The following is a 288,358-nucleotide window of genomic DNA, read 5'->3' on the forward strand; positions in this document are numbered from 1 at the left end:
ATGAGAACTTGTTCTCAACTAGCCTACCTGGTTAAATAAAGGTGAAATAAAAAAACACAAATGACTTATGATTGGCTGAGAGAAATTGATGATAAAATTGTGGGGGCTGTTTGTTTGACTTCAGTACGGTTTTTGACATTATCAATCATAGTCTTTTGGTGGAAAAATGTATGTGTTATGGCTTTACACCCCCTGCTATAATGTGGATAAAGAGTTACCTGTCTAACAGAACACAGAGGGTGTTCTTTAATGGAAGCCTCTCCAACATAATCCAGGTAGAATCAGGAATTCCCCAGGGCAGCTGTCTAGGCCCCTTACTTTTTCAATCTTTACTAACGACATGCCACTGGCTTTGAGTAAAGCCAGAGTGTCTATGTATGTGGATGACTCAACACTGTACATGTCAGCTACTACAGCGACTGAAATGACAGCAACACTCAACAAAGAGCTGCAGTTAGTTTCAGAATGGGTAGCAAGGAATAATTTTGTCCTAAATATTGAAAAAAACTCAAAGCAATGTATTTGGGACAAATCATTCACTAAACCCTAAACCTCAACTAAATGTTGTAATAAATAATGTGGAAATTGAGCAAGTTGAGGTTACTAAACTGCTTGGAGTAACCCTGGAACTGAACTGTCATGGTCAAAACATATTGATACAACAGTAGCTAAGATGGGGAGAAGTCTGTCCATAATAAAGCGCTGCTCTACCTTAACAGCACTATCAACAAGGCAGGTCCTACAGGCCCTAGTTTTGTCGCACCTGGACTGCTGTTCAGTCGTGTGGTCAGGTGCCAGAAAGAGGGACTTGGGAAAATTGCAGTTGGCTCAGAACAGGGCAGCACAGCTGGCCCTTTAAAAGTACACAGATAGCTAATATTAATGACATGCATGTCAATCGCTCAAGGCTCAAAGTGGAAGAGAGATTGACTTCATCACTACTTGTTTTTGTAAGCGGTGTTGTCAAGCTTAATATACCGAGCTTTCTGTTTAAAATAGTGGCACACAGGACACCCATGCATACCCCACAAGACATGACACCAGAGGTCAGAGAGAGAATACAGTAGATGGCACACGTCAAACGTGTGATTTATGACCCTATGTCATGGGTCACGTATGTACGCCCATTGATGGGCATCCTGTCAGGACATCCTGGCGGGAAGTTATCACGTGTTCTAGGGAGTGCCAATATATGGGCATCCTATCGTTCCTGTTCCCACGCGTTACAGTGAGTGTTAATTTATGCATATATTGAATCTGTTCCTTTGAAACTGTCATGATGATTGATGTGTAGGGACCTCGTTGAAATGGGGGATGTGTTTGAACATTTCAAAGAGTATGGCCCCCACCCTGTTGTAGTGACCTTAGGGCTGTTGTCTGTGAAACAGGAATGTCCGGTGGTATTGGGGGGGCAGACGCATTATAAATAAGCCCCAGAACACTAAACAAGAAATTAAAAATAAACCCAGAACATTAACCCTCGCCAACAGCCAATGAAATTGCAGGGCGCCAAATTCAAGTTTTAGGCACCATTTTAAAGATAAAATTCTCGTTAATCCAACCACAGTGTCCGATTTCAAAAAAGCTTTTTGGCGAAAGCAGAACATTTCATTATGTTAGGTCAGCAACTAGTCACAGAAAGCATACAGTGATTTGAGTATTTATCTTCGACATCTTACAACCCCTCCCATCTATCTCTGAAGACCATCCTTCAGCTCCCCTCAACCCCTCCCATCGATCTCTGAAGACCATCAACCCCTCCCATCTATCTCTGAAGACCATCCTTCAGCTCCCCTCAACCCCTCCCATCTATCTCTGAAGACCATCCTTCAGCTCCCCTCAACCCCTCCCATCTATCTCTGAAGACCATCCTTCAGCTCCCCTCAACCCCTCCCATCTATCTCTGAAGACCATCAACCCCTCCCATCTATCTCTGAAGACCATCCTTCAGCTCCCCTCAACCCCTCCCATCTATCTCTGAAGACCATCCTTCAGCTCCCCTCAACCCCTCCCATCTATCTCTGAAGACCATCCTTCAGCTCCCCTCAACCCCTCCCATCTATCTCTGAAGACCATCCTTCAGCTCCCCTCAACCCCTCCCATCTATCTCTGAAGATCATCCTTCAGCTCCCCTCAACCCCTCCCATCTATCTCTGAAGACCATCAACCCCTCCCATCTATCTCTGAAGACCATCCAGTTTGATTTCCATTTTGCCATATATGCTGTTTCACAAAGGTTTTGAACCTACGTATATACATTTTACGGACACTGTATATTTGATATTAGTTACAGTTGAAGTCGGAGGTTTACATACACCTTAGCCAAATACATTTAAACTCAGTTTTTCACAATTGCTGACATTTAATCCTCGTAACAAGTCCCTGTTTTCGGTCAGTTAGGATCACGACTTTATTATTAGAATGTGAAATGTCAGAATAATAGTAGAGTTATTTATTTTAGCTTTTACTTCTTTCATCACATTCCCAGTGGGTCAGAAGTTTACATACACTCAATTAGTACTTGGTAGCATTGCCTTTAAATTGTTTAACTTGGGTCAAACGTTCCTGGTAGCCTTCCACAAGCTTCCCACAATAAGTTGAGTGAATTCTGTCTCATTCCTCCTGACAGAGCTGGTGTAACTAGGTCAGGTTTGTAGGCCTCCTTGCTCGCACACGCTTTTTCAGTTCTGCCCACAAATTTTCTATGGGATTGAGGTCAGGGCTTTGTGATGGCCACTCCAATACCTTGACTTTGTTGTCCTTAAGCCATTTTGCCACAACTTTGGAAGTATGCTTGGGGTCATTGTCCATTTGGAAGACCCATTTGCGACCAAGCTTTAACTTCCTGACTGATGTCTTGAGATGTTGCTTCAATATATCAACATAATTTCCCTACCTCATGATGCCATCTATTTTGTAAAGTGCACCAGTCCCTCCTGCAGCAAAGCAGCCCCACAACATGATGCTGCCACACCAGTGTTTCATGGTTGGGATGGTGTTCTTCGGCTTGCAAGCCACCCCCTTTTTCCTCCAAACACAACGATGGTCATTATGGCCAAACAGTTCTGTTTTTGTTTTATCAGACCAGAGGACATTTCTACAAAAAGTACGATCTTTGTCCCCATGTGCAGTTGCAAACCGTAGTCTGGCTTTTTTATGGTGGTTTTGGAGCAGTGGTTTCTTCCTTGCTGAGCGGCCTTTCAGATTATGTCGATATAGGACTCGTTTTACTGTGGATATAGATACTTTTGTACCTGTTTCCTCCAGCATCTTCACAAGGTCCTTTGCTGTTGTTCTGGGATTGATTTGCACTTTTCGCACCAAAGTACGTTAATCTCTAGGAGACAGAACGCGTCTCCTTCCTGAGCGGTATGACGGCTGCGTGGTCCCATGGTGTTTATACTTGCGTACTATTGTTTGTACAGATGAACCTGGTACCTTCAGGTGTTTGGAAATTGCTCTCAAGGATGAACCAGACTTGTGGAGGTCTACACATTTTTTTCTGAGGTCTTGGCTGATTTAATTTGATTTTCCCATGATGTTATGCAAAGAGGCACTGAGTTTTAAGGAAGGCCTTGAAATACATCCACAGGTACACCTCCAATTGACTCAAATTATGTCAATTAGCCTATCAGAAGCTTCTAAAGCCATGACATCATTTTCTGGAATTTTCCAAGCTGTTTAAAGGCACAGTCAACTTAGTGTATGTAAACATCTGACCCACTGAAATTGTGATACAGTGAAATAATCTGTCTGTAAACAATTGTTGGAAAAATGACTTGTGTCATGCACAAAGTAGATGTCCTAACCGACTTGCCAAAACTATAGTTTGTTAACAAGAAATTTGTGGAGTGGTTGAAAAACGAGTTTTAATGACTCCAACCTAAGTGTATGTATACTTCCGACTTCAACTGTATCTTTTTTAATCCCACCCTTAAACTCCACTCTACTCAACTATCTCTGAACCCAATCCAGTTTTGATTTCTATTTGTCATATATTTTTCCACTGTGCTGGGATGTTTCACAAAAGTTCTGAACCTTTCTATTCTCATAGTTTCTACAGATTGTAAATTAAAGATAATATTTTTTTCAAAAAGTATTATTATATTATTGATCGATTGACTATGTCTTTTCAAATCACACCGTAGTACTATCTGCAGTTAACTCCAGGTAAATGTTTCACCATTCCTAGATCTGCAACCAAAAACAACCTACATAGGGAAAGTACCAAAACAAATTATCTAAAGATTCTGTCTTTTTGCAGCAAAATCTGCAGAGCTGGGATGATTGTTTCCCCCATATATATATATATATAACATTCTATTGGTTGCAAACCTCTTAATCTTGTGTAGGAGAGGACAGAGCAAATTATAGGCTGATGTGTTAAAACACTAAAGTCCCATTCTTTAAGACCCAGCCTGAAGGCTTAAACCCAGCCCATTCTTTAAGACCCAGCCTGAAGGCTTAAACCCAGCCCCATTCTTTAAGACCCAGCCTGAAGGCTTAAACCCAGCCCCATTCTTTAAGACCCAGCCTGAAGGCTTAAACCCAGCCCATTCTTTAAGACCCAGCCTGAAGGCTTAAACCCAGCCCCATTCTTTAAGACCCAGCCTGAAGGCTTAAACCCAGCCCCATTCTTTAAGACCCAGCCTGAAGGCTTAAACCCAGCCCCATTCTTTAAGACCCAGCCTGAAGGCTTAAACCCAGCCCCATTCTTTAAGACCCAGCCTGAAGGCTTAAATCCAGCCCCATTCTTTAAGACCCAACCCGATAGCCCTAAACCCAGCCCCATTCTTTAAGACCCAGCCTGAAGGCCCTAAACCCAGCCCATTCTTTAAGACCCAGCCTGATGGCCCTAAATCCAGCCCCATTCTTTAAGACCCAGCCTGAAGGCCCTAAACCCAGCCCCATTCTTTAAGACCCAGCCTGAAAGCCCTAAACCCAGCCCCATTCTTTAAGACCCAGCCTGAAGGCTTAAACCCAGCCCCATTCTTTAAGACCCAGCCTGAAGGCTTAAACCCAGCCCATTCTTTAAGACCCAGCCTGAAGGCCCTAAATCCAGCCCCATTCTTTAAGACCCAGCCTGAAGGCCCTAAACCCAGCCCATTCTTTAAGACCCAGCCTGAAGGCCCTAAACCCAGCCCCATTCTTTAAGACCCAGCCTGATAGCCCTAAATCCAGCCCCATTCTTTAAGACCCAGCCTGAAGGCCCTAAACCCAGCCCCATTCTTTAAGACCCAGCCTGAAGGCCCTAAACCCAGCCCCATTCTTTAAGGCCCTAAACCCAGCCCCATTCTTTAAGGCCCTAAACCCAGCCCCATTCTTTAAGACCCAGCCTGAAGGCCCTAAACCCAGCCCCATTCTTTAAGACCCAGCCTGAAGGCCCTAAACCCAGCCCCATTCTTTAAGTATCAAGGTAAGGTGGCTTTCAGTTAGAAGCACTCGATTTTGCAATCACATACATTTTTGGGGATTTGCGTGTCCATGAAAACTGATTCACCCCGTAAAATAAGGAGACATAAAATGTTAAGTCGTTAAACTGCATTTCTGAGAACTCTATACAAAAAACTGTCCGACAGCTAGATCCAGGATTCTTACAGGGTTTAAGTTAAATGTCTAATTTAACTGATTAACGCTTCATATATGACAAAAGGACAACCTACACGGCCATACATGTAAAGACAGAAAAGTAATGTTTTATGTCACACGATTTTGGACAAGTTGTCCAGCCTAGGACATCCTCACTGGCACCTTAGTTTATAGAAAGACATATGGTATAAGCATCAAGACAATTGCCTTGTAGCCTTTTACTATACTAACACTAGTAGGCCTAGACCTGGCCCTTTACTATACTAACACTAGTAGGCCTAGACCTGGCCCTTTACTATACTAACACTAGTAGGCCTAGACCTGGCCCTTTACTATACTAACACTAGTAGGCCTAGACCTGGCCCTTTACTATTCTAACACTAGTAGGCCTAGACCTGGCCCTTTACTATACTAACACTAGTAGGCCTAGACCTGGCCCTTTACTATACTAACACTAGTAGGCCTAGACCTGGCCCTTTACTATTCTAACACTAGTAGGCCTAGACCTGGCCCTTTACTATACTAACACTAGTAGGCCTAGACCTGGCCCTTTACTATACTAACACTAGTAGGCCTAGACCTGGCCCTTTACTATTCTAACACTAGTAGGCCTAGACCTGGCCCTTTACTATACTAACACTAGTAGGCCTAGACCTGGCCCTTTACTATTCTAACACTAGTAGGCCTAGACCTGGCCCTTTACTATTCTAACACTAGTAGGCCTAGACCTGGCCCTTTACTATACTAACACTAGTAGGCCTAGACCTGGCCCTTTACTATTCTAACACTAGTAGGCCTAGACCTGGCCCTTTACTATACTAACACTAGTAGGCCTAGACCTGGCCCTTTACTATTCTAACACTAGTAGGCCTAGACCTGGCCCTTTACTATACTAACACTAGTAGGCCTAGACCTGGCCCTTTACTATACTAACACTAGTAGGCCTAGACCTGGCCCTTTACTATACTAACACTAGTAGGCCTAGACCTGGCCCTTTACTATACTAACACTAGTAGGCCTAGACCTGGCCCTTTACTATTCTAACACTAGTAGGCCTAGACCTGGCCCTTTACTATACTAACACTAGTAGGCCTAGACCTGGCCCTTTACTATTCTAACACTAGTAGGCCTAGACCTGGCCCTTTACTATTCTAACACTAGTAGGCCTAGACCTGGCCCTTTACTATACTAACACTAGTAGGCCTAGACCTGGCCCTTTACTATTCTAACACTAGTAGGCCTAGACCTGGCCCTTTACTATACTAACACTAGTAGGCCTAGACCTGGCCCTTTACTATTCTAACACTAGTAGGCCTAGACCTGGCCCTTTACTATACTAACACTAGTAGGCCTAGACCTGGCCCTTTACTATACTAACACTAGTAGGCCTAGACCTGGCCCTTTACTATACTAACACTAGTAGGCCTAGACCTGGCCCTTTACTATTCTAACACTAGTAGGCCTAGACCTGGCCCTTTACTATACTAACACTAGTAGGCCTAGACCTGGCCCTTTACTATTCTAACACTAGTAGGCCTAGACCTGGCCCTTTACTATACTAACACTAGTAGGCCTAGACCTGGCCCTTTACTATACTAACACTAGTAGGCCTAGACCTGGCCCTTTACTATACTAACACTAGTAGGCCTAGACCTGGCCCTTTACTATACTAACACTAGTAGGCCTAGACCTGGCCCTTTACTATACTAACACTAGTAGGCCTAGACCTGGCCCTTTACTATACTAACACTAGTAGGCCTAGACCTGGCCCTTTACTATACTAACACTAGTAGGCCTAGACCTGGCCCTTTACTATACTAACACTAGTAGGCCTAGACCTGGCCCTTTACTATACTAACACTAGTAGGCCTAGACCTGGCCCTTTACTATACTAACACTAGTAGGCCTAGACCTGGCCCTTTACTATACTAACACTAGTAGGCCTAGACCTGGCCCTTTACTATACTAACACTAGTAGGCCTAGACCTGGCCCTTTACTATACTAACACTAGTAGGCCTAGACCTGGCCCTTTACTATACTAACACTAGTAGGCCTAGACCTGGCCCTTTACTATACTAACACTAGTAGGCCTAGACCTGGCCCTTTACTATTCTAACACTAGTAGGCCTAGACCTGGCCCTTTACTATACTAACACTAGTAGGCCTAGACCTGGCCCTTTACTATACTAACACTAGTAGGCCTAGACCTGGCCCTTTACTATACTAACACTAGTAGGACTAGACCTGGCCCTTTACTATACTAACACTAGTAGGCCTAGACCTGGCCCTTTACTATACTAACACTAGTAGGCCTAGACCTGGCCCTTTACTATACTAACACAAGTAGGCCTAGACCTGGCCCTTTACTATACTAACACTAGTAGGCCTAGACCTGGCCCTTTACTATACTAACACTAGTAGGCCTAGACCTGGCCCTTTACTATACTAACACTAGTAGGCCTAGACCTGGCCCTTTACTATTCTAACACTAGTAGGCCTAGACCTGGCCCTTTACTATACTAACACTAGTAGGCCTAGACCTGGCCCTTTACTATTCTAACACTAGTAGGCCTAGACCTGGCCCTTTACTATACTAACACTAGTAGGCCTAGACCTGGCCCTTTACTATACTAACACTAGTAGGCCTAGACCTGGCCCTTTACTATTCTAACACTAGTAGGCCTAGACCTGGCCCTTTACTATACTAACACTAGTAGGCCTAGACCTGGCCCTTTACTATACTAACACTAGTAGGCCTAGACCTGGCCCTTTACTATACTAACACTAGTAGGCCTAGACCTGGCCCTTTACTATACTAACACTAGTAGGCCTAGACCTGGCCCTTTACTATACTAACACTAGTAGGCCTAGACCTGGCCCTTTACTATACTAACACTAGTAGGCCTAGACCTGGCCCTTTACTATACTAACACTAGTAGGCCTAGACCTGGCCCTTTACTATACTAACACTAGTAGGCCTAGACCTGGCCCTTTACTATACTAACACTAGTAGGCCTAGACCTGGCCCTTTACTATACTAACACTAGTAGGCCTAGACCTGGCCCTTTACTATACTAACACTAGTAGGCCTAGACCTGGCCCTTTACTATACTAACACTAGTAGGCCTAGACCTGGCCCTTTACTATACTAACACTAGTAGGCCTAGACCTGGCCCTTTACTATTCTAACACTAGTAGGCCTAGACCTGGCCCTTTACTATACTAACACTAGTAGGCCTAGACCTGGCCCTTTACTATACTAACACTAGTAGGCCTAGACCTGGCCCTTTACTATACTAACACTAGTAGGCCTAGACCTGGCCCTTTACTATACTAACACTAGTAGGCCTAGACCTGGCCCTTTACTATACTAACACTAGTAGGCCTAGACCTGGCCCTTTACTATACTAACACTAGTAGGCCTAGACCTGGCCCTTTACTATACTAACACAAGTAGGCCTAGACCTGGCCCTTTACTATACTAACACTAGTAGGCCTAGACCTGGCCCTTTACTATACTAACACTAGTAGGCCTAGACCTGGCCCTTTACTATACTAACACTAGTAGGCCTAGACCTGGCCCTTTACTATTCTAACACTAGTAGGCCTAGACCTGGCCCTTTACTATACTAACACTAGTAGGCCTAGACCTGGCCCTTTACTATACTAACACTAGTAGGCCTAGACCTGGCCCTTTACTATACTAACACTAGTAGGCCTAGACCTGGCCCTTTACTATTCTAACACTAGTAGGCCTAGACCTGGCCCTTTACTATACTAACACTAGTAGGTCTAGACCTGGCCCTTTACTATACTAACACTAGTAGGCCTAGACCTGGCCCTTTACTATACTAACACTAGTAGGCCTAGACCTGGCCCTTTACTATACTAACACTAGTAGGCCTAGACCTGGCCCTTTACTATACTAACACTAGTAGGCCTAGACCTGGCCCTTTACTATTCTAACACTAGTAGGCCTAGACCTGGCCCTTTACTATACTAACACTAGTAGGCCTAGACCTGGCCCTTTACTATACTAACACTAGTAGGCCTAGACCTGGCCCTTTACTATACTAACACTAGTAGGTCTAGACCTGGCCCTTTACTATACTAACACTAGTAGGCCTAGACCTGGCCCTTTACTATACTAACACTAGTAGGCCTAGACCTGGCCCTTTACTATACTAACACTAGTAGGCCTAGACCTGGCCCTTTACTATACTAACACTAGTAGGCCTAGACCTGGCCCTTTACTATACTAACACTAGTAGGCCTAGACCTGGCCCTTTACTATACTAACACTAGTAGGCCTAGACCTGGCCCTTTACTATACTAACACTAGTAGGCCTAGACCTGGCCCTTTACTATACTAACACTAGTAGGCCTAGACCTGGCCCTTTACTATACTAACACTAGTAGGCCTAGACCTGGCCCTTTACTATTCTAACACTAGTAGGCCTAGACCTGGCCCTTTACTATACTAACACTAGTAGGCCTAGACCTGGCCCTTTACTATCCTAACACTAGTAGGCCTAGACCTGGCCCTTTACTATACTAACACTAGTAGGCCTAGACCTGGCCCTTTACTATTCTAACACTAGTAGGCCTAGACCTGGCCCTTTACTATACTAACACTAGTAGGCCTAGACCTGGCCCTTTACTATACTAACACTAGTAGGCCTAGACCTGGCCCTTTACTATACTAACACTAGTAGGCCTAGACCTGGCCCTTTACTATACTAACACTAGTAGGCCTAGACCTGGCCCTTTACTATACTAACACTAGTAGGCCTAGACCTGGCCCTTTACTATTCTAACACTAGTAGGCCTAGACCTGGCCCTTTACTATACTAACACTAGTAGGCCTAGACCTGGCCCTTTGCTATTCTAACACTAGTAGGCCTAGACCTGGCCCTTTACTATTCTAACACTAGTAGGCCTAGACCTGGCCCTTTACTATACTAACACTAGTAGGTCTAGACCTGGCCCTTTACTATACTAACACTAGTAGGCCTAGACCTGGCCCTTTACTATTCTAACACTAGTAGGCCTATACCTGGCCCTTTACTATACTAACACTAGTAGGCCTAGACCTGGCCCTTTACTATATTAACACTAGTAGGCCTAGACCTGGCCCTTTACTATTCTAACATTAGTAGGCCTAGACCTGGCCCTTTACTATACTAACACTAGTAGGCCTAGACCTGGCCCTTTACTATAGTACAAAGTTCTCCTTTTGGTATTTACAATGAAGTTTGTACATCAAGCACGATTTCATGGTTTGTTCTTGTTGTCCTGTTCTGAAACTGAATAGAGAGACACAGTAGGTACTGTAATAGATATGGATGTGATTGGTGGAATTACATTGTAACTACGATCCATCAAAGAGCCTTGTAGCCATCATTGTTACACACTGCCATTTCTAATCTTGACTGCTCTAATGTCTAGCAACATAGTATGATGCCCCCGCGGCCTTCTCCCTTGCCTCTCCTTACCTCTCTTCCTCTCCTCCTCCTCTTCTCCCTCGCCTCTCCTTTCCCCTCTTCTGCTCTCCTCCTCCTCCTCCCCTCTGCTCTCCTCCTCTTCCTCTCTGCTCTCCTCCTCCTCCTCTTCCTCTCTGCTCTCCCCCTCTTCTGCTCTCCTCCTCTTCTCCTTTCCTCTCCCCCTCTTCTGCTCTCCTCCTCTTCTCCTTTCCTCTCCCCCTCTGCTCTCCCCCTCTCCTCTTCTTCTTTCCTCTCCCCTTCTTCTGCTCTCCTCCTCTTCTCCTTTCCTCCCCCCCTCTGCTGTCCCCCTAATTCTGTTCTCCTTTCCTCTCCCCTCTACTCTCATCATCCTCTGCTCTTCTTTCCTCTCCTTTCCTTTCCTCTCCCTCTCTCCTTTTTTCTCCCCCTCTCCTTTCCTCTCCTTTTCTCTCCCCCCTGCTCTGCCCCTCTCTCCTTTCCCCTCCCCCTCTGCACTTCTCTTCTTTCCTCTTTCCCTCTGCTCTCCCTGCTTTGTTTGTTTGCCTATTATGGGGGAAATCCTTAACTGAATTGCGTCAGAGCTACGTCAATGGCCTCTCAGAGCATTGATGCTGAGGATAGAGACGCCCATATTCATCTATGGGAGAAGAACGTAAGATCGGTTGCCATATGGTCCTGTCAAACCAACTGTCCCGACCCCGGTGTCTGATCTTCCCCGGGCAGTAGGCGCCGGTGACCCAGATCTGTCTCGTGCCCGACCGTGAAGGCAGAATCTCCAGTGGGTTATCAGCGGGGGGGATTCGGCTTGGAGCGGCGGTCTATCTCCGACTACGATGCCGTTCTCCCAGCCGCACGAACCCTGGGACAAAATGGAGGTGACCAGCGTTAGTAGTGAGGTTAGTTCACTATTACAGCTTCTGCATGGGATGTTATGCTTTTTATGTCCCAGCAATGTATGAAAATGCGACTGAAACTATATAATGGTGAGACAACATGCATGCTAAAGGAGCAGCTAGCTAGGCTAATGCTAGCGGTGTTGCTAAACTAGCTGGCTAGCTATCTGCTTGTTCCAGATTATTTATGCGAACTGTGTTTATTTTGAGGCAGCAACTGTTGTTGTCCTTGATGAAATGTATCGGGTTCATATTGGGTCGTTTACACCTTTGTTTACCAAGCTGTTGAAACGGTTGAAACGTTTTGTTTTCATCAGTTCCTTCGGCGCTCGAGCGGATGTTAGCTAGCTGATGTTTTGTTCGTTTATTTAGCAGGCTAACTAGTAACGTTAGTAACGCTACAAATATCCGACAGCTGGCGCTCTGTCACTACGTTAGCTATAAAGTCAGTCTGTAACTAAATCGCTTTTTTTGCTAGGTAAACCATCCGCGTGTTTTGACGTGCTGGGGACTGTTGACCAGACATTAAACTGTAATGCGCTATTGTTTACGTTGGAGCAACAGCTACACAGCTAGCTACTAGTTAGCATTGTAGCTGTTAGCAGTCACTGGTCACACGTCAACATTCAGAGACAGAGTTGGATAACTAGCTGGTTGGCGGTCATCATGGCTACAAGGGAGTCAGATTTTGTCAAATTAACGTCAGATTTGACTTGTTATGAGAATGAGGTGACGGGTAGAGTTAGCTAAAATGCAACAAAAATGTTTTACTTTTGACATTTTCTTCATATATATATGGAATCTTCATATATATATGACATTTTCTTTATATATATATGGTGATATGAAATATACATGATATGCTTCCAGTACCATACCACGTGATGCATGTTAATGTTCAGATCAAGCGTCGGGGCACTTAACAAAACTCCCCCTACTGAAGACTCTTAGGTGTAATGTAATAGAACAAAGTCTTGATCAAGGGTTTAGCTACACAGTAACTCTGCAATAGATTAGGACTGGTCATGTCTGAAAAGCTGTGTTGCGTTTTGATGTGCCGACCAGGCAGCAGGAATCCAGCTCTAGTTGTTTTTCTGGGAATATCTTGTCCGTCTGTATGGATCTACATATTGTTTTTGTCTCCGCCTGTCTCTGTCTGCCTGCTTACCTACCTGCCTACCTGCCTGTTTGTATTGATCTACAGATTGCGTGGCTGGTTTGTGTGTGGTGTATGTTGAGCGCCAGTCTCTATTGGTTTCAGAGGGTCAGGCTGAGTGAAAGGGTTAGGGTTGTCAGAGAGTCAGGCTGAGTGAAAGGGTTAGGGTTGTCAGGCTGAGTGAAAGGGTTAGGGTTGTCAGGCTGAGTGAAAGGGTTAGGGTTGTCAGGCTGAGTGAAAGGGTTAGGGTTGTCAGGCTGAGTGAAAGGGTTAGGGTTGTCAGGCTGGGTGAAAGGGTTAGGGTTGTCAGGCTGAGTGAAAGGGTTAGGGTTGTCAGGCTGAGTGAAAGGGTTAGGGTTGTCAGGCTGAGTGAAAGGGTTAGGGTTGTCAGGCTGAGTGAAAGGGTTAGGGTTGTCAGGCTGGGTGAAAGGGTTAGGGTTGTCAGGCTGGGTGAAAGGGTTAGGGTTGTCAGGCTGAGTGAAAGGGTTAGGGTTGTCAGGCTGGGTGAAAGGGTTAGGGTTGTCAGGCTGGGTGAAAGGGTTAGGGTTGTCAGGCTGGGTGAAAGGGTTAGGGTTGTCAGGCTGAGTGAAAGGGTTAGGGTTGTCAGGCTGAGTGAAAGGGTTAGGGTTGTCAGGCTGAGTGAAAGGGTTAGGGTTGTCAGGCTGAGTGAAAGGGTTAGGCTGGGTGAAAGGGTTAGGGTTGTCAGGCTGAGTGAAAGGGTCGCTCTGGATAAGAGCGTCTGCTAAATGACTTAAATGTAAATGTAAATGTTGTCAGAGGGTCAGGCTGAGTGAAAGGGTTAGGGTTGTCAGGCTGAGTGAAAGGGTTAGGGTTGTCAGGCTGAGTGAAAGGGTTAGGGTTGTCAGGCTGAGTGAAAGGGTTAGGGTTGTCAGAGGGTCAGGCTGAGTGAAAGGGTTAGGGTTGTCAGGCTGAGTGAAAGGGTTAGGGTTGTCAGAGACTCAGGCTGAGTGAAAGGGTTAGGGTTGTCAGAGACTCAGGCTGGGTGAAAGGGTTAGGGTTGTCAGGCTGAGTGAAAGGGTTAGGGTTGTCAGAGACTCAGGCTGAGTGAAAGGGTTAGGGTTGTCAGAGACTCAGGCTGGGTGAAAGGGTTAGGGTTGTCAGAGAGTCAGGCTGAGTTAAGGGTTAGGGTTGTCAGAGAGTCAGGCTGAGTGAAAGGGTTAGGGTTGTCAGAGACTCAGGCTGAGTGAAAGGGTTAGGGTTGTCAGAGACTCAGGCTGAGTGAAAGGGTTAGGGTTGTCAGAGGTTCAGGCTGAGTGATAGGGTTAGGGTTGTCAGAGTCAGCCACATTACATTATTCCAACCCTGGTTAGCAACTATTGGCTTAAAAAGACAAATGCAACACAATATCTGCCAATGAATTTTCAGCAATATTACCCCTGTCTGTCAGTCTGTATGTATGTATTCAGGTAGCGATGCTAATGATAGCCGTTGTCTTGTGGGTAGACAGTTCCCCATAAACCTTCACAATGAGGTGTAAAATGCTAAATATGCTTATTTAACAGAACTAGGACTATATCATGATTATTTGGTTCAAGGAGGGAGATGAGAGAAAGAGAAGTGAGTAGAGCATAGTAGAGACTGGTGTATCTGGTAGAGGATAGTAGAGGCTGGTGTATCTGGTAGAGGCTGGTGTATCTGGTAGAGGCTGGTGTATCTGGTGGAGGCTGGTGTATCTGGTAGAGAATAGTAGAGGCTGGTGTACCTGGTAGAGGCTGGTGTACCTGGTAGAGGCTGGTGTACCTGGTAGAGGCTGGTGTACCTGGTAGAGGCTGGTGTACCTGGTAGAGGCTAGTGTACCTGGTAAAGGATAGTAGAGGCTAGTGTACCTGGTAGAGGCTAGTGTACCTGGTAGAGGCTAGTGTACCTGGTAGAGGCTGGTGTACCTGGTAGAGGCTAGTGTACCTGGTAAAGGATAGTGTACCTGGTAGAGTATAGTAGAGGCTGGTGTACCTGGTAGAGGCTGGTGTACCTGGTAGAGGCTAGTGTACCTGGTAGAGGCTGGTGTACCTGGTAGAGGCTGGTGTACCTGGTAGAGGCTGGTGTACCTGGTAGAGGCTGGTGTACCTGGTAGAGGCTGGTGTACCTGGTAAAGGATAGTAGATGCCGGTGTACCTGGTAGATGCCGGTGTACCTGGTAGAGGCCGGTGTACCTGGTAGTGTACCTGGTAGAGGCTGGTGTACCTGGTAGAGGCTGGTGTACCTGGTAGAGGCTAGTGTACCTGGTAGAGGCTAGTGTACCTGGTAGAGGATAGTAGATGCCGGTGTACCTGGTAGAGGCTGGTGTACCTGGTAGAGGCTGGTGTACCTGGTAGAGGCTAGTGTACCTGGTAGAGGCTAGTGTACCTGGTAGAGGCTAGTGTACCTGGTAGAGGATAGTAGATGCCAGTGTATCTGGTAGATGCCGGTATACCTGGTAGAGGCTGGTGTACCTGGTAGAGTATAGTAGAGGCTGGTGTACCTGGTAGAGGCTAGTGTATCTGGTAGAGGCTAGTGTATCTGGTAGAGGCTAGTGTATCTAGTGTATCTGGTAGAGGCTAGTGTATCTGGTAGAGGCTAGTGTACCTGGTAGAGGCTAGTGTACCTGGTAAAGGATAGTAGATGCCGGTGTACCTGGTAGAGGCTGGTGTACCTGGTAGAGGCTGGTGTACCTGGTAGAGGCTGGTGTACCTGGTAGAGGCTAGTGTACCTGGTAAAGGATAGTAGATGCCGGTGTATCTGGTAGAGGCTGGTGTACCTGGTAGAGGCTGGTGTACCTGGTAGAGGCTAGTGTACCTGGTAGAGGCTGGTGTATTTAAAGGATAGTAGATGCCGGTGTACCTGGTAGAGGCTGGTGTACCTGGTAGAGGCTGGTGTACCTGGTAGAGGCTAGTGTACCTGGTAGAGGCTGGTGTATTTAAAGGATAGTAGATGCCGGTGTATCTGGTAGAGGCTGGTGTATTTAAAGGATAGTAGTGTCTTGAGTTTCCGGTAGAGTCGTATTTTTCGAGATTGTGGGCTTTTTAAATAATAAAATGCATATTTACATTTACATTTAAGTCATTTAGCAGACGCTCTTATCCAGAGCGACTTACAAATTGGTGCATTCACCTTATGATATCCAGTGGAACAACCACTTTACAATAGTGCATCTAACTCTTTTAAGGGGGGGGGGGGGTTAGAAGGATTACTTTATCCTATCCTAGGTATTCCTTAAAGAGGTGGGGTTTCAGGTGTCTCCGGAAGGTGGTGATTGACTCCGCTGACCTGGCGTCGTGAGGGAGTTTGTTCCACCATTGGGGTGCCAGAGCAGCGAACAGTTTTGACTGGGCTGAGCGGGAACTGTACTTCCTCAGAGGTAGGGAGGCGAGCAGGCCAGAGGTGGATGAACGCAGTGCCCTTGTTTGGGTGTAGGGCCTGATCAGAGCATGAAGGTACGGAGGTGCCGTTCCCCTCACAGCTCCGTAGGCAAGCACCATGGTCTTGTAGCGGATGCGAGCTTCAACTGGAAGCCAGTGGAGAGAGCGGAGGAGCGGGGTGACGTGAGAGAACTTGGGAAAGTTGAACACCAGACGGGCTGCGGCGTTCTGGATGAGTTGTAGGGGTTTAATGGCACAGGCAGGGAGCCCAGCCAACAGCGAGTTGCAGTAATCCAGACGGGAGATGACAAGTGCCTGGATTAGGACCTGCGCCGCTTCCTGCGTGAGGCAGGGTCGTACTCTGCGAATGTTGTAGAGCATGAACCTACAGGAACGGGTCACCGCCTTGATGTTAGTTGAGAACGACAGGGTGTTGTCCAGGATCACGCCAAGGTTCTTAGCACTCTGGGAGGAGGACACAATGGAGTTGTCAACCGTGATGGCGAGATCATGGAACGGGCAGTCCTTCCCCGGGAGGAAGAGCAGCTCCGTCTTGCCGAGGTTCAGCTTGAGGTGGTGATCCGTCATCCACACTGATATGTCTGCCAGACATGCAGAGATGCGATTCACCACCTGGTTATCAGAGGGGGGAAAGGAGAAGATTAATTGTGTGTCGTCTGCATAGCAATGATAGGAGAGACCATGTGAGGATATGACAGAGCCAAGTGACTTGGTGTATAGCGAGAATAGGAGAGGGCCTAGAACAGAGCCCTGGGGGACACCAGTGGTGAGAGCACGTGGTGCGGAGACAGATTCTCGCCACGCCACCTGGTAGGAGCGACCTGTCAGGTAGGACGCAATCCAAGCGTGGGCCGCGCCGGAGATGCCCAGCTCGGAGAGGGTGGAGAGGAGGATCTGATGGTTCACAGTATCAAAGGCAGCCGATAGGTCTAGAAGGATGAGAGCAGAGGAGAGAGAGTTAGCTTTAGCAGTGCGGAGCGCCTCCGTGACACAGAGAAGAGCAGTCTCAGTTGAATGACTAGTCTTGATACCTGACTGATTTGGATCAAGAAGGTCATTCTGAGAGAGATAGCAGGAGAGCTGGCCAAGGACGGCACGTTCAAGAGTTTTGGAGAGAAAAGAAAGAAGGGATACTGGTCTGTAGTTGTTGACATCGGAGGGATCGAGTGTAGGTTTTTTCAGAAGGGGTGCAACTCTCGCTCTCTTGAAGACGGAAGGGACGTAGCCAGCGGTCAAGGATGAGTTGATGAGCGAGGTGAGGTAAGGGAGAAGGTCTCCAGAAATGGTCTGGAGAAGAGAGGAGGGGATAGGGTCAAGCGGGCAGGTTGTTGGGCGGCCGGCCGTCACAAGACGCGAGATTTCATCTGGAGAGAGAGGGGAGAAAGAGGTCAAAGCACAGGGTAGGGCAGTGTGAGCAGAACCAGCGGTGTCGTTTGACTTAGCAAACGAGGATCGGATGTCGTCGACCTTCTTTTCAAAATGGTTGACGAAGTCATCAGCAGAGAGGGAGGAGGGGGGAGGAGGGGGAGGAGGATTCAGGAGGGAGGAGAAGGTGGCAAAGAGCTTCCTAGGGTTAGAGGCAGATGCTTGGAATTTAGAGTGGTAGAAATTGGCTTTAGCAGCAGAGACAGAAGAGGAGAATGTAGAGAGGAGGGAGTGAAAGGATGCCAGGTCCGCGGGGAGGCGAGTTTTCCTCCATTTCCGCTCGGCTGCCCGGAAATAATACTGTTCTCCAGAGTAGACAGGATCAATGTTAAGAGGTTTAATGTTCTCTTCTAAATTAGTCCTGAAGGTATAGACCTAGATCTTGACAATATCCAAAACAACTAACAATAATTTCAATTTATACATTTTCAGCCATTTAAATTGTGAAGTCATATCTTTTTACACAATACCACAACTAAGTTTTCCAATTTGGGAGGGAAAGTTGATTAAGTTTTCAATAATTGACTGTGTATTTCAGATGGAATCGAGGCATTACAATGTACCAGAGGACAGCAACATAGAGCTCCTTCTGCCAAAGCATGTACTTCCAGGAAACACTGCTCATTCTTCCAGATGTATAGCTGTGAAGACTGAGACAGTGTTCATTCTTTACAGTCTAAAACCTTGGAGAAGGGGAGCTGAGCTGACGTATGGAATTGTTTTAAGATAGTCATACTATGGATCATTTAGTTATTTGATTTTGAATTTTAGGACCCTTTTTAGGTATAAAAAAAAATCCCAAAATGATTTGATCAAATATTGATTTTCACCTTTTCTACTAAACCCCATAGAAACGCATTGAATAACACATTCAGAAATGGCAAAAAGGACAGTCAGAAAATAACTAAGGAGATACAAGGTTTTGAAGGATCAATATTTTTTACACATTTCACCCCAATACTACCCTTATAATTCCATTTGTTTTTTAAAAACTGGTACCGGTTACCTTCAGAGGAGTCCTGTGACACTTGTTTGTAGCCCAAACAGAAGTTGGCACATCGACGGTACTGAATTCAGAGAAGTCTCCTGACACTTGTGGGGATCGCAGCGCAAAACGGAGAACACATCATGTTCGTGAGAGTCTCCCCTTTCCGTAGAGTGGTCCTAATAGTTTCGGACGCTACAGATGTTTTTGTGAGAAGATATTCGGGATGTCTCCTGGTCTGACAAACACAGCTCTAGCTCTGCCATCTTTCAGCCCAGTTACGGAAGTGAGACATTGTCAGATGCCTATATGTCTTGAGACTCATCCAATGCAGAAAAAACATATCCCTAACTTAAACTGACAGATTGTTTATGAGGATTGTTTTGTTATGCACAGGTGCGTCAGTCGACTCTAGGGGGTTTGAATGTTGATCTGACATCATAATAACAGGGTCATAGCTGCAGTCATTGGCTGTGCTGGAGCAGTAAGACTAATTGTAGACGAACGTCGGCGTGTGAAGTCAGGGGAGGTGCATCTGGGACAGCAGCAAGTCGGACACTGTTGTGGTTTACCTACATCAAGGCTCCGTGTAACATGGAAGTGTTGCCATTGTTTGAAAAAAAAAAAAAGTAACTGCAGCAACTTGAGGCGGCTTCATAAAAAAACTGCATGAACTTTGATCACATGGTTTTTGTAAAGTTCATGCAGTGGCTATGTAGACCATGTATATGCTCCGTGTACACGGAGTCTCAAATATAAATAAGAAAAGCACATTTTTTGTCCATTAAAATAACATGAAATTGATCAGAAATACAGTGTAGAAATTGTTAATGTTGTAAATGTCTATTGTAGCTGGAAAAGGTCAATTTTTTTTATATTAAAAAAAAATAAAAAATTAATGGAATATCTACATAGGCGTACAGATGCCCATTATCAGCAACCATCACTCCTGTGTTCCAATGGCACGTTGTGTTCGCTAATCCAAGTTGATCATTGTACAAGGCTAATTGATCATTAGAAAACCCTTTTGCAATTATGTTAGCACAGCTGGAAACTGTTGTTCTGATTTAAAGAAGCAATAAAACTGGCCTTCTTTAGACTAGTTGAGTATCTGGAGCATCAGCATTTGTGGGTTCGTTTACAGGCTCAAAATGGCCAGAAACAAAGAACTCGCCAGTCTATTCTTGTTCTGAGAAATGAAGGCTCTTCCATGCGAGAAATTGCCAAGAAACTGAAGAACTCATACAACGCTGTGTACTACTCCCTTCACAGAACAGTGCAAACTGGCTCTAACCGGAATAGAAAGAGTGGGAGGCCCCGGTGCACAACTGAACAAGAGGACAAGTACATTAGAGTGTCTAGTTTGAGAAACAGGCGCCTCACAAGTCCTCAACTGGCAGCTTCATTAAATAGTACCCGCAAAACACCAGTCTCAACATCAACAGTGAAGAGGCAACTCCGGGATGCTGGCCTCCTAGGCAGAGTTCCTCTGTCCAGTGTCTGTGTTCTTTTGCCCATCTTAATCTTTTATTTTTCTTGGCCAGTCTGAGATATGGCTTTTTCTTTGCAACTCTGCCAGAAGGCCAGCATTGAGACTGGTGATTTGCAGGTACTACTGTGAGTCAGGAGGAGTGGAGACTCTGAGTCAGGCCTTCATGGTCGAATTGCTGCAAAGAAACCACCACTAAAGGACACCAATAAGACTTGCTTGGGCCAAGAAACACGAGCAATGGACTTTAGACCGGTGGAAATTTGTTCTTTGGTCTGGAGTCCAAATTGGAGATTTTCGGTTCCAACCGCCGTGTCTTTGTGAGATGCAGTGTGGGTGAATCTCCGCGTTTCCAACTGTAAAGAATGGAGAAGGAGGTGTTTAGTGTGAGCGTGCTTTGCTGGTGACACTGTCAGTGATTTATTTAGAATTCAAACTTAACCAACATGGCTACCACAGCTTTTTCCAGCGATACGCCATCCCATCTGGTTTGGGCTTAGTATTTGTTTTTCAACAGGACAATGACCCAACACACCTTCAGGCTGTGTAAGGGCCATTTGACCAAGAAGCAGAGTGATGGCGTGCCGCATCAGATGACCTGGCCTCCACAATCCCCCGACTTCAACCAAATTTAGATGGTTTGGGATTAGTCGGACCGCAGAGTGAAGGAAAAGCAGCCAACAAGTGCTCAGCATATGTGGGTACTCCTTCAAGACTGTTGGAAAAACATTCCAGGTGAAGCTGGTTGAGAGAATGCCAAGAGGGTGCATAGCTGTCATCAAGGCAAAGGGTGGCAATTTGAAGATTCTCAAATATAAAATATATTTTGATTTGTTTAACACTTTATTGATTACTAAATGATTCCATATGTGTTATTTCATAGTTTTGATGTCTAAACTATTATTCTACAATGTAAAAATAAACACCTTTGAATGTGTAGGTGTTCTAAAACTGTTGACCGGTAGTGAATTTTACATTGCCCTTGGAAAGTATTCAGACCCTTTTAACTTTTCGCATTTTGTTACGTTACAGCCTTATTCTAAAATTGATTTAAATCGTTTTTCCCCCTCATCTATCTACTCACAATGCCCCATGAAAAGCAAAAACAGGTTCAGAAATTTGTGCAAATGTGTATATATAAAAATAAATCACATTAACATAAGTATTCAGACCCTGTACTCGGTACTTTGTTGAAGCACCTTTGGCAGCGTTTACAGCCTCAAGTCTTCTTGGGTATGGCGCTACAAGCTTGGCACAGTTGTATTTGGGGAGTTTCTCTTCTCTGAAGATCCTCTCAAGCTCTGTCAGGTTGGATGGGGAGCGCCGTTGCACAGCTATTTTCAGGTCTCTCCAGAGATGTTTGATCGGGTTCAAGTCCGGGCTCTGACTGGGCCACTCAATGACATTCAGAGACTTGTCCTGTAGCCACTCCTGTGTTTTCTTGGCTTTGTGCTTAGGGTCGTTGTCCTGTTGGAAGGTGAACCTTTGCCTCAGTCTGAGGTCCTGCGTGCTCTGGAACAGGTTTTCATCAAGGGTCTCCCTGTGCTTTGCTCCGTTCATCTTTCCCTCGATCCTGACTAGTCTCCCAGTCCCTGCCGCTGATAAACATCCCCACAGCATAATGCTGCCACCTTTGGGATGGTCCCAGCTTTCCTCCAGCCGTAACGCTTGGCATTCAGGCCAAAGAGTTCAATCTTGGTTTCATCAGATCAGAGAATCTTGTTTCTAATTGTCTGAGAGTCCTTTAGGTGCCTTTTGTCAAACTCCAAATGGGCTGTCATGTGCCTTTTACTGAGGAGTGGCTTCCGTCTGGCCAGTCTACCATAAAGGCCTGATTGGTGGAGTGCTGCAGAGATGATTGTCATTCTGGGAGGTTCTCCCATCTCCACAGAGGTACTCTAGAGCTCTGTCAGAGGGACCATCGGGTTATTGGTCACCTCCCTGACCCAAGGCCCTTCTCCCCCGATTGCTCAGTTTGGCCGGGCAGCCAGCTCTAGGAAGAGTCTTGGTGGTTCCAAACTTCTTCCATTTATTAAGAATGATGGAGGACGCTGTGTTCTTGGGGACCTTCAATGCTGCAGACATTTTTTGGTACACTTCCCCAGATCTGTGCCTCGACACAATCCTGTCTCGGAGCTCTACGGACATTTCCTTCGACCTCATGGCTTGGTTTTTCCTCTAACATGCGCTGTCAACTGTGGAACCTTTATATAGACAGGTGTGTGCCTTTCCAAATCATGTCCAATCAATTGAATTTTCCACAGGTGGACTCCAATCAAGTTGTAGAAACATCTCAAGGATGATCAATGGAAACAGGATGCACCTGAGCTCAATTTTGAGTCTCATAGCAAAGGGACTGAATACTAACGTACATTGTTTTTTTATTTTTGCAAAATTTTTGAAAACACCTGTTTCTGCTTTGTCATTATGGGGTATTGTATGTAGATGAGGAAAAAATGTATTTAATCAATTTTAGAATAAGGCTGACGCATAACAAAATGTATAAAAAGTCAAGTGGTCTGAATACTTTCCAAATGCACTTTAATTGCCAATGGCAATAGAAGTAAATTTTTTGGTGAGTATCATTTTCATTTAGATTTATATATAATTTTGATTAACCACATGACAATGATTTTGAGGTATGAAGATATCAATTAAATGAAGCTTTCACAAAAATGTACATATGAAAACCATAACTTGCACGCACGCAGATTGGTGAAATGGTAAGATAAATTGGCATTCCACATGAGAAAGGCTGCAGTCTCCTCGTGTAGCCTTTTACCGTTAACTTTAGGAGAGTAATGGCAGAATCTGCCAAAGCCAGCAGGAGGAGAATAGTTGGGACAGGTTGTTTTCTTCTGGTTATCTAGATCTCTGGCTCCCTCTTGGGGCATTTGTCTCATTTCATCAAACCATAAGCTTTAAGCATCAGACAAGCTCAATGCATATAGTTGATTTTATTAAACACATAGGGTGTGTCTATATATGGAAAAATACTCATTTAAAAATGTCCGATTGATGAATGAACAGGCGACTTTCGGTCGACTAAGATTTTATTTTTGTCGGGAACAGCTGTAGTTGTCACTGACTTGGCCAAATTGACCTGCTGGAACGCTCCCATCGTGTTGTGTGTCAGCTCTGTAGATGTGTGATTTGTATTGTGTTGACGTGGTTGTTTACTGTGTGTGTTCCAGGTCAATGGTCACCAGATCCTGGATGAGCCCATGGACGAGGGAGAGTCTTTTACTCATTGTGTGAGTAACATGGAGGGTGTGTCTCACTGTGTGAGGAACATGGAGGGTGTGTCTCACTGTGTGAGGAACATGGAGGGTGTGTCTCACTGTGTGAGGAACATGGAGGGTGTGTCTCACTGTGTGAGGAACATGGAGGGTGTGTCTCACTGTGTGAGGAACATGGAGGGTGTGTCTCACTGTGTGAGGAACATGGAGGGTGTGTCTCACTGTGTGAGGAACATGGAGGGTGTGTCTCACTGTGTGAGGAACATGGAGGGTGTGTCTCACTGTGTGAGGAACATGGAGGGTGTGTCTCACTGTGTGAGGAACATGGAGGGTGTGTCTCACTGTGTGAGGAACATGGAGGGTGTGTCTCACTGTGTGAGGAACATGGAGGGTGTGTCTCACTGTGTGAGGAACATGGAGGGTGTGTCTCACTGTGTGAGGAACATGGAGGGTGTTTCTCACTGTGTGAGGAACATGGAGGGTGTGCGCAGTAGTAGTAGTAATAATAATAGTCATTGGTAAAGAGCTTTTCAGGATAGTGTATCTGGTAGAGGATAGTGTATATGTTAAACGCAAAACAAAAAGATAAAGTAATAACAGAATACATTTAGAATCAGTAGATAGGCTAGGTGCTAAAAGCATTTTCCAGATTAGGATAAGAAGAAAAACAGTTTTGAGAAATGGGTTTTATGTCCCATTTTAAAAGTTCAGATTAATGGAGCGGCTCTTAGATGATCAGGGAGAGCATTCCGTAGGCGAGGGGCAAGAGAGGTCCTTCATCAGGGAGAGCATTCCGTAGGCGAGGGGCAAGAGAGGTCCCTCATCAGGGAGAGCATTCCGTAGGCGAGGGGCAAGAGAGGTCCCTCATCAGGGAGAGCATTCCGTAGGCGAGGGGCAAGAGAGGTCCCTCATCAGGGAGAGCATTCCGTAGGCGAGGGGCAAGAGAGGTCCCTCATCAGGGAGAGCATTCCGTAGGCGAGGGGCAAGAGAGGTCCCTCAGTCTATTCTAGACTGTAAAGACTATGAGGAGGATTCTCCAGTCTATCCGCTAGTTGACCGGAGGCCACTGGAGTTCAGTAAGGACGGGGGTGATGTGGGCTGACTTCTTGGTCCTGGTCAGGACTCTGGCTGCACTATTCTGGAGAATTTTTTTTATTTTGATTATTTAACCTTTATTTAACCTTTACTTAACACCCATCCCGGATCCGGGAGCATCCTCATCAGTAAAAGCTGACTAGCATAGCGCCACTAGTAAATAATAGCATATAAATATCATGAAATCACAAGTCCAATACAGCAAATGAAAGATAAACATCTTGTGAATCCAGCCAGCATTTCCGATTTTTTAAAATGTTTTACAGCGAAAACACAATACGTATTTCTATTAGCTAACCACAATAGCCAAACACACAACCGCATATTTTCACCATGTTTCTACCGCATAGGTAGCTATCACAAAACCGACCAAATATAGATATAATTAGTCACTAACCAAGAAACAACTTCATCAGATGACAGTCTTATAACATGTTATACAATAAACTTATGTTTTGTTCGAAAATGTGCATATTTGAGGTATAAATCATAGTTTTACATTGCAGCTACCATCAAAAATATCACCAAAGCAGCCAGAATAATTACAGAGAGCAACGTGAAATACCTAAATACTCATCATAAAACATTTATGAAAAATACATGGTGTACACCAAATGAAAGATAAACATCTTGTGAATCCAGCCAATATTTCCGATTTTTTAAAGTGTTTTACAGCGAAAAACACAATATAGCATTATATTAGCTTACCACAATAGCCAAACACACAACAGCATTTATTCACCGCATAGATAGCATTCACAAAAACCAGCAAAAGATATAAAATTAATCAATAACCTTGACCAACTTCATCAGATGACAGTCTTATAACATCAGGTTATACAATACACTTATGTTTTGTTCGAAAATTTGCATATTTAGAGCTGCAAACCGTGGTTATACATTGTGAATATGTAGCATCGATTCACCAGAATGTCCGGAGCTATTTTGGACACTCACCTAATCTGACCAAAGAACTCATCATAAACGTTACATAAAAATACTTGTTGTATGGCAAATGAAAGATACACTAGTTCTTAATGCAACCGCCGTGTTAGATTTTTAAAAATAACTTTCCCATAACAAACAGCTTGCGTTATTGCAAGACAGCGCCCGCCAAAACGGCAGAGAATAGGAATAACATTTTCCACAGAAATATGAAATAACATCATAAATTGTTCTTACTTTTGTTGAGCTTCCATCAGAATCTTGTACAAGGAGTCCTAGGTCGAGGATAAATCGTTGTTTGGTTTTAGAATATCCTTTTCTCCTTTCGAATTCGTGCCACAATGCTAGCCAATGTTAATGACGTTCCCAGTTTCTCTCGACGCAAAGAACGGAAAACTCCAAAAGTCCCAATAAACGTTGAATAAACTGATGAAACTCGGTTGAAAAAACCTACTTTATGATGTTTTTCTAATATGTATCAAATAAAATCAGAGCCGGAGATATTAGCCGTGTATACCGAACGCTTTTCAGAAGCCAATGTCGAGCTCCGCCGCGCGCCTGAGAAGACAAAGAAAATGCCGGACCTGTCACTCCAAAGGCTCTTGTTCGACCTCAGATCAAGCTAGACACCCCATTCCACCTTCCACTGCCTGTTGACATCTAGTGGAAGGCGTATGAAGTGCATGCATATCGATAAATATTAGGCAATTGAATAGGCAGGCCCTGGAACAGAGCATCGTTTTCAGATTTTTCACTTCCTGTATGGAAGTTTGCTGCAAAATGAGTTCTGTTTTACTCACAGATATAATTCAAACAGTTTTAGAAACTTGAGAATGTTTTCTATCCAATAGTAATAATAATATGCATATTGTACGATCTAGAATAGAGTACGAGGCAGTTTAATTTGGGCACGATTTTTTCCAAAGTGAAAACAGCGCCCCCCTATTGACAAGAAGTTTTAAGAGTAAATTCTTATGTACAATGACGGCCTACCCAGGCCAAACCCAGACTGCGCTGGGCCAGTTGTGCGCCGCCCTATGGGACTCCCAATCACAGGCTGATGTGATACAGCCTGGATTCGAACCAGGGACAGTAGTGACTCCTCTTGCACTGGGATGCAGTGTCTTAGACTGCTGCGCCACTCGGGAGCCTCTGAATTGATTTGTCTGGAAGGCCCCTGAACAGAGCTGTAGTCAATCCGGGAAAAGATTTAGGTGTGGGCTAGTTTCTCTGTATCTGGCTGGGAGAGCGATAGTTTGAGCCGGGCAATGTTTCATAGATAGAAACATGTTAGCGGATACGGTTTATATGGGCATCACAGGACAGAGAAGGGTCAAAGTTGACTCCCAAGTTGGAGAGGATGGACGGCTTGACCATCGATTGTAGGGCAGATGTTCCCACCACTGGTGACCTACTTGAATAAGGGGTTGTATGTGCGTATATATTTTGTGTGTACATGCAGTACTAACTGTTTGTGTTTGTGTGTAGGACGAGGTTACGTCCTATTCAGAGATCCATATCACCCACCATGTGAAGGAGGGCTGTGAGAAGGCTGACCCGAGGCAGTTTGAGCTGCTTAAGGTGCTGGGACAGGGTTCCTTTGGAAAGGTTTTTCTGGTCCGGAAGGTCACGGGTCCAGACGCGGGTCAGTTATATGCAATGAAAGTCCTCAAGAAGGCTTCGTTGAAAGGTAACAGTCCAGTTATCATCTTCACATACGTGTTCTCTCAGATGGTCTCTCTGACACTATGCTAGAAACTAATGGTCCTGTTTGTCTGGAACTTCATCTGTCTCTCTCTCTTTGTCTGTCCAGTCAGGGACAGAGTTCGCACCAAGATGGAGCGAGACATTTTAGTGGAGGTCAACCACCCCTTCATAGTCAAGTTGCACTACGGTTAGTCTGATCTTTAACCCCTGACCCTTCACCTCTACCCTCTCTCCCCTTCATAGTCTGCGTAGCATTACTCTGTCATTGTACTGACTATAGAGGTGTCTAACGCCTCTTCTCTCTCAGCCTTCCAGACCGAAGGGAAGCTCTATTTAATCCTGGACTTTCTCAGGGGAGGAGACGTCTTCACGCGCTTATCCAAAGAGGTGAGACACCTTTCTGCTACTATAGTCTATTATGATTAGAAATAACATCACAACATCTGGGTTATTCACTTTGCTTTTCTCTGCATTTAAATATACACTCAATGGCCAGTTTATTAGGTACACCCATCTACTACTGGGTAGGATCCCCTTTGCCTCCAGAGCAGTCAGAATTCTTTGGGGATTCTACAAGGTGTGGCGTTCAAACATTGCTAGCGTGTGCCAGGAAAACATTCCCCCCACCATTACACCACCCCCACCAGCCTGTACCGTTGACACCAGGCAGGATGGGGCCATGGACTGCTTACTCCAAATCCTGACTCTCAGCATGATGCAACGGGAACCGGGATTCATCGCACCAGGCATTGTTTTTCCAGTCCTCAATTGTCCAGTGTGGGTGATCGTCCAGTGTGGGTGATCGTCCAGTGTGGGTGATCGTCCAGTGTGGGTGATCGTCCAGTGTGGGTGATCGTCCAGTGTGGGTGATCGTCCAGTGTGGGTGATCGTCCAGTGTTGGTGATCGCCCAGTGGGTGATCGTCCAGTGTGGGTGATCGTCCAGTGTGGGTGATCGTCCAGTGTGGGTGATCGTCCAGTGTGGGTGATCGTCCAGTGTGGGTGATCGCCCAGTGTGGGTGATCGCCCAGTGTGGGTGATCGCCCAGTGTGGGTGATCGCCCAGTGTGGGTGATCGCCCAGTGTGGGTGATCGCCCAGTGTGGGTGATCGCCCAGTGTGGGTGATCGCCCACACTGGTAAGAGTGGAACCTGGTATGGTCGTCTGGATCCCGGTGTGGTCGTCTGGAACCCGGTGTGGTCGCCTGGATCCCGGTGTGGTCGCCTGGATCCCGGTGTAGTCGCCTGGATCCCGGTGTGGTCGCCTGGATCCCGGTGTGGTCGCCTGGATCCCGGTGTAGTCGCCTGGATCCCGGTGTGGTCGCCTGGATCCCGGTGTGGTCGCCTGGAACCCGGTGTGGTCGCCTGGATCCCGGTGTGGTCGCCTGGAACCCGGTGTGGTCGTCTGCTGCAATATTCCATCTGTGATAAGGACCGACGATGCTGTTCTGCACACCACTGTTGTGCTGTTTATTTTCCTGTTTGTGGCCCGACTGTTAGCTTGCACTATTCTTTCCATTCTCCTTTGGCCTCTCATCAACGGGCTGTTTTCAGCCACAGGACTGCTGTTGGCTAGGTGCTTTGTGTTTGTCGCTCCATTCTCGGGGAAACACTAGGCACTGTTGTGTGTAAAAAGGCCAGGAGAGCGGCTCAAAGTCGCTTAGGTCACTCGTTTTTCCCATTCTAACGTTCAATCGGACAGTGACTGAATGGCTTGATGCCTTTCTGCCTGCTTTATATAACAAGCCACGTGACTCACTGTCTGTAGGAGCCAACCATTATCATGAACGGGGGTGGTGTTCCTAATAAACTGGCCACTGACTGTATAGTGCTATAAAGAATCTGTCTGTATTTAAATGTGTAAATAGTATTATTAATATAATGTATATAATATTGTTTTGTGTAGCTCTAACTGTATTTAAGAATATGACATTATAATGTGTTGCCTATGACTCTTCCCTCCGAGGCCAGAACAGACAGTAAATGTGTCCAGTTCTCACTAGGTTATGTTTACAGAGGAAGATGTCAAATTCTACCTAGCAGAGCTGGCTCTGGCCCTCGACCACCTGCACCACCTGGGCATAGTTTACAGAGACCTCAAACCAGAGAAGTATGTACCATAATCCCTGACCCCTAACCCTCCTAGTCTTTCTGCCGCTAACTCTAGTGATTTAAACCCTAATCTACATCATTTTGGTGTTGCTAGTGATGGGTTAGGGTGATGCTAGTGACGGGTTGGGGTGTTGCTAGTGACGGGTTGGGGTGTTTCTAGTTGTGCGTTAGGGTGGTTGGGGTGTTGCTAGTGACGGGTTGGGGTGTTGCTAGTTGTGCGTTAGGGTGGTTGGGGTGTTGCTAGTGACGGGTTGGGGTGTTGCTAGTTGTGCGTTAGGGTGGTTGGGGTGTTGCTGGTGACGGGTTAGGGTGGTTGGGGTGTTGCTGGTGACGGGTTGGGGTGTTGCTGGTGACGGGTTAGGGTGGTTGGGGTGTTGCTAGTGATGGGTTAGGGTGGTTGGGGTGTTGCTGGTGACGGGTTAGGGTGGTTGGGGTGTTGCTAGTGATGGGTTAGGGTGTTGCTAGTTGTGGGTTAGGGTGGTTGGGGTGTTGCTAGTGATGGGTTAGGTTGTTACTAGTTGTGGGTTAGGGTGGTTGGGGTGTTGCTAGTGATGGGTTAGGGTGGTTGGGGTGTTGCTAGTTGTGGGTTAGGGTGTTGCTGGTGACGGGTTAGGGTGGTTGGGGTGTTGCTGGTGACGGGTTAGGGTGGTTGGGGTGTTGCTGGTGACGGGTTAGGGTGGTTGCTGGTGACGGGTTAGGGTGGTTGGGGTGTTGCTGGTAACGGGTTAGGTTGGTTGGGGTGTTGCTGGTGACGGGTTAGGGTGGTTGGGGTGTTGCTGGTAACGGGTTAGGGTGGTTGGGGTGTTGCTGGTGACGGGTTAGGGTGGTTGGGGTGTTGCTGGTGACGGGTTAGGGTGGTTGGGGTGTTGCTGGTGACGGGTTAGGGTGGTTGGGGTGTTGCTGGTGACGGGTTAGGGTGGTTGGGGTGTTGCTGGTGACGGGTTAGGGTGGTTGGGGTGTTGCTGGTGACGGGTTAGGGTGGTTGGGGTGTTGCTGGTGACGGGTTAGGGTTGTTGGGGTGTTGCTGGTGACGGGTTAGGGTGGTTGGGGTGTTGCTGGTGACGGGTTAGGGAGGTTGGGGTGTTGCTGGTGACGGGTTAGGGTGGTTGGGGTGTTGCTGGTGACGGGTTAGGGTGGTTGGGGTGTTGCTGGTGACGGGTTAGGGTGGTTGGGGTGTTGCTGGTGACGGGTTAGGGTGGTTGGGGTGTTGCTGGTGACGGGTTAGGGTGGTTGGGGTGTTGCTGGTGACGGGTTAGGGTGGTTGGGGTGTTGCTGGTGAGGGGTTAGGGTGGTTGGGGTGTTGCTGGTGAGGGGTTAGGGTGGTTGGGGTGTTGCTGGTAACGGGTTAGGTTGGTTGGGGTGTTGCTGGTGACGGGTTAGGGTGGTTGGGGTGTTGCTGGTGACGGGTTAGGTTGGTTGGGGTGTTGCTGGTGACGGGTTAGGGTGGTTGGGGTGTTGCTGGTGACGGGTTAGGTTGGTTGGGGTGTTGCTGGTGACGGGTTAGGGTGGTTGGGGGTTTTGCTGGTGACGGGTTAGGGTGGTTGGGGTGTTGCTCGTGACGGGTTGGGGTGTTGGGGTGACGGGTTAGGGTGGTTGGGGTTTTGCTGGTGACGGGTTAGGGTGGTTGGGGTGTTGCTGGTGACGGGTTAGGGTGGTTGGGGTGTTGCTGGTGACGGGTTAGGGTGGTTGGGGTGTTGCTGGTGACGGGTTAGGGTGGTTGGGGTGTTGCTGGTGACGGGTTAGGGTGGTTGGGGTGTTGCTGGTGACGGGTTAGGGTGGTTGGGGTGTTGCTGGTGACGGGTTAGGGTGGTTGGGGTGTTGCTGGTGACGGGTTAGGGTGGTTGGGGTGTTGCTGGTGACGGGTTAGGGTGGTTGGGGTGTTGCTGGTGACGGGTTGGGGTGTTGCTGGTGACGGGTTAGGTTGGTTGGGGTGTTGCTGGTGACGGGTTAGGGTGGTTGGGGTGTTGCTGGTGACGGGTTAGGGTGTTGCTGGTGACGGGTTAGGGTGGTTGGGGTGTTGCTGGTGACGGGTTAGGGTGGTTGGGGTGTTGCTGGTGACGGGTTAGGGTGGTTGGGGTGTTGCTGGTGACGGGTTAGGGTGGTTGGGGTGTTGCTGGTGACGGGTTGGGGTGTTGCTGGTGACGGGTTAGGTTGGTTGGGGTGTTGCTGGTGACGGGTTAGGGTGGTTGGGGTGTTGCTGGTGACGGGTTAGGGTGTTGCTGGTGACGGGTTAGGGTGGTTGGGGTGTTGCTGGTGACGGGTTAGGGTGGTTGGGGTGTTGCTGGTGACGGGTTAGGTTGGTTGAGGTGTTGCTGGTGACGGGTTAGGGTGGTTGGGGTGTTGCTGGTGACGGGTTAGGGTGGTTGGGGTGTTGCTGGTGACGGGTTAGGTTGGTTGGGGTGTTGCTGGTGACGGGTTAGGTTGGTTGGGGTGTTGCTGGTGACTGGTTAGGGTGGTTGGGGTGTTGCTGGTGACTGGTTAGGGTGGTTGGGGTGTTGCTGGTGACGGGTTAGGGTGGTTGGGGTGTTGCTGGTAACGGGTTGGGGTGGTTGGGGTGTTGCTAGTGGAGGGTTAGGGTGGTTGGGGTGTTGCTGGTGACGGGTTGGGGTGTTGCTGGTGACGGGTTAGGGTGGGTGGGGTGTTGCTGGTGACGGGTTAGGGTGGTTCTGGTGTTGCTGGTGACGGGTTGGGGTGGTGCTGGTGACGGGTTGGGGTGGTGCTGGTGACGGGTTGGGTTGTTGCTGGTGACGGGTTGGGGTGTTGCTGGTGACGGGTTAGGGTGGTTGGGGTGTTGCTGGTGACGGGTTGGGGTGTTGCTGGTGACAGGTTAGGGTGGTTGGGGTGTTGCTGGTGACGGGTTAGGGTGGTTGGGGTGTTGCTGGTGTCGGGTTAGGGTGGTTGGGGTGTTGCTGGTGACGGGTTAGGGTGGTTGGGGTGTTGCTGGTGACGGGTTAGGGTGGTTGGGGTGTTGCTGGTGACGGGTTGGGGTGTTACTGGTGTCGGGTTGGGGTGTTGCTAGTTGTGGGTTAGGGTGGTTGGGGTGTTGTGATGGGTTAGGGGTGTTGTTAGGGGTGTTGTGATGGGTTAGGGGTGGTTTTAGGGGTGTTGTGATGGGTTAGGGGTGTTGTGATGGGTTAGGGGTAATGGGTTAGGGGTGATGGGTTAGGGGTGGTTGTGGTGTTTGGGGTGTTGTGATGGGTTAGGGGTGTTGTGATGGGTTAGGGGTGTTGTGATGGGTTAGGGGTGATGGGTTAGGGGTGATGGGTTAGGGGTGATGGGTTAGGGGTGTTGTGATGGGTTAGGGGTGTTGTGATGGGTTAGGGGTGATGGGTTAGGGGTGTTGTGATGGGTTAGGGGTGATGGGTTAGTGTATTCTGGGTGCTGCTATTTACTTTAGAAACACATTGTCCTGCTGTTGATGTTGTTACTGTCAGGAGGTCTGTGTTTTTCTCTACTAAACCTACTAATGTGGTTCTCTGTTTTCAGCATTTTGTTAGACGAAGCTGGACACATCAAGTTAACAGGTATGACCTGCTCTCTGTCTGGGCTGTGTGCTGTGGTGCTTCAGGAGATGATGTTGTGTGTTTATGTTTGAGTTCAAATAAAGAGGTGGTTGTGTATTTCAGACTTTGGGTTGAGTAAGGAGTCAGTGGATGTTGATAAGAAGGCCTATTCATTCTGTGGGACGGTGGAGTACATGGCTCCTGAGGTCGTCAACAGAAGAGGACACACACAGAGTGCTGACTGGTGGAGTCTAGGAGTGCTCATGGTAAACACACGCACACCTCTACATCACCTGTACCTGTAAACCCAGCCTAATGTCACTACCTGTATCTAACCTGTACCTGTAACCCCAGCCTAATGTCACTACCTGTATCTAACCTGTACCTATAACCCCAGCCTCATGTCTCTACCTGTACCTATAACCCCAGCCTCATGTCTCTACCTGTATCTAACCTGTACCTGTAACCCCAGCCTAATGTCTCTACCTGTATCTAACCTGTACCTGTAAACCCAGCCTAATGTCACTACCTGTATCTAACCTGTACCTGTAACCCCAGCCTAATGTCACTACCTGTATCTAACCTGTACCTATAACCCCAGCCTCATGTCTCTACCTGTACCTATAACCCCAGCCTCATGTCTCTACCTGTATCTAACCTGTACCTGTAACCCCAGCCTAATGTCTCTACCTGTATCTAACCTGTACCTGTAACCCCAGCCTAATGGCTTTACCTGTATCTAACCTGTATCTATAACCCCAGCCTAATGTCACTACCTGTATCTAACCTGTACCTGTAACCCCAGCCTCATGTCTCTACCTGTATCTAACCTGTACCTGTAACCCCAGCCTCATGTTTCTACCTGTATCTAACCTGTACCTGTAAACCCAGCCTAATGTCACTACCTGTATCTAACCTGTACCTGTAACCCCAGCCTAATGTCTCTACCTGTACCTATAACCCCAGCCTCATGTCTCTACCTGTAGCTAACCTGTACCTGTAACCCCAGCCTAATGTCACTACCTGTATCTAACCTGTACCTGTAACCCCAGCCTAATGTCTCTACCTGTACCTATAACCCCAGCCTCATGTCTCTACCTGTAGCTAACCTGTACCTATAACCCCAGCCTAATGTCTCTACCTGTATCTAACCTGTACCTGTAACCCCAGCCTAATGGCTTTACCTGTATCTAACCTGTATCTATAACCCCAGCCTAATGTCACTACCTGTATCTAACCTGTACCTGTAACCCCAGCCTCATGTCTCTACCTGTATCTAACCTGTACCTATAACCCCAGCCTCATGTTTCTACCTGTATCTAACCTGTACCTGTAAACCCAGCCTAATGTCTCTACCTGTATCTAACCTGTACCTGTAACCCCAGCCTAATGTCTCTACCTGTACCTATAACCCCAGCCTCATGTCTCTACCTGTATCTAACCTGTACCTGTAACCCCAGCCTAATGTCTCTACCTGTATCTAACCTGTACCTGTAACCCCAGCCTAATGTCACTACCTGTATCTAACCTGTACCTATAACCCCAGCCTAATGTCTCTACCTGTATCTAACCTGTACCTGTAACCCCAGCCTAATGTCTCTACCTGTATCTAACCTGTACCTATAACCCCAGCCTCATGTCTCTACCTGTACCTATAACCCCAGCCTCATGTCTCTACCTGTATCTAACCTGTACCTGTAACCCCAGCCTAATGTCTCTACCTGTATCTAACCTGTACCTGTAACCCCAGCCTAATGGCTTTACCTGTATCTAACCTGTATCTATAACCCCAGCCTAATGTCACTACCTGTATCTAACCTGTACCTGTAACCCCAGCCTCATGTCTCTACCTGTATCTAACCTGTACCTGTAACCCCAGCCTCATGTTTCTACCTGTATCTAACCTGTACCTGTAAACCCAGCCTAATGTCTCTACCTGTACCTGTAACCCCAGCCTAATGTCTGTCTCTCCTCTGTATAGTTTGAAATGCTGACTGGGACGTTACCATTCCAGGGCAAAGACCGCAACGAGACAATGAACATGATCCTCAAGTAAGTAACACTGGTGCTGTTGTTGGAGTCAACCACACTGGTGCTGTTGTTGGAGTCCACCACACTGGTGCTGTTGTTGGAGTCATCCACACTGGTGCTGTTGTTGGAGTCCACCACACTGGTGCTGTTGTTGGAGTCCACCACACTGGTGCTGTTGTTGGAGTCCACCACACTGGTGCTGTTGTTGGAGTCCACCACACTGGTGCTGTTGTTGGAGTCCACCACACTGGTGCTGTTGTTGGAGTCAACCACACTGGTGCTGTTGTTGGAGTCCACCGCACTGGTGCTGTTGTTGGAGTCCACCGCACTGGTGCTGTTGTTGGAGTCAACCGCACTGGTGCTGTTGTTGGAGTCAACCGCACTGGTGCTGTTGTTGGAGTCAACCGCACTGGTGCTGTTGTTGGAGTCAACCGCACTGGTGCTGTTGTTGGAGTCCACCGCACTGGTGCTGTTGTTGGAGTCAACCGCACTGGTGCTGTTGTTGGAGTCAACCGCACTGGTGCTGTTGTTGGAGTCAACCGCACTGGTGCTGTTGTTGGAGTCAACCGCACTGGTGCTGTTGTTGGAGTCAACCGCACTGGTGCTGTTGTTGGAGTCAACCGCACTGGTGCTGTTGTTGGAGTCAACCGCACTGGTGCTGTTGTTGGAGTCAACCGCAATGGTGCTGTTGTTGGAGTCAACCGCAATGGTGCTGTTGTTGGAGTCCACCACACTGGTGCTGTTGTTGGAGTCCACCACACTGGTGCTGTTGTTGGAGTCATCCACACTGGTGCTGTTGTTGGAGTCATCCACACTGGTGCTGTTGTTGGAGTCCACCACACTGGTGCTGTTGTTGGAGTCCACCACACTGGTGCTGTTGTTGGAGTCCACCACACTGGTGCTGTTGTTGGAGTCCACCACACTGGTGCTGTTGTTGGAGTCCACCACACTGGTGCTGTTGTTGGAGTCCACCACACTGGTGCTGTTGTTGGAGTCCACCACACTGGTGCTGTTGTTGGAGTCCACCACACTGGTGCTGTTGTTGGAGTCCACCACACTGGTGCTGTTGTTGGAGTCCACCACACTGGTGCTGTTGTTGGAGTCCACCACACTGGTGCTGTTGTTGGAGTCCACCACACTGGTGCTGTTGTTGGAGTCAACCGCACTGGTGCTGTTGTTGGAGTCAACCGCACTGGTGCTGTTGTTGGAGTCAACCGCACTGGTGCTGTTGTTGGAGTCAACCGCACTGGTGCTGTTGTTGGAGTCCACCGCACTGGTGCTGTTGTTGGAGTCCACCGCACTGGTGCTGTTGTTGGAGTCCACCGCACTGGTGCTGTTGTTGGAGTCCACCGCACTGGTGCTGTTGTTGGAGTCCACCACACTGGTGCTGTTGTTGGAGTCCACCACACTGGTGCTGTTGTTGGAGTCCACCACACTGGTGCTGTTGTTGGAGTCCACCACACTGGTGCTGTTGTTGGAGTCCACCACACTGGTGCTGTTGTTGGAGTCCACCACACTGGTGCTGTTGTTGGAGTCCACCACACTGGTGCTGTTGTTGGAGTCCACCACACTGGTGCTGTTGTTGGAGTCCACCACACTGGTGCTGTTGTTGGAGTCCACCACACTGGTGCTGTTGTTGGAGTCCACCACACTGGTGCTGTTGTTGGAGTCCACCGCACTGGTGCTGTTGTTGGAGTCCACCGCACTGGTGCTGTTGTTGGAGTCCACCGCACTGGTGCTGTTGTTGGAGTCCACCGCACTGGTGCTGTTGTTGGAGTCCACCGCACTGGTGCTGTTGTTGGAGTCCACCGCACTGGTGCTGTTGTTGGAGTCCACCGCACTGGTGCTGTTGTTGGAGTCCACCGCACTGGTGCTGTTGTTGGAGTCCACCGCACTGGTGCTGTTGTTGGAGTCCACCGCACTGGTGCTGTTGTTGGAGTCCACCGCACTGGTGCTGTTGTTGGAGTCCACCGCACTGGTGCTGTTGTTGGAGTCCACCGCACTGGTGCTGTTGTTGGAGTCCACCGCACTGGTGCTGTTGTTGGAGTCCACCGCACTGGTGCTGTTGTTGGAGTCCACCGCACTGGTGCTGTTGTTGGAGTCCACCGCACTGGTGCTGTTGTTGGAGTCCACCGCACTGGTGCTGTTGTTGGAGTCCACCGCACTGGTGCTGTTGTTGGAGTCCACCGCACTGGTGCTGTTGTTGGAGTCCACCGCACTGGTGCTGTTGTTGGAGTCCACCGCACTGGTGCTGTTGTTGGAGTCCACCGCACTGGTGCTGTTGTTGGAGTCCACCGCACTGGTGCTGTTGTTGGAGTCCACCGCACTGGTGCTGTTGTTGGAGTCCACCGCACTGGTGCTGTTGTTGGAGTCCACCGCACTGGTGCTGTTGTTGGAGTCCACCGCACTGGTGCTGTTGTTGGAGTCCACCGCACTGGTGCTGTTGTTGGAGTCCACCGCACTGGTGCTGTTGTTGGAGTCCACCACACTGGTGCTGTTGTTGGAGTCCACCACACTGGTGCTGTTGTTGGAGTCCACCACACTGGTGCTGTTGTTGGAGTCCACCACACTGGTGCTGTTGTTGGAGTCCACCACACTGGTGCTGTTGTTGGAGTCCACCACACTGGTGCTGTTGTTGGAGTCCACCACACTGGTGCTGTTGTTGGAGTCCACCACACTGGTGCTGTTGTTGGAGTCCACCACACTGGTGCTGTTGTTGGAGTCCACCACACTGGTGCTGTTGTTGGAGTCCACCACACTGGTGCTGTTGTTGGAGTCCACCACACTGGTGCTGTTGTTGGAGTCCACCACACTGGTGCTGTTGTTGGAGTCCACCACACTGGTGCTGTTGTTGGAGTCCACCACACTGGTGCTGTTGTTGGAGTCCACCACACTGGTGCTGTTGTTGGAGTCCACCACACTGGTGCTGTTGTTGGAGTCCACCACACTGGTGCTGTTGTTGGAGTCCACCACACTGGTGCTGTTGTTGGAGTCCACCACACTGGTGCTGTTGTTGGAGTCCACCACACTGGTGCTGTTGTTGGAGTCCACCACACTGGTGCTGTTGTTGGAGTCCACCACACTGGTGCTGTTGTTGGAGTCCACCACACTGGTGCTGTTGTTGGAGTCCACCGCACTGGTGCTGTTGTTGGAGTCCACCGCACTGGTGCTGTTGTTGGAGTCCACCGCACTGGTGCTGTTGTTGGAGTCCACCGCACTGGTGCTGTTGTTGGAGTCCACCGCACTGGTGCTGTTGTTGGAGTCCACCGCACTGGTGCTGTTGTTGGAGTCCACCGCACTGGTGCTGTTGTTGGAGTCCACCGCACTGGTGCTGTTGTTGGAGTCCACCGCACTGGTGCTGTTGTTGGAGTCCACCGCACTGGTGCTGTTGTTGGAGTCCACCGCACTGGTGCTGTTGTTGGAGTCCACCGCACTGGTGCTGTTGTTGGAGTCCACCGCACTGGTGCTGTTGTTGGAGTCCACCGCACTGGTGCTGTTGTTGGAGTCCACCGCACTGGTGCTGTTGTTGGAGTCCACCGCACTGGTGCTGTTGTTGGAGTCCACCGCACTGGTGCTGTTGTTGGAGTCCACCGCACTGGTGCTGTTGTTGGAGTCCACCGCACTGGTGCTGTTGTTGGAGTCAATTCATTAGCATCCCCATTAGCCGACATCAATTGCGACGACTAGTCTTTACAGGTCCGACATATAAAGGATTATACATTACAGACAAAAGACTTACAACTTTTACATTTAAAACATGAACGTGTAGTGTGTAGGTCACATGTCAGTGCAGACACACAACCAGTAGGTCACATGTCAGTGCAGACACACAACCAGTAGGTCACATGTCAGTGCAGACACACAACCAGTAGGTCACATGTCAGTGCAGACACACAACCAGTAGGTCACATGTCAGTGCAGACACACAACCAGTAGGTCACATGTCAGTGCAGACACACAACCAGTAGGTCACATGTCAGTGCAGACACACAACCAGTAGGTCACATGTCAGTGCAGACACACAACCAGTAGGTCACATGTCAGTGCAGACACACAACCAGTAGGTCACATGTCAGTGCAGACACACAACCAGTAGGTCACATGTCAGTGCAGACACACAACCAGTAGGTCACATGTCAGTGCAGACACACAACCAGTAGGTCACATGTCAGTGCAGACACACAACCAGTAGGTCACATGTCAGTGCAGACACACAACCAGTAGGTCACATGTCAGTGCAGACACACAACCAGTAGGTCACATGTCAGTGCAGACACACAACCAGTAGGTCACATGTCAGTGCAGACACACAACCAGTAGGTCACATGTCAGTGCAGACACACAACCAGTAGGTCACATGTCAGTGCAGACACACAACCAGTAGGTCACATGTCAGTGCAGACACACAACCAGTAGGTCACATGTCAGTGCAGACACACAACCAGTAGGTCACATGTCAGTGCAGACACACAACCAGTAGGGAAGCCTTGCAACCGGTCAGGATGCTCTCGATGTTGCAGCTGTAGAACCTTTTGAGGATCTGAGGACCCATACCAAATCTTTTTAGTTTCCTAAGGGGGAATAGGCTTTGTCGTGCCCTCGTCACGACTGTCTTGGTGTGTTTGGACCATTCTAGTTTGTTGGTGATGTGGACACCGAGGAACTTGAAGCTCTCAACCTGCTCCACTACAGCCCCGTCGATGAGAATGTGGGCGTGCTCGGTCCTCCTTTTCCTGTAGTCCTGGTAATCCGTCTGGCCCCGCAGCCTTGTAAATGTTGACCTGTTCAAAGGTCTTATTCACGTTGGCTACGGAGAGCGTGATCACACAGTCGTCCGGAACAGCTGATGCTGTCATGCATGCCTCAGTGTTGCTTGACTCGAAGTGATTTAGCTTGTCTGGTAGGCTCGTGTCACTGTGCAGCTCGCGTCTGTGCTTCCCTTTGTTGTCTGTAATAGTTTGCAAGCCCTGCCACATAAGACGAGCGTCGGAGTCGGTGTAGTACGATTCAATCTTAGCCCTGTATTGACGCTTTGCCTGTTTGATGGTTCGTCGCAGGGCATAGCAGGATTTCTTGTAAGCTTCCGGGTTAGAGTCCCGCACCTTGAAAGTGGCAGCTCTACCCTTTAGCTCAGTGCGAATGTTGCCTATAATCCATGGCTTCTGGTTGGGGTATGTACGTACAGTCACTGTGGGGACGACGTCCTCGATGCACTTATTGATAAAGCCAGTGACTGATGTGGTAACCAGGAGACTGCAACCTTACCTTGGTCCAGGCCAGCTCTGTCTTGACTCATTTGGGTCGGTGAGTTTGAAAACTTATGGCTACCAAACAAAACCACCAGCCTCACGGCTTGCAGGCTGGGACTCTGACGACCATCACCTAATTGGCAGAACCTGATGTGCTTATCAAGGTTTCCTGGCAGAGCACAGCCCTTGACTCGGTTGGTGCTGCCACCTGGAGGATGGAGTGTAGAAGTGTGTCTTGGTAGTTTTTCCTAACTGTGCACTAACACTAAACTACCGACTACATAACTACCCAATTTGACATGTTGGTACAATGTAATTACAGTGTAGGTACACATAGTAGGTAACTTGTGATTTGTTCTGTTACATTGTTACCTTCTCCTCTTGCCTCTTTTTACAAATGCTAAAACAACAAAGCGATTTAAACAAAACAAAGACAACAACAATCAGACATTAACAGTAAACATTACCCAAAAATGTAATAGAATAACATAATATCATATTGTTAGCAGTTTCCAGAGTATAACATTTAAAATGTTACATAAGCTATGTACAGTGTTGTGACAATGTGCAAATAGGAGAATATACAAATGACGGGGGATAAATATAGGTTATATTTACATTTGTGTATCTGACCTTCTGGTTGACCTTTATCTTGTGGCAGCAGGTCACAAATTTGAGGGAAATATGTGTCTCTTATATGGTCATACATTTGGTAGGTTAGGAGGTGGGCAGTAGCCACATCCTGTCTTCTCTGTAGGAACGGGTCTGCTTATGGTGGCCTTTCTCAATAGCAAGGCTATGCTCACTGAGTCTGTACATAGTCAATACTTTCCTTAATTTTGGGCCAGTCTCAGTCAGGTATTATACCACTGTGTACTCTCTGTTTAGGTCCAAATAACATTCCAGTTTGCTATGTTTTTTTTAATGATTCTTTCCAATGTATCAATTATATAATTTTTTCCTCGTGATTTGGTTTGGTCTAATTGTGTTGCTGTCCTGGGGGGTCTGTTTGTGTTTGTAGCAGAGTCCCTGCACCAGCTGGCAGAGGTTCATCTCTCTGTAGGTGATGGCTTTGTTATGGAAGGTTTGAGAATCGCTTCTTTTTAGGTAGTTGTAGAATTAAGTTATTTTATGGATTTTTATCATTTGTAGGTATAGTCCTAATTCTGGATATTTTTTGCAGAATTCTCAATTGGGTGTTTTTCCTGTTTTGTATATTCTTGTTTGGTGAGTGGACCACAAACATAGAAGGCAATGGGTTCTATAACTGATTCAAGTATTTGTAGCCAGATAGTAATTGGGGATGTCAAATGTTATGTTCCTTTTGATGCCGTAGAAGGCCCTTCTGCCTTGTCTCTCAGATCATTCATAGCTTTGTGGAAGTTACCTGTGGTGTTGATGTTTAGACCGAGGTATGTATAGTTGTTTGTGTGCTCTAAGGCAACGGTGTCTAGATAGATTTTATGGTCGTGGTCTTGGCATCTGGACCTTTTTTGAAATACCATTATTTTTTGTTTTACTGAGATTTACTGTCAGGGCCCAATTCTGACATAATCTGTGCAGAATATCTAGGTGCTGCTGTAGGCCCTCCTTGGTTGGGGACTGAAACACCAGATCAACTGCACCAGATCATCCGTTGATACATATGTTGAAGAGGGTGGGACTCGAGCTGCATCCCTGTCTCACCCCTCCGGCCCGAAGGGAAGAAATCTGTGTTTTTTGCTTATTTGGTCCACGCACATTATTTGTATACATTGATTTTATAATATTGTAGGTTTTCCCAGAACGCCGCTTTACATCAGTTTATACAGCAGGCCCTCATGCCAAATTGAGTCTCAAGCTTTTTTTTAAATCAATAAAGCATGAGAAGACTTCACTTTTTATTTGCATTATCTTTTTCAATTAGGATGTGCAGGGTGTATACGTGGTCTGTCATACGATATTTTGGTAAGAAGCCAATTTGACATTTGTTCAGGACATTGTTTTCACTCGTGCTCTTCTCTCCTGTCTTCTCTCTCCCCTCCCTCCCTCCCTCCTCAGAGCTAAGTTAGGGATGCCTCAGTTCCTGAGTCTAGAAGCCCAGAGTCTGCTGAGAATGCTGTTTAAACGCCACCCTGCTAACCGCCTGGGTAAGTGTGTTTATTAGGATCCCCATAACCCTAACCCTTTAGCAGAGGCAGCAGCTACTCTTCCTGGGGTCTACACAAAACACAAAACATGACAAGTAACAAAACACTGATAGAACAGTCACACAAATTAACCACCTGGGTAAGAGTGAGAGTGTGTGTGTGTGTTACTGACGGTTGTCTCGCTGTAGTGGTGTGTGTGTGTGTGTGTTACTGACGGTTGTCTCGCTGTAGGGGTGTGTGTGTGTGTGTTACTGACGGTTGTCTCGCTGTAGGGGTGTGTGTGTGTGTGTGTGTGTGTATGTGTGTGTTACTGACGGTTGTCTCGCTGTAGTGGTGTGTGTGTGTTACTGACGGTTGTCTCGCTGTAGGGGTGTGTGTGTGTGTGTTACTGACGGTTGTCTCGCTGTGTGTGTGTGTGTGTGTGTGTGTGTGTGTGTGTGTGTTACTGACGGTTGTCTCGCTGTAGTGGTGTGTGTGTGTGTGTTACTGACGGTTGTCTCGCTGTAGTGGTGTGTGTGTGTGTGTGTTACTGACGGTTGTCTCGCTGTAGTGGTGTGTGTGTGTGTGTGTTACTGACGGTTGTCTCGCTGTAGGGGTGTGTGTGTGTGTTACTGACGGTTGTCTCGCTGTAGGGGTGTGTGTGTGTGTGTGTGTTACTGACGGTTGTCTTGCTGTTAGGGTGTGTGTGTGTTACTGACGGTTGTCTCGCTGTTAGAGTGTGTGTGTGTGTTACTGACGGTTGTCTCGCTGTAGGGGTGTGTGTGTGTGTGTGTTACTGACCGTTGTCTTGCTGTTAGGGTGTGTGTGTGTTACTGACGGTTGTCTCGCTGTTAGAGTGTGTGTGTGTGTTACTGACGGTTGTCTCGCTGTAGGGGTGTGTGTGTGTGTGTGTTACTGACCGTTGTCTTGCTGTTAGGGTGTGTGTGTGTTACTGACCATTGTCTTGCTGTTAGGGTGTGTGTGTGTGTGTGTGTTACTGACGGTTGTCTCGCTGTAGGGGTGTGTGTTACTGACCGTTGTCTTGCTGTTAGGGTGTGTGTGTGTGTTACTGACAGTGCTCTGTATCTGTGTAGGGGCTGGGGCCGACGGGGTGGAGGAGATCAAACGTCACGCCTTCTTCTCATCGATCGACTGGAACGTAAGTCTCTCTCTCTCTCTCTCTCTCTCTCTCACACACACACACACACACACACACACACACACACACACACACACACACAATGCATCCCATTCCCACCTAACAGACTGTTGGCTTACTTAGGATTGGTCTGTAGAGTATAATTAGCAGATGTCCTCATTTTGTTCTACATACATTTTTGGGGTTTGCGTTGCACACAATGTATATTTCTGCAGAATTCTGCAAAGTCTCAGTTGGGTGTTTCTCCCATTTTGTGAATTCTTGGTTGGTGAGTGGACCCCAGCCCTCACAACCATAGAGTGTGATTTACAACAGGTTTTTAGCCAGATACTAATTGGGATATCAAATGTTATGTTCCTTTTGCCCTTCTTATTTAGGGTACAGTGCCTTCGGAAAGTATTCAGACCCCTTGACCTTTTCCACATTTTGTTACGTTACAGCCTTATTCTAAAAAAAAATATTTTCTATCTTTTGCAATCTACACATAATGACTAAGCGAAAACAGGTTTTTAGACATTTTTGCACATTTATTAAAAATAAAACACAGAAATACCTCATTTACATAAATATTCAAACCCTTTGCTATGAGATTCGAAATTGAGGTCAGTTGCATCCTGTTTCCATTGATCATCCTTGAGATGTTTCTACAACTTGATTGGAGTCCACCTGTGGTAAATTCAAGTGATTATAAATGATTTTGAAAGGCACACATCTGTCTAAAAACCAAGCCATGAGGAATTGTTCGTAGAGCTCTGAGACAGGATTTTGTCGAGGCATAGATCTGGGGAAAGCTACCAAAACATGGGAGAAAAAAAAACGTGGCAGAAGTATGTATAGTTTTTTGTGTGCTCTAGGGCAACAGTGTCTTGATGGAATATGTACACTGCTCAAAAATATAAAGGGAACACTAAAATAACCCATCCTAGATCTGAATGAATTAAATATTCTTATTAAATACTTTTTTCTTTACATAGTTGAATGTGCTGACAACAAAATCACACAAAAATTATCAATGGAAATCAAATGTATCAACCCATGGAGGTCTGGATTTGGAGTCACACTCAAAATTAAAGTGGAAAACCACACTACAGGCTGATCCAACTTTGATGTAATGTCCTTAAAACAAGTCAAAATGAGGCTCAGTAGTGTGTGTGTGGCCTCCACGTGCCTGTATGACCTCCCTACAACGCCTGGGCATGCCTCCTGATGAGGTGGAGGATGGTCTCCTGAGGGATCTCCTCCCAGACCTGGACTAAAGCATCCGCCAACTCCTGGACAGTCTGTGGTGCAACGTGGCGTTGGTGGATGGAGCGAGACATGATGTCCCAGATGTGCTCAATTGGATTCAGGTCTGGGGAACGGGAGGGCCAGTCCATAGCATCAATGCCTTCCTCTTGCAGGAACTGCTGACACACTCCAGCCACATGAGGTCTAGCATTGTCTTGCATTAGGAGGAACCCAGGGCCAACCGCACCAGCATATGGTCTCACAAGGGGTCTGAGGATCTCATCTCGGTACCTAATGGCAGTCAGGTTACCTCTGGCGAGCACATGGAGGGCTGTGCGGCCCCCCAAAGAAATACCACCCCACACCATGACTGACCCACCGCCAAACCGGTCATGCTGGAGGATGTTGCAGGCAGCAGAACGTTCTCCACGGCGTCTCCAGACTCTGTCACGTCTGTCACATGTGCTCAGTGTGAACCTGCTTTCATCTGTGAAGAGCACAGGGCGCCAGTGGCGAATTTGCCAATCTTGGTGTTCTCTGGCAAATGCCAAACGTCCTGCACGGTGTTGGGCTGTAAGCACAACCCCCACCTGTGGACGTCGGGCCCTCATACCACCCTCATGGAGTCTGTTTCTGACTGTTTGAGCAGACACATGCACATTTGTGGCCTGCTGGAGGTCATTTTGCAGGGCTCTGGCAGTGCTCCTCCTTGCACAAAGGCGGAGGTAGCGGTCCTGCTGCTGGGTTGTTGCCCTCCTACGGCCTCCTCCACGTCTCCTGATGTACTGGGGTGTCTCCTGGTAGCGCCTCCATGCTCTGGACACTACGCTGACAGACACAGTAAACCTTCATGCCACAGCTCGCATTGATGTGCCATCCTGGATGAGCTGCACTACCTGAGCCACTTGTGTGGGTTGTAGACTCCGTCTCATGCTACCACTAGAGTGAAAGCACCGCCAGCATTCAAAAGTGACCAAAACATCAGCCAGGAAGCATAGGAACTGAGAATTGGTCTGTGGTCACCACCTGCAGAACCACTCCTTTATTGGGGGTGTCTTGCTAATTGCCTATAATTTCCACCTGTTGTCTATTCATTTGCACAACAGCATGTGAAATTTATTGTCAATCAGTGTTGCTTCCTAAGTGGACAGTTTGATTTCACAGAAGTGTGATTGACTTGGAGTTACATTGTGTTGTTTAAGTGTTCCCTTTATTTTTTTATTTTTTTTCATTCAGATCTAGGATGTGTTATTTTAGTGTTCCCTTTATTTTTTTTGAGCAGTGTATAAAATATATTAGAATTTCATATAGGATTCCATCAACACCACAGGCCTTTTTGGGTTGGAGGGTTTATATTTTGTCCTATAGTTCATTCAATGTAATTGGAGAATCCAGTGTGTTCTTGTCGTCTTTAATAGTTGATTCTAAGATTTGTATTTGATCATGTACAGTTGAAGTCGTAAGTTTACATACACTTAGGTTGGAGTCATTAAAACTCGTTTTTCAACCACTCCACACATTTCTTGTTAACAAACTATAGTTTTGGCAAGTCGTTTAGGACATCTACTTTGTGCATGACAAGTAATATTTCCAATAATTGTTTACAGACAGATTATTTCACTTATAATTCACTGTATCACAATTCCAGTGGGTCAGAAGTTCACATGCACAAAGTTGACTGTGCCTTTAAACAGCTTGGAAAATTCCAGAAAGTTATGTCATGGCTTTAGAAGCTTCTGCTAAATGACATCATTTTAGTCAATTGGAGGTGTACCTGTGGATGTATTTCAAGGCCTACCTTCAAACTCAGTGCCTCTTTGCTTGACATCATGTGAAAATCAAATGAAATCAGCCGAGACCTCAGAAAACATATTGTAGACCTCCACAAGTCTGGTTCATCCTTGGGAGCAATTTCCAAACACCTGAAGGTACCACGTTCATCTGTACAAACAATAGTACGCAAGTATAAACACCATGGGACCACGCAGCTGTCATACCGCTCAGGAAGGAGACGCGTTCTGTCTCCTAGAGATGAACGTACTTTGGTGTGAAAAGTGCAAATCAATCCCAGATTTTATTTATTTATTTATTTAACCAGGAAGGGCTCATTGAGATTTAAAATCTCTTTTTCAAGAGCGTCCTGGCCAAGATAGGCAGCACCAAGTCATTACAAAAATTACAGACAGACAACATGAAAAACTACAAGTAATCTAGTAAAAACCATTGAATTCTCAAGAGTATAACAAAATCAAAAACAGCAAATTAAAAACATTGACAGGTCAGGGAATCAGCCTCAAAATCCTTCATCAGTGATTTAAAAACACCAATCGGGACAAGTTCTTCCAGTTTAAAAGTATTTTGTAAGGTGTTCCAAGACGATGGCGCTGAGTACATAAAAGACCTTTTACCAAATTCAGTTCGGACATTTGGAACAATTAGCAGGATAAAGTCTAGCGAACGAAGAGAGTACCCACCACATTTCTGAACAATAAAAATGCCCAAATAAAAAGGTAGTTAACCTTAGAACAACAGCAAAGGATCTTGTGAAGATGCTGGAGGAAACAGGTACAACAGTATCTACAGTGGGGAGAACAAGTATTTGATACACTGCCGATTATGCAGGTTTTCCTACTTACAAAGCATGTAGAGGTCTGTAATTTTTATCATAGGTACACTTCAACTGTGAGAGACGGAATCTAAAACAAAAATCCAGAAAATCACATTGTATGATTTTTAAGTAATTAATTTGCATTTTATTGCATGACATAAGTATTTGATACATCAGAAAAGCAGAACTTAATATTTGGTACAGAAACCTTTGTTTGCAATTACAGAGATCATACGTTTCCTGTAGTTCTTGACCAGGTTTGCACACACTGCAGCAGGGATTTTGGCCCACTCCTCCATACAGACCTTCTCCAGATCCTTCAGGTTTCGGGGCTGTCGCTGGGCAATACGGACTTTCAGCTCCCTCCAAAGATTTTCTATTGGGTTCAGGTCTGGAGACTGGCTAGGCCACTCCAGGACCTTGAGATGCTTCTTACGGAGCCACTACTTAGTTGCCCTGGCTGTGTGTTTTGGGTCGTTGTCATGCTGGAAGACCCAGCCACGACCCATCTTCAATGCTCTTACTGAGGGAAGGAGGTTGTTGGCCAAGATCTCGCAATACATGGCCCCATCCATCCTCCCCTCAATACGGTGCAGTCGTCCTGTCCCCATTGCAGAAAGGCATCCCCAAAGAATGATGTTTCCACCTCCATGCTTCACGGTTGGGATGGTGTTCTTGGGGTTGTACTCATCCTTCTTCTTCCTCCAAACACGGCGAGTGGAGTTTAGACCAAAAAGCTCTATTTTTGTCTCATCAGACCACATGACCTTCTCCCATTCCTCCTCTGGATCATCCAGATGGTCATTGGCAAACTTCAGACGGGCCTGGACATGCGCTGGCTTGAGCAGGGGGACCTTGCGTGCGCTGCAGGATTTTAATCCATGATGGCGTAGTGTGTTACTAATGGTTTTCTTTGAGACTGTGGTCCCAGCTCTCTTCAGGTCATTGACCAGGTCCTGCCGTGTAGTTCTGGGCTGATCCCTCACATTCCTCATGATCATTGATGCCCCACGAGGTGAGATCTTGCATGGAGCCCCAGACCGAGGGTGATTGACCGTCATCTTGAACTTCTTCCATTTTCTAATAATTGCGCCAACAGTTGTTGCCTTCTTACCAAGCTGCTTGCCTATTGTCCTGTAGCCCATCCCAGCCTTGTGCAGGTCTACAATTTTATCCCTGATGTCCTTACACAGCTCTCTGGTCTTGGCCATGGAGAGGTTGGAGTATGTTTGATTGAGTGTGTGGACAGGTGTCTTTTATACAGGTAACGAGTTCAAACAGGTGCAGTTAATACAGGTAATGAGTGGAGAGCAGGAGGGCTTCTTAAAGAAAAACTAACAGGTCTGTGAGAGCCGGAATTCTTACTGGTTGGTAGGTGATCAAATACTTATGTCATGCAATAAAATGCTAATTAATTACTTAAAAATCATACAATGTGATTTTCTGGATTTTTGTTTTAGATTCCGTCTCTCACAGTTGAAGTGTACCTATGATAAAAATTACAGACCTCTACATGCTTTGTAAGTAGGAAAACCTGCAAAATCGGCAGTGTATCAAATACTTGTTCTCCCCACTGTATATCCACAGTAAAACGAGTCCTATATTGACAGCAAGGAAGAAGCCACTGCTCCAAAACCGCCATAAAAAAGCCAGACTGTGGTTTGCAACTGCACATGTGGACAAAGATCGTACTTTTTGTAGAAATGTCCTCTGGTCTGATGAAACAAAAGTATAACTGTTTGGCCATAATGACCATCGTTATGTTTTGAGGAAAAAGGGGAAGGCTTGCAAGCCGAAGAACACCATCCCAACCGTGAAGCACGGGGGTGGCAGCATCATGTTGTGGGGGTGCTTTGCTGCAGGAGGGACTGGTGCACTTCACAAAATAGATGACATCATGAGGCAGGAAAATTATGTGGATATACTGAAGCAACATCTCAAGATATCATTCAGGAAGTTCAAGCTTGGTCGCAAATGGGTCTTCCAAATGGACAATGACCCCAAGCATACTTCCAAAGTTGTGACAAAATGGCTTAAAGGCAACAAAGTCAAGGTATTGGAGTGGCCAACACAAAGCCCTGACCTCAATCCTATAGAACAGTTGTGGGTAGAACTGAACAAGTGTGTGCAAGCAAGGAGGCCTACAAACCTGACTCAGTTACACCAGCTCTGTCAGGAGGAATGGGCCACAATTCACCCAACTTATTGTGGGAAGCTGGTGGAAGGTTTCCCAAAATGTTTGACCCAAGTTAAGCAATTTGAAGGCAATGCTACCAAATACTAATAGAGTGTATGTAAACTTCTGACCCACCGGGAATGTCTGTGTCTCTCTCTTTCTGTCTGTCTCTCTTTCTGTCTGTCTCTCTTTCTGTCTCTCTTTCTGTCTCTGTCTGTCTCTCTTTCTGTCTCTACACTGTTCATTATGACTTGGAACGGAAACGACATATGAATATCTCAGCTTAACCCTCCCTCCCTCCATAGAAGCTATACAGGACAGAGCTCCAGCCTCCGTTCAAACCAGCAGCAGGGAAGCCTGACGACACGTTCTGCTTCGACCCAGAGTTCACCGCTAAAACACCCAAAGGTACATGAGTGTTAGGGTCACAGTCTAGATTCTACTGGTGTTCCTTCTATTGCTAACACACATCTCGTGTGGGTGTGTGTGGGTGGTTGTCTGTGTGTGTGGGTGGTTGTCTGGGTGTGTGTATGGGTGGGTGGTTGGATGTCTGGGTGTGTGTGTGTGGGTGTCTATGGGTGGTTGGATGTCTGGGTGTGTGTGTGGGTGTCTATGGGTGGTTGGATGTCTGGGTGTGTGTGTGGGTGTCTATGGGTGGTTGGATGTCTGGGTGTGTGTGTGGGTGTCTATGGGTGGTTGGATGTCTGGGTGTGTGTGTGGGTGTCTATGGGTGGTTGGATGTCTGGGTGTGTGTGTGTGTGTCTATGGGTGGTTGGATGTCTGGGTGTGTGGGTGTCTATGGGTGGTTGGATGTCTGGGTGTGTGTGTGGGTGTCTATGGGTGGTTGGATGTCTGGGTGGGTGTGTGGGTGTCTATGGGTGGTTGGATGTCTGGGTGTGTGTGTGGGTGTCTATGGGTGGTTGGATGTCTGGGTGGGTGGGTGGTTGTCGGTGTGTGTGGGTCTGGGTGTGTGTTTGTGCTTGGATGTGTGTAGACTCCCCAGGTATTCCTCCCAGTGCCAATGCCCATCAGCTGTTTAAAGGGTTCAGCTTCGTGGCTCCAGCCTCTCTGGATGACAAGGGCTCTCCTCTACTCAGCATCCTACCTATAGTACAGGTACAGACGCACAGACACACACACACAGTTCCCCACTGCTTTAATACATGTTCCCCTGACTCTGTTAGTGCTGCCACCTGGGGGATGGAGTGTAGAAGTGTATCCTGGTAGTTTCCCGAACTGTGTGCTAACACTAAACTACCTACTACTTCATTTAAGGATCGGACCCTTTTTTAAATTTTTCGCCTAAAATGACATACCCAAATCTAACTGCCTGTAGCTCAGGACCTGAAGCAAGGATCGAAAACACTTTGAAGTTTGTGAAAATGTAAAATTAATGTAGGAGAATATAACACATTAGATCTGGTAAAAGATAATACAAAGAAAAAAACTATTTTTTAAATGTATTTTTGGTCCCATCTTTGAAATGCAATAGAAAGGCCATAATGTACTATTCCAGGTTAGACGTAATTTACATTTTGGCCACTAGATGGCAGCAGTGTATGTACAAAGTTTTAGACTAATTCAATGAACCATTGTATTTCTGTTCAAAATGTTGTATCAAGACTGCCCAAATGTGCCGATCCCGTAGAGGATAACTACCTTATTTGACATGATATTGGTACAGTGTAGGTACACATTATTCCATATTAGGTAACTTGTGATTTGTTATATTACATTGTTACCGCTTTCTCTCTCGACTCTTTTTAAAAATGTTTTTATTTATTGTACCAGACAGGTCAATTTAAGAACAAATTCTTAATTATAATGTCTCTCGCTCTCGGGGTCTCCCTCTCGGTGTCTCCCTCTCGGTCTCTCTCGGTCTCTTGCTATCTCTCTCTTGCTCTCTATCTCTCTCAATTTTTCTATAAAATTTAAGGGCTTTATTGGCATGGGAAACCTATGTTAACATTGCCAAATCAAGTGAAATGGATAATAAACAAAAGTGAAATGAACAATACAAATGCACAGTAAACATTACCCTCATAAAAGTTCCAAAAGAATAAAGACATTTCAAATGTCATATAATGTGCAAATGGTTAAATTGCAAAAAGGAAAATAAATAAGCATTAATATGGGTTTTATTTACAATGATGTTTGTTCTTCACTTGACCTTTTCTTGTGGCAACAGGTCACAAATATTGCTGCTGTGATGTCACACTGTGGTATTTCACACAATAGATAAGGGAGTTTATCAAGATTGGTTTTGTTTTCGAATTCTTTGTGAGTCTGTGTAATGTGAGGGAAATATGTGTCTCTGGAAGGATGTTAGGCAGGATGTTAGGCAGGAGGTTGGCAGGAGGTTGGCAGGAGGTTGGCAGGAGGTTGGCAGGAGGTTGGCAGGAGGTTAGGAAGGATGTTTGGCAGGAGGTTGGCAGGAGGTTGGCAGGAGGTTGGCAGGAGGTTGGCAGGAGGTTGGCAGGAGGTTGGCAGGAGGTTAGGAAGGAGGTTAGGAAGGAGGTTGGCAGGATGTTAGGAAGGATGTTAGGCAGGAGGTTTTGGCAGGAGGTTAGGAAGGATGTTTAGCAGGAGGTTAGGAAGGATGTTTAGCAGGAGGTTAGGAAGGATGTTAGGCAGGAGGTTAGGAAGGATGTTAGGCAGGAGGTTAGGAAGGATGTTAGGCAGGAGGTTAGGAAGGATGTTAGGCAGGAGGTTGGCAGGAGGTTAGGAAGGATGTTAGGCAGGAGGTTAGGAAGGATGTTAGGCAGGAGGTCTGGAAGGATGTTAGGCAGGAGGTTGGCAGGAGGTTAGGAAGTGTAGCTCAGTTTCCACTTCGTTTTGTGGGCAGTGTGCACATAGCCTGTCTTCTCTTGAGAGCCATGTCTGCCTACGGTGGCCTTTCTCAATAGCAAGGCTATGCTCACTGAGTCTGTACACAGTCAAAGTTTTCCTTAAGTTTGGGTCAGTCACAGTGGTCAGGTATTCTGCCACTGTGTACTCTCTGTTTAGGGCCAAATACCATTCTGGTTTGCTCTGTTTATTTTGTTAATTCTTTCCAATGTGTCAAGTAATTATCTTTTTGTTTTCTCATGATTTGGTTGGTTCTAGTTGTGTTGCTGTCCTGTGGCTCTGTGGGGTCTGTTTGTGTTTGTGAACAGAGCCCCAGGACCAGCTTGCTTAGGGGACTCTTCTGCAGGTTCATCTCTCTGTAGGCGATAGCTTTGTTGTGGAAGGTTTGGGAATCGCTTCTTTTTAGGTTGTTGTGGAATTTAACGTCTCTTTTCTAGATTCTGATAATTAGTGGGTATCGGCCTAATTCTGCACTGCATGCATTATTTGGTGTTTTACGTTGTACACAGAGAATATTTTGGTGTTTGTCCCATTTTGTGAATTCTTGGTTGGTGAGTGTACCCCAGACCTCACATCCATAAAGGGCAATGGGTTCTGTAACTGATTCAAGTATTTTTAGCCAGATCCTAATTGGTATGTAGAATTTCATGTGCCTTTTGATGCCATTTTATATCTCACTCACTGTCTGTCTCTCCCTGTCTGTCTGTCTCTCTCCCTGTCTCTGTCTCTCTCCCTGTCTGTCTGTTTCTCTCTCCCTGTCTGTCTGTTTCTCTCTCCCTGTCTGTCTGTTTCTCTCTCCCTGTCTGTCTGTTTCTCTCTCCCTGTCTGTCTGTCTCTCTCTCTCCCTGTCTGTCTGTCTCTCTCTCTCCCTGTCTGTCTGTCTCTCTCTCTCTATGTCTCTCTCTCTCTCTCTCTCTCTCTCTCTCTCTGTCTCTCTCTCTCTCTCTCTCTCTCTGTCTCTGTCTCTCTCTCTGTCTCTGTCTCTCTGTCTCTCTGTCTAGATACATGGTGGATCAGCCCAGTTCTCAGACCTGTATGAGCTTCAGGAGGATATTGGAGTTGGATCGTATTCTATCTGTAAACGCTGTGTACACAGAGTGTCTGTTATGGACTACGCTGTGAAGGTAAGATCATAATACACATTAATATAGGTAACTAACAGAGTGTCTGTTATGGACTACGCTGTGAAGGTCACATCATAATACACATTAATATAGGTAACTAACAGAGTGTCTGTTATGGACTACGCTGTGAAGGTCACATCATAATACACATTAATATAGGTAACTAACAGAGTGTCTGTTATGGACTACGCTGTGAAGGTCACATCATAATACACATTAATATAGGTAACTAACAGAGTGTCTGTTATGGACTACGCTGTGAAGGTCACATCATAATACACATTAATATAGGTAACTAACAGAATGTCTGTTATGGACTACGCTGTGAAGGTCACATCATACACATTAATATAGGTAACTAACAGAGTGTCTGTTATGGACTACGCTGTGAAGGTCACATCATAATACACATTAATATAGGTAACTAACAGAGTGTCTGTTATGGACTACGCTGTGAAGGTCACATCATAATACACATTAATATAGGTAACTAACAGAGTGTCTGTTATGGACTACGCTGTGAAGGTCACATCATAATACACATTAATATAGGTAACTAACAGAGTGTCTGTTATGGACTACGCTGTGAAGGTCACATCATAATACACATTAATATAGGTAACTAACAGAGTGTCTGTTATGGACTACGCTGTGAAGGTCACATCATTAGTTACCTACACACTGATGTTATGTTAACACTACTATTTCCCATATTCTCTGTACATCCTTCATTATAGTGATGTTACTATTATAGAAGGATGTATTACATCTCTGATTACAAGTGTTTTACTAAATACAGCTTCTACCCCCAAGCCATTAGACTGCTGAACAGCTTCTACCCCCAAGCCATTAGACTGCTGAACAGCTTCTACCCCCCCCCCCCCAGGGTTGGGGGAGGGTAGGGGGAGGTTGGGTCGAGGGTTAGGGGGGGGTTAGGAGGGTTAGGTCGAGGGTTAGGGGGGGTTAGGGGAGGGTTAGGGGAGGGTTCGGTCGAGGGTTAGGGGGGGTTAGGGGAGGGTTCGGTCGAGGGTTAGGGGAGGGTTCGGTCGGGGGGCTTTACTTGGCTCACCGCGCTCTAGCCTTGTGCCGTGCCGGGCGCCTGACTTCGGTCGTCAGTTTAACAGTGTTTCCTCCGACACATGGGTGCAGCTTGCTTCCGGGTTAAGCGGGTGGATGTTAAGGAGCGTGGTTTGGCGGGTAATGTTTCGGAGGATGCATGACTCGACCTTCGCCTCTCCTGAGCCCTCCGGGGAGTTGCAGTGATGAGGGTGAAAAAGGGGTAAAAAAATGATGTAACCGAAGTCAAGTCAAAGTATCCAACCTAACCTGTACTAACTAGATACTCACCTGAATGTCTGTCTTTCTAGATAATAGATAAGGGTAAGAGGGATCCATCGGAGGAGATTGAGATTCTGATGAGATACGCACAGCACCCCAACATCATCACACTCAAAGATGTAAGTACTGTAGCCCCAAACTGTTACATTTACATATGAGTCATTTAGCAGATGCTCTTATTTAGAGCCACTTATAGTAGTGCATTACTCTTAAAATGCCTAGGTCCTGTGTGAAAATGTATCCCCTCAGTCACTCTGGTTAACAGTGTCTGCTAAATGACAAATGTAAGTGTAGGTGGGACAACCACATATCACATTCACCAAGGACAGAGAGAGGGGTAACAGGTAGCTATCACCAAGGACAGAGAGAGGGGTAACAAGTAGCTATCACCAAGGACAGAGAGAGTGGTAACAGGTAGCTATCACCAAGGACATTGAGAGGGGTAACAAGTAGCTATCACCAAGGACAGGGAGAGTGGTAACAGGTAGCTATCCCCAAGGACATTGAGAGGGGTAACAAGTAGCTATCACCAAGGACAGAGATAGTGGTAACAAGTAGCTATCACCAAGGACAGGGAGAGTGGTAACAGGTAGCTATCACCAAGGACAGGGAGAGTGGTAACAGGTAGCTATCACCAAGGACAGAGAGAGTGGTAACAAGTAGCTATCACCAAGGACAGGGAGAGTGGTAACAGGTAGCTATCACCAAGGACAGAGAGAGGGGTAACAAGTAGCTATCACCAAGGACAGAGAGAGTGGTAACAGGTAGCTATCACCAAGGACAGGGAGAGTGGTAACAGGTAGCTATCACACAGGACAGAGAGAGTGGTAACAAGTAGCTATCACCAAGGACAGAGAGAGTGGTAACAGGTAGCTATCACCAAGGACATTGAGAGGGGTAACAAGTAGCTATCACCAAGGACAGGGAGAGTGGTAACAGGTAGCTATCACCAAGGACATTGAGAGGGGTAACAAGTAGCTATCACCAAGGACAGAGATAGTGGTAACAAGTAGCTATCACCAAGGACAGGGAGAGTGGTAACAGGTAGCTATCACCAAGGACAGGGAGAGTGGTAACAGGTAGCTATCACCAAGGACAGAGAGAGGGGTAACAAGTAGCTATCACCAAGGACAGAGAGAGTGGTACCAAGTAGCTATCACCAAGGACAGAGAGAGTGGTAACAGGTAGCTATCACCAAGGACAGAGAGAGTGGTAACAAGTAGCTATCACCAAGGACAGAGAGAGTGGTAACAGGTAGCTATCACCAAGGACAGGGAGAGTGGTAACAGGTAGCTATCACCAAGGTCAGAGAGAGGGGTAACAAGTAGCTATCACCAAGGTCAGAGAGAGGGGTATCAAGTAGCTATCACCAAGGACAGGGAGAGTGGTAACAGGTAGCTATCACCAAGGACAGAGAGAGGGGTAACAAGTAGCTATCACCAAGGACAGAGAGAGTGGTACCAAGTAGCTATCACCAAGGACAGAGAGAGTGGTAACAGGTAGCTATCACCAAGGACAGAGAGAGTGGTAACAAGTAGCTATCACCAAGGACAGAGAGAGTGGTAACAGGTAGCTATCACCAAGGACAGGGAGAGTGGTAACAGGTAGCTATCACCAAGGTCAGAGAGAGGGGTAACAAGTAGCTATCACCAAGGTCAGAGAGAGGGGTATCAAGTAGCTATCACCAAGGACAGAGAGAGTGGTAACAGGTAGCTATCACCAAGGACAAGGAGAGTGGTAACAGGTAGCTATCACCAAGGACAGAGAGAGGGGTAACAAGTAGCTATCACCAAGGTCAGAGAGAGTGGTAACAGGTAGCTATCACCAAGGACAGAGAGAGGGGTAACAAGTAGCTATCACCAAGGACAGGGAGAGTGGTAACAGGTAGCTATCACCAAGGACAGAGAGAGGGGTAACAAGTAGCTATCACCAAGGTCAGAGAGAGTGGTAACAGGTAGCTATCACCAAGGACAGAGAGAGGGGTAACAAGTAGCTATCACCAAGGACAGGGAGAGTGGTAACAGGTAGCTATCACCAAGGACAGAGAGAGGGGTAACAAGTAGCTATCACCAAGGTCAGAGAGAGTGGTAACAGGTAGCTATCACCAAGGACAGAGAGAGGGGTAACAAGTAGCTATCACCAAGGACAGGGAGAGTGGTAACAGGTAGCTATCACCAAGGACAGAGAGAGTGGTAACAGGTAGCTATCACCAAGGACAGAGAGAGGGGTAACAAGTAGCTATCACCAAGGTCAGAGAGAGTGGTAACAGGTAGCTATCACCAAGGACAGAGAGAGGGGTAACAAGTAGCTATCACCAAGGACAGGGAGAGTGGTAACAGGTAGCTATCACCAAGGACAGAGAGAGGGGTAACAAGTAGCTATCACCAAGGACAGAGAGAGTGGTAACAGGTAGCTATCACCAAGGACAGAGAGAGGGGTAACAAGTAGCTATCACCAAGGACAGAGAGAGTGGTAACAAGTAGCTATCACCAAGGACAGAGAGAGGGGTAACAAGTAGCTATCACCAAGGACAGAGATAGTGGTAACAAGTAGCTATCACCAAGGACAGGGAGAGTGGTAACAGGTAGCTATCACCAAGGACAGGGAGAGTGGTAACAGGTAGCTATCACCAAGGACAGAGAGAGTGGTAACAAGTAGCTATCACCAAGGACAGGGAGAGTGGTAACAGGTAGCTATCACCAAGGACAGAGAGAGGGGTAACAAGTAGCTATCACCAAGGACAGAGAGAGTGGTAACAGGTAGCTATCACCAAGGACAGGGAGAGTGGTAACAGGTAGCTATCACACAGGACAGAGAGAGTGGTAACAAGTAGCTATCACCAAGGACAGAGAGAGTGGTAACAGGTAGCTATCACCAAGGACATTGAGAGGGGTAACAAGTAGCTATCACCAAGGACAGGGAGAGTGGTAACAGGTAGCTATCACCAAGGACATTGAGAGGGGTAACAAGTAGCTATCACCAAGGACAGAGATAGTGGTAACAAGTAGCTATCACCAAGGACAGGGAGAGTGGTAACAGGTAGCTATCACCAAGGACAGGGAGAGTGGTAACAGGTAGCTATCACCAAGGACAGAGAGAGGGGTAACAAGTAGCTATCACCAAGGACAGAGAGAGTGGTACCAAGTAGCTATCACCAAGGACAGAGAGAGTGGTAACAGGTAGCTATCACCAAGGACAGAGAGAGTGGTAACAAGTAGCTATCACCAAGGACAGAGAGAGTGGTAACAGGTAGCTATCACCAAGGACAGGGAGAGTGGTAACAGGTAGCTATCACCAAGGTCAGAGAGAGGGGTAACAAGTAGCTATCACCAAGGTCAGAGAGAGGGGTATCAAGTAGCTATCACCAAGGACAGAGAGAGTGGTAACAGGTAGCTATCACCAAGGACAAGGAGAGTGGTAACAGGTAGCTATCACCAAGGACAGAGAGAGGGGTAACAAGTAGCTATCACCAAGGTCAGAGAGAGTGGTAACAGGTAGCTATCACCAAGGACAGAGAGAGGGGTAACAAGTAGCTATCACCAAGGACAGGGAGAGTGGTAACAGGTAGCTATCACCAAGGACAGAGAGAGGGGTAACAAGTAGCTATCACCAAGGTCAGAGAGAGTGGTAACAGGTAGCTATCACCAAGGACAGAGAGAGGGGTAACAAGTAGCTATCACCAAGGACAGGGAGAGTGGTAACAGGTAGCTATCACCAAGGACAGAGAGAGGGGTAACAAGTAGCTATCACCAAGGTCAGAGAGAGTGGTAACAGGTAGCTATCACCAAGGACAGAGAGAGGGGTAACAAGTAGCTATCACCAAGGACAGGGAGAGTGGTAACAGGTAGCTATCACCAAGGACAGAGAGAGTGGTAACAGGTAGCTATCACCAAGGACAGAGAGAGGGGTAACAAGTAGCTATCACCAAGGTCAGAGAGAGTGGTAACAGGTAGCTATCACCAAGGACAGAGAGAGGGGTAACAAGTAGCTATCACCAAGGACAGGGAGAGTGGTAACAGGTAGCTATCACCAAGGACAGAGAGAGGGGTAACAAGTAGCTATCACCAAGGACAGAGAGAGTGGTAACAGGTAGCTATCACCAAGGACAGAGAGAGGGGTAACAAGTAGCTATCACCAAGGACAGAGAGAGTGGTAACAAGTAGCTATCACCAAGGACAGAGAGAGGGGTAACAAGTAGCTATCACCAAGGACAGAGAGAGTGGTAACAGGTAGCTATCACCAAGGACATTGAGAGTGGTAACAAGTAGCTATCACCAAGGACAGAGAGAGTGGTATCAAGTAGCTATCACCAAGGACAGAGAGAGTGGTAACAGGTAGCTATCACCAAGGACAGAGAGAGTGGTAACAGGTAGCTATCACCAAGGACATTGAGAGTGGTAACAAGTAGCTATCACCAAGGACAGAGAGAGTGGTATCAAGTAGCTATCACCAAGGACAGAGAGAGTGGTAACAAGTAGCTATCACCAAGGTCAGAGAGAGTGGTAACAGGTAGCTATCACCAAGGACAGAGAGAGTGGTAACAGGTAGTTATCACCAAGGACAGAGAGAGTGGTAACAAGTAGCTATCACCAAGGACATTGAGAGGGGTAACAAGTAGCTATCACCAAGGACAGAGATAGTGGTAACAAGTAGCTATCACCAAGGACAGGGAGAGTGGTAACAGGTAGCTATCACCAAGGACAGAGAGAGTGGTATCAAGTAGCTATCACCAAGGACAGAGAGAGTGGTAACAAGTAGCTATCACCAAGGTCAGAGAGAGTGGTAACAGGTAGCTATCACCAAGGACATTGAGAGGGGTAACAAGTAGCTATCACCAAGGACAGAGAGAGTGGTAACAGGTAGCTATCACCAAGGACATTGAGAGGGGTAACAAGTAGCTATCACCAAGGACAGAGATAGTGGTAACAAGTAGCTATCACCAAGGACAGGGAGAGTGGTAACAGGTAGCTATCACCAAGGACAGAGAGAGTGGTATCAAGTAGCTATCACCAAGGACAGAGAGAGTGGTAACAAGTAGCTATCACCAAGGTCAGAGAGAGTGGTAACAGGTAGCTATCACCAAGGACAGAGAGAGTGGTAACAGGTAGTTATCACCAAGGACAGAGAGAGTGGTAACAAGTAGCTATCACCAAGGACATTGAGAGGGGTAACAAGTAGCTATCACCAAGGACAGAGATAGTGGTAACAAGTAGCTATCACCAAGGACAGGGAGAGTGGTAACAGGTAGCTATCACCAAGGACAGAGAGAGTGGTATCAAGTAGCTATCACCAAGGACAGAGAGAGTGGTAACAAGTAGCTATCACCAAGGTCAGAGAGAGTGGTAACAGGTAGCTATCACCAAGGACATTGAGAGGGGTAACAAGTAGCTATCACCAAGGACAGAGAGAGTGGTAACAGGTAGCTATCACCAAGGACATTGAGAGGGGTAACAAGTAGCTATCACCAAGGACAGAGATAGTGGTAACAAGTAGCTATCACCAAGGACAGGGAGAGTGGTAACAGGTAGCTATCACCAAGGACAGAGAGAGTGGTATCAAGTAGCTATCACCAAGGACAGAGAGAGTGGTAACAAGTAGCTATCACCAAGGTCAGAGAGAGTGGTAACAGGTAGCTATCACCAAGGACATTGAGAGGGGTAACAAGTAGCTATCACCAAGGACAGAGAGAGTGGTAACAGGTAGCTATCACCAAGGACATTGAGAGGGGTAACAAGTAGCTATCACCAAGGACAGAGATAGTGGTAACAAGTAGCTATCACCAAGGACAGGGAGAGTGGTAACAGGTAGCTATCACCAAGGACAGAGAGAGTGGTATCAAGTAGCTATCACCAAGGACAGAGAGAGTGGTAACAAGTAGCTATCACCAAGGTCAGAGAGAGTGGTAACAGGTAGCTATCACCAAGGACAGAGAGAGTGGTAACAGGTAGTTATCACCAAGGACAGAGAGAGTGGTAACAAGTAGCTATCACCAAGGACATTGAGAGGGGTAACAAGTAGCTATCACCAAGGACAGAGATAGTGGTAACAAGTAGCTATCACCAAGGACAGGGAGAGTGGTAACAGGTAGCTATCACCAAGGACAGAGAGAGTGGTATCAAGTAGCTATCACCAAGGACAGAGAGAGTGGTAACAAGTAGCTATCACCAAGGTCAGAGAGAGTGGTAACAGGTAGCTATCACCAAGGACATTGAGAGGGGTAACAAGTAGCTATCACCAAGGACAGAGAGAGTGGTAACAGGTAGCTATCACCAAGGACATTGAGAGGGGTAACAAGTAGCTATCACCAAGGACAGAGATAGTGGTAACAAGTAGCTATCACCAAGGACAGGGAGAGTGGTAACAGGTAGCTATCACCAAGGACAGGGAGAGTGGTAACAGGTAGCTATCACCAAGGACAGAGAGAGTGGTAACAAGTAGCTATCACCAAGGACAGGGAGAGTGGTAACAGGTAGCTATCACCAAGGACAGAGAGAGGGGTAACAAGTAGCTATCACCAAGGACAGAGAGAGTGGTAACAGGTAGCTATCACCAAGGACAGGGAGAGTGGTAACAGGTAGCTATCACACAGGACAGAGAGAGTGGTAACAAGTAGCTATCACCAAGGACAGAGAGAGTGGTAACAGGTAGCTATCACCAAGGACATTGAGAGGGGTAACAAGTAGCTATCACCAAGGACAGGGAGAGTGGTAACAGGTAGCTATCACCAAGGACATTGAGAGGGGTAACAAGTAGCTATCACCAAGGACAGAGATAGTGGTAACAAGTAGCTATCACCAAGGACAGGGAGAGTGGTAACAGGTAGCTATCACCAAGGACATTGAGAGGGGTAACAAGTAGCTATCACCAAGGACAGAGATAGTGGTAACAAGTAGCTATCACCAAGGACAGGGAGAGTGGTAACAGGTAGCTATCACCAAGGACAGAGAGAGTGGTATCAAGTAGCTATCACCAAGGACAGAGAGAGTGGTAACAAGTAGCTATCACCAAGGTCAGAGAGAGTGGTAACAGGTAGCTATCACCAAGGACATTGAGAGGGGTAACAAGTAGCTATCACCAAGGACAGAGAGAGTGGTAACAGGTAGCTATCACCAAGGACATTGAGAGGGGTAACAAGTAGCTATCACCAAGGACAGAGATAGTGGTAACAAGTAGCTATCACCAAGGACAGGGAGAGTGGTAACAGGTAGCTATCACCAAGGACAGGGAGAGTGGTAACAGGTAGCTATCACCAAGGACAGAGAGAGTGGTAACAAGTAGCTATCACCAAGGACAGGGAGAGTGGTAACAGGTAGCTATCACCAAGGACAGAGAGAGGGGTAACAAGTAGCTATCACCAAGGACAGAGAGAGTGGTAACAGGTAGCTATCACCAAGGACAGGGAGAGTGGTAACAGGTAGCTATCACACAGGACAGAGAGAGTGGTAACAAGTAGCTATCACCAAGGACAGAGAGAGTGGTAACAGGTAGCTATCACCAAGGACATTGAGAGGGGTAACAAGTAGCTATCACCAAGGACAGGGAGAGTGGTAACAGGTAGCTATCACCAAGGACATTGAGAGGGGTAACAAGTAGCTATCACCAAGGACAGAGATAGTGGTAACAAGTAGCTATCACCAAGGACAGGGAGAGTGGTAACAGGTAGCTATCACCAAGGACAGGGAGAGTGGTAACAGGTAGCTATCACCAAGGACAGAGAGGGGTAACAAGTAGCTATCACCAAGGACAGAGAGAGTGGTACCAAGTAGCTATCACCAAGGACAGAGAGAGTGGTAACAGGTAGCTATCACCAAGGACAGAGAGAGTGGTAACAGGTAGCTATCACCAAGGACAGAGAGAGTGGTAACAGGTAGCTATCACCAAGGACAGAGAGAGTGGTAACAGGTAGCTATCACCAAGGACAGGGAGAGGGGTAACAAGTAGCTATCACCAAGGTCAGAGAGAGGGGTATCAAGTAGCTATCACCAAGGACAGAGAGAGTGGTAACAGGTAGCTATCACCAAGGACAAGGAGAGTGGTAACAGGTAGCTATCACCAAGGACAGAGAGAGTGGTAACAAGTAGCTATCACCAAGGTCAGAGAGAGTGGTAACAGGTAGCTATCACCAAGGACAGAGAGAGGGGTAACAAGTAGCTATCACCAAGGACAGGGAGAGTGGTAACAGGTAGCTATCACCAAGGACAGAGAGAGGGGTAACAAGTAGCTATCACCAAGGTCAGAGAGAGTGGTAACAGGTAGCTATCACCAAGGACAGAGAGAGGGGTAACAAGTAGCTATCACCAAGGACAGGGAGAGTGGTAACAGGTAGCTATCACCAAGGACAGAGAGAGGGGTAACAAGTAGCTATCACCAAGGTCAGAGAGAGTGGTAACAGGTAGCTATCACCAAGGACAGAGAGAGGGGTAACAAGTAGCTATCACCAAGGACAGGGAGAGTGGTAACAGGTAGCTATCACCAAGGACAGAGAGAGTGGTAACAGGTAGCTATCACCAAGGACAGAGAGAGGGGTAACAAGTAGCTATCACCAAGGTCAGAGAGAGTGGTAACAGGTAGCTATCACCAAGGACAGAGAGAGGGGTAACAAGTAGCTATCACCAAGGACAGGGAGAGTGGTAACAGGTAGCTATCACCAAGGACAGAGAGAGGGGTAACAGGTAGCTATCACCAAGGACAGAGAGAGGGGTAACAAGTAGCTATCACCAAGGACAGAGAGAGTGGTAACAAGTAGCTATCACCAAGGACAGAGAGAGGGGTAACAAGTAGCTATCACCAAGGACAGAGAGAGTGGTAACAGGTAGCTATCACCAAGGACATTGAGAGTGGTAACAAGTAGCTATCACCAAGGACAGAGAGAGTGGTATCAAGTAGCTATCACCAAGGACAGAGAGAGTGGTAACAGGTAGCTATCACCAAGGACAGAGAGAGTGGTAACAAGTAGCTATCACCAAGGACATTGAGAGTGGTAACAAGTAGCTATCACCAAGGACAGAGAGAGTGGTATCAAGTAGCTATCACCAAGGACAGAGAGAGTGGTAACAAGTAGCTATCACCAAGGTCAGAGAGAGTGGTAACAGGTAGCTATCACCAAGGACAGAGAGAGTGGTAACAGGTAGTTATCACCAAGGACAGAGAGAGTGGTAACAAGTAGCTATCACCAAGGACAGAGAGAGTGGTAACAAGTAGCTATCACCAAGGACAGAGAGAGTGGTAACAGGTAGCTATCACCAAGGACAGAGATAGTGGTAACAGGTAGCTATCACCAAGGTCAGAGAGAGGGGTAACAAGTAGCTATCACCAAGGACAGAGAGAGGGGTAACAAGTAGCTATCACCAAGGACAGAGAGAGGGGTAACAAGTAGCTATCACCAAGGACAGAGAGAGGGGTAACAAGTAGCTATCACCAAGGACAGGGAGAGTGATAACAGGTAGCTATCACCAAGGACAGAGAGAGGGGTAACAAGTAGCTATCACCAAGGACAGAGAGAGTGGTAACAAGTAGCTATCACCAAGGTCAGAGAGAGTGGTAACAAGTAGCTATCACCAAGGTCAGAGAGAGGGGTAACAAGTAGCTATCACCAAGGACAGAGAGAGGGGTAACAAGTAGCTATCACCAAGGTCAGAGAGAGGGGTAACAAGTAGCTATCACCAAGGTCAGAGAGAGGGGTAACAAGTAGCTATCACCAAGGACAGAGAGAGTGGTAACTAGTAGCTATCACCAAGGACAGGGAGAGTGGTAACAGGTAGCTATCACCAAGGTCAGAGAGAGTGGTAACAAGTAGCTATCACCAAGGTCAGAGAGAGGGGTAACAAGTAGCTATCACCAAGGACAGAGAGAGGGGTAACAAGTAGCTATCACCAAGGTCAGAGAGAGGGGTAACAAGTAGCTATCACCAAGGTCAGAGAGAGGGGTAACAAGTAGCTATCACCAAGGACAGAGAGAGTGGTAACTAGTAGCTATCACCAAGGACAGGGAGAGTGGTAACAGGTAGCTATCACCAAGGTCAGAGAGAGTGGTAACAAGTAGCTATCACCAAGGTCAGAGAGAGGGGTAACAAGTAGCTATCACCAAGGACAGGGAGAGTGGTAACAGGTAGTTATCACCAAGGTCAGAGAGAGGGGTAACAAGTAGCTATCACCAAGGTCAGAGAGAGTGGTAACAAGTAGCTATCACCAAGGACAGAGAGAGTGGTATCAAGTAGCTATCCCCAATGACAGGGAGAGTGGTAACAGGTAGCTATCACCAAGGATAGAGAGAGGGGTAACAAGTAGCTATCACCAAGGACAGAGAGAGTGGTAACAAGTAGCTATCACCAAGGACAGAGATAGTGGTAACAAGTAGCTATCACCAAGGACAGAGAGAGGGGTAACAGGTAGCTATCACCAAGGACATTGAGAGTGGTAACAAGTAGCTATCACCAAGGACAGAGAGAGGGGTAACAAGTAGCTATCACCAAGGACAGAGAGAGTGGTATCAAGTAGCTATCACCAAGGACAGAGAGAGTGGTAACAAGTAGCTATCACCAAGGACAGAGAGAGTGGTAACAGGTAGCTATCACCAGGAACAGAGAGAGTGGTATCAAGTAGCTATCACCAAGGACAGAGAGAGTGGTATCAAGTAGCTATCACCAAGGACAGAGAGGGGGGTAACAAGTAGCTATCACCAAGGACAGAGAGAGTGGTAACAGGTAGCTATCACCAAGGACAGAGAGAGTGGTATCAAGTAGCTATCACCAAGGACAGGGAGAGTGGTAACAGGTAGCTATCACCAAGGACAGAGAGAGTGGTATCAAGTAGCTATCACCAAGGACAGAGAGAGTGGTAACAAGTAGCTATCACCAATGACAGGGAGAGTGGTAACAGGTAGCTATCACCAAGGTCAGAGAGAGGGGTATCAAGTAGCTATCACCAAGGACATTGAGAGGGGTAACAAGTAGCTATCACCAAGGACATTGAGAGTGGTAACTAGTAGCTATCACCAAGGACAGAGAGAGTGGTAACAGGTAGCTATCACCAAGGACAGAGAGAGGGGTAACAAGTAGCTATCACCAAGGACATTGAGAGGGGTAACAAGTAGCTATCACCAAGGTCAGAGAGAGGGGTAACAAGTAGCTATCACCAAGGACATTGAGAGGGGTAACAAGTAGCTATCACCAAGGTCAGAGAGAGTGTTAACAAGTAGCTATCACCAAGGACAGAGAGAGTGGTAACAAGTAGCTATCACCAAGGACAGAGAGAGGGGTAACAAGTAGCTATCACCAAGGACATTGAGAGTGGTAACAAGTAGCTATCACCAAGGTCAGAGAGAGTGGTAACAGGTAGCTATCACAAAGGACATTGAGAGTGGTAACAGGTAGCTATCACCAAGGACAGAGAGAGTGGTAACAAGTAGCTATCACCAAGGACAGAGAGAGTGGTAACAGGTAGCTATCACCAAGGACAGAGAGAGTGGTAACAAGTAGCTATCACCAAGGACATTGAGAGTGGTAACAAGTAGCTATCACCAAGGTCAGAGAGAGTGGTAACAGGTAGCTATCACCAAGGACAGAGAGAGTGGTAACAGGTAGCTATCACCAAGGACAGAGAGAGTGGTATCAAGTAGCTATCACCAAGGACAGAGAGAGGGGTAACAAGTAGCTATCACCAAGGACAGAGAGAGTGGTAACAAGTAGCTATCACCAAGGACAGAGAGAGTGGTAACAAGTAGCTATCACCAAGGACAGAGAGAGGGGTAACAAGTAGCTATCACCAAGGACAGAGAGAGTGGTAACAGGTAGCTATCACCAAGGACAGAGAGAGTGGTATCAAGTAGCTATCACCAAGGACAGAGAGAGGGGTAACAAGTAGCTATCACCAAGGACAGAGAGAGTGGTAACAAGTAGCTATCACCAAGGACGGAGAGAGTGGTAACAAGTAGCTATCACCAAGGACAGAGAGAGGGGTAACAAGTAGCTATCACCAAGGACAGAGAGAGTGGTAACAAGTAGCTATCACCAAGGACAGAGAGAGGGGTAACAAGTAGCTATCACCAAGGACAGAGAGAGGGGTAACAAGTAGCTATCACCAAGGACAGAGAGAGGGGTAACAAGTAGCTATCACCAAGGACAGAGAGAGTGGTAACAAGTAGCTATCACCAAGGACAGAGAGAGTGGTAACAAGTAGCTATCACCAAGGACAGAGAGAGTGGTAACAAGTAGCTATCACCAAGGACAGAGAGAGGGGTATCAAGTAGCTATCACCAAGGACATTGAGAGTGGAACCAAGTAGCTATCACCAAGGACAGAGAGAGTGGTAACAAGTAGCTATCACCAAGGACAGAGAGAGTGGTAACAAGTAGCTATCACCAAGGACAGAGAGAGGGGTATCAAGTAGCTATCACCAAGGACAGAGAGAGTGGTAACAAGTAGCTATCACCAAGGACAGAGAGAGTGGTATCAAGTAGCTATCACCAAGGACAGAGAGAGTGGTAACAAGTAGCTATCACCAAGGACAGAGAGAGGGGTAACAAGTAGCTATCACCAAGGACAGAGAGAGGGGTATCAAGTAGCTATCACCAGGAACAGAGAGAGTGGTAACAAGTAGCTATCACCAAGGTCAGAGAGAGTGGTAACAGGTAGCTATCACCAAGGACAGAGAGAGTGGTAACAAGTAGCTATCACCAAGGACAGAGAGAGGGGTAACAAGTAGCTATCACCAAGGACAGAGAGACTGGTAACAAGTAGCTATCACCAAGGTCAGAGAGAGTGGTAACACGTAGCTATCACCAAGGACAGAGATAGTGGTAACAGGTAGCTATCACCAAGGACAGAGAGAGTGGTAACAAGTAGCTATCACCAAGGTCAGAGAGAGTGGTAACACGTAGCTATCACCAAGGTCAGAGAGAGGGGTAACAAGTAGCTATCACCAAGGACAGAGAGAGGGGTAACAGGTAGCTATCACCAAGGACAGAGAGAGTGGTATCAAGTAGCTATCACCAAGGACAGAGAGAGTGGTAACAGGTAGCTATCACCAAGGACAGAGAGAGTGGTATCAAGTAGCTATCACCAAGGACAGAGAGAGTGGTAACAAGTAGCTATCACCAAGGACAGAGAGAGTGGTAACAAGTAGCTATCACCAAGGACAGAGAGAGTAGCTATCACCAAGGACAGAGAGAGTGGTAACAAGTAGCTATCACCAAGGACAGAGAGAGTAGCTATCACCAAGGACAGAGAGAGTGGTAACAAGTAGCTATCACCAAGGACATTGAGAGGGGTAACAAGTAGCTATCACCAAGGACAGAGAGAGTGGTAACAAGTAGCTATCACCAAGGACAGAGAGAGGGGTAACAAGTAGCTATCACCAAGGTCAGAGAGAGTGGTAACACGTAGCTATCACCAAGGTCAGAGAGAGGGGTAACAAGTAGCTATCACCAAGGACAGAGAGAGGGGTAACAAGTAGCTATCACCAAGGACAGAGAGAGGGGTAACAAGTAGCTATCACCAAGGACAGAGAGAGTGGTAACAAGTAGCTATCACCAAGGACAGAGAGAGTGCTAACAGGTAGCTATCACCAAGGACAGAGATAGTGGTAACAGGTAGCTATCACCAAGGACAGGGAGAGTGGTACCAGGTAGCTATCACCAAGGACAGAGAGAGTGGTAACAGGTAGCTATCACCAAGGACAGAGAGAGTGGTAACAAGTAGCTATCACCAAGGACAGAGAGAGTGGTAACAAGTAGCTATCACCAAGGACAGGGAGAGTGGTAACAGGTAGCTATCACCAAGGTCAGAGAGAGGGGTAACAAGTAGCTATCACCAAGGTCAGAGAGAGTGGTAACAAGTAGCTATCACCAAGGACAGAGAGAGTGGTATCAAGTAGCTATCACCAATGACAGGGAGAGTGGTAACAGGTAGCTATCACCAAGGACATTGAGAGTGGTAACAAGTAGCCATCACCAAGGACAGAGAGAGGGGTAACAAGTAGCTATCACCAAGGACAGAGAGAGTGGTAACAAGTAGCTATCACCAAGGACAGAGAGAGTGGTAACAAGTAGCTATCACCAAGGACAGAGAGAGGGGTATCAAGTAGCTATCACCAAGGACATTGAGAGTGGTACCAAGTAGCTATCACCAAGGACAGAGAGAGTGGTAACAGGTAGCTATCACCAAGGACAGAGAGAGTGGTATCAAGTAGCTATCACCAAGGACAGAGAGAGTGGTAACAAGTAGCTATCACCAAGGACAGAGAGAGTGGTAACACGTAGCTATCACCAAGGTCAGAGAGAGGGGTAACACGTAGCTATCACCAAGGACAGAGAGAGTGGTAACACGTAGCTATCACCAAGGACAGAGAGAGTGGTAACAGGTAGCTATCACCAAGGACAGAGATAGTGGTATCAAGTAGCTATCACCAAGGACAGAGAGAGTGGTAACAAGTAGCTATCACCAAGGACAGAGAGAGTGGTAACACGTAGCTATCACCAAGGTCAGAGAGAGGGGTAACAAGTAGCTATCACCAAGGTCAGAGAGAGTGGTAACAAGTAGCTATCACCAAGGACAGAGAGAGTGGTAACACGTAGCTATCACCAAGGTCAGAGAGAGGGGTAACAAGTAGCTATCACCAAGGACAGAGAGAGGGGTAACAGGTAGCTATCACCAAGGTCAGAGAGAGGGATAACAAGTAGCTATCACCAAGGACAGAGAGAGTGGTAACACGTAGCTATCACCAAGGTCAGAGAGAGGGGTAACAAGTAGCTATCACCAAGGACAGAGAGAGTGGTAACAGGTAGCTATCACCAAGGACAGAGAGAGTGGTATCAAGTAGCTATCACCAAGGACAGAGAGAGTGGTAACAGGTAGCTATCACCAAGGACAGAGAGAGGGGTAACAAGTAGCTATCACCAAGGACAGAGAGAGTGGTATCAAGTAGCTATCACCAAGGACAGAGAGAGTGGTAACAGGTAGCTATCACCAAGGACAGAGATAGTGGTAACAAGTACCTATCACCAAGGACAGAGAGAGGGGTAACAAGTAGCTATCACCAAGGACAGAGAGAGTGGTAACAGGTAGCTATCACCAAGGACAGAGAGAGTGGTATCAAGTAGCTATCACCAAGGACAGAGAGAGTGGTAACAAGTAGCTATCACCAAGGACAGAGAGAGTGGTAACACGTAGCTATCACCAAGGTCAGAGAGAGGGGTAACAGGTAGCTATCACCAAGGACAGAGAGAGTGGTAACAAGTAGCTATCACCAAGGTCAGAGAGAGTGGTAACACGTAGCTATCACCAAGGACAGAGAGAGGGGTAACAAGTAGCTATCACCAAGGACAGAGAGAGTGGTATCAAGTAGCTATCACCAAGGACAGAGAGAGTGGTAACAGGTAGCTATCACCAAGGACAGAGAGAGTGGTAACAAGTAGCTATCACCAAGGACAGAGAGAGGGGTAACAGGTAGCTATCACCAAGGACAGAGAGAGTGGTAACAAGTAGCTATCACCAAGGTCAGAGAGAGTGGTAACAAGTAGCTATCACCAAGGACATTGAGAGTGGTAACAAGTAGCTATCACCAAGGACAGAGAGAGTGGTAACAAGTAGCTATCACCAAGGTCAGAGAGAGTGGTAACACGTAGCTATCACCAAGGACAGAGAGAGGGGTAACAAGTAGCTATCACCAAGGACAGAGAGAGTGGTATCAAGTAGCTATCACCAAGGACAGAGAGAGTGGTAACAGGTAGCTATCACCAAGGACAGAGAGAGTGGTAACAAGTAGCTATCACCAAGGACAGAGAGAGGGGTAACAAGTAGCTATCACCAAGGTCAGAGAGAGTGGTAACAAGTAGTTATCACCAAGGACAGAGAGAGTGGTAACAGGTAGCTATCACCAAGGACAGAGAGAGTGGTAACAAGTAGCTATCACCAAGGTCAGAGAGAGTGGTAACACGTAGCTATCACCAAGGACAGAGAGAGGGGTAACAAGTAGCTATCACCAAGGACAGAGAGAGTGGTATCAAGTAGCTATCACCAAGGACAGGGAGAGTGGTAACAAGTAGCTATCACCAAGGTCAGAGAGAGGGGTAACAAGTAGCTATCACCAAGGACAGAGAGAGGGGTAACAAGTAGCTATCTCCAAGGACAGAGAGAGTGGTAATAAGTAGCTATCACCAAGGACAGAGAGAGTGGTAACAAGTAGCTATCACCAAGGACATTGAGAGTGGTAACAAGTAGCTATCACCAAGGTCAGAGAGAGTGGTAACAAGTAGCTATCACCAAGGACAGGGAGAGTGGTAACAAGTAGCTATCACCAAGGTCAGAGAGAGGGGTAACAAGTAGCTATCACCAAGGACAGAGAGAGTGGTATCAAGTAGTTATCACCAAGGACAGAGAGAGGGGTAACAGGTAGCTATCACCAAGGTCAGAGAGAGGGGTAACAAGTAGCTATCACCAAGGACAGAGAGAGTGGTAACAAGTAGTTATCACCAAGGTCAGAGAGAGTGGTATCAAGTAGCTATCACCAAGGACAGAGAGAGTGGTAACAGGTAGCTATCACCAAGGACAGAGAGAGTGGTAACAAGTAGCTATCACCAAGGACAGAGAGAGGGGTAACAGGTAGCTATCACCAAGGACAGAGAGAGTGGTAACAAGTAGCTATCACCAAGGTCAAAAAGAGTGGTAACAAGTAGCTATCACCAAGGTCAGAGAGAGTGGTAACAAGTAGCTATCACCAAGGACATTGAGAGTGGTAACAGGTAGCTATCACCAAGGACAGAGAGAGTGGTATCAAGTAGCTATCACCAAGGACAGAGAGAGTGGTAACAAGTAGCTATCACCAAGGACAGAGAGAGTGGTAACACGTAGCTATCACCAAGGTCAGAGAGAGGGGTAACAGGTAGCTATCACCAAGGACAGAGAGAGTGGTAACAAGTAGCTATCACCAAGGTCAGAGAGAGTGGTAACACGTAGCTATCACCAAGGACAGAGAGAGGGGTAACAAGTAGCTATCACCAAGGACAGAGAGAGTGGTATCAAGTAGCTATCACCAAGGACAGAGAGAGTGGTAACAGGTAGCTATCACCAAGGACAGAGAGAGTGGTAACAAGTAGCTATCACCAAGGACAGAGAGAGGGGTAACAGGTAGCTATCACCAAGGACAGAGAGAGTGGTAACAAGTAGCTATCACCAAGGTCAAAAAGAGTGGTAACAAGTAGCTATCACCAAGGTCAGAGAGAGTGGTAACAAGTAGCTATCACCAAGGACATTGAGAGTGGTAACAAGTAGCTATCACCAAGGACAGAGAGAGTGGTAACAAGTAGCTATCACCAAGGTCAGAGAGAGTGGTAACACGTAGCTATCACCAAGGACAGAGAGAGGGGTAACAAGTAGCTATCACCAAGGACAGAGAGAGTGGTATCAAGTAGCTATCACCAAGGACAGAGAGAGTGGTAACAGGTAGCTATCACCAAGGACAGAGAGAGTGGTAACAAGTAGCTATCACCAAGGACAGAGAGAGGGGTAACAAGTAGCTATCACCAAGGTCAGAGAGAGTGGTAACAAGTAGTTATCACCAAGGACAGAGAGAGTGGTAACAGGTAGCTATCACCAAGGACAGAGAGAGTGGTAACAAGTAGCTATCACCAAGGTCAGAGAGAGTGGTAACACGTAGCTATCACCAAGGACAGAGAGAGGGGTAACAAGTAGCTATCACCAAGGACAGAGAGAGTGGTATCAAGTAGCTATCACCAAGGACAGGGAGAGTGGTAACAAGTAGCTATCACCAAGGTCAGAGAGAGGGGTAACAAGTAGCTATCACCAAGGACAGAGAGAGGGGTAACAAGTAGCTATCTCCAAGGACAGAGAGAGTGGTAACAAGTAGCTATCACCAAGGACAGAGAGAGTGGTAACAAGTAGCTATCACCAAGGACATTGAGAGTGGTAACAAGTAGCTATCACCAAGGTCAGAGAGAGTGGTAACAAGTAGCTATCACCAAGGACAGGGAGAGTGGTAACAAGTAGCTATCACCAAGGTCAGAGAGAGGGGTAACAAGTAGCTATCACCAAGGACAGAGAGAGTGGTATCAAGTAGTTATCACCAAGGACAGAGAGAGGGGTAACAGGTAGCTATCACCAAGGTCAGAGAGAGGGGTAACAAGTAGCTATCACCAAGGACAGAGAGAGTGGTAACAAGTAGCTATCACCAAGGTCAGAGAGAGTGGTATCAAGTAGCTATCACCAAGGACAGAGAGAGTGGTAACAGGTAGCTATCACCAAGGACAGAGAGAGTGGTAACAAGTAGCTATCACCAAGGACAGAGAGAGGGGTAACAGGTAGCTATCACCAAGGACAGAGAGAGTGGTAACAAGTAGCTATCACCAAGGTCAAAAAGAGTGGTAACAAGTAGCTATCACCAAGGTCAGAGAGAGTGGTAACAAGTAGCTATCACCAAGGACATTGAGAGTGGTAACAAGTAGCTATCACCAAGGACAGAGAGAGTGGTAACAAGTAGCTATCACCAAGGTCAGAGAGAGTGGTAACACGTAGCTATCACCAAGGACAGAGAGAGGGGTAACAAGTAGCTATCACCAAGGACAGAGAGAGTGGTATCAAGTAGCTATCACCAAGGACAGAGAGAGTGGTAACAGGTAGCTATCACCAAGGACAGAGAGAGTGGTAACAAGTAGCTATCACCAAGGACAGAGAGAGGGGTAACAAGTAGCTATCACCAAGGTCAGAGAGAGTGGTAACAAGTAGTTATCACCAAGGACAGAGAGAGTGGTAACAGGTAGCTATCACCAAGGACAGAGAGAGTGGTAACAAGTAGCTATCACCAAGGTCAGAGAGAGTGGTAACACGTAGCTATCACCAAGGACAGAGAGAGGGGTAACAAGTAGCTATCACCAAGGACAGAGAGAGTGGTATCAAGTAGCTATCACCAAGGACAGGGAGAGTGGTAACAAGTAGCTATCACCAAGGTCAGAGAGAGGGGTAACAAGTAGCTATCACCAAGGACAGAGAGAGGGGTAACAAGTAGCTATCTCCAAGGACAGAGAGAGTGGTAACAAGTAGCTATCACCAAGGACAGAGAGAGTGGTAACAAGTAGCTATCACCAAGGACATTGAGAGTGGTAACAAGTAGCTATCACCAAGGTCAGAGAGAGTGGTAACAAGTAGCTATCACCAAGGACAGGGAGAGAGCTATCACCAAGGTCAGAGAGAGGGGTAACAAGTAGCTATCACCAAGGACAGAGAGAGTGGTATCAAGTAGTTATCACCAAGGACAGAGAGAGGGGTAACAGGTAGCTATCACCAAGGTCAGAGAGAGGGGTAACAAGTAGCTATCACCAAGGACAGAGAGAGTGGTAACAAGTAGCTATCACCAAGGTCAGAGAGAGTGGTAACAAGTAGCTATCACCAAGGACAGAGAGAGGGGTAACAAGTAGTTATCACCAAGGACAGAGAGAGGGGTAACAAGTAGTTATCACCAAGGACAGAGAGAGTGGTAACAGGTAGCTATCACCAAGGACAGAGAGAGTGGTAACAAGTAGCTATCACCAAGGACAGAGAGAGGGGTAACAAGTAGTTATCACCAAGGACAGAGAGAGTGGTAACAGGTAGCTATCACCAAGGACAGAGAGAGGGGTAACAAGTAGCTATCACCAAGGACAGAGAGAGTGGTAACAAGTAGCTATCACCAAGGACAGAGAGAGGGGTAACAAGTAGCTATCACCAAGGTCAGAGAGAGGGGTAACAAGTAGCTATCACCAAGGTCAGAGAGAGGGGTAACAAGTAGCTATCACCAAGGACAGAGAGAGTGGTAACTAGTAGCTATCACCAAGGACAGGGAGAGTGGTAACAGGTAGCTATCACCAAGGTCAGAGAGAGTGGTAACAGGTAGCTATCACCAAGGACAGAGAGAGTGGTAACAAGTAGCTATCACCAAGGACAGAGAGAGTGGTAACAGGTAGCTATCACCAAGGACAGAGAGAGTGGTAACAAGTAGCTATCACCAAGGACATTGAGAGTGGTAACAAGTAGCTATCACCAAGGTCAGAGAGAGTGGTAACAGGTAGCTATCACCAAGGACAGAGAGAGTGGTATCAAGTAGCTATCACCAAGGACAGAGAGAGGGGTAACAAGTAGCTATCACCAAGGACAGAGAGAGTGGTAACAAGTAGCTATCACCAAGGACAGAGAGAGTGGTAACAAGTAGCTATCACCAAGGACAGAGAGAGGGGTAACAAGTAGCTATCACCAAGGACAGAGAGAGTGGTAACAGGTAGCTATCACCAAGGACAGAGAGAGTGGTATCAAGTAGCTATCACCAAGGACAGAGAGAGGGGTAACAAGTAGCTATCACCAAGGACAGAGAGAGTGGTAACAAGTAGCTATCACCAAGGACAGAGAGAGTGGTAACAAGTAGCTATCACCAAGGACAGAGAGAGGGGTAACAAGTAGCTATCACCAAGGACAGAGAGAGTGGTAACAAGTAGCTATCACCAAGGACAGAGAGAGTGGTAACAAGTAGCTATCACCAAGGACAGAGAGAGTGGTAACAAGTAGCTATCACCAAGGACAGAGAGAGGGGTAACAAGTAGCTATCACCAAGGACAGAGAGAGGGGTAACAAGTAGCTATCACCAAGGACAGAGAGAGTGGTAACAAGTAGCTATCACCAAGGACAGAGAGAGTGGTAACAAGTAGCTATCACCAAGGACAGAGAGAGTGGTAACAAGTAGCTATCACCAAGGACAGAGAGAGGGGTATCAAGTAGCTATCACCAAGGACATTGAGAGTGGAACCAAGTAGCTATCACCAAGGACAGAGAGAGTGGTAACAAGTAGCTATCACCAAGGACAGAGAGAGTGGTAACAAGTAGCTATCACCAAGGACAGAGAGAGGGGTAACAAGTAGCTATCACCAAGGACAGAGAGAGTGGTAACAAGTAGCTATCACCAAGGACAGAGAGAGTGGTAACAAGTAGCTATCACCAAGGACAGAGAGAGGGGTAACAAGTAGCTATCACCAAGGTCAGAGAGAGTGGTAACACGTAGCTATCACCAAGGTCAGAGAGAGGGGTAACAAGTAGCTATCACCAAGGACAGAGAGAGGGGTAACAAGTAGCTATCACCAAGGACAGAGAGAGGGGTAACAAGTAGCTATCACCAAGGACAGAGAGAGTGGTAACAAGTAGCTATCACCAAGGACAGAGAGAGTGCTAACAGGTAGCTATCACCAAGGACAGAGATAGTGGTAACAGGTAGCTATCACCAAGGACAGGGAGAGTGGTACCAGGTAGCTATCACCAAGGACAGAGAGAGTGGTAACAGGTAGCTATCACCAAGGACAGAGAGAGTGGTAACAAGTAGCTATCACCAAGGACAGAGAGAGTGGTAACAAGTAGCTATCACCAAGGACAGAGAGAGGGGTATCAAGTAGCTATCACCAAGGACATTGAGAGTGGTACCAAGTAGCTATCACCAAGGACAGAGAGAGTGGTAACAGGTAGCTATCACCAAGGACAGAGAGAGTGGTATCAAGTAGCTATCACCAAGGACAGAGAGAGTGGTAACAAGTAGCTATCACCAAGGACAGAGAGAGTGGTAACACGTAGCTATCACCAAGGTCAGAGAGAGGGGTAACACGTAGCTATCACCAAGGACAGAGAGAGTGGTAACACGTAGCTATCACCAAGGACAGAGAGAGTGGTAACAGGTAGCTATCACCAAGGATAGAGATAGTGGTATCAAGTAGCTATCACCAAGGACAGAGAGAGTGGTAACAAGTAGCTATCACCAAGGACAGAGAGAGTGGTAACACGTAGCTATCACCAAGGTCAGAGAGAGGGGTAACAAGTAGCTATCACCAAGGTCAGAGAGAGTGGTAACAAGTAGCTATCACCAAGGACAGAGAGAGTGGTAACACGTAGCTATCACCAAGGTCAGAGAGAGGGGTAACAAGTAGCTATCACCAAGGACAGAGAGAGGGGTAACAGGTAGCTATCACCAAGGTCAGAGAGAGGGGTAACAAGTAGCTATCACCAAGGACAGAGAGAGTGGTAACACGTAGCTATCACCAAGGTCAGAGAGAGGGGTAACAAGTAGCTATCACCAAGGACAGAGAGAGTGGTAACAGGTAGCTATCACCAAGGACAGAGAGAGTGGTATCAAGTAGCTATCACCAAGGACAGAGAGAGTGGTAACAGGTAGCTATCACCAAGGACAGAGAGAGGGGTAACAAGTAGCTATCACCAAGGACAGAGAGAGTGGTAACAGGTAGCTATCACCAAGGACAGAGAGAGTGGTAACAAGTAGCTATCACCAAGGACAGAGAGAGTGGTAACAAGTAGCTATCACCAAGGACAGAGAGAGGGGTAACAGGTAGCTATCACCAAGGACAGAGAGAGTGGTAACAAGTAGCTATCACCAAGGACAGAGAGAGGGGTAACAAGTAGCTATCACCAAGGTCAGAGAGAGTGGTAACAAGTAGCTATCACCAAGGACAGAGAGAGTGGTATCAAGTAGCTATCACCAAGGACAGAGAGAGTGGTATCAAGTAGCTATCACCAAGGACAGAGAGAGGGGTAACAAGTAGCTATCACCAAGGACAGAGAGAGTGGTATCAAGTAGCTATCACCAAGGACAGAGAGAGTGGTAACAGGTAGCTATCACCAAGGACAGAGATAGTGGTAACAAGTACCTATCACCAAGGACAGAGAGAGGGGTAACAAGTAGCTATCACCAAGGACAGAGAGAGTGGTAACAGGTAGCTATCACCAAGGACAGAGAGAGTGGTATCAAGTAGCTATCACCAAGGACAGAGAGAGTGGTAACAAGTAGCTATCACCAAGGACAGAGAGAGTGGTAACACGTAGCTATCACCAAGGTCAGAGAGAGGGGTAACAGGTAGCTATCACCAAGGACAGAGAGAGTGGTAACAAGTAGCTATCACCAAGGTCAGAGAGAGTGGTAACACGTAGCTATCACCAAGGACAGAGAGAGGGGTAACAAGTAGCTATCACCAAGGACAGAGAGAGTGGTATCAAGTAGCTATCACCAAGGACAGAGAGAGTGGTAACAGGTAGCTATCACCAAGGACAGAGAGAGTGGTAACAAGTAGCTATCACCAAGGACAGAGAGAGGGGTAACAGGTAGCTATCACCAAGGACAGAGAGAGTGGTAACAAGTAGCTATCACCAAGGTCAAAAAGAGTGGTAACAAGTAGCTATCACCAAGGTCAGAGAGAGTGGTAACAAGTAGCTATCACCAAGGACATTGAGAGTGGTAACAAGTAGCTATCACCAAGGACAGAGAGAGTGGTAACAAGTAGCTATCACCAAGGTCAGAGAGAGTGGTAACACGTAGCTATCACCAAGGACAGAGAGAGGGGTAACAAGTAGCTATCACCAAGGACAGAGAGAGTGGTATCAAGTAGCTATCACCAAGGACAGAGAGAGTGGTAACAGGTAGCTATCACCAAGGACAGAGAGAGTGGTAACAAGTAGCTATCACCAAGGACAGAGAGAGGGGTAACAAGTAGCTATCACCAAGGTCAGAGAGAGTGGTAACAAGTAGTTATCACCAAGGACAGAGAGAGTGGTAACAGGTAGCTATCACCAAGGACAGAGAGAGTGGTAACAAGTAGCTATCACCAAGGTCAGAGAGAGTGGTAACACGTAGCTATCACCAAGGACAGAGAGAGGGGTAACAAGTAGCTATCACCAAGGACAGAGAGAGTGGTATCAAGTAGCTATCACCAAGGACAGGGAGAGTGGTAACAAGTAGCTATCACCAAGGTCAGAGAGAGGGGTAACAAGTAGCTATCACCAAGGACAGAGAGAGGGGTAACAAGTAGCTATCTCCAAGGACAGAGAGAGTGGTAACAAGTAGCTATCACCAAGGACAGAGAGAGTGGTAACAAGTAGCTATCACCAAGGACATTGAGAGTGGTAACAAGTAGCTATCACCAAGGTCAGAGAGAGTGGTAACAAGTAGCTATCACCAAGGACAGGGAGAGTGGTAACAAGTAGCTATCACCAAGGTCAGAGAGAGGGGTAACAAGTAGCTATCACCAAGGACAGAGAGAGTGGTATCAAGTAGTTATCACCAAGGACAGAGAGAGGGGTAACAGGTAGCTATCACCAAGGTCAGAGAGAGGGGTAACAAGTAGCTATCACCAAGGACAGAGAGAGTGGTAACAAGTAGCTATCACCAAGGTCAGAGAGAGTGGTAACAAGTAGCTATCACCAAGGACAGAGAGAGGGGTAACAAGTAGTTATCACCAAGGACAGAGAGAGGGGTAACAAGTAGTTATCACCAAGGACAGAGAGAGTGGTAACAGGTAGCTATCACCAAGGACAGAGAGAGTGGTAACAAGTAGCTATCACCAAGGACAGAGAGAGGGGTAACAAGTAGTTATCACCAAGGACAGAGAGAGTGGTAACAGGTAGCTATCACCAAGGACAGAGAGAGGGGTAACAAGTAGCTATCACCAAGGACAGAGAGAGTGGTAACAAGTAGCTATCACCAAGGACAGAGAGAGGGGTAACAAGTAGCTATCACCAAGGTCAGAGAGAGGGGTAACAAGTAGCTATCACCAAGGTCAGAGAGAGGGGTAACAAGTAGCTATCACCAAGGACAGAGAGAGTGGTAACTAGTAGCTATCACCAAGGACAGGGAGAGTGGTAACAGGTAGCTATCACCAAGGTCAGAGAGAGTGGTAACAAGTAGCTATCACCAAGGTCAGAGAGAGGGGTAACAGGTAGCTATCACCAAGGACAGAGAGAGTGGTAACAAGTAGCTATCACCAAGGACAGAGAGAGTGGTAACAGGTAGCTATCACCAAGGACAGAGAGAGTGGTAACAAGTAGCTATCACCAAGGACATTGAGAGTGGTAACAAGTAGCTATCACCAAGGTCAGAGAGAGTGGTAACAGGTAGCTATCACCAAGGACAGAGAGAGTGGTATCAAGTAGCTATCACCAGGGACAGAGAGAGGGGTAACAAGTAGCTATCACCAAGGACAGAGAGAGTGGTAACAAGTAGCTATCACCAAGGACAGAGAGAGTGGTAACAAGTAGCTATCACCAAGGACAGAGAGAGGGGTAACAAGTAGCTATCACCAAGGACAGAGAGAGTGGTAACAGGTAGCTATCACCAAGGACAGAGAGAGTGGTATCAAGTAGCTATCACCAAGGACAGAGAGAGGGGTAACAAGTAGCTATCACCAAGGACAGAGAGAGTGGTAACAAGTAGCTATCACCAAGGACAGAGAGAGTGGTAACAAGTAGCTATCACCAAGGACAGAGAGAGGGGTAACAAGTAGCTATCACCAAGGACAGAGAGAGTGGTAACAAGTAGCTATCACCAAGGACAGAGAGAGTGGTAACAAGTAGCTATCACCAAGGACAGAGAGAGGGGTAACAAGTAGCTATCACCAAGGACAGAGAGAGTGGTAACAAGTAGCTATCACCAAGGACAGAGAGAGGGGTAACAAGTAGCTATCACCAAGGACAGAGAGAGGGGTAACAAGTAGCTATCACCAAGGACAGAGAGAGTGGTAACAAGTAGCTATCACCAAGGACAGAGAGAGTGGTAACAAGTAGCTATCACCAAGGACAGAGAGAGTGGTAACAAGTAGCTATCACCAAGGACAGAGAGAGGGGTATCAAGTAGCTATCACCAAGGACATTGAGAGTGGAACCAAGTAGCTATCACCAAGGACAGAGAGAGTGGTAACAAGTAGCTATCACCAAGGACAGAGAGAGTGGTAACAAGTAGCTATCACCAAGGACAGAGAGAGGGGTATCAAGTAGCTATCACCAAGGACAGAGAGAGTGGTAACAAGTAGCTATCACCAAGGACAGAGAGAGTGGTATCAAGTAGCTATCACCAAGGACAGAGAGAGTGGTAACAAGTAGCTATCACCAAGGACAGAGAGAGTGGTAACAAGTAGCTATCACCAAGGACAGAGAGAGTGGTAACAAGTAGCTATCACCAAGGTCAGAGAGAGGGGTAACAAGTAGCTATCACCAAGGTCAGAGAGATGGGTAACAAGTAGCTATCACCAAGGACAGAGAGAGGGGTAACAAGTAGCTATCACCAAGGACAGAGAGAGTGGTAACAAGTAGCTATCACCAAGGACAGAGAGAGTGGTAACAAGTAGCTATCACCAAGGACAGAGAGAGTGGTAACAGGTAGCTATCACCAAGGACAGAGAGAGTGGTATCAAGTAGCTATCACCAAGGACAGAGAGAGTGGTAACAAGTAGCTATCACCAAGGACAGAGAGAGTGGTAACACGTAGCTATCACCAAGGTCAGAGAGAGGGGTAACAAGTAGCTATCACCAAGGACAGAGAGAGTGGTAACAGGTAGCTATCACCAAGGACAGAGAGAGTGGTATCAAGTAGCTATCACCAAGGACAGAGAGAGTGGTAACACGTAGCTATCACCAAGGTCAGAGAGAGGGGTAACAAGTAGCTATCCCCAAGGACAGAGAGAGTGGTAACAGGTAGCTATCACCAAGGACAGAGAGAGTGGTATCAAGTAGCTATCACCAAGGACAGAGAGAGTGGTAACAAGTAGCTATCACCAAGGACAGAGAGAGTGGTAACACGTAGCTATCACCAAGGACAGAGAGAGTGGTAACAAGTAGCTATCACCAAGGTCAGAGAGAGTGGTAACAGGTAGCTATCACCAAGGACAGAGAGAGGGGTAACAAGTAGCTATCACCAAGGACAGAGAGAGGGGTAACAGGTAGCTATCACCAAGGACAGAGAGAGTGGTAACAAGTAGCTATCACCAAGGACAGAGAGAGGGGTAACTAGTAGCTATCACCAAGGACAGAGAGAGTGGTATCAAGTAGCTATCACCAAGGACAGAGAGAGTGGTAACAGGTAGCTATCACCAAGGACAGAGAGAGAGGGGTAACAAGTAGCTATCACCAAGGACAGAGAGAGGGGTAACAAGTAGCTATCACCAAGGACAGAGAGAGGGGTAACAAGTAGCTATCACCAAGGTCAGAGAGAGGGGTAACAAGTAGCTATCACCAAGGTCAGAGAGAGGGGTAACAAGTAGCTATCACCAAGGACAGAGAGAGCGGTAACAAGTAGCTATCACCAAGGACAGAGAGAGGGGTAACAAGTAGCTATCACCAAGGACAGAGAGAGTGGTAACAAGTAGCTATCACCAAGGACAGAGAGAGTGGTAACAAGTAGCTATCACCAAGGACAGAGAGAGTGGTAACAGGTAGCTATCACCAAGGACAGAGAGAGTGGTAACAAGTAGCTATCACCAAGGACAGAGAGAGGGGTAACAAGTAGTTATCACCAAGGACAGAGAGAGTGGTAACAGGTAGCTATCACCAAGGACAGAGAGAGGGGTAACAAGTAGCTATCACCAAGGACAGAGAGAGTGGTAACAAGTAGCTATCACCAAGGACAGAGAGAGGGGTAACAAGTAGCTATCACCAAGGTCAGAGAGAGGGGTAACAAGTAGCTATCACCAAGGTCAGAGAGAGGGGTAACAAGTAGCTATCACCAAGGACAGAGAGAGTGGTAACTAGTAGCTATCACCAAGGACAGGGAGAGTGGTAACAGGTAGCTATCACCAAGGTCAGAGAGAGTGGTAACAAGTAGCTATCACCAAGGACAGAGAGAGTGGTAACAGGTAGCTATCACCAAGGACAGAGAGAGTGGTAACAAGTAGCTATCACCAAGGACATTGAGAGTGGTAACAAGTAGCTATCACCAAGGTCAGAGAGAGTGGTAACAGGTAGCTATCACCAAGGACAGAGAGAGTGGTATCAAGTAGCTATCACCAAGGACAGAGAGAGGGGTAACAAGTAGCTATCACCAAGGACAGAGAGAGGGGTAACAAGTAGCTATCACCAAGGACAGAGAGAGGGGTAACAAGTAGCTATCACCAAGGACAGAGAGAGGGGTAACAAGTAGCTATCACCAAGGACAGAGAGAGGGGTAACAAGTAGCTATCACCAAGGACAGAGAGAGTGGTAACAGGTAGCTATCACCAAGGACAGAGAGAGTGGTATCAAGTAGCTATCACCAAGGACAGAGAGAGTGGTAACAAGTAGCTATCACCAAGGACAGAGAGAGTGGTAACAAGTAGCTATCACCAAGGACAGAGAGAGTGGTAACAAGTAGCTATCACCAAGGACAGAGAGAGTGGTAACAAGTAGCTATCACCAAGGACAGAGAGAGGGGTAACAAGTAGCTATCACCAAGGACAGAGAGAGGGGTAACAAGTAGCTATCACCAAGGACAGAGAGAGGGGTAACAAGTAGCTATCACCAAGGACAGAGAGAGTGGTAACAAGTAGCTATCACCAAGGACAGAGAGAGTGGTAACAAGTAGCTATCACCAAGGACAGAGAGAGTGGTAACAAGTAGCTATCACCAAGGACAGAGAGAGGGGTATCAAGTAGCTATCACCAAGGACATTGAGAGTGGAACCAAGTAGCTATCACCAAGGACAGAGAGAGTGGTAACAAGTAGCTATCACCAAGGACAGAGAGAGGGGTAACAAGTAGCTATCACCAAGGACAGAGAGAGTGGTAACAAGTAGCTATCACCAAGGACAGAGAGAGGGGTATCAAGTAGCTATCACCAAGGACAGAGAGAGTGGTAACAAGTAGCTATCACCAAGGACAGAGAGAGTGGTATCAAGTAGCTATCACCAAGGACAGAGAGAGTGGTAACAAGTAGCTATCACCAAGGACAGAGAGAGTGGTAACAAGTAGCTATCACCAAGGACAGAGAGAGTGGTAACAAGTAGCTATCACCAAGGTCAGAGAGAGGGGTAACAAGTAGCTATCACCAAGGTCAGAGAGAGGGGTAACAAGTAGCTATCACCAAGGTCAGAGAGAGGGGTAACAAGTAGCTATCACCAAGGACAGAGAGAGGGGTAACAAGTAGCTATCACCAAGGACAGAGAGAGTGGTAACAAGTAGCTATCACCAAGGACAGAGAGAGTGGTAACAAGTAGCTATCACCAAGGACAGAGAGAGTGGTAACAGGTAGCTATCACCAAGGACAGAGAGAGTGGTATCAAGTAGCTATCACCAAGGACAGAGAGAGTGGTAACAAGTAGCTATCACCAAGGACAGAGAGAGTGGTAACACGTAGCTATCACCAAGGTCAGAGAGAGGGGTAACACGTAGCTATCACCAAGGACAGAGAGAGGGGTAACAAGTAGCTATCACCAAGGTCAGAGAGAGGGGTAACAAGTAGCTATCACCAAGGTCAGAGAGAGGGGTAACAAGTAGCTATCACCAAGGACAGAGAGAGGGGTAACAAGTAGCTATCACCAAGGACAGAGAGAGTGGTAACAAGTAGCTATCACCAAGGACAGAGAGAGTGGTAACAAGTAGCTATCACCAAGGACAGAGAGAGTGGTAACAGGTAGCTATCACCAAGGACAGAGAGAGTGGTAACAAGTAGCTATCACCAAGGTCAGAGAGAGTGGTAACAGGTAGCTATCACCAAGGACAGAGAGAGGGGTAACAAGTAGCTATCACCAAGGACAGAGAGAGGGGTAACAGGTAGCTATCACCAAGGACAGAGAGAGTGGTAACAAGTAGCTATCACCAAGGACAGAGAGAGGGGTAACTAGTAGCTATCACCAAGGACAGAGAGAGTGGTATCAAGTAGCTATCACCAAGGACAGAGATAGTGGTAACAAGTAGCTATCACCAAGGTCAGAGAGAGTGGTAACAAGTAGCTATCACCAAGGTCAGAGAGAGTGGTAACAGGTAGCTATCACGAAGGACAGAGAGAGGGGTAACAAGTAGCTATCACCAAGGTCAGAGAGAGGGGTAACAAGTAGCTATCACCAAGGTCAGAGAGAGGGGTAACAAGTAGCTATCACCAAGGACAGAGAGAGGGGTAACAAGTAGCTATCACCAAGGACAGAGAGAGGGGTAACAAGTAGCTATCACCAAGGACAGAGAGAGTGGTAACAAGTAGCTATCACCAAGGACAGAGAGAGTGGTAACAAGTAGCTATCACCAAGGACAGAGAGAGTGGTAACAGGTAGCTATCACCAAGGTCAGAGAGAGGGGTAACAAGTAGCTATCACCAAGGACAGAGAGAGTGGTAACAGGTAGCTATCACCAAGGACAGAGAGAGTGGTAACAAGTAGCTATCACCAAGGACAGAGATAGTGGTAACAAGTAGCTATCACCAAGGACAGAGAGAGTGGTATCAAGTAGCTATCACCAAGGACAGAGAGAGTGGTAACAAGTAGCTATCACCAATGACAGGGAGAGTGGTAACAGGTAGCTATCACCAAGGTCAGAGAGAGGGGTAACAAGTAGCTATCACCAAGGACAGAGAGAGGGGTAACAAGTAGCTATCACCAAGGACAGAGAGAGTGGTAACAAGTAGCTATCACCAAGGACAGAGAGAGGGGTAACAAGTAGCTATCACCAAGGACAGAGAGAGTGGTAACACGTAGCTATCACCAAGGTCAGAGAGAGGGGTAACAAGTAGCTATCACCAAGGACAGAGAGAGTGGTAACAGGTAGCTATCACCAAGGACAGAGAGAGTGGTAACAAGTAGCTATCACCAAGGACAGAGAGAGTGGTAACAAGTAGCTATCACCAAGGTCAGAGAGAGTGGTAACAAGTAGCTATCACCAAGGTCAGAGAGAGTGGTAACAGGTAGCTATCACCAAGGACAGAGAGAGTGGTATCAAGTAGCTATCACCAAGGTCAGAGAGAGTGGTAACAAGTAGCTATCACCAAGGACAGAGAGAGTGGTATCAAGTAGCTATCACCAAGGACAGAGAGAGTGGTAACAAGTAGCTATCACCAAGGACAGAGAGAGTGGTAACAGGTAGCTATCACCAGGAACAGAGAGAGTGGTATCAAGTAGCTATCACCAAGGACAGAGAGAGGGGTAACAAGTAGCTATCACCAAGGACAGAGAGAGTGGTAACAGGTAGCTATCACCAAGGACAGAGAGAGTGGTATCAAGTAGCTATCACCAAGGACAGGGAGAGTGGTAACAGGTAGCTATCACCAAGGACAGAGAGAGTGGTATCAAGTAGCTATCACCATGGACAGAGAGAGTGGTAACAAGTAGCTATCACCAATGACAGGGAGAGTGGTAACAGGTAGCTATCACCAAGGTCAGAGAGAGGGGTAACAAGTAGCTATCACCAAGGACAGAGAGAGGGGTAACAAGTAGCTATCACCAAGGACATTGAGAGGGGTAACAAGTAGCTATCACCAAGGTCAGAGAGAGGGGTAACAAGTAGCTATCACCAAGGTCAGAGAGAGGGGTAACAAGTAGCTATCACCAAGGACATTGAGAGGGGTAACAAGTAGCTATCACCAAGGTCAGAGAGAGGGTTAACAAGTAGCTATCACCAAGGACATTGAGAGGGGTAACAAGTAGCTATCACCAAGGTCAGAGAGAGTGTTAACAAGTAGCTATCACCAAGGACAGAGAGAGTGGTAACAAGTAGCTATCACCAAGGACAGAGAGAGGGGTAACAAGTAGCTATCACCAAGGACATTGAGAGTGGTAACAAGTAGCTATCACCAAGGTCAGAGAGAGTGGTAACAGATAGCTATCACCAAGGACATTGAGAGTGGTAACAGGTAGCTATCACCAAGGACAGAGAGAGTGGTAACAAGTAGCTATCACCAAGGACAGAGAGAGTGGTAACAGGTAGCTATCACCAAGGACAGAGAGAGGGGTAACAAGTAGCTATCACCAAGGACATTGAGAGGGGTAACAAGTAGCTATCACCAAGGTCAGAGAGAGGGGTAACAAGTAGCTATCACCAAGGTCAGAGAGAGGGGTAACAAGTAGCTATCACCAAGGACATTGAGAGGGGTAACAAGTAGCTATCACCAAGGTCAGAGAGAGGGTTAACAAGTAGCTATCACCAAGGACATTGAGAGGGGTAACAAGTAGCTATCACCAAGGTCAGAGAGAGTGTTAACAAGTAGCTATCACCAAGGACAGAGAGAGTGGTAACAAGTAGCTATCACCAAGGACAGAGAGAGGGGTAACAAGTAGCTATCACCAAGGACATTGAGAGTGGTAACAAGTAGCTATCACCAAGGTCAGAGAGAGTGGTAACAGATAGCTATCACCAAGGACATTGAGAGTGGTAACAGGTAGCTATCACCAAGGACAGAGAGAGTGGTAACAAGTAGCTATCACCAAGGACAGAGAGAGTGGTAACAGGTAGCTATCACCAAGGACAGAGAGAGTGGTAACAAGTAGCTATCACCAAGGACATTGAGAGTGGTAACAAGTAGCTATCACCAAGGACAGAGAGAGGGGTAACAAGTAGCTATCACCAAGGTCAGAGAGAGTGGTAACAGGTAGCTATCGCCAAGGACAGAGAGAGTGGTATCAAGTAGCTATCACCAAGGACATTGAGAGGGGTAACAAGTAGCTATCACCAAGGACATTGAGAGTGGTAACTAGTAGCTATCACCAAGGACAGAGAGAGTGGTAACAGGTAGCTATCACCAAGGACAGAGAGAGGGGTAACAAGTAGCTATCACCAAGGACATTGAGAGGGGTAACAAGTAGCTATCACCAAGGTCAGAGAGAGGGGTAACAAGTAGCTATCACCAAGGTCAGAGAGAGGGGTAACAAGTAGCTATCACCAAGGACATTGAGAGTGGTATCAAGTAGCTATCACCAAGGACAGAGAGAGGGGTAACAAGTAGCTATCACCAAGGACAGAGAGAGTGGTAACAAGTAGCTATCACCAAGGACAGAGAGAGGGGTAACAAGTAGCTATCACCAAGGACAGAGAGAGTGGTAACAAGTAGCTATCACCAAGGACAGAGAGAGGGGTAACAAGTAGCTATCACCAAGGTCAGAGAGAGTGGTAACAGGTAGCTATCGCCAAGGACAGAGAGAGTGGTATCAAGTAGCTATCACCAAGGACATTGAGAGGGGTAACAAGTAGCTATCACCAAGGACATTGAGAGTGGTAACTAGTAGCTATCACCAAGGACAGAGAGAGTGGTAACAGGTAGCTATCACCAAGGACAGAGAGAGGGGTAACAAGTAGCTATCACCAAGGACATTGAGAGGGGTAACAAGTAGCTATCACCAAGGTCAGAGAGAGGGGTAACAAGTAGCTATCACCAAGGTCAGAGAGAGGGGTAACAAGTAGCTATCACCAAGGACATTGAGAGGGGTAACAAGTAGCTATCACCAAGGTCAGAGAGAGGGTTAACAAGTAGCTATCACCAAGGACATTGAGAGGGGTAACAAGTAGCTATCACCAAGGTCAGAGAGAGTGTTAACAAGTAGCTATCACCAAGGACAGAGAGAGTGGTAACAAGTAGCTATCACCAAGGACAGAGAGAGGGGTAACAAGTAGCTATCACCAAGGACATTGAGAGTGGTAACAAGTAGCTATCACCAAGGTCAGAGAGAGTGGTAACAGATAGCTATCACCAAGGACATTGAGAGTGGTAACAGGTAGCTATCACCAAGGACAGAGAGAGTGGTAACAAGTAGCTATCACCAAGGACAGAGAGAGTGGTAACAGGTAGCTATCACCAAGGACAGAGAGAGTGGAAACAAGTAGCTATCACCAAGGACATTGAGAGTGGTAACAAGTAGCTATCACCAAGGTCAGAGAGAGTGGTAACAGGTAGCTATCACCAAGGACAGAGAGAGTGGTATCAAGTAGCTATCACCAAGGACAGAGAGAGGGGTAACAAGTAGCTATCACCAAGGACAGAGAGAGTGGTAACAAGTAGCTATCACCAAGGACAGAGAGAGGGGTAACAAGTAGCTATCACCAAGGACAGAGTGGTAACAAGTAGCTATCACCAAGGACAGAGAGAGTGGTAACAAGTAGCTATCACCAAGGACAGAGAGAGTGGTAACAAGTAGCTATCACCAAGGTCAGAGAGAGGGGTAACAAGTAGCTATCACCAAGGACAGAGAGAGGGGTATCAAGTAGCTATCACCAGGAACAGAGAGAGTGGTAACAAGTAGCTATCACCAAGGACAGAGAGAGGGGTATCAAGTAGCTATCACCAAGGACATTGAGAGTGGAACCAAGTAGCTATCACCAAGGACAGAGAGAGTGGTAACAAGTAGCTATCACCAAGGTCAGAGAGAGTGGTAACAAGTAGCTATCACCAAGGTCAGAGAGAGGGGTAACAAGTAGCTATCACCAAGGTCAGAGAGAGTGGTAACAAGTAGCTATCACCAAGGTCAGAGAGAGTGGTAACAAGTAGCTATCACCAAGGTCAGAGAGAGGGGTAACAAGTAGCTATCACCAAGGACATAGAGAGTGGTAACAGGTAGCTATCACCAAGGACAGAGATCGTGGTAACAGGTAGCTATCACCAAGGACAGAGAGAGTGGTAACAAGTAGCTATCACCAAGGACAGAGAGAGGGGTAACAAGTAGCTATCACCAAGGACAGAGAGACTGGTAACAAGTAGCTATCACCAAGGTCAGAGAGAGTGGTAACACGTAGCTATCACCAAGGACAGAGATAGTGGTAACAGGTAGCTATCACCAAGGACAGAGAGAGGGGTAACAAGTAGCTATCACCAAGGACAGAGAGAGGGGTAACAAGTAGCTATCACCAAGGACAGAGAGAGTGGTAACAAGTAGCTATCACCAAGGTCAGAGAGAGTGGTAACACGTAGCTATCACCAAGGTCAGAGAGAGGGGTAACAAGTAGCTATCACCAAGGACAGAGAGGGGTAACAGGTAGCTATCACCAAGGACAGAGAGAGTGGTATCAAGTAGCTATCACCAAGGACAGAGAGAGTGGTAACAGGTAGCTATCACCAAGGACAGAGAGAGTGGTATCAAGTAGCTATCACCAAGGACAGAGAGAGTGGTAACAAGTAGCTATCACCAAGGACAGAGAGAGTGGTAACAAGTAGCTATCACCAAGGACATTGAGAGGGGTAACAAGTAGCTATCACCAAGGACAGAGAGAGTGGTAACAAGTAGCTATCACCAAGGACATTGAGAGGGGTAACAAGTAGCTATCACCAAGGACAGAGAGAGTGGTAACAAGTAGCTATCACCAAGGACAGAGAGAGGGGTAACAAGTAGCTATCACCAAGGTCAGAGAGAGTGGTAACACGTAGCTATCACCAAGGTCAGAGAGAGGGGTAACAAGTAGCTATCACCAAGGACAGAGAGAGTGGTAACAAGTAGCTATCACCAAGGACAGAGAGAGGGGTAACAAGTAGCTATCACCAAGGACAGAGAGAGTGGTATCAAGTAGCTATCACCAAGGACAGAGAGAGGGGTAACAAGTAGCTATCACCAAGGACAGAGAGAGTGGTAACAAGTAGCTATCACCAAGGACAGAGAGAGTGGTAACAAGTAGCTATCACCAAGGACAGAGAGAGGGGTAACAAGTAGCTATCACCAAGGTCAGAGAGAGTGGTAACAGGTAGCTATCGCCAAGGACAGAGAGAGTGGTATCAAGTAGCTATCACCAAGGACATTGAGAGGGGTAACAAGTAGCTATCACCAAGGACATTGAGAGTGGTAACTAGTAGCTATCACCAAGGACAGAGAGAGTGGTAACAGGTAGCTATCACCAAGGACAGAGAGAGGGGTAACAAGTAGCTATCACCAAGGACATTGAGAGGGGTAACAAGTAGCTATCACCAAGGTCAGAGAGAGGGGTAACAAGTAGCTATCACCAAGGTCAGAGAGAGGGGTAACAAGTAGCTATCACCAAGGACATTGAGAGGGGTAACAAGTAGCTATCACCAAGGTCAGAGAGAGGGGTAACAAGTAGCTATCACCAAGGACATTGAGAGGGGTAACAAGTAGCTATCACCAAGGTCAGAGAGAGTGTTAACAAGTAGCTATCACCAAGGACAGAGAGAGTGGTAACAAGTAGCTATCACCAAGGACAGAGAGAGGGGTAACAAGTAGCTATCACCAAGGACATTGAGAGTGGTAACAAGTAGCTATCACCAAGGTCAGAGAGAGTGGTAACAGATAGCTATCACCAAGGACATTGAGAGTGGTAACAGGTAGCTATCACCAAGGACAGAGAGAGTGGTAACAAGTAGCTATCACCAAGGACAGAGAGAGTGGTAACAGGTAGCTATCACCAAGGACAGAGAGAGTGGTAACAAGTAGCTATCACCAAGGACATTGAGAGTGGTAACAAGTAGCTATCACCAAGGTCAGAGAGAGTGGTAACAGGTAGCTATCACCAAGGACAGAGAGAGTGGTATCAAGTAGCTATCACCAAGGACAGAGAGAGGGGTAACAAGTAGCTATCACCAAGGACAGAGAGAGTGGTAACAAGTAGCTATCACCAAGGACAGAGAGAGGGGTAACAAGTAGCTATCACCAAGGACAGAGAGAGTGGTAACAAGTAGCTATCACCAAGGACAGAGAGAGGGGTAACAAGTAGCTATCACCAAGGACAGAGAGAGTGGTAACAAGTAGCTATCACCAAGGACAGAGAGAGGGGTAACAAGTAGCTATCACCAAGGACAGAGAGAGGGGTAACAAGTAGCTATCACCAAGGACAGAGAGAGTGGTAACAAGTAGCTATCACCAAGGACAGAGAGAGTGGTAACAAGTAGCTATCACCAAGGACAGAGAGAGTGGTAACAAGTAGCTATCACCAAGGACAGAGAGAGGGGTATCAAGTAGCTATCACCAAGGACATTGAGAGTGGAACCAAGTAGCTATCACCAAGGACAGAGAGAGTGGTAACAAGTAGCTATCACCAAGGACAGAGAGAGTGGTAACAAGTAGCTATCACCAAGGACAGAGAGAGGGGTATCAAGTAGCTATCACCAAGGACAGAGAGAGTGGTAACAAGTAGCTATCACCAAGGACAGAGAGAGGGGTAACAAGTAGCTATCACCAAGGACAGAGAGAGTGGTAACAAGTAGCTATCACCAAGGACAGAGAGAGGGGTAACAAGTAGCTATCACCAAGGACAGAGAGAGTGGTAACAAGTAGCTATCACCAAGGACAGAGAGAGGGGTAACAAGTAGCTATCACCAAGGACAGAGAGAGGGGTAACAAGTAGCTATCACCAAGGACAGAGAGAGTGGTAACAAGTAGCTATCACCAAGGACAGAGAGAGTGGTAACAAGTAGCTATCACCAAGGACAGAGAGAGTGGTAACAAGTAGCTATCACCAAGGACAGAGAGAGGGGTATCAAGTAGCTATCACCAAGGACATTGAGAGTGGAACCAAGTAGCTATCACCAAGGACAGAGAGAGTGGTAACAAGTAGCTATCACCAAGGACAGAGAGAGTGGTAACAAGTAGCTATCACCAAGGACAGAGAGAGGGGTATCAAGTAGCTATCACCAAGGACAGAGAGAGTGGTAAAGAGTAGCTATCACCAAGGACAGAGAGAGTGGTATCAAGTAGCTATCACCAAGGACAGAGAGAGTGGTAACAAGTAGCTATCACCAAGGACAGAGAGAGTGGTAACAAGTAGCTATCACCAAGGTCAGAGAGAGGGGTATCAAGTAGCTATCACCAAGGACATTGAGAGTGGAACCAAGTAGCTATCACCAAGGACAGAGAGAGTGGTAACAAGTAGCTATCACCAAGGTCAGAGAGAGTGGTAACAAGTAGCTATCACCAAGGTCAGAGAGAGGGGTAACAAGTAGCTATCACCAAGGTCAGAGAGAGTGGTAACAAGTAGCTATCACCAAGGTCAGAGAGAGTGGTAACAAGTAGCTATCACCAAGGTCAGAGAGAGGGGTAACAAGTAGCTATCACCAAGGACATAGAGAGTGGTAACAGGTAGCTATCACCAAGGACAGAGATAGTGGTAACAGGTAGCTATCACCAAGGACAGAGAGAGTGGTAACAAGTAGCTATCACCAAGGACAGAGAGAGGGTTACAAGTAGCTATCACCAAGGACAGAGAGACTGGTAACAAGTAGCTATCACCAAGGTCAGAGAGAGTGGTAACACGTAGCTATCACCAAGGACAGAGATAGTGGTAACAGGTAGCTATCACCAAGGACAGAGAGAGGGGTAACAAGTAGCTATCACCAAGGACAGAGAGAGGGGTAACAAGTAGCTATCACCAAGGACAGAGAGAGTGGTAACAAGTAGCTATCACCAAGGTCAGAGAGAGTGGTAACACGTAGCTATCACCAAGGTCAGAGAGAGGGGTAACAAGTAGCTATCACCAAGGACAGAGAGAGGGGTAACAGGTAGCTATCACCAAGGACAGAGAGAGTGGTATCAAGTAGCTATCACCAAGGACAGAGAGAGTGGTAACAGGTAGCTATCACCAAGGACAGAGAGAGTGGTATCAAGTAGCTATCACCAAGGACAGAGAGAGTGGTAACAAGTAGCTATCACCAAGGACAGAGAGAGTGGTAACAAGTAGCTATCACCAAGGACATTGAGAGGGGTAACAAGTAGCTATCACCAAGGACAGAGAGAGTGGTAACAAGTAGCTATCACCAAGGACATTGAGAGGGGTAACAAGTAGCTATCACCAAGGACAGAGAGAGTGGTAACAAGTAGCTATCACCAAGGACAGAGAGAGGGGTAACAAGTAGCTATCACCAAGGTCAGAGAGAGTGGTAACACGTAGCTATCACCAAGGTCAGAGAGAGGGGTAACAAGTAGCTATCACCAAGGACAGAGAGAGGGGTAACAAGTAGCTATCACCAAGGACAGAGAGAGTGGTAACAAGTAGCTATCACCAAGGACAGAGAGAGTGCTAACAGGTAGCTATCACCAAGGACAGAGATAGTGGTAACAGGTAGCTATCACCAAGGACAGGGAGAGTGGTAACAGGTAGCTATCACCAAGGACAGAGAGAGTGGTAACAGGTAGCTATCACCAAGGACAGAGAGAGTGGTAACAAGTAGCTATCACCAAGGACAGAGAGAGTGGTAACAAGTAGCTATCACCAAGGACAGGGAGAGTGGTAACAGGTAGCTATCACCAAGGTCAGAGAGATGGGTAACAAGTAGCTATCACCAAGGTCAGAGAGAGTGGTAACAAGTAGCTATCACCAAGGACAGAGAGAGTGGTATCAAGTAGCTATCACCAATGACAGGGAGAGTGGTAACAGGTAGCTATCACCAAGGACATTGAGAGTGGTAACAAGTAGCTATCACCAAGGACAGAGAGAGGGGTAACAAGTAGCTATCACCAAGGACAGAGAGAGTGGTAACAAGTAGCTATCACCAAGGACAGAGAGAGTGGTAACAAGTAGCTATCACCAAGGACAGAGAGAGGGGTATCAAGTAGCTATCACCAAGGACATTGAGAGTGGTACCAAGTAGCTATCACCAAGGACAGAGAGAGTGGTAACAGGTAGCTATCACCAAGGACAGAGAGAGTGGTAACAAGTAGCTATCACCAAGGACAGAGAGAGTGGTAACACGTAGCTATCACCAAGGTCAGAGAGAGGGGTAACAAGTAGCTATCACCAAGGACAGAGAGAGTGGTAACACGTAGCTATCACCAAGGACAGAGAGAGTGGTAACAGGTAGCTATCACCAAGGACAGAGAGAATGGTATCAAGTAGCTATCACCAAGGACAGAGAGAGTGGTAACAAGTAGCTATCACCAAGGACAGAGAGAGTGGTAACACGTAGCTATCACCAATGTCAGAGAGAGGGGTAACAAGTAGCTATCACCAAGGTCAGAGAGAGTGGTAACAAGTAGCTATCACCAAGGACAGAGAGAGTGGTAACACGTAGCTATCACCAAGGTCAGAGAGAGGGGTAACAAGTAGCTATCACCAAGGACAGAGAGAGGGGTAACAAGTAGCTATCACCAAGGTCAGAGAGAGGGGTAACAAGTAGCTATCACCAAGGACAGAGAGAGGGGTAACACGTAGCTATCACCAAGGTCAGAGAGAGTGGTAACACGTAGCTATCACCAAGGACAGAGAGAGTGGTATCAAGTAGCTATCACCAATGACAGGGAGAGTGGTAACAGGTAGCTATCACCAAGGACATTGAGAGTGGTAACAAGTAGCTATCACCAAGGACAGAGAGAGGGGTAACAAGTAGCTATCACCAAGGACAGAGAGAGTGGTAACAAGTAGCTATCACCAAGGACAGAGAGAGTGGTAACAAGTAGCTATCACCAAGGACAGAGAGAGGGGTATCAAGTAGCTATCACCAAGGACATTGAGAGTGGTACCAAGTAGCTATCACCAAGGACAGAGAGAGTGGTAACAGGTAGCTATCACCAAGGACAGAGAGAGTGGTAACAAGTAGCTATCACCAAGGACAGAGAGAGTGGTAACACGTAGCTATCACCAAGGTCAGAGAGAGGGGTAACAAGTAGCTATCACCAAGGACAGAGAGAGTGGTAACACGTAGCTATCACCAAGGACAGAGAGAGTGGTAACAGGTAGCTATCACCAAGGACAGAGAGAATGGTATCAAGTAGCTATCACCAAGGACAGAGAGAGTGGTAACAAGTAGCTATCACCAAGGACAGAGAGAGTGGTAACACGTAGCTATCACCAATGTCAGAGAGAGGGGTAACACGTAGCTATCACCAAGGTCAGAGAGAGTGGTAACAAGTAGCTATCACCAAGGACAGAGAGAGTGGTAACACGTAGCTATCACCAAGGTCAGAGAGAGGGGTAACAAGTAGCTATCACCAAGGACAGAGAGAGGGGTAACAAGTAGCTATCACCAAGGTCAGAGAGAGGGGTAACAAGTAGCTATCACCAAGGACAGAGAGAGGGGTAACACGTAGCTATCACCAAGGTCAGAGAGAGTGGTAACACGTAGCTATCACCAAGGTCAGAGAGAGGGGTAACAAGTAGCTATCACCAAGGACAGAGAGAGGGGTAACAAGTAGCTATCACCAAGGTCAGAGAGAGGGGTAACAAGTAGCTATCACCAAGGACAGATAGAGGGGTAACAAGTAGCTATCACCAAGGACATAGAGAGTGGTAACAAGTAGCTATCAGCAAGGACAGAGAGAGTGGTAACAGGTAGCTATCACCAAGGACAGAGATAGTGGTAACAGGTAGCTATCACCAAGGACAGAGAGAGGGGTAACAAGTAGCTATCACCAAGGACAGAGAGAGGGGTAACAAGTAGCTATCACCAAGGACAGAGAGAGGGGTAACAAGTAGCTATCACCAAGGTCAGAGAGAGGGGTAACAAGTAGCTATCACCAAGGTCAGAGAGAGGGGTAACAAGTAGCTATCACCAAGGACAGAGAGAGGGGTAACAAGTAGCTATCACCAAGGACAGAGAGAGTGGTAACAAGTAGCTATCACCAAGGACAGAGAGAGTGGTAACAAGTAGCTATCACCAAGGACAGAGAGAGTGGTAACAGGTAGCTATCACCAAGGACAGAGAGAGTGGTATCAAGTAGCTATCACCAAGGACAGAGAGAGTGGTAACAAGTAGCTATCACCAAGGACAGAGAGAGTGGTAACACGTAGCTATCACCAAGGTCAGAGAGAGGGGTAACAAGTAGCTATCACCAAGGACAGAGAGAGTGGTAACAGGTAGCTATCACCAAGGACAGAGAGAGTGGTATCAAGTAGCTATCACCAAGGACAGAGAGAGTGGTAACAAGTAGCTATCACCAAGGACAGAGAGAGTGGTAACACGTAGCTATCACCAAGGTCAGAGAGAGGGGTAACAAGTAGCTATCACCAAGGACAGAGAGCGTGGTAACAGGTAGCTATCACCAAGGACAGAGAGAGTGGTATCAAGTAGCTATCACCAAGGACAGAGAGAGTGGTAACAAGTAGCTATCACCAAGGACAGAGAGAGTGGTAACACGTAGCTATCACCAAGGACAGAGAGAGTGGTAACAAGTAGCTATCACCAAGGTCAGAGAGAGTGGTAACAGGTAGCTATCACCAAGGACAGAGAGAGGGGTAACAAGTAGCTATCACCAAGGACAGAGAGAGGGGTAACAGGTAGCTATCACCAAGGACAGAGAGAGTGGTAACAAGTAGCTATCACCAAGGACAGAGAGAGGGGTAACTAGTAGCTATCACCAAGGACAGAGAGAGTGGTATCAAGTAGCTATCACCAAGGACAGAGAGAGTGGTATCAAGTAGCTATCACCAAGGACAGAGAGAGTGGTAACAGGTAGCTATCACCAAGGACAGAGAGAGTGGTATCAAGTAGCTATCACCAAGGACAGAGAGAGTGGTAACAAGTAGCTATCACCAAGGTCAGAGAGAGGGGTAACAAGTAGCTATCACCAAGGACAGAGAGAGTGGTAACACGTAGCTATCACCAAGGACAGAGAGAGTGGTAACAAGTAGCTATCACCAAGGTCAGAGAGAGTGGTAACAGGTAGCTATCACCAAGGACAGAGAGAGGGGTAACAAGTAGCTATCACCAAGGACAGAGAGAGGGGTAACAGGTAGCTATCACCAAGGACAGAGAGAGTGGTAACAAGTAGCTATCACCAAGGACAGAGAGAGGGGTAACTAGTAGCTATCACCAAGGACAGAGAGAGGGGTAACAGGTAGCTATCACCAAGGACAGAGAGAGGGGTAACAAGTAGCTATCACCAAGGACAGAGAGAGTGGTAACAAGTAGCTATCACCAAGGACAGAGAGAGTGGTAACAAGTAGCTATCACCAAGGACAGAGAGAGTGGTAACAAGTAGCTATCACCAAGGACAGAGAGAGGGGTATCAAGTAGCTATCACCAAGGACATTGAGAGTGGAACCAAGTAGCTATCACCAAGGACAGAGAGAGTGGTAACAAGTAGCTATCACCAAGGACAGAGAGAGTGGTAACAAGTAGCTATCACCAAGGACAGAGAGAGGGGTATCAAGTAGCTATCACCAAGGACAGAGAGAGTGGTAACAAGTAGCTATCACCAAGGACAGAGAGAGGGGTAACAAGTAGCTATCACCAAGGCCAGAGAGAGTGGTAACAAGTAGCTATCACCAAGGACAGAGAGAGGGGTAACAAGTAGCTATCACCAAGGACAGAGAGAGTGGTAACAAGTAGCTATCACCAAGGACAGAGAGAGGGGTAACAAGTAGCTATCACCAAGGACAGAGAGAGGGGTAACAAGTAGCTATCACCAAGGACAGAGAGAGTGGTAACAAGTAGCTATCACCAAGGACAGAGAGAGTGGTAACAAGTAGCTATCACCAAGGACAGAGAGAGTGGTAACAAGTAGCTATCACCAAGGACAGAGAGAGGGGTATCAAGTAGCTATCACCAAGGACATTGAGAGTGGAACCAAGTAGCTATCACCAAGGACAGAGAGAGTGGTAACAAGTAGCTATCACCAAGGACAGAGAGAGTGGTAACAAGTAGCTATCACCAAGGACAGAGAGAGGGGTATCAAGTAGCTATCACCAAGGACAGAGAGAGGGGTAAAGAGTAGCTATCACCAAGGACAGAGAGAGTGGTATCAAGTAGCTATCACCAAGGACAGAGAGAGTGGTAACAAGTAGCTATCACCAAGGACAGAGAGAGTGGTAACAAGTAGCTATCACCAAGGTCAGAGAGAGGGGTAACAAGTAGCTATCACCAAGGACAGAGAGAGGGGTATCAAGTAGCTATCACCAGGAACAGAGAGAGTGGTAACAAGTAGCTATCACCAAGGACAGAGAGAGGGGTATCAAGTAGCTATCACCAAGGACATTGAGAGTGGAACCAAGTAGCTATCACCAAGGACAGAGAGAGTGGTAACAAGTAGCTATCACCAAGGTCAGAGAGAGTGGTAACAAGTAGCTATCACCAAGGTCAGAGAGAGGGGTAACAAGTAGCTATCACCAAGGTCAGAGAGAGTGGTAACAAGTAGCTATCACCAAGGTCAGAGAGAGTGGTAACAAGTAGCTATCACCAAGGTCAGAGAGAGGGGTAACAAGTAGCTATCACCAAGGACATAGAGAGTGGTAACAGGTAGCTATCACCAAGGACAGAGATAGTGGTAACAGGTAGCTATCACCAAGGACAGAGAGAGTGGTAACAAGTAGCTATCACCAAGGACAGAGAGAGGGGTAACAAGTAGCTATCACCAAGGACAGAGAGACTGGTAACAAGTAGCTATCACCAAGGTCAGAGAGAGTGGTAACACGTAGCTATCACCAAGGACAGAGATAGTGGTAACAGGTAGCTATCACCAAGGACAGAGAGAGGGGTAACAAGTAGCTATCACCAAGGACAGAGAGAGGGGTAACAAGTAGCTATCACCAAGGACAGAGAGAGTGGTAACAAGTAGCTATCACCAAGGTCAGAGAGAGTGGTAACACGTAGCTATCACCAAGGTCAGAGAGAGGGGTAACAAGTAGCTATCACCAAGGACAGAGAGAGGGGTAACAGGTAGCTATCACCAAGGACAGAGAGAGTGGTATCAAGTAGCTATCACCAAGGACAGAGAGAGTGGTAACAGGTAGCTATCACCAAGGACAGAGAGAGTGGTATCAAGTAGCTATCACCAAGGACAGAGAGAGTGGTAACAAGTAGCTATCACCAAGGACAGAGAGAGTGGTAACAAGTAGCTATCACCAAGGACATTGAGAGGGGTAACAAGTAGCTATCACCAAGGACAGAGAGAGTGGTAACAAGTAGCTATCACCAAGGACATTGAGAGGGGTAACAAGTAGCTATCACCAAGGACAGAGAGAGTGGTAACAAGTAGCTATCACCAAGGACAGAGAGAGGGGTAACAAGTAGCTATCACCAAGGTCAGAGAGAGTGGTAACACGTAGCTATCACCAAGGTCAGAGAGAGGGGTAACAAGTAGCTATCACCAAGGACAGAGAGAGGGGTAACAAGTAGCTATCACCAAGGACATTGAGAGGGGTAACAAGTAGCTATCACCAAGGACAGAGAGAGTGGTAACAAGTAGCTATCACCAAGGACAGAGAGAGGGGTAACAAGTAGCTATCACCAAGGTCAGAGAGAGTGGTAACACGTAGCTATCACCAAGGTCAGAGAGAGGGGTAACAAGTAGCTATCACCAAGGACAGAGAGAGGGGTAACAAGTAGCTATCACCAAGGACAGAGAGAGTGGTAACAAGTAGCTATCACCAAGGACAGAGAGAGTGCTAACAGGTAGCTGTCACCAAGGACAGAGATAGTGGTAACAGGTAGCTATCACCAAGGACAGGGAGAGTGGTAACAGGTAGCTATCACCAAGGACAGAGAGAGTGGTAACAGGTAGCTATCACCAAGGACAGAGAGAGTGGTAACAAGTAGCTATCACCAAGGACAGAGAGAGTGGTAACAAGTAGCTATCACCAAGGACAGGGAGAGTGGTAACAGGTAGCTATCACCAAGGTCAGAGAGATGGGTAACAAGTAGCTATCACCAAGGTCAGAGAGAGTGGTAACAAGTAGCTATCACCAAGGACAGAGAGAGTGGTATCAAGTAGCTATCACCAATGACAGGGAGAGTGGTAACAGGTAGCTATCACCAAGGACATTGAGAGTGGTAACAAGTAGCTATCACCAAGGACAGAGAGAGGGGTAACAAGTAGCTATCACCAAGGACAGAGAGAGTGGTAACAAGTAGCTATCACCAAGGACAGAGAGAGTGGTAACAAGTAGCTATCACCAAGGACAGAGAGAGTGGTAACACGTAGCTATCACCAAGGTCAGAGAGAGGGGTAACAAGTAGCTATCACCAAGGACAGAGAGAGTGGTAACACGTAGCTATCACCAAGGACAGAGAGAGTGGTAACAGGTAGGTATCACCAAGGACAGAGAGAATGGTATCAAGTAGCTATCACCAAGGACAGAGAGAGTGGTAACAAGTAGCTATCACCAAGGACAGAGAGAGTGGTAACACGTAGCTATCACCAATGTCAGAGAGAGGGGTAACAAGTAGCTATCACCAAGGTCAGAGAGAGTGGTAACAAGTAGCTATCACCAAGGACAGAGAGAGTGGTAACACGTAGCTATCACCAAGGTCAGAGAGAGGGGTAACAAGTAGCTATCACCAAGGACAGAGAGAGGGGTAACAAGTAGCTATCACCAAGGTCAGAGAGAGGGGTAACAAGTAGCTATCACCAAGGACAGAGAGAGGGGTAACACGTAGCTATCACCAAGGTCAGAGAGAGTGGTAACACGTAGCTATCACCAAGGTCAGAGAGAGGGGTAACAAGTAGCTATCACCAAGGACAGAGAGAGGGGTAACAAGTAGCTATCACCAAGGTCAGAGAGAGGGGTAACAAGTAGCTATCACCAAGGACAGAGAGAGTGGTAACAAGTAGCTATCACCAAGGACAGAGAGAGTGGTAACAAGTAGCTATCAGCAAGGACAGAGAGAGTGGTAACAGGTAGCTATCACCAAGGACAGAGATAGTGGTAACAGGTAGCTATCACCAAGGACAGAGAGAGGGGTAACAAGTAGCTATCACCAAGGACAGAGAGAGGGGTAACAAGTAGCTATCACCAAGGACAGAGAGAGGGGTAACAAGTAGCTATCACCAAGGTCAGAGAGAGGGGTAACAAGTAGCTATCACCAAGGTCAGAGAGAGGGGTAACAAGTAGCTATCACCAAGGACAGAGAGAGGGGTAACAAGTAGCTATCACCAAGGACAGAGAGAGTGGTAACAAGTAGCTATCACCAAGGACAGAGAGAGTGGTAACAAGTAGCTATCACCAAGGACAGAGAGAGTGGTAACAGGTAGCTATCACCAAGGACAGAGAGAGTGGTATCAAGTAGCTATCACCAAGGACAGAGAGAGTGGTAACAAGTAGCTATCACCAAGGACAGAGAGAGTGGTAACACGTAGCTATCACCAAGGTCAGAGAGAGGGGTAACAAGTAGCTATCACCAAGGACAGAGAGAGTGGTAACAGGTAGCTATCACCAAGGACAGAGAGAGTGGTATCAAGTAGCTATCACCAAGGACAGAGAGAGTGGTAACAAGTAGCTATCACCAAGGACAGAGAGAGTGGTAACACGTAGCTATCACCAAGGTCAGAGAGAGGGGTAACAAGTAGCTATCACCAAGGACAGAGAGAGTGGTAACAGGTAGCTATCACCAAGGACAGAGAGAGTGGTATCAAGTAGCTATCACCAAGGACAGAGAGAGTGGTAACAAGTAGCTATCACCAAGGACAGAGAGAGTGGTAACACGTAGCTATCACCAAGGACAGAGAGAGTGGTAACAAGTAGCTATCACCAAGGTCAGAGAGAGTGGTAACAGGTAGCTATCACCAAGGACAGAGAGAGGGGTAACAAGTAGCTATCACCAAGGACAGAGAGAGGGGTAACAGGTAGCTATCACCAAGGACAGAGAGAGTGGTAACAAGTAGCTATCACCAAGGACAGAGAGAGGGGTAACTAGTAGCTATCACCAAGGACAGAGAGAGTGGTATCAAGTAGCTATCACCAAGGACAGAGAGAGTGGTATCAAGTAGCTATCACCAAGGACAGAGAGAGTGGTAACAGGTAGCTATCACCAAGGACAGAGAGAGTGGTATCAAGTAGCTATCACCAAGGACAGAGAGAGTGGTAACAAGTAGCTATCACCAAGGTCAGAGAGAGGGGTAACAAGTAGCTATCACCAAGGACAGAGAGAGTGGTAACACGTAGCTATCACCAAGGACAGAGAGAGTGGTAACAAGTAGCTATCACCAAGGTCAGAGAGAGTGGTAACAGGTAGCTATCACCAAGGACAGAGAGAGGGGTAACAAGTAGCTATCACCAAGGACAGAGAGAGGGGTAACAGGTAGCTATCACCAAGGACAGAGAGAGTGGTAACAAGTAGCTATCACCAAGGACAGAGAGAGGGGTAACAAGTAGCTATCACCAAGGTCAGAGAGAGGGGTAACAAGTAGCTATCACCAAGGACAGAGAGAGGGGTAACACGTAGCTATCACCAAGGTCAGAGAGAGTGGTAACACGTAGCTATCACCAAGGTCAGAGAGAGGGGTAACAAGTAGCTATCACCAAGGACAGAGAGAGGGGTAACAAGTAGCTATCACCAAGGTCAGAGAGAGGGGTAACAAGTAGCTATCACCAAGGACAGAGAGAGGGGTAACAAGTAGCTATCACCAAGGACATAGAGAGTGGTAACAAGTAGCTATCAGCAAGGACAGAGAGAGTGGTAACAGGTAGCTATCACCAAGGACAGAGATAGTGGTAACAGGTAGCTATCACCAAGGACAGAGAGAGGGGTAACAAGTAGCTATCACCAAGGACAGAGAGAGGGGTAACAAGTAGCTATCACCAAGGACAGAGAGAGGGGTAACAAGTAGCTATCACCAAGGTCAGAGAGAGGGGTAACAAGTAGCTATCACCAAGGTCAGAGAGAGGGGTAACAAGTAGCTATCACCAAGGACAGAGAGAGGGGTAACAAGTAGCTATCACCAAGGACAGAGAGAGTGGTAACAAGTAGCTATCACCAAGGACAGAGAGAGTGGTAACAAGTAGCTATCACCAAGGACAGAGAGAGTGGTAACAGGTAGCTATCACCAAGGACAGAGAGAGTGGTATCAAGTAGCTATCACCAAGGACAGAGAGAGTGGTAACAAGTAGCTATCACCAAGGACAGAGAGAGTGGTAACACGTAGCTATCACCAAGGTCAGAGAGAGGGGTAACAAGTAGCTATCACCAAGGACAGAGAGAGTGGTAACAGGTAGCTATCACCAAGGACAGAGAGAGTGGTATCAAGTAGCTATCACCAAGGACAGAGAGAGTGGTAACAAGTAGCTATCACCAAGGACAGAGAGAGTGGTAACACGTAGCTATCACCAAGGTCAGAGAGAGGGGTAACAAGTAGCTATCACCAAGGACAGAGAGAGTGGTAACAGGTAGCTATCACCAAGGACAGAGAGAGTGGTATCAAGTAGCTATCACCAAGGACAGAGAGAGTGGTAACAAGTAGCTATCACCAAGGACAGAGAGAGTGGTAACACGTAGCTATCACCAAGGACAGAGAGAGTGGTAACAAGTAGCTATCACCAAGGTCAGAGAGAGTGGTAACAGGTAGCTATCACCAAGGACAGAGAGAGGGGTAACAAGTAGCTATCACCAAGGACAGAGAGAGGGGTAACAGGTAGCTATCACCAAGGACAGAGAGAGTGGTAACAAGTAGCTATCACCAAGGACAGAGAGAGGGGTAACTAGTAGCTATCACCAAGGACAGAGAGAGTGGTATCAAGTAGCTATCACCAAGGACAGAGAGAGTGGTATCAAGTAGCTATCACCAAGGACAGAGAGAGTGGTAACAGGTAGCTATCACCAAGGACAGAGAGAGTGGTATCAAGTAGCTATCACCAAGGACAGAGAGAGTGGTAACAAGTAGCTATCACCAAGGTCAGAGAGAGGGGTAACAAGTAGCTATCACCAAGGACAGAGAGAGTGGTAACACGTAGCTATCACCAAGGACAGAGAGAGTGGTAACAAGTAGCTATCACCAAGGTCAGAGAGAGTGGTAACAGGTAGCTATCACCAAGGACAGAGAGAGGGGTAACAAGTAGCTATCACCAAGGACAGAGAGAGGGGTAACAGGTAGCTATCACCAAGGACAGAGAGAGTGGTAACAAGTAGCTATCACCAAGGACAGAGAGAGGGGTAACTAGTAGCTATCACCAAGGACAGAGAGAGTGGTATCAAGTAGCTATCACCAAGGACAGAGAGAGTGGTATCAAGTAGCTATCACCAAGGACAGAGAGAGTGGTAACAGGTAGCTATCACCAAGGACAGAGAGAGTGGTATCAAGTAGCTATCACCAAGGACAGAGAGAGTGGTAACAAGTAGCTATCACCAAGGTCAGAGAGAGGGGTAACAAGTAGCTATCACCAAGGACAGAGAGAGGGGTAACAAGTAGCTATCACCAAGGACAGGGAGAGTGGTAACAAGTAGCTATCACCAAGGACAGAGAGAGTGGTAACAAGTAGCTATCACCAAGGACAGAGAGAGTGGTAACAAGTAGCTATCACCAAGGACAGAGAGAGTGGTAACAAGTAGCTATCACCAAGGACAGAGAGAGTGGTAACAAGTAGCTATCACCAAGGTCAGAGAGAGTGGTAACAAGTAGCTATCACCAAGGTCAGAGAGAGGGGTAACAAGTAGCTATCACCAAGGACAGAGAGAGTGGTATCAAGTAGCTATCACCAAGGTCAGAGAGAGTGGTAACAAGTAGCTATCACCAAGGACAGAGAGAGTGGTATCAAGTAGCTATCACCAAGGACAGAGAGAGTGGTAACAGGTAGCTATCACCAAGGACAGAGAGAGTGGTAACAAGTAGCTATCACCAAGGACAGAGAGAGGGGTAACAAGTAGCTATCACCAAGGACAGAGAGAGTGGTAACAGGTAGCTATCACCAAGGACAGAGAGAGTGGTATCAAGTAGCTATCACCAAGGACAGAGAGAGTGGTAACAAGTAGCTATCACCAAGGACAGAGAGAGTGGTAACACGTAGCTATCACCAAGGTCAGAGAGAGGGGTAACAAGTAGCTATCACCAAGGACAGAGAGAGTGGTAACAGGTAGCTATCACCAAGGACAGAGAGAGTGGTATCAAGTAGCTATCACCAAGGACAGAGAGAGTGGTAACAGGTAGCTATCACCAAGGACAGAGAGAGGGGTAACAAGTAGCTATCACCAAGGACAGAGAGAGTGGTAACAGTTAGCTATCACCAAGGACAGAGAGAGTGGTAACAAGTAGCTATCACCAAGGACAGAGAGAGGGGTAACAGGTAGCTATCACCAAGGACAGAGAGAGTGGTAACAAGTAGCTATCACCAAGGACAGAGAGAGGGGTAACAAGTAGCTATCACCAAGGTCAGAGAGAGTGGTAACAAGTAGCTATCACCAAGGACAGAGAGAGTGGTATCAAGTAGCTATCACCAAGGACAGAGAGAGTGGTATCAAGTAGCTATCACCAAGGACAGAGAGAGGGGTAACAAGTAGCTATCACCAAGGACAGAGAGAGTGGTATCAAGTAGCTATCACCAAGGACAGAGAGAGTGGTAACAGGTAGCTATCACCAAGGACAGAGAGAGTGGTAACAAGTAGCTATCACCAAGGACAGAGAGAGGGGTAACAAGTAGCTATCACCAAGGACAGAGAGAGTGGTAACAGGTAGCTATCACCAAGGACAGAGAGAGTGGTATCAAGTAGCTATCACCAAGGACAGAGAGAGTGGTAACAAGTCGCTATCACCAAGGACAGAGAGAGTGGTAACACGTAGCTATCACCAAGGTCAGAGAGAGGGGTAACAAGTAGCTGTCACCAAGGACAGAGAGAGTGGTAACAGGTAGCTATCACCAAGGACAGAGAGAGTGGTATCAAGTAGCTATCACCAAGGACAGAGAGAGTGGTAACAGGTAGCTATCACCAAGGACAGAGAGAGGGGTAACAAGTAGCTATCACCAAGGACAGAGAGAGGGGTAACAGGTAGCTATCACCAAGGACAGAGAGAGTGGTAACACGTAGCTATCACCAAGGACAGAGAGAGTGGTAACAGGTAGCTATCACCAAGGACAGAGAGAGTGGTAACAAGTAGCTATCACCAAGGACAGAGAGAGTGGTAACAAGTAGCTATCACCAAGGACAGAGAGAGGGGTAACAGGTAGCTATCACCAAGGACAGAGAGAGTGGTAACAAGTAGCTATCACCAAGGTCAGAGAGAGTGGTAACACGTAGCTATCACCAAGGACAGAGAGAGGGGTAACAAGTAGCTATCACCAAGGACAGAGAGAGTGGTATCAAGTAGCTATCACCAAGGACAGAGAGAGTGGTAACAGGTAGCTATCACCAAGGACAGAGAGAGTGGTAACAAGTAGCTATCACCAAGGACAGAGAGAGTGGTAACAGGTAGCTATCACCAAGGACAGAGAGAGTGGTAACAAGTAGCTATCACCAAGGTCAGAGAGAGTGGTAACAAGTAGCTATCACCAAGGTCAGAGAGAGTGGTAACAAGTAGCTATCACCAAGGACATTGAGAGTGGTAACAAGTAGCTATCACCAAGGACAGAGAGAGTGGTAACAAGTAGCTATCACCAAGGTCAGAGAGAGTGGTAACACGTAGCTATCACCAAGGACAGAGAGAGTGGTAACAAGTAGCTATCACCAAGGACAGAGAGAGGGGTAACAGGTAGCTATCACCAAGGACAGCGAGAGTGGTAACAAGTAGCTATCACCAAGGTCAGAGAGAGTGGTAACAAGTAGCTATCACCAAGGTCAGAGAGAGTGGTAACAAGTAGCTATCACCATGGACATTGAGAGTGGTAACAAGTAGCTATCACCAAGGACATTGAGAGTGGTAACAAGTAGCTATCACCAAGGACAGAGAGAGGGGTAACAAGTAGCTATCACCAAGGTCAGAGAGAGTGGTAACACGTAGCTATCACCAAGGACAGAGAGAGGGGTAACAAGTAGCTATCACCAAGGACAGAGAGAGTGGTATCAAGTAGCTATCACCAAGGACAGGGAGAGTGGTAACAAGTAGCTATCACCAAGGTCAGAGAGAGGGGTAACAAGTAGCTATCACCAAGGTCAGAGAGAGTGGTAACACGTAGCTATCACCAAGGACAGAGAGAGGGGTAACAAGTAGCTATCACCAAGGACAGAGAGAGGGGTATCAAGTAGCTATCACCAAGGACAGGGAGAGTGGTAACAAGTAGCTATCACCAAGGTCAGAGAGAGGGGTAACAAGTAGCTATCACCAAGGACAGGGAGAGTGGTAACAAGTAGCTATCACCAAGGACATTGAGAGTGGTAACAAGTAGGTATCACCAAGGTCAGAGAGAGTGGTAACAAGTAGCTATCACCAAGGACAGGGAGAGTGGTAACAAGTAGCTATCACCAAGGTCAGAGAGAGGGGTAACAAGTAGCTATCACCAAGGACAGAGAGAGGGGTATCAAGTAGTTATCACCAAGGACAGAGAGAGGGGTAACAGGTAGCTATCACCAAGGTCAGAGAGAGGGGTAACAAGTAGCTATCACCAAGGACAGAGAGAGTGGTAACAAGTAGCTATCACCAAGGACAGAGAGAGTGGTAACAAGTAGCTATCACCAAGGACAGAGAGAGGGGTAACAGGTAGCTATCACCAAGGACAGAGAGAGTGGTAACAAGTAGCTATCACCAAGGACAGAGAGAGGGGTAACAAGTAGCTATCACCAAGGTCAGAGAGAGGGGTAACAAGTAGCTATCACCAAGGACAGAGAGAGTGGTATCAAGTAGCTATCACCAAGGACAGAGAGAGTGGTATCAAGTAGCTATCACCAAGGACAGAGAGAGGGGTAACAAGTAGCTATCACCAAGGACAGAGAGAGTGGTATCAAGTAGCTATCACCAAGGACAGAGAGAGTGGTAACAGGTAGCTATCACCAAGGACAGAGAGAGTGGTAACAAGTAGCTATCACCAAGGACAGAGAGAGGGGTAACAAGTAGCTATCACCAAGGACAGAGAGAGTGGTAACAAGTAGCTATCACCAAGGACAGAGAGAGGGGTAACAAGTAGCTATCACCAAGGACAGAGAGAGTGGTAACAGGTAGCTATCACCAAGGACAGAGAGAGTGGTATCAAGTAGCTATCACCAAGGACAGAGAGAGTGGTAACAAGTCGCTATCACCAAGGACAGAGAGAGTGGTAACACGTAGCTATCACCAAGGTCAGAGAGAGGGGTAACAAGTAGCTATCACCAAGGACAGAGAGAGTGGTAACAGGTAGCTATCACCAAGGACAGAGAGAGTGGTATCAAGTAGCTATCACCAAGGACAGAGAGAGTGGTAACAAGTAGCTATCACCAAGGACAGAGAGAGGGGTAACAGGTAGCTATCACCAAGGACAGAGAGAGTGGTAACACGTAGCTATCACCAAGGACAGAGAGAGTGGTAACAGGTAGCTATCACCAAGGACAGAGAGAGTGGTAACAAGTAGCTATCACCAAGGACAGAGAGAGTGGTAACAAGTAGCTATCACCAAGGACAGAGAGAGGGGTAACAGGTAGCTATCACCAAGGACAGAGAGAGTGGTAACAAGTAGCTATCACCAAGGTCAGAGAGAGTGGTAACAAGTAGCTATCACCAAGGTCAGAGAGAGTGGTAACAAGTAGCTATCACCAAGGACATTGAGAGTGGTAACAAGTAGCTATCACCAAGGACAGAGAGAGTGGTAACAAGTAGCTATCACCAAGGTCAGAGAGAGTGGTAACACGTAGCTATCACCAAGGACAGAGAGAGGGGTAACAAGTAGCTATCACCAAGGACAGAGAGAGTGGTATCAAGTAGCTATCACCAAGGACAGAGAGAGTGGTAACAGGTAGCTATCACCAAGGACAGAGAGAGTGGTAACAAGTAGCTATCACCAAGGACAGAGAGAGGGGTAACAGGTAGCTATCACCAAGGACAGAGAGAGTGGTAACACGTAGCTATCACCAAGGACAGAGAGAGTGGTAACAGGTAGCTATCACCAAGGACAGAGAGAGTGGTAACAAGTAGCTATCACCAAGGACAGAGAGAGTGGTAACAAGTAGCTATCACCAAGGACAGAGAGAGGGGTAACAGGTAGCTATCACCAAGGACAGAGAGAGTGGTAACAAGTAGCTATCACCAAGGTCAGAGAGAGTGGTAACAAGTAGCTATCACCAAGGACATTGAGAGTGGTAACAAGTAGCTATCACCAAGGACAGAGAGAGTGGTAACAAGTAGCTATCACCAAGGACAGAGAGAGGGGTAACAAGTAGCTATCACCAAGGACAGAGAGAGTGGTAACAGGTAGCTATCACCAAGGACAGAGAGAGGGGTAACAAGTAGCTATCACCAAGGACAGAGAGAGGGGTAACAAGTAGCTATCATTCCAAAATCATGGGCATTAATATGGAGTTGGTCCCCCCTTTGCTACAGCCTCCACTCTTCTGGGAAGGTTTTCCACTAGATGTTGGAACATTGCTGCAGGTACTTGCTTCCATTCAGCCACAAGAGAATTAGTGAGGTCAGGCACTGATGTTTGGGGCAATTAGGCCTGGCTCACAGTCGGAACAACTCCGCAGAACAACTCCGCAGAACAACTCCGCAGAACAACTCCGCAGAACAACTCCGCAGAACAACTCCACAGAACAACTCCGCAGAACAACTCCGCAGAACAACTCCGCAGAACAACTCCACAGAACAACTCTGTAGAACAACTCCACAGAACAACTCCGTAGAACAACTCTGTAGAACAACTCTGTAGAACAACTCTGTAGAACAACTCTGTAGAACAACTCTGTAGAACAACTCTGTAGAACAACTCCGCAGAACAACTCCGCAGAACAACTCCACAGAACTGTCTTTGTTTCGGCGACGGTCTTAGTTTTGAGAAAATAGAGGTGTCTGAAGTGCTAATACTAATTGCCAAACTGTTACCGTACCCCTAAACTGTTACCGTACCCTTAAACTGTTACCGTACCCCTAAACTGTTACCGTACCCCTAAACTGTTACCGTACCCCTAAACTGTTACTGTACCCACAAACTGGGTCTCTGTCTGTATGTATTCTGTTTGTACTGACAGCTCAGTGTATTAATGTGTGTGTGTGTGTGTGTGTGTGTGTGTGTGTGTGTGTGTGTGTGTGTGTGTGTGTGTGTGTGTGTGTGTGTGTGTGTGTGTGTGTGTGTGTGTGTGTGTGTGTGTGTGTGTGTGTGTGTGTGTTAGGTGTATGACGAGGGCAGGTATGTGTATGTGGTAACAGAACTGATGAAGGGAGGAGAGTTACTGGATAAGATCCTCAGACAGAAGTTCTTCTCAGAGAGAGAAGCAAGCTCTGTTCTCTACACTATTACCAAGACTGTCCACTACCTGCACTGTCAAGGGGTAAGACTGAGACACAGTATGAAGAAACAAACATCTACACATGTGTAACACACTGTAGACTGGCGTAAGACTGACCCGCCTTGGGTGTGGCTGTTTTTTTCAAAACTCTCTCTCTCTCCTCCCTTCCATCCTCTCTCCCTCCCTCTTCATCTCTACCTCCCTCTTCCTCTCTACCTCCTATCCTTCCTCCTCCCTCCCACCCCCCTCCTCCCTCCCTCACTCCCTCCACCTCCCTCTATCCATCCTCTTTCCTGTTTTTCCTCTCTCGCCCACCCTCTCGCCTCCTCTCTCCTTCCCCTCTCGCCTCCTCTCTCCTTCCCCTCTCGCCTCCTCTCTCCTTCCCCTCTCGCTCCTCTTCCCTCTCTCTCTCTCTCTCGCTCCTCTTCCCTCTCTCTCTCTCGCTCGCTCCTCTCTCTCGCTCCTCTTCCCTCTCTCTCGCTCCTCTTCCCTCTCTCGCTCGCTCGCTCCTTTTCCCTCTCTCGCTCGCTCCTCTCGCTCCTCTTCCCTCTCGCTCGCTCCTCTTCCCTCTCGCTCGCTCCTCTTCCCTCTCGCTCGCTCCTCTTCCCTCTCTCTCGCTCCTCTTCCCTCTCTCTCGCTCCTCTTCCCTCTCTCTCACTCCTCCCTCTCCTTCCTCTCCCTCTTTCCTCTAGGTTGTCCATAGGGACTTAAAGCCCAGTAACATCCTCTATATGGACGACAGTGGGAACCCTGATTCTATCAGGATCTGTGATTTTGGTTTCTCCAAGCAGCTGAGAGGAGGAAACGGACTGCTACTAACACCATGTTACACAGCTAACTTTGTTGCTCCAGAGGTGAGAGAGAGGAGGAGGAAGAGAGAGGAAGCAGTGGGTTAGGAAGGTTAGAGGATTAGGAAGGGTAAAGTTGTAGGGTTAGGAAGGGTCAAGGTGCTGGGTTAGGAAGGGTCAAGGTGCTGGGTTAGGAAGGGTCAAGGTGCTGGGTTAGGAAGGGTCAAGGTGCTGGGTTAGGAAGGGTCAAGGTGCTGGGTTAGGAAGGGTCAAGGTGCTGGGTTAGGAAGGGTCAAGGTGCTGGGTTAGGAAGGGTCAAGGTGCTGGGTTAGGAAGGGTCAAGGTGCTGGGTTAGGAAGGGTCAAGGTGCTGGGTTAGGAAGGGTCAAGGTGCTGGGTTAGGAAGGGTCAAGGTGCTGGGTTAGGAAGGGTCAAGGTGCTGGGTTAGGAAGGGTCAAGGTGCTGGGTTAGGAAGGGTCAAGGTGCTGGGTTAGGAAGGGTCAAGGTGCTGGGTTAGGAAGGGTCAAGGTGCTGGGTTAGGAAGGGTCAAGGTGCTGGGTTAGGAAGGGTCAAGGTGCTGGGTTAGGAAGGGTCAAGGTGCTGGGTTAGGAAGGGTCAAGGTGCTGGGTTAGGAAGGGTCAAGGTGCTGGGTTAGGAAGGGTCAAGGTGCTGGGTTAGGAAGGGTCAAGGTGCTGGGTTAGGAAGGGTCAAGGTGCTGGGTTAGGAAGGGTCAAGGTGCTGGGTTAGGAAGGGTCAAGGTGCTGGGTTAGGAAGGGTCAAGGTGCTGGGTTAGGAAGGGTCAAGGTGCTGGGTTTAGGAAGGGTCAAGGTGCTGGGTTAGGAAGGGTCAAGATAGAGGGTTAGGATTAAAGGGTTAAGTTAGATTGGTAAAGTTAGGGTTAGATGGGTAAAGTTAGGGTTAGGAAGGGTGACATTGGAGGGTTGGGAAGGGTCACGTTTGAGGGTTGGGAAGGGTCACGTTTGAGGGTAGGGAAGGGTCACGTTTGAGGGTTGGGAAGGGTCACGTTTGAGGGTTGGGAAGGGTCACGTTTGAGGGTTGGGAAGGGTCACGTTTGAGGGTAGGGAAGGGTCACGTTTGAGGGTTGGGAAGGGTCACGTTTGAGGGTTGGGAAGGGTCACGTTGGAGGGTTGGGAAGGGTCACGTTGGAGAGTTGAAGGGTAAAGTTGGAGAGTTGAAGGGTAAAGTTGGAGAGTTGAGAAGGGTAAAGTTGGAGAGTTGAGAAGGGTAAAGTTGGAGAGTTGAGAAGGGTAAAGTTGGAGAGTTGAGAAGGGTAAAGTTGGAGAGTTGAGAAGGGTAAAGTTGGAGAGTTGAGAAGGGTAAAGTTGGAGAGTTGAGAAGGGTAAAGTTGGAGAGTTGAGAAGGGTAAAGTTGGAGAGTTGAGAAGGGTAAAGTTGGAGAGTTGAGAAGGGTAAAGTTGGAGAGTTGAGAAGGGTAAAGTTGGAGAGTTGAGAAGGGTAAAGTTGGAGAGTTGAGAAGGGTAAAGTTGGAGAGTTGAGAAGGGTAAAGTTGGAGAGTTGAGAAGGGTAAAGTTGGAGAGTTGAGAAGGGTAAAGTTGGAGAGTTGAGAAGGGTAAAGTTGGAGAGTTGAGAAGGGTAAAGTTGGAGAGTTGAGAAGGGTAAAGTTGGAGAGTTGAGAAGGGTAAAGTTGGAGAGTTGAGAAGGGTAAAGTTGGAGAGTTGAGAAGGGTAAAGTTGGAGAGTTGAGAAGGGTAAAGTTGGAGAGTTGAGAAGGGTAAAGTTGGAGAGTTGAGAAGGGTAAAGTTGGAGAGTTGAGAAGGGTAAAGTTGGAGAGTTGAGAAGGGTAAAGTTGGCGTTAGGAAGGGTAAAGTTGGCGTTAGGAAGGGTAAAGTTGGCGTTAGGAAGGGTAAAGTTGGCGTTAGGAAGGGTAAAGTTGGCGTTAGGAAGGGTAAAGTTGGCGTTAGGAAGGGTAAAGTTGGCGTTAGGAAGGGTAAAGTTGGCGTTAGGAAGGGTAAAGTTGGCGTTAGGAAGGGTAAAGTTGGCGTTAGGAAGGGTAAAGTTGGCGTTAGGAAGGGTAAAGTTGGCGTTAGGAAGGGTAAAGTTGGCGTTAGGAAGGGTAAAGTTGGGGTTAGGAAGGGTAAAGTTGGCGTTAGGAAGGGTAAAGTTGGGGTTGGCGTTAGGAAGGGTAAAGTTGGGGTTGGCGTTAGGAAGGGTAAAGTTAGGGTTGGCGTTAGGAAGGTGAAGTAAAGCAATCTGAGTGTTCTCTAGCCCCTTACCTGTACTGAGTTTGTTGTGTGTCTCTGTGTTTGTCTCTCTGTATGTGTGTCTCTCTGTGTATGTTTGTCTCTGTGTGTAGGTGTTGATGCGTCAGGGTTATGATGCTGCCTGTGATATCTGGAGTCTTGGAGTATTGTTATACACCATGTTAGCAGGATACACACCCTTCGCTAACGGCCCCAAGGACACACCTGAAGAGATCCTGTTGAGGATGGGGTCCGGGAAGTTCTCTCTGAGCGGTGGGAACTGGGACATGGTGTCTGACAGCTCCAAGGTACACATACTGTTATCTAGCATGCTGCTTGTTGACCAGTCTGTTGTTCTGTGTCTCTAGGACCTGTTATCTAGCATGCTGCTTGTTGACCAGTCTGTTGTGTGTCTCTAGGACCTGTTATCTAGCATGCTGCTTGTTGACCAGTCTGTTCTGTGTCTCTAGGACCTGTTATCTAGCATGCTGCTTGTTGACCAGTCTGTTGTGTGTCTCTAGGACCTGTTATCTAGCATGCTGCTTGTTGACCAGTCTGTTCTGTGTCTCTAGGACCTGTTATCTAGCATGCTGCTTGTTGACCAGTCTGTTCTGTGTCTCTAGGACCTGTTATCTAGCATGCTGCTTGTTGACCAGTCTGTTGTTCTGTGTCTCTAGGACCTGTTATCTAGCATGCTGCTTGTTGACCAGTCTGTTGTTCTGTGTGTGTCCGTGTGTGTCCGTGTGTGTGTGTCCGTGTCTCTAGGATCTCCTCTCCAAGATGCTTCATGTTGATCCTCACCAGCGTTATTCAGCTGAACAGGTCCTGAAACACGCCTGGATCATGCAACGAGACACGTTACCACACTTCCAGCTCGCACGCCACGACGCACCACACCTCGTTAAGGTAACACACACCACACCTCGTTAAGGTAACACACACCACACCTCGTTAAGGTAACACACACCACACCTCGTTAAGGTAACACACACCACACCTCGTTAAGGTAACACACACGAACCACGACGCACCACACCTCGTTAAGGTAACACACACACCACGACGCACCACACCTCGTTGAGGTAACACACACACCACGACGCACCACACCTCGTTAAGGTAACACACACCACACCTCGTTAAGGTAACACACACGAACCACGACACACCACACCTCGTTAAGGTAACACACACACCTCGACGCACCACACCTCGTTAAGGTAACACACACACCTCGACGCACCACACCTCGTTAAGGTAACACACACACACCACGACGCACCACACCTCGTTAAGGTAACACACACCACACCTCGTTAAGGTAACACACACGAACCACGACGCACCACACCTCGTTAAGGTAACACACACGCCACGACGCACCACACCTCGTTAAGGTAACACACACGCCACGACGCACCACACCTCGTTAAGGTAACACACACACCTCGACGCACCACACCTCGTTAAGGTAACACACACGCCACGACGCACCACACCTCGTTAAGGTAACACACACGCCACGACGCACCACACCTCGTTAAGGTAACACACACCACACCTCGTTAAGGTAACACACACGAACCACGACGCACCACACCTCGTTAAGGTAACACACACACCTCGTTAAGGTAACACACACGCCACGACGCACCACACCTCGTTAAGGTAACACACACGCCACGACGCACCACACCTCGTTAAGGTAACACACACACCACGACGCACCACACCTCGTTAAGGTAACACACACCACGACGCACCACACCTCGTTAAGGTAACACACACCACACCTCGTTAAGGTAACACACACCACACCTCGTTAAGGTAACACACACCACACCTCGTTAAGGTAACACACACCACACCTCGTTAAGGTAACACACACCACACCTCGTTAAGGTAACACACACCACGACGCACCACACCTCGTTAAGGTAACACACACCACACCTCGTTAAGGTAACACACACCACACCTCGTTAAGGTAACACACACCACACCTCGTTAAGGTAACACACACCACACCTCGTTAAGGTAACACACACCACACCTCGTTAAGGTAACACACACGAACCACGACACACCACACCTCGTTAAGGTAACACACACACCTCGACGCACCACACCTCGTTAAGGTAACACACACACCTCGACGCACCACACCTCGTTAAGGTAACACACACACACCACGACGCACCACACCTCGTTAAGGTAACACACACCACACCTCGTTAAGGTAACACACACGAACCACGACGCACCACACCTCGTTAAGGTAACACACACGCCACGACGCACCACACCTCGTTAAGGTAACACACACGCCACGACGCACCACACCTCGTTAAGGTAACACACACACCTCGACGCACCACACCTCGTTAAGGTAACACACACGCCACGACGCACCACACCTCGTTAAGGTAACACACACGCCACGACGCACCACACCTCGTTAAGGTAACACACACCACACCTCGTTAAGGTAACACACACGAACCACGACGCACCACACCTCGTTAAGGTAACACACACACCTCGTTAAGGTAACACACACGCCACGACGCACCACACCTCGTTAAGGTAACACACACGCCACGACGCACCACACCTCGTTAAGGTAACACACACACCACGACGCACCACACCTCGTTAAGGTAACACACACCACGACGCACCACACCTCGTTAAGGTAACACACACCACACCTCGTTAAGGTAACACACACCACACCTCGTTAAGGTAACACACACCACACCTCGTTAAGGTAACACACACCACACCTCGTTAAGGTAACACACACCACACCTCGTTAAGGTAACACACACGAACCACGACGCACCACACCTCGTTAAGGTAACACACACACCTCGACGCACCACACCTCGTTAAGGTAACACACACGCCACGACGCACCACACCTCGTTAAGGTAACACACACGCCACGACGCAACACACCTCGTTAAGGTAACACACACCACACCTCGTTAAGGTAACACACACCACACCTCGTTAAGGTAACACACACGCCACGACGCACCACACCTCGTTAAGGTAACACACACGCCACGACGCACCACACCTCGTTAAGGTAACACACACACCTCGTTAAGGTAACACACACGCCACGACGCACCACACCTCGTTAAGGTAACACACACGCCACGACGCACCACACCTCGTTAAGGTAACACACACACCACGACGCACCACACCTCGTTAAGGTAACACACACACCACGACGCACCACACCTCGTTAAGGTAACACACACCACGACGCACCACACCTCGTTAAGGTAACACACACCACACCTCGTTAAGGTAACACACACCACACCTCGTTAAGGTAACACACACCACACCTCGTTAAGGTAACACACACCACACCTCGTTAAGGTAACACACACCACACCTCGTTAAGGTAACACACACGAACCACGACGCACCACACCTCGTTAAGGTAACACACACACCACGACGCACCACACCTCGTTAAGGTAACACACACACCACGACGCACCACACCTCGTTAAGGTAACACACACCACACCTCGTTAAGGTAACACACACGAACCACGACGCACCACACCTCGTTAAGGTAACACACACACCTCGACGCACCACACCTCGTTAAGGTAACACACACACCTCGACGCACCACACCTCGTTAAGGTAACACACACACACCACGACGCACCACACCTCGTTAAGGTAACACACACCACACCTCGTTAAGGTAACACACACGAACCACGACGCACCACACCTCGTTAAGGTAACACACACACCTCGACGCACCACACCTCGTTAAGGTAACACACACGCCACGACGCACCACACCTCGTTAAGGTAACACACACGCCACGACGCACCACACCTCGTTAAGGTAACAAGGTAACACACACCACACCTCGTTAAGGTAACACACACCACACCTCGTTAAGGTAACACACACGCCACGACGCACCACACCTCGTTAAGGTAACACACACGCCACGACGCACCACACCTCGTTAAGGTAACACACACGCCACGACGCACCACACCTCGTTAAGGTAACACACACACCTCGTTAAGGTAACACACACGCCACGACGCACCACACCTCGTTAAGGTAACACACACGCCACGACGCACCACACCTCGTTAAGGTAACACACACACCACGACGCACCACACCTCGTTAAGGTAACACACACCACGACGCACCACACCTCGTTAAGGTAACACACACCACACCTCGTTAAGGTAACACACACCACACCTCGTTAAGGTAACACACACCACACCTCGTTAAGGTAACACACACCACACCTCGTTAAGGTAACACACACCACACCTCGTTAAGGTAACACACACGAACCACGACGCACCACACCTCGTTAAGGTAACACACACACCACGACGCACCACACCTCGTTAAGGTAACACACAAACCACGACGCACCACACCTCGTTAAGGTAACACACACACCACGACGCACCACACCTCGTTAAGGTAACACACACCACACCTCGTTAAGGTAACACACACGAACCACGACGCACCACACCTCGTTAAGGTAACACACACACCTCGACGCACCACACCTCGTTAAGGTAACACACACACCTCGACGCACCACACCTCGTTAAGGTAACACACACACCACGACGCACCACACCTCGTTAAGGTAACACACACCACACCTCGTTAAGGTAACACACACGAACCACGACGCACCACACCTCGTTAAGGTAACACACACACCTCGACGCACCACACCTCGTTAAGGTAACACACACGCCACGACGCACCACACCTCGTTAAGGTAACACACACGCCACGACGCACCACACCTCGTTAAGGTAACACACACCACACCTCGTTAAGGTAACACACACCACACCTCGTTAAGGTAACACACACGCCACGACGCACCACACCTCGTTAAGGTAACACACACGCCACGACGCACCACACCTCGTTAAGGTAACACACACACCTCGTTAAGGTAACACACACGCCACGACGCACCACACCTCGTTAAGGTAACACACACGCCACGACGCACCACACCTCGTTAAGGTAACACACACACCACGACGCACCACACCTCGTTAAGGTAACACACACCACGACGCACCACACCTCGTTAAGGTAACACACACCACACCTCGTTAAGGTAACACACACCACACCTCGTTAAGGTAACACACACCACACCTCGTTAAGGTAACACACACCACACCTCGTTAAGGTAACACACACGAACCACGACGCACCACACCTCGTTAAGGTAACACACACACCACGACGCACCACACCTCGTTAAGGTAACACACACACCACGACGCACCACACCTCGTTAAGGTAACACACACCACACCTCGTTAAGGTAACACACACGAACCACGACGCACCACACCTCGTTAAGGTAACACACACACCTCGACGCACCACACCTCGTTAAGGTAACACACACACCTCGACGCACCACACCTCGTTAAGGTAACACACACACCACGACGCACCACACCTCGTTAAGGTAACACACACCACACCTCGTTAAGGTAACACACACGAACCACGACGCACCACACCTCGTTAAGGTAACACACACACCTCGACGCACCACACCTCGTTAAGGTAACACACACGCCACGACGCACCACACCTCGTTAAGGTAACACACACGCCACGACGCACCACACCTCGTTAAGGTAACACACACCACACCTCGTTAAGCTAACACACACTACACCTCGTTAAGGTAACACACACCACACCTCGTTAAGGTAACACACACGCCACGACGCACCACACCTCGTTAAGGTAACACACACACCTCGTTAAGGTAACACACACACCTCGTTAAGGTAACACACACGCCACGACGCACCACACCTCGTTAAGGTAACACACACGCCACGACGCACCACACCTCGTTAAGGTAACACACACACCACGACGCACCACACCTCGTTAAGGTAACACACACACCACGACGCACCACACCTCGTTAAGGTAACACACACCACACCTCGTTAAGGTAACACACACACCACGACGCACCACACCTCGTTAAGGTAACACACACACCACGACGCACCACACCTCGTTAAGGTAACACACACCACACCTCGTTAAGGTAACACACACACCACGACGCACCACACCTCGTTAAGGTAACACACACACCACGACGCACCACACCTCGTTAAGGTAACACACACCACACCTCGTTAAGGTAACACACACACCACGACGCACCACACCTCGTTAAGGTAACACACCACACCTCGTTAAGGTTACACACACCACACCTCGTTAAGGTAACACACACCACACCTCGTTAAGGTAACACACACGAACCACGACGCACCACACCTCGTTAAGGTAACACACACCACACCTCGTTAAGGTTACACACACCACACCTCGTTAAGGTAACACACACACCACGACGCACCACACCTCGTTAAGGTAACACACACACCACGACGCACCACACCTCGTTAAGGGAACACACACACCACGACGCACCACACCTCGTTAAGGTAACACACACCACACCTCGTTAAGGTAACACACACCACACCTCGTTAAGGTAACACACACACCACGACGCACCACACCTCGTTAAGGTAACACACACCACACCTCGTTAAGGTAACACACACACCACGACGCACCACACCTCGTTAAGGTAACACACACCACACCTCGTTAAGGTAACACACACCACACCTCGTTAAGGGAACACACACCACACCTCGTTAAGGTAACACACACACCACGACGCACCACACCTCGTTAAGGTAACACACACACCACGACGCACCACACCTCGTTAAGGTAACACACACACCACGACGCACCACACCTCGTTAAGGTAACACACACACCACGACGCACCACACCTCGTTAAGGTAACACACACACCACAACGCACCACACCTCGTTAAGGTAACACACACCACACCTCGTTAAGGTAACACACACGAACCACGACGCACCACACCTCGTTAAGGTAACACACACACCTCGACGCACCACACCTCGTTAAGGTAACACACACCACACCTCGTTAAGGTAACACACACCACACCTCGTTAAGGTAACACACACGCCACGACGCACCACACCTCGTTAAGGTAACACACACACCTCGTTAAGGTAACACACACGCCACGACGCACCACACCTCGTTAAGGTAACACACACGCCACGACGCACCACACCTCGTTAAGGTAACACACACACCACGACGCACCACACCTCGTTAAGGTAACACACACCACACCTCGTTAAGGTAACACACACCACACCTCGTTAAGGTAACACACACCACACCTCGTTAAGGGAACACACACCACACCTCGTTAAGGTAACACACACACCACGACGCACCACACCTCGTTAAGGTAACACACACACCACGACGCACCACACCTCGTTAAGGTAACACACACACCACGACGCACCACACCTCGTTAAGGTAACACACACCACACCTCGTTAAGGTAACACACACGAACCACGACGCACCACACCTCGTTAAGGTAACACACACACCTCGACGCACCACACCTCGTTAAGGTAACACACACACCTCGACGCACCACACCTCGTTAAGGTAACACACACGCCACGACGCACCACACCTCGTTAAGGTAACACACACGCCACGACGCACCACACCTCGTTAAGGTAACACACACCACACCTCGTTAAGGTAACACACACGCCACGACGCACCACACCTCGTTAAGGTAACACACACGCCACGACGCACCACACCTCGTTAAGGTAACACACACACCTCGTTAAGGTAACACACACGCCACGACGCACCACACCTCGTTAAGGTAACACACACACCACGACGCACCACACCTCGTTAAGGTAACACACACACCACGACGCACCACACCTCGTTAAGGTAACACACACCACACCTCGTTAAGGTAACACACACACCACGACGCACCACACCTCGTTAAGGTAACACACACACCACGACGCACCACACCTCGTTAAGGTAACACACACCACACCTCGTTAAGGTAACACACACACCACGACGCACCACACCTCGTTAAGGTAACACACACGCCACGACGCACCACACCTCGTTAAGGTAACACACACACCTCGTTAAGGTAACACACACGCCACGACGCACCACACCTCGTTAAGGTAACACACACACCTCGTTAAGGTAACACACACACCACGACGCACCACACCTCGTTAAGGTAACACACACGCCACGACGCACCACACCTCGTTAAGGTAACACACACACCACGACGCACCACACCTCGTTAAGGTAACACACACACCACGACGCACCACACCTCGTTAAGGTAACACACACCACACCTCGTTAAGGTAACACACACACCACGACGCACCACACCTCGTTAAGGTAACACACACACCACGACGCACCACACCTCGTTAAGGTAACACACACCACACCTCGTTAAGGTAACACACACACCACGACGCACCACACCTCGTTAAGGTAACACACACACCACGACGCACCACACCTCGTTAAGGTAACACACACACCACGACGCACCACACCTCGTTAAGGTAACACACACCACACCTCGTTAAGGTAACACACACACCACGACGCACCACACCTCGTTAAGGTAACACACACCACACCTCGTTAAGGTAACACACACACCACGACGCACCACACCTCGTTAAGGTAACACACCACACCTCGTTAAGGTTACACACACCACACCTCGTTAAGGTAACACACACCACACCTCGTTAAGGTAACACACACGAACCACGACGCACCACACCTCGTTAAGGTAACACACACCACACCTCGTTAAGGTTACACACACCACACCTCGTTAAGGTAACACACACGCCACGACGCACCACACCTCGTTAAGGTAACACACACGCCACGACGCACCACACCTCGTTAAGGTAACACACACGCCACGACGCACCACACCTCGTTAAGGTAACACACACACCTCGTTAAGGTAACACACACGCCACGACGCACCACACCTCGTTAAGGTAACACACACACCACGACGCACCACACCTCGTTAAGGTAACACACACCACGACGCACCACACCTCGTTAAGGTAACACACACCACACCTCGTTAAGGTAACACACACCACACCTCGTTAAGGTAACACACACCACACCTCGTTAAGGTAACACACACCACACCTCGTTAAGGTAACACACACCACACCTCGTTAAGGTAACACACACGAACCACGACGCACCACACCTCGTTAAGGTAACACACACACCACGACGCACCACACCTCGTTAAGGTAACACACAAACCACGACGCACCACACCTCGTTAAGGTAACACACACACCACGACGCACCACACCTCGTTAAGGTAACACACACCACACCTCGTTAAGGTAACACACACGAACCACGACGCACCACACCTCGTTAAGGTAACACACACACCTCGACGCACCACACCTCGTTAAGGTAACACACACACCTCGACGCACCACACCTCGTTAAGGTAACACACACACCACGACGCACCACACCTCGTTAAGGTAACACACACCACACCTCGTTAAGGTAACACACACGAACCACGACGCACCACACCTCGTTAAGGTAACACACACACCTCGACGCACCACACCTCGTTAAGGTAACACACACGCCACGACGCACCACACCTCGTTAAGGTAACACACACGCCACGACGCACCACACCTCGTTAAGGTAACACACACCACACCTCGTTAAGGTAACACACACCACACCTCGTTAAGGTAACACACACCACACCTCGTTAAGGTAACACACACGCCACGACGCACCACACCTCGTTAAGGTAACACACACGCCACGACGCACCACACCTCGTTAAGGTAACACACACACCTCGTTAAGGTAACACACACGCCACGACGCACCACACCTCGTTAAGGTAACACACACGCCACGACGCACCACACCTCGTTAAGGTAACACACACACCACGACGCACCACACCTCGTTAAGGTAACACACACCACGACGCACCACACCTCGTTAAGGTAACACACACCACACCTCGTTAAGGTAACACACACCACACCTCGTTAAGGTAACACACACCACACCTCGTTAAGGTAACACACACCACACCTCGTTAAGGTAACACACACCACACCTCGTTAAGGTAACACACACGAACCACGACGCACCACACCTCGTTAAGGTAACACACACACCACGACGCACCACACCTCGTTAAGGTAACACACACACCACGACGCACCACACCTCGTTAAGGTAACACACACCACACCTCGTTAAGGTAACACACACGAACCACGACCCACCACACCTCGTTAAGGTAACACACACACCTCGACGCACCACACCTCGTTAAGGTAACACACACACCTCGACGCACCACACCTCGTTAAGGTAACACACACACCACGACGCACCACACCTCGTTAAGGTAACACACACCACACCTCGTTAAGGTAACACACACGAACCACGACGCACCACACCTCGTTAAGCTAACACACACTACACCTCGTTAAGGTAACACACACCACACCTCGTTAAGGTAACACACACGCCACGACGCACCACACCTCGTTAAGGTAACACACACACCTCGTTAAGGTAACACACACACCTCGTTAAGGTAACACACACGCCACGACGCACCACACCTCGTTAAGGTAACACACACGCCACGACGCACCACACCTCGTTAAGGTAACACACACACCACGACGCACCACACCTCGTTAAGGTAACACACACACCACGACGCACCACACCTCGTTAAGGTAACACACACCACACCTCGTTAAGGTAACACACACACCACGACGCACCACACCTCGTTAAGGTAACACACACACCACGACGCACCACACCTCGTTAAGGTAACACACACCACACCTCGTTAAGGTAACACACACACCACGACGCACCACACCTCGTTAAGGTAACACACACACCACGACGCACCACACCTCGTTAAGGTAACACACACCACACCTCGTTAAGGTAACACACACACCACGACGCACCACACCTCGTTAAGGTAACACACCACACCTCGTTAAGGTTACACACACCACACCTCGTTAAGGTAACACACACCACACCTCGTTAAGGTAACACACACGAACCACGACGCACCACACCTCGTTAAGGTAACACACACCACACCTCGTTAAGGTTACACACACCACACCTCGTTAAGGTAACACACACACCACGACGCACCACACCTCGTTAAGGTAACACACACACCACGACGCACCACACCTCGTTAAGGGAACACACACACCACGACGCACCACACCTCGTTAAGGTAACACACACCACACCTCGTTAAGGTAACACACACCACACCTCGTTAAGGTAACACACACACCACGACGCACCACACCTCGTTAAGGTAACACACACCACACCTCGTTAAGGTAACACACACACCACGACGCACCACACCTCGTTAAGGTAACACACACCACACCTCGTTAAGGTAACACACACCACACCTCGTTAAGGGAACACACACCACACCTCGTTAAGGTAACACACACACCACGACGCACCACACCTCGTTAAGGTAACACACACACCACGACGCACCACACCTCGTTAAGGTAACACACACACCACGACGCACCACACCTCGTTAAGGTAACACACACACCACGACGCACCACACCTCGTTAAGGTAACACACACACCTCGACGCACCACACCTCGTTAAGGTAACACACACCACACCTCGTTAAGGTAACACACACCACACCTCGTTAAGGTAACACACACGCCACGACGCACCACACCTCGTTAAGGTAACACACACACCTCGTTAAGGTAACACACACGCCACGACGCACCACACCTCGTTAAGGTAACACACACGCCACGACGCACCACACCTCGTTAAGGTAACACACACACCACGACGCACCACACCTCGTTAAGGTAACACACACCACACCTCGTTAAGGTAACACACACCACACCTCGTTAAGGTAACACACACCACACCTCGTTAAGGGAACACACACCACACCTCGTTAAGGTAACACACACACCACGACGCACCACACCTCGTTAAGGTAACACACACACCACGACGCACCACACCTCGTTAAGGTAACACACACACCACGACGCACCACACCTCGTTAAGGTAACACACACCACACCTCGTTAAGGTAACACACACGAACCACGACGCACCACACCTCGTTAAGGTAACACACACACCTCGACGCACCACACCTTGTTAAGGTAACACACACACCTCGACGCACCACACCTCGTTAAGGTAACACACACGCCACGACGCACCACACCTCGTTAAGGTAACACACACGCCACGACGCACCACACCTCGTTAAGGTAACACACACCACACCTCGTTAAGGTAACACACACGCCACGACGCACCACACCTCGTTAAGGTAACACACACGCCACGACGCACCACACCTCGTTAAGGTAACACACACACCTCGTTAAGGTAACACACACGCCACGACGCACCACACCTCGTTAAGGTAACACACACACCACGACGCACCACACCTCGTTAAGGTAACACACACACCACGACGCACCACACCTCGTTAAGGTAACACACACCACACCTCGTTAAGGTAACACACACACCACGACGCACCACACCTCGTTAAGGTAACACACACACCACGACGCACCACACCTCGTTAAGGTAACACACACCACACCTCGTTAAGGTAACACACACACCACGACGCACCACACCTCGTTAAGGTAACACACACGCCACGACGCACCACACCTCGTTAAGGTAACACACACACCTCGTTAAGGTAACACACACGCCACGACGCACCACACCTCGTTAAGGTAACACACACACCTCGTTAAGGTAACACACACACCACGACGCACCACACCTCGTTAAGGTAACACACACGCCACGACGCACCACACCTCGTTAAGGTAACACACACACCACGACGCACCACACCTCGTTAAGGTAACACACACACCACGACGCACCACACCTCGTTAAGGTAACACACACCACACCTCGTTAAGGTAACACACACACCACGACGCACCACACCTCGTTAAGGTAACACACACACCACGACGCACCACACCTCGTTAAGGTAACACACACCACACCTCGTTAAGGTAACACACACACCACGACGCACCACACCTCGTTAAGGTAACACACACACCACGACGCACCACACCTCGTTAAGGTAACACACACACCACGACGCACCACACCTCGTTAAGGTAACACACACCACACCTCGTTAAGGTAACACACACACCACGACGCACCACACCTCGTTAAGGTAACACACACCACACCTCGTTAAGGTAACACACACACCACGACGCACCACACCTCGTTAAGGTAACACACCACACCTCGTTAAGGTTACACACACCACACCTCGTTAAGGTAACACACACCACACCTCGTTAAGGTAACACACACGAACCACGACGCACCACACCTCGTTAAGGTAACACACACCACACCTCGTTAAGGTTACACACACCACACCTCGTTAAGGTAACACACACACCACGACGCACCACACCTCGTTAAGGTAACACACACACCACGACGCACCACACCTCGTTAAGGGAACACACACACCACGACGCACCACACCTCGTTAAGGTAACACACACCACACCTCGTTAAGGTAACACACACCACACCTCGTTAAGGTAACACACACACCACGACGCACCACACCTCGTTAAGGTAACACACACACCACGACGCACCACACCTCGTTAAGGTAACACACACACCACGACGCACCACACCTCGTTAAGGTAACACACACACCACGACGCACCACACCTCGTTAAGGTAACACACACCACACCTCGTTAAGGTAACACACACGAACCACGACGCACCACACCTCGTTAAGGTAACACACACCACACCTCGTTAAGGTAACACACACGAACCACGACGCACCACACCTCGTTAAGGTAACACACACACCTCGACGCACCACACCTCGTTAAGGTAACACACACACCTCGACGCACCACACCTCGTTAAGGTAACACACACGCCACGACGCACCACACCTCGTTAAGGTAACACACACGCCACGACGCACCACACCTCGTTAAGGTAACACACACCACACCTCGTTAAGGTAACACACACCACACCTCGTTAAGGTAACACACACCACACCTCGTTAAGGTAACACACACGCCACGACGCACCACACCTCGTTAAGGTAACACACACGCCACGACGCACCACACCTCGTTAAGGTAACACACACACACCTCGTTAAGGTAACACACACGCCACGACGCACCACACCTCGTTAAGGTAACACACACACCACGACGCACCACACCTCGTTTAGGTAACACACACACCACGACGCACCACACCTCGTTAAGGTAACACACACACCACTACGCACCACACCTCGTTAAGGTAACACACACCACACCTCGTTAAGGTAACACACACACCGCGACGCACCACACCTCGTTAAGGTAACACACACGCCACGACGCACCACACCTCGTTAAGGTAACACACACACCTCGTTAAGGTAACACACACGCCACGACGCACCACACCTCGTTAAGGTAACACACACACCTCGTTAAGGTAACACACACGCCACGACGCACCACACCTCGTTAAGGTAACACACACCACACCTCGTTAAGGTTACACACACCACACCTCGTTAAGGTAACACACACCACACCTCGTTAAGGTAACACACACGAACCACGACGCACCACACCTCGTTAAGGTAACACACACCACACCTCGTTAAGGTTACACACACCACACCTCGTTAAGGTAACACACACACCACGACGCACCACACCTCGTTAAGGTAACACACACACCACGACGCACCACACCTCGTTAAGGGAACACACACACCACGACGCACCACACGACGCACCACACCTCGTTAAGGTAACACACACCACACCTCGTTAAGGGAACACACACCACACCTCGTTAAGGTAACACACACACCACGACGCACCACACCTCGTTAAGGTAACACACACACCACGACGCACCACACCTCGTTAAGGTAACACACACACCACGACGCACCACACCTCGTTAAGGTAACACACACACCACGACGCACCACACCTCGTTAAGGTAACACACACACCACGACGCACCACACCTCGTTAAGGTAACACACACCACACCTCGTTAAGGTAACACACACGAACCACGACGCACCACACCTCGTTAAGGTAACACACACACCTCGACGCACCACACCTCGTTAAGGTAACACACACACCTCGACGCACCACACCTCGTTAAGGTAACACACACGCCACGACGCACCACACCTCGTTAAGGTAACACACACGCCACGACGCACCACACCTCGTTAAGGTAACACACACCACACCTCGTTAAGGTAACACACACCACACCTCGTTAAGGTAACACACACCACACCTCGTTAAGGTAACACACACGCCACGACGCACCACACCTCGTTAAGGTAACACACACGCCACGACGCACCACACCTCGTTAAGGTAACACACACACCTCGTTAAGGTAACACACACGCCACGACGCACCACACCTCGTTAAGGTAACACACACCACGACGCACCACACCTCGTTAAGGTAACACACACACCACGACGCACCACACCTCGTTAAGGTAACACACACCACACCTCGTTAAGGTAACACACACACCACGACGCACCACACCTCGTTAAGGTAACACACACGCCACGACGCACCACACCTCGTTAAGGTAACACACACACCTCGTTAAGGTAACACACACGCCACGACGCACCACACCTCGTTAAGGTAACACACACACCACGACGCACCACACCTCGTTAAGGTAACACACACCACACCTCGTTAAGGTTACACACACCACACCTCGTTAAGGTAACACACACCACACCTCGTTAAGGTAACACACACGAACCACGACGCACCACACCTCGTTAAGGTAACACACACCACACCTCGTTAAGGTTACACACACCACACCTCGTTAAGGTAACACACACACCACGACGCACCACACCTCGTTAAGGTAACACACACACCACGACGCACCACACCTCGTTAAGGGAACACACACCACACCTCGTTAAGGTAACACACACACCACGACGCACCACACCTCGTTAAGGTAACACACACCACACCTCGTTAAGGTAACACATGCACCACACCTTGTTAAGGTAACACACACACCACGACGCACCACACCTCGTTAAGGTAACACACACGCCACGACGCACCACACCTCGTTAAGGTAACACACACACCACGACGCACCACACCTCGTTAAGGTAACACACACACCACGACGCACCACACCTCGTTAAGGTAACACACACACCAGTTTTGGAGCTTGGGTTAAGGTAAGGAAGAGAGAATGCATCATGAATCCCATACAGAAACTAGACTCTAACTGTTTTTCTGCGTCTGCGATCATAAATTCACTTTTCAATCTACTCTGAAATCAGATCACTCAAGTGCCTGAGAGCAAAATAATTGAGGAATTCATGAAAGCCCAAATCCCATTGAATGAGACAGATGTCAGTAAACATGGGCTAAATGGTTAGCTTAGTTAACTATGGTGCTTTACTGTCAACCCCTTTAGCCAGTTAACTATGGTGCTTTACTGTCAACCCCTATAGCCAGTTAACTATGGTGCCTTACTGTCAACCCCTATAGCCAGTTAACTATGGTGCTTTACTGTCAACCCCTTTAGCCAGTTAACTATGGTGCTTTACTGTCAACCCCTTTAGCCAGTTAACTATGGTGCTTTACTGTCAACCCCTATAGCCAGTTAACTATGGTGCCTTACTGTCAACCCCTATAGCCAGTTAACTATGGTGCCCTACTGTCAACCCCTTTAGCCAGTTAACTATGGTGCTTTACTGTCAACCCCTTTAGCCAGTTAGCTATGATGCTATACTGTCAACCCCTTTAGCCAGTTAGCTATGGTGCTTTACTGTCAACCCCTTTAGCCAGTTAACTATGGTGCTTTACTGTCAACCCCTATAGCCAGTTAACTATGGTGCTTTACTGTCAACCCCTTTAGCCAGTTAACTATGGTGCTTTACTGTCAACCCCTTTAGCCAGTTAACTATGGTGCTTTACTGTCAACCCCTTTATCCAGTTAACTATGGTGCTTTACTGTCAACCCCTTTAGCCAGTTAACTATGGTGCCCTACTGTCAACCCCTTTAGCCAGTTAACTATGGTGCCCTACTGTCAACCCCTTTAGCCAGTTAACTATGGTGCTTTACTGTCAACCCCTTTAGCCAGTTAACTATGGTGCTTTACTGTCAACCCCTTTAGCCAGTTAACTATGGTGCTTTACTGTCAACCCCTTTAGCCAGTTAACTATGGTGCTTTACTGTCAACCCCTTTAGCCAGTTAACTATGGTGCTTTACTGTCAACCCCTTTAGCCAGTTAACTATGGTGCTTTACTGTCAACCCCTTTAGCCAGTTAACTATGGTGCTTTACTGTCAACCCCTTTAGCCAGTTAACTATGGTGCCCTACTGTCAACCCCTTTAGCCAGTTAACTATGGTGCTTTACTGTCAACCCCTTTAGCCAGTTAACTATGGTGCTTTACTGTCAACCCCTTTAGCCAGTTAGCTATGGTGCTTTACTGTCAACCCCTTTAGCCAGTTAACTATGGTGCTTTACTGTCAACCCCTTTAGCCAGTTAACTATGGTGCTTTACTGTCAACCCCTTTAGCCAGTTAGCTATGGTGCTTTACTGTCAACCCCTTTAGCCAGTTAGCTATGGTGCTTTACTGTCAACCCCTTTAGCCAGTTAACTATGGTGCTTTACTGTCAACCCCTTTAGCCAGTTAACTATGGTGCTTTACTGTCAACCCCTATAGCCAGTTAACTATGGTGCTTTACTGTCAACCCCTATAGCCAGTTAACTATGGTGCTTTACTGTCAACCCCTATAGCCAGTTAACTATGGTGCCCAACTGTCAACCCCTTTAGCCAGTTAACTATGGTGCTTTACTGTCAACCCCTTTAGCCAGTTAGCTATGATGCTTTACTGTCAACCCCTTTAGCCAGTTAGCTATGGTGCTTTACTGTCAACCCCTTTAGCCAGTTAGCTATGGTGCTTTACTGTCAACCCCTTTAGCCAGTTAACTATGGTGCTTTACTGTCAACCCCTATAGCCAGTTAACTATGGTGCTTTACTGTCAACCCCGTTAGCCAGTTAACTATGGTGCTTTACTGTCAACCCCTTTAGCCAGTTAACTATGGTGCCCTACTGTCAACCCCTTTAGCCAGTTAACTATGGTGCTTTACTGTCAACCCCTTTAGCCAGTTAACTATGGTGCTTTACTGTCAACCCCTTTATCCAGTTAACTATGGTGCTTTACTGTCAACCCCTTTAGCCAGTTAACTATGGTGCCCTACTGTCAACCCCTTTAGCCAGTTAACTATGGTGCCCTACTGTCAACCCCTTTAGCCAGTTAACTATGGTGCTTTACTGTCAACCCCTTTAGCCAGTTAACTATGGTGCTTTACTGTCAACCCCTTTAGCCAGTTAGCTATGGTGCTTTACTGTCAACCCCTTTAGCCAGTTAACTATGGTGCCCTACTGTCAACCCCTTTAGCCAGTTAACTATGGTGCTTTACTGTCAACCCCTTTAGCCAGTTAACTATGGTGCCCTACTGTCAACCCCTTTAGCCAGTTAACTATGGTGCTTTACTGTCAACCCCTTTAGCCAGTTAACTATGGTGCTTTACTGTCAACCCCTATAGCCAGTTAACTATGGTGCTTTACTGTCAACCCCTTTAGCCAGTTAACTATGGTGCTTTACTGTCAACCCCTTTAGCCAGTTAACTATGGTGCTTTACTGTCAACCCCTTTAGCCAGTTAACTATGGTGCTTTACTGTCAACCCCTTTAGCCAGTTAACTATGGTGCTTTACTGTCAACCCCTTTAGCCAGTTAACTATGGTGCTTTACTGTCAACCCCTTTAGCCAGTTAACTATGGTGCCTTACTGTCAACCCCTTTAGCCAGTTAACTATGGTGCTTTACTGTCAACCCCTTTAGCCAGTTAACTATGGTGCTATACTGTCAACCCCTTTAGCCAGTTAACTATGGTGCTTTACTGTCAACCCCTTTAGCCAGTTAACTATGGTGCCCTACTGTCAACCCCTTTAGCCAGTTAACTATGGTGCTTTACTGTCAACCCCTTTAGCCAGTTAACTATGGTGCTTTACTGTCAACCCCTTTAGCCAGTTAACTATGGTGCCCTACTGTCAACTTCTTTAGCCAGTTAACTATGGTGCTTTACTGTCAACCCCTTTAGCCAGTTAACTATGGTGCTTTACTGTCAACCCCTTTAGCCAGTTAACTATGGTGCTTTACTGTCAACCCCTATAGCCAGTTAACTATGGTGCTTTACTGTCAACCCCTTTAGCCAGTTAACTATGGTGCTTTACTGTCAACCCCTTTAGCCAGTTAACTATGGTGCTTTACTGTCAACCCCTTTAGCCAGTTAACTATGGTGCTTTACTGTCAACCCCTATAGCCAGTTAACTATGGTGCTTTACTGTCAACCCCTTTAGCCAGTTAACTATGGTGCTATACTGTCAACCCCTATAGCCAGTTAACTATGGTGCTTTACTGTCAACCCCTTTAGCCAGTTAACTATGGTGCTTTACTGTCAACCCCTTTAGCCAGTTAGCTATGGTGCTTTACTGTCAACCCCTTTAGCCAGTTAACTATGGTGCTTTACTGTCAACCCCTTTAGCCAGTTAACTATGGTGCTTTACTGTCAACCCCTATAGCCAGTTAACTATGGTGCTTTACTGTCAACCCCTTTAGCCAGTTAACTATGGTGCTTTACTGTCAACCCCTTTAGCCAGTTAACTATGGTGCTTTACTGTCAACCCCTTTAGCCAGTTAACTATGGTGCTTTACTGTCAACCCCTTTAGCCAGTTAACTATGGTGCCCTACTGTCAACCCCTTTAGCCAGTTAACTATGGTGCTTTACTGTCAACCCCTTTAGCCAGTTAACTATGGTGCCCTACTGTCAACCCCTTTAGCCAGTTAACTATGGTGCTTTACTGTCAACCCCTATAGCCAGTTAACTATGGTGCCCTACTGTCAACCCCTTTAGCCAGTTAACTATGGTGCTTTACTGTCAACCCCTTTAGCCAGTTAACTATGGTGCCCTACTGTCAACCCCTTTAGCCAGTTAACTATGGTGCTTTACTGTCAACCCCTATAGCCAGTTAACTATGGTGCCCTACTGTCAACCCCTTTAGCCAGTTAACTATGGTGCTTTACTGTCAACCCCTATAGCCAGTTAACTATGGTGCCCTACTGTCAACCCCTTTAGCCAGTTAACTATGATGCTATACTGTCAACCCCTTTAGCCAGTTAACTATGGTGCTTTACTGTCAACCCCTTTAGCCAGTTAACTATGGTGCTTTACTGTCAACCCCTTTAGCCAGTTAACTATGGTGCTTTACTGTCAACCCCTTTAGCCAGTTAACTATGGTGCTTTACTGTCAACCCCTTTAGCCAGTTAACTATGGTGCTTTACTGTCAACCCCTTTAGCCAGTTAACTATGGTGCTTTACTGTCAACCCCTTTAGCCAGTTAACTATGGTGCTTTACTGTCAACCCCTTTAGCCAGTTAACTATGGTGCTTTACTGTCAACCCCTTTAGCCAGTTAACTATGGTGCCCTACTGTCAACCCCTTTAGCCAGTTAACTATGGTGCTCTACTGTCAACCCCTTTAGCCAGTTAACTATGGTGCCCTACTGTCAACCCCTTTAGCCAGTTAACTATGGTGCTCTACTGTCAACCCCTTTAGCCAGTTAACTATGGTGCCCTACTGTCAACCCCTTTAGCCAGTTAACTATGGTGCTTTACTGTCAACCCCTTTAGCCAGTTAACTATGGTGCTTTACTGTCAACCCCTTTAGCCAGTTAACTATGGTGCCTTACTGTCAACCCCTATAGCCAGTTAACTATGGTGCTTTACTGTCAACCCCTTTAGCCAGTTAACTATGGTGCCCTACTGTCAACCCCTTTAGCCAGTTAACTATGGTGCTTTACTGTCAACCCCTTTAGCCAGTTAACTATGGTGCCTTACTGTCAACCCCTATAGCCAGTTAACTATGGTGCTTTACTGTCAACCCTAGTCTTTAAGCGGAGGGGCCCAGAGCACACTAGAGGCAATTTACCAATGCTGTGTGTGTGTGTGTGTGTGTGTGTGTGTGTGTGTGTGTGTGTGTGTGTGTGTGTGTGTGTGTGTGTGTGTGTGTGTGTGTGTTTTGGAGGGGTGACAGCAGAGAGAACTGCTATCAACTAAATGATCCTGTGTTTGTGTGTTTCCTGTATAGGGAGCGATGGCAGCTACCTACTCTGCTCTGGGTCATAAGACGTGTCAGCCAGTTCTGGAGCCAGTAGCTGCTTCTAGCCTGGCACAGAGACGCAACATGAAGAAACTCACCTCTATTGACATGTAACACACACACCACTGCCCCAGCCTCCCACTGCCCCAGCCTCCCACTGCCCCAGCCTCCCACTGCCCCAGCCCATCTCCCCCCAGCCCGTCTCCCCCCAGCCCCAGCCCATCTCCCCCAGCCCGTCTCCCCCGGACCCAGCCTGCCCCAGCGCCAGCCCATCTCCCTCGGCCCCAGCCCCAGCCCATCTCCCTCGGCCCCAGCCTGCCCCAGCCCATCTCCCCCCAGCCCGTCTCCCCCCAGCCCCAGCCCATCTCCCCCAGCCCGTCTCCCCCGGACCCAGCCTGCCCCAGCGCCAGCCCATCTCCCTCGGCCCCAGCCCCAGCCCATCTCCCTCGGCCCCAGCCTGCCCCAGCCCCAGCCCATCTCCCTCGGCCCCAGCCCCAGCCCATCTCCCTCGGCCCCATCCCCAGCCCGTCTCCCCCCAGCCCGTCTCCCCCCAGCCCGTCTCCCCCCAGCCCGTCTCCCCCCAGCCCGTCTCCCCCCAGCCCGTCTCCCCCCAGTCCATCTCCCCCCAGCCCAAGCTCAGACAACCTCCATCCCTGAGAGACACCAACACATGTGTTCCAGCTGAGAGACCCACTCTGATGGTTTCATTTCTCCCCTCTGTCACATGCTCTCTCTCTTTCTCTCTTTGTCTCAGAGGAAGACAAGCACCAGCTGATACTGTAGTTCACTGTGATAGGTCGATCCTAATCTGCTTAACTAAACTGTGCACCCCCACTCTTCTCATCTCTTTTCTTCACTTCATTATTTTCTTCCCTTCATTATGTTCTCCACTGCTCTCCCTCTCTCTCTCCGTCTCTCTTTCCTCTCTCTCTCCCATATTCTTTCTCCTCTCTCTCTCTCTCTCCTCTCTGTCCCTCCCGTATTCTCTCTCTCCTTTCTCTTTCTTCCTCTCTCCTCTCTCTCTGTCTCCCTCTCTCCGTCTCCCTCTCTCTCCTCTGTAGGCTGACTACATACAGTATTCCAGCACCAGAAAAGCCTGCCAACTCTCTGTTCTGACACACACACTTCCTCTTTGTCTGTCTGATCCCTACTTGTGACTGTGATCATGAAGATAGACTGTCTCCACCTGATCCCTGACTGTGACTGTGAAGATAGACTCTGTCTGATCCCTGACTGTGATCATGAAGATAGACTCTGTCTGATCCCTGACTGTGATCATGAAGATAGACTCTGTCTGATCCCTGACTGTGATCATGAAGATAGACTCTGTCTGATCCCTGACTGTGATCATGAAGATAGACTCTGTCTGATCCCTGACTGTGATCGTGATCATGAAGATAGACTCTGTCTGATCCCTGACTGTGATCATGAAGATAGACTCTGTCTGATCCCTGACTGTGATCATGAAGGTAGACTCTGTCTGATCCCTGACTGTGATCATGAAGATAGACTCTGTCTGATCCCTGACTGTGATCATGAAGATAGACTCTGTCTGATCCCTGACTGTGATCATGAAGGTAGACTCTGTCTGATCCCTGACTGTGATCATGAAGATAGACTCTGTCTGATCCCTGACTGTGATCATGAAGGTAGACTCTGTCTGATCCCTGACTGTGATCATGAAGATAGACTCTGTCTGATCCCTGACTGTGATCATGAAGGTAGACTCTGTCTGATCCCTGACTGTGATCATGAAGATAGACTCTGTCTGATCCCTGACTGTGATCATGAAGATAGACTCTGTCTGATCCCTGACTGTGATCATGAAGGTAGACTCTGTCTGATCCCTGACTGTGATCATGAAGATAGACTGTCTGATCCCTGACTGTGATCATGAAGGTAGACTCTGTCTGATCCCTGACTGTGATCATGAAGATAGACTCTGTCTGATCCCTGACTGTGATCATGAAGATAGACTCTGTCTGATCCCTGACTGTGATCATGAAGATAGACTCTGTCTGATCCCTGACTGTGATCATGAAGATAGACTCTGTCTGATCCCTGACTGTGACTGTGATCATGAAGATAGAAAAGCAAACAAACATCCTGTGCATAAAAACAACAACTGGTCAATGAGGAGGAGATGATGGTGATGTTGGTGCTGTTGGGTTATTTCTGTGAGGGGGGGTGAGACATGGGTACGTGGGAAGGAGAGTGTCTGTGGGAAGAGACTTACAGAGAAGCTGAATTACAAAACAGATAATTTCCATGACTCTTTAAGACATTGTGGACATCATTTCCATGACTCTTTAAGACATTGTGGAAATTGTACCATATTGTATTTATTTCATTTATAAAATTATATTTTTCTTTCAAGTTGTGTATATATTGCCATTAAAGATCATTATTGCCATGTTGCTGTGTTTAACCTGACTATGTGTCTGTACTGTGTGTGTTAAAGGAACTACAGTTCCTTCACAAAGTATTCGTAGTCTTGACCTAATCCACATTTTGTTGTTACAGCCTGAATTATAAATTGATTAAATATATTTTTCTCACCCATCTACACAAAATCCCCCATAATGACAGTCAAAACATGTTTTGTGAATTGTTTGCGTATTTATTGTAAATGAAATACATAAATATCTATTTTACATAAGTATTCACACCCCTGAGTCAATGCATATTAGAATCACCTTTGGCAATGACAGTCTTTCTGATATTCGCACATGGATTCTATTTAAAATTCTTCAAGCTCTGTCAAGTTGGTTGTTGATCATTACTAGACAGTCATTTTCAAGTAAATTTGTCCAAACTGTAACTAGGCCACTCAGGAACATTCAATGTCGTTTTGTTAAGCAACTCCTTGTGTTTTAGGTTATTGTCGTGCTGAAATCTAAATTCATCTCCCAGTGTTTGTTGGAAAGCAGACTGAACCATGTATTCCTAAACTATTTTACCTGTGCCCTATTCCATTTCTTTTTACAAAGAATTCTCCCTGCCTAAGACAAGCATACCCATAACATGATGCAGCCACCACCATGCTTGAAAATATAAGTGTCGTACTCGGTGTTGTTGGATTTGCCAGTAACAACGCTTTGTATTCAGGACATTAAGTATATTTTCTTAGACACATTTTTTGCAGTTTTACTTTAGTGCCTTATTGCAAACAGGATGCATGTTTTTGGAATATTTGTATTCTGTACAGGCTTCCTTTTCAATTAGTCGTTTAGGTTAGTACTGGGGAGTAACTATAATACACATACTCAGCAAAATAAGAAATGTCCTCTCACTGTCAACTGTGTTTATTTTTCAGCAAATTTAACGTGTAAATATTTGTATGAACATAACAAGATTCAACAACTGAGACATAAACTGAACAAGTTCCACAGACATGTGACTAACAGAAATGTAATAATGTGTCCCTGAACAAAGGGGGGGTCAAAATCAAAAGTAACAGTCAGTATCTGGTGTGGCCACCAGCTGCATTAAGTACTGCAGGGCATCTCCTCCTCATGGACTGCACCAGATTTGCCAGTTCTTGCTATGAGATGTTACCCCACTCTTCCACCAAGGCACCTGCAAGTTCCCGGACATTTCTGGGGGAATGGCCATAGCCCTCACCCTCCGATCCAACAGGTCCCAGACGTGCTCAATGGGATTGCGATCCGGGCTCTTCGCTGACCATGGCAGAACACTGACATTCCTGTCTTGCAGGAAATCACACACAGAACGAGCAGTATGGCTGGTGGCATTGTCATGCTGGAGGGTCATGTCAGGATGAGCCTGCAGGAAGGGTACCACATGAGGGAGGAGGATATCTTCCCTGTAACGCATAGCGTTGAGATTGCCTGTAATGACAACAAGCTCAGTCCAATGATGTTGTGACACACCGCCCCAGGCCATGATGGACCCTCCACCTCCAAATCGATCCCACTCCAGAGTACAGGCCTCGGTGTAACGCTCATTCCTTCGACGATAAACGTGAATCCGACCATCAACACTGGTGAGACAAAACCGCGACTCGTCAGTGAAGAGCACTTTTTGCCAGTCCTGTCTGGTCCAGCAACGGTGGGTTTGTTCCCATAGGTGACGTTGTTGCCGGTGATGTCTGGTGAGGACCTGCCTTACAACAGGCCTACAAGCCTTCAGGCCAGCCTCTCAGCCTATTACGGACAGTCTGAGCACCGATGGAGGGATTTTGCGTTCCTGGTATAACTCGGGCAGTTGTTGTTGCCATCCTGTCCCTGTCCCACAGGTGTGATGTTCAGATGTACCGATCCTGTGCAGGTGTTGTTACACGTGGTCTGCCACTGCGAGGACGATCAGCTGTCCGTGCTGTCTCCCTGTAGCGCTGTCTTAGGCGTCTCACAGTACGGACATTGCAGTTTTTTGCCCTGGCCACATCTGCAGTCCTCATGCCTCCTTGCAGCATGCCTAAGGCACATTCACGCAGATGAGCAGGGACTCTGGTTATCTTTCTTTTGGTGTTTTTCAGAGTGTAGAAAGGCCTCTTTAGTGTCCTAAGTTTTCATAACTGTGACCTTAATTGCCTACCGTCTGTAAGCTGTTAGTGTCTTAACGACCGTTCCACAGGTGCATGTTCATTAATTGTTTATGGTTAATTGAACAAGCATTGGGAAACTGTGTTTAAACCCTTTACAATGAAGATCTGTGAAGTTATTTGGATTTTTACGAATTATCTTTGAAAGACAGGGTCCTGAAAAAGTTTAGTTGATCCATCCTCAGTGTTCTCCTATCACAGCCATTAAACTCTGCAAATCTGCCCAGGGCACCTTGTGTGTGTGTGCTGACTGTTGTTCCCAGGGCACCTTGTGTGTGTGTGTGTGTGTGTGCTGCCTGTTGTTCCCAGGGCACCTTGTGTGTGTGTGCTGACTGTTGTTCCCAGGGCACCTTGTGAATGAGACCTAGTTCTCAATGTGTCTCCCTGGTTAAATGAAAAATAAGAGACGCCATCAGCCAACATTTGAAGCTGCGGGTGTTATCCAGTACGATCGGTTCCACTTGCACACCTTATTCAACCACCAAGCCCTTGACTAGTTGGATCAGGTGAGCTGGTATTTTACTAGAATAGAGATGTGCAGCTCTGCCATGTGTGGTGACAGACGTGCTGGTGAAGCTACGTCACAGAAGACAGGTCTCCAAGTTCATCTACGGCAAATCAGCAAAAAGACTTACCTGAGCTCAGGGTGGGTGAAACGGTGCGAATGAAGCCACTACCAGGGGACCGGACGGGTCTCTGGAGACTCGGATATTGTGTACAGAAAGTGGCACCACGCTCCTACTTGGTCGAATTGAATGGATCACTGTACCGTCGTAACAGGGTTGACCTTCGGATTGCTGAGCCAGCACCTACTCAGAACCCTGATGGTCAAAGGGTTCGCATGACAAAAGACGGAACCCCAGCAAGTCACATGGGGCCTGAGGCACTGGGCGAAGAGCCAGGGGATCACAGGTCAAGTCACATGGGGCCTGAGGCACTGGGCGAAGAGCCAGGGGATCACAGGTCAAGTCACATGGGGCCTGAGGCACTGGGCGAAGAGCCAGGTGATCACAGGTCAAGTCACATGGGGCCTGAGGCACTGGGCGAAGAGCCAGGTGATCACAGGTCAAGTCACATGGGGCCTGAGGCACTGGGCGAAGAGCCAGGTGATCACAGGTCAAGTCACATGGGGCCTGAGGCACTGGGCGAAGAGCCAGGGGATCACAGGTCAAGTCACATGGGGCCTGAGGCACTGGGCGAAGAGCCAGGGGATCACAGGTCAAGTCACATGGGGCCTGAGGCACTGGGCGAAGAGCCAGGTGATCACAGGTCAAGTCACATGGGGCCTGAGGCACTGGGCGAAGAGCCAGGGGATCACAGGTCAAGTCACATGGGGCCTGAGGCACTGGGCGAAGAGCCAGGGGATCACAGGTCAAGTCACATGGGGCCTGAGGCACTGGGCGAAGAGCCAGGTGATCACAGGTCAAGTCACATGGGGCCTGAGGCACTGGGCGAAGAGTCAGGGGATCACAGGTCAAGTCACATGGGGCCTGAGGCACTGGGCGAAGAGCCAGGGGATCACAGGTCAAGTCACATGGGGCCTGAGGCACTGGGCGAAGAGCCAGGGGATCACAGGTCAAGTCACATGGGGCCTGAGGCACTGGGCGAAGAGCCAGGGGATCACAGGTCAAGTCACATGGGGCCCGAGGCACTGGGCGAAGAGCCAGGGGATCACAGGTCAAGTCACATGGGGCCCGAGGCACTGGGCGAAGAGCCAGGGGATCACAGGTCAAGTCACATGGGGCCCGAGGCACTGGGCGAAGAGCCAGGGGATCACAGGTCAAGTCACATGGGGCCTGAGGCACTGGGCGAAGAGCCAGGGGATCACAGGTCAAGTCACATGGGGCCCGAGGCACTGAGCGAAGAGCCAGGGGATCACAGGTCAAGTCACATGGGGCCTGAGGCACTGGGCGAAGAGCCAGGTGATCACAGGTCAAGTCACATGGGGCCTGAGGCACTGGGCGAAGAGCCAGGGGATCACAGGTCAAGTCACATGGGGCCTGAGGCACTAGGCGAAGAGCCAGGTGATCACAGGTCAAGTCACATGGGGCCTGAGGCACTGGGCGAAGAGCCAGGTGATCACAGGTCAAGTCACATGGGGCCTGAGGCACTGGGCGAAGAGCCAGGGGATCACAGGTCAAGTCACATGGGGCCTGAGGCACTGGGCGAAGAGCCAGGTGATCACAGGTCAAGTCACATGGGGCCTGAGGCACTGGGCGAAGAGCCAGGTGATCACAGGTCAAGTCACATGGGGCCTGAGGCACTGGGCGAAGAGCCAGGTGATCACAGGTCAAGTCACATGGGGCCTGAGGCACTGGGCGAAGAGCCAGGGGATCACAGGTCAAGTCACATGGGGCCTGAGGCACTGGGCGAAGAGCCAGGGGATCACAGGTCAAGTCACATGGGGCCTGAGGCACTGGGCGAAGAGCCAGGGGATCACAGGTCAAGTCACATGGGGCCTGAGGCACTGGGCGAAGAGCCAGGTGATCACAGGTCAAGTCACATGGGGCCTGAGGCACTGGGCGAAGAGCCAGGTGATCACAGGTCAAGTCACATGGGGCCTGAGGCACTGGGCGAAGAGCCAGGTGATCACAGGTCAAGTCACATGGGGCCTGAGGCACTGGGCGAAGAGCCAGGTGATCACAGGTCAAGTCACATGGGGCCTGAGGCACTGGGCGAAGAGCCAGGGGATCACAGGTCAAGTCACATGGGGCCTGAGGCACTGGGCGAAGAGCCAGGGGATCACAGGTCAAGTCACATGGGGCCTGAGGCACTGGGCGAAGAGCCAGGGGATCACAGGTCAAGTCACATGGGGCCTGAGGCACTGGGCGAAGAGCCAGGGGATCACAGGTCAAGTCACATGGGGCCTGAGGCACTGGGCGAAGAGCCAGGGGATCACAGGTCAAGTCACATGGGGCCTGAGGCACTGGGCGAAGAGCCAGGGGATCACAGGTCAAGTCACATGGGGCCTGAGGCACTGGGCGAAGAGCCAGGTGATCACAGGTCAAGTCACATGGGGCCTGAGGCACTGGGCGAAGAGCCAGGGGATCACAGGTCAAGTCACATGGGGCCTGAGGCACTGGGCGAAGAGCCAGGGGATCACAGGTCAAGTCACATGGGGCCTGAGGCACTGGGCGAAGAACCAGGTGATCACAGGTCAAGTCACATGGGGCCTGAGGCACTGGGCGAAGAACCAGGTGATCACAGGTCAAGTCACATGGGGCCTGAGGCACTGGGCGAAGAGCCAGGGGATCACAGGTCAAGTCACATGGGGCCTGAGGCACTGGGCGAAGAGCCAGGGGATCACAGGTCAAGTCACATGGGGCCTGAGGCAATGGGCGAAGAGCCAGGGGATCACAGGTCAAGTCACATGGGGCCTGAGGCACTGGGCGAAGAGCCAGGGGATCACAGGTCAAGTCACATGGGGCCTGAGGCAATGGGCGAAGAGCCAGGGGATCACAGGTCAAGTCACATGGGGCCTGAGGCACTGGGCGAAGAGCCAGGGGATCACAGGTCGGCCGCTCCCTCGCCCATCAATACTCCCCTTAGACAGTCAGGTGACACGCCTGTGCTGGAACCCGTCTTTTCACGCTGCGGGCGTCTGTCCCAGCCACCAAAAAGACTTAATCTGTACGTTTCCCATCAGGGGTTGTTGACCGACAGAGATAGAAGTGAAGAGATCAAAATGTGTTGTTACCTGGAAAAAAAATACTAAACTGTTCATTGTGGAAATTATTACTAGGTTTGTTTTGTTAGTGAATTGACACCTCCTGTCCTATTTTATTAAAGGGAAGATGTTATGGGTGTAAGATGGCACAGTGATGGCATCTGTTGGTAAATGTTAATTACTGCAACTCCAGTGTTTTACCGGTGTGCTAGAGATACCCGGATGTAATGTACTGAACAAAGTTGGTTACTCGCATCAATGCCTCTGTCTCGTCATTTAACATTCAAACAACTTCTCCACCACTACCACATATATACAGTACTAAATACATGTGTACCAGGATGTCTTGCTCCCAGACAGACTAAATAACTTTTTTGCTCGCTTTGAGGACAATACAGTGCCACTGACACGACCCGCTACCAAAACCTGCGGGCTCTCCTTCACTGCAGCCGAGGTGAGTAAAACATTTAAACGTGTTAACCCTCGCAAGGCTGCAGGCCCAGACGGCATTCCCAGCCGCGTCCTCAGAGCATGCGCAGACCAGCTGGCTGGTGTGTTTACGGACATATTCAATCAATCCTTATCCCAGTCTGCTGTTCCCACATGCTTCAAGAGGGCACCATTGTTCCTGTTCCCAAGAAAGCTAAGGTAACTGAGCTAAACGACTACCGCCCCGTAGCACTCACTTCCGTCATCATGAAGTGCTTTGAGAGACTAATCAAGGACCATATCACCTCCACCCTACCGAACACCCTAGACCCACTCCAATTTGCTTACCGACCCAATAGGTCCACAGACGACGCAATCGCAACCACACTGCACACTGCCCTAACCCATCTGGACAAGAGGAATACCTATGTGAGAATGCTGTTCATCGATTACAGCTCAGCATTTAACACCATAGTACCCTCCAAACTCGTCATCAAGCTCGAGACCCTGGGTCTCGACCCCGCCCTGTGCAACTGGGTCCTGGACTTCCTGACGGGCCGCCCCCAGTTGGTGAGGGTAGGTAACAACATCTCCACCCCGCTGATCCTCAACACTGGGGCCCCACAAGGGTGCGTTCTGAGCCCTCTCCTGTACTCCCTGTTCACCCACGACTGCGTGGCCATGCACGCCTCCAACTCAATCATCAAGTTTGCGGACGACACTACAGTGGTAGGCTTGATTACCAACAACGACGAGACGGCCTACAGGGAGGAGGTGAGGGCCCTCGGAGTGTGGTGTCAGGAAAATAACCTCACACTCAACGTCAACAAAACAAAGGAGATGATTGTGGACTTCAGGAAACAGCAGAGGGAGCAGCCCCCTATCCACATCGACGGGACAGTGGTGGAGAGGGTAGTAAGTTTTAAGTTCCTCGGTGTACACATCACGGACAAACTGAATTGGTCCACCCACACAGACAGCATTGTGAAGAAGGCGCAGCAGCGCCTCTTCAACCTCAGGAGGCTGAAGAAATTCGGCTTGTCACCAAAAGCACTCACAAACTTCTACAGATGCACAATCGAGAGCATCCTGTCGGGCTGTATCACCGACTGGTACGGCAACTGCTCTGCCCACAACCGTAAGGCTCTCCAGAGGGTAGTGAGGTCTGCACAACGCATCACCGGGGGCAAACTACCTGCCCTCCAGGACACCTACACCACCCGATGTCACACGATGTCACACGAAGGCCACCCGATGTCACACCCGAACCACTGCCTGTTCACCCCGCTATCATCCAGAAGGCGAGGTCAGTACAGGTGCATCAAAGCTGGGACAGAGAGACTGAAAAACAGCTTCTATCTCAAGGCCATCAGACTGTTAAACAGCCACCACTAACATTTAGCGGCCGCTGCCAACATACTGACTCAACTCCAGCTCACTTTAATAATGGAAATTGATGGAAATTGATCAAAAATGTATCACTAGCCACTTTAAACAATGCCACTTAATATAATGTTTACATACCCTACATTACTCATCTCATATGTATATGTATATACTGTACTCTATATCATCTACTGCATCTTGCCATCTTTATGTAATACATGTATCACTAGCCACTTTAAACTATGCCACTTTATGTTTATATACCCTACAGTACTCATCTCATATGTATATACCGTACTCTATACCATCTACTGCATCTTGCCTATGCCGTTCTGTACCATCACTCATTCATATATCTTTATGTACATATTCTTTATCCCTTTACACTTGTGTGTATAAGGTAGTAGTTGTGAAATTGTTAGATTACTTGTTGGTTATTACTGCATTGTCGGAACTAGAAGCACAAGCATTTCGCTACACTCGCATTAACATCTGCTAACCATGTGTATGTGACAAATAAAATTTGATTTGATGTGTGAGTATAGCGCGAATGCTATTTTGTGTGGGTGTGTGTGTGTGTCTTTGCCTATGTTTGTGTTGCTTCACAGTCCCCGCTGTTCCATAAGGTATTTGTATCTGTTTTTTAAATCTAATTTGACTGTTTGTATCAGTTACTTGATGTGAAATAGAGTTCCATGTAGTCATGGCTCTATGTAGTACTGTGCACCTCCCATAATCTGTTCTGTACTTGGGGACTGTGAAGAGACCTCTGGTGGCATGTCTTGTGGGGTATGTATGGGTGTCCGAGCTGTGTGCCAGTAGTTTAGACAGACAGCTCGGTGCATTCAACATGTCAATACCTCTCATAAATACAAGTAGTGATGAAGTCAATATCTCCTCCACTTTGAGCCAGGAGAGATTGACATGCATATTATTAATATTAGCTCTCTGTGTACATTCAAGGGCCAGCCGTGCTGTCCTGTTCTGAACCAATTTCAATTTTCCTAAGTTATTTTGTAGCGTTTGACCACACGACTGAACAGTAGTCCAGGTGTGACTAAACTAGGACCTGCCTTGTTGATAGTGTTGTTGAGAAGGTAGAAACTAGGGCCTGTAGGACCTGCCTTGTTGATAGTGCTGTTAAGAAGGTAGAAACTAGAGCCTGTAGGACCTGCCTTGTTGATAGGGTTGTTAAGAAGGTAGAAACTAGGGCCTGTAGGACCTGCCTTGTTGATAGTGTTGTTAAGAAGGCAGAAACTAGGGCCTGTAGGACCTGCCTTGTTGATAGTGTTGTTAAGAAGGTAGAAACTAGGGCCTGTAGGACCTGCCTTGTTGATAGTGTTGTTAAGAAGGTAGAAACTAGGGCCTGTAGGACCTGCCTTGTTGATAGTGCTGTTAAGAAGGTAGAAACTAGGGCCTGTAGGACCTGCCTTGTTGATAGTGTTGTTAAGAAGGTAGAAACTAGGCCCTGTAGGACCTGCCTTGTTGATAGTGTTGTTAAGAAGGTAGAAACTAGGGCCTGTAGGACCTGCCTTGTTGATAGTGTTGTTAAGAAGGTAGAGCAGCGCTTTATTATGGACAGACTTCTCACCATCTTAGCTACTGTTGTATCAACATGTTTTGACCATGACAGTTTATAATCCAGGGTTACTCCAAGCAGTTTAGTCACCTCAACTTGCTCAATTTCCACATTATTTATTACAACATTTAGTTGAGGTTTAGGGTTTAGTGAATGATTTGTCCCAAATACAAAGCTTTTAGTTTTTGAAATATTTAGGACTAACGTATTCCTTGCCACCTACTCTGAAACTAACTGCAGCTCTTTGTTGAGTGTTGCAGTCATTTCAGTAGCTGACATGTATAGTGTTGAGTCATCTGCATACATAAGCCTACTAGAACGTGTCTGCCCTTAAGCTTGGAGGGAAGCAAAAGTCATTCCGCTACCTAAGAAAAGTAAAGCACCCTTTACTGGCTCAAATAGTTGACCAATAGCCTGTTACCTACCCTTAGTAATCTTTAGGAAAAAAATAAGTTTGACCAGATACCAAGCTATTTTATAGTAAACAAATTGACAACAGACGTTCAGCATGCTTATAGAGAAGGACATTCAACAAGCACAGCACTTACACAAATGACTGATGATTGGCTGAAAGAAACTGATGATAAAATGATTGTGAGGGCTGTCTTGTTAGACTTCAGTGCAGCTTTTGACATTATCGATCATAGTCTGCTGCTGGAAAAACGTATGTGTTATGGCTTTACACCCCCTGCTATAATGTGGATAAAGAGTTACCTGTCTAACAGAACACAGAGGGTGTTCTTTAATGGAAGCCTCTCCAACATAATCCAGGTAGAATCAGGAATTCCCCAGGGCAGCTGTACAGGCCCCTTACTTTTTTCAATCTTTACTAACGACATGCCACAGGCTTTGAGTAAAGCCAGAGTGTCTATGTATGCTGATGACTCAACACTATACACGTAAGCTACTACAGCGACTGAAATGACTGCAACACTTAAAGAGCTGCAGTTAGTTTCAGAGTGGGTGGCAAAGAATAAATTGGTCCTAAATATTATTAAAACTAAAAGCATTGTATTTGGGACAAATCATTCACAAAACCCTAAACCTCAACTAAATCTTGTAATAAATAATGTGGAAATTGAGCAAATTGAGGTTATTTAAGATGGTAAGGCACTTTTAAAGAATAACCAGGCATCCTTTACTGACGGGATGAGGTCAATATCCTTCCGGGATACCTGGGCCAGGTCGATTAGAAAGGCCTGCTCGCTAAAGTGTTTTAGGGAGCGTTTGACAGTGATGAGAGGTGGTCGTTTGACCGCAGACCCATTACGGATGCAGGCAATGAGGCAGTGATCGCTGAGATCTTGCTTGAAAACAGCAGAGGTGTATTTGGAGGGCAAATTGGTTAGGATGATATCTATGAGGGTGCCCGTATTTACGGATTTGGGGTTGTACCTGGTAAAGTCATTGATAATTTCTGTGAGATTAAGAACATCAAGCTTAGATTGTAGGATGGCTGGGGTGTTAAGCATATCCCACAAATGCAGCCTCAGGATATATGGTTTCCAGTTTATATAGAGTCCAGTGAAGATCCTTGAGGGCTGTCGTGGTGTCTGCTTGAGGGGGAATGTACACAGCTGTGACGATAACTGACGAGAACTGATGACATCTAGGTTCATATTACTGAGGTGTGTCGTTGTCTGATGACATCTAGGTTCATATTACTGAGGTGTGTCGTTGTCTGATGACATCTAGGTTCATATTACTGGGGTTTGTTGCTGTGAACACCAGTACCTCTACCACCACCAGTACCTCTAGCACCACAACTAGCTCTACTAGCTCTTCCACAACCACTAGCTCTACAACCACTGGCTCTACCACCACTACTAGCTCCACTACCACCACCACTACCACCACTAGCTCTACCAGCTCTACCACCACTAGCTCTATCACCACCAATAGCTCTACCACCACGACTAGCTCTACCGCCACCACTAACTCTACCACCACTACTAGCTCTACCACTACTAGCTCTACCACCACTAGCTCTACTAGCTCTACCACCACCACTAGCTCGACTGGCTCTTCCACTACTAGCTCTACCACCATTATCTCTACCACCACCACTAGCTCTACCACCACCACCAGCTCTACTAGCTCTACCACCACCACTAGCTCTACCACCACCACTAGCTCTAACACCACCACTAGCTCTACTACCTCTACCACCACCAGTAGCTCTACCACCGCCACTAGCTCTACCACCACCACTAGCTCTACCACCACTACTAGCTCTACCACCACTAGCTCTACCACTACTACTAGCTCTACCACTACTAGCTCTACTAGCTCTACCACTACTAGCTCTACCACCACCACTAGCTTAACTGGCTCTTCCACTACTAGCTCTACCACCACTATCTCTACCACCACCACTAGCTCTACCACCACTAGCTCTACCACCACCACCAGCTCTACTAGCTCTACCACCACCACTAGCTCTACTAGCTTTACCACCACCACTAGCTCTACCACCACCACTAGCTCTACTAGCTTTACCACCACCACTAGATCTACCACCACTACTAGCTCTACCACCACCACTAGCTCTACTGGCTCTACCACTACTAGCTCTACCACCACCACCACTAGCTCTACTAGCTCCACCACCACCACTAGCTATACTAGCACTACCACCACTACTAGCTATACTAGCACTACCACCACTAGCTCTACTAGCTCTACCGCCACCACCACTAGCTCTACTAGCTCCACCGCCACCACCACTAGCTATACTAGCACTACCACTACTAGCTCTACCACCACTAGCTCTACCACTACTACTAGCTCTACCACCACTATCTCTACTAGCTCTACCACCACCACTAGCTCGACTGGCTCTTCCACTACTAGCTCTACCACCACCACCAGCTCTACTAGCTCTACCACCACCACTAGCTCTAACACCACCACTAGCTCTACTACCTCTACCACCACCACTAGCTCTACCACCACCACTAGCTCTACCACCACCACCAGCTCTACTAGCTCTTCCACCACCACTAGCTCTAACACCACCACCAGCTCTACTAGCTCTTCCACCACCACTAGCTCTAACACCACCACTAGCTCTACTACCTCTACCACCACCACTAGCTCTACCACCACCACTAGCTCTACCACCACCACTAGCTCTACCACCACTACTAGCTCTACCACCACTAGCTCTACCACTACTACTACCTCTACCACTACTAGCTCTACTAGCTCTACCACTACTAGCTCTACCACCACCACTAGCTTAACTGGCTCTTCCACTACTAGCTCTACCACCACCACTAGCTCTACCACCACTAGCTCTACCACCACCAGCTCTACCACCACCAGCTCTACCACCACCACTAGCTCTACTAGCTTTACCACCACCACTAGCTCTACCACCACCACCAGCTATACTAGCTCTACCACCACTAGCTCTACTAGATTTACCACCACCACTAGCTTTACCACCACCACTAGCTTTACCACCACCACCAGCTATACTAGCTCTACCACCACTAGCTCTACTAGCTTTACCACCACCACTAGCTCTACCACCACCACTAGCTCTACTAGCTTTACCACCACCACTAGATCTACCACCACTACTAGCTCTACCACCACCACTAGCTCTACTAGCTTTACCACCACCACTAGATCTACCACCACTACTAGCTCTACCACCACCACTAGCTCTACTGGCTCTACCACTACTAGCTCTACCACCACTACTAGCTCTACCACCACTACTAGCTCTACCACCACTACTAGCTCTACCACCACTAGCTCTACTAGCTCTACCACCACTACTAGCTCTACCACTACTAGCTCTACCACCACTAGCTCTACCACTACTACTAGCTCTACCACTACTAGCTCTACCACCACTAGCTCTACTAACTCTACCACCACCACTAGCTCTACCACCACCACTAGCTCTACCACTAGCTCTACTAGCTTATCACCACCACTAGATCTACCACCACCACTAGCTCTACCACTAGCTCTACTAGCTTATCACCACCACTAGATCTACCACAACTAGCTCTACCACAACTAGCTCTACCACCACCACGAGCTCTACCACCACTGGCTCTATGACCACTAGCTCTACCACCACTGGCTCTACCACCACTACTAGCTCTACCACCACTAGCTCTACTAGCTCTACCACCACCACTAGCTCTACCACCACTAGCTCTACTAGCTTTACCACCACTAGCTCTACCAGCTCTACCACCACTAGCTCTACCACCACAAGCTCTATCACCACCACCACTAGATCTACTAGATCCACCACCACTAGCTCTACTAGCTCTACCACCACCACTAGCTCTACTAGCTCTACCACCACCACTAGCTCTACTAGCTTTACCACCACCACTAGATCTACCACCACTACTAGCTCTACCACCACCACTAGCTCTACTGGCTCTACCACTACTAGCTCTACCACCACTACTAGCTCTACCACCACTACTAGCTCTACTAGCTCTACCACCACTACTAGCTCTACCACTACTAGCTCTACCACCACTAGCTCTACCACTACTACTAGCTCTACCACTACTAGCTCTACCACCACTAGCTCTACTAACTCTACCACCACCACTAGCTCTACCACCACCACTAGCTCTACCACTAGCTCTACTAGCTTATCACCACCACTAGATCTACCACCACCACTAGCTCTACCACCACCACGGGCTCTACCACCACTGGCTCTATGACCACTAGCTCTACCACCACTGGCTCTATGACCACTAGCTCTACCACCACTGGCTCTACCACCACTACTAGCTCTACCACCACTAGCTCTACTAGCTCTACCACCACCACTAGCTCTACCACCACTAGCTCTACTAGCTTTGCCACCACTAGCTCTACCAGCTCTACCACCACTAGCTCTACCACCACAAGCTCTATCACCACCACCACTAGATCTACTAGATCCACCACCACTAGCTCTACTAGCTCTACCACCACTAGCTCTACCACCATCACTAGCTCTACCACCATCACCACTAGCTCTAATAGCTCCGCCACCACCACTAGCTCTACTAGCTCTACTACCACCACCACTAGCTCTACTAGCTCTACTACCACCACCACCACCACCACCACTAGCTCTACTACCACCACCACCACCACCACCACTAGCTCTACCACCATCACCACTAGCTCTACAGCCACCACCACTAGCTCTACAGCCACCACCACTAGCTCTACAGCCACCACCACTAGCTCTACCTTCACCACCACTAGCTCTACCTTCACCACCACTCACCACCACTAGATCTACCACAACTAGCTCTACCACAACTAGCTCTACCACCACCACGAGCTCTACCACCACTGGCTCTATGACCACTAGCTCTACCACCACTGGCTCTACCACCACTACTAGCTCTACCACCACTAGCTCTACTAGCTCTACCACCACCACTAGCTCTACCACCACTAGCTCTACTAGCTTTACCACCACTAGCTCTACCAGCTCTACCACCACTAGCTCTACCACCACAAGCTCTATCACCACCACCACTAGATCTACTAGATCCACCACCACTAGCTCTACTAGCTCTACCACCACCACTAGCTCTACTAGCTCTACCACCACCACTAGCTCTACTAGCTTTACCACCACCACTAGATCTACCACCACTACTAGCTCTACCACCACCACTAGCTCTACTGGCTCTACCACTACTAGCTCTACCACCACTACTAGCTCTACCACCACTACTAGCTCTACTAGCTCTACCACCACTACTAGCTCTACCACTACTAGCTCTACCACCACTAGCTCTACCACTACTACTAGCTCTACCACTACTAGCTCTACCACCACTAGCTCTACTAACTCTACCACCACCACTAGCTCTACCACCACCACTAGCTCTACCACTAGCTCTACTAGCTTATCACCACCACTAGATCTACCACCACCACTAGCTCTACCACCACCACGGGCTCTACCACCACTGGCTCTATGACCACTAGCTCTACCACCACTGGCTCTATGACCACTAGCTCTACCACCACTGGCTCTATGACCACTAGCTCTACCACCACTGGCTCTACCACCACTACTAGCTCTACCACCACTAGCTCTACTAGCTCTACCACCACCACTAGCTCTACTAGCTTTGCCACCACTAGCTCTACCAGCTCTACCACCACTAGCTCTACCACCACAAGCTCTATCACCACCACCACTAGATCTACTAGATCCACCACCACTAGCTCTACTAGCTCTACCACCACTAGCTCTACCACCATCACTAGCTCTACCACCATCACCACTAGCTCTAATAGCTCCGCCACCACCACTAGCTCTACTAGCTCTACTACCACCACCACTAGCTCTACTAGCTCTACTACCACCACCACCACCACCACCACTAGCTCTACCACCATCACCACTAGCTCTACAGCCACCACCACTAGCTCTACAGCCACCACCACTAGCTCTACAGCCACCACCACTAGCTCTACAGCCACCACCACTAGCTCTACAGCCACCACCACTAGCTCTACAGCCACCACCACTAGCTCTACCTTCACCACCACTAGCTCTACCTTCACCACCACTAGCTCTACCACCACTACTAGCTCTACCACCACTACTAGCTCTACCACCACTAACTCTACTAGCTCTACCACCACTACTAGCTCTACCACCACTAGCTCTACCACTACTACTAGCTCTACCACTACTAGCTCTACCACCACTACCTCTACTAGCTCTACGACCACTAGCTCTACCACCACAAGCTCTATCACCACCACCACTAGCTCTACTAGCTCTACCACCACTAGCTCTACCACCATCACCACTAGCTCTACTACCACCACCACTAGCTCTACTAGCTCTACTACCACCACCACTAGCTCTACTAGCTCTACTGCCACCACCACTAGCGGTGGCAGTACCACTACCTCTACCAGCTCTACTGCCACCACCACTACCTCTACCACCACCACTACCTCTACCACCACCACTAGCTCTACAGCCACCACCACTAGCTCTACCGCCACCACCACTAGCTCTACCACCACTAGCTCTACCACCACTAGCTCTACTACCACTAGCTCTACCGCCACCACCACTAGCTCTACCACCACTAGCTCTACCGCCACCACCACTAGCTCCACCACTAGCTCTACAGCCACCACCACTAGCTCTACCGCCACCACCACTAGCTCTACAGCCACCACCACTAGCTCTACCGCCACCACCACTACCTCTACCACCACCACTAGCTCTACCACCACCACTAGCTCTACAGCCACCACCACTAGCTCTACCGCCACCACCACTAGCTCTACCGCCACCACCACTAGCTCTACCGCCACCACCACTAGCTCTACCGCCACCACCACTAGCTCTACCGCCACCACCACTAGCTCTACCGCCACCACCACTAGCTCTACCACCACTAGCTCTACCGCCACCACCACTAGCTCTACCACCACTAGCTCTACCGCCACCACCACTAGCTCTACCACCACTAGCTCTACTAGCTCTACCGCCACCACCACTAGCTCTACCGCCACCACCACTAGCTCTACCGCCACCACCACTAGCTCTACCACCACTAGCTCTACCGCCACCACCATTGCTCTACCACCACTAGCTCTACCGCCACCACCACTAGCTCTACCACCACTAGCTCTACTACCACTAGCTCTACCGCCACCACCACTAGCTCTACCACCACTAGCTCTACCACCACCACCACTAGCTCTACCGCCACCACCACTAGCTCTACAGCCACCACCACTAGCTCTACAGCCACCACCACTAGCTTTACCACCACCACCACTAGCTTTACCACCACCACTAGCTCTACCACCACCACTAGCTCTACTAGCTTTACCACCACCACTAGATCTACCACCACTACTAGCTCTACCACCACCACTAGCTCTACTAGCTTTACCACCACCACTAGATCTACCACCACTACTAGCTCTACCACCACCACTAGCTCTACTGGCTCTACCACTACTAGCTCTACCACCACTACTAGCTCTACCACCACTACTAGCTCTACCACCACTACTAGCTCTACCACCACTAGCTCTACTAGCTCTACCACCACTACTAGCTCTACCACTACTAGCTCTACCACTACTACTAGCTCTACCACTACTACTAGCTCTACCACTACTAGCTCTACCACCACTAGCTCTACTAACTCTACCACCACCACTAGCTCTACCACCACCACTAGCTCTACCACTAGCTCTACTAGCTTATCACCACCACTAGATCTACCACCACCACTAGCTCTACCACAACTAGCTCTACCACCACCACGAGCTCTACCACCACCACGAGCTCTACCACCACTGGCTCTACCACCACTACTAGCTTTGCCACCACTAGCTCTACCAGCTCTACCACCACTAGCTCTACCAGCTCTACCACCACTAGCTCTACCACCACAAGCTCTATCACCACCACCACTAGCTCTACTAGCTCTACCACCACTAGCTCTACCGCCATCACTAGCTCTACCACCATCACCACTAGCTCTACTAGCTCCGCCACCACCACTAGCTCTACTAGCTCTACTACCACCACCACTAGCTCTACTAGCTCTACTACCACCACCACCACTAGCTCTACCACCATCACCACTAGCTCTACAGCCACCACCACTAGCTCTACAGCCACCACCACTAGCTCTACAGCCACCACCACTAGCTCTACAGCCACCACCACTAGCTCTACAGCCACCACCACTAGCTCTACCGCCACCACCACTAGCTCTACCGCCACCACCACTAGCTCTACCGCCACCACCACTACCTCTACCACCACCACTAGCTCTACCACCACTACTAGCTCTACCACCACTACTAGCTCTACCACCACAAGCTCTATCACCACCACCACTAACTCTACTAGCTCTACCACCACTACTAGCTCTACCACCACAAGCTCTATCACCACCACCACTAGCTCTACTAGCTCTACCACCACTAGCTCTACCACCATCACCACTAGCTCTACTACCACCACCACTAGCTCTACTAGCTCTACTACCACCACCACTACCTCTACTAGCTCTACCACCACCACCACTACCTCTACTAGCTCTACCACCACCACTAGCTCTACAGCCACCACCACTAGCTCTACCGCCACCACCACTAGCTCTACCGCCACCACCACTAGCTCTACCACCACTAGCTCTACTACCACTAGCTCTACCGCCACCACCACTAGCTCTACCACCACTAGCTCTACCACCACTAGCTCTACCGCCACCACAGCCACCACCACTAGCTCCACCACTAGCTCTACAGCCACCACCACTAGCTCTACCGCCACCACCACTATGTCTACCGCCACCACCACTAGCTCTACAGCCACCACCACTAGCTCTACCGCCACCACCACTACCTCTACCACCACCACTAGCTCTACCACCACCACTAGCTCTACAGCCACCACCACTAGCTCTACCGCCACCACCACTAGCTCTACCGCCACCACCACTAGCTCTACCACCACTAGCTCTACCACCACTAGCTCTACCGCCACCACCACTCGCTCTACCACCACTAGCTCTACCGCCACCACCACTAGCTCTACCACCACTAGCTCTACCGCCACCACCACTAGCTCTACCACCACTAGCTCTACCGCCACCACCACTAGCTCTACCACCACTAGCTCTACCGCCACCACCACTAGCTCTACCACCACTAGCTCTACTAGCTCTACCGCCACCACCACTAGCTCTACCGCCACCACCACTAGCTCTACCACCACTAGCTCTACTGCCAACACCACTAGCTCTACCACCACTAGCTCTACTACCACTAGCTCTACCGCCACCACCACTAGCTCTACCACCACTAGCTCTACCGCCACCACCACTAGCTCTACCACCACTAGCTCTACCACCACCACCACTAGCTCTACCACCACCACCACTAGCTCTACCGCCACCACCACTAGCTCTACCGCCACCACCACTAGCTCTACCGCCACCACCACTAGCTCTACCGCCACCACCACTAGCTCTACCGCCACCACCACTAGCTCTACCGCCACCACCACTAGCTCTACCGCCACCACCACTAGCTCTACCGCCACCACCACTAGCTCTACCGCCACCACCACTAACTCTACAGCCACCACCACTAACTCTACAGCCACCACCACTAGCTCTACCGCCACCACCACTAGCTCTATCGCCACCACCACTAGCTCTATCGCCACCACCACTAGCTCTATCGCCACCACCACTAGCTCTATCGCCACCACCACTAGCTCTACAGCCACCACCACTAGCTCTACCGCCACCACCACTAGCTCTACCGCCACCACCACTAGCTCTATCGCCACCACCACTAGCTCTACAGCCACCACCACTAGCTCTACAGCCACCACCACTAGCTCTACCGCCACCACCACTAGCTCTACCGCCACCACCACTAGCTCTACCGCCACCACCACTAGCTCTACCGCCACCACCACTAGCTCTACCACCACTAGCTCTACTATCTCTACAGCCACCACCACTAGCTCTACAGCCACCACCACTAGCTCTACAGCCACCACCACTACCTCTACAGCCACCACCACTAGCTCTACTAGCTCTACCACCACCACTAGCTCTACTAGCTCTACCACCACCACCAGCTCTACTAGCTCTACCACCACCACCAGCTCTACTAGCTCTACCACCACCACTAGCTCTTCCACCACCACTAGCTCTACTAGCTTTACCACCACCACTAGATCTACCACCACTACTAGCTCTACCACCACCACTAGCTCTACTGGCTCTACCACTACTAGCTCTACCACCACTATCTCTACCACCACCACCAGCTCTACTAGCTCTACCACCACTAGCTCTACTAGCTTTACCACCACCACTAGATCTACCACCACCACTAGCTCTACCGCCACCACCACTAGCTCTACCGCCACCACCACTAGCTCTACCGCCACCACCACTAGCTCTACCGCCACCACTACTAGCTCTACCACCACCACTAGCTCTACCACCACCACTACCTCTACCACCACTACTAGCTCTACCACCACTACTAGCTCTACCACCACTAACTCTACTAGCTCTACCACCACTACTAGCTCTACCACCACTAGCTCTACCACTACTACTAGCTCTACCACTACTAGCTCTACCACCACTACCTCTACTAGCTCTACGACCACTAGCTCTACCACCACAAGCTCTATCACCACCACCACTAGCTCTACTAGCTCTACCACCACTAGCTCTACCACCATCACCACTAGCTCTACTACCACCACCACTAGCTCTACTACCACCACCACTAGCTCTACTAGCTCTACTACCACCACCACTAGCTCTACTAGCTCTACTGCCACCACCACTAGCGGTGGCAGTACCACTACCTCTACCACCACCACTAGCTCTACAGCCACTAGCTCTACCGCCACCACCACTAGCTCTACCGCCACCACCACTAGCTCTACCACCACTAGCTCTACTACCACTAGCTCTACCGCCACCACCACTAGCTCTACCACCACTAGCTCTACCACCACTAGCTCTACCGCCACCACAGCCACCACCACTAGCTCCACCACTAGCTCTACAGCCACCACCACTAGCTCTACCGCCACCACCACTAGCTCTACAGCCACCACCACTAGCTCTACCGCCACCACCACTACCTCTACCACCACCACTAGCTCTACCACCACCACTAGCTCTACAGCCACCACCACTAGCTCTACCGCCACCACCACTAGCTCTACCGCCACCACCACTAGCTCTACCGCCACCACCACTAGCTCTACCACCACTAGCTCTACCGCCACCACCACTAGCTCTACCGCCACCACCACTAGCTCTACCACCACTAGCTCTACCGCCACCACCACTAGCTCTACCACCACTAGCTCTACCGCCACCACCACTAGCTCTACCACCACTAGCTCTACCGCCACCACCACTAGCTCTACCACCACTAGCTCTACCGCCACCACCACTAGCTCTACCACCACTAGCTCTACCGCCACCACCACTAGCTCTACCACCACTAGCTCTACTAGCTCTACCGCCACCACCACTAGCTCTACCGCCACCACCACTAGCTCTACCGCCACCACCACTAGCTCTACCACCACTAGCTCTACTACCACTAGCTCTACCGCCACCACCACTAGCTCTACCACCACTAGCTCTACCGCCACCACCACTAGCTCTACCACCACTAGCTCTACCACCACCACCACTAGCTCTACCGCCACCACCACTAGCTCTACCGCCACCACCACTAGCTCTACCGCCACCACCACTAGCTCTACCGCCACCACCACTAGCTCTACCGCCACCACCACTAGCTCTACCGCCACCACCACTAGCTCTACCGCCACCACCACTAACTCTACAGCCACCACCACTAGCTCTACCGCCACCACCACTAGCTCTATCGCCACCACCACTAGCTCTATCGCCACCACCACTAGCTCTACAGCCACCACCACTAGCTCTACCACCACCACCACTAGCTCTACCGCCACCACCACTAGCTCTACCGCCACCACCACTAGCTCTACCGCCACCACCACTAGCTCTACAGCCACCACCACTGGCTCTACCACCACCACTAGCTCTACAGCCACCACCACTAGCTCTACCGCCACCACTACTAGCTCTACCGCCACCACCACTAGCTCTACCGCCACCACCACTAGCTCTACCACCACTAGCTCTACTATCTCTACCGCCACAACCACTAGCTCTACCGCCACCACCACTAGCTCTACAGCCACCACCACTAGCTCTACAGCCACCACCACTAGCTCTACAGCCACCACCACTAGCTCTACAGCCACCACCACTACCTCTACAGCCACCACCACTAGCTCTACTAGCTCTACCACCACCACTAGCTCTACTAGCTCTACCACCACCACCAGCTCTACTAGCTCTACCACCACCACCAGCTCTACTAGCTCTACCACCACCACTAGCTCTTCCACTAGCTCTACTAGCTTTACCACCACCACTAGATCTACCACCACTACTAGCTCTACCACCACCACTAGCTCTACTGGCTCTACCACTACTAGCTCTACCACCACTATCTCTACCACCACCACCAGCTCTACTAGCTCTACCACCACTAGCTCTACTAGCTTTACCACCACCACTAGATCTACCACCACCACTAGCTCTACAGCCACCACCACTAGCTCTACAGCCACCACCACTAGCTCTACAGCCACCACCACTAGCTCTACCGCCACCACTACTAGCTCTACCACCACCACTAGCTCTACCACCACCACTACCTCTACCACCACTACTAGCTCTACCACCACTACTAGCTCTACCACCACTAACTCTACTAGCTCTACCACCACTACTAGCTCTACAACCACTAGCTCTACCACTACTACTAGCTCTACCACTACTAGCTCTACCACCACTACCTCTACTAGCTCTACGACCACTAGCTCTACCACCACAAGCTCTATCACCACCACCACTAGCTCTACTAGCTCTACCACCACTAGCTCTACCACCATCACCACTAGCTCTACTACCACCACCACTAGCTCTACTAGCTCTACTACCACCACCACTAGCTCTACTAGCTCTACTACCACCACCACTAGCTCTACTAGCTCTACTGCCACCACCACTAGCGGTGGCAGTACCACTACCTCTACCACCACCACTAGCTCTACAGCCACTAGCTCTACCGCCACCACCACTAGCTCTACCGCCACCACCACTAGCTCTACCACCACTAGCTCTACTACCACTAGCTCTACCGCCACCACCACTAGCTCTACCACCACTAGCTCTACCACCACTAGCTCTACCGCCACCACAGCCACCACCACTAGCTCCACCACTAGCTCTACAGCCACCACCACTAGCTCTACCGCCACCACCACTAGCTCTACAGCCACCACCACTAGCTCTACCGCCACCACCACTACCTCTACCACCACCACTAGCTCTACCACCACCACTAGCTCTACAGCCACCACCACTAGCTCTACTGCCACCACCACTAGCTCTACCGCCACCACCACTAGCTCTACCACCACTAGCTCTACTACCACTAGCTCTGCCGCCACCACCACTAGCTCTACTACCACTAGCTCTGCCGCCACCACCACTAGCTCTACCACCACTAGCTCTACCACCACTAACTCTACCACCACTAGCTCTACCGCCACCACCACTAGCTCTACCGCCACCACCACTAGCTCTACCACCACTAGCTCTACCGCCACCACCACTAGCTCTACCACCACTAGCTCTACCACCACTAGCTCTACCGCCACCACCACTAGCTCTACCACCACTAGCTCTACTAGCTCTACCGCCACCACCACTAGCTCTACCGCCACCACCACTAGCTCTACCGCCACCACCACTAGCTCTACCACCACTAGCTCTACTACCACCACTAGCTCTACCGCCAACACCACTAGCTCTACCGCCACTAGCTCTACTACCACTAGCTCTACCGCCACCACCACTAGCTCTACCACCACTAGCTCTACCACCACCACCACTAGCTCTACCACCACCACCACTAGCTCTACCGCCACCACCACTAGCTCTACCGCCACCACCACTAGCTCTACCGCCACCACCACTAGCTCTACCGCCACCACCACTAGCTCTACCACCACTAGCTCTACTAGCTCTACCGCCACCACCACTAGCTCTACCGCCACCACCACTAGCTCTACCGCCACCACCACTAGCTCTACCACCACTAGCTCTACTACCACCACTAGCTCTACCGCCAACACCACTAGCTCTACCGCCACTAGCTCTACCACCACTAGCTCTACCACCACCACCACTAGCTCTACCGCCACCACCACTAGCTCTACCGCCACCACCACTAGCTCTACCGCCACCACCACTAGCTCTACCGCCACCACCACTAGCTCTACAGCCACCACCACTAGCTCTACAGCCACCACCACTACCTCTACAGCCACCACCACTAGCTCTACTAGCTCTACCACCACCACTAGCTCTACTAGCTCTACCACCACCACCAGCTCTACTAGCTCTACCACCACCACTAGCTCTACCGCCACCACCACTAGCTCTACCGCCACCACCACTAGCTCTACCGCCACCACCACTAGCTCTACCGCCACCACCACTAGCTCTACCACCACTAGCTCTACCACCACTAGCTCTACCGCCACCACCACTAGCTCTACCACCACTAGCTCTACCGCCACCACCACTAGCTCTACCACCACTAGCTCTACCGCCACCACCACTAGCTCTACCACCACTAGCTCTACCGCCACCACCACTAGCTCTACCACCACTAGCTCTACCGCCACCACCACTAGCTCTACCACCACTAGCTCTACTAGCTCTACCGCCACCACCACTAGCTCTACCGCCACCACCACTAGCTCTACCACCACTAGCTCTACCGCCAACACCACTAGCTCTACCACCACTAGCTCTACTACCACTAGCTCTACCGCCACCACCACTAGCTCTACCACCACTAGCTCTACCGCCACCACCACTAGCTCTACCACCACTAGCTCTACCACCACCACCACTAGCTCTACCACCACCACCACTAGCTCTACCGCCACCACCACTAGCTCTACCGCCACCACCACTAGCTCTACCGCCACCACCACTAGCTCTACCGCCACCACCACTAGCTCTACCGCCACCACCACTAGCTCTACCGCCACCACCACTAGCTCTACCGCCACCACCACTAGCTCTACCGCCACCACCACTAGCTCTACCGCCACCACCACTAGCTCTACCGCCACCACCACTAGCTCTACCGCCACCACCACTAACTCTACAGCCACCACCACTAGCTCTACCGCCACCACCACTAGCTCTATCGCCACCACCACTAGCTCTACTGCCACCACCACTAGCTCTACCACCACCACCACTATCTCTACCGCCACCACCACTAGCTCTACCGCCACCACCACTAGCTCTACCGCCACCACCACTAGCTCTACAGCCACCACCACTGGCTCTACCACCACCACTAGCTCTACAGCCACCACCACTAGCTCTACCGCCACCACCACTAGCTCTACCGCCACCACTACTAGCTCTACCGCCACCACCACTAGCTCTACCGCCACCACCACTAGCTCTACCACCACTAGCTCTACTTTCTCTACCGCCACCACCACTAGCTCTACCGCCACCACCACTAGCTCTACCGCCACCACCACTAGCTCTACAGCCACCACCACTAGCTCTACAGCCACCACCACTAGCTCTACAGCCACCACCACTAGCTCTACAGCCACCACCACTAGCTCTACAGCCACCACCACTAGCTCTACAGCCACCACCACTACCTCTACAGCCACCACCACTAGCTCTACTAGCTCTACCACCACCACTAGCTCTACTAGCTCTACCACCACCACCAGCTCTACTAGCTCTACCACCACCACCAGCTCTACTAGCTCTACCACCACCACTAGCTCTTCCACCACCACTAGCTCTACTAGCTTTACCACCACCACTAGATCTACCACCACTACTAGCTCTACCACCACCACTAGCTCTACTGGCTCTACCACTACTAGCTCTACCACCACCACCAGCTCTACTAGCTCTACCACCACTAGCTCTACTAGCTTTACCACCACCACTAGATCTACCACCACCACTAGCTCTACAGCCACCACCACTAGCTCTACAGCCACCACCACTAGCTCTACAGCCACCACCACTAGCTCTACCGCCACCACTACTAGCTCTACCACCACCACTAGCTCTACCACCACCACTACCTCTACCACCACTACTAGCTCTACCACCACTACTAGCTCTACCACCACTAACTCTACTAGCTCTACCACCACTACTAGCTCTACCACCACTAGCTCTACCACTACTACTAGCTCTACCACTACTAGCTCTACCACCACTACCTCTACTAGCTCTACGACCACTAGCTCTACCACCACAAGCTCTATCACCACCACCACTAGCTCTACTAGCTCTACCACCACTAGCTCTACCACCATCACCACTAGCTCTACTACCACCACCACTAGCTCTACTAGCTCTACTACCACCACCACTAGCTCTACTAGCTCTACTACCACCACCACTAGCTCTACTAGCTCTACTGCCACCACCACTAGCGGTGGCAGTACCACTACCTCTACCACCACCACTAGCTCTACAGCCACTAGCTCTACCGCCACCACCACTAGCTCTACCGCCACCACCACTAGCTCTACCACCACTAGCTCTACTACCACTAGCTCTACCGCCACCACCACTAGCTCTACCACCACTAGCTCTACCACCACTAGCTCTACCGCCACCACAGCCACCACCACTAGCTCCACCACTAGCTCTACAGCCACCACCACTAGCTCTACCGCCACCACCACTAGCTCTACAGCCACCACCACTAGCTCTACCACCACCACCACTACCTCTACCACCACCACTAGCTCTACCACCACCACTAGCTCTACAGCCACCACCACTAGCTCTACTGCCACCACCACTAGCTCTACCGCCACCACCACTAGCTCTACCACCACTAGCTCTACTACCACTAGCTCTGCCGCCACCACCACTAGCTCTACTACCACTAGCTCTGCCGCCACCACCACTAGCTCTACCACCACTAGCTCTACCGCCACCACCACTAGCTCTACCGCCACCACCACTAGCTCTACCACCACTAGCTCTACCGCCACCACCACTAGCTCTACCACCACTAGCTCTACCACCACTAGCTCTACCGCCACCACCACTAGCTCTACCACCACTAGCTCTACTAGCTCTACCGCCACCACCACTAGCTCTACCGCCACCACCACTAGCTCTACCACCACTAGCTCTACTACCACCACTAGCTCTACCGCCAACACCACTAGCTCTACCGCCACTAGCTCTACTACCACTAGCTCTACCGCCACCACCACTAGCTCTACCACCACTAGCTCTACCACCACCACCACTAGCTCTACCGCCACCACCACTAGCTCTACCGCCACCACCACTAGCTCTACCGCCACCACCACTAGCTCTACCGCCACCACCACTAGCTCTACCACCACTAGCTCTACTAGCTCTACCGCCACCACCACTAGCTCTACCGCCACCACCACTAGCTCTACCGCCACCACCACTAGCTCTACCACCACTAGCTCTACTACCACCACTAGCTCTACCGCCAACACCACTAGCTCTACCGCCACTAGCTCTACCACCACTAGCTCTACCACCACCACCACTAGCTCTACCACCACCACCACTAGCTCTACCGCCACCACCACTAGCTCTACCGCCACCACCACTAGCTCTACCGCCACCACCACTAGCTCTACCGCCACCACCACTAGCTCTACCGCCACCACCACTAGCTCTACCGCCACCACCACTAGCTCTACAGCCACCACCACTAGCTCTACAGCCACCACCACTAGCTCTACAGCCACCACCACTACCTCTACAGCCACCACCACTAGCTCTACTAGCTCTACCACCACCACTAGCTCTACTAGCTCTACCACCACCACCAGCTCTACTAGCTCTACCACCACCACTAGCTCTACCGCCACCACCACTAGCTCTACCGCCACCACCACTAGCTCTACCGCCACCACCACTAGCTCTACCGCCACCACCACTAGCTCTACCGCCACCACCACTAGATCTACAGCCACCACCACTAGCTCTACAGCCACCACCACTACCTCTACAGCCACCACCACTAGCTCTACTAGCTCTACCACCACCACTAGCTCTACTAGCTCTACCACCACCACCAGCTCTACTAGCTCTACCACCACCACCACTAGCTCTTCCACCACCACTAGCTCTACTAGCTTTACCACCACCACTAGATCTACCACCACTACTAGCTCTACCACCACCACTAGCTCTACTGGCTCTACCACTACTAGCTCTACCACCACTATCTCTACCACCACCACCAGCTCTACTAGCTCTACCACCACCACTAGCTCTAACACCACCACTAGCTCTACTAGCTTTACCACCACCACTAGATCTACCACCACCACTAGCTCTACAGCCACCACCACTAGCTCTACAGCCACCACCACTAGCTCTACAGCCACCACCACTAGCTCTACCGCCACCACCACTAGCTCTACCGCCACCACCACTAGCTCTACCGCCACCACCACTAGCTCTACCACCACCACTAGCTCTACCACCACTACTAGCTCTACCACCACTACTAGCTCTACCACCACTAACTCTACTAGCTCTACCACCACTACTAGCTCTACCACCACTAGCTCTACCACTACTACTAGCTCTACCACTACTAGCTCTACCACCACTACCTCTACTAGCTCTACGACCACTAGCTCTACCACCACAAGCTCTATCACCACCACCACTAGCTCTACTAGCTCTACTACCACTAGCTCTACCGCCACCACCACTAGCTCTACCACCACTAGCTCTACCACCACCACCACTAGCTCTACCGCCACCACCACTAGCTCTACCGCCACCACCACTAGCTCTACCGCCACCACCACTAGCTCTACCGCCACCAACACTAGCTCTACCGCCACCACCACTAACTCTACCGCCACCACCACTAGCTCTACCGCCACCACCACTAGCTCTACCGCCACCACCACTAGCTCTACCGCCACCACCACTAGCTCTACAGCCACCACCACTAGCTCTACAGCCACCACCACTAGCTCTACAGCCACCACCACTAGCTCTACAGCCACCACCACTAGCTCTACTGCCACCACCACTAGCTTTACCGCCACCACCACTAGCTCTACAGCCACCACCACTGGCTCTACCACCACCACTAGCTCTACCGCCACCACCACTAGCTCTACCACCACTAGCTCTACCGCCACCACCACTAGCTCTACCGCCACCACCACTAGCTCTACCGCCACCACCACTAGCTCTACCGCCACCACCACTAGCTCTACCACCACTAGCTCTACTAGCTCTACCGCCACCACCACTAGCTCTACCGCCACCACCACTAGCTCTACCGCCACCACCACTAGCTCTACAGCCACCACCACTAGCTCTACAGCCACCACCACTAGCTCTACAGCCACCACCACTACCTCTACAGCCACCACCACTAGCTCTACTAGCTCTACCACCACCACTAGCTCTACTAGCTCTACCACCACCACCAGCTCTACTAGCTCTACCACCACCACCAGCTCTACTAGCTCTACCACCACCACTAGCTCTTCCACCACCACTAGCTCTACTAGCTTTACCACCACCACTAGATCTACCACCACTACTAGCTCTACCACCACCACTAGCTCTACTGGCTCTACCACTACTAGCTCTACCACCACTATCTCTACCACCACCACCAGCTCTACTAGCTCTACCACCACCACTAGCTCTAACACCACCACTAGCTCTACTAGCTTTACCACCACCACTAGATCTACCACCACCACTAGCTCTACAGCCACCACCACTAGCTCTACTAGCTTTACCACCACCACTAGATCTACCACCACCACTAGCTCTACAGCCACCACCACTAGCTCTACAGCCACCACCACTAGCTCTACCGCCACCACCACTAGCTCTACCGCCACCACCACTAGCTCTACCGCCACCACCACTAGCTCTACCACCACCACTAGCTCTACCACCACTACTAGCTCTACCACCACTACTAGCTCTACCACCACTAACTCTACTAGCTCTACCACCACTACTAGCTCTACCACCACTAGCTCTACCACCACTACCTCTACTAGCTCTACGACCACTAGCTCTACCACCACAAGCTCTACCGCCACCACAGCCACCACCACTAGCTCCACCACTAGCTCTACAGCCACCACCACTAGCTCTACCGCCACCACCACTAGCTCTACAGCCACCACCACTAGCTCTACCGCCACCACCACTACCTCTACCGCCACCACCACTAGCTCTACAGCCACCACCACTAGCTCTACCGCCACCACCACTACCTCTACCACCACCACTAGCTCTACCACCACCACTAGCTCTACAGCCACCACCACTAGCTCTACTGCCACCACCACTAGCTCTACCGCCACCACCACTAGCTCTACCACCACTAGCTCTACTACCACTAGCTCTGCCGCCACCACCACTAGCTCTACTACCACTAGCTCTGCAGCCACCACCACTAGCTCTACCACCACTAGCTCTACCACCACTAGCTCTACCACCACTAGCTCTACCGCCACCACCACTAGCTCTACCGCCACCACCACTAGCTCTACCACCACTAGCTCTACCGCCACCACCACTAGCTCTACCACCACTAGCTCTACCACCACTAGCTCTACCGCCACCACCACTAGCTCTACCACCACTAGCTCTACCACCACCACTAGCTCTACCACCACTACTAGCTCTACCACCACTACTAGCTCTACCACCACTAACTCTACTAGCTCTACCACCACTACTAGCTCTACCACCACTAGCTCTACCACTACTACTAGCTCTACCACTACTAGCTCTACCACCACTACCTCTACTAGCTCTACGACCACTAGCTCTACCACCACAAGCTCTATCACCACCACCACTAGCTCTACTAGCTCTACTACCACTAGCTCTACCGCCACCACCACTAGCTCTACCACCACTAGCTCTACCACCACCACCACTAGCTCTACCGCCACCACCACTAGCTCTACCGCCACCACCACTAGCTCTACCGCCACCACCACTAGCTCTACCGCCACCAACACTAGCTCTACCGCCACCACCACTAACTCTACAGCCACCACCACTAGCTCTACCGCCACCACCACTAGCTCTACCGCCACCACCACTAGCTCTACAGCCACCACCACTAGCTCTACAGCCACCACCACTAGCTCTACAGCCACCACCACTAGCTCTACAGCCACCACCACTAGCTCTACTGCCACCACCACTAGCTTTACCGCCACCACCACTAGCTCTACAGCCACCACCACTGGCTCTACCACCACCACTAGCTCTACCGCCACCACCACTAGCTCTACCACCACTAGCTCTACCGCCACCACCACTAGCTCTACCGCCACCACCACTAGCTCTACCGCCACCACCACTAGCTCTACCGCCACCACCACTAGCTTTACCACCACTAGCTCTACTAGCTCTACCGCCACCACCACTAGCTCTACCGCCACCACCACTAGCTCTACCGCCACCACCACTAGCTCTACAGCCACCACCACTAGCTCTACAGCCACCACCACTACCTCTACAGCCACCACCACTAGCTCTACTAGCTCTACCACCACCACTAGCTCTACTAGCTCTACCACCACCACCAGCTCTACTAGCTCTACCACCACCACCAGCTCTACTAGCTCTACCACCACCACTAGCTCTTCCACCACCACTAGCTCTACTAGCTTTACCACCACCACTAGATCTACCACCACTACTAGCTCTACCACCACCACTAGCTCTACTGGCTCTACCACTACTAGCTCTACCACCACTATCTCTACCACCACCACCAGCTCTACTAGCTCTACCACCACCACTAGCTCTAACACCACCACTAGCTCTACTAGCTTTACCACCACCACTAGATCTACCACCACCACTAGCTCTACAGCCACCACCACTAGCTCTACTAGCTTTACCACCACCACTAGATCTACCACCACCACTAGCTCTACAGCCACCACCACTAGCTCTACAGCCACCACCACTAGCTCTACAGCCACCACCACTAGCTCTACCGCCACCACCACTAGCTCTACCGCCACCACCACTAGCTCTACCGCCACCACCACTAGCTCTACCACCACCACTAGCTCTACCACCACTACTAGCTCTACCACCACTACTAGCTCTACCACCACTAACTCTACTAGCTCTACCACCACTACTAGCTCTACCACCACTAGCTCTACCACCACTACCTCTACTAGCTCTACGACCACTAGCTCTACCACCACAAGCTCTATCACCACCACCACTAGCTCTACCACCACTAGCTCTACCACCACTAGCTCTACCGCCACCACAGCCACCACCACTAGCTCCACCACTAGCTCTACAGCCACCACCACTAGCTCTACCGCCACCACCACTAGCTCTACAGCCACCACCACTAGCTCTACCGCCACCACCACTAGCTCTACAGCCACCACCACTAGCTCTACCACCACCACTAGCTCTACAGCCACCACCACTAGCTCTACTGCCACCACCACTAGCTCTACCGCCACCACCACTAGCTCTACCACCACTAGCTCTACTACCACTAGCTCTGCCGCCACCACCACTAGCTCTACTACCACTAGCTCTGCCGCCACCACCACTAGCTCTACCACCACTAGCTCTACCACCACTAGCTCTACCACCACTAGCTCTACCGCCACCACCACTAGCTCTACCACCACTAGCTCTACCACCACTAGCTCTACCGCCACCACCACTAGCTCTACCACCACTAGCTCTACCACCACTAGCTCTACCGCCACCACCACTAGCTCTACCACCACTAGCTCTACTAGCTCTACTGCCACCACCACTAGCTCTACCGCCACCACCACTAGCTCTACCGCCACCACCACTAGCTCTACCACCACTAGCTCTACTACCACCACTAGCTCTACCGCCAACACCACTAGCTCTACCGCCACTAGCTCTACTACCACTAGCTCTACCGCCACCACCACTAGCTCTACCACCACTAGCTCTACCACCACCACCACTAGCTCTACCACCACCACCACTAGCTCTACCGCCACCACCACTAGCTCTACCGCCACCACCACTAGCTCTACCGCCACCACCACTAGCTCTACCGCCACCACCACTAGCTCTACCACCACTAGCTCTACTAGCTCTACCGCCACCACCACTAGCTCTACCGCCACCACCACTAGCTCTACCGCCACCACCACTAGCTCTACCACCACTAGCTCTACTACCACCACTAGCTCTACCGCCAACACCACTAGCTCTACCGCCACTAGCTCTACCACCACTAGCTCGACCACCACCACCACTAGCTCTACCACCACCACCACTAGCTCTACCGCCACCACCACTAGCTCTACCGCCACCACCACTAGCTCTACCGCCACCACCACTAGCTCTACAGCCACCACCACTAGCTCTACCGCCACCACCACTAGCTCTACCGCCACCACCACTAGCTCTACAGCCACCACCACTAGCTCTACAGCCACCACCACTAGCTCTACAGCCACCACCACTACCTCTACAGCCACCACCACTAGCTCTACTAGCTCTACCACCACCACTAGCTCTACTAGCTCTACCACCACCACCAGCTCTACTAGCTCTACCACCACCACTAGCTCTACCGCCACCACCACTAGCTCTACCGCCACCACCACTAGCTCTACCGCCACCACCACTAGCTCTACCGCCACCACCACTAGCTCTACCGCCACCACCACTAGCTCTACAGCCACCACCACTAGCTCTACAGCCACCACCACTACCTCTACTAGCTCTACCACCACCACTAGCTCTACTAGCTCTACCACCACCACCAGCTCTACTAGCTCTACCACCACCACCACTAGCTCTTCCACCACCACTAGCTCTACTAGCTTTACCACCACCACTAGATCTACCACCACTACTAGCTCTACCACCACCACTAGCTCTACTGGCTCTACCACTACTAGCTCTACCACCACTATCTCTACCACCACCACCAGCTCTACTAGCTCTACCACCACCACTAGCTCTAACACCACCACTAGCTCTACTAGCTTTACCACCACCACTAGATCTACCACCACCACTAGCTCTACAGCCACCACCACTAGCTCTACAGCCACCACCACTAGCTCTACCGCCACCACCACTAGCTCTACCGCCACCACCACTAGCTCTACCGCCACCACCACTAGCTTTACCACCACCACTAGCTCTACCACCACTACTAGCTCTACCACCACTAACTCTACTAGCTCTACCACCACTACTAGCTCTACCACCACTAGCTCTACCACTACTACTAGCTCTACCACTACTAGCTCTACCACCACTACCTCTACTAGCTCTACGACCACTAGCTCTACCACCACAAGCTCTATCACCACCACCACTAGCTCTACTAGCTCTACTACCACTAGCTCTACCGCCACCACCACTAGCTCTACCACCACTAGCTCTACCACCACCACCACTAGCTCTACCGCCACCACCACTAGCTCTACCGCCACCACCACTAGCTCTACCGCCACCACCACTAGCTCTACCGCCACCAACACTAGCTCTACCGCCACCACCACTAACTCTACAGCCACCACCACTAGCTCTACCGCCACCACCACTAGCTCTACCGCCACCACCACTAGCTCTACCGCCACCACCACTAGCTCTACCGCCACCACCACTAGCTCTACCGCCACCACCACTAGCTCTACAGCCACCACCACTAGCTCTACAGCCACCACCACTAGCTCTACAGCCACCACCACTAGCTCTACAGCCACCACCACTAGCTCTACTGCCACCACCACTAGCTTTACCGCCACCACCACTGGCTCTACCACCACCACTAGCTCTACCGCCACCACCACTAGCTCTACCACCACTAGCTCTACCGCCACCACCACTAGCTCTACCGCCACCACCACTAGCTTTACCACCACTAGCTCTACTAGCTCTACCGCCACCACCACTAGCTCTACCGCCACCACCACTAGCTCTACCGCCACCACCACTAGCTCTACAGCCACCACCACTAGCTCTACAGCCACCACCACTAGCTCTACAGCCACCACCACTACCTCTACAGCCACCACCACTAGCTCTACTAGCTCTACCACCACCACTAGCTCTACTAGCTCTACCACCACCACCAGCTCTACTAGCTCTACCACCACCACCAGCTCTACTAGCTCTACCACCACCACTAGCTCTTCCACCACCACTAGCTCTACTAGCTTTACCACCACCACTAGATCTACCACCACTACTAGCTCTACCACCACCACTAGCTCTACTGGCTCTACCACTACTAGCTCTACCACCACTATCTCTACCACCACCACCAGCTCTACTAGCTCTACCACCACCACTAGCTCTAACACCACCACTAGCTCTACTAGCTTTACCACCACCACTAGATCTACCACCACCACTAGCTCTACAGCCACCACCACTAGCTCTACTAGCTTTACCACCACCACTAGATCTACCACCACCACTAGCTCTACAGCCACCACCACTAGCTCTACAGCCACCACCACTAGCTCTACAGCCACCACCACTAGCTCTACCGCCACCACCACTAGCTCTACCGCCACCACCACTAGCTCTACCGCCACCACCACTAGCTCTACCACCACCACTAGCTCTACCACCACTACTAGCTCTACCACCACTACTAGCTCTACCACCACTAACTCTACTAGCTCTACCACCACTACTAGCTCTACCACCACTAGCTCAACCACTACTACTAGCTCTACCACTACTAGCTCTACCACCACTACCTCTACTAGCTCTACGACCACTAGCTCTACCACCACAAGCTCTATCACCACCACCACTAGCTCTACTAGCTCTACCACCACTAGCTCTACCACCACTAGCTCTACTACCACTAACTCTACCGCCACCACCACTAGCTCTACCACCACTAGCTCTACCACCACCACCACTAGCTCTACCGCCACCACCACTAGCTCTACCGCCACCACCACTAGCTCTACCGCCACCACCACTAGCTCTACCGCCACCACCACTAGCTCTACCGCCACCACCACTAACTCTACAGCCACCACCACTAGCTCTATCGCCACCACCACTAGCTCTATCGCCACCACCACTAGCTCTACCGCCACCACCACTAGCTCTACAGCCACCACCACTAGCTCTACAGCCACCACCACTAGCTCTACTGCCACCACCACTAGCTTTACCGCCACCACCACTAGCTCTACAGCCACCACCACTGGCTCTACCACCACCACTAGCTCTACCGCCACCACCACTAGCTCTACCGCCACCACCACTAGCTCTACCGCCACCACCACTAGCTCTACCGCCACCACCACTAGCTCTACCGCCACCACCACTAGCTTTACCACCACTAGCTCTACTAGCTCTACCGCCACCACCACTAGCTCTACCGCCACCACCACTAGCTCTACCGCCACCACCACTAGCTCTACCGCCACCACCACTAGCTCTACAGCCACCACCACTAGCTCTACAGCCACCACCACTAGCTCTACAGCCACCACCACTAGCTCTACGACCACTAGCTCTACCACCACAAGCTCTATCACCACCACCACTAGCTCTACTAGCTCTACCACCACTAGCTCTACCACCACTAGCTCTACTACCACTAACTCTACCGCCACCACCACTAGCTCTACCACCACTAGCTCTACCACCACCACCACTAGCTCTACCGCCACCACCACTAGCTCTACCGCCACCACCACTAGCTCTACCGCCACCACCACTAGCTCTACCGCCACCACCACTAGCTCTACCGCCACCACCACTAACTCTACAGCCACCACCACTAGCTCTATCGCCACCACCACTAGCTCTATCGCCACCACCACTAGCTCTACCGCCACCACCACTAGCTCTACAGCCACCACCACTAGCTCTACAGCCACCACCACTAGCTCTACTGCCACCACCACTAGCTTTACCGCCACCACCACTAGCTCTACAGCCACCACCACTGGCTCTACCACCACCACTAGCTCTACCGCCACCACCACTAGCTCTACCGCCACCACCACTAGCTCTACCGCCACCACCACTAGCTCTACCGCCACCACCACTAGCTTTACCACCACTAGCTCTACTAGCTCTACCGCCACCACCACTAGCTCTACCGCCACCACCACTAGCTCTACCGCCACCACCACTAGCTCTACCGCCACCACCACTAGCTCTACAGCCACCACCACTAGCTCTACAGCCACCACCACTAGCTCTACAGCCACCACCACTAGCTCTACAGCCACCACCACTAGCTCTACAGCCACCACCACTAGCTCTACAGCCACCACCACTAGCTCTACAGCCACCACCACTAGCTCTACCGCCACCACCACTAGCTCTACCGCCACCACCACTACCTCTACCACCACCACTAGCTCTACCACCACTACTAGCTCTACCACCACTACTAGCTCTACCACCACAAGCTCTATCACCACCACCACTAGCTCTACTAGCTCTACCACCACTAGCTCTACCACCATCACCACTAGCTCTACTACCACCACCACTAGCTCTACTAGCTCTACTACCACCACCACTAGCTCTACTAGCTCTACTGCCACCACCACTAGCGGTGGCAGTACCACTACCTCTACCACCACCACTACCTCTACTAGCTCTACCACCACCACTAGCTCTACAGCCACCACCACTAGCTCTACCGCCACCACCACTAGCTCTTCCGCCACCACCACTAGCTCTACCACCACTAGCTCTACTACCACTAGCTCTACTGCCACCACCACTAGCTCTACCACCACTAGCTCTACCACCACTAGCTCTACAGCCACCACCACTAGCTCTACCGCCACCACCACTACCTCTACCACCACCACTAGCTCTACCACCACTACTAGCTCTACCACCACTAACTCTACTAGCTCTACCACCACTACTAGCTCTACCACCACAAGCTCTATCACCACCACCACTAGCTCTACTAGCTCTACCACCACTAGCTCTACCACCATCACCACTAGCTCTACTACCACCACCACTAGCTCTACTAGCTCTACTACCACCACCACTAGCTCTACTAGCTCTACTGCCACCACCACTAGCGGTGGCAGTACCACTACCTCTACCACCACCACTACCTCTACTAGCTCTACCACCACCACTAGCTCTACAGCCACCACCACTAGCTCTACCGCCACCACCACTAGCTCTACCGCCACCACCACTAGCTCTACCACCACTAGCTCTACTACCACTAGCTCTACCGCCACCACCACTAGCTCTACCACCACTAGCTCTACCACCACTAGCTCTACCGCCACCACAGCCACCACCACTAGCTCCACCACTAGCTCTACAGCCACCACCACTAGCTCTACCGCCACCACCACTATGTCTACCGCCACCACCACTAGCTCTACAGCCACCACCACTAGCTCTACCGCCACCACCACTACCTCTACCACCACCACTAGCTCTACCACCACCACTAGCTCTACAGCCACCACCACTAGCTCTACCGCCACCACCACTAGCTCTACCGCCACCACCACTAGCTCTACCGCCACCACCACTAGCTCTACCACCACTAGCTCTACCGCCACCACCACTAGCTCTACCACCACTAGCTCTACCGCCACCACCACTAGCTCTACCACCACTAGCTCTACCGCCACCACCACTAGCTCTACCACCACTAGCTCTACCACCACCACTAGCTCTACTAGCTCTACCACCACCACCAGCTCTACTAGCTCTACCACCACCACCACTAGCTCTTCCACCACCACTAGCTCTACTAGCTTTACCACCACCACTAGATCTACCACCACTACTAGCTCTACCACCACCACTAGCTCTACTGGCTCTACCACTACTAGCTCTACCACCACTATCTCTACCACCACCACCAGCTCTACTAGCTCTACCACCACCACTAGCTCTAACACCACCACTAGCTCTACTAGCTTTACCACCACCACTAGATCTACCACCACCACTAGCTCTACAGCCACCACCACTAGCTCTACAGCCACCACCACTAGCTCTACCGCCACCACCACTAGCTCTACCGCCACCACCACTAGCTCTACCGCCACCACCACTAGCTCTACCACCACCACTAGCTCTACCACCACTACTAGCTCTACCACCACTACTAGCTCTACCACCACTAACTCTACTAGCTCTACCACCACTACTAGCTCTACCACCACTAGCTCTACCACTACTACTAGCTCTACCACTACTAGCTCTACCACCACTACCTCTACTAGCTCTACGACCACTAGCTCTACCACCACAAGCTCTATCACCACCACCACTAGCTCTACTAGCTCTACTACCACTAGCTCTACCGCCACCACCACTAGCTCTACCACCACTAGCTCTACCACCACCACCACTAGCTCTACCGCCACCACCACTAGCTCTACCGCCACCACCACTAGCTCTACCGCCACCACCACTAGCTCTACCGCCACCAACACTAGCTCTACCGCCACCACCACTAACTCTACAGCCACCACCACCACCACTAGCTCTACCGCCACCACCACTAGCTCTACCGCCACCACCACTAGCTCTACAGCCACCACCACTAGCTCTACAGCCACCACCACTAGCTCTACAGCCACCACCACTAGCTCTACAGCCACCACCACTAGCTCTACTGCCACCACCACTAGCTTTACCGCCACCACCACTAGCTCTACAGCCACCACCACTGGCTCTACCACCACCACTAGCTCTACCGCCACCACCACTAGCTCTACCACCACTAGCTCTACCGCCACCACCACTAGCTCTACCGCCACCACCACTAGCTCTACCGCCACCACCACTAGCTCTACCGCCACCACCACTAGCTTTACCACCACTAGCTCTACTAGCTCTACCGCCACCACCACTAGCTCTACCGCCACCACCACTAGCTCTACCGCCACCACCACTAGCTCTACCGCCACCACCACTAGCTCTACAGCCACCACCACTAGCTCTACAGCCACCACCACTAGCTCTACAGCCACCACCACTACCTCTACAGCCACCACCACTAGCTCTACTAGCTCTACCACCACCACTAGCTCTACTAGCTCTACCACCACCACCAGCTCTACTAGCTCTACCACCACCACCAGCTCTACTAGCTCTACCACCACCACTAGCTCTTCCACCACCACTAGCTCTACTAGCTTTACCACCACCACTAGATTTACCACCACTACTAGCTCTACCACCACCACTAGCTCTACTGGCTCTACCACTACTAGCTCTACCACCACTATCTCTACCACCACCACCAGCTCTACTAGCTCTACCACCACCACTAGCTCTAACACCACCACTAGCTCTACTAGCTTTACCACCACCACTAGATCTACCACCACCACTAGCTCTACAGCCACCACCACTAGCTCTACTAGCTTTACCACCACCACTAGATCTACCACCACCACTAGCTCTACAGCCACCACCACTAGCTCTACAGCCACCACCACTAGCTCTACAGCCACCACCACTAGCTCTACCGCCACCACCACTAGCTCTACCGCCACCACCACTAGCTCTACCGCCACCACCACTAGCTCTACCACCACCACTAGCTCTACCACCACTACTAGCTCTACCACCACTACTAGCTCTACCACCACTAACTCTACTAGCTCTACCACCACTACTAGCTCTACCACCACTAGCTCTACCACTACTACTAGCTCTACCACTACTAGCTCTACCACCACTACCTCTACTAGCTCTACGACCACTAGCTCTACCACCACAAGCTCTATCACCACCACCACTAGCTCTACTAGCTCTACCACCACTAGCTCTACCACCACTAGCTCTACTACCACTAACACTACCGCCACCACCACTAGCTCTACCACCACTAGCTCTACCACCACCACCACTAGCTCTACCGCCACCACCACTAGCTCTACCGCCACCACCACTAGCTCTACCGCCACCACCACTAGCTCTACCGCCACCACCACTAGCTCTACCGCCACCACCACTAACTCTACAGCCACCACCACTAGCTCTATCGCCACCACCACTAGCTCTATCGCCACCACCACTAGCTCTACCGCCACCACCACTAGCTCTACAGCCACCACCACTAGCTCTACAGCCACCACCACTAGCTCTACTGCCACCACCACTAGCTTTACCGCCACCACCACTAGCTCTACAGCCACCACCACTGGCTCTACCACCACCACTAGCTCTACCGCCACCACCACTAGCTCTACCGCCACCACCACTAGCTCTACCGCCACCACCACTAGCTCTACCGCCACCACCACTAGCTTTACCACCACTAGCTCTACTAGCTCTACCGCCACCACCACTAGCTCTACCGCCACCACCACTAGCTCTACCGCCACCACCACTAGCTCTACCGCCACCACCACTAGCTCTACAGCCACCACCACTAGCTCTACAGCCACCACCACTAGCTCTACAGCCACCACCACTAGCTCTACAGCCACCACCACTAGCTCTACAGCCACCACCACTAGCTCTACAGCCACCACCACTAGCTCTACAGCCACCACCACTAGCTCTACAGCCACCACCACTAGCTCTACCGCCACCACCACTAGCTCTACCGCCACCACCACTACCTCTACCACCACCACTAGCTCTACCACCACTACTAGCTCTACCACCACTAACTCTACTAGCTCTACCACCACTACTAGCTCTACCACCACAAGCTCTATCACCACCACCACTAGCTCTACTAGCTCTACCACCACTAGCTCTACCACCATCACCACTAGCTCTACTACCACCACCTCTAGCTCTACTAGCTCTACTACCACCACCACTAGCTCTACTAGCTCTACTGCCACCACCACTAGCGGTGGCAGTACCACTACCTCTACCACCACCACTACCTCTACTAGCTCTACCACCACCACTAGCTCTACAGCCACCACCACTAGCTCTACCGCCACCACCACTAGCTCTACCGCCACCACCACTAGCTCTACCACCACTAGCTCTACTACCACTAGCTCTACCGCCACCACCACTAGCTCTACCACCACTAGCTCTACCACCACTAGCTCTACAGCCACCACCACTAGCTCTACCGCCACCACCACTACCTCTACCACCACCACTAGCTCTACCACCACTACTAGCTCTACCACCACTAACTCTACTAGCTCTACCACCACTACTAGCTCTACCACCACAAGCTCTATCACCACCACCACTAGCTCTACTAGCTCTACCACCACTAGCTCTACCACCATCACCACTAGCTCTACTACCACCACCACTAGCTCTACTAGCTCTACTACCACCACCACTAGCTCTACTAGCTCTACTGCCACCACCACTAGCGGTGGCAGTACCACTACCTCTACCACCACCACTACCTCTACCACCACCACTACCTCTACTAGCTCTACCACCACCACTAGCTCTACAGCCACCACCACTAGCTCTACCGCCACCACCACTAGCTCTACCGCCACCACCACTAGCTCTACCACCACTAGCTCTACTACCACTAGCTCTACCGCCACCACCACTAGCTCTACCACCACTAGCTCTACCACCACTAGCTCTACCGCCACCACAGCCACCACCACTAGCTCCACCACTAGCTCTACAGCCACCACCACTAGCTCTACCGCCACCACCACTATGTCTACCGCCACCACCACTAGCTCTACAGCCACCACCACTAGCTCTACCGCCACCACCACTACCTCTACCACCACCACTAGCTCTACCACCACCACTAGCTCTACCGCCACCACCACTAGCTCTACCGCCACCACCACTAGCTCTACCGCCACCACCACTAGCTCTACCGCCACCACCACTAGCTCTACCACCACTAGCTCTACCGCCACCACCACTAGCTCTACCACCACTAGCTCTACCGCCACCACCACTAGCTCTACCACCACTAGCTCTACCGCCACCACCACTAGCTCTAACACCACTAGCTCTACCGCCACCACCACTAGCTCTACCACCACTAGCTCTACCGCCACCACCACTAGCTCTACCACCACTAGCTCTACTAGCTCTACCGCCACCACCACTAGCTCTACCGCCACCACCACTAGCTCTACCACCACTAGCTCTACCGCCAACACCACTAGCTCTACCACCACTAGCTCTACTACCACTAGCTCTACCGCCACCACCACTAGCTCTACCACCACTAGCTCTACCGCCACCACCACTAGCTCTACCACCACTAGCTCTACCACCACCACCACTAGCTCTACCACCACCACCACTAGCTCTACCGCCACCACCACTAGCTCTACCGCCACCACCACTAGCTCTACCGCCACCACCACTAGCTCTACCGCCACCACCACTAGCTCTACCGCCACCACCACTAGCTCTATCGCCACCACCACTAGCTCTATTGCCACCACCACTAGCTCTACTGCCACCACCACTAGCTCTACCACCACCACCACTAGCTCTACCGCCACCACCACTAGCTCTACCGCCACCACCACTAGCTCTACCGCCACCACCACTAGCTCTACAGCCACCACCACTGGCTCTACCACCACCACTAGCTCTACAGCCACCACCACTAGCTCTACCGCCACCACCACTAGCTCTACCGCCACCACTACTAGCTCTACCGCCACCACCACTAGCTCTACCGCCACCACCACTAGCTCTACCACCACTAGCTCTACTAGCTCTACCGCCACCACCACTAGCTCTACCGCCACCACCACTAGCTCTACAGCCACCACCACTAGCTCTACAGCCACCACCACTACCTCTACAGCCACCACCACTAGCTCTACTAGCTCTACCACCACCACTAGCTCTACTAGCTCTACCACCACCACCAGCTCTACTAGCTCTACCACCACCACCAGCTCTACTAGCTCTACCACCACCACTAGCTCTTCCACCACCACTAGCTCTACTAGCTTTACCACCACCACTAGATCTACCACCACTACTAGCTCTACCACCACCACTAGCTCTACTGGCTCTACCACTACTAGCTCTACCACCACTATCTCTACCACCACCACCAGCTCTACTAGCTCTACCACCACTAGCTCTACTAGCTTTACCACCACCACTAGATCTACCACCACCACTAGCTCTACAGCCACCACCACTAGCTCTACAGCCACCACCACTAGCTCTACAGCCACCACCACTAGCTCTACCACCACCACTAGCTCTACCACCACCACTACCTCTACCACCACTACTAGCTCTACCACCACTACTAGCTCTACCACCACTAACTCTACTAGCTCTACCACCACTACTAGCTCTACCACCACTAGCTCTACCACTACTACTAGCTCTACCACTACTAGCTCTACCACCACTACCTCTACTAGCTCTACGACCACTAGCTCTACCACCACAAGCTCTATCACCACCACCACTAGCTCTACTAGCTCTACCACCACTAGCTCTACCACCATCACCACTAGCTCTACTACCACCACCACTAGCTCTACTAGCTCTACTACCACCACCACTAGCTCTACTAGCTCTACTACGACCACCACTAGCTCTACTAGCTCTACTGCCACCACCACTAGCGGTGGCAGTACCACTACCTCTACCACCACCACTACCTCTACCACCACCACTAGCTCTACAGCCACTAGCTCTACCGCCACCACCACTAGCTCTACCGCCACCACCACTAGCTCTACCACCACTAGCTCTACTACCACTAGCTCTACCGCCACCACCACTAGCTCTACCACCACTAGCTCTACCACCACTAGCTCTACCGCCACCACAGCCACCACCACTAGCTCCACCACTAGCTCTACAGCCACCACCACTAGCTCTACCGCCACCACCACTAGCTCTACAGCCACCACCACTAGCTCTACCGCCACCACCACTACCTCTACCACCACCACTAGCTCTACCACCACCACTAGCTCTACAGCCACCACCACTAGCTCTACTGCCACCACCACTAGCTCTACCGCCACCACCACTAGCTCTACCACCACTAGCTCTACTACCACTAGCTCTGCCGCCACCACCACTAGCTCTACTACCACTAGCTCTGCCGCCACCACCACTAGCTCTACCACCACTAGCTCTACCACCACTAGCTCTACCGCCACCACCACTAGCTCTACCACCACTAGCTCTACCGCCACCACCACTAGCTCTACCGCCACCACCACTAGCTCTACCACCACTAGCTCTACCGCCACCACCACTAGCTCTACCACCACTAGCTCTACCACCACTAGCTCTACCGCCACCACCACTAGCTCTACCACCACTAGCTCTACCGCCACCACCACTAGCTCTACCACCACTAGCTCTACTAGCTCTACCGCCACCACCACTAGCTCTACCGCCACCACCACTAGCTCTACCGCCACCACCACTAGCTCTACCACCACTAGCTCTACTACCACCACTAGCTCTACCGCCAACACCACTAGCTCTACCGCCACTAGCTCTACTACCACTAGCTCTACCGCCACCACCACTAGCTCTACCACCACTAGCTCTACCACCACCACCACTAGCTCTACCGCCACCACCACTAGCTCTACCGCCACCACCACTAGCTCTACCGCCACCACCACTAGCTCTACCGCCACCACCACTAGCTCTACCGCCACCACCACTAGCTCTACCACCACTAGCTCTACTAGCTCTACCGCCACCACCACTAGCTCTACCGCCACCACCACTAGCTCTACCGCCACCACCACTAGCTCTACCACCACTAGCTCTACTACCACCACTAGCTCTACCGCCAACACCACTAGCTCTACCGCCACTAGCTCTACCACCACTAGCTCTACCACCACCACCACTAGCTCTACCACCACCACCACTAGCTCTACCGCCACCACCACTAGCTCTACCGCCACCACCACTAGCTCTACCGCCACCACCACTAGCTCTACCGCCACCACCACTAGCTCTACAGCCACCACCACTAGCTCTACAGCCACCACCACTACCTCTACAGCCACCACCACTAGCTCTACAAGCTCTACCACCACCACTAGCTCTACTAGCTCTACCACCACCACCAGCTCTACTAGCTCTACCACCACCACCAGCTCTACTAGCTCTACCACCACCACCACTAGCTCTACCGCCACCACCACTAGCTCTACCGCCACCACCACTAGCTCTACCGCCACCACCACTAGCTCTACCGCCACCACCACTAGCTCTACCGCCACCACCACTAGCTCTACCGCCACCACCACTAGCTCTACAGCCACCACCACTAGCTCTACAGCCACCACCACTAGCTCTACAGCCACCACCACTACCTCTACAGCCACCACCACTAGCTCTACCACTCTACCACCACCACTAGCTCTACTAGCTCTACCACCACCACCAGCTCTACTAGCTCTACCACCACCACCAGCTCTACTAGCTCTACCACCACCACTAGCTCTTCCACCACCACTAGCTCTACTAGCTTTACCACCACCACTAGATCTACCACCACTACTAGCTCTACCACCACCACTAGCTCTACTGGCTCTACCACTACTAGCTCTACCACCACTATCTCTACCACCACCACCAGCTCTACTAGCTCTACCACCACCACTAGCTCTAACACCACCACTAGCTCTACTAGCTTTACCACCACCACTAGATCTACCACCACCACTAGCTCTACAGCCACCACCACTAGCTCTACAGCCACCACCACTAGCTCTACAGCCACCACCACTAGCTCTACCGCCACCACCACTAGCTCTACCGCCACCACCACTAGCTCTACCGCCACCACCACTAGCTCTACCACCACCACTAGCTCTACCACCACTACTAGCTCTACCACCACTACTAGCTCTACCACCACTAACTCTACTAGCTCTACCACCACTACTAGCTCCACCACCACTAGCTCTACCACTACTACTAGCTCTACCACTACTAGCTCTACCACCACTACCTCTACTAGCTCTACGACCACTAGCTCTACCACCACAAGCTCTATCACCACCACCACTAGCTCTACTAGCTCTACTACCACTAGCTCTACCGCCACCACCACTAGCTCTACCACCACTAGCTCTACCACCACCACCACTAGCTCTACCGCCACCACCACTAGCTCTACCGCCACCACCACTAGCTCTACCGCCACCACCACTAGCTCTACCGCCACCACCACTAGCTCTACCGCCACCACCACTAACTCTACAGCCACCACCACTAGCTCTACCGCCACCACCACTAGCTCTACCACCACTAGCTCTACTACCACCACTAGCTCTACCGCCAACACCACTAGCTCTACCGCCACTAGCTCTACTACCACTAGCTCTACCGCCACCACCACTAGCTCTACCACCACTAGCTCTACCACCACCACCACTAGCTCTACCGCCACCACCACTAGCTCTACCGCCACCACCACTAGCTCTACCGCCACCACCACTAGCTCTACCGCCACCACCACTAGCTCTACCGCCACCACCACTAGCTCTACCACCACTAGCTCTACTAGCTCTACCGCCACCACCACTAGCTCTACCGCCACCACCACTAGCTCTACCGCCACCACCACTAGCTCTACCACCACTAGCTCTACTACCACCACTAGCTCTACCGCCAACACCACTAGCTCTACCGCCACTAGCTCTACCGCCACTAGCTCTACCACCACCACCACTAGCTCTACCACCACCACCACTAGCTCTACCGCCACCACCACTAGCTCTACCGCCACCACCACTAGCTCTACCGCCACCACCACTAGCTCTACCGCCACCACCACTAGCTCTACAGCCACCACCACTAGCTCTACAGCCACCACCACTACCTCTACAGCCACCACCACTAGCTCTACAAGCTCTACCACCACCACTAGCTCTACTAGCTCTACCACCACCACCAGCTCTACTAGCTCTACCACCACCACCAGCTCTACTAGCTCTACCGCCACCACCACTAGCTCTACCGCCACCACCACTAGCTCTACCGCCACCACCACTAGCTCTACCGCCACCACCACTAGCTCTACCGCCACCACCACTAGCTCTACCGCCACCACCACTAGCTCTACCGCCACCACCACTAGCTCTACCGCCACCACCACTAGCTCTACAGCCACCACCACTAGCTCTACAGCCACCACCACTACCTCTACAGCCACCACCACTAGCTCTACTAGCTCTACCACCACCACTAGCTCTTCTAGCTCTACCACCACCACCAGCTCTACTAGCTCTACCACCACCACCAGCTCTACTAGCTCTACCACCACCACTAGCTCTTCCACCACCACTAGCTCTACTAGCTTTACCACCACCACTAGATCTACCACCACTACTAGCTCTACCACCACCACTAGCTCTACTGGCTCTACCACTACTAGCTCTACCACCACTATCTCTACCACCACCACCAGCTCTACTAGCTCTACCACCACCACTAGCTCTAACACCACCACTAGCTCTACTAGCTTTACCACCACCACTAGATCTACCACCACCACTAGCTCTACAGCCACCACCACTAGCTCTACAGCCACCACCACTAGCTCTACAGCCACCACCACTAGCTCTACCGCCACCACCACTAGCTCTACCGCCACCACCACTAGCTCTACCGCCACCACCACTAGCTCTACCACCACTACTAGCTCTACCACCACTACTAGCTCTACCACCACTAACTCTACTAGCTCTACCACCACTACTAGCTCCACCACCACTAGCTCTACCACTACTACTAGCTCTACCACTACTAGCTCTACCACCACTACCTCTACTAGCTCTACGACCACTAGCTCTACCACCACAAGCTCTATCACCACCACCACTAGCTCTACTAGCTCTACTACCACTAGCTCTACCGCCACCACCACTAGCTCTACCACCACTAGCTCTACCACCACCACCACTAGCTCTACCGCCACCACCACTAGCTCTACCGCCACCACCACTAGCTCTACCGCCACCACCACTAGCTCTACCGCCACCACCACTAGCTCTACCGCCACCACCACTAACTCTACAGCCACCACCACTAGCTCTACCGCCACCACCACTAGCTCTACCGCCACCACCACTAGCTCTACCGCCACCACCACTAGCTCTACAGCCACCACCACTAGCTCTACAGCCACCACCACTAGCTCTACAGCCACCACCACTAGCTCTACAGCCACCACCACTAGCTCTACTGCCACCACCACTAGCTTTACCGCCACCACCACTAGCTCTACAGCCACCACCACTGGCTCTACCACCACCACTAGCTCTACCGCCACCACCACTAGCTCTACCGCCACCACCACTAGCTCTACCGCCACCACCACTAGCTCTACCGCCACCACCACTAGCTCTACCGCCACCACCACTAGCTCTACCGCCACCACCACTAGCTTTACCACCACTAGCTCTACTAGCTCTACCGCCACCACCACTAGCTCTACCGCCACCACCACTAGCTCTACCGCCACCACCACTAGCTCTACAGCCACCACCACTAGCTCTACAGCCACCACCACTAGCTCTACAGCCACCACCACTAGCTCTACAGCCACCACCACTAGCTCTACTGCCATCACCACTAGCTCTACAGCCACCACCACTAGCTCTACTGCCACCACCACTAGCTCTACTGCCACCACCACTAGCTCTACTGCCACCACCACTAGCTCTACTGCCACCACCACTAGCTCTACTGCCACCACCACTAGCTCTACTGCCACCACCACTAGCTCTACTGCCACCACTAGCTCTACTGCCACCACTTGCTCTACTGCCACCACTCGCACTACCAACACCACTCGCACTACCAACACCACCACTAACTCTACCACCACTAGCTCTACCACCACCATCACTAGCTCTACCACCACCACATTTACCACCAGCTCTACCACCATCACTAGCTGTCCCACCACCATCACTAGCTGTCCCACCACCATCACTAGCTGTCCCACCACCATCACTAGCTGTCCCACCACCATCACTAGCTGTCCCACCACCACCACCAGCTCTACCACCACCATCACTAGCTCTACCACCACCACCACCTTAACACCACAACCTCCAACCTGCAGCCTACCTGCTCCAAATGTTGGTAAGAAGAATACATATCAGCACTCATTTTAGGGAATATATAGTTGCTTATAGAGGTGGTGGGATATGTTCGGGATTCATCCATTGGCATTGAGGAGTATACCACGTCAGTCATCGGCTTCATCAATAAGTGCATTTACGACGTTGTCTCCACAGTGACTGTACGTACATATCCCAACCAGAAGCCATGGATTACTGGCAGCATCCGCATCGAGCTAAAGGCTAGAGCTGCCACTTTCTAGGAGCAGGAGACTATTCCGGACGCTTATAATTCTGCTATGCTCTCAGATGAACAATCAAGCAAGCAAAGCGCCAATACAGGATTAAGGTTGAATCCTACTACACCGGCTCTGACGCTCGTCGGATGTGGCAGGGCTTGAAAACTATTACGGACTACGAAAGGGAAACCCAAATACGAGCTGCTCAGTCAAGCCTACCAGATGAGCTAAATGCCTTTCATTCTCACTTCGAGGCAAACAACACTGAAGCATGCACGAGAGCACCAGCTGTTCTGGACGACTGTGTGATAACGCTCTCCGTAGCCGATGTGAGCAAGACTTTAAACAGGTCAACATTCACAAAGCAGCGGGGCCAGATGGATTATCAGGACGTGTACTCAAAGCACGCACGAACCAACTGGCAAGTGTCTTCACTGACATTTTCAAACTGTCCCTGAACGAGTCTGTAATACCTACATGTTTCAAGCAGACCACCGTTGTCCCACCGTAGTCCCTGTTCCCAAGGAAGGTAACCTGCCTAAATGTAGGCAGGTAGCCATGAAGTACTTTGAAATGCTGGTCATGGCTCAAATCAACAGCATCCTCCCGGATACCCTAGACCCACTCCAATTCGCATACCGCCCCAACAGATGACGCAATCTCAATCCCACTCCACACTGTCCTTTCCCACCTGTACAAAAGGAACACCTATGTGAGAATGCTGTTCATTGACTACAGCTTAGCGTTCAACACCATTGTGCCCACGAAGCTCATCACTAAGCTAAGGACATTTACATTACATTTAAGTCATTTAGCAGACGCTCTTATCCAGAGCGACTTACAAATTGGTGCATTCACCTTATGATATCCAGTGGAACAACCACTTTACAATAGTGCATCTAACTCTTTTAAGGGGGAGGGGGGGGTTAGGAGGATTACTTTATCCTATCCTAGGTATTCCTTAAAGAGGTGGGGTTTCAGGTGTCTCCGGAAGGTGGTGATTGACTCCGCTGACCTGGCGTCGTGAGGGAGTTTGTTCCACCATTGGGGTGCCAGAGCAGCGAACAGTTTTGACTGGGCTGAGCGGGAACTGTACTTCCTCAGAGGTAGGGAGGCGAGCAGGCCAGAGGTGGATGAACGCAGTGCCCTTGTTTGGGTGTAGGGCCTGATCAGAGCCTGAAGGTACGGAGGTGCCGTTCCCCTCACAGCTCCGTAGGCAAGCACCATGGTCTTGTAGCGGATGCGAGCTTCAACTGGAAGCCAGTGGAGAGAGCGGAGGAGCGGGGTGACGTGAGAGAACTTGGGAAGGTTGAACACCAGACGGGCTGCGGCGTTCTGGATGAGTTGTAGGGGTTTAATGGCACAGGCAGGGAGCCCAGCCAACAGCGAGTTGCAGTAATCCAGACGGGAGATGACAAGTGCCTGGATTAGGACCTGCGCCGCTTCCTGTATGAGGCAGGGTCGTACTCTGCGAATGTTGTAGAGCATGAACCTACAGGAACGGGTCACCGCCTTGATGTGAGTTGAGAACGACAGGGTGTTGTCCAGGATCACGCCAAGGTTCTTAGCGCTCTGGGAGGAGGACACAATGGAGTTGTCAACCGTGATGGCGAGGACCCTGGGACTGAACACCTCCCTCTGCAACTGGATCCTGGACTTCCTGACGGGCGGCCCCCAGATGCTAAGGATAGGTAACAACACATCTGCCACGCTGATCCTCAACACTGCGGCTCCTTAGGGGTGTGTACTTAGTCCCCTTCTGTACTCCCTGTTCACTCATGACTGCATGGCCAAACACAACTCCAACACCATCATTAAGTTTGCTGACAACAGTGTTGACAACACAACAGTGCAGGCCTGATCACCGACAACGATGAGACAGCCTATAGGGAGGAGGTCGGAGGGAGGAGGCAAGACACAGGCCCCCATTAACATTGACAGGGCTGTAGTGGAGCTGGTCGAGAGTTTCAAGTTCCTTGATGTCCACATCACCAACAAACTATCATGGTCCAAACACACCAAGACAGTCGTGAAGAGGGCACGACAAAACCTATTCCCCCTCAGGAGACTGAAAAGATTTGTCATGGGTCCCCAGAACCTCAAAATGTTCTACAGCTGCACCATTAAGAGCCTCCTGACTGGTTGCATCACCGCCTGGTACGGCAACTGCTCGGCCTCCGACCGTAAGGCACTACAGAGGGTAATGTGTACAGCCCAGTACATCACTGGGGCCAAGCTTCCTGCCATCCAAGACCTATATAATAGGCGGTGTCATAATACATGTGTAATTACCTGGTAATAGGTAATAGGAAAGCCCAAAAAGTTGACAGACTCCAGTCACCCTCCACTCTCCCTCCATCCATCCCTACTCCCTCCAGCTGTCATAGACTGCTTTCTCTGCTACCGCACGGCAAGCGGTACCGGAGCGCCAAGTCTAGGACCAAAAGGCTCATTAACAGCTTCTACCCCCCAAGCCATAAGACTGCTGAAAAATTAATCAAATGGCCACCGGACTATTTGCATTGACAACCCCCATCCCCATTTGTTTTGTACACTGCTGCTACTTGCTGTTTATTATCTATGCATAGTCTATGCATACCCCTACATGTAAAAATTACCTCAACTAACCTGTACCCCCACACACTGACTCGCTACCCCCTGTATATAGCCTCATTATTGTTATTTTATTGTGTTTTTATTATTTTTACTTTAGTTTATTTGGTCAATATTTTCTTAACTCTTTCTTGAACTGTTGGTTAAGGGCTTGTAAGTAAGAAGTTCACGGTAAGGTCTACACTTGTTGTATTCAGCATTTCACAGTAAGGTCTACACTTGTTGTATTCAGCATTTCACAGTAAGGTCTACACTTGTTGTATTCAGCATTTCACGGTAAGGTCTACACTTGTTGTATTCATCATTTCACGGTAAGGTCTACACTTGTTGTATTCATCATTTCACAGTAAGGTCTACACTTGTTGTATTCATCATTTCACAGTAAGGTCTACACTTGTTGTATTCAGCAGTTCACAGTAAGGTCTACACTTGTTGTATTCAGCATTTCACAGTAAGGCCTACACTTGTTGTATTCATCATTTCACAGTAAGGTCTACACTTGTTGTATTCATCATTTCACAGTAAGGTCTACACTTGTTGTATTCAGCAGTTCACAGTAAGGTCTACACTTGTTGTATTCAGCAGTTCACAGTAAGGTCTACACTTGTTGTATTCAGCATTTCACAGTAAGGTCTACACTTGTTGTATTCAGCATTTCACAGTAAGGTCTACACTTGTTGTATTCAGCATTTCACAGTAAGGTCTACACTTGTTGTATTCAGCATTTCACTGTAGGGTCTACACCGGTTGTATTCAGTATTTCACTGTGAGGTCTACTACACCTGTTGTATTCAGCATTTCACTGTAAGGTGTACTACACCTGTTGTATTCAGCATTTCACTGTGAGGTCTACTACACCTGTTGTATTCAGCATTTCACTGTAAGGTCTACTACACCTGTTGTATTCAGCATTTCACTGTGAGGTCTACTACACCTGTTGTATTCAGCATTTCACTGTGAGGTCTACTACACCTGTTGTATTCAGCATTTCACTGTGAGGTCTACTACACCTGTTGTATTCAGCATTTCACTGTGAGGTCTACTACACCTGTTGTATTCAGCATTTCACTGTAAGGTCTACTACACCTGTTGTATTCAGCATTTCACTGTGAGGTTTACTACACCTGTTGTATTCAGCATTTCACTGTGAGGTCTACTACACCTGTTGTATTCAGCATTTCACTGTGAGGTCTACTACACCTGTTGTATTCAGCATTTCACTGTAAGGTCTACACCTGTTGTATTCAGCATTTCACTGTGAGGTCTACTACACCTGTTGTATTCAGCATTTCACTGTGAGGTCTACTACACCTGTTGTATTCAGCATTTCACTGTGAGGTCTACTACACCTGTTGTATTCAGCATTTCACTGTAAGGTCTACTACACCTGTTGTATTCAGCATTTCACTGTAAGGTCTACTACACCTGTTGTATTCAGCATTTCACTGTGAGGTCTACTACACCTGTTGTATTCAGCATTTCACTGTGAGGTCTACTACACCTGTTGTATTCAGCATTTCACTGTAAGGTCTACACCTGTTGTATTCAGCATTTCACTGTAAGGTCTACTACACCTGTTGTATTCGTCATTTCACTGTAAGGTCTACTACACCTGTTGTATTCAGCATTTCACTGTGAGGTCTACTACACCTGTTGTATTCGTCATTTCACAGTAAGGTCTACACTTGTTGTATTCATCATTTCACAGTAAGGTCTACACTTGTTGTATTCATCATTTCACAGTAAGGTCTACACTTGTTGTATTCAGCAGTTCACAGTAAGGTCTACACTTGTTGTATTCAGCAGTTCACAGTAAGGACTACACTTGTTGTATTCATCATTTCACAGTAAGGTCTACACTTGTTGTATTCATCATTTCACAGTAAGGTCTACACTTGTTGTATTCAGCAGTTCACAGTAAGGACTACACTTGTTGTATTCATCATTTCACAGTAAGGTCTACACTTGTTGTATTCATCATTTCACAGTAAGGTCTACACTTGTTGTATTCATCATTTCACTGTGAGGTCTACACTTGTTGTATTCATCATTTCACAGTAAGGTCTACACTTGTTGTATTCATCATTTCACAGTAAGGTCTACACTTGTTGTATTCAGCAGTTCACAGTAAGGTCTACACTTGTTGTATTCAGCATTTCACAGTAAGGACTACACTTGTTGTATTCATCATTTCACAGTAAGGTCTACACTTGTTGTATTCATCATTTCACAGTAAGGTCTACACTTGTTGTATTCATCATTTCACAGTAAGGTCTACACTTGTTGTATTCAGCAGTTCACAGTAAGGTCTACACTTGTTGTATTCAGCATTTCACAGTAAGGTCTACACTTGTTGTATTCAGCAGTTCACAGTAAGGTCTACACTTGTTGTATTCAGCATTTCACAGTAAGGTCTACACTTGTTGTATTCAGCATTTCACAGTAAGGTCTACACCGGTTGTATTCAGTATTTCACTGTGAGGTCTACTACACCTGTTGTATTCAGCATTTCACTGTAAGGTGTACTACACCTGTTGTATTCAGCATTTCACTGTGAGGTCTACTACACCTGTTGTATTCAGCATTTCACTGTAAGGTCTACTACACCTGTTGTATTCAGCATTTCACTGTGAGGTCTACTACACCTGTTGTATTCAGCATTTCACTGTAAGGTCTACTACACCTGTTGTATTCAGCATTTCACTGTGAGGTCTACTACACCTGTTGTATTCAGCATTTCACTGTGAGGTCTACTACACCTGTTGTATTCAGCATTTCACTGTAAGGTCTACTACACCTGTTGTATTCAGCATTTCACTGTGAGGTTTACTACACCTGTTGTATTCAGCATTTCACTGTGAGGTCTACTACACCTGTTGTATTCAGCATTTCACTGTGAGGTCTACTACACCTGTTGTATTCAGCATTTCACTGTAAGGTCTACACCTGTTGTATTCAGCATTTCACTGTGAGGTCTACTACACCTGTTGTATTCAGCATTTCACTGTGAGGTCTACTACACCTGTTGTATTCAGCATTTCACTGTAAGGTCTACTACACCTGTTGTATTCAGCATTTCACTGTAAGGTCTACTACACCTGTTGTATTCAGCATTTCACTGTAAGGTCTACTACACCTGTTGTATTCAGCATTTCACTGTGAGGTCTACTACACCTGTTGTATTCAGCATTTCACTGTGAGGTCTACTACACCTGTTGTATTCAGCATTTCACTGTAAGGTCTACACCTGTTGTATTCAGCATTTCACTGTAAGGTCTACTACACCTGTTGTATTCGTCATTTCACTGTAAGGTCTACTACACCTGTTGTATTCAGCATTTCACTGTGAGGTCTACTACACCTGTTGTATTCGTCATTTCACAGTAAGGTCTACACTTGTTGTATTCGTCATTTCACAGTAAGATCTACACTTGTTGTATTCGTCATTTCACAGTAAGGTCTACACTTGTTGTATTCAGCAGTTCACAGTAAGGTCTACACTTGTTGTATTCAGCAGTTCACAGTAAGGACTACACTTGTTGTATTCATCATTTCACAGTAAGGTCTACACTTGTTGTATTCATCATTTCACAGTAAGGTCTACACTTGTTGTATTCAGCAGTTCACAGTAAGGACTACACTTGTTGTATTCATCATTTCACAGTAAGGTCTACACTTGTTGTATTCATCATTTCACTGTGAGGTCTACACTTGTTGTATTCATCATTTCACAGTAAGGTCTACACTTGTTGTATTCATCATTTCACAGTAAGGTCTACACTTGTTGTATTCAGCAGTTCACAGTAAGGTCTACACTTGTTGTATTCAGCAGTTCACAGTAAGGACTACACTTGTTGTATTCATCATTTCACAGTAAGGTCTACACTTGTTGTATTCATCATTTCACAGTAAGGTCTACACTTGTTGTATTCATCATTTCACAGTAAGGTCTACACTTGTTGTATTCAGCAGTTCACAGTAAGGTCTACACTTGTTGTATTCAGCATTTCACAGTAAGGTCTACACTTGTTGTATTCAGCATTTCACAGTAAGGTCTACACTTGTTGTATTCAGCAGTTCACAGTAAGGTCTACACTTGTTGTATTCAGCATTTCACAGTAAGGTCTACACTTGTTGTATTCAGCATTTCACAGTAAGGTCTACACCGGTTGTATTCAGTATTTCACTGTGAGGTCTACTACACCTGTTGTATTCAGCATTTCACTGTAAGGTCTACTACACCTGTTGTATTCAGCATTTCACTGTGAGGTCTACTACACCTGTTGTATTCAGCATTTCACTGTGAGGTCTACTACACCTGTTGTATTCAGCATTTCACTGTGAGGTCTACTACACCTGTTGTATTCAGCATTTCACTGTAAGGTCTACTACACCTGTTGTATTCGTCATTTCACAGTAAGGTCTACACTTGTTGTATTCATCATTTCACAGTAAGGTCTACTACACCTGTTGTATTCAGCATTTCACTGTAAGGTCTACTACACCTGTTGTATTCAGCATTTCACTGTAAGGTCTACTACACCTGTTGTATTCAGCATTTCACTGTAAGGTCTACTACACCTGTTGTATTCAGCATTTCACTGTAAGGTCTACTACACCTGTTGTATTCAGCATTTCACTGTAAGGTCTACTACACCTGTTGTATTCAGCATTTCACTGTAAGGTCTACTACACCTGTTGTATTCAGCATTTCACTGTAAGGTCTACTACACCTGTTGTATTCGGTGCATGTGACAACGTTGGATTTTGATTTGAACTAAGTGTTTATTGTACTAATACTCATGAGTTCTTGTTGTTGTGGGTTTGTTTTTGCTTAAACCAACAACCAACAGCTGCAGCAATTCTATTGGAGTTGTCCCCGAGGCTCCATGAGGCGAGGTCGAGGAAGGCTGAGTCTGAGGCTGTACTGACAGTCTCACCTTACAAACATCAACAAGAAGAAAATAGAGACATTAAGAAAACAAAGCAGGTTCTTCCAAAAAAGATTGTCTGAAAGAAGGTTGTTGCAACACAACAAGCCACATCAGCCACCAAAGAATGGGATGCGGAATGTCTTTTCTGAGAGGAGCTAGTTTCAGTCACTGGTGGGGACTGGATTACGTGTGACCAGGAGGTGGGCTCATGAGTTGTGCTCCAATTTGACTGGGGATAGCTTCATTTGTGACCTATGTACAAATTAGACTTGTGCAATAGCAGAGCATAAGAGTTGCCACATCAATGTTACACTGAATAAATAGTTAAGTTACTAGTTATTGTTATTAAATGTTATATTCCAATGTTATTAGTTATATTCCAATTAATATTGTTTTTATGAATTAAAAACAACAATTGAAAACCTTTATCTCCTGAATGTCATTTTAAAGACTGCTGGGATTTAAAATCTTGCATTATTCAAATCATATTTAGTGCAATTGTACATAATGGAAAACACATGTTTACATTTCCAAAGCAAGTGAAACAGATAATAAACAATAAAAAATTACACTTACAAAAGTTCCAAAAGAATAAGGACATTTCAAATGTCATATTAGATGTATATACAGTGTTGTAATGATGTGCAAATAGTTAAAGTACAAAAGGGAAAATAAATCAACATAAATATAGCGTGTATTTACAGTGGTGTTATTTCACTCTCTCGTTGAATCATGTCACCGTGACTTAATCAGTGGCAAAAAGTCGACCACGGACTCGACAGCCTAAAAGCGTGGATATCGAGTCAGGAACTGTAACTTTCAAGAGAGATGAATATAACCTTCTAGTCTGTCCAGTCAATGTGATGTCTATTTTCACCGTCTGACCTAATTCAACGTTCAGCTCCATTTTGTGTCTGAATGCAACAATGTATCAAGAAGTAGCAGGGTAGCATCCATTACAATGACGTCATAATCGAACCCCAGTTACAGTTGGTTACAATGTCGCACCAGGTGACGGTCAAGGGGCGTCTCAGAGCGCCCTCCAGTGGCATACTTGAAACACTGCATCCCCACTACAATACCGGTACATCTGGCCCTTTTGGGATTTTAGTCCAGTTAGAGATAATGGATGTGAATTACAATAGTTAATAGAAGCATATAATGTAAGGTTAGTTTGTTACATTTGAAGGTGATCATTCACATTCCGTCCCCTCTCTATTCGGTCTGTCTGACTAGAGAAGAGGCAGACTGAGGATGTTTAGTGAGGTGTGCCGTCTGTCCTCGGCCGCCAGGGGTGCAAGGAGACCAGCCCATTCATCACACTGGGCTTTGTAGCTGAAGCCACCTACAGGCGCCCGGACGATGCGACGTATGCAATCCCTCTCCTCAGATGAATTTAGAAAAGCCGACAAACAAAAATGTGTCGAGCTAGAAGGGCGCCATGTTGGCCACAAGCACGAAGCCAAATTTCGATGTATTTTCCGTCTTGTTTTGGGCGGAAGTTATAATGGTGGAGTAGAGACAGTCGTTTTATGATGCTAGGAATAGAGAGGGGGATTATTTTATGAGTTTCATTGAAATAAGACACTATAAATTAAACGCGACCTCTAGACCCTATCAAATCATGTTATCTGTTCGCAGGGGCACCTAGTAATCAAGCGCTCGATATTCTTTCATGGTGATTTTTTTTCTTTTAGCAAGGCTCTTCTTCCCTCGCTTTGCTAGAAGCACTTCGCGCGTAAAGAACATCACCGGTTCCCAAATTCTCCGTGTTCTGCAGCTGCGAATAGCGCTCCGTAATTGGCGGAGAGCACATCAATCATGCGTTTAGCCGCACCCCTCCCCCCATTCAGCCAGTCTGGTGGCTGTTCCTGTGTGTTTACTACACGGACCACGCAGCAGCAGACACTTGGCTTCACATGCACCCAACTCACAACAGCTAGCTAGCTAAACACTTTATAGTTCCATCTGAAAGAGAATCGCCAAGAATACAACATGCCCAAGAGAAAGGTACGTAGTTTGGGGACTATTTAGAGAGGATTGTGAAACAAGAAAAGCAGACAGCTATTGATGGCTTGCAAATGAATGTGGAGAGCCATCCCCTCAACGATTACTTAATTATAAACATATTTCTTCGGGGAATTTACGGCATTTATTTGAAGGGTATGTTAAAAAAATTATATGTATTTTTTGTGTTTAAAATCATATTTTTCTGATCGCTTGCGGGCTTAAAAGTCTGGCGACCGGCGGTCGCTGTCCTTTGGGAAGCCAGAAGTCTCTGTCTCCATGTAGTTAAAGCACAACCAGCAGCCATGCTTTGCAGCCCAAGTCTTCCTCTCTTCTTCGACCTACCGAACAGAAACGCTTCAGTTACCGCCATTTTCCCCTCAATCCGCCCAAAATTACCTCGAGAATTCGCTTTAGTATCTCTAGTTTCAATTCTGATCGTTAAAAGATGCAATCGTCGTCGTATTTCGATACAAATGTATATTTTTTGTCTTTGTTCATGGTCCCAGGTGGCTGCAGTGTCGTGTCTCTACCGGCGGGCGGCGCTGCGGAGGCGTAACTCTGCTCCTCCCTCTTGCTTATCCCGTCCCGCGCGAGTTTTCAAATCCTGCCTGAGCTCATAGAAAGAAGAGAGAGATGGAGAGAGTGGAGAAAGAGAGACAGATACTTTAGGACCCCAACTTTCACTGTTACTGCTCCCAAAACATATAAACTGTTAACAAAACTCAAATATTACATTACACTTCAATCTAATGGGTCTAAAAACACGTTTATTTTAACATTATCTATGACATTTTTACTTTTTTCTTGAAATTGAAAAGTTATCTGGGGCCTTCCCTGACAGTTCATAAATGTGTAATTTGAGTCACCGTAGACCGTTGCCTGCTCTTATAGAGAAGTGTTTTTGTGATAAAAGTTGTTTATTTATTGTTTGTCCTCAGCAGGGAGCCGCTGGAGACGCCAAGGAGGAGGTGAGGCTGACTCAACACTGTTACCTCAACTACAACTCATCACTTATAATTACTATTATTTATCAGCTCAGTTTCAACATAGTTGGTCTCTCACAGTGTGTGTGTTTCCTGTGGTGACATGTTTCCTCTTCCTGTTGCAGCCCCAGAGGAGATCCGCCCGGTTATCAGCGGTGAGACCAGCTACGATACAGACATTATAAACTACCTTATGACATATCATTTCACCTATACATCAGTTTTTACACATCTATAACCTCTTATTACAGCTTATAGCACATTTATAGACTATAATTAAGCTTACAACACATCATACAACCACTATACCACCTTATAACACATCATACAACCACTATACCACCTTATAACACATCAAATACCACTATACCACCTTATAACACATCATACAACCACTATACCACCTTATAACACATCAAATACCACTATACCACCTTATAACACATCATACAACCACTATAACACCTTATAACACATCATACAACCACTATACCACCTTATAACACATCATACAACCACTATACCACCTTATAACACATCAAATACCACTATACCACCTTATAACACATAATATACCACTATACCACCTTATAACACATCATACAACCACTATACCACCTTATAACACATCATACAACCACTATATGACAAATAGCACAACCTCAGCTACAATCACCATACAATCATATTACACACGTAGTATCACTATATACATATATATATATATATATAGGTAATTACACACGTAGTATCACTATATACAGCAGGTAATTACACACAGCAGGTAATTACACACGTATCACTATATATATATATATATAGGTAATTACACACGTAGTATCACTATATACATATATATATATAGGTAATTACACACGTAGTATCACTATATACATATATATATATATAGGTAATTACACACGTAGTATCACTATATACATATATATATATATAGGTAATTGCACACGTAGTATCACTATATATATATATGTATATAGGTAATTGCACACGTAGTATCACTATATATACATATGTATATAGGTAATTACACACGTAGTATCACTATATACAGCGGGTAATTACACACGTAGTATTGCTATATACATATATATATATATATAGGTAATTACACACGTAGTATCACTATATACAGCGGGTAATTACACACGTAGTATTGCTATATACATATATATATATAGGTAATTACACACGTAGTATTGCTATATACATATATATATATATATAGGTAATTACACACGTAGTATCACTATATACAGCAGGTAATTACACACGTAGTATTGCTATATGCATATATAGGTAATTACACACATAGTATCACTATATATATATATAGGTAATTACACACGTAGTATCACTATATACAGCAGGTAATTGCACACGTAGTATCACTATATACACATATATATATATATATAGGTAATTACACACGTAGTATCACTATATACAGCGGGTAATTACACACGTAGTATTGCTATATACATATATATATATATATAGGTAATTACACACGTAGTATCACTATATACAGCGGGTAATTACACACGTAGTATTGCTATATATATATATATAGGTAATTACACACGTAGTATTGCTATATACATATATATATATATATAGGTAATTACACACGTAGTATCACTATATACAGCAGGTAATTACACACGTAGTATTGCTATATGCATATATAGGTAATTACACACATAGTATCACTATATATATATATAGGTAATTACACACGTAGTATTGCTATATGCATATATAGGTAATTACACACATAGTATCACTATATATATATATAGGTAATTGCACACGTAGTATCACTATATATATATATATATAGGTAATTACACACGTAGTATCACTATATATATATATATATAGGTAATTACACATGCTAAATAAACTCCACTCCAACAGCATGTACACCTTAATAACATCTGCTACAATAACTAGACCATATTATTGCACATGTTTTATAACTATTCACCAGAGTATTACACAAACTGATACACCTAATTATGCGTCTATTAGCTATATAAAATATTATAACACATCATACAACCACTATACCACCTTATAACACATCATACAACCACTATACCACCTTATAACACATCATACAACCACTGTACCACCTTATAACACATCATACAACCACTATACCATCTTATAACACATCATACAACCACTATACCACCTTATAACACATCATACAACCACTATACCACCTTATAACACATCCAATACCACTATACCACCTTATAACACATCAAATACCACTATACCACCTTATAACACATCATACAACCACTATACCACCTTATAACACATCATACAACCACTATACCACCTTATAACACATCAAATACCACTATACCACCTTACAACACATGAAATACCACTATACCACCTTATAACACATCATACAACCACTATACCACCTTACAACACATCATACAACCACTATACCACCTTATAACACATCATACAACCACTATACCACCTTACAACACATCAAATACCACTATACCACCTTATAACACATCAAATACCACTATACCACCTTATAACACATCATACAACCACTATACCACCTTATAACACATCATACAACCACTATACCACCTTATAACACATCATACAACCACTATACCACCTTACAACACATCAAATACCACTATACCACCTTATAACACATCAAATACCACTATACCACCTTATAACACATCATACAACCACTATACCACCTTATAACACATCATACAACCACTATACCACCTTATAACACATCATACAACCACTATACCACCTTATAACACATCATACAACCACTATACCACCTTATAACACATCATAGAACCACTATACCACCTTATAACACATCATACAACCACTATACCACCTTATAACACATCATACAACCACTAAACCACCTTACAACACATCATACAACCACTATACCACCTTATAACACATCATACAACCACTATACCACCTTATAACACATCATACAACCACTATACCACCTTATAACACATCAAATACCACTATACCACCTTATAACACATCATACAACCACTATACCACCTTATAACACATCATACAACCACTATACCACCTTATAACACATCATACAACCACTATACCACCTTATAACACATCATACAACCACTATACCACCTTATAACACATCATACAACCACTATACCACCTTATAACACATCATACAACCACTATACCACCTTATAACACATCATACAACCACTATACCACCTTATAACACATCATACAACCACTATACCACCTTATAACACATCATACAACCACTATACCACCTTACAACACATCATACAACCACTATACCACCTTACAACACATCATACAACCACTATACCACCTTATAACACATCATACAACCACTATACCACCTTATAACACATCATACAACCACTATACCACCTTATAACACATCATACAACCACTATACCACCTTATAACACATCATACAACCACTATACCACCTTATAACACATCATACAACCACTATACCACCTTATAACACATCATACAACCACTATATGACAAATAACAGAACCTCAGCTACAATCACCATACAATCATATTACACACGTAGTATCACTATATACATATATATATATAGGTAATTACACACGTAGTATCACTATATACATATATATATATAGGTAATTACACACGTAGTATCACTATATACATATATATATATATAGGTAATTACACACGTAGTATCACTATATACATATATATATAGGTAATTATACACGTAGTATCACTATATATATATATAGGTAATTACACACGTAGTATCACTATATACAGCAGGTAATTACACACGTAGTATCACTATATACATATATATATATTTAGCTCTGAAGCCCTAGCTCCTATTGGTCGGTAGATCTGAAGCCCTAGCATCTATTGGTCGGTAGATCTGAAGCCCTAGCATCTATTGGTCGGTAGATCTGAAGCCCTAGCTCCTATTGGTCGGTAGATCTGAAGCCCTAGCTCCTATTGGTCGGTAGATCTGAAGCCCTAGCTCCTATTGGTCGGTAGATCTGAAGCCCTAGCTCCTATTGGTCGGTAGATCTGAAGCCCTAGCGCCTATTGGTCGGTAGATCTGAAGCCCTAGCTCCTATTGGTCGGTAGAACTAGGAATGATCAGTGGTTGTAGAACACATGAGACTGATGTTTGTTCTTTCTCCAGAAACCAGCCCCAGCCAAGACTGAACCCAAGGCCAAGAAGGAGAAACCAGCAAAGGTAAGAGAACAGAACTACAAACCCCAAGGCTGCACATAATAGAACTACAAACTCTAGAGCAATCACACAACAGAACTACAAACCCCAAGGCTGCACATAATAGAACTACAAACTTTAGAGCAATCACACAACAGAACTACAAACCCCAAGCCTGCACATAATAGAACTACAAACTCTAGAGCAATCACACAACAGAACTACAAACTCAAGAACCATCAAACGGAACAAAAGACTAGAACATCGCATTACAGAACTACAAACCCCAGAATCATCACAAAAAACATAACTACAAACCCCCTCTCCAGAAAGAGAAGGCATACATATGAACATAGTATACAGTGCCTTTGGAGAGAGAGAGTGTTCAGACCACTTAATTTCCCTCCCACATTTTGTTCAGTTACAGCCTTATTCTAAAATGGGCACAAAAATACATACATCCTCATCAATCTACACACAATACCCCATAATGACAAAGCAAAAACAGGTTTTTAGATTCATTTTTGCAAATGTTTTAAAGCTGGCCGCCTGGCCAAACTGAGCAATCTGGGGAGAAGGGCCTTGGTCAGGGAGGTGACCAAGAACCCGATGGTCACTCTGTCAGAGATCCAGAGTTCCTCTGTGGAGGTGGGAGAACCTTCCAGAAGGACAACCATCTCTGCAGCACTCCACCAATCAGGCCTTTATGGTAGACTGGCCAGACAGAAGCCACTCCTCAGTAAAATGCACCTAAAGACTCTGACCATGAAAAAACAAGATCCGCTGGTCTGATGAAACCAAGATTGAACTCTTTGGTCTGAATGCCAAGCGTCACGCCGGGACGAAAGCTGGGACCATCCCTACGGTGAAGCATGGTGATGAAAACCTGCTCCAGAGCGCTCAGGACCTCGGACTGGGTCGAATGTTCACCTTCCAACAGGACAACAATCCTAAGTACACAGCCAAGACAATGCAGGAGTGGCTTCAGGACAAGTCTGTGAATGTCCTTGAGTGGCCCAGCCAGAGCCCGGACATGAAACCAATCGAACATCTCTGGAGAAAATGTATAAAAAACAGTTTTTGCTTTGTCAATATGGAGTTTTGTGCGTAGATTGAGGGGGGGGGGGGGGACGATTTAATCCATTTTAGAATAAGGCTGTAACCTAAAATGTGGAAAAAGTCAAGAGGTCTGAATAGTTTCCGAAGGCTCTGTAGATAAAGATAATGTCTGTCATCCCCCCCATCCAGAAAGAGAAGGCTCTGTAGTGACACCACTGAGATACAGTACCTTAGACCGCTGAACCAGGGTCTGTAGTGACACATCAAGCACTGAGATACAGTACCTTAGACCGCTGAACCAGGGTCTGTAGTGACACCTCAAGCACTGAGATACAGTACCTCAGACCGCTGTGCCACTCGGGAGCCCAGTATAGATGAGGATAACGTTAAGGATAATGTCTGTCATCCCCCCCATCCAGAAAGAGAAGGCTGTGAACGACAAGAAGGAGGAGAAGAAAACTAAGAAGGCAGCAGCGAAGGAGAACGCAGAGGCCGCTGAGGAGAACCACTCTGAGAACGGAGACGCCAAGACCAACCAGGTAATATACATTACTATACTGGACATTTTTTACCTTTGAGTGATTTAGCAGTTGCTCTTATCCAGAGTGCACACATCTTCATACTGGTCCCTCGTGGGAATCGAACCCACAACCCTGGTGTTGCAAGTGCCATGCTCTACCAACTGAGCAAAGGAAGACTACAGTACTATATACTGCTATACTATATACCACAGTACTATATACTACTATACTGTATAATACTGTACACTACTATACTGTATAATACTGTGCTGTACACTACTATACTGTATAATACTGTGCTGTACACTACTATACTGTATAATACTGTGCTGTACACTACTATACTGTATAATACTGTACTGTACACTACTATACTGTATAATAATGTACTGTGCACTACTATATACTAATGTACTGTGCACTAATGTACTGTATACTATATACTACTATACTGTACTGTGCACTACTATACTGTACTGTATACTACTGTACTGTGCACTACTATACTGTATACTACTATATACTACTATATTGTACTGTACACTACTATACTGTATACTATATACTACTATATTGTACTGTGCACTACTATACTGTATTGTATACTACTGTACTGTGCACTACTATACTGTATACTATACTGTACACTACTATACTGTGCTGTACACTACTATACTGTACTGTACACTACTATACTGTATACTATATACTACTGTACTGTCCACTACTATACTGTACTGTCCACTACTGTACTGTACACTAATATACTGTATACTACTATATTGTACTGTACACTACTGTACTGTACACTACTATACTGTATACTATATACTACTGTACTGTACACTACTATACTGTATACTATATACTACTGTACTGTATATTACTGTACTGTATACTACTGTACTGTGCACTACTGTACTGTACACTACTATTCACCACTATACTGTACACGACTATACACTACTACAGTATATACTACTATAATATACACTACTATAAACTACTATACTATGGGCTCCCGAGTGGCGCAGCCGTTTAAGCATCTCAGTGCTAGAGGCGTCACTACAGACCCTGGTTCGATTCCAGGCTGTATCACAACCGGCTGTGATTGGGAGTCCCATAGGGCGGCGCACAATTGGCCCAGCGTCATCAGGGTTTGGCCGGGCTAGGCCGTCATTGTAAATAATAAATTGTTCATAACTGACTTGCTTATTTAAATAAAGGTTAAATAAAAATACTACTATACTGTACATTACTATACATAACACAGGTCATAGACAGACATTCGAGGGTCATTAACAGGTATAGAGAGACATAAGACAGGTCATAGACATTCGAGGGTCATTAACAGGTATAGAGAGACATAAGACAGGTCATAGACAGACATTCAAGGGTCATTAACAGGTATAGAGAGACATAAGACAGGTCATAGACATTCGAGGGTCATTAACAGGTATAGAGAGACATAAGACAGGTCATAGACATTCGAGGGTCATTAACAGGTATAGAGAGACATAAGACAGGTCATAGACATTCGAGGGTCATTAACAGGTATAGAGAGACATAAGACAGGTCATAGACAGACATTCGAGGGTCATTAACAGGTATAGAGAGACATAAGACAGGTCATAGACAGACATTCGAGGGTCATTAACATGTATAAAGAGACATAAGACAGGTCAGACAGACATTCGATGGTCATTAACAGGTATAGAGAGACATAAGACAGGTCATAGACAGACATTCGAGGGTCATTAACAGGAATAGAGAGACATAAGACAGGTCAGACAGACATTCGATGGTCATTAACAGGTATAGAGAGACATAAGACAGGTCATAGACATTCGAGGGTCATTAACAGGTATAGAGAGACATAAGACAGGTCATAGACAGACATTCGAGGGTCATTAACAGGTATAGAGAGACATAAGACAGGTCATAGACATTCGAGGGTCATTAACAGGTATAGAGAGACAAGACAGGTCATAGACAGACATTCGAGGGTCATTAACAGGTATAGAGAGACATAAGACAGGTCATAGACAGACATTCGAGGGTCATTAACAGGTATAGAGAGACATAAGACAGGTCATAGACATTCAAGGGTCATTAACAGGTATAGAGAGACATAAGACAGGTCATGGACAGACAGTCGAGGGTCATTAACAGGTATAGAGAGACATAAGACAGGTCATAGACATTCGAGGGTCATTAACAGGTATAGAGAGACATAAGACAGGTCATAGACAGACATTCGAGGGTCATTAACAGGTATAGAGAGACATAAGACAGGTCATAGACATTCGAGGGTCATTAACAGGTATAGAGAGACATAAGACAGGTCATAGACATTCGAGGGTCATTAACAGGTATAGAGAGACATAAGACAGGTCATAGACATTCGAGGGTCATTAACAGGTATAGAGAGACATAAGACAGGTCATAGACATTCGAGGGTCATTAACAGGTATAGAGAGACATAAGACAGGTCATAGACATTCGAGGGTCATTAACAGGTATAGAGAGACATAAGACAGGTCATGGACAGACAGTCGAGGGTCATTAACAGGTATAGAGAGACATAAGACAGGTCATGGACAGACATTCGAGGGTCATTAACAGGTATAGAGAGACATAAGACAGGTCATAGACATTCGAGGGTCATTAACAGGTATAGAGAGACATAAGACAGGTCATAGACCGACATTCGAGGGTCATTAACAGGTATAGAGAGACATAAGACAGGTCATAGACAGACATTCGAGGGTCATTAACATGTATAAAGAGACATAAGACAGGTCAGACAGACATTCGATGGTCATTAACAGGTATAGAGAGACATAAGACAGGTCATAGACATTTGAGGGTCATTAACAGGTATAGAGAGACATAAGACAGGTCAGACAGACATTCGAGGGTCATTAACAGGTATAGAGAGACATAAGACAGGTCAGACAGACATTCAAGGGTCATTAACATGTATAAAGAGACATAAGACAGGTCAGACAGACATTCGAGGGTCATTAACAGGTATAGAGAGACATAAGACAGGTCATAGACAGACAGTCGAGGGTCATTAACAGGTATAGAGAGACATAAGACAGGTCAGACAGACATTCGATGGTCATTAACAGGTATAGAGAGACATAAGACAGGTCATAGACATTCGAGGGTCATTAACAGGTATAGAGAGACATAAGACAGGTCAGACAGACATTCGAGGGTCATTAACAGGTATAGAGAGACATAAGACAGGTCATAGACATTCGAGGGTCATTAACAGGTATAGAGAGACATAAGACAGGTCATAGACATTCGAGGGTCATTAACAGGTATAGAGAGACATAAGACAGGTCATAGACATTCGAGGGTCATTAACAGGTATAGAGAGACATAAGACAGGTCAGACAGACATTCGATGGTCATTAACAGGTATAGAGAGACATAAGACAGGTCATAGACAGACATTCGAGGGTCATTAACAGGTATAGAGAGACATAAGACAGGTCATGGACAGACATTCGAGGGTCATTAACAGGTATAGAGAGACATAAGACAGGTCATAGACATTCGAGGGTCATTAACAGGTATAGAGAGACATAAGACAGGTCATGGACAGACATTCGAGGGTCATTAACAGGTATAGAGAGACATAAGACAGGTCAGACAGACATTCGAGGGTCATTAACAGGTATAGAGAGACATAAGACAGGTCATAGACAGACATTCGAGGGTCATTAACATGTATAAAGAGACATAAGACAGGTCAGACAGACATTCAAGGGTCATTAACAGGTATAGAGAGACATAAGACAGGTCATAGACATTCGAGGGTCATTAACAGGTATAGAGAGACATAAGACAGGTCAGACAGACATTCGAGGGTCATTAACAGGTATAGAGAGACATAAGACAGTCATTGCAGACATAAAGGAGTATAGATGTATCTAGAGACCGAGTCCTAGGAGGAACTAGAAAGACGTCCTGGACTGTAGAGGACATGAGGCTGGTCATAAAGGGACATTAGAAGACATTGGTCAGCTTGATGGCAGAGATGAGCTCCTGTTTTAGGATGAGAAACTACCAACAGGAATGTCAGGTTGTTCTACTGACCTCTAACCTCTGACCCTGCAGATGGACGATGCTCCCGGGGCGGAGAAGGAGGAAGCCAAGTCTGAGTAGCAACACTGCCGACCCCTGACCCCAACCCCCAGCCTGCCCCAGTGTTCGTGGTCCCCCTCCAAGGCATATTGTTAACAGAGGAATATTTTTATCAGTGATTTTATAAGTATACTATCTACTGTCCGTACAGATTTTTAGCACAAAGCAAAGCTGAGTAATTTGCTGCAGATCTGCAGTGGTCATATCAACAAAGTGTCTGCAGGCAAGAGGAACACACTAAAATCTTTTTTAATTAAACAGCATTTCATGATTGTGTAGGAAGCAAAGTGCGTCCCGTCCCATAGTGAGTTGTGTTCCTGTGCCCCCCTCCTCCACAGTCTCCTAGGGTTCTACCTTAGTCCTGGTTAATTAACTGTTTTGATCCCGTCTGTTCTGTGCAGTGAGTTCCTTTTGCTTTGTCTAAATGTTCCTGTTTTTACATGAAACATGTTCTAAGCGTGTTGAAAGTGTGTTGTCCAATGAGGAAGAGGATCATGAGAAAACTTCCGGGCACAGTGACATGCATGTCTCCTAGACGACCCTGTAACAGTGACATGCATGTCTCCTAGGTGACCCTGTAACAGTGACATGCATGTCTCCTAGACGACCCTGTAACAGTGATATGCATGTCTCCTAGGCGACCCTGTAACAGTGACATGCATGTCTCCTAGGAGACCCTGTAACAGTGACATGCATGTCTCCTAGACGACCCTGTAACAGTGACATGCATGTCTCCTAGGAGACCCTGTAACAGTGACATGCATGTCTCCTAGGAGACCCTGTAACAGTGACATGCATGTCTCCTAGGCGACCCTGTAACAGTGACATGTCTCCTAGGCGACTACAGCAGCCGTGTGCAACAGCTTTCCATCTTGCTGGTTTTCTAAACACACAGTTTTTTTGATAAGCGGTTCTCTGACGTGTGCAGGAGTCTCTGTCCCTCTGATGTTCTGGAATTCTCCAATAAAACAAGTCCTGTGAATTTTCCTCAAAACTTTGTTGAGTCTCTTACATCCATCGGGGTAGTTGGGTTTTAATTCAACTTTTATTCTGTTTGAAGGCTGTTATAGGTCTGTTGTGGCTTCACTCACAGGTGTGAAACTAGCTCTTGACTAATCCAGAAGGAAAACTAGGGATGTTTTTTTCAGGAACATTAATCCTACTCCGGGATTCTCCATTCTCATGCCTTTTCAAATCTAATTTTATTGGTCACATACACATATTTAGCAGATGTTATTGCGGGTGTAGGGAAATGCTTGGTTCTCCTAGGGTTCTGCCTTCGTCCTGGTTTATTACCTGTTCTCCTTGATGTGTGTTAGGTCCAGGACTAGGACCGACAGTGTTAATGTTAACCACATTTCTCCTCACAGCTGCTCTGTTAGGTCAAATGCTCTACGGCACTGTATAGACACAGAAAAGCCTGGGTCGCAGGCTCAACACATTTATAACATGACTACCTCTGAGATAAATCTACCAACTTAAAAAAAAAAAGTGATACCTTTGATAGAAGCAATAAAAAGAGGGAAGGAAGAAAAGTATTGGAGGAGCTTCTTCTAAGACCAGGCTCCATTTTGTCTCTTGTTGTGGAGAGTGTAGTTCTGTTTATGACCACTAGTTGTCAGCATTGTCCTGTATCCGCTGTGAGAGCAGGGTGAAGGTCTTATCTGCAGAGGGCTAAGAGGTGGTGTGACAGCAGGCTTCTGTTCCAACCAAGCAATGACACCTGATGCAACTAATCATCAAATCCTGTTCATCAATGAGGAATGTATTTGTTGTGTGACTGCTTGGCTGGAGCAAAATCCTGCACCCACACTGACACAGGTGAGTTAGAATTAGGAAACCATATCCATAGAATTACTAGTTGGGGAAGCTACTCTGAAAATATAGTTGACCAATAACTTCCCACTGGAGGAAGTTAAGCTACGCTAAAGCTACCCTTAAAGATTATTTTATTTTTATTTTACCGTTATTTTACCAGGTAAGTTGACTGAGAACACGTTCTCATTTGCAGCAACGACCTGGGGAATAGTTACAGGGGAGAGGAGGGGGATGAATGAGCCAATTGTAAACTATGTAACATTGTAAAGATGTACTATGCAGAAAGGGGCCATTTCCTGTACTATGCAGAAAGGGGCCATTTCCTGTACTTTGCAGAAAGGGGCCATTTCCTGTACTATGCAGAAAGGGGCCATTTCATGTACTTTGCAGAAAGGGGCCATTTCCTGTACTTTGCAGAAAGGGGCCATTTCCTGTACTATGCAGAAAGGGACCATTTCCTGTACTATGCAGAAAGGGGCCATGTCCTGTACTATGCAGAAAGGGGCCATTTCCTGTACTATGCAGAAAGGGGCCATTTCCTGTACTATGCAGAAAGGGGCCATTTCCTGTACTATGCAGAAAGGGGCCATGTCCTGTACTATGCAGAAAGGGGCCATTTCCTGTACTATGCAGAAAGGGGCCATTTCCTGTACTTTGCAGAAAGGGGCCATTTCCTGTACTTTGCAGAAAGGGGCCATTTCCTGGTTGTTAAAATAGTTCGCCTAATTTCAGTTTGACAAAACAAGCAGGTTTAGTGTAGAGAATCATTGTACCATCGAAACCGCTGTGAAATATTTTTTATTTTTTTCACCTTAATTTAAATATCTTTTACATAACCCAAAATATTTTGTTTGAAGCTGGTGTGCAAAACCGAAAGTAAAAGACACGAAACTTAAGAACGGGAAGCATAAAACTAGTGCACATAGAAAAGCTTTCTTAGTGTCCAACAAGCTTTCTCTGCCCTTAACCTTGTTCTGAACACCTCCTAAACAAAGGTCATGTGGTTTGGTAAGAAGAATGGCCCTCTCCCCACCTGTGTGATTACTACCTCTGAGGGTTTAGAGCTTGAGGTCGTCACCTCATACAAGTACTTGGGAGTATGGCTAGATGGTAGACTGTCCTTCTCAGCACATATCAAAGCTACAGGCTAAGGTTAAATCTAGACTTGGTTTCCTCTATCGTAATCGCTCCTCTTTCACCCCAGCTGCCAAACTAACCCTGATTCAGATGACCCTCCTACCCATGCTCGGTCATCAGATTTACCACCAATGTTCCCTATAGAACACATCACTGCACTCTATACTCCTCTGTAAACTGGTCATCTCTGTAAACCCGTCACAAACCGACTGGTTGATGCTTATTTATAAAACCCTCTTAGGCCTCACTCCCCCCTCTCTGAGATATCTACTGCAGCCCTCATCCTCCCCATACAACACCCGTTCACTCCCCCCTCTCTGAGATATCTACTGCAGCCCTCATCCTCCCCATACAACACCCGTTCACTCCCCCCTCTCTGAGATATCTACTGCAGCCCTCATCCTCCCCATACAACACCCGTTCACTCCCCCCTCTCTGAGATATCTACTGCAGCCCTCATCCTCCCCATACAACACCCGTTCACTCCCCCCTCTCTGAGATATCTACTGCAGCCCTAATCCTCCCCATACAACACCCGTTCACTCCCCCCTCTCTGAGATATCTACTGCAGCCCTCATCCTCCCCATACAACACCCGTTCACTCCCCCCTCTCTGAGATACCTACTGCAGCCCTCATCCTCCCCATACAACACCCGTTCACTCCCCCCTCTCTGAGATACCTACTGCAGCCCTCATCCTCCCCATACAACACCCGTTCACTCCCCCCTCTCTGAGATATCTACTGCAGCCCTCATCCTCCCCATACAACACCCGTTCACTCCCCCCTCTCTGAGATATCTACTGCAGCCCTCATCCTCCCCATACAACACCCGTTCACTCCCCCCTCTCTGAGATATCTACTGCAGCCCTCATCCTCCCCATACAACACCCGTTCACTCCCCCTCTCTGAGATATCTACTGCAGCCCTCATCCTCCCCATACAACACCCGTTCACTCCCCCCTCTCTGAGATATCTACTGCAGCCCTCATCCTCCCCATACAACACCCGTTCACTCCCCCCTCTCTGAGATATCTACTGCAGCCCTCATCCTCCCCATACAACACCCGTTCACTCCCCCCTCTCTGAGATATCTACTGCAGCCCTCATCCTCCCCATACAACACCCGTTCACTCCCCCCTCTCTGAGATATCTACTGCAGCCCTCATCCTCCCCATACAACACCCGTTCACTCCCCCCTCTCTGAGATACCTACTGCAGCCCTCATCCTCCCCATACAACACCCGTTCACTCCCCCCTCTCTGAGATATCTACTGCAGCCCTCATCCTCCCCATACAACACCCGTTCACTCCCCCCTCTCTGAGATATCTACTGCAGCCCTCATCCTCCCCATACAACACCCGTTCACTCCCCCCTCTCTGAGATACCTACTGCAGCCCTCATCCTCCCCATACAACACCCGTTCACTCCCCCCTCTCTGAGATATCTACTGCAGCCCTCATCCTCCCCATACAACACCTGTTCACTCCCCCCTCTCTGAGATATCTACTGCAGCCCTCATCCTCCCCATACAACACCCGTTCACTCCCCCCTCTCTGAGATATCTACTGCAGCCCTCATCCTCCCCATACAACACCCGTTCACTCCCCCCTCTCTGAGATATCTACTGCAGCCCTCATCCTCCCCATACAACACCCGTTCACTCCCCCCTCTCTGAGATATCTACTGCAGCCCTCATCCTCCCCATACAACACCCGTTCACTCCCCCCTCTCTGAGATATCTACTGCAGCCCTCATCCTCCCCATACAACACCCGTTCACTCCCCCCTCTCTGAGATATCTACTGCAGCCCTCATCCTCCCCATACAACACCCGTTCACTCCCCCCTCTCTGAGATATCTACTGCAGCCCTCATCCTCCCCATACAACACCCGTTCACTCCCCCCTCTCTGAGATACCTACTGCAGCCCTCATCCTCCCCATACAACACCCGTTCACTCCCCCCTCTCTGAGATATCTACTGCAGCCCTCATCCTCCCCATACAACACCCGTTCACTCCCCCCTCTCTGAGATATCTACTGCAGCCCTCATCCTCCCCATACAACACCCGTTCACTCCCCCCTCTCTGAGATATCTACTGCAGCCCTCATCCTCCCCATACAACACCCGTTCACTCCCCCCTCTCTGAGATATCTACTGCAGCCCTCATCCTCCCCATACAACACCCGTTCACTCCCCCCTCTCTGAGATATCTACTGCAGCCCTCATCCTCCCCATACAACACCCGTTCACTCCCCCCTCTCTGAGATATCTACTGCAGCCCTCATCCTCCCCATACAACACCCGTTCACTCCCCCCTCTCTGAGATATCTACTGCAGCCCTCATCCTCCCCATACAACACCCGTTCACTCCCCCCTCTCTGAGATATCTACTGCAGCCCTCATCCTCCCCATACAACACCCGTTCACTCCCCCCTCTCTGAGATATCTACTGCAGCCCTCATCCTCCCCATACAACACCCGTTCACTCCCCCCTCTCTGAGATACCTACTGCAGCCCTCATCCTCCCCATACAACACCCGTTCACTCCCCCCTCTCTGAGATATCTACTGCAGCCCTCATCCTCCCCATACAACACCCGTTCACTCCCCCCTCTCTGAGATATCTACTGCAGCCCTCATCCTCCCCATACAACACCCGTTCACTCCCCCCTCTCTGAGATATCTACTGCAGCCCTCATCCTCCCCATACAACACCCGTTCACTCCCCCCTCTCTGAGATATCTACTGCAGCCCTCAGCCTCCCCATACAACACCCGTTCACTCCCCCCTCTCTGAGATATCTACTGCAGCCCTCATCCTCCCCATACAACACCCGTTCACTCCCCCCTCTCTGAGATATCTACTGCAGCCCTCATCCTCCCCATACAACACCCGTTCACTCCCCCCTCTCTGAGATATCTACTGCAGCCCTCATCCTCCCCATACAACACCCGTTCACTCCCCCCTCTCTGAGATACCTACTGCAGCCCTCATCCTCCCCATACAACACCCGTTCACTCCCCCCTCTCTGAGATATCTACTGCAGCCCTCATCCTCCCCATACAACACCCGTTCACTCCCCCCTCTCTGAGATATCTACTGCAGCCCTCATCCTCCCCATACAACACCCGTTCACTCCCCCCTCTCTGAGATATCTACTGCAGCCCTCATCCTCCCCATACAACACCCGTTCACTCCCCCCTCTCTGAGATATCTACTGCAGCCCTCATCCTCCCCATACAACACCCGTTCACTCCCCCCTCTCTGAGATATCTACTGCAGCCCTCATCCTCCCCATACAACACCCGTTCACTCCCCCCTCTCTGAGATATCTACTGCAGCCCTCATCCTCCCCATACAACACCCGTTCACTCCCCCCTCTCTGAGATATCTACTGCAGCCCTCATCCTCCCCATACAACACCCGTTCACTCCCCCCTCTCTGAGATATCTACTGCAGCCCTCATCCTCCCCATACAACACCCGTTCACTCCCCCCTCTCTGAGATATCTACTGCAGCCCTCATCCTCCCCATACAACACCCGTTCACTCCCCCCTCTCTGAGATACCTACTGCAGCCCTCATCCTCCCCATACAACACCCGTTCACTCCCCCCTCTCTGAGATATCTACTGCAGCCCTCATCCTCCCCATACAACACCCGTTCACTCCCCCCTCTCTGAGATATCTACTGCAGCCCTCATCCTCCCCATACAACACCCGTTCACTCCCCCCTCTCTGAGATACCTACTGCAGCCCTCATCCTCCCCATACAACACCCGTTCACTCCCCCCTCTCTGAGATACCTACTGCAGCCCTCATCCTCCCCATACAACACCCGTTCACTCCCCCCTCTCTGAGATATCTACTGCAGCCCTCATCCTCCCCATACAACACCCGTTCACTCCCCCCTCTCTGAGATATCTACTGCAGCCCTCATCCTCCCCATACAACACCCGTTCACTCCCCCCTCTCTGAGATATCTACTGCAGCCCTCATCCTCCCCATACAACACCCGTTCACTCCCCCCTCTCTGAGATATCTACTGCAGCCCTCATCCTCCCCATACAACACCCGTTCACTCCCCCCTCTCTGAGATATCTACTGCAGCCCTCATCCTCCCCATACAACACCCGTTCACTCCCCCCTCTCTGAGATATCTACTGCAGCCCTCATCCTCCCCATACAACACCCGTTCACTCCCCCCTCTCTGAGATATCTACTGCAGCCCTCATCCTCCCCATACAACACCCGTTCACTCCCCCCTCTCTGAGATATCTACTGCAGCCCTCATCCTCCCCATACAACACCCGTTCACTCCCCCCTCTCTGAGATATCTACTGCAGCCCTCATCCTCCCCATACAACACCCGTTCACTCCCCCCTCTCTGAGATATCTACTGCAGCCCTCATCCTCCCCATACAACACCCGTTCACTCCCCCCTCTCTGAGATATCTACTGCAGCCCTCATCCTCCCCATACAACACCCGTTCACTCCCCCCTCTCTGAGATACCTACTGCAGCCCTCATCCTCCCCATACAACACCCGTTCACTCCCCCCTCTCTGAGATATCTACTGCAGCCCTCATCCTCCCCATACAACACCCGTTCACTCCCCCCTCTCTGAGATATCTACTGCAGCCCTCATCCTCCCCATACAACACCCGTTCACTCCCCCCTCTCTGAGATATCTACTGCAGCCCTCATCCTCCCCATACAACACCCGTTCACTCCCCCCTCTCTGAGATATCTACTGCAGCCCTCATCCTCCCCATACAACACCCGTTCACTCCCCCCTCTCTGAGATATCTACTGCAGCCCTCATCCTCCACATACAACACCCGTTCTGCCAGTCATTCTGTTAAAAGGTCCCCAAAGCACACACATCCCTGGGTCGCTCCTCTTTTCAGTTCGCTGCAGCTAGCGACTGGAACGATCTGCAACAAACACTCAAACAGTTTTATCTCAATCTCTTCATTCAAAGACTCAATCATGGACACTCTTACTGACAGTTGTGGCTGCTTTGTGTGATGTATTGTTGTCTCTACCTTCTTGCCCTTTGTGCTGTTGTCTGTGCCCAATAATGTTTGTACCATGTTGTGTTGCTGCCATGTTGTGTTGCTGCCATGCTATGTTGTCTTAGTTCTCTCTATTTAGTGTTGCTACCATGCTGTGTTTTCATGTGTTGCTGCCATGCTGTGTTTTCATGTGTTGCTGCCATGCTGTATTATCATGTGTTGCTGCCATGCTGTGTTGTTGTCTTTGGTCTCTGTTTATGTGGTGTTTTGGTCTCTCTTGACGTGATGTGTGTTTTGTCCTATATTTTTATTTTATTTTTAATCCCAGCCCCCGTCAGGAGGCCTTTTGGTAGGCCGTCATTGTAAATAGGAATTTGTTCTTAACTGACTTGCCTGGTTGAATAAAATAATAAACAACACTAATCCATCTAAGTTATGGGAAACATTTACATTACATTTAAGTCATTTAGCAGACGCTCTTATCCAGAGCGACTTACAAGGAAACCACCAGAGAATGACAATGACAACACTAATCCATCTATGTTATGGGAAACCACCAGAGAATGACAATGACAACACTAATCCATCTATGTTATGGGAAACCACCAGAGAATGACAATGACAACACTAATCCATCTATGTTATGGGAAACCACCCAAGCTTATTTGTGTGGCCTGATAATATATTGTAGTGCAAAAATATTTTTGTTTATGTCTGAACAAAGAAATCTGGAATTACAACTTTCTAATTTAGAACAGGGACCCAAACACCCATCCAAGGACAGAGTGGTCAGATGATGCAGGTTTGCTATCACAGACTGGAACATGTTCCGGGATTCTTCCGACGGCATTGAGGAGTACACCACAGTCACTGGCTTTATCAATAAGTGCATCGAGGACGTCGTCCCCACAGTGACTGTACGTACATACCCCAACCAGAAGCCATGGATTACAGGCAACATTCGCACTGAGCTAAAGGGTAGAGCTGCCGCTTTCAAGGTGCGGGACTCTAACCCGGAAGAAGACAAGAAATCCTGCTATGCCCTGCGACCTATGTAAGAATGCTGTTCATCGATTACAGCTCAGCATTTAACACCATAATACCCTCCAAACTCGTCATTAAGCTGGAGACCCTGGGTCTCGACCCCACCCTGTGCAACTAGGTCCTGGACTTCCTGACGGGCCGCCCCCAGGTGGTGAGGGTAGGAAACAACATCTCCACCGCGCTGATCCTCAACACTGGGGCCCCACAAGGGTTCTTTCTCGGCCCTCTCCTGTACTCCCTGCTCACCCATGATTGCGTGGCCATGCACGTCTCCATCTCAATCATCAAGTTTGCAGACGACACTACAGTGGTAGGCTTGATTACCAACAACGACAAGACGGCCTACAGGGAAGAGGTGAGGGCCCTCCGAATGTGGTGTCAGGAAAATAACCTCACACTCAACGTCAACAAAACAAAGGAGATTATTGTGGACTTCAGGAAACAGCAGAGGGAGCACCCCCTATCCACATCGACGGGACAGTAGTGGAGAAGGTTAAAAGCTTAAAGTTCCTTGGCGTACACATCACTGACAAACGGAAATGGTCCACCCACACAGACAGCGTGGTGAAGAAGGCGCAACAGCGCCTCTTCAACCTCAGGAGGCTTAAGAAATTTGGCTTGTCACCGAAAACACTCACAAACTTTTACAGATGCACAATCGAGAGCATCCTGTCAGGCTGTATCACCGCCTGGTACGGCAACTGCTCCACCCACCCAAGGCTCTCCAGAGGGTAGTGAGGTCTGCACAACACATCACCGGGGGCAAACTACCTGCCCTCCAGGACACCTACACCACCCGATGTCACAGGAAGGCCATAAAGATCATCAAGGACAACAACCACCTGAGCCACTGCCTGTTCACCCAACTATCATCCAGAAGGTGAGGTCAGTACAGGTGCATCAAAGCAGGGACCGAGAGACTGAAAAACAGCTTCTATCTCAAGGCCATCAGACTGTTAAACAGCCATCACCAACATTGAGTGGCTGCTGCCAACATACTGACTCAAATCTCTAGCAACTTGAATAATAAAAAATTGGATGTAATAAATGTATCACTAGCCACTTTAAACAATGCCACTTGCTGGCTGCAGATCCTGCTAGCTCGAGCTGGCACGTTGTTCCTCTTCAAGACATGGAGCCACTTCTTCAAAAGTTGTGGGTCCTTGGGTAGCCGATGGTAGTTTACATAGGGATTATTTTGGAGCCAAATCATACAACCTGGCGCTAAACAGTTCATGTGTGAATTACTACTTGTTGTTGCCATCTACATTGTCCGCACCGAACCTCACTCTCTTCAATTCACTCTCCAAGCGAACAGTAGCGGTGCGTCCCCCCCATGTGGTAATTGTGTTATTTGCTCTATAACCTCTTAGTTAATATGCCTTGCGACTGTGATATAGAGGCCTAAAGGCCGAGACAATACGAAGACACAGTAGGCCAGTTTAACCAGGTAGGCCAGTTGAGAACAAGTTCTCATTTACAACTGCGACCTGGCCAAGAAAAGCAAAGCCGTGCGACAAAAACAACAACACAGAGTTACACACGGGATAAAGAAACGTACAGTCAATAACACAATAGAAAAATATATGTACAGTGTGTGCAAATGTAGTAAGATTAGGGAGGTAGGCAATAAATAGGCCATAGTGGCGAAATAATTACAATTTAGCATTAACACTGGAGTGATAGATGTGCAGATGATGATGTGCAAGTAGAGATACTGGGGTGCAAATGAGCAAAAATAAATAAAAATAACAATATGGGGATGAGGTAGTTGGGTGGGCTACTTACAGATGGGCTGTGTACAGTTACAGTGATCGGTAAGCTGCTCTGACAGCTGATGCTTAAAGTTAGTGAGGGAGATATGAGTCTCCAGCTTCAGTGATTTTTGCAATACATTCCAGTCATTGGCAGCAGAGAACTGGAAGCAAAGGCGGCCAAAGGAGGTGTTGGCTTTGGGGATGACCAGTGAAATATACCTGCTGGAGCGCGTGCTACAGGTGGGTGTTGCTATGGTGACCAGTGAGCTGAGATAAGGTGGGGCTTTACCTAGCAAAGACTTATAGATGGCCTGGAGCCAGTGGATACATTCAGCCTCTTGCGAATTGAAAGAACATTTATAATTTATGTTTTTTTATTTGTACATTTTTTGGGGGGAAGCCTGGCTTCCCTTGACATCCAAGAATACATGCCACTGTGTGCGAAAACCCAATACCACTGACAATTTGCTGAGTCCTGCCAGTTGCGCCCTGGCTTCAGTCGTTACAGTTTAAAATAGCACTGACCATAGCTGAATCCTTTATTTCAGCTCATGAAACATGGGTCCAACACTTTACATATTGCGTTTATAATTTTGTTCAGTGTATTTTGTGAAATGTATTATGTAGATGAGATTGTTTGACAGGGTCAGAGAGGTTGGACAGGAATGGGGAGTGGGTTGTATTTTGGGTGAGGGTGATTGGAGTGGTGGAGGTTTGTAGGGAATTGTTATATTTTGACCGAAATGAAGGTTTAATTAAGAGAATATAGTGACAGGTTGTCACCGGCCTCACACTCCAGTACAGTAGGTGGTGCTGTATGCACCTGTCAGTTGGTTACGATCCACCAATAAAAACTCATAGACGAAGAACCATGGCTAGTTAAAGCCTACAAAAAGAAGCCATTACTATCGCTCTCTATAGCGCATTGAAGCCAAATCAAGTCGGTTAAGACGGTGTGTCATGGAGGCAATATGCCCCGTTTGACCGACTCATGGAAGAAGGGACGTTGCAGGCTAGCTCAGTGCTACATTCTCTCATTGAGTAACTCAAGTTGAAGGCACTGCAGGCTAAATTATCCTTCTGCGTGTGATTTTTGCCCACATCTGGTGATGGTCTTTTAAACATATTTTTATTTACACGACGAGTGACCAAGAAGAATGCAATTTTTCAAATACTATAATAGGGGGATCCTGTTGTACCACGGCCGGCTTTGAACTTCCGTTGATTCAATGAGAGGGACAGTCGTTCTCCCCTGGATCTGGCTCCCTCAATCACACAAAATACAAAATAACTCATCCACATCTCCTGCTGGTCATTATAATGTGGTAATAATAATGTGGTTCGAACTCGGTCCTGCAATCTGACCGTCAAACAGGGAATGCACAATTTACAAAATCTATATTATTGAATGCCATTTTCTTCTGACTATCACTTTATAGTTGCAGTGTAGCCCAGTAGTTCAGGCTCTGTCCTCATTATATTCGCCTCCCTTTAATCACAAATGACATCTACAAACATGTGACCAGTCCAGAACAAATCGAGATCAAGCTCCCTCTACGTTAATTCAAAGTGCGTCACGGAATCACGCAGTGCACAGGAGAGATCTAGTGCGCGCTATTATACCCTGGGATAAATAATCGTCAAAGTTTTATCGTATCATGGTGAAGATAGCATTCAACTCTGCTCTAGCGCAGAAAGCCCTGCAAGGGAAGGAGGCTGGGCTGGCCTCGGAGAAGGTACGTTTCTCTGTCTGGACATCAGCGGTGGTCTGATGGCGCTGCAGCGGAACAGAAGAGGCCTTCCCCCGGCTACAGCACCACTCAGAGCCCGGGTAGACTAGTAGAATAGAATAGAAGCTAGAAGCACATGGCAGAATGAACCAGTATTTGTGCGTTAGAGGTCTCTAGAGCACAGCTACTGTGGTTCAATCGCTGCTTCTGAGTGGCGCAGCGGTCTAAGGCACTGCATCTCAGTGCTAGAGGCGTCACTACAGACCCTGGTTTGATTCTAGGCTGTATCACAACCGGCGGTGATTGGGAGGGCGGCGCACAATTGGCCCAGCATCGTCCAAGTTAGGGTTTGGGTCATTGTAAATAGGAATTTGTTCTTAACTGACTTGCCTAGTTAAATAAAAGTAGAATAGATGCGCCGCTCAGTTTGTTGTGAGATGCGCCATGATCTGGGACTGCCCATTTTAGAATGTTGACAGCTGTCAGTTATTGGTGAAATTTCCCGTCAGATTGAACATATTATGTTACTGCATTCAACATTGTTGCACAATTTGACACCGTTTTTTTTCTATATGAAACATTGTTGCACTGTACTGATTGAGAATACCCAATTGATGGGATTACATGTTGCTACATTTTCTGCCTGTGTGTGTGTGTGTGTGTGTGTGTGTGTGTGTGTCCAGGATCCTGAGGCAGCTGTGGGTGACCTTAGCAGCAGTAATCAAGGCGCTACAGGAAAATGTGTCCTCACTCTACTGGGACTAGCATTCATCCTGACTGGGGCTATAGTAGGGGCAGCCTGCCTCTACCGATACTACACACCCAAGGTACCGAATCCTTTGGATGGACCCTTGTGTATTTTTATCGTGTTACCCCCTCTCTGGGGACCTTACATTTTGATTGGCTGAGTTGCACCCCTGCTGTTCTCCCTCTGTAGAGGCTGTACCACGGGGCCATGCAGTTCAGTGAGGTGTCCAGCGGGGCGGCGGTAGAGAGACAGCCCTACTATCTGCCCCGCGTCGAGGAGGAAGTAGAGATCTCTGACAACATGGCCACCATCAAGGTCCCACCCCCTCGCTTTGCCCAGGGAGACCCTGCATATATCCTGCACGACTTCCAAAAGGTACACACACACCTAGACACACACGGATTCCTGATTAATTTTGGATTTGACAAATCTGACGGAGTTTACAAAATCTTCAGATGCATATTTTAGGAATCACAGTTTTGATAGAAATATTCTTTAACGTCACAGGGCTACATAACATAATGTTTCTGTTTATATCCATTATTAACAGTGAAGTCACAGAGGGTTACATAACATAATGTTTCTGTTTATATCCATTATTAACAGTGAAGTCACAGAGGGTTACATAACATCATGTTTCTGTTTATATCCATTAACAGTGAAGTCACAGAGGGTTACATAACATCATGTTTCTGTTTATATCCATTAACAGTGAAGTCACAGAGGGTTACATAACATGTTTCTGTTTATATCCATTAACAGTTTTTAGAGTGTTGAAAATGGAATGCTTTGTTCCGGACAAGGGCATTTCCAGGAATAGAGCCAACATGGAATTGAATTATATTGGAATTATTTAGAAAATTCCCAAAACACATTTTTTCCCTTAAATGTACATTTTAAGCTCAATTAATGCAGCAAAATCATTTTTTTTTCAACAATTAAAATAAAGGTTCCCTGCTGGACAATGATTGTCCTGAATTGAGGCTAAGAGAGACCTTTGCTGTTTTAAAGGTCATTTCCTATAATAAAAAAATCATTGCTTATGACGCGTTTATATTCTGTCAAGGGGGCTCAACCTCCGGGGTGACAGCAACCCAAAACGGGAGCTGCGGGTGTGTGTGCTACACTAGTGACGTACACACGCTCACACACGGACACACAAACATACGGCCTAAATACAACTACACAAACATTCCATTACATGACAACTGGCTGTTATGTTGTTGTAATGCATGATGGCAGACATAAGCGAGAGTTTTCTGACATAGTTCTGGTGTGTGTAGAAGCTGACGGCATATCTGGACCTGACTCTGAGGACATGTTTTGTGATTCCCCTGAACACTTCAGTGGTTCTGCCTCCTCAAGACCTCATGGACCTCTTCATGCAGTTAATGGTGAGAACAAACCTTTAGCTCAGCAGACTAACACAGTCTCATGGTGAGAACAGACCTGAGACTGTGAGTAGAGGGGCGGAGGAGTAGAGGGGTAGAGAACATATTGTTGTTGGGTAGTTGTCTGCTAAAGTATCAGATGAATGATTCACTATGTGTGTGTGTGTAGTCGGGGTCGTTCCGTAGCTACCTGGTGCAGGAGGACCTGGTCGTGACGGAGCGTGTTGATGATGTCACAGAGATGGGCTTCTATATCCGCCGGCTGTGTGAGGGCAAGGACACCTACAGGATGCAGCGCCGCAGTGACCTAACAGGTGGGTGTCTGTTATGGGGGTGTGTGTGTGTTATGGGGGTGTGTGTGTGTGTTATGGGGGTGTGTGTCTGTTATGGGTGTGTGTGTGTGTTATGGGGGTGTGTGTCTGTTATGGGGGTGTGTGTGTTATGGGGGTGTGTGTGTTATGGGGGTGTGTGTGTGTTATGGGGGTGTGTGTGTGTTATGGGGGTGTGTGTCTGTTATGGGGGTGTGTGTCTGTTATGGGGGTGTGTGTCTGTTATGGGGGTGTGTGTGTTATGGGGGGGTGTGTCTGTTATGGGGGTGTGTGTGTTATGGGGGGGTGTGTCTGTTATGGGGGTGTGTGTGTGTTATGGGTGTGTGTGTGTGTGTTATGGGGGTGTGTGTGTTATGGGGGGGTGTGTGTGTTATGGGGGGGTGTGTGTGTTATGGGGGTGTGTGTGTGTTATGGGGGGGTGTGTCTGTTATGGGGGTGTGTGTTATGGGTGTGTGTGTGTGTTATGGGGGGGTGTGTGTGTTATGGGGGTGTGTGTGTGTTATGGAGGTGTGTGTGTGTTATGGGGGTGTGTGTGTGTTATGGGGGTGTGTGTCTGTTATGGGGGTGTGTGTGTGTTATGGGGGTGTGTGTGTGTTATGGGGGTGTGTGTCTGTTATGGGGGTGTGTGTGTGTTATGGGGGTGTGTGTGTGTTATGGGGGTGTGTGTGTGTTATGGGGGTGTGTGTCTGTTATGGGGGTGTGTGTCTGTTACAATTGTCTGTGTGTGTTACAGTTGTCTGTGTGTGTTACAATTGTCTGTGTGTGTTACAATTGTCTGTGTGTGTTACAATTGTCTGTGTGTGTTACAATTGTCTGTGTGTGTTACAATTGTCTGTGTGTGTTACAATTGTCTGTGTGTGTTACAATTGTCTGTGTGTGTTACAATTGTCTGTGTGTGTTACAATTGTCTGTGTGTGTTACAATTGTCTGTGTGTGTTGAAAGCGTGTGTGTGTGTTGAAAGCTTGTGTGTGTGTAGGGCTGTCCCCAATTGATTGGTCGACCGAGAGTCGTCTGTTCTTTTGGCCAATTGATTGGTCGACATTTTCCATATACAGTATAGACTAGAGGTCGACCGATTATGATTTTTCAACGCCGGTACCGATTATTGGAGGACCGAAAAAGCCGATACCGATTAATCGGCTGATTTAAAAATATATATATATTTATTTATTTGTAATAATGACAATTACAACAATACTGAGTGAACACTTATTTTAACTTAATATAATACATCAATAAAATCAATTTAGCATCAAATAAATAATGAAACATGTTCAATTTGGTTTAAATAATGCAAAAACAAAGTGTTGGAGAAGAAAGTAAAAGTGCAATATGTGCCATGTAAGAAAGCTAACGTTTAAGTTCCTTGCTCAGAACATGAGAACGTATGAAAGCTGGTGGTTCCTTTTAACATGAGTCTTCAATATTCTCAGGTAAGAAGTTTTAGGTTGTAGTTATTATAGGAATTATAGGACTATTTCTCTCTATACCATTTGTATTTCATATACCTTTGACTATTGGATGTTCTTATAGGCACTTTAGTATTGTCAGTGTAATAGTATAGCTTCCATCCCTCTCCTCGCTCCTACCTGGGCTCGAACCAGGAACACAACGACAACAGCCACCCTCGAAGCAGCGTTACCCATGCAGAGCAAGGAGAACAACTACTCTAAGTCTCAGAGCGAGTGACGTTTGAAACGCTATTAGCGCGCGCTAACTAGCTAGCCATTTCACATCGGTTACACCAGCCTAATCTCGGGAGTTTATAGGCTTGAAGTCATAAAGTCAGCTGCTGGCAAAACGCACGAAAGTGCTGTTTGAATTAATGCTTGCGAGCCTGCTGGTGTCTACCACCGCTCAATCAGACTGCTCTATCAAATCATAGACTTAGTTATAACATAATAACACACAGAAATACGAGCCTTAGGTCATTAATATGGTAGAATCCGGAAACTATAATTTCTAAAACAAAACCTTTATTCTTTCAGTGAAATACGGAACCGTTCCATATTTTATCTAACGTGTGGCATCCATAAGTCTAAATATTCCTGTTACATTGCACAACCTTCAATGTTATGACATAATTACGTAAAATTCTGGCAAATTAGTTCGCAACGAGCCAGGCGGCCCAAACTGTTGCATATACCCTGACTCTGCGTGCAATGAACGCAAGAGAAGTGACACAATTTCACCTGGTTAATATTGCCTGCTAACCTGGATTTCTTTTAGCTAAATATGCAGGTTTAAAAATATATACTTCTTTGTATTGATTTTAAGAAAGGCATTGATGTTTATGGTTAGGTACCTTTTTCGCGAATGCGCACCGCATCGATTATATGCAACGCAGGCCACGCTAGATAACTACACATGGTTGATGATATTACTAGTTTAATTAGTGATTATGATTGATTGATTGTTTTTTATAAGATAAGTTTAATGCTAGTTAGCAACTTACCTTGGCTTCTTACTGCATCCGCGTAACAGGCGGGCTTCTCGTCGAGTACAATAAGTGGCAGGTGGTTAGAGCGTTGGACTAGTTATACTATACCTCTAGTATAGACTCGTCCTATGTGTTTTAGTCAAGTACAGTATTGACTTGTCTTATGTGTTTTAGTCAAGTACAGTATATCAATGAAATGTATTTATAAAGCCCTTCTTACATCAGCTGATATCTCAAAGTGCTGTACAGAAACCCAGCCTAAAACCCCAAACAGCAAGCAATGCAGGTGTAGAAGCACGGTGGCTAGGAATAACTCCTTAGAAAGGCCAAAACCTAGGAAGAAACCTAGAGGGGAACCAGGCTCTGAGGGGTGGCCAGTCCCCTTCTGGCTGTGCCGGGTGGAGATTATAACAGAACATGGCCAAGATGTTCAAAAGTTTATAGATGACCTGCAGGGTCAGATAATAATAATCACAGTGGTTGTAGACGGTGCAACAGGTCAGCACCTCAGGAGTAAATGTCAGTTGGCTTTTCATAGCCGATCATTCAGTTAGAGACAGCAGGTGCGGTAGAGAGAGAGTCGAAAACAACAGCAGGTCCGGGACAAGGTAGCACATCCGGTGAACAGGTCAGGGTTCCATAGCTGCAGGCAGAACAGTTGAAACTGGAGCAGCAGCACGGCCAGGTGGACTGGGGACAGCAAGGAGTCATCAGGCCAGGTAGTCCTGAGGCATGTTCCTAGGGCTCAGGTCTCCGAGAGAAGAGATTAAGAGGGAGAGCATACATACTTAAATTCACACAGGACACCGGATGAGACAGAAGAAATACTCCAGATATAACAGACTGACCCTAGCCCCCCGACACAAACTATTGCAGCATAAATACTGGAGGCTGAGACAGGAGGGGTCGGGAGACACTGATACCTCCGGACAGGGCCAAACAGGCAGGATATAACCCCACCCACTTTGCCAAAGCACAGCCCCCACACCACTAGAGGAATATCTCCAACCACCAACTTACCACCCTGAGATAAGGCTGAGTATAGCTCACAAAGATCTCCCCCACGGCACGAACCCAAGGGGGGCACCAACCCGGACAGGAAGATCACGTCAGTGACTCAAGTGACGCACCCCTCCCAGGGACGGCATGGAAGAGAACCAGTAAGCCAGTAACTCAGCCCCTGTAATAGGATTAGAGGCAGAGAATCCCAGTGGAGAGAGGGGAACCAGCCAGGCAGAGACTGGTGGTTCGTTGCTCCAGAGCCTTTCCGTTCACCTTCACACTCCTGGGCCAGACTACACTCAGTCATAGGACCTACTGAAGAGATGAGTCTTCAATAAAGACTTAAAGGTTGAGACCGAGTCTGCGTCTCTCACATGGGTAGGCAGACCATTCCATAAAAATGGAGCTCTATAGCAGAAAGCCCTGCCTCTGGCTGTTTGCTTAGAAATTCTAGGGACAATTAGGAGGCCTGCGTCTTGTGACCGTAGCGTACGTGTAGGTATGTACGGCAGGACCAACTCGGAAAGATAGGTAGGAGCAAGCCCATGTAACGCTTTATAGGTTAACAGTAAAACCTTGAAATCAGCCCTTGCCTTAACAGGAAGCCAGTGTAGGGAAGCTAGCACTGGAGTAATATGATCAAATTTCTTGGTTCTAGTCAGGATTCTAGCAGCCGTATTTAGCACTAACTGAAGTTTATGTAGTGCTTTATCCGGGTAGCCGGAAAGTAAAGCATTGCAGTAGTCTAACCATAGAAGTAACAAAAGCATGGATTAATTTTTCTGCATCATTTTTGGACATAACATTTCTGATTTTTGCAATGTTACGAAGATGGAAAAAAGCTGTCCTTGAAATATTCTTGATATGTTCGTCAAAAGAGAGACCAGAGTAACGCCTAGGTCCTTCAGTTTTATTTGAGATGACTGTACAACCATCAAGATTAATTGTCAGATCCAACAGAAGATCTCTTTGTTTCTTCGGACCTAGAACTAACACCTCTGTTTTGTCAGAGTTTAAAAGTAAAACATTTGCCGCCATCCACTTCCTTATGTCTGAAACACAGGCTTCCAGGGAGGGTGATTTTTGGTCTTCACCATGTTTTATTGAAATGTACAGCTGTGTATTGTCCGCATAGCAGTGAGGTAAAATATACAGTGAAAACAATAGTGGTCCTAAAACGGAACCTTGAGGAACACCGACATTTACAGTTGATTTGTCAGAAGACAAAACATCCACAGAGACAAACTGATATCTTTCCGACAGATATGATCTGAATCAGGCCAGAACTTGTCCGTGTAGACCAATTTGGGTTTCCAATCTCTCCAAAAGAATGTGGTGATCGATGGTATCAAAAGCAGCACTAATGTCTAGGAGCACGAGGACAGATGCAGAGTCTTGGTCTGATGCCATTAAAAGGTCATTTACCACCTTCACGAGTCCAGTCTGTGTTATGATAGGGTCTAAATCCAGACTGAAGCGTTTTGTATACATTGTTTTGTCTTCAGGAAGACAGTGAGTTACTGAGCAGCAGCCTTTTCTACAATTTTTGAGAGGAATGGGAGATTCGATATAGGCAGATTTAGGTTATTTTATATTTTCTGCTTCAAGGTTTGGCTTTTTCAAGAGAGGCTTTATTACTGCCACTTTTAGTGAGTTTTTGGTACACATCCGGTGGCTAGGGAGTCGTTTATTATGTTCAACATAGGAGGGCCAAGCACAGGAAGCAGCTCTTTCAGTAGTTTAGTTGGAATAGGGTCCAGTATGCAGCTTGAAGGTTTAGAGGCCAAGACTATTTTCATCAGTCTAGACTCGTCCTATGTGTTTTAGTCAAGTACAGTATACAAAACATAAATATGACAGCGAGCTACTGTTGCAGCGACCACCACAGAACATCAGCGCACTCTCCGTGTTGCTGAAGCTGCAACATAATTACATCCGTTTCTGACTGAAAATATCTGTTACCGAAATCCCTGATTTGTTTAGGAAAAACATTCCCCATTCCCTCAACCCTGAGACAAGGGTTATGGGCTCCCGAGTGGTGCTGCGGTCTAAGGCACTACATCTCAGTGCAAGAGGCATCACTACAGTCCCTGGTTTGAATCCAGGCTGCGTCACATCCGGCCGTGGTTGGGAGTCCCATAGGACGGTGCATAATTGGCCCAGCGTCGTCTGGGTTCGTCCGGGGTAGGCCGTCATGGTAAATAAGAATTTGTTCTTGACAGACTTCTGTGGTTAAATAAAATAAATGTAAAAAATGTACGTAAAACCTCGCATGCATGTGACGGTGTGACCAATAGGGCCTGACCTATAGCATATCATAATCACATCAATACATTGGTTATAACAAACACATTACAGAAAAATAGATGCAGAGGATTTGGCAATCTCGAAACGGGGGAATGTTTACTTAAGAGGTAAAGGGGAAGTCAGATGTATGGAATAAATGTTAGTTGTGGAAATTAATGGAGATCAAGAAGAAGAAGGTAAGGAGCAAGCACTGCCAAACAGGTGCTGTATAGATTACAAAATCATTTCTCTGACCGTTTGGCACAATGTAAACACCACTAAGTCAATTCTCAGCGGACCAGAGAGTCTGTTGTAAACACCACTAAGTCAATTCTCAGCGGACCAGAGAGTCTGTTGTAAACACCACTAAGTCAATTCTCAGCGGACCAGAGAGTCTGTTGTAAACACCACTAAGTCAATTCTCAGCGGACCAGAGAGTCTGTTGTAAACACCACTAAGTCAATTCTCAGCGGACCAGAGAGTCTGTTGTAAGCACCACTAAGTCAATTCTCAGCGGACCAGAGAGTCTGTTGTAAACACCACTAAGTCAATTCTCAGCGGACCAGAGAGTCTGTTGTAAACACCACTAAGTCAATTCTCAGCGGACCAGAGAGTCTGTTGTAAACACCACTAAGTCAATTCTCAGCGGACCAGAGAGTCTGTTGTAAACACCACTAAGTCAGTTCTCAGCGGACCAGAGAGTCTGTCACGTTATGTATATTTTGTAAAGCCTTTTTTACAGCAAAGACTAAAATCAGTCACATTCATTCTTGAATGCAATTGACGAAATGGAACGGTTTATTTCTTGTTTATGCTAATTATTTATTTTATTTTACTAAAATGCTTGAATCCATTTCAAATCATGAATGACTCGTATTCTGTGGGATGACATTAACAAATGAATGATCTATTGATACAGGCTTAAGTAAATTATGGTATTAAGACTAAACAAAATGCGCTCTTAGGCCTACAGCTAGATAGTGGTTATACAAGGCTGCTATACTAAGCCTACCAATGATAATGATATGATTCATTATATTTATAATCAATTTTTTTCGGACAATTTGGAACAGTGTAAAGAGCACAAAATAAATGTTAAGTAATTACAGGGAGGCTGTTCTAATAAGTCTGAAGCCTTTATTACGGCAAAGATAAACATTTCACAAACTGGTTTTAATCAGACATGTTGTGGTTGCGTGAGGCTTGGCGCTCAGGGAATCAGTAGGCTATTAAACAAAAACTCAAACACGCAACAGAAGAGAATCTGTCTTATTTCTGTAGCTATACAGAGCATCCGGAAAGTATTCAGACCCCTTGACTTTTTCAATATTTTGTTACGTCACAGCCTTATTCTAAAAGTGATATTTATATTTTATGTTAATCAATCTCAACACAATACCCCACAACGAAAAAGCAATAACAGGTTGTATTAAAAATATAAAACAGATACCTTAATATGTTCATGGTGTACAAGACACCTGTCTGATTCGTGCCTGAGTGGACTAATCCATTGTCTGAGTGGACTAATCCATTGTCTGAGTGGACTAATCCATTATCTGAGTGGACTAATCCATTGTCTGAGTGGGCTAATCCATTATCTGAGTGGACTAATCCATTGTCTGAGTGGACTAATCCATTGTCTGAGTGGACTAATCCATTGTCTGAGTGGACTAATCCATTGTCTGAGTGGACTAATCCATGGACTAATCCATTATCTGAGTGGACTAATCCATTGTCTGAGTGGACTAATCCATTATCTGAGTGGACTAATCCATTATCTGAGTGGACTAATCCATGGACTAATCCATTATCTGAGTGGACTAATCCATTGTCTGAGTGGACTAATCCATTGTCTGAGTGGACTAATCCATTGTCTGAGTGGACTAATCCATTGTCTGAGTGGACTAATCCATTATCTGAGTGGACTAATCCATTATCTGAGTGGACTAATCCATGGACTAATCCATTATCTGAGTGGACTAATCCATTGTCTGAGTGGACTAATCCATTATCTGAGTGGACTAATCCATTATCTGAGTGGACTAATCCATTGTCTGAGTGGACTAATCCATTATCTGAGTGGACTAATCCATTGTCTGAGTGGACTAATCCATTATCTGAGTGGACTAATCCATTATCTGAGTGGACTAATCCATTATCTGAGTGGACTAATCCATTATCTGAGTGGACTAATCTATTATCTGAGTGGACTAATCCATTATCTGAGTGGACTAATCCATTATCTGAGTGGACTAATCCATTATCTGAGTGGACTAATCCATTATCTGAGTGGACTAATCCATTATCTGAGTGGACTAATCCATTGTGTGAGTGGACTAATCCATTGTGTGAGTGGACTAATCCATTGTGTGAGTGGACTAATCCATTATCTGAGTGGACTAATCCATTGTCTGAGTGGACTAATCCATTATCTGAGTGGACTAATCCATGGACTAATCTATTATCTGAGTGGACTAATCCATTATCTGAGTGGACTAATCCATTGTCTGAGTGGACTAATCCATTATCTGAGTGGACTAATCCATTGTCTGAGTGGACTGATTCGTGCCTGTCTGAGTGGACTGATTCGTGCCTGTCTGAGTGGACCGATTCGTGCCTGTCTGAGTGGACCGATTCGTGCCTGTCTGAGTGGACTGATTCGTGCCTGTCTGAGTGGACTGATTCGTGCCTGTCTGAGTGGACTGATTCGTGCCTGTCTGAGTGGACTGATTCGTGCCTGTCTGAGTGGACTGATTCGTGCCTGTCTGAGTGGACTGATTCGTGCCTGTCTGAGTGGACCGATTCGTGCCTGTCTGAGTGGACCGATTCGTGCCTGTCTGAGTGGACCGATTCGTGCCTGTCTGAGTGGACCGATTCGTGCCTGTCTGAGTGGACTAATCCATTATCGAGGCCGTGGGGATGGCACAGTCCATCACTCTAAGACGTGCTACTGAAATTGTACATGATTAAGACAATGGTGCAACATAAAAATATGATCTTATAACATGCGGTTTGATAGAGGTCGCTGTCTGTGGTTCTGGAACATCAGTGCTCTGTCTAATTGGCGCCCTTTGCTAGACCATGTTGCTGCTGAGAACAATGCACGGGAGGCAGCAGCTCGAGTCAGGAGATGAGAAAACAGCCCTTGTCTTAATTGTCTTAGAAAAGTGAGGAGAAACCAACATAATTAGGTCTATAATCAACAGCCTGTTAAATGCCTGGCGTTATACATCATCCATATACAGGATTCAGAAAGGATTCTGACCCCTTGACCTTTTCCACATGTTGTTACGTTACATCCTTATTCTAAAATAGATTAAATATTTTTTTCCCTCATCAATCTACACACAATACCCCATAATGACATCACAATACCCCATAATGACATCACAATACCCCATAATGACATCACAATACCCCATAATGACAAAGTGAAAACAGGTTTTTTATTTTTTATTTTATTAAACTGATATCACATTTCCATAACATCAGTAAAGGGTCTGAATACTTAAGGTCAGACTGAGGTTTTGAAGTCAGTGTAGACTAATACTGAAGTTACATTAGACTGAGGTTTTGAAGTCAGTGTAGACTAAGATACTGACGTTACATTAGACTGAGGTAAGCTGTAGTTTTGACGATAACAACAGTAGCAACAGGAAACCACAGCTAGCTAGTGTGACAGTTTGACATTTCTCTACACCTACACCAACCAGAACGTTGACAGACATAGTGCATTCGGAAAGTATTCAGACCCCTTGACTTTTTCCGCATTTATTACGTTACAGCCTTGTTCTAAAATGGATGACATTTTCCCCCCTCATCAATCTACACACAATACCCCGTAATGAAAAAAAAACAGGTTTTTAGACATTTTTGCAAATATATACAAAAACTGGATATATCACATTTACATCAGTATTCAGACCCTTTACTCAGTACTTTGTTGAAGCACCTTTGGCAGCGATTAAAGCCTCAAGTCTTCTTGGGTATGACGTTACAAGCTTGGCACACCTGTATTTGTGGAGTTTCTCCCATTGTTCTCTGTAGATCCTCTCAAGCTCTGTCAGGTTGGATGGGGAGCGTCGCTGCACAGATATTTTCAGGTCTCTCCAGAGATGTTCGATCGGGTTCAAGTCCGGGCTCTGGCTGGGCCACTCATGGACATTCAGAGACTTGTCCCGAAGCCACTCCTGTGTTGTCTTGGCTGTGTGCTTAGGGTTGTTGTCCTGTTGGAAGGTGAACCTTCGCCCCAGTCTGAGGTCCTGAGCGCTCTGGAGCAGGTTTTCATCAAGGATCTCTCTGTACTTTGCTCTGTTCATCTTTCCCTCGATCCTGACTAGACTCCCAGTCCCTGCCGCTGAAAAACATCCCCACAGCATGATGCTGCCACCACCATGCTTCACCGTAGGGATGGTGCCAGGTTTCCTCCAGACGTGACGCTTGGCATTCAGGCCAAGCGTTTCATCAGACCAGAGAATCTTGTTCCTCATGGTCTGGGAGTCCTTTTAGGTGCCTTTTGGCAAACTACAAGCGGGCTATCATGTGCCTTTTACTGAGGAGTGGCTTCTGTCTGGCAACTCTACCATAAAGGACTGTTTGGTGGAGTGCTGCAGAGATGGTTGTCCTTCTGGAAGGTTCTCCCATCTCCACAGGTTTTTGCTCGGACATGTACTGTCAACTGTGGGACCTTATATAGACAGGTGTGTACCTTTCCAAATCATAGGGATGGGGTTGTTGTCCAAATCATGTCCAATCAATTGAATTTATCACAGGTGGACACCAATCAAGTTGTAGAAACATGATAATTAATGGAAACAGGATGCATCTGAGCTCAATTTTGAGTCCCATAGCAAAGGGTCTGAATACTTATGTGTTAAAGGCTTGCGTGTGTGTGTAGATGGTTGTTGTACTTGGACCTGTTCTTGTTGGGTCTAATCTCTCGCTCTCCTCTCTATCCTCTCTCTCGCTCTTCTCTCTATCCTCTCTCTCCTCTCTATTCTCTCTCTCTCTCTCCTCTCTCTCGCTCTATCCTCTATCCTCTCTTGCTCTATCCTCTCTATTCTCTCTATCCTCTATTCTCTCTATCCTCTATTCTCTCTCTCCTTTATTCTTTCTATCATCTCTATTCTCTCTATCCTCTCTCGCGTTCTATTCTCATGCTCTATTCTCTTCTCTTCGCTCTCTATTCTCTCTCTCCCACTCTCTATTCTCTCTCTATTCTCTCTTCCGCTCTCTATTATCTTTCTCCCGCTCTCTCTCCCACTCTCTATTCTCTATTTCCTCTCTCTGTCTCTCTCTAGGAGGAGGGATTCATAAGCGTTCGGTAGAGGAGTGTTTCACCATCCGTCACTTTGAGAACACCTTCGTCACCGAGACCAAGATCTGCAAGGCCTAATTGGAGAACACCCGCACACATGGAGTGAGGGAGAGAGAGGCGTAGAGGGAGAGAGAGGCGTAGAGGGAGAGAGAGGCGTAGAGGGAGAGAGGCCGGGCACATAAAGAGAGAGGGAGAAAGATGGATAGCGGTATAAGGAGGGAGTGAATGTGGTAGTAAAGATAATTTTATATGAAAACCTAGATGTAATGTTTCCCTGCTTCATCCCACTGTAGACTTACAATGATCTGTTTTGCTTCTATGATTAACCCCTCCACTCTGTCACCATTAACCTCTACCATCTGACCCCTGTCTACAGAGCCAAACCCATCCTCAGCTACTCCATAACCTGGTTGTGCTAGCTGACCTCTTCTGGCCTGATGACCGTTAGGCTGCATTCACACAGGGAGACCTGATCTATTTTCACTAATCAGATCAGCTCGGGAAAAGATCTGATGTCAAAAGACCTGATGTGATTTGTTAAAAGACAAATTAGTGGAAAAAATATCAGAATTGGGCTGCTTGTGTGAACACAGCCTTAGAGGTCTGACGCTGTTTCTCCATTTCCTGATGACACCTAGTGGTTACCATGTATACCACAACATGTCTGAACCATGTCCAGTATGTTACCCTGCTGTAGGTGACTAACCTCTGACCTAGAGCTGGCCTCCTGCCTCCAACTGACAAGGCCCGGCCCTAACCCCAAGCCTGGGACCTAGAGGTCTACTCTGACTCGACCCTATCCCCGACAGACTCGACCCTATCCCCGACAGACTCGACCCTATCCCCGACAGACTCGACCCTATCCCCGACAGACTCGACCCTATCCCCGACAGACTCGACCCTATCCCCGACAGACTCGACCCTATCCCCGGCAGACTCGACCCTATCCCCGGCAGACTCGACCCTATCCCCGGCAGACTCGACCCTATCCCCGGCAGACTCGACCCTATCCCCGGCAGACTCGACCCTATCCCCGGCAGACTCGACCCTATCCCCGGCAGACTCGACCCTATCCCCGGCAGACTCGACCCTATCCCCGGCAGACTCGACCCTATCCCCGGCAGACTCGACCCTATCCCCGGCAGACTCGACCCTATCCCCGGCAGACTCGACCCTATCCCCGGCAGACTCGACCCTATCCCCGGCAGACTCGACCCTATCCCCGGCAGACTCGACCCTATCCCCGGCAGACTCGACCCTATCCCCGGCAGACTCGACCTTATCCCCGGCAGACTCGACCCGACCCTACCCCCGACAGACTCGACCCTACCCCCGGCAGACTCGACCCTACCCCCGACAGACTCGACCCTACCCCCGGCAGACTCGACCCTACCCCCGGCAGACTCGACCCTACCCCCGGCAGACTCGACCCTACCCCCGGCAGACTCGACCCTACCCCCGGCAGACTCGACCCTACCCCCGGCAGACTCGACCCTACCCCCGACAGACTCGACCCTACCCCCGACAGACTCGACCCTACCCCCGACAGACTCGACCCTACCCCCGACAGACTCGACCCTACCCCCGACAGACTCGACCCTACCCCCGACAGACTCGACCCTATCCCCGACAGACTCGACCCTACAGCACTGTGTTCATATTGAAGTAAAGGGCTGATGGTATAGAGGCGACGGGCTACACAGTTGGATGTGAGAGGCAGGACCTTCATAGAAAATGACTCCATTTAAATCCTACTCTGGTGAAAGTATTGGGGTTTAAATATCCTGAAGTACCTTAAAGCAGACAGCATGATGTTCTTGTATTTTAAATGTACAGATAGTCAGGGGTACACACCAACACTCAGATAATTTACAAACAAAGCATTTGTGTTTAGTGAGTCCACCATTTCAGAGACAGTGGGGATGACCACAGATGTTCTCTTGATTGGACCATTTTCCTGTCCTGCTAAGCATTAGAAATGCAACAAGTACTTTTGGGTGTCAGGGAAAATGTAAGGAATAAGAAGTACATTATTTTATTTAGGAATGTAGTGGATTAAAAGTCGAAGTTGTACAAACATATAAATAGTAAAGTACAGTGGGGCTGGTAAGTAAGTGAGGTCTACTACACCTGTTGTATTCAGCATTTCACTGTGAGGTCTACTACACCTGTTGTATTCAGCATTTCACTGTAAGGTCTACTACACCTGTTGTATTCAGTATTTCACTGTAAGGTCTACTACACCTGTTGTATTCAGCATTTCACTGTAAGGTCTACTACACCTGTTGTATTCAGCATTTCACTGTGAGGTCTACTACACCTGTTGTATTCAGCATTTCACTGTGAGGTCTACTACACCTGTTGTATTCAGCATTTCACTGTGAGGTCTACTACACCTGTTGTATTCAGCATTTCACTGTAAGGTCTACTACACCTGTTGTATTCAGCATTTCACTGTGAGGTTTACTACACCTGTTGTATTTGGCATTTCACTGTAAGGTCTACTACACCTGTTGTATTCAGCATTTCACTGTGAGGTCTACTACACCTGTTGTATTCAGCATTTCACTGTGAGGTCTACTACACCTGTTGTATTCAGCATTTCACTGTAAGGTCTACTATACCTGTTGTATTCAGCATTTCACTGTGAGGTCTACTACACTTGTTGTATTTGGCATTTCACTGTAAGGTCTACTACACCTCTTGTATTCAGCATGTGACTAATAAAATTTGATTTGAGATACCCCCCCAAAAACAACTTAAGTAGTACTTCAAAGTATTTTTACTTAGTTACTTTACACCACTGTGCACATGCTTGTGTGTGTGTTTTACAGAACACAATCACTTAAAGATGCTGCGTCGATGTTTTTTCAGAAAGAGTAGAATGTTAGAATAAAATTCACTTTTTCGTTGTCCAATAAAGATCCATGTCTTTACCTAAAGGTTACCTTAATTAACGGTGTTAATTAGTGGTGTGTGGTTTGTGGAAGGGATGAAAACACATGACACAGTGTTGTCTGTCTGATGCTGTTGTTGACTGGTGTGATGAGGGTGGATTGGTTTAGGGTTAGTGAGCAACGTTCCCTCAACTGCCAGAGTGCGCAGCTCCCCTCACACTGCCGCGCAGAATAAATATTAGCCGGCGCAGAGAAGCATGAGATTGAACTTCACTCAACATTCTACAGTTTTTCTCTTTAGTTAACACTGTCATCGTTTCGCTCTACTGTGGGAATTGTGATCGAATCAGCCCAACATTAACCATTTTCAATTGTAATATACCGAAAGAAAACGAACTGTGCAATATTTAGTATGCAACTGTGCAAGAGATTTTCTTGAAGGCAGAGCGCATTGGAGTAGGATTGTATTCCATTGACCAGCATGATTCAGGCCGTAGACGTTACTTAAAAATCATACAATGTGATTTTCTGGATTTTTGTTTTAGATTCCGTCTCTCACAGTTGAAGTGTACCTATGATAAAAATTACAGTGAGGTTCATTAGACGTGCATTAGGAGCATAGGTTTGTATTACTTAAGCACCATTAGACATGCACCTGCCTTGGGAGTGTACATGTCTGTTTATTTTTGTACCATTGCTATGGCCTAATATTTACTGTTGTACCATTGCTATGGTTACGCCACCAATGGAATCTATGCCCTAATGTGAAACCAAGCTAAAATTAGTGCAAGGCAAAAGATAACGGTGGCTAAATGCCAGAGGGGATGAATCATTAACATAGTTACTATGTGTGTGATGTAAGGATGAAACCTGTATAAAAGCCAGTTGCTCCATGAACCAGCTCGGCTTCTGTTACTTTGTAATAAAGTCTATTTGAACTCACAAGCTACAGTATTTGGGAAATATTATTGACTGAATATTTCCACAACAGTCCCTCAGTCTTCTCCTCTTGGCCATTCGGCACTGAGTACTATGGCGCCTCTTCGCCAACAAAGCCAAAGCTTGGCTTCTCCTCTTGGCCTTTCAGCCCCAATTTCTCCACAGGATGAAGCCAACCCTCTCCGCCCGCTTGACGCTGAATACCTTGACAAACTTGTCAAGAATTTCCCCACTTTTGACCCCCGTTCCAGGTCAGCCAAACGATACTGAGACGTTCCTAGCTGACATAGAGGACGCGTTGGATGGCTACCCGAACGCTACGGGTTCTGACAGGGTGTACCTGTTGAAGCGAACATCAAATAGACATGTGACGAGCTTCATTCCTCTACAACAGCAACACGTGTTTAACGACTACGCTAAACTTGCCACAGCTTTGAAATTAGTGGTTCTGCGACTCGCAAACACGATAGCAACCCAACCCACACAAAGTGTCAGAGCACAAGGTTAACAAAGGGTTAAAGGACGATCAGAACGTAGACCAATGTTCTCTAGAAGTTCTGCTACGTGAAGAACTAAAGCGAGAACAATTTGTGAAAAGGGTTAAAGATAAGTGCACTTAATGCACTTTTAAGTTAGGAGCTCAGTTTCCACCTCATGTTGTGGGCAGTGTGTAATCTGAGGGAAATGTGTGTCTCTAATATGGTCATACATTTGGCAGGAGGTTAGGAAGTGCAGCTCCGTTTCCACCTCATTTTGTGGGCAGTGTGTAATCTGAGGGAAATGTGTGTCTCTAATATGGTCATACATTTGGCAGGAGGTTAGGAAGTGCAGCTCCGTTTCCACCTCATTTTGTGGGCAGTGTGTAATCTGAGGGAAATGTGTGTCTCTAATATGGTCATACATTTGGCAGGAGGTTAGGAAGTGCAGCTCCGTTTCCACCTCATTTTGTGGGCAGTGTGTAATCTGAGGGAAATGTGTGTCTCTAATATGGTCATACATTTGGCAGGAGGTTAGGAAGTGCAGCTCAGTTTCCACCTCATTTTGTGGGCAGTGTGTAATCTGAGGGAAATGTGTGTCTCTAATATGGTCATACATTTGGCAGGAGGTTAGGAAGTGCAGCTCCGTTTCCACCTCATTTTGTGGGCAGTGTGCACATAGCCTGTCTTCTCTTGAGAGCCAAGTCTGCCTACGGTGGCCTTTCTCAATAGCAAGGCTATGCTCACTGAGTCTGCACATAGTCAAAGCTTTCCTTAAATTTGGGTCAGTCACAGTGGTCAGGTATTCTGCCACTGTACTCTCTGTTTAGGACCAAATAGAATTCTAGTTTGCTCTGTTTTTTTGTTAATACTTTCCAATGTGTCAAGTAATTATCTTTTTGTTTTCTCATGATTTGGTTGGGTCTAACACACTGTGCCCACACACGCTTAGGGCCTACATAATGCTCTCCCAACATCTTACCACTGCTACACCTGGCACAACACTAAACAATACATTAATGCATTGTAACTGATTCAAGGGTAAAAGAGAGACAAGGGTAAAAGATTAATGCACTTCCTAACCTCCATAGACCACCAGGCATCGACCTGGAAATGATCTGATGACATCAGTCTCATTCTGAACAGGTTGCAGCCTACACGGATACTTGGTTTTTTTCCCTTGGTATGTGCGCTTGTGTAAACAGAAACACACATGTACAATGGAACACTTAACAAGAATTTATGCTCGGATCACTTAAGGGTCCGAAAAAAATACCAGCCTTAGTAAAGTTAAATTTCCTCTTAGGCCTTTTGACTCTACAGCTACGGTACTCACCAGTTTCTCCACAGAGGTCTATAGGTCATCCCTGTAGACTGCCCGAAACTGGTGCATTACAGCTGTAGACTTATCATGTAGTTATCAACTTAGGATAGTGCCCTAAGCAACACACTGCAAATTAGGAAGCCCTAGTAATGACATTAGACAATGCCATGACAGGGTCATTTTGCCAAGATCTTGAACCTATGTAGAATTAGATGATTAAGGTGTGATAACTATATTTTGTGTATTTTGTTTGCTTTCATTCCTTTTCATTTAATTTAATTTGACACTTAGGAATTAACAAAGTCCCCATACAACCATCACTTAGTGCCACAACGCCACTCATTTGGGAATAAATGTAATTCGATATTTTGTGAGTGTGTGTGTGCGTGCGTTGTTAACATCTGCCTAAGTTACTGCCCAGATCTTCCAGTCTGGATGTCCAGATGATGGGTACGGAACGGCGTTCCCAATCCGGACATCCACTGCCCATCCTTGTGGCGGCCTGCTCCATTTGCAGAAATCCTACCCGGGTCGACCACCGGAGGGGGACTGCAGCGGCGTTCCCAATCCGGACATCCACTGCCTATCCTTGGGTTGGACTGCTCCGCTTTCAGAGAGCCTAACAAGGTCATCCACCAGAGGGGGACCACAACAACGATCACCAACCAGGACATCCCCTGGCCATTCCTGTGGTACTTTGCGCTTTCAGAGAACTGTCGTGGAAATATTCAGTCAATAATATTTCTCAAATACCGCAGCCTGTGAGTTTAAATAGACTTTATTACAAAGTAATAGAAGCCGAGCTGGTTCATGAAGCAACTCCCTTTCCAGCCTTGGCACACACTCTTTATACAGGTTTCATCCTTACATCACACACATAGTAACTCCTAACTAATGATTCATCCCCTCTGCCTTGCACTAATTTTAGTTTGGTTTCACATTAGGGCATAGAAACATTAGGCCATAGCAATGGTACAAAAATAAACAGACATGTCCACTCCCCAGACAGGTGCATGTCTAATGGTGTCTAATGACCTAGACACACATGAGTGCACTTATCCTGCTGACTACTCTAAAATGTATAATGGGCACACATGTACTGGAAAATTCCCAATAGAACCTACCAATGTCAACCACCAGAGGGGGGACCGCAACGATGATAACCGATTGGCCAAAAACGATTGGCCAAAAAGTACTTGGACCCACACTGACCAACGTTGGACTCACGTTGGACCCACACTGACCAACGTTGGACCCACACTGACCAACGTTGGACCCACACTGACCAACGTTGGACCCACACTGACCAACTTTGGACCCACGTTGGACCCACACTGACCAACGTTGGACCCACACTGACCAACGTTGGACCCACACTGACCAACGTTGGACCCACACTGACCAACTTTGGACCCACGTTGGACCCACACTGACCAACGTTGGGCTCACGTTGGACCCACACTGACCAACGTTGGGCTCACGTTGGACCCACACTGACCAACGTTGGGCTCACGTTGGACCCACACTGACCAACGTTGGACCCACACTGACCAACGTTGGACCCACACTGACCAACGTTGGACCCACACTGACCAATGTTGTCATTATTTGTTTTCTGTTAGTAAATGCCCAATTTGGATGTTTTGGTTTTAAACTAGAAAAAATATAAAACTATTAATTTCCACTTGGGTAACAAATAATAATGATGTATCATTAAAAATGATTTTATTTTATTTTGTTTATACCTGAAAGTACACGATCCGTAATATAATATTCATGAAGCAGATGTGTTTACGGTCTAGGTTGAGCTGCAGTGTCAGCAGCACAGAGAAAGGATTAGTGACAGGAAGATGAAAATAGAAATGTTAGCTAAGATGTTTAACTTATCATGAAGTTTGCCAATAGAATGAACTCAACAACAACTGAACAAAGTTGGCTTGCACTACCTGCCTAGCTAGCATTAGCCGGCTAAAGTTATTGCTGACTAGCTAGCAAGCTGGCTAACTGACTAGCTAGCTAGCCCTACCTGGCTACCGGCTATAGTCATGCTAGCTAGTGGAAGTAAGTTAGTCCCTCATGCTAGCTAGTGGAAGCAAGTTAACGTTAGTCCCTCAATCTGCTACAAGATGAAGTGGCCCGGCCAGAGGTACCTGCTGCAGAAAGAGATTTCTACATGACTTTCTGTATGTAACTTTGCTAGATCTTCTGTCTGGTTGGTGCTTATTGACTGTGTAGGCTAATAAAGAGCTGCAATTAGTGTAATTAGTATTTGATCCTTAGCATAGCTATTTCTTACACATTCAATACAACAATATCCAGTTATGCGCTGACCAACTGGCAAGTGTCTTCACTGACATTTTCAACCTCTCCCTGTCTGAGTCTGTAATACCAACAAGTTTCAAACAGACCACCATAGTCCCTGTGCCCAAGAACACTAAGGTAACCTGCCTAAATGACTACCAACCTGTAGCACTCAGGTCTGTAGCCATGAAGTGCTTTGAAAGGCTGGTCATGGCTCACATCAACACCATTATCCCAGAAACCTTAGACCGACTCCAATTTGCATGCCACCCCAACAGATCCACAGATGATGCAATCTATATTGCACTCCACACTGCCCTTTCACACCTGGACAAAAGGAACACCTATGTGAGAATGCTATTCATTGACTAGAGATTGTCAAAGACTCCACCCACCCTAGTCATAGACTGCTCTCTCTGCTACCGCACGGCAAGCGGTATCGGAGCGCCAAGTCTAGTTCCAAGCCATCATTATTTTATTTTTTCACCTTTATTTAACCAGGTAGGCTAGTTGAGAACAAGTTCTCATTTACAACTGCGACCTGGCCAAGATAAAGCAAAGCAGTTCGACACATACAACAACACAGAGTTACACATGGAATAAACAAACATACAGTCAATAATACAGTAGAAAAAAAGTATATATACAGTGTGTGCAAATGAGGTAAGATAAGGGAGGTAGGCAATAAAATAGGCCATGGTGGCGAAGTAATTACGATATAGCAATTAAACACTGGAGTGATAGATGTGCAGAAGATGAATGTGCAAGTAGAGATACCAGGGTGCAAAGGAGCTAAATAAATAAATACAGTATGGGGATGAGGTAGTTGGATGGGCTATTTACAGATGGGCTATGTACAGGTGCAGTGATCTGTGAGCTGCTCTGACAGCTGGTGCTTGAAGCTAGTGAGGGAGGTAAGAGTCTCAAGCTTCAGTGATTTTTGCAGTTCGTTCCAGTCATTGGCAGCAGAGAACTGGAAGGAAAGGCGGCCAAAAGAGGAATTGGCTTTGGGGGTGACCAGTGAAATATACCTGCTGGAGCGCGTGCTGCGGGTGGGTACTGCTATGGTGACCAGTGAACTGAGATAAGGCAGAGCTTTACCTAGCAAAGACTTATAGATGACCTGGAGCAAGTGGGTTCGGCGACTAGTATGAAGCGAGGGCCAGCCAACAAGAGCGTACAGGTCGCAGTGGTGGGTAGTATATGGGGCTTTGGTGACAAAACGGATGGCACTGTGATAGACTGCATCCAATTTGTTGAGTAGAGTGTTGGAGGATATTTTGTAAATGACATCGCCGAAGTCGAGGATCGGTAGGATGGTCAGTTTTACGAGGGTATGTTTGGCAGCATGAGTGAAGGATGCTTTGTTGCGAAATAGGAAGATTTAGATTTAATTTTGGATTGGAGGTGTTTAATGTGAGTCTGAAAGGAGAGTTTACAGTCTAACCAGACACCTAGGTATTTGTAGTTGTCCACATATTCTAAGACACCTAATCAAATAGCTACCCAGAATATTTGTATAGCCCCCCTTTTACACTGCTGCTACTCTCTGTTATTATCTATGCATAGTCACTTTAATAAATCTACCTACATGTACATATTACCTCAATTACCTTGACTAACCTGTACCCCCGCACATTGACTCTGTACCGGTACCCCCTGTATATAGCCTCATTACTAACCTGTACCCCCGCACATTGACTCTGTACCGGTACCCCCTGTATATAGCCTCATTACTAACCTGTACCCCCGCACATTGACTCTGTACCGGTACCCCCTGTATATAGCCTCATTACTAACCTGTACCCCCGCACATTGACTCTGTACCGGTACCCCCTGTATATAGCCTCATTACTAACCTGTACCCCCGCACATTGACTCTGTACCGGTACCCCCTGTATATAGCCTCATTACTAACCTGTACCCCCGCACATTGACTCTGTACCGGTACCCCCTGTATATAGCCTCATTACTAACCTGTACCCCCGCACATTGACTCTGTACCGGTACCCCCTGTATATAGCCTCATTACTAACCTGTACCCCCGCACATTGACTCTGTACCGGTACCCCCTGTATATAGCCTCATTACTAACCTGTACCCCCGCACATTGACTCTGTACCGGTACCCCCTGTATATAGCCTCATTACTAACCTGTACCCCCGCACATTGACTCTGTACCGGTACCCCCTGTATATAGCCTCATTACTAACCTGTACCCCCGCACATTGACTCTGTACCGGTACCCCCTGTATATAGCCTCATTACTAACCTGTACCCCCGCACATTGACTCTGTACCGGTACCCCCTGTATATAGCCTCATTACTAACCTGTACCCCCACACATTGCCCCACGACTGGCCCCATGACTGACCCCATGACTGGCCCCATGACTGGCCCCATGACTGACCCCATGACTGGCCCCATGACTGACCCCATGACTGGCCCCATGACTGACCCCATGACTGGCCCCATGACTGACCCCATGACTGACCCCATGACTGACCCCATGACTGGCCCCATGACTGACCCCATGACTGGCCCCATGACTGGCACCACGACTGGCCCCATGACTGACCACATGACTGGCCCCATGACTGGCCCCATGACTGGCCCCATGACTGGCCCCATGACTGACCACATGACTGGCCCCATGACTGGCCCCATGACTAACCACATGACTGGCCCCATGACTGGCCCCATGACTGGCACCACGACTGGCCCCATGACTGACCACATGACTGGCCCCATGACTGACCCCATGACTGACCCCATGACTGGCCCCATGACTGACCCCATGACTGTAAGTTTGCATAATTCTAACCCTGCTGTACCATGTTAATCTGACTCTAGAACAGTATTTCACCATTTTGAAATGCCCAATAGTCATTATTGATCTCTCTCGGCCATCCTGAATGCACCTACAGGCCTGTTTGAGGGACAACTGGACAGAACATATCAGAATGCTTGGACCTCACCCTCTTCTCCTTCGTTGTCTTTCAAGGAAAGCCTCTTCTCTACACTTCCTGTTTGGCATGATGCTCTCAAGGTGTGTCTCTTTCTCATGTGGCGTTACCTATGACTCCTAGACACTGACAGAGTTTGCTTCTTAACTTCACTAGGGTAGGGGGCAGCATTCGGAATTTTGGATGAAAAGCGTTCCCAAATTAAACTGCCTGCTACTCAGCCATAAAAGCTAGAATATGCATATAATTAGTAGATATGGATAGAAAACACTCTGAAGTTTCTAAAACTGGTTGAATGATGTATGTGAGTATAACATAACTCATATGGCAGGCAAAAACCTGAGAAAAAATCCAACCAGGAAGTGGGAAATCTGAGGTTTGTAGGTTTTCAAGTCATTGCCTATCGAATATACAGTGTCTATGGGGTCATATTGTTGTATGCTTCTACTGTGAAGGGGAAGGGAATGGGAGCTGAATGAGTCAGAGGTCTGCCAGAGTGGCATGAGCTGTTCATGCGCGTTCACGTGAGAGTTAGCTTGCGCTCCATTGCATTTCTACAGACAAAGGAATTCTCCGGTTGGAACATTATTGAAGATTTATGATAAAAACATCCTAAAGATTGATTTTATACTTCGCTTGACATGTTTCTACGAACTGTAATATGACTTTTTGTCTGAACTTTCGCCTTGACCTGCCCGCGCATCGTGAGTTTGGATTGTGAACTAAAGGCACGAACAAAAAGGAGGTATTTGGACATAAATGATGGACTTTATCGAACAAATCAAACATTTATTGTGGAACTATGATTACTGGGAGTGCATTCTGATGAAGATCATCAAAGGTAAGTGAATATTTATAATGCTATTTCTGGCTTCTGTTGACTCCAAAACATGGAGGATATCTGTATGGCTTGGTTTTGTGTCTGAGCGCTGTACTCAGATTGTTGCATGGTGTGCTTTTTCCGTAAAGTTTTTTTGAAATCTGACACAGCGGTTGCATTAACTAAAATTCTATGCTTAACAGTTGTATTTTTTAGCAATGTTTATTATTAGTATTTCTGTAAATTGATGTGGCTCTCTGCAAAATCACCGGATGTTTTGGAACTACTGAACATAACGCGCCAATGTAAACTGAGATTTTTGGATATAAATATGAACTTTATCGAACAAAACATACATGTATTGTGTAACATGAAGTCCTATGAGTGTCATCTGATGAAGATCATCAAAGGTTAGTGATTCATTATATCTCTATTTCTGCTTTTTGTGACTCCTCTCTTTGGCTGGAAAAATGGCTGTGTTTTTCTGTGACTAGGTGCTGACCTAACATAATCGTTTGGTGTGCTTTCGTCATAAAGCCTTTTTGAAATCAGACACTGTGGCTGGATTTACATCTAGTGTATCTTTAAAATTGTGTAAAATACTTGTATGTTTGAGGAATTTTAATTATGCGATTTCTGTTGTTTTGAATTTGGCGCCCTGCAGTTTCACTGGCTGTTGACGAGGTGGGACGCTAGCATCCCACATACCATAGAGAGGTTAATTGGTGTCCACATCAGGCTATTTACTGGTTACCTGTGTGTTAGAATACTGTGCTTTCACATCATTTGAATGATCCCTCCTGCCATCTGTTCTCTTTCTCTCCAGGATACATACATGGCTGACGTTTTACATTCTCCCAACCAATTGTGCTATTTTGTAATTTTTTTTGCGTTTTGTGTAACTTATTTTTTATCTTATTCTGTACATAATGTTGCTGCTACCGTCTCTTTTGACCGAAAATAACTTCTGGACATCAGAACAGAGATTACTCACCACGGACTGGAAGAAACGTTTTTCCTTTAACGAGTCCGATTAGAAAGATATCCTGCTTTCATTAGAACAGGCCCAGACCCACTCAGACCCAGGAAAAGAGGCCGCAGATCAGACCGTCTGAGAATCCAGAGGCCAGCGACTCCCATTGCCTTCCATTCTTCTTGCTAACGTGCAATCATTGGATTTCTTTTTGATACCCTACAATTAAGATTATCCTACCAATGGGACATTAAAAACTGTAACATCTTATGTTTTACAGAGACTTTGCTGAATGAAGATACGGACAATATAGAGCTAGCGGGATTTTCCATGCACTGGCAGAACAGAGACGCTACCTCTGGTAAGACGAGGAGGTGAGAGTAGGCAACAACACGTCTGCCACGCTGATCCTGGGGGCTGGGGCCCCTCAGGGGTGTGTACTTAGTCCCCTTCTGTATTCCCTGTTCACCCACGACTGCGTGGCAAACACGACTCCAACACCATCATTCAGTTTGCTGATGACACAACAGTGGTAGGCCTGATCACCGACAACGATGAGACGGCCTATAGGGAGGAGGTCAGAGAACTGGCCGTGTGGTGCCAGGACAACAACCTATCCCTCAATGTGAGCAAGACTAAGGAGATGATTGTGGACTATAGGAAAAGGCGGGGCGAAAATAACATCGATGGGGCTGTAGTGGAGCGGTTCGAGAGTTTCAAGTTCCTTGGTGTTCACAACATACCAAGACAGTCGTGAAGAGGGCACGACAAAACCTTTTCCCCCTAAGGAGACTAGAATTTATAAGCAAACAGCTGGAGGCAGGGCTTTCTCCTATAGAGCTCCATTTTTATGGAACGGTCTGCCTATCCATGTGAGAGACGCAGGTCTCAACCTTTAAGTCTTTACTGAAGACTTATCTCTTCAGTGGGTCATATGATTGAGTGTAGTCTGGCCCCAGGAGTGTGAAGGTGAACGGAAAGGCTCTGGAGCAACGAACTGCCCTTGCTGTCTCTGCCTGGCCGGTTCCCCTCTCTCCACTGGGATTCTCTGCCTCTAACCCTAGTACAGGGGCTGAGTCACTGGCTTACTGGTGCTCTTTCATGCCGTCCCTAGGAGGCGTGCGTCACTTGAGTGGGTTGAGTCACTGACGTGATCTTCCTGTCTGGGTTGGCGCCCCCCCCTTGGGTTGTGCCGTGGCGGAGATCTTTGTGGGCTATACTCGGCCTTGTCTCAGGATGGTAAGTTGGTGGTTGAAGATATCCCTCTAGTGGTGTGGGGGCTGTGCTTTGGCAAAGTGGGTGGGGTTATATCCTTCCTGTTTGGCCCTTTCCGGGGGTATCATCGGATGGGGCCACAGTGTCTCCTGACCCCTCCTGTCTCAGCCTCCAGTATTTATGCTGCAGTAGTTTAAAGATTTGGCATGGGTCCTCAGATCCACAAAAGGTTCTACAGCTGCACCACCGGTTGCATCACCGCCTGGTATGGCAACTGCTCGGCATCTGACCACCGTAAGGCGCTACAGAGGGTAGTGCGAACGGCCCAGTACATCACTGGGGCCAAGCTTCCTGCCATCCAGGACATATATAATAGGCGGTGTCAGAGGAAAGCCCATATAGTTGTCAGAGATTCCAGTCACCCAATTAATAGACTGTTTTCTCTGCTACCGCACGGCAAGCGGTACCGGAGTGCCAAGTCTAGGACCAAAAGGCTCTTCAACAGCTTCTTCCCCCAAGCCGTAAGACTGCTGAACAATTCATAAAATCGCCACCAGACAATTTACATTGACCCCCCCTCCTTTTGTACACTGCTGCTACTTGCTGTTGTTTGTTACCTATGCATAGTCACTTCGCCACCACTTACATGTACAGATTACCTCAACTAGCCTGTACCCCTGCACACTGACTCGGTACCGGTGCCCCCAGTATATAGCCTCGTTATTGTTATTCTTATTGTGTTACTTTTTATTCTTACTTTTTATTTTAGTCTACTTGGTAAATATTTTCTTCTTCTTGAACTGCACTGTTGGTTAAGGACTTGTAAGTCAGCATTTCACGGTAAAGTCTACACTTGTTGTATTCGGCGCATGTGACAAAGTTTGATTTGATTAGGGGAAATTGCTTTGCTGTTGGCACCAATTTCACGCTGGCAAACATCACCCACTTTATTCCCCTTAAACTTTGCTTCCTCTTGTTCAACTGCTCTTTGATTAAATTGGTTTCATTAAATATTTACATTTGCTTCAAGTGTGCTTTTTTTGACTGAAAATCGACAGATGACACTTGGAACGTTTTAGAGGGTAACTTGAAGCATAAAGCCCATTTTCCAGTTGGTTTTGGCTTAGTAAAACACACCAGTCTCTGTCCTAATTTCAACAATGTGCACCAATGTGGTATTTGTTGTAGTAAATCATGCCCCTGGTCTAGAAACTCAGTCTCTTTTTTCTCCCCATAGCATAGTAATTACAAAAGTGTACAAAGCTAGAAGTAAGACTTAGGTATAAAGCTCTCGTATGGTTTTTGTAGAATTTTGGTGGGCACTATTTTGACCCAAAGGTCCCATGGCCACAATAAAGCTAGATTGTGATTCAGAATGTCATAGGAATTCTCTACAATTAATTTGACCAGGATAACAGAGGAGCTCCTACCTGATGCCTCTGGATCTGCAGATAGATACAGAGAAAATATTGGCTCAACACTCACCTTCCAATCGGTGTTGGCAACTTGATAGCATTGGAAATGACACCCTTAATGTCCAACTTAATTAAATGCCCTTAATTTGCATTGTTGCTTTGATGGTTGAGATCAACAGTAGGAAGGTAAGAGGGGTAATGTAATGAATTACAGCGGCAGTATTTTTGTGATCCAGCAGGTGGCAGCAATGCACCTTCAGTAACTGATCAGCCCAATGACATTTACATTTTTTTAAACATTTTAGTCATTTAGCAGACGCTCTTATCCAGAGCGACTTACAGTAGAGTGCATACATTTTATTACATTTTTACATACTGAGACAAGGATATCCCTACCGGCCAAACCCTCCCTAACCCGGACGACGCTATGCCAATTGTGCGTCGCCCCACGGATCTCCCGGTTGCGGCCGGCTGCGACAGAGCCTGGGCGCGAACCCAGCCCAGCCTGGGCGCGAACCCAGAGACTCTGGTGGCGCAGCTAGCACTGCGATGCAGTGCCCTAGACCACTGCGCCACCCGGGAGATCAATGGCAGAGAGCAGGGTGCAGAGAGCAGGGGGAAAGAACAGGGTCCAGAGAGCAGGAGGAGAGAGAGCAGGGTCCAGAGAGCAGGAGGAGAGAGAGCAGGGGCAGAGAGCAGGAGGAGAGAGAGCAGGGTGCAGAGAGCAGGGTGCAGAGAGCAGGGGGAGAGAGAGCAGGGTCCAGAGAGCAGGAGGAGAGAGAGCAGGGTCCAGAGAGCAGGAGGAGAGAGAGCAGGGGCAGAGAGCAGGAGGAGAGAGAGCAGGGTGCAGAGAGCAGGGGCAGAGAGCAGGAGGAGAGAGAGCAGGGTCCAGAGAGCAGGGTGCAGAGAGCAGGGGGAGAGAGAGCAGGGTCCAGAGAGCAGGGTCCAGAGAGCAGGGGGAGAGAGAGCAGGGTCCAGAGAGCAGGGTCCAGAGAGCAGGGTCCAGAGAACAGGGTCCAGAGAGCAGGGTCCAGAGAGCAGGGTCCAGAGAGCAGGGTCCAGAGAGCAGGGGGAGAGAGAGCAGGGTCCAGAGAACAGGGTCCAGAGAGCAGGGTCCAGAGAGCAGGGGGAGAGAGAGCAGGGTCCAGAGAGCAGGGGGAGAGAGAGCAGGGTCCAGAGAGCAGGGTCCAGAGAGCAGGGTCCAGAGAACAGGGTCCAGAGAGTAGGGTCCAGAGAGCAGGGGGAGAGAGAGCAGGGTCCAGAGAGCAGGGTCCAGAGAGCAGGGTCCAGAGAACAGGGTCCAGAGAGCAGGGTCCAGAGAGCAGGGGGAGAGAGAGCAGGGTCCAGAGAGCAGGGGGAGAGAGAGCAGGGGCAGAGAGCAGGGGGAGAGAGAGCAGGGGGAGAGAGCAGGGGGAGAGAGAGCAGGGTCCAGAGAGCAGGGGGAGAGAGAGCAGGGTCCAGAGAGCAGGGGGAGAGAGAGCAGGGGCAGAGAGCAGGGGGAGAGAGCAGGGGGAGAGAGAGCAGGGTCCAGAGATCCTGCTCATGATCATTAGAAAACCCTTTTGCAATTATGTTAAAACAGCTTAAAACTGTTATACTGATTAAAGAAGCAATACAACTGGCCTTCTTTAGACTAGTTGAGTATCTGGAGCATCAGCATTTGTGGGTTCAATTACAGGCTCAAAATGGCCAGAAACAAAGTTATTTCTTCTGAAACTCGTCAGTCTATTATTGTTCTGAGAAATGAAGGCTCTTCTATTCGAGAAATTGCCAAGAAACTGAAGATCTCGTACAACGCTGTGTACATCTCCTTTCACAGAACAGCGCAAACTGGCTCTAACCAGAATAGAAAGAGGCGTGGGGGCACCGGTTAGTCAAGGTAATTGAGGTAATATGTACATCTAGGTAGAGTTATTAAATTGACCTTGCATTGACAATAAACAGAGAGTAGCAGCAGTGTAAAAGAGGGGGGGCAATGCAAATAGTCTGGGTAGCCATTTGATTAGATGTTCAAGAGTCTTGGTGTTTGAAGCTGTTTAGAAGCCTCGTGGAGGTCCTGGATGGCAGGAAGCTCGGCCCCAGTGATGTACTCTCTGTAGTGCCTTGCGGTTGGAGGCCGAGCAGTTGCCATAACAGGAAGTGATGCAACCCATCAGGATGCTCTCGATGGTGCAGCTGTAAAACCTTTTGAGGATCTGAAGACCCATGCCAAATCTTTTCAGTCTCCTGAGGGGGAATAGGTTTTGTTGTGCCCTCTTCATGTCTGTCTTGGTGTGCTTGGACCATGTTAGTCTGTTGGTGATGTGGACACCATGGAACTTGAAACTCTCATTCCTCTCCACTACAGCCCCGTTGATGAGAATGGGGGCGTGCTCGGTCCTCCTTTTCCTGTAGTCCACAATCATCTCCTTTGTCTTGATCACGTTGAGGGAGAGGTTTTTGTCCTGGCACCACCAGGCCAGGTCTCTGACCTCCTCCCTATTAGCTGTCTCATCGTTGTCGGTGATCAGGCCTACAACTGTTGTGTCATCGGCAAACTTATTAATGATCAAATCAAATCAAAGTTTATTTGTCACGTGCTCCGAATACAGCAGGTGTAGACCTTACAGTGAAATGCTTACTTACAGGCTCTAACCAACAGTGCAAAAAAGGTATTAGGTGAACAATAATTAAGTAAAGAAATAAAAACAACAGTAAAAAGACAGTGTAAAATAACAGTAGCGAGGCTATAACAGTAGTGAAGCTATATACAGACACCGGTTAGTCAGGCTGATTGAGGTAGCATGTACATGTAGATATGGTTAAAGTGACTATGCATATATGATGAACAGAGAGTAGCAGTAGCGTAAAAGAGGGGTTGGCGGGTGGCGGGACACAATTCAGATAGCCCGGTTAGCCAATGTGCGGGAGCACTGGTTGGTTGGCCCAATTGAGGTAGCATGTACATGAATGTATAGTTAAAGTGACTATGCATATATGATAAACAAAGAGTAGCAGCAGCGTAAAAGAGGGGTTTTGGGGGCACACAATGCAAATAGTCCGGGTAGCCATTTGATTACCTGTTCAGGAGTCTTATGGCTTGGGGGTAAAAACTGTTGAGAAGCCTTTTTGTCCTAGACTTGGCACTCCGGTACTGCTTGCCATGCGGTAGTAGAGAGAACAGTCTATGAGTGGGGTGGCAGGGGTCTTTGACAATTTTTAGGGCATTCCTCTGACACCGCCTGGTGTAGAGGTCCTGGATGGCAGGCAGCTTGGCCCCAGTGAGGTACTGGACCTTGCGCACTACCCTCTGTAGGGCCTTGCGATCGGAGGCCGAGCATTTCCGTACCAGGCAGTGATGCAACCAGTCAGGATGCTCTTAATGTTGCAGCTGTAGAACCTTTAGAGGATCTGATGACCCATGCCAAATATGTTTTGTTTCCTGAGGGGGAATAGGCTTCGTCGTGCCCTCTTCACGACTGTCTTGGTGTGTTTGGACCATTCTAGTTTGTTGTTGATGTGGACACCAAGGAACTTGAAGCTCTCAACCTGCTCCACAAGAGCCCCGTCGATGAGAATGGGGACGTGCTCGGTCCTCCTTTTCCTGTAGTCCACAATCATCTCCTTAGTCTTGGTTACGTTGAGGGATAGGTTGTTATTCTGGCACCACCAGGCCAGGTCTCTGACCTCCTCCTTGTAGGCTGTCTCATCGTTGCCGGTGATCAGGCCTACCACTGTTGTGTCGTCTGCAAACTTGATGATGGTGTTGGAGTCGTGCCTGGCCATGCAGTCGTGGGTCAACAGAGGGGACTGAGCACACACCCCTGAGGGGCCCCCGTGTTGAGGATCAGCGTGGCGGATGTGTTGTTACCTACCCTTACCACCTGGGGGCGGCCCGTCAGGAAGTCCAGGATCCAGTTGAAGAGGGAGATGTTTAGTCCCAGGGTCCTTGGTTTATTCATGAGCTTCGTGGGCACTATGGTGTTCAACGCTGAGCTGTAGTCAATGAATAACATTCTCACATAGGTGTTCCTTTTGTCCAGGTGTGAAAGGGCAGTGTGGAGTGCAATAGAGATTCTGTGGATCTGTTGGGGCAGTATGCAAATTGGAGTGGGTCTAGGGTTTCTGGGATAATATTGATGTGAGCCATGACCAGCCTTTCAACGCACTTCATGGCTACAGACCTGAGTGCATCGGGTCGGTATTCATTTAGGCAGGTTACCTTAGTGTTATTGGGCACATGGACTATGGTGGTCTGCTTGAAACATGTTGGTATTACAGACTCAGACAGGGAGAGCTTGAAAATGTCAGTGAAGACACTTGCCAGTTGGTCAGCGCATGCTCAGAGTACACGTCCTGGTAATCCGTCTGGCCCTGCGGCCTTGGGAATGTAAAGGTCAACATTCACAAGGTGGTAGGTATACATTCAGAAAAGTAGGCCAGTTGCCGTAGCAATTCATGTAGTATCCTCACCATTATGCCTTTTCGACATCTGCCTTTCAGTAAGCAGGGAAGGAGGTTTGGCAATTATACTCACATCAATAAAAAGTATGATATTAACTTACTCTATTGGCTGACGTACCTGTATGATCTTCATTATGATCTGTTCATTTTCCATGCTGTTTCCTGGGGCACATTCTGAACAATAGAATTGTGTGAAGTGTAACTGGATATTGTTGTATTGAATGTATAAGAAATAGCTATGCTAAGGATCAAATACTAATTACACTAATTGCAGCTCTTTATTAGCCTACACAGTCAATTAGCACCAACCAGACAGAAGATCTAGCAAAGCTACATGCAGAAAGTCATGTAGAAATCCTACCTTTCTGCAGCAGGTTTTACTGAAGTCAGATACTGAAGTCAGGGTTAGTGTGTTAGATACTGTAGTTACATTAGACTGAGGTAAGCTGTAGTTTTTATTATTTATTATTTTTTATTTTATTTTACTTATTTCCATAAGTATTCAGACCCTTTACTGACGTTACATCAGACTGAGGTTTTGAAGTCAGTGTAGACTAAGATACTGACGTTACATTAGACTGAGGTAAGCTGTAGTTTTATGACGATAACAACAGCAGCAACAGGAAACCACAGCTAGCTAGTGTGACAGTTTGACATTTCTCTACACCTACACCAACCAGAACGTTGACAGACATAGTGCATTCGGAAAGTATTCAGACCCCTTGACTTTTTCCGCATTTATTACGTTACAGCCTTGTTGTAAAATGGATGACATTTTCCCCCCTCATCAATCTACACACAATACCCCGTAATGACAAAAAAAAAACAGGTTTTTAGACATTTTTGCAAATATATACAAAAACTGGATATATCACATTTACATCAGTATTCAGACCCTTTACTCAGTACTTTGTTGAGGCACTTTTGGCAGCGATTTCAGCATCAAGTCTTCTTGGGTATGACGCTACAATCTTGGCACACCTGTATTTGGGGAGTTTCTCCCATTCTTCTCTGCAGATCCTCTCAAGCTCTGTCAGGTTGGATGGTGAGCTTTGCTGCACAGCTATTTTCAGGTCGCCAGAGGTGTTCGATCGGGTTGAAGTCCGGGCTCTGGCTGGGCCACTCAAGGACATTCAGAGACTTGACCTGTTGGAAGGTGAACCTTTGCCGCAGTCTGTGGTCCTGAGCACTCTTGAGCAGGTTTTCTTCAAGGATCTGCCACCACCATGCTGGTGCCTGGTTTCGTCCAGACGTGACACTTTGCATTCCAAGTATTTCCAAACCTTTTCCATTTAAGAATGAAGGTGGCCACTGTGTTCTTGGGGACCTAAAATGCTGCAGAAATGTTTTGGCACCCTTCCCCAGGTCTGTGCCTCGACACAATCATGTCTCCGAGCTCTACGGACAATTCCTTCGACGTCATGGCTTGGTTTTTGCTCTGACATGCACTGTCAATTTTGGGACCTTATATAGAAAGGTGTGTGCATTTCCACATCATGTCCAATCAATTGAATGTACCACAGGTGGACTCCAGTCAAGTTGTAGAAACATCTCAAGGATGATCAATGGAAACAGGATGCACCTGAACTCAATTTCAAGTCTCATAGCAAAGGGTCTGAATACTTATGTAAAGAAAGTTTTTCTGTTTTTTAATTTTAATACATTTGCAAAAATGTCTAAAACCTGTTTTCGCTTTGTCATTATGGGGTATTGATGAGGAAATGTTTTAATTTAATCCATTTTAGAACAAGGCTGTATCGTAACAAAATGTGGAGAAAGTGAAGGGGTCTGAATACTTTCCGACTGCACTGTACTCCTCAGTGTCTCTACAGAAAGCCTCTGACTTCTCGTCACCGATAATCCACCCTGCTTTTATCTGGTTCACAGAGACTGAGACATCAGTAGGCAGAGACACCATGCAGAGACAGAAGTGCTAGATGTGACTGTGTTTTTCCACTGACAGGTTTCAGTGTGGAAGCTCTTCCAGAAACGATCATCTGGTGTTGTATGTTCCATCTGTAGGTGAGGTGGGTCATTTAAAGAGATGAAAGAGAAACGGATCGAAAAAATATGTTTTAATTAACCTCAGGCATTTCAGCACGGTCCAAAGTATTTACAGTTAAAGCATGGCTCTTCTTTGAGACTTAACAGTTAGCAAGCTTAATATTCACAGATTCATCTCTCCCCAGATTCAGCTGAACTTCAGTGTCCAGCAGATTTACATTGACATTTTAGTCATTAAGCAGACACTCTTATCCAGAGTAACACACAGTTAGTGCATTCATCTGAAGATAGCTAGGTGGGACAACCATATATCACAGTTAGTGCATTCATCTGAAGATAGCTAGGTGGGACAACCATATATCACAGTTAGTGCATTCATCTGAAGATAGCTAGGTGGGACAACCATATATCTCAGTCATACTAAGTAGATTATTCCTCAATAATGTAGCTATTAGCAAAGTCTGTGTTATTTGAGGGGGGTAGTAAAACTTGTGAGTGTTAGTTCACAGAAGGCTATTTTAATTTGGGGGGGGGGGGGGGGGGGTGTAGGATTATATAAGATACTGTTTGAAGAGGTATGGTTTCAGATGTTTTGGGAAGATGGGCAGGGACTCTGCTGTCCTAGCTTCAGGGGGAAGATGGGCATGGACTGCTGTCCTAGCTTCAGGGGGGAAGATGGACAGGGACTCTGCTGTCCTAGCTTCAGGGGGAAGATGGACAGGGACTCTGCTGTCCTAGCTTCAGGGGGAAGATGGCCAGGGACTGCTGTCCTAGCTTCAGGGGGAAGCTGGTTCCACCATTGGGGTGCCAGGACAGAGAAGAGCTTAAACTGGGCTGAGCGGGAGTTGTGATAGGGGTGGGAGGGCCAAGAGACGAGCTTAAACTGGGCTGAGAGGGAGTTGTGATAGGGGTGGGAGGGCCAAGAGAAGAGCTTAAACTGGGCTGAGAGGGAGTTGTGATAGGGGTGGGAGGGCCAAGAGAAGAGCTTAAACTGGGCTGAGAGGGAGTTGTGATAGGGGTGGGAGGGCCAAGAGACCAGAGGTGGAAGAGCGGAGTGCTTGTGTTGGGGTGTAGGGTTTCAGCATAGCCTGAAGGTAGGGAGGGGCAGTTCCTCTTGCTGTTCTGTAGGCAATACCATGGTCTTGTAGTGGATGGGTTAGGGTGTAGGGTTTCAGCATAGCCTGAAGGTAGGGAGGGGCAGTTCCTCTTGCTGTTCTGTAGGCAATACCATGGTCTTGTAGTGGATGGGTTAGGGTGTAGGGTTTCAGCATAGCCTGAAGGTAGGGAGGGGCAGTTCCTCTTGCTGTTCTGTAGGCAATACCATGGTCTTGTAGTGGATGGGTTAGGGTGTAGGGTTTCAGCATAGCCTGAAGGTAGGGAGGGGCAGTTCCTCTTGCTGCTCCGTAGGCAAGTACCATGGTCTTGTAGTGGATGCAAGCTTCAACTGGAAGCCAGTGGAGTGTTTGGAGGAGTGGTGTCACATGGGAGAACCTGGCAACCTGAACACCAGGTGGGCTGCGGCATTCTGGATAAATTGCAGGGCTTTGATGGCACAAATGGGGAGCCCAGCCAACAGCGAGTTGCAGTAGTCCAGACTGGTGATGACAAGTGCCTGGATTCATGCCAAGGTTCTTTGCACTCTGGGAGGGAGACTGTGTGATGTTGTCAATCATGATGGCGAGGTCTTGGAGCAGCAGAACTTCTCCCGGAGGAAGAGCAGCTCTGTCTTGTCGAGGTGGCACGCAGAGATGTGTGTTGCCAACTTTGTGTCCGAAGGGGGGGGGGGGGGGGGGGCTGAGTGACTTGGTCTATAGAGAGAAGAGGAGAGGGCCTAGAACGAGCCCTGGGGACACCAGTAGTGAGAGTACGTGGTGCAGACACAGATCCTCTCCACATCACCTGGTAGGAGCAGCCTGCCAGGTAGGATGCAATTCAATAGTGTGCAGAGCCTGAGACGCCCAACCCTGGGAGGATTGAGAGGAGACAGAGAGACACCCAGCCCTGAGAGGGTAGAGAGGAGACAGAGAGACACCCAGCCCTGAGAGGGTAGAGAGGAGGCAGAGCTTGAGACACCCAGCCCTGAGAGGGTAGAGAGGAGGCAGAGAGACACCCAGCCCTGAGAGGGTGGAGAGGAGGCAGAGCCTGAGACACCCAGCCCTGAGAGGGTAGAGAGGAGGCAGAGAGACACCCAGCCCTTAGAGGGTAGAGAGGAGACAGAGAGACACCCAGCCCTGAGAGGGTAGAGAGGAGACAGAGAGACACCCAGCCCTGAGAGGGTAGAGAGGAGGCAGAGCCTGAGACACCCAGCCCTGAGAGGGTAGAGAGGAGGCAGAGCCTGAGACACCCAGCCCTGAGAGGGTAGAGAGGAGGCAGAGAGACACCCAGCCCTGAGAGGGTGGAGAGGAGGCAGAGCCTGAGACACCCAGCCCTGAGAGGGTAGAGAGGAGGCAGAGAGACACCCAGCCCTGAGAGGGTAGAGAGGAGGCAGATCCTGAGACGCCCAGCCCTGAGAGGGTAGAGAGGAGGCAGAGCCTGAGACACCCAGCCCTGAGAGGGTAGAGAGGAGGCAGAGCCTGAGACACCCAGCCCTGAGAGGGTAGAGAGGAGGCAGAGCCTGAGACACCCAGCCCTGAGAGGGTAGAGAGGAGGCAGATCCTGAGACACCCAGCCCTGAGAGGGCAGAGAGGAGGCAGATCCTGAGACACCCAGCCCTGAGAGGGTTGAGAGGAGGATCTGATGGTTCACGATAAGGCAGCGGATAGATCTAGGAGGATGAGAACCGAGAGAGAGTCAGCTTGGAAGTGTGGAGAACCTCCGTGACACAGAGGAGAGCAGTCTTGGTTGAGTGACCCGTCTTGAAGCCTGACTGGTTAGGGTCAAGAATATTGTTCTGAGAGAGATAGTGAGAGAGTTGGTTAGAGACAGCATGTGTTTTGGAAAGAAAAGAAAGGGATACCGTTCTCTAGTTTCTGATGTCCGAGGGGTCAAGTGTTGGTTTCTTGAGGAGGGGAGTGACTCTGCCATTTTGAAGTCAGAGGGGATGCAACCAGTGGTCAGGGATGAGTTGATGAGGGAAGTGAGGAATGGGGAAGGTCTCCAGAGATGGTCTGGAGAAGGGAGGAGGGGGTGGGGTTGAGCGGGCAGGTTGTCGGACGGAAATCACTAGTCGCAGGATTTCATCTGGCGAGAAAGAAGTCAAGGCGTAGGGTAGTTCTGGGACCAGTGGATTCAATAGTGAATGAGGAGTGGATGTCGTCAACCTTCTGTTCAAAGTGGTTGACAAAGTTGTCTGCAGAGAGGGAGGAGGATTAAGGTGAGGAAAATAGTTTCCTTGGGTTAGAGGCAGAATCTTAAATGTAGGGTGATAGAAAGTGGCTTTAGCAGCAGATACAGAGGAACAGAAGGTAGAGAGGAGGGAGGATGATTTAGTTCTCTTCCATTTTCACTCAGCTGCCTGCAGCCCTGTTCTGTAAGCTCGTAATGAGTCACTCAGCTGCCTGCAGCCCTGTTCTGTAAGCTCGTAATGAGTCACTCAGCTGCCTGCAGCCCTGCTCTGTAAGCTCGTAATGAGTCACTCAGCCACGGAGCAGGAAGGGAAGCCCGAGCCGGCCGGTGGAAAGGAGACAGTGACAGTCATAGGATGCGGAAAGAGAGGAGAGTAGGGTCGAAGAGGCAGAATATGGAGACAGGAGGGAGAAGGATTTAGCAGAAGGGAGAGAAGATAGGATAGAAGAGGAGAGAGTAGTGGGAGAGAGAGAGAGAAGATTGCGACAGTGCATGACCATCTAGGTAGGGGCTGAGTGGTTATGGTTGGAGGAAAGGGAGACAGAAAAGGAAATGGCGGTGAGCCATTGTCACGAAATGAGGTTATCAAGGTGTCAAGCTCATTGAGGAACTCTCTAAGGGAACCTGATGGGCGATAGATTACAACAATGTTAAGCTTGAGTTGACAAGTGACAGTGACAGCATGGAATTCAAATGAGGAGAATTCCATGCTGAGATGGAATCTCCCATTATGAGAAATGAGTAGCCCTGTGCCACCACGGTGATGACCAGATGCTCTTGGACTATGAGAGAAAACGTAGTCAGATAAAGACAGGGCAACTCGGAGTAGCAGTGTTCTATGGGGTGATCCATATCTCCATCAGGGCCAAGTCTAGACACTGAAGGGCAGCCTAGGCTGAGATGAACTCAGTGTTCTATGGGGTGATCCATATCTCCATCAGGGCCAAGTCTAGAGACTGAAGGGCAGCCTAGGCTGAGATGAACTCAGCGTTTTTGACCACAGACCGGCAGTTCCAAACGCAGTCCAGCAGATGTCCACATTCGGAAACTGTCTTTAGTTCACATTTGAAACTCTCTCCTTGTTCCCTTTGTCCTTGTTTCCCCTCTTCACCCATGACTTGCTGTCCACAGCAGAACAGGACAGTCTTGGGGTTAGAGGTCAGGGTTCAGTCTTACAGACTCCAGCGGTACAGGACAGTCTTGGGCCCAGGGTCAGGGTTAGAGGTCAGGGGTCAGAGGCAGGCCCCCCCCCCCACCACTAGTACAGGACAGTCTTCGGCCCAGGGTCAGGGTTAGAGGTCAGGGGTCAGAGGCAGGCCCCCCCCCCCCCCCACCACTAGTACAGGACAGTCTTCGGCCCAGGGTCAGGGTTAGAGGTCAGGGGTCAGAGGCAGGCCCCCCCCCCCCACCACTAGTACAGGACAGTCTTGGAGCCAGACTGAGGCTCTCAGGTATTTCTGGCCTGCTGAATCTTCTCCTAAACTCGTCTGTAGTAAAGTAATACATAAGAGGGTCCAGTCCTGAGTTGAGACTGGCGAGACAGAGGGTGACAGGATGGCATCGCAGCACCATCTCTCTGACCTCACAGCTCCCCAGGGCATCGGCCTTTGCCAGAAAGTCTAGCGGCATGGTGACATGGTACGGGGAGAAGCAGAGCAGGAACACCCCGGCACAGCTCAACACCATCCTCAACGCTCTCTTCTTCTCCCCGTGGTCCTTCACCCCTCCCCCCTCCCCCTCCCCCCTGTGGACTCGCAGGCTGCCGGCTGACAGACAGGCGCAGGTCAGAACTAGGATCAGAGGGAGGATGAAGCCAACCAGCTCCGCCCCCACCATCAGAGCCCAGCCGGCCGCAGGGCTGACTTCACGCATGGGGAGCTCCGCAAAACACACCGCCTGGATGGAGGTAGGGCCAGGTGTAGTGGTTGGGGAAGAGGTGGGGGCTGGGGCATATGAGCTAGGACTGGAGGCATAGGCGTTAGGGGTAAGGTCAGGGGGCAGGCTGGTGTTTCGGAGCAGAGGGAAAGGCAGACAGCCGAGACAGACCAGCAACCAGCCAGCGGCACATACACACATGTCCCCTCGTCGTCTGTTGGAATGGTACCTCAGCGGGTGCATGATGAGCTCACAGCGCCGCACACTCACACACACCAGGAAGAATATAGAGGCGTACATGTTGACGTATTTCAGGTAGAAACACAACATGCAGAGAGGCCGGCCGAATGGCCAGGTATGGTTCAGGTAGTAGTAGATACGGAGAGGTAGGGAGAGGACCTGGAGGAGACAGAACATACAGGTAGTTAAATATATATATATATATATATATATTTAATGGACTTTACAGTGTCCTGCTATTAAAATGATGAATACCAATGTGTATATATATATATATATAATGGACTTTACAGTGTCCTGCTATTAAAATGATGAATAACAATGTATATATATATATTTAATGGACTTTACAGTGTCCTGCTATCAAAATGATAAATACCAATGTGTATATATATATATATATATATATATATATATATATATATATATATATATATATATATATTTAATGGACTTTACAGTGTCCTGCTATTAAAATGATAAATACCAATGTGTATATTATATATATATATATATACAGTATATATATATTTAATGGACTTTACATTGTCCTGCTATTAAAATTAATATCAATGTGTATATTATATATATATATATTTAATGGACTTTACAGTGTCCTGCTATTAAAATGATGAATACCAATGTGTATATATATATATTTAATGGACTTTACAGTGTCCTGCTATTAAAATGATGAATACCAATGTGTATATATATATTTAATGGACTTTACAGTGTCCTGCTATTAAAATGATGTATATCGGTGTGTGTACATATATATCACTTGGCTGTATGTATTTCTAGATATAGGCTGTATGTATTTCTAGATATAGGCCTATTGTAAATGTGTATTATTGTTGCGTTGCCATCTTTATTTCAAAGTAAATACAGTTGAAGTCGGAAGTTTACATAAACCGCAGTAAAATACATTTAAACTCCGTTTTTAACAATTCCTGACATTTAATCCTAGTACAAATTCCCTGTCTTAGGTCAGTTAGGATCACCACTTTATTTTAAGAATGTGAAATGTCAGAATATTAGTAGAGAGAATGATTTATTTCAGCTTTTATTTCTTTCATCACATTCCCAGCGGGTCAGAAGTTTACATACACTCAATTAGTATTTGGTAGCATTGCCTTTGAATTGTTTAACTTGGGTCAAACGTTTCGGGTAGCCTTCCACAAGCTTCCCACAATAAGTTGTGTGAATTTTGGCCCATTCCTCCTGACAGAGCTGGTGTTACTGAGTCAGGTTTGTAGGCCTCCTTGCTCACACACGCTTTTTCAGTTCTGCCCACAAATGTTCTATATGGTTGAGGTCAGGGCTTTGTGATGGCCACTCCAATACCTTGACTTTGTTGTCCTTAAGCCATTTTGCCAAAGCTTTGGAAGTATGCTTGGGGCATTGTCCATTTGGAAGAACCATTTGCGACCAAGCTTTAACTTCCCGACTGATGTCTTGAGATGTTGCTTCAATATATCCACATAATTTCCCTCCTCATGATGCCATCTATTTTGTGAAGTGCACCAGTCCCTCCTGCAGTAAAGCACCCCCACAACATGATGCTGCCACCTCCGTGCTTCACGGTTGGGATGGTGTTCTTCGGCTTGCAAGCCTCTCCCTTTTTCCTCCAAACATAACGATGGTAATTATGGCCAAACAGTTCTATTTTCGTTTCATCAGACCAGAGAACATTTCTCCAAAAAGTACGATCTTTGTCCCCATGTGCAGTTGCAAATCGTAGTCTGGCTTTTTTATGGCGGTTTTGGAGCAGTGGCTTCTTCCCTGCTGAGCGGCCTTTCAGGTTATGTCGATATAGGACTTGTTTTACTGTGGATACAGATGCTTTTGTACCTGTTTCCTCCAGCATCTTCACAAGGTCCTTTGTTGTTGTTCTGGGATTGATTTGCACTTCTCGCACCAAAGTACGTTCATCTCTAGGAGACAGAACGCGTCTCCTTCCTGAGCAGTATGACGGATGAGTGGTCCCATGGTGTTTATACTTGCGTACTATTGTTGTTTAGATGAACGTGGTACCTTCAGGTGTTTGGAAATTGCTCCCAAGGATGAACCAGACTTGTGGAGGTCCACAATTTTTCTTCTGAGGTCTTGGCTGATTTCTTTTGATTTTCCCATGATGTCAAGCAAAGAGGCACTGAGTTTGAAGGTAGGCCTTGAAATACATCCACAGGTACACCTCCAATTGACTCAAATGATGTCATTTAGCCTATCAGAAGCTTCTAAAGCCATGGCATCACTTTCTGGAATTTTCCAAGCTGTTCAAAGACACAGTCAACTTAGTGTATGTAAACATCTGACCCACTGGAATTGTGATACAGTGAATTATAAGTGAAATAATCTGTCTGTAAACAATTGTTGGAAAAATTACTTGTGTCCTAATCGACTTGTCAAAACTATAGTTTGTCAACAAGAAATATGTGGAGTGGTTGAAAACGAGTTTTAATGACTCCAACCTAGGTGTATGTAAACTTCCGACTTCAACTGTAATACAAACATGACTTTAAACTACATATTATTTTGACAGAGGTAATGAACTGTCCAATGATCAGCACAGCAATTGATAACACAGGACCATGTTTGAAAAACAAGTGGCTCTGAGCTTAATTCAATGTTACACAATATATACATATATACACACACACTATATATATTTATGATATATACACTACCATTGAAAGATTTGGGTCACTTAGAAATGTCCTTGTTCTTGAAAGAAAAGCACTTTTTTTGTCCATTAAAATAACATTAAGTTGATCAGAAATACAGTGTAGAAATTGTTAATGTTGTAAATGACTATTGTATCTCGAAACGGCAGATTTTTTAAAATGGAATATCTACATAGGCGTACAGAGGGCCATTATCAGCAACCATCACTCCTGTGTTCCAATGGCACGTTGTGTTAGCTAATCCAAGTTTATCATTTTAAAAGGCTAATTGATCATTAGAAAACCCTTTTGCAATTATGTTAGCACAGCTGAAAACTGTTGTTCTGATTAAAGAAGCAATACAACTGTCTGCCTTTACACTAGTTGAGTATGTGGAGCATCAGCATTTGTGGGTTCAATTACAGGCTCATAATGGCCAGAAACAAATAACTTTCTTCTGAAACTCGTCAGTCTATTCTTGTTGTGAGAGATGAAGGCTCTTCCATGCGAGAAATTGCCAAGAAACTGAAGATCTCGTACAACGCTGTGAAAGTAAAAGTTACCTGCATGAGATCAGCTACAGCCAGGTTCATCATGAACACTACTCCTCTCTTGGTCTCCCTGACGTATGCCTGGAACACCCAAAGAGCCAGGACATTACCCAGAAGGCCCGGGGCCAAGATGACGCTGTAGACAACTGCGTAAACATGATGTTGGTAGCGCCGCAGGTCGTCAACGGTACTACCACAGCTTTGATTGGACAGGCTCATCTTAACCCTGCCCACCGGGAACAGCCACTGGTCAGGATGTGTGTCAGTCACCTGGCTGGCCAATGGTGAGGCTTGTTCAGAGCAGAGGAGGTCTCAGTGTGGTCAGGCTTCTGAGTGCAGGTCTATTTATATGTCCAGGAGTATTCAGGTCTGTGCGTCCATTCAAGTCCGCCCAGGTGTGTCCACACTGTTCTTCATGGCTGTCGGTATATAGTCTGACCATCTCAGATCACCCTGAGCAGCACTAACAAACCAAAAGCAGGGTTAGTCCGTGTGTGACTGTCCTCTTCTTTCAGTCCAAGGCTCAGTATTAGGGACCCTGAAAGAAAGACAGTAAAGTAAAGGTAGTCAGTAGTTGTCTGGGTCCCTGGCAAGTAACCAACTAGCGCAGAGAAACACAATATTTTAAATGTTTTCAGAGGAAAATATCAGAAGAGAATGCAGGCGCTATGAGACAACTTGACACAGCCACGCCTCAACCTCACAACTTGACACAGCCACGCCTCAACCTCACAACTTGACACAGCCACGCCTCAACCTCACAACTTGACACAGCCACGCCTCAACCTCACAACTTGACACAGCCACGCCTCAACCTCACAACTTGACACAGCCACGCCTCAACCTCACAACTTGACACAGCCACGCCTCAACCTCACAACTTGACACAGCCACGCCTCAACCTCACAACTTGACACAGCCACGCCTCAACCTCACAACTTGACACAGCCACGCCTCAACCTCACAACTTGACACAGCCACGCCTCAACCTCACAACTTGACACAGCCACGCCTCAACCTCACAACTTGACACAGCCACGCCTCAACCTCACAACTTCACACAGCCACGACTCAACCTCACAACAAGTACAGTAGCAGTAGGACAGTGTTTGTCCCCAACCTCACAACAAGTACGGTAGGACAGTGTTTGTCCCCAACCTCACAACAAGTACAGTAGGACAGTGTTTGTCCCCAACCTCACAACAAGTACAGTAGGACAGTGTTTGTCCCCAACCTCACAACAAGTACAGTAGGACAGTGTTTGTCCCCAACCTCACAACAAGTACAGTAGGACAGTGTTTGTCCCCAACCTCACAACAAGTACAGTAGGACAGTGTTTGTCCCCAACCTCACAACAAGTACAGTAGCAGTAGGACAGTGTTTGTCCCCAACCTCACAACAAGTACAGTAGGACAGTGTTTGTCCCCAACCTCACAACAAGTACAGTAGGACAGTGTTTGTCCCCAACCTCACAACAAGTACAGTAGCAGTAGGACAGTGTTTGTCCCCAACCTCACAACAAGTACAGTAGGACAGTGTTTGTCCCCAACTCACAACAAGTACAGTAGGACAGTGTTTGTCCCCAACCTCACAACAAGTACAGTAGGACAGTGTTTGTCCCCAACATCACAACAAGTACAGTATGACAGTGTTTGTCCCCACCTCACAACAAGTACAGTATGACAGTGTTTGTCCCCAACTCACAACAAGTACAGTAGGACAGTGTTTGTCCCCAACCTCACAACAAGTACAGTAGGACAGTGTTTGTCCCCAACATCACAACAAGTACAGTATGACAGTGTTTGTCCCCACCTCACAACAAGTACAGTAGGACAGTGTTTGTACCAACTTCACAACAAGTACAGTAGCAGTAGGACAGTGTTTGTCCCCACCTCACAACAAGTACAGTAGCAGTAGGAGAGTGTTTGTCCCCAACCTCACAACAAGTACAGTAGGACAGTGTTTGTCCCCAACATCACAACAAGTACAGTAGGACAGTGTTTGTCCCTAACCTCACAACAAGTACAGTAGGACAGTGTTTGTCCCTAACCTCACAACAAGTACAGTAGGACAGTGTTTGTCTGCAACCTCACAACAAGTACAGTATCAGTAGGACAGTGTTTGTCCCCAACCTCACAACAAGTACAGTAGGACAGTGTTTGTCCCCAACATCATAACAAGTACAGTAGCAGTAGGACAGTGTTTGTCCCCAACCTCACAACAAGTACATTAGCAGTAGGACAGTGTTTGTCCCCAACCTCACAACAAGTACAGTAGGACAGTGTTTGTCCCCAACCTCACAACAAGTACAGTATGACAGTATTTGTCCCCAACCTCACAACAAGTACAGTAGGACAGTGTTTGTCCCCAACCTCACAACAAGTACAGTAGCAGTAGGACAGTGTTTGTCCCCAACCTCACAACAAGTACAGTAGGACAGTGTTTGTCCCCAACATCATAACAAGTACAGTAGGACAGTGTTTGTCCCCAACCTCACAACAAGTACATTAGCAGTAGGACAGTGTTTGTCCCCAACCTCACAACAAGTACAGTAGGACAGTGTTTGTCCCCAACCTCACAACAAGTACAGTATGACAGTGTTTGTCCCCAACCTCACAACAAGTACAGTAGGACAGTGTTTGTCCCTAACCTCACAACAAGTACAGTAGGACAGTGTTTGTCCCTAACCTCACAACAAGTACAGTAGGACAGTGTTTGTCCCCAACCTCACAACAAGTACATTAGCAGTAGGACAGTGTTTGTCCCCAACCTCACAACAAGTACAGTAGGACAGTGTTTGTCTATAAACCTCACAAGTACAGTATGACAGTGTTTGTCCCCACCTCACAACAAGTACAGTAGGACAGTGTTTGTCTATAAACCTCACAAGTACAGTAGGACAGTGTTTGTCTCCAACCTCACAACAATAGAGTAGGACAGTGTTTGTCCCCAACCTCACAACAAGTACAGTAGGACAGTGTTTGTCCCAACCTCACAACAAGTACAGTAGGACAGTGTTTGTCCCCACCTCACAACACGTACAGTAGGACAGTGTTTGTCTCCAACCTCACAAGTCCAGTATGACAGTGTTTGTCCCCAACATCACAACAAGTACAGTAGGATAGTGTTTGTCCCCAACCTCACAACAAGTACAGTAGGACAGTGTTTGTCCCCAACATCACAACAAGTACAGTAGGACAGTGTTTGTCCCCAACCTCACAACAAGTACAGTAGGACAGTGTTTGTCTCCAACCTCACAACTACAGTATGGCAGTGTTTGTCCCCAACATCACAACAAGTACAGTAGGACAGTGTTTGTACCAACCTCACAAGTACAGTAGGACAGTGATTTTCCCAACCTCACAACAAGTACAGTAGGACAGTGTTTGTCCCCACCTCACAACAAGTACAGTAGGACAGTGTTTGTCTCCAACCTCACAAGTCCAGTATGACAGTGTTTGTCCCCAACATCACAACAAGTACAGTAGGACAGTGTTTGTCCCCACCTCACAACAAGTACAGTAGAACAGTGTTTGTCTCCAACCTCACAAGTACAGTAGGACAGTGTTTTTCCCCAACATCACAACAAGTACAGTAGGACAGTGTTTGTCCCCAACCTCATAACAAGTACCGTAGGACAGTGTTTGTCCCCAACCTCACAACAAGTACAGTATGACAGTGTTTGTCCCCAACATCACAACAAGTACAGTAGGACAGTGTTTGTCTCCAACCTCACAACAAGTACAGTAGGACAGTGTTTGTCCCAACCTCACAACAAGTACAGTAGGACAGTGTTTGTCCCCAACCTCACAACAAGTACAGTAGGACAGTGTTTGTCCCCAACATCACAACAAGTACAGTAGGATAGTGTTTGTCCCCAACCTCACAACAAGTACAGTAGGACAGTGTTTGTCCCCAACCTCACAACAAGTACAGTAGGACAGTGTTTGTCCCCAACATCACAACAAGTACAGTAGGATAGTGTTTGTCCCCAACCTCACAACAAGTACAGTAGGACAGTGTTTGTCGCGACCTCAACACAACTACAGTAGCATGAGGACAGTGTTTGTCCCCACCTCACAACAAGTACAGTAGCAGTAGGACAGTGTTTGTCCCCAACTCACAACAAGTACAGTAGGACAGTGTTTGTCCCCAACCTCACAACAAGTACAGTAGCAGTAGGACAGTGTTTGTCCCCAACCTCACAACAAGTACAGTAAGACAGTGTTTGTCCCCAACCTCACAACAAGTACAGTAGGACAGTGTTTGTCCCAACCTCACAACAAGTACAGTAGGACAGTGTTTGTCTCCAACCTCACAACAAGTACAGTAGGACAGTGTTTGTCCCCAACCTCACAACAAGTACAGTGGGACAGTGTTTGTCCCCAACATCACAACAAGTACAGTAGGACAGTGTTTGTCCCCAACCTCACAACAAGTACAGTAGGACAGTGTTTGTCCCCACCTCACAACAAGTACAGTAGCAGTAGGACAGTGTTTGTCCCCACCTCACAACAAGTACAGTAGCAGTAGGACAGTGTTTGTCCCCAACCTCACAACAAGTACAGTAGGACAGTGTTTGTCCCCACCTCACAACAAGTACAGTAGCAGTAGGACAGTGTTTGTCCCCACATCACAACAAGTACAGTAGCAGTAGGACAATGTTTGTCTCCAACCTCACACCAAGTACAGTAGCAGTAGGACAGTATTTGTCCCCCACCTCACAACAAGTACAGTAGCAGTAGGACAGTGTTTGTCTCCAACCTCACAACAAGTACAGTAGGACAGTGTTTGTTCCCACCTCACAACAAGTACAGTAGCAGTAGGACAGTGTTTGTCTCCAACCTCACAACAAGTACAGTAGCAGTAGGACAGTGTTTGTCTCCAACCTCACAACAACTACAGTAGCAGTAGGACAGTGTTTGTCCCCAACCTCACAACAAGTACAGTAGGACAGTGTTTGTCCCCAACCTCATAACAAGTACCGTAGGACAGTGTTTGTCCCCAACCTCACAACAAGTACAGTATGACAGTGTTTGTCCCCAACATCACAACAAGTACAGTAGGACAGTGTTTGTCCCAACCTCACAACAAGTACAGTAGGACAGTGTTTGTCCCCAACCTCACAACAAGTACAGTAGGACAGTGTTTGACCCCAACATCACAACAAGTACAGTAGGATAGTGTTTGTCCCCAACCTCACAACAAGTACAGTAGGACAGTGTTTGTCCCGACCTCAACACAACTACAGTAGCATGAGGACAGTGTTTGTCCCCACCTCACAACAAGTACAGTAGCAGTAGGACAGTGTTTGTCCCCAACTCACAACAAGTACAGTAGGACAGTGTTTTTCCCCAACCTCACAACAAGTACAGTAGCAGTAGGACAGTGTTTGTCCCCAACCTCACAACAAGTACAGTAAGACAGTGTTTGTCCCCAACCTCACAACAAGTACAGTAGGACAGTGTTTGTCCCAACCTCACAACAAGTACAGTAGGACAGTGTTTGTCTCCAACCTCACAACAAGTACAGTAGGACAGTGTTTGTCCCCAACCTCACAACAAGTACAGTGGGACAGTGTTTGTCCCCAACATCACAACAAGTACAGTAGGACAGTGTTTGTCCCCAACCTCACAACAAGTACAGTAGGACAGTGTTTGTCCCCACCTCACAACAAGTACAGTAGCAGTAGGACAGTGTTTGTCCCCACCTCACAACAAGTACAGTAGCAGTAGGACAGTGTTTGTCCCCAACCTCACAACAAGTACAGTAGGACAGTGTTTGTCCCCACCTCACAACAAGTACAGTAGCAGTAGGACAGTGTTTGTCCCCACATCACAACAAGTACAGTAGCAGTAGGACAATGTTTGTCTCCAACCTCACACCAAGTACAGTAGCAGTAGGACAGTATTTGTCCCCCACCTCACAACAAGTACAGTAGCAGTAGGACAGTGTTTGTCTCCAACCTCACAACAAGTACAGTAGGACAGTGTTTGTTCCCACCTCACAACAAGTACAGTAGCAGTAGGACAGTGTTTGTCTCCAACCTCACAACAAGTACAGTAGCAGTAGGACAGTGTTTGTCTCCAACCTCACAACAAGTACAGTAGCAGTAGGACAGTGTTTGTCCCCAACCTCACAACAAGTACAGTAGGACAGTGTTTGTCCCCAACCTCACAACAAGTACAGTAGGACAGTGTTTGTCCCCAACCTCACAACAAGTACAGTAGGACAGTGTTTGTCCCCAACCTCACAACAAGTACAGTAGGACAGTGTTTGTCCCCACCTCACAACAAGTACAGTAGGACAGTGTTTGTCTCCAACCTCACAAGTACAGTATGACAGTGTTTGTCCCCAACATCACAACAAGTACAGTAGGACAGTGTTTGTCCCCAACCTCACAACAAGTACAGTAGGACAGTGTTTGTCCCCAACATCACAACAAGTACAGTAGGACAGTGTTTGTCCCCAACTCACAACAAGTACAGTATGACAGTGTTTGTCCCCAACATCACAACAAGTACAGTAGGACAGTGTTTGTCCCCAACATGACAACAAGTACAGTAGGACAGTGTTTGTCCCCAACATCACAACAAGTACAGTAGGACAGTGTTTGTCCCCAACATCACAACAAGTACAGTAGGACAGTGTTTGTCCCCAACATCACAACAAGTACAGTAGCAGTAGGACAGTGTTTGTCCCCAACCTCACAACAAGTACAGTAGGACAGTGTTTGTCCCCAACATCACAACAAGTACAGTAGGACAGTGTTTGTCCCCAACTCACAACAAGTACAGTAGGACAGTGTTTGTCCCCAACCTCACAATAAGTACAGTAGGACAGTGTTTGTCCCCAACCTCACAACAAGTACAGTAGGACAGTGTTTGTCCCCACCTCACAACAAGTACAGTAGCAGTAGGACAGTGTTTGTCTCCAACCTCACAACAAGTACAGTAGGACAGTGTTTGTCCCCACCTCACAACAAGTACAGTAGCAGTAGGACAGTGTTTGTCCCCACCTCACAACAAGTACAGTAGGAGTAGGATAATGTTTGTCTCCAACCTCACAACAAGTAAAGTAGCGGTAGGACAGTGTTTGTCCCCACCTCACAACAAGTACAGTAGCAGTAGGACAGTGTTTGTCTCCAACCTCACAACAAGTACAGTAGCAGTAGGACAGTGTTTGTCTCCAACCTCACAACAAGTACAGTAGCAGTAGGACAGTGTTAGTCTCCAACCTCACAACAAGTACAGTAGGACAGTGTTTGTCCCCAACCTCACAACAAGTACAGTAGCAGTAGGACAGTGTTTGTCCCCAACCTCACAACAAGTAAAGTAGGACAGTGTTTGTCCCCAACCTTACAACAAGTACAGTAGGACAGTGTTTGTCCCCAACATCACAACAAGTACAGTAGGACAGTGTTTGTCCCCAACCTCAGAACAATAGAGTGGGACAGTGTTTGTCCCCAACTCACAACAAGTACAGTAGCAGTAGGACAGTGTTTGTCCCCAACCTCACAACAAGTAAAGTAGGACAGTGTTTGTCCCCAACCTCACAACAAGTACAGTAGGACAGTGTTTGTCCCCAACCTCACAACATGTACAGTAGGACAGTGTTTGTCCCCAACCTCACAACAAGTACAGTAGCAGTAGGACAGTGTTTGTCCCCAACATCACAACAAGTACAGTAGGACAGTGTTTGTCCCCAACCTCACAACATGTACAGTAGGACAGTGTTTGTCCCCAACCTCACAACAAGTACAGTAGCAGTAGGACAGTGTTTGTCCCCAACCTCACAACAAGTAAAGTAGGACAGTGTTTGTCCCCAACCTCACAACAAGTACAGTAGGACAGTGTTTTTCCCCAACATCACAACAAGTACAGTAGGACAGTGTTTGTCCCCAACCTCACAACAAGTACAGTAGGACAGTGTTTGTCCCCAACCTCACAACAAGTACAGTAGCAGTAGGACAGTGTTTGTCCCCAACCTCACAACAAGTACAGTAGGACAGTGTTTGTCCCCAACTCACAACAAGTACAGTAGGACAGTGTTTGTCCCCAACCTCACAACAAGTACAGTAGGACAGTGTTTGTCCCCAACTCACAACAAGTACAGTAAGACAGTGTTTGTCTCCAACCTCGCAACAAGTACAGTAGCAGTAGGACAGTGTTTGTCCCCAACCTCACAACAAGTACAGTGGGACAGTGTTTGTCCCCAACCTCACAACAAGTACAGTAGGACAGTGTTTGTCCCCAACATCACAACAAGTACAGTAGCAGTAGGACAGTGTTTGTCCCCAACCTCACAACAAGTACAGTAGGACAGTGTTTGTCCCCACCTCACAACAAGTACAGTAGCAGTAGGACAGTGTTTGTCCCCAACCTCCCAACAAGTACAGTAGGACAGTGTTTGTCCCCAACCTCACAACAAGTACAGTAGGACTGTGTTTGTCCCCACCTCACAACAAGTACAGTAGCAGTAGGACAGTGTTTGTCCCCACCTCACAACAAGTACAGTAGCAGTAGGACAGTGTTTGTCCCCAACCTCACAACAAGTACAGTAGGACAGTGTTTGTCCCCACCTCACAACAAGTACAGTAGGAGTAGGACAATGTTTGTCTCCAACCTCACACCAAGTACAGTAGCAGAAGGACAGTGTTTGTCCCCACCTCACAACAAGTACAGTAGCAGTAGGACAGTGTTTGTCTCCAACCTCACAACAAGTACAGTAGGACAGTGTTTGTCCCCACCTCACAACAAGTACAGTAGGAGTAGGACAATGTTTGTCTCCAACCTCACAACAAGTACAGTAGCAGTAGGACAGTGTTTGTCCCCACCTCACAACAAGTGCAGTAGCAGTAGGACAGTGTTTGTCTCCAACCTCACAACAAGTACAGTAGGACAGTGTTTGTCCCCAACTCACAACAAGTACAGTAAGACAGTGTTTGTCTCCAACCTCGCAACAAGTACAGTAGCAGTAGGACAGTGTTTGTCCACAACCTCACAACAAGTACAGTGGGACAGTGTTTGTCCCCAACCTCACAACAAGTACAGTAGGACAGTGTTTGTCCCCAACATCACAACAAGTACAGTAGCAGTAGGACAGTGTTTGTCCCCAACCTCACAACAAGTACAGTAGGACAGTGTTTGTCCCCACCTCACAACAAGTACAGTAGCAGTAGGACAGTGTTTGTCCCCACCTCACAACAAGTACAGTAGCAGTAGGACAGTGTTTGTCTCCAACCTCACAACAAGTACAGTAGGACAGTGTTTGTCCCCACCTCACAACAAGTACAGTAGCAGTAGGACAGTGTTTGTCCCCACCTCACAACAAGTACAGTAGGAGTAGGACAGTGTTTGTCCCCACCTCACAACAAGTACAGTAGCAGTAGGACAGTGTTTGTCCCCAACCTCACAACAAGTACAGTAGGACAGTGTTTGTCCCCACCTCACAACAAGTACAGTAGCAGTAGGACAGTGTTTTTCCCCACCTCACAACAAGTACAGTAGGAGTAGGACAATGTTTGTCTCCAACCTCACACCAAGTACAGTAGCAGTAGGACAGTGTTTGTCCCCACCTCACAACAAGTACAGTAGCAGTAGGACAGTGTTTGTCTCCAACCTCACAACAAGTACAGTAGGACAGTGTTTGTCCCCACCTCACAACAAGTACAGTAGGAGTAGGACAATGTTTGTCTCCAACCTCACAACAAGTACAGTAGCAGTAGGACAGTGTTTGTCCCCACCTCACAACAAGTACAGTAGCAGTAGGACAGTGTTTGTCTCCAACCTCACAACAAGTACAGTAGCAGTAGGACAGTGTTTGTCTCCAACCTCACAACAAGTACAGTAGCAGTAGGACAGTGTTTGTCCCCAACCTCACAACAAGTACGGTAGGACAGTGTTTGTCCCCAACCTCACAACAGGTACAGTAGGACAGTGTTTGTCCCCAACCTCCCAACAAGTACAGTAGGACAGTGTTTGTCCTCAACCTCCCAACAAGTACAGTAGGACAGTGTTTGTCCCCAACCTCACAACAAGTACAGTAGTACAGTGTTTGTCCCCAACCTCACAACAAGTACAGTAGCAGTAGGACAGTGTTTGTCCCCAACCTCACAACAAGTACAGTAGGACAGTGTTTGTCCCCAACCTCACAACAAATGCAGTAGGACAGTGTTTGTCCCCAACCTAACAACAAATAAAGTAGGACAGTGTTTGTCCCCAACCTCACAACAAGTACAGTAGGACAGTGTTTGTCCCCACCTCACAACAAGTACAGTAGCAGTAGGACAGTGTTTGTCCCCACCTCACAACAAGTACAGTAGGAGTAGGACAATGTTTGTCTCCAACCTCAAACCAAGTACAGTAGCAGTAGGACAGTGTTTGTCCCCACCTCACAACAAGTACAGTAGCAGTAGGACAGTGTTTGTCCCCACCTCACAACAAGTACAGTAGGAGTAGGATAATGTTTGTCTCCAACCTCACAACAAGTAAAGTAGCGGTAGGACAGTGTTTGTCCCCACCTCACAACAAGTACAGTAGCAGTAGGACAGTGTTTGTCTCCAACCTCACAACAAGTACAGTAGCAGTAGGACAGTGTTTGTCTCCAACCTCACAACAAGTACAGTAGCAGTAGGACAGTGTTAGTCTCCAACCTCACAACAAGTACAGTAGGACAGTGTTTGTCCCCAACCTCACAACAAGTACAGTAGCAGTAGGACAGTGTTTGTCTCCAACCTCACAACAAGTACAGTAGGACAGTGTTTGTCCCCACCTCACAACAAGTACAGTAGGAGTAGGACAATGTTTGTCTCCAACCTCACAACAAGTACAGTAGCAGTAGGACAGTGTTTGTCCCCACCTCACAACAAGTACAGTAGCAGTAGGACAGTGTTTGTCTCCAACCTCACAACAAGTACAGTAGCAGTAGGACAGTGTTTGTCTCCAACCTCACAACAAGTACAGTAGCAGTAGGACAGTGTTTGTCCCCAACCTCACAACAAGTACGGTAGGACAGTGTTTGTCCCCAACCTCACAACAAGTACAGTAGGACAGTGTTTGTCCCCAACCTCCCAACAAGTACAGTAGGACAGTGTTTGTCCCCAACCTCACAACAAGTACAGTAGGACAGTGTTTGTCCTCAACCTCCCAACAAGTACAGTAGGACAGTGTTTGTCTCCAACCTCACAACAAGTACAGTAGGACAGTGTTTGTCCCCAACCTCACAACAAGTACAGTAGCAGTAGGACAGTGTTTGTCCCCAACCTCACAACAAGTACAGTAGGACAGTGTTTGTCCCCAACCTCACAACAAATACAGTAGGACAGCGTTTGTCCCCAACCTCACAACAAATAAAGTAGGACAGTGTTTGTCCCCAACCTCACAACAAGTACAGTAGGACAGTGTTTGTCCCCACCTCACAACAAGTACAGTAGCAGTAGGACAGTGTTTGTCCCCACCTCACAACAAGTACAGTAGGAGTAGGACAATGTTTGTCTCCAACCTCAAACCAAGTACAGTAGCAGTAGGACAGTGTTTGTCCCCACCTCACAACAAGTACAGTAGCAGTAGGACAGTGTTTGTCCCCACCTCACAACAAGTACAGTAGCAGTAGGACAGTGTTTGTCCCCACCTCACAACAAGTACAGTAGGAGTAGGACAATGTTTGTCTCCAACCTCAAACCAAGTACAGTAGCAGTAGGACAGTGTTTGCCCCCACCTCACAACAAGTACAGTAGCAGTAGGACAGTGTTTGTCCCCACCTCACAACAAGTACAGTAGGAGTAGGATAATGTTTGTCTCCAACCTCACAACAAGTAAAGTAGCGGTAGGACAGTGTTTGTCCCCACCTCACAACAAGTACAGTAGCAGTAGGACAGTGTTTGTCTCCAACCTCACAACAAGTACAGTAGCAGTAGGACAGTGTTTGTCTCCAACCTCACAACAAGTACAGTAGCAGTAGGACAGTGTTAGTCTCCAACCTCACAACAAGTACAGTAGGACAGTGTTTGTCCCCAACCTCACAACAAGTACAGTAGCAGTAGGACAGTGTTTGTCTCCAACCTCACAACAAGTACAGTAGGACAGTGTTTGTCCCCACCTCACAACAAGTACAGTAGGAGTAGGACAATGTTTGTCTCCAACCTCACAACAAGTACAGTAGCAGTAGGACAGTGTTTGTCCCCACCTCACAACAAGTACAGTAGCAGTAGGACAGTGTTTGTCTCCAACCTCACAACAAGTACAGTAGCAGTAGGACAGTGTTTGTCTCCAACCTCACAACAAGTACAGTAGCAGTAGGACAGTGTTTGTCCCCAACCTCACAACAAGTACGGTAGGACAGTGTTTGTCCCCAACCTCACAACAAGTACAGTAGGACAGTGTTTGTCCCCAACCTCCCAACAAGTACAGTAGGACAGTGTTTGTCCCCAACCTCACAACAAGTACAGTAGGACAGTGTTTGTCCTCAACCTCCCAACAAGTACAGTAGGACAGTGTTTGTCTCCAACCTCACAACAAGTACAGTAGGACAGTGTTTGTCCCCAACCTCACAACAAGTACAGTAGCAGTAGGACAGTGTTTGTCCCCAACCTCACAACAAGTACAGTAGGACAGTGTTTGTCCCCAACCTCACAACAAATACAGTAGGACAGCGTTTGTCCCCAACCTCACAACAAATAAAGTAGGACAGTGTTTGTCCCCAACCTCACAACAAGTACAGTAGGACAGTGTTTGTCCCCACCTCACAACAAGTACAGTAGCAGTAGGACAGTGTTTGTCCCCACCTCACAACAAGTAGAGTAGGAGTAGGACAATGTTTGTCTCCAACCTCAAACCAAGTACAGTAGCAGTAGGACAGTGTTTGTCCCCACCTCACAACAAGTACAGTAGCAGTAGGACAGTGTTTGTCCCCACCTCACAACAAGTACAGTAGGAGTAGGATAATGTTTGTCTCCAACCTCACAACAAGTAAAGTAGCGGTAGGACAGTGTTTGTCCCCACCTCACAACAAGTACAGTAGCAGTAGGACAGTGTTTGTCTCCAACCTCACAACAAGTACAGTAGCAGTAGGACAGTGTTTGTCTCCAACCTCACAACAAGTACAGTAGCAGTAGGACAGTGTTAGTCTCCAACCTCACAACAAGTACAGTAGGACAGTGTTTGTCCCCAACCTCACAACAAGTACAGTAGCAATAGGACAGTGTTTGTCCCCAACCTCACAACAAGTACAGTAGGAGTAGGACAATGTTTGTCTCCAACCTCACAACAAGTACAGTAGCAGTAGGACAGTGTTTGTCCCCACCTCACAACAAGTACAGTAGCAGTAGGACAGTGTTTGTCTCCAACCTCACAACAAGTACAGTAGCAGTAGGACAGTGTTTGTCTCCAACCTCACAACAAGTACAGTAGCAGTAGGACAGTGTTTGTCCCCAACCTCACAACAAGTACGGTAGGACAGTGTTTGTCCCCAACCTCACAACAAGTACAGTAGGACAGTGTTTGTCCCCAACCTCCCAACAAGTACAGTAGGACAGTGTTTGTCCCCAACCTCACAACAAGTACAGTAGGACAGTGTTTGTCCTCAACCTCCCAACAAGTACAGTAGGACAGTGTTTGTCTCCAACCTCACAACAAGTACAGTAGGACAGTGTTTGTCCCCAACCTCACAACAAGTACAGTAGCAGTAGGACAGTGTTTGTCCCCAACCTCACAACAAGTACAGTAGGACAGTGTTTGTCCCCAACCTCACAACAAATACAGTAGGACAGTGTTTGTCCCCAACCTCACAACAAATAAAGTAGGACAGTGTTTGTCCCCAACCTCACAACAAGTACAGTAGGACAGTGTTTGTCCCCACCTCACAACAAGTACAGTAGCAGTAGGACAGTGTTTGTCCCCACCTCACAACAAGTACAGTAGGAGTAGGACAATGTTTGTCTCCAACCTCAAACCAAGTACAGTAGCAGTAGGACAGTGTTTGTCCCCACCTCACAACAAGTACAGTAGCAGTAGGACAGTGTTTGTCCCCACCTCACAACAAGTACAGTAGCAGTAGGACAGTGTTTGTCTCCAACCTCACAACAAGTACAGTAGCAGTAGGACAGTGTTTGTCTCCAACCTCACAACAAGTACAGTAGGACAGTGTTTGTCCCCAACCTCACAACAAGTACAGTAGCAGTAGGACAGTGTTTGTCTCCAACCTCACAACAAGTACAGTAGGACAGTGTTTGTCCCCACCTCACAACAAGTACAGTAGGAGTAGGACAATGTTTGTCTCCAACCTCAAACCAAGTACAGTAGCAGTAGGACAGTGTTTGTCCCCACCTCACAACAAGTACAGTAGCAGTAGGACAGTGTTTGTCCCCACCTCACAACAAGTACAGTAGCAGTAGGACAGTGTTTGTCCCCACCTCACAACAAGTACAGTAGGAGTAGGACAATGTTTGTCTCCAACCTCAAACCAAGTACAGTAGCAGTAGGACAGTGTTTGTCCCCACCTCACAACAAGTACAGTAGCAGTAGGACAGTGTTTGTCCCCACCTCACAACAAGTACAGTAGGAGTAGGATAATGTTTGTCTCCAACCTCACAACAAGTAAAGTAGCGGTAGGACAGTGTTTGTCCCCACCTCACAACAAGTACAGTAGCAGTAGGACAGTGTTTGTCTCCAACCTCACAACAAGTACAGTAGCAGTAGGACAGTGTTTGTCTCCAACCTCACAACAAGTACAGTAGCAGTAGGACAGTGTTAGTCTCCAACCTCACAACAAGTACAGTAGGACAGTGTTTGTCCCCAACCTCACAACAAGTACAGTAGCAGTAGGACAGTGTTTGTCTCCAACCTCACAACAAGTACAGTAGGACAGTGTTTGTCCCCACCTCACAACAAGTACAGTAGGAGTAGGACAATGTTTGTCTCCAACCTCACAACAAGTACAGTAGCAGTAGGACAGTGTTTGTCCCCACCTCACAACAAGTACAGTAGCAGTAGGACAGTGTTTGTCTCCAACCTCACAACAAGTACAGTAGCAGTAGGACAGTGTTTGTCTCCAACCTCACAACAAGTACAGTAGCAGTAGGACAGTGTTTGTCCCCAACCTCACAACAAGTACGGTAGGACAGTGTTTGTCCCCAACCTCACAACAAGTACAGTAGGACAGTGTTTGTCCCCAACCTCCCAACAAGTACAGTAGGACAGTGTTTGTCCCCAACCTCACAACAAGTACAGTAGGACAGTGTTTGTCCTCAACCTCCCAACAAGTACAGTAGGACAGTGTTTGTCTCCAACCTCACAACAAGTACAGTAGGACAGTGTTTGTCCCCAACCTCACAACAAGTACAGTAGCAGTAGGACAGTGTTTGTCCCCAACCTCACAACAAGTACAGTAGGACAGTGTTTGTCCCCAACCTCACAACAAATACAGTAGGACAGTGTTTGTCCCCAACCTCACAACAAATAAAGTAGAACAGTGTTTGTCCCCAACCTCACAACAAGTACAGTAGGACAGTGTTTGTCCCCACCTCACAACAAGTACAGTAGCAGTAGGACAGTGTTTGTCCCCACCTCACAACAAGTACAGTAGGAGTAGGACAATGTTTGTCTCCAACCTCAAACCAAGTACAGTAGCAGTAGGACAGTGTTTGTCCCCACCTCACAACAAGTACAGTAGCAGTAGGACAGTGTTTGTCCCCACCTCACAACAAGTACAGTAGGAGTAGGATAATTTTTGTCTCCAACCTCACAACAAGTAAAGTAGCGGTAGGTCAGTGTTTGTCCCCACCTCACAACAAGTACAGTAGCAGTAGGACAGTGTTTGTCTCCAACCGCACAACAAGTACAGTAGCAGTAGGACAGTGTTTGTCTCCAACCTCACAACAAGTACAGTAGGACAGTGTTTGTCCCCAACCTCACAACAAGTACAGTAGCAGTAGGACAGTGTTTGTCTCCAACCTCACAACAAGTACAGTAGGACAGTGTTTGTCCCCACCTCACAACAAGTACAGTAGGAGTAGGACAATGTTTGTCTCCAACCTCAAACCAAGTACAGTGGCAGTAGGACAGTGTTTGTCCCCACCTCACAACAAGTACAGTAGCAGTAGGACAGTGTTTGTCCCCACCTCACAACAAGTACAGTAGCAGTAGGACAGTGTTTGTCCCCACCTCACAACAAGTACAGTAGGAGTAGGACAATGTTTGTCTCCAACCTCAAACCAAGTACAGTAGCAGTAGGACAGTGTTTGTCCCCACCTCACAACAAGTACAGTAGCAGTAGGACAGTGTTTGTCCCCATCTCACAACAAGTAAAGTAGGAGTAGGATAATGTTTGTCTCCAACCTCACAACAAGTAAAGTAGCGGTAGGACAGTGTTTGTCCCCACCTCACAACAAGTACAGTAGCAGTAGGACAGTGTTTGTCTCCAACCTCACAACAAGTACAGTAGCAGTAGGACAGTGTTTGTCTCCAACCTCACAACAAGTACAGTAGCAGTAGGACAGTGTTAGTCTCCAACCTCACAACAAGTACAGTAGGACAGTGTTTGTCCCCAACCTCACAACAAGTACAGTAGCAGTAGGACAGTGTTTGTCTCCAACCTCACAACAAGTACAGTAGGACAGTGTTTGTCCCCACCTCACAACAAGTACAGTAGGAGTAGGACAATGTTTGTCTCCAACCTCACAACAAGTACAGTAGCAGTAGGACAGTGTTTGTCCCCACCTCACAACAAGTACAGTAGCAGTAGGACAGTGTTTGTCTCCAACCTCACAACAAGTACAGTAGCAGTAAGACAGTGTTTGTCTCCAACCTCACAACAAGTACAGTAGCAGTAGGACAGTGTTTGTCCCCAACCTCACAACAAGTACGGTAGGACAGTGTTTGTCCCCAACCTCACAACAAGTACAGTAGGACAGTGTTTGTCCCCAACCTCCCAACAAGTACAGTAGGACAGTGTTTGTCCCCAACCTCACAACAAGTACAGTAGGACAGTGTTTGTCCTCAACCTCCCAACAAGTACAGTAGGACAGTGTTTGTCTCCAACCTCACAACAAGTACAGTAGGACAGTGTTTGTCCCCAACCTCACAACAAGTACAGTAGCAGTAGGACAGTGTTTGTCCCCAACCTCACAACAAGTACAGTAGGACAGTGTTTGTCCCCAACCTCACAACAAATACAGTAGGACAGCGTTTGTCCCCAACCTCACAACAAATAAAGTAGGACAGTGTTTGTCCCCAACCTCACAACAAGTACAGTAGGACAGTGTTTGTCCCCACCTCACAACAAGTACAGTAGCAGTAGGACAGTGTTTGTCCCCACCTCACAACAAGTACAGTAGGAGTAGGACAATGTTTGTCTCCAACCTCAAACCAAGTACAGTAGCAGTAGGACAGTGTTTGTCCCCACCTCACAACAAGTACAGTAGGACAGTGTTTGTCCCCACCTCACAACAAGTACAGTAGGAGTAGGATAATGTTTGTCTCCAACCTCACAACAAGTAAAGTAGCGGTAGGACAGTGTTTGTCCCCACCTCACAACAAGTACAGTAGCAGTAGGACAGTGTTTGTCTCCAACCTCACAACAAGTACAGTAGCAGTAGGACAGTGTTTGTCTCCAACCTCACAACAAGTACAGTAGCAGTAGGACAGTGTTAGTCTCCAACCTCACAACAAGTACAGTAGGACAGTGTTTGTCCCCAACCTCACAACAAGTACAGTAGCAGTAGGACAGTGTTTGTCCCCAACCTCACAACAAGTACAGTAGGAGTAGGACAATGTTTGTCTCCAACCTCACAACAAGTACAGTAGCAGTAGGACAGTGTTTGTCCCCACCTCACAACAAGTACAGTAGCAGTAGGACAGTGTTTGTCTCCAACCTCACAACAAGTACAGTAGCAGTAGGACAGTGTTTGTCTCCAACCTCACAACAAGTACAGTAGCAGTAGGACAGTGTTTGTCCCCAACCTCACAACAAGTACGGTAGGACAGTGTTTGTCCCCAACCTCACAACAAGTACAGTAGGACAGTGTTTGTCCCCAACCTCCCAACAAGTACAGTAGGACAGTGTTTGTCCCCAACCTCACAACAAGTACAGTAGGACAGTGTTTGTCCTCAACCTCCCAACAAGTACAGTAGGACAGTGTTTGTCTCCAACCTCACAACAAGTACAGTAGGACAGTGTTTGTCCCCAACCTCACAACAAGTACAGTAGCAGTAGGACAGTGTTTGTCCCCAACCTCACAACAAGTACAGTAGGACAGTGTTTGTCCCCAACCTCACAACAAATACAGTAGGACAGTGTTTGTCCCCAACCTCACAACAAATAAAGTAGGACAGTGTTTGTCTCCAACCTCACAACAAGTACAGTAGGACAGTGTTTGTCCCCAACCTCACAACAAGTACAGTAGCAGTAGGACAGTGTTTGTCCCCAACCTCACAACAAGTACAGTAGGACAGTGTTTGTCCCCAACCTCACAACAAGTACAGTAGGACAGTGTTTGTCCCCACCTCACAACAAGTACAGTAGCAGTAGGACAGTGTTTGTCCCCACCTCACAACAAGTACAGTAGGAGTAGGACAATGTTTGTCTCCAACCTCAAACCAAGTACAGTAGCAGTAGGACAGTGTTTGTCCCCGCCTCACAACAAGTACAGTAGCAGTAGGACAGTGTTTGTCCCCACCTCACAACAAGTACAGTAGGAGTAGGATAATTTTTGTCTCCAACCTCACAACAAGTAAAGTAGCGGTAGGACAGTGTTTGTCCCCACCTCACAACAAGTACAGTAGCAGTAGGACAGTGTTTGTCTCCAACCTCACAACAAGTACAGTAGCAGTAGGACAGTGTTTGTCTCCAACCTCACAACAAGTACAGTAGCAGTAGGACAGTGTTAGTCTCCAACCTCACAACAAGTACAGTAGGACAGTGTTTGTCCCCAACCTCACAACAAGTACAGTAGCAGTAGGACAGTGTTTGTCCCCAACCTCACAACAAGTAAAGTAGGACAGTGTTTGTCCCCAACCTCACAACAAGTACAGTAGGACAGTGTTTGTCCCCAACCTCCCAACAAGTACAGTAGGACAGTGTTTGTCCCCAACCTCACAACAAGTACAGTAGGACAGTGTTTGTCCTCAACCTCCCAACAAGTACAGTAGGACAGTGTTTGTCTCCAACCTCACAACAAGTACAGTAGGACAGTGTTTGTCCCCAACCTCACAACAAGTACAGTAGCAGTAGGACAGTGTTTGTCCCCAACCTCACAACAAGTACAGTAGGACAGTGTTTGTCCCCAACCTCACAACAAATACAGTAGGACAGTGTTTGTCCCCAACCTCACAACAAATAAAGTAGGACAGTGTTTGTCCCCAACCTCACAACAAGTACAGTAGGACAGTGTTTGTCCCCACCTCACAACAAGTACAGTAGCAGTAGGACAGTGTTTGTCCCCACCTCACAACAAGTACAGTAGGAGTAGGACAATGTTTGTCTCCAACCTCAAACCAAGTACAGTAGCAGTAGGACAGTGTTTGTCCCCACCTCACAACAAGTACAGTAGCAGTAGGACAGTGTTTGTCCCCACCTCACAACAAGTACAGTAGGAGTAGGATAATGTTTTTCTCCAACCTCACAACAAGTAAAGTAGCGGTAGGACAGTGTTTGTCTCCAACCTCACAACAAGTACAGTAGCAGTAGGACAGTGTTTGTCTCCAACCTCACAACAAGTACAGTAGCAGTAGGACAGTGTTAGTCTCCAACCTCACAACAAGTACAGTAGGACAGTGTTTGTCCCCAACCTCACAACAAGTACAGTAGCAGTAGGACAGTGTTTGTCTCCAACCTCACAACAAGTACAGTAGGACAGTGTTTGTCCCCACCTCACAACAAGTACAGTAGGAGTAGGACAATGTTTGTCTCCAACCTCACAACAAGTACAGTAGCAGTAGGACAGTGTTTGTCCCCACCTCACAACAAGTACAGTAGCAGTAGGACAGTGTTTGTCTCCAACCTCACAACAAGTACAGTAGCAGTAGGACAGTGTTTGTCTCCAACCTCACAACAAGTACAGTAGCAGTAGGACAGTGTTTGTCCCCAACCTCACAACAAGTACGGTAGGACAGTGTTTGTCCCCAACCTCACAACAAGTACAGTAGGACAGTGTTTGTCCCCAACCTCCCAACAAGTACAGTAGGACAGTGTTTGTCCCCAACCTCACAACAAGTACAGTAGGACAGTGTTTGTCCTCAACCTCCCAACAAGTACAGTAGGACAGTGTTTGTCTCCAACCTCACAACAAGTACAGTAGGACAGTGTTTGTCCCCAACCTCACAACAAGTACAGTAGCAGTAGGACAGTGTTTGTCCCCAACCTCACAACAAGTACAGTAGGACAGTGTTTGTCCCCAACCTCACAACAAATACAGTAGGACAGTGTTTGTCCCCAACCTCACAACAAATAAAGTAGGACAGTGTTTGTCCCCAACCTCACAACAAGTACAGTAGGACAGTGTTTGTCCCCACCTCACAACAAGTACAGTAGCAGTAGGACAGTGTTTGTCCCCACCTCACAACAAGTACAGTAGGAGTAGGACAATGTTTGTCTCCAACCTCAAACCAAGTACAGTAGCAGTAGGACAGTGTTTGTCCCCACCTCACAACAAGTACAGTAGCAGTAGGACAGTGTTTGTCCCCACCTCACAACAAGTACAGTAGGAGTAGGATAATTTTTGTCTCCAACCTCACAACAAGTAAAGTAGCGGTAGGACAGTGTTTGTCCCCACCTCACAACAAGTACAGTAGCAGTAGGACAGTGTTTGTCTCCAACCTCACAACAAGTACAGTAGCAGTAGGACAGTGTTTGTCTCCAACCTCACAACAAGTACAGTAGCAGTAGGACAGTGTTAGTCTCCAACCTCACAACAAGTACAGTAGGACAGTGTTTGTCCCCAACCTCACAACAAGTACAGTAGCAGTAGGACAGTGTTTGTCCCCAACCTCACAACAAGTAAAGTAGGACAGTGTTTGTCCCCAACCTCACAACAAGTACAGTAGGACAGTGTTTGTCCCCAACCTCCCAACAAGTACAGTAGGACAGTGTTTGTCCCCAACCTCACAACAAGTACAGTAGGACAGTGTTTGTCCTCAACCTCCCAACAAGTACAGTAGGACAGTGTTTGTCTCCAACCTCACAACAAGTACAGTAGGACAGTGTTTGTCCCCAACCTCACAACAAGTACAGTAGCAGTAGGACAGTGTTTGTCCCCAACCTCACAACAAGTACAGTAGGACAGTGTTTGTCCCCAACCTCACAACAAATACAGTAGGACAGTGTTTGTCCCCAACCTCACAACAAATAAAGTAGGACAGTGTTTGTCCCCAACCTCACAACAAGTACAGTAGGACAGTGTTTGTCCCCACCTCACAACAAGTACAGTAGCAGTAGGACAGTGTTTGTCCCCACCTCACAACAAGTACAGTAGGAGTAGGACAATGTTTGTCTCCAACCTCAAACCAAGTACAGTAGCAGTAGGACAGTGTTTGTCCCCACCTCACAACAAGTACAGTAGCAGTAGGACAGTGTTTGTCCCCACCTCACAACAAGTACAGTAGGAGTAGGATAATGTTTTTCTCCAACCTCACAACAAGTAAAGTAGCGGTAGGACAGTGTTTGTCTCCAACCTCACAACAAGTACAGTAGCAGTAGGACAGTGTTTGTCTCCAACCTCACAACAAGTACAGTAGCAGTAGGACAGTGTTAGTCTCCAACCTCACAACAAGTACAGTAGGACAGTGTTTGTCCCCAACCTCACAACAAGTACAGTAGCAGTAGGACAGTGTTTGTCTCCAACCTCACAACAAGTACAGTAGGACAGTGTTTGTCCCCACCTCACAACAAGTACAGTAGGAGTAGGACAATGTTTGTCTCCAACCTCACAACAAGTACAGTAGCAGTAGGACAGTGTTTGTCCCCACCTCACAACAAGTACAGTAGCAGTAGGACAGTGTTTGTCTCCAACCTCACAACAAGTACAGTAGCAGTAGGACAGTGTTTGTCCCCAACCTCACAACAAGTACGGTAAGACAGTGTTTGTCCCCAACCTCACAACAAGTACAGTAGGACAGTGTTTGTCCCCAACCTCCCAACAAGTACAGTAGGACAGTGTTTGTCCCCAACCTCACAACAAGTACAGTAGGACAGTGTTTGTCTCCAACCTCACAACAAGTACAGTAGGACAGTGTTTGTCCCCAACCTCACAACAAGTACAGTAGCAGTAGGACAGTGTTTGTCCCCAACCTCACAACAAGTACAGTAGGACAGTGTTTGTCCCCAACCTCACAACAAATACAGTAGGACAGTGTTTGTCCCCAACCTCACAACAAATAAAGTAGGACAGTGTTTGTCCCCAACCTCACAACAAGTACAGTAGGACAGTGTTTGTCCCCACCTCACAACAAGTACAGTAGCAGTAGGACAGTGTTTGTCCCCACCTCACAACAAGTACAGTAGGAGTAGGACAATGTTTGTCTCCAACCTCAAACCAAGTACAGTAGCAGTAGGACCGTGTTTGTCCCCACCTCACAACAAGTACAGTAGCAGTAGGACAGTGTTTGTCCCCACCTCACAACAAGTACAGTAGGAGTAGGATAATGTTTGTCTCCAACCTCACAACAAGTAAAGTAGCGGTAGGACAGTGTTTGTCCCCACCTCACAACAAGTACAGTAGCAGTAGGACAGTGTTTGTCTCCAACCTCACAACAAGTACAGTAGCAGTAGGACAGTGTTTGTCTCCAACCTCACAACAAGTACAGTAGCAGTAGGACAGTGTTAGTCTCCAACCTCACAACAAGTACAGTAGGACAGTGTTTGTCCCCAACCTCACAACAAGTACAGTAGCAGTAGGACAGTGTTTGTCCCCAACCTCACAACAAGTAAAGTAGGACAGTGTTTGTCCCCAACCTTACAACAAGTACAGTAGGACAGTGTTTGTCCCCAACATCACAACAAGTACAGTAGGACAGTGTTTGTCCCCAACCTCAGAACAATAGAGTGGGACAGTGTTTGTCCCCAACTCACAACAAGTACAGTAGCAGTAGGACAGTGTTTGTCCCCAACCTCACAACAAGTAAAGTAGAACAGTGTTTGTCCCCAACCTCACAACAAGTACAGTAGCACAGTGTTTGTCCCCAACATCACAACAAGTACAGTAGGACAGTGTTTGTCCCCAACCTCACAACATGTACAGTAGGACAGTGTTTGTCCCCAACCTCACAACAAGTACAGTAGCAGTAGGACAGTGTTTGTCCCCAACCTCACAACAAGTAAAGTAGGACAGTGTTTGTCCCCAACCTCACAACAAGTACAGTAGGACAGTGTTTGTCCCCAACATCACAACAAGTACAGTAGGACAGTGTTTGTCCCCAACCTCACAACAAGTACAGTAGGACAGTGTTTGTCCCCAACCTCACAACAAGTACAGTAGCAGTAGGACAGTGTTTGTCCCCAACCTCACAACAAGTACAGTAGGACAGTGTTTGTCCCCAACTCACAACAAGTACAGTAGGACAGTGTTTGTCCCCAACATCACCACAAGTACAGTAGCAGTAGGACAGTGTTTGTCCCCAACCTCACAACAAGTAAAGTAGGACAGTGTTTGTCCCCAACCTCACAACAAGTACAGTAGGACAGTGTTTGTCCCCAACATCACAACAAGTACAGTAGGAAAGTGTTTGTCCCCAACCTCACAACAAGTACAGTAGGACAGTGTTTGTCCCCAACCTCACAACAAGTACAGTAGCA

General features: G+C 48.0%; 4 protein-coding genes across 7 annotated transcripts in view; 3 read left to right on the forward strand and 1 right to left on the reverse strand.

The window, feature by feature from the left end:
• Positions 1–11,560: 11,560 nt before the first annotated feature.
• On the forward strand, positions 11,561–137,387 carry rps6kal (ribosomal protein S6 kinase a, like). 3 transcript variants are annotated; one of them, XM_071399844.1, is made up of 20 exons: positions 11,565–11,948; positions 23,572–23,631; positions 27,145–27,346; positions 27,470–27,550; positions 27,671–27,750; positions 29,363–29,469; positions 32,958–32,995; positions 33,098–33,240; positions 34,956–35,026; positions 42,295–42,383; positions 43,457–43,521; positions 49,838–49,940; positions 50,527–50,648; positions 53,381–53,503; positions 54,871–54,960; positions 110,385–110,543; positions 111,194–111,355; positions 113,622–113,816; positions 114,274–114,414; positions 134,948–137,387. In XM_071399844.1, the coding sequence occupies exons 1-20, from the start codon at positions 11,886–11,888 to the stop codon at positions 135,071–135,073; spliced, it is 2,220 nt and encodes a 739-aa protein (XP_071255945.1). In that variant the 5' UTR covers positions 11,565–11,885; the 3' UTR covers positions 135,074–137,387. The 3 variants fall into 3 exon arrangements, with proteins under 3 accessions (XP_071255948.1, XP_071255947.1, XP_071255945.1); XM_071399846.1 differs by lacking the exon at positions 23,572–23,631 and having other exon boundaries at positions 11,564–11,948; XM_071399847.1 differs by lacking the exons at positions 110,385–110,543; positions 111,194–111,355 and having other exon boundaries at positions 11,561–11,948.
• Positions 137,388–196,990: 59,603 nt separating this feature from the next.
• LOC139574874 (non-histone chromosomal protein HMG-14A-like) lies at positions 196,991–209,160 on the forward strand. Of its 2 annotated transcripts, none has more exons than XM_071399848.1 (6): positions 196,991–197,145; positions 198,084–198,113; positions 198,254–198,283; positions 202,393–202,446; positions 203,901–204,020; positions 208,140–209,160. In XM_071399848.1, the coding sequence occupies exons 1-6, from the start codon at positions 197,131–197,133 to the stop codon at positions 208,185–208,187; spliced, it is 297 nt and encodes a 98-aa protein (XP_071255949.1). In that variant the 5' UTR covers positions 196,991–197,130; the 3' UTR covers positions 208,188–209,160. The 2 variants fall into 2 exon arrangements, with proteins under 2 accessions (XP_071255949.1, XP_071255950.1); XM_071399849.1 differs by having other exon boundaries at positions 198,087–198,113.
• An 11,330-nt stretch (positions 209,161–220,490) lies between these two features.
• On the forward strand, positions 220,491–236,942 carry LOC139574875 (integral membrane protein 2A-like). Its single transcript, XM_071399850.1, has 6 exons — positions 220,491–220,676; positions 221,354–221,497; positions 221,608–221,793; positions 222,702–222,812; positions 222,979–223,123; positions 234,168–236,942. Exons 1-6 carry the CDS (start codon positions 220,599–220,601, stop codon positions 234,260–234,262), a joined length of 759 nt encoding a protein of 252 aa, XP_071255951.1. The 5' UTR covers positions 220,491–220,598; the 3' UTR covers positions 234,263–236,942.
• A 19,071-nt stretch (positions 236,943–256,013) lies between these two features.
• Positions 256,014–288,358, reverse strand: part of gpr174 (G protein-coupled receptor 174) — a 72,975-nt gene continuing 40,630 nt past the window's right edge. Inside the window, exons 2-3 of the mRNA XM_071399851.1 lie at positions 264,587–265,112; positions 256,014–261,516 (exon numbers count right to left, since the gene is read on the reverse strand). Coding sequence (XP_071255952.1) covers positions 260,620–261,516; positions 264,587–264,793 — 1,104 coding nt within the window. The 5' untranslated portion in view covers positions 264,794–265,112 and the 3' untranslated portion in view covers positions 256,014–260,619. The remainder of the gene's footprint in view (positions 261,517–264,586; positions 265,113–288,358) is intronic.

The sequence above is a fragment of the Salvelinus alpinus genome, chromosome 4 (assembly GCF_045679555.1).
Source record: "Salvelinus alpinus chromosome 4, SLU_Salpinus.1, whole genome shotgun sequence".
NCBI classification, from domain to species: Eukaryota; Metazoa; Chordata; class Actinopteri; order Salmoniformes; family Salmonidae; genus Salvelinus; species Salvelinus alpinus.

What these genes read in the sequence shown, in the direction of transcription:
- LOC139574874 (XM_071399848.1), top strand. An exon ending in CTGGAGACGCCAAGGAGGAG is followed by an intron (nt 198,114 to 198,253) that starts GTGAGGCTGACT and finishes TTCCTGTTGCAG; the next exon opens with CCCCAGAGGAGATCCGCCCG. An exon ending in AGAAGGAGAAACCAGCAAAG is followed by an intron (nt 202,447 to 203,900) that starts GTAAGAGAACAG and finishes CCCCCCATCCAG; the next exon opens with AAAGAGAAGGCTGTGAACGA.
- LOC139574875 (XM_071399850.1), top strand. Translation starts at nt 220,599, where the DNA reads ATGGTGAAGATAGCATTCAACTCTGCTCTAGCGCAGAAAGCCCTGCAA. An exon ending in ACCTCTTCATGCAGTTAATG is followed by an intron (nt 222,813 to 222,978) that starts GTGAGAACAAAC and finishes GTGTGTGTGTAG; the next exon opens with TCGGGGTCGTTCCGTAGCTA. An exon ending in GCGCCGCAGTGACCTAACAG is followed by an intron (nt 223,124 to 234,167) that starts GTGGGTGTCTGT and finishes GTCTCTCTCTAG; the next exon opens with GAGGAGGGATTCATAAGCGT.
- rps6kal (XM_071399844.1), top strand. Translation starts at nt 11,886, where the DNA reads ATGCCGTTCTCCCAGCCGCACGAACCCTGGGACAAAATGGAGGTGACC. An exon ending in TGACCAGCGTTAGTAGTGAG is followed by an intron (nt 11,949 to 23,571) that starts GTTAGTTCACTA and finishes TGTGTGTTCCAG; the next exon opens with GTCAATGGTCACCAGATCCT. An exon ending in ACAATGAACATGATCCTCAA is followed by an intron (nt 35,027 to 42,294) that starts GTAAGTAACACT and finishes CTCCCTCCTCAG; the next exon opens with AGCTAAGTTAGGGATGCCTC.